We start from the raw sequence: 288,358 nt of genomic DNA, 5'->3' as shown, positions 1-288,358 counted from the left end.
GTCAAATATACTTCAAAACCCCATTCTAGAGGTCTTGTGTTTTACCCACTTATAACTCCAATACCACTTAATAGAGAAGTCAATAAATGATGTTATTTCACACTTAAGAGAACGAAAATCTTCCACAAAAATCTGTAAAATATATGGAAAAAGAAAACAGAGGGAAAAAAATCTACATTACACTGTGATTAAAAGTCCTTCAACAAAAGTACTGCCTGCCTTGTGTATTTCAGGAGATGACACATTCACACAAATGCCAGAGGAATATGAAGCAGCGTGTTTCCATGTTACAGCACATTGCATTCAGCGAGTAGAATGTCTGCTCAGACGTCACAGTTGTCACGGCCAGGTTTGTACAATTGTGAAACATTCATGATGGGATTGAAAAAAGCAGATAGAATGAGTGTAGTGACGTCTGTTCAACACCACTCAGACAACTGAAGACATGTTGCAAGGTTAAAAATGCTATTTGCTTTTGGTTAAAATAATAACCATAAATCTTTATCTAGCGACATCATATTGTGCAGCGCTTTACAAATCATGGGGGACGTACAATTAAAAAAAAAGACATTACAGAGTGATAACATCTCCATATAAAACAATAGGAATGAAAGCCCTGCTCATAAGAGCTTACAGTCTATGAGACGTATCCGATTTTACTTCATATGTAATTGACATTAAAAACTATTAAAATGGGGCTGAGAGGGACAAAGAAATCACCCCCTTGAGAGTATGGGCAACAATTTTTTGGGGACATTATAACATTTTTTAAGTACGGTAAATGCAATGCAAATAAAATGCAGTAAAAAAAATATCTTTTTTGTATAGGCGTTGTGGATTAAATTTACTAATCTTGCTTTTTTTTTAGGCAGACTGCTTTGTGTGTGCCATTTTTTTCAATACAGGCAGTATAACCCTGGGTTAAGTTCAAGATAGGTTCTAAGATTCCTCTGCTATTCTTATATAAAAATGAAATACTATATACTACAAAATATCAGGAAAAAGTATTTCAATATTTTAGACATGGTCATAAATATGATTTGGCATGATTTGTGGGCAATTAGAAAAAGTGAGTGTATGGAACATGCTGATGACTAAGAGCTTGATAAAGATAAAGCTCTATAACCTACAGCCAGGGGACTTTATACCCAAGTATATCGCTTATACCCGAGTATATAAAAAAAAGTAGTACTTACCCTCTGGCGCTCCCTGCAGGTCCTCTTCTTTTTACTTCTCCTGGCTTCTACTTCTCGCTGCTCCCGGCATCTTCCTAGCAGTGCGGGCAGAGGTACGTCTGTGACCTCCTGTTGAGATGTGGGGTCTTCTGGCCGTTAAAAAAAAATAAATCTTTACTCAGGCTTCAGGTCCAAAGAAAAGGCTTGCATTTATTTGCACAAAAATAAAATGTACAGAACAAAAATGCTGATAATTCAGGGGATAGATTGCAGCTACCTTGGAACAAGCAGCTCCCCTGTGGTCAGATCAGACACTCTGACCTAGAGACAATCCATGTACACACAGGTGTCATTAAATACCCAACTATTTCCCTTGAGTTTTAAAGGGATACACCCCTGGGTTGCACCTTTAACAACAAACATCACACAAAGATATATTTCTTACTTAATATACATAATGCCACAATACAATATAATACACAATATAAAAATAAAAGGGGAGTTTACAATATACACAAAGTAACCAAAGTTAGAAATGCAAACATAAACCACATGGCTTCAGCTCAGCATCACCTGGCAGTAATCAGATGCAGCTATATAACCCCAGCTCACCCTCTGCTCAGGTTTTGCACACACACAGGTAAGATCAGGTAATGCTGAGTGGTGGCTGCTGAACTGGTTTGTCTGGTGAAACAATAGTGGACAGAGACAAAGGTTTGCTGGCCAGCAGGAGGAGAAAAAGAAGAAAAGTTACAAACACACAGAGAAGACAAACAGTTCACCATTCACCCCTCAACATTCCTCCCTGCTTAAGTGGAAGCTTGCCCTTCCACAAAGTAGTTCTCTTGGACTTGGGTACCAAATCGGGATAAGTGATCGGCATTCTTATGCCGACTCCCTGGTTTGTACTGTACCAAGAACCGGTAAGGCTGTAAGCCCAAGTACCAACGTGTTAGACGAGCATTGTTACCCTTCATTGTATTCAACCAAAATAAAGGATGATGGTCAGAAATTAACACAAATTCTTTACCCAATAGATAATAACGTAGACTTTCTATGGCCCATTTTATGGCTAAACATTCCTTTTCTATTGTAGAATAGTTTAGTTCTCTGGGGAACAGTTTTCTGCTAATATACAGAATTGGATGTTCTTCTCCATCCTGCATTTGGCAGAGAACAGCCCCGATACCCCTTTCTGAGGCATCAACCTGGACTTGAAATGGCAGAGTAAAATTCGGGTTATTTAATACAGGTGCACTACACAATTTCTCTTTTAAAGTATTAAATGCTTTTTCACACTCAGGTGTCCATTCCACAAGGTTCTTTTTTGTTTTCTTTGTAAGATCACTTAAAGGGGCGGCTAAATCAGAAAAATTTGGAATAAATCGGCGGTAATAGCCAGCCAGCCCTAAAAATGACCTCACTTCCTTCTTTGTTTTTGGAGTTGGGGCATCCTTTACAGCTGTGATTTTTGAAATTTCTGGTTTAATTTTCCCACCACCTACAATGTATCCAAGATAAGAGGTTTCTTTCTGAGCTATGGTACATTTTGTTGGATTGATTGTAAGTCCAGCTTTAGCCAAGGCTGAGATGACATTTTCCAGATGCAAAAGATGAGACTTCCAATCAGAACTAAAGACAATGACATCATCAAGGTAAGCGGCACAGTATGAGGAGTGTGGTCTGATTACTGTATCCATTAGCCTTTGGAATGTAGCAGGGGCATTATGGAGGCCAAATGGCATACAGGTAAACTGAAACAAGCCCTGTGGGGTGGCAAAAGCTGTTTTTTCACGGGAATTACCTTCAAGTGGTATCTGCCAATAGCCCTTAGTCAGATCAAATGTAGATATATACTGGGCTTTTCCCAAGCTACTTATTAGGTCATCAATATGGGGCATAGGGTAGCTGTCAAATTTTGAGATCTGATTGAGTTTTCTAAAATCAATACAGAATCTAATGTCCCCATTTTTCTTGGGTACAACAACAATGGGGGAGCACCAAGGACTGCAGGATGGTTCAATGACCCCTAATTTTAGCATGTTTTGAACTTCCATGTCCATCACAGGCTTCAGTTTTTCAGGCACCCTGTAGGGTTTCTGACGTATTGGTTTGGCATCACCAGTGTCAATCACATGTTGGACTAACTTGGTGTGACCTGGTGTAGAGACAAAGGTGTGTTCATGCTTCTGCAACAAATGGTCTAAGTCTTTATTCTGGTCATCAGAAAGTTCACTTCCCCTCTGAATATCAGAGACATGAGAACTAACGGGGGACAGAATAGAATAAGCCTGATCAAGAAGATTTGGATGACATTCTGAAAGAATTGTACAGGCCACATTTGGTCTATCAACCCATTTTTTAAGTAGATTGGCATGGAAGATTTTCTTTTCCTGAACCCTGCCAGGCATAAAAATCTCATAATCTACTGGACCAGTTTGACGCAAGACATCAAAGGGTCCCTGCCACTTTGCTAGCAATTTGTTATCAGATGTTGGCAGTAACAGTAGAACCTTATCCCCGGGTATAAAACATTTATCTTTAGCATTTTTATCATACCATTGTTTCATGTGGGATTGTGCATCTGTAACATTGACCTTCACAAACTCTGCTAACTCGGCAAGTTTGTCCCTCATTGAGATGACATACTCCACTAAGGTTTTTTGGTCTGGGCTAGGGTTTTCCCAGTGTTCTTTGATCACATCCAGTGGTCCCCTTGGTCTTCTACCATAGAGTAACTCAAAGGGAGAAAAACCAGTGGATGCCTGTGGAACCTCTCTATAGGCAAACAAAACATATGGGAGCAACTGATCCCATTGTTTTGGATATTGTTCCACAAACTTGCAAAGCATTCTTTTAAGCGTCTGGTTGAAGCGCTCCACCAAGCCATCTGTTTGTGGATGATAGGGAGCAGTTCTTACTGCCTGGATTCCTAAAAGCTGATGGATTTGCTTCATTAAGTTGGACTGAAAATTTGAACCTTGGTCTGTTAGAATTGTGTGAGGAATACCCATCTGACTGAAAAACTTCATCAGTTCCTCTGCAATTCTTTTTGTGGTGATAGTTCTTAAGGGAATAGCCTCTGGATAGCGGGTCATGTAATCACTTATAACTAAAATATATTGGTTACCTTTTTTACTTTTTTCAAGAGGACCAACTATATCCAGAGCTATTCTTTCAAAGGGAGTATCAACCACAGGTACAGGGATCAGCTTACATTTTTTGTTACCTGGGGAAACAAACTGACATTCAGGACAAGAGTCACAAAAACTGGCAACATCTGCATGTACTTTAGGCCAAAAGAATCGAGTTAGTATCCTTGACAGTGTTTTATTCCTACCCAGGTGTCCAGATAGCGGTATACTATGAGATACTTTCAGAATTGACTCCCTGTATTCAGAGGGAACCACAAGTTGCCATACTTTTTCTTTTGTCTTTGGATGCTCACAAACCCTATACAAGAGGTCATTTTTTAAAGTGTACATAGGAAACTGTTTGGGTTCCCCTTCATTTTTAACCTGAGAAAATGCTGAAGCAAGGGTGCCATCTTGTTTTTGTTTAACGGACATATTTTCCCACTTTAGGGATCCTTTTTCTAAGAGAGAATGCGCAGACCGCCATTTCGCACGAGAAAGGCGCATTTCTCTCCTAGAAAGGTGACCTTTGCCACTACCATGGAAAACATCATCGTGCAATGGAAATATGTCACCCAGAGATTCTGCATCAGACACCTTTTTAACTTGAGACCTTGTGGTCACAGCAGAAGTTACACTGTCACTTTTAATCATGCTACAAAAACCAGGTAGGTCTTGGCCCAAAACCACAGGATATGGCAATTTTGGGACAATTCCCATTTCTAAAGACACTTCTACATCAGCTATTTGTATAGGTATCACAGTTTTAGGGTACATCTTTTTATCACCATGCACACAGGTTAGGAACAAATGACCTGTAGTATTAGCAGAGTCCACCAAGTCTGATCTTATCAGAGACTGCTGGCTCCCAGTATCAATCAGTGCAGTCACAGTCTGGGAGTTAACAGTAACAGGTTGTAAATAGTCTCTCACATGTCCAACACAATTTGCTGCAGACCCTTTAACTTTTTTGCTAGCTATATTGGTACAGTCTTTAGCATAATGTCCAGCTTTACCACAGGCAAAGCAAGTAAGGTCTTTATGCTGACCTTTAGATTTTACAGTCTCATGTTTTGGCTTATCAGTGATAGTATTGAAAGAAGGTCTTACCACACTTGGCTTCTGGACCAGTCCTTTCCTTGCAAGCAGATAATTTTCAGCGAGTGTCACAGCTTGCTCACCACTATCAGGCTGATGTTCCTTTACCCATATTCGCATTGGTGTAGGAAGAACCTCCAGAAACTGTTCAAGGATGATGGTCTCCAACACCTGCTGGACAGTCTTGCCCTCTGGGGGAATCCACTTGGAACATAGTTCACTCAGCTGGGTGTAGGCCTCTCTAGGTCCATCTTTATCTTGGTAACTGTAGGTCCGGAATTTTTGGCGAAAGGTTTCTGTATGTATGTTGTATCGTCTTAAAATTGCAGTTTTGACTTTTTTATAATTTTCAGCGTCATCAGTCCTCATCTGGCTATATGCCTGCTGTGCTTTGCTGGTGAGGAATGGCACTAAATGAAGGACCCATTGATCTTCAGGCCACTTGTTTGCTTGAGCCACTCTTTCAAATACTTTTAGATATGACTCTATATCATCAGTCTCTGTTAGCTTGGTCAGCTTTAATTTTGTGGCAGGAGAAAGATTTTGCTGCATGGCTTGTAGTGCCTGGATAAACTGTTCATCTCTCCTTGCTCTTTCCACCTCTTGTTGCTTGATGTCAATTCTGCGTTGCTCCTCCTCCTTGTCTCGCCTCCATTGCTCTTTTTCACGGTAGAATTTTTCCTCCTCTTTTCTACGTTGATCACTTAACTCTTGGCGCTGGACCAACCATACAAGGAGTTCCTCCATGCTTTTTGGAGCAGTTGCACTCACTGGTGGATCAGTACCAGCTGCAGCGCCCTCCTCTGGAATCACAGGTTTGCATACCTCTGGCTGGGTGCTCTCCATCTCCAATACAGGAACTGCTTTTGCCTTTTGGCGAGATCCTTCTACCAGTTTGGGACGTGCAGATGCTTTAGCGCGCTGCGGTGGTCTAGCAGACTGCGTCGTTATAAACCTCCTGGTACGTCCTGCCATCAGCTGAGTAGTAAACTGTACTTAGTCCAGTACAAACAGCCATCCCACTGCTGCCACCATATGTTGAGATGTGGGGTCTTCTGGCCGTTAAAAAAAAATAAATCTTTACTCAGGCTTCAGGTCCAAAGAAAAGGCTTGCATTTATTTGCACAAAAATAAAATGTACAGAACAAAAATGCTGATAATTCAGGGGATAGATTGCAGCTACCTTGGAACAAGCAGCTCCCCTGTGGTCAGATCAGACACTCTGACCTAGAGACAATCCATGTACACACAGGTGTCATTAAATACCCAACTATTTCCCTTGAGTTTTAAAGGGATACACCCCTGGGTTGCACCTTTAACAACAAACATCACACAAAGATATATTTCTTACTTAATATACATAATGCCACAATACAATATAATACACAATATAAAAATAAAAGGGGAGTTTACAATATACACAAAGTAACCAAAGTTAGAAATGCAAACATAAACCACATGGCTTCAGCTCAGCATCACCTGGCAGTAATCAGATGCAGCTATATAACCCCAGCTCACCCTCTGCTCAGGTTTTGCACACACACAGGTAAGATCAGGTAATGCTGAGTGGTGGCTGCTGAACTGGTTTGTCTGGTGAAACAATAGTGGACAGAGACAAAGGTTTGCTGGCCAGCAGGAGGAGAAAAAGAAGAAAAGTTACAAACACACAGAGAAGACAAACAGTTCACCATTCACCCCTCAACACCTCCGCTCGCACACATACTGGGACTCTGCAGTGTTGCTGCTGTTTGAAATCATACTATGTGCGCAGGCAGAGTTCATAGACATGCCTCTGCCTGCACTGCTAGGAAGATGCTGGGAGCAGCGAGAAGCAGAAGTGGCAAGGAGTGGCAAGGAGAAGGTTCATGAGGGGGCAGTCCGAGGAGGCGATGACTGCCAAGCTTCGGCATATGGTGTGGGAGGGGCGGTCTGGGGTAGAAGCTATGGAGAGGGAAGCACCCCCTCATTAATATGCCGGACCGCTGTATGTTTGTTCCGGTGTTCAGTGTGCTATGGAGTGCAGTGTTTGCTAGCTATATTGCTATCTTCCGATAAAGCTAGAGATTTAACACTACTATTACTGGGGTAGGGCTAGGGAGCTGCTTACTTTAGTAAGCAGCTCCTAGAGGGATTATTATGGGTGACAGGTTCTCTTTAATATAAATGATATATAGTATCCCATGAACAAATATATATTTTACCCACTAAATGATTAATATATATTTATATTACCCCCCCCCCTTATTATACAGCTCCTGCCAATTGATTGCCTAAAGTACCCAGCTTAAGTGCTCAATATAGTGTTCATCCATCAGCCCCTTTAGTGTTCCGATGGCTTTGATGATCACACCACCTAGAGAAATCTTTACCTTCCCTTTATCATTTGTTTTCTTTAAAAAATTGATTCTTTATCTCACTCATGGACCAACAATCTGCTGTCTGGATCACCATTTTGCTTCTCCCAAATTCCTCAAACTGTTTTATTTTTATTAACATTTAAAGGAAACCTACCACCACGGATCTACCTATTAAGGTAGATCGGGTGGTAGGTGCCTCTATTGTACATGAGGATAGCGCTTTTAAGGGCTAATCCTCACGCCCCCGTTATCTTTTTAAAACTTTTATTGGGTTAATATGCAAATTTTCAAAAGAAACTACTGGGACGTGGAGTAGCCAAGGCTGAGGCTACATGGCGCGGCTACTCCACGCCCCAGTAGCCTCTTGCGTTCCACCTACCCTGACCTCTTCAGCTACCAGGAGCTGCGCGCACTCGCCTGCGCTTTTGTTTCTGCGCATGCGCAGTAGCTCCAGCTTCGGAGGCGAGATTGCACAGCTGGAGGCCTGCGTTCTGCGTATGATCAGAACCAGGTTCACAGATGAGTGTGCGCAGCTACCAGGAGCTGCACGCTGAAGAGGTCAGGGTAGGCAGAATGCAAGAGGCTACTTGGGCGTGGAGTAGCCGCGCCGTGTAGCCTCAGCTTTGGCTACTCCACACCCCAGTAACCTCTTTTGAAAATTTGCATATTAGCCCAATAAAAGTTTTAAAAAGATAGAGGTCTATCTTAAAAGGTCTATCCTCACATACAATAGAGGTACCTACCACCCAATCTACCTTAATAAGTAGCTCCGGGGTGGTAGGTTTCCTTTAGCCGCATTACCGTTGGGTTCCCCTAATTTTGGAGGCCCAAAATAATGGCTTGGGTTGCGTTAAATTGTCCCCGACTATAACCCAATGACTCTACAGGTAAAGAAGAATAAAAAATAATCATTTACTTGGTCAATGATAAGACCATACACCTAGCATAAGGAGTATTTGTGAGTGCAGTTTCTTGCACTTCTTCACCTTTTTCTATGTAGCAGGTGTAAGCTGCCATCTGTTTTCTTCTCACCCGTGGGCAGCATCGCTGGAATGTTTGAGTTGCTGGGAAAGTTACAGATGTCTTTTGGGGGGAGGGGGGAATAAATGGCTGTTCTCATCAGTGTCTTCTATACACCTTCTGACATACTTGACATATCTCCCATTCTTAATGCAGCTTCTTCCTAATCTTTGAGGCATGAACTATCTGCTGTTGTTTTGTCTTTTTCCTCCATAAGACAGCATGCTATTTTCTGGCTTATTGTCTGGAACATTATTTCTCCCCAAACAATCTACAGGTATTATGACCAGTGACATTGAAACAAACCTTTCACCTGATCATTTTCCTGTCAGCTCTTTATGTGAATGCCATCTGAAGCGAAGATTTTCCATCATAAGCAAATACCGGCTGAAGGGCATTAATTGAAGCAGACACCTAGAAAGTGATTGTAAATGTCTATGTATAAGAACAGGAACAGATATTTGACTTATATGTAGGAGCTTATTCTTGGCTGAAAAATAATCTTTACTCCTAGCTCTTATTTCAGTGCTTGGGTGGACGACAGTATGATGTAGATGGAAAATGTAATAATATGATTTTTTTCCACTTATCTCTCCCAGTCTCTAAAAGTGACTTATCTCAAACAAAAGTCACCACAAACAAAAAGTCACTGTAATGCTCGTTTGCATATGACTTCAGTAGTGATTTTTGAGGCAAATTTTTTAACACAAAAGAGAGAATGCTAGAAAATATATTTCCTACCCTACCTGAGGGAATTGGCTAGTTTAGTGGGGTAAAAACTGGTTACAGTAAAAGAAATTTATTAAGACTGGTGTTTTGAACTTTACCTCACTATAATAATAATTTCTTAATTTATATAGGGAGCACAGATTACGCAGCGCTACACAGAGCTTGCCAAATCAGTCCCTGTCCCCAATGGGGCTCATAATCTAATCAACCTACCAATATGTTTTGAAGTGTGGGAGGAAACTGGAGGACCCAGAGGAAACCCACGCAAACACAGAGAAAACATACAAACTCTTTGCAGATGTTCACCCTGACACTAAAATTCACACCCATTCCCCAGCGCTGTGAACAGATACCTGACCGATCCACAGGCAGGAAGTGAGTCCAAAGACCCAGAAGGACGAGGTAGACAGAGGAACCTTGGAAGGTCATCAATGCCTATCTTTTTTTTTAGATATCCTAGTGGCAGCCTCCACAAAGCGAACTTTACACAAACAATTAGTAAGACAATTAGAATTAAATTAGACAATTAGGATTAAAAAAATTACTTTATTAATCATAATTGACCTTTTCTTTATATCCCACTTGATCGCTTATATAATAACTATGATAACTATTTATGCAGTATATTGTGTGTGCCAGTTCAACACTAATAACCAGTCTATTACACCCAGCCTTTGTCATCAAGTGTTTAAAGTATGATTCATCTTTATTTTCACAAAAAGAGTCATTAAAATCAGGCATAAGCCTGTATCTCTAGAACAGAAGGATTAGGTACTTGAATTCCTCTTCTGCTATGACTTTGGCGATTGGAATAGTTTAGAGGATGCCAAATGATGATATTGGACTTTTATTCAGGCAGCTGACACATAGAGGGAGGTCCTGGCTGTTGGCAAGTATTTATGTCCATACTCCCTAACAGGAAAAATGTAAATGGAATGTCTTCATGAATCTACTTTTTTAAGGAATGCCTGAAAAAATTGATAATCTCATGTTGACTTCTGGCAGAAGATATATAGATTTCACATCATTATGTGCCTGTAGATACTAAATACAAACTCTGACCAAGGTGATTGTTTATACTTTTATGACTGTTTGACAAGTGGTTTTACAGTCTTGCTAGGTTTAAAGATAAAATGATCTAAAAACATCAGATCAATTATGGAAATAGGGAGTCATAGCTTAGCAATTTGTCATAGATCACCTTTGGGGCATTAGTGAAAGCAAGCAACAATACAGTAATCAATAAAAATATAATGAAACCAAAAATGAAATAAATGATAAGAAAATACTTGTATGCCACACAGAGCAAGTTTTACTGGGAAAAGGGACACCACATTACAGAAATACATAATTGACACTGACTTCAGTACAAAGTATAGAATACAAGAAGAAATTTGCAGGCAAGTCAGTTACAGCAGTAATTTAATTACCCAACATTTTAACATTTTCCTCCATATTAATAATGAATAAACAAATGTAAGTGAGAATATGCGTTGTGATTATCTAGTTATGACTGAGGGTGAGAACCATATTTTCAGTTTTGAGGTTCTCTGTTTGTTACCATGCTGTGTGGAAACATTTGGCCATCAAGGTGCATATTTCAGCATCAGAGAGATGAGGGATGATAAACATTCAGCATTTGTGGAAGAAGGCTTCTTTGACATCAGTCACCTCCTCTTTCTAAGGGAAGAAATTTGCTCCTCCAGTACACAAAACATTGGGTAAATAGTCTTGGTGCCTTTATTTAATCTATACTGGTTCAAAGATAAAATACAATAATAGCGTAAAAAATTGGAAAACCGACATTATTCAGGCTTTGAGCATGGACCATGGGTAAGGGCCACATGTAAAGGCCTGAAATGCGTAGGTTTGCCTACTTTTTATGCTATTATTGGATTTAATCTTTGTACCGGTGTGGATTAAATAAAGGAACCAAGATTTTTTAGCATATGTTTTGTGTGCTGAAGGAGAAAATTTCTTCCCTTGGATCATATTCACAACCCCGGCCATGCCGTTTCCTCCCTCTCCCTTCCTCCCTACACCGGTTTGAAGGACTTCTCAGGTGGTTTTCAGTGCATCATAAGGTGAGCTGACCATATTTCTATTGTTCTCCATGTTAACACAATCAATTTTTTGTTTACCTCTTCTTTCTGCCTTTTATTTGTTGACCTGTGCAATTACTTCTGGAAGAGTAGGTAGAGTAAGATCCATCCAAAGGTTTAACAAAATAAAGTACCATAGGGAGTAGACTAGGATGGGGGATGGAGTTGGCAGAGTGAAATAGAAAGGCTAAAGAACAAAAGGAAGGGGTTACCACAAAGGAGCAATCAAGCTTTCCTTGGATGTCTTTCTAGAAAACTTGTACATATCAAATGTTACAAGTTGAACAGTACACATTATACTTGATACATTATATTATTTCTATTTTCATGATATTCACATGAAGGTTCTGCTTTGTGGTTACCAAATGTATCCTATTTCAAGATGTAAGCATACATAACTATATGAGAAGTAGAGAAGGGATTGTGTGTAGAGAAATTGGGAAAATTGCCTGACGAAAGTGTTACTGAAGTGTCATGTATAGTTACACTCCATTCCAATCTCTTAAGCAACTAGAGAAGGCACAAAAATGACTTGTAAAATCCTGTGGTTAAAGCACTGGCTGGAGGATATGAGTGCTGGATGTTGTGGATTTTTTCAATATATTTCCATGAAATATTAATAACTTCTCTCCATGTAACATGAAGCAGTTGTGTTTGGAGGTGTAACACATCTACCAGATAACATCCTATTAATATTGCATTCTGCATATTGTATACATTGTATAGCATTGTCTTTCTAAATAAACCTATTTCTCTAGGTAAATGTATGGCTATGTCTGCAATGATGTGACGTCTTCTCTGTAGTATTACAGTGTCTGGCGGAGGTAAACATTGGGAATGTTTGGGAAACAATGGGAAGCATTGGGAATGCTTCAGATACAGGATAAAGAAGGCAGTGCATACTGTTAATTCCCAATTCAGGGCTTTATTCCAGGAGGAAATGTTATAATGTGAGAAAGGCATACACATTGTCACATACTATATAGACCTGATTGGGTAGTTTGTTTTCCACAGTTTTTTCACATTTTTTCATAAAGTGTAAGGATACAAGTATATTTACAACATAAAAGTAGTAAACAAATTACCCACCCCACCTTGAGATATACAGTAGTAGTAACATAGTATATATATAGTACAATAACCACTTGAGACATGCAAACCAGATATGAGATATAAAACTCGGAGATCTCTCAATTGGGGGAAAAGAGAGAGACAAAGATAAAATTAGAGAACAGAGAAAGAACAGTAAGGAACAGTAAGGTATAGTGATGGATGCAGGGGCGTAACTACAGTGGTAGCAGCCATTGCAGCCGCTATGGGGCCCGCAGTGTCAGGGGGCCCCGCCATCCTACCTGACATATTAAAGAGTGGAGGATGTGCACCATTATATACATATTATGCTACACATTGAACAACATGACATGTATATAACATATATGTGATATATATATGCTCTAGATGTGTGTATAAATGTGTGACTTGTAACTTGCATGTCTGAGTATACAAATATGTATATTTATTAAGTGAGAAGGGGGGCCCCCATGCAGAAGCCTGCTATGGGGCCCTGCTTCACCTAGTTACGCCCCTGGATGGATGGCCTCCACTGTGGTTAACTGGTTCTTGCCAAAGACAATTATGTTGCACTAGTCTGTATCTAATCCTAGGTGTAGAGCAGTAAGACCTCCAGGGTCCCCAACTTACCACAAACATCTCCTCCAAATCTGAAAGTGTCTGATTGAAAATTGTGAGGGTTCATTTACACGTTCTGTTTTTCAGAAATGTTTTTAGAAGCCAAAAGCGGATATGGATTATAGTGGGTGAGAACATATCATTGAGAGAAGATGCTCCTCCTCGTTTTTCACATCACTTCTCGCTTGGACATTGAAAACTGCATCTGAAACACTGAATGTGTGAACACACCCTCAGTTTGTTGCCTTCCTCGTTCTTCTTTAGAGACTAAAATACCATAACTTTGGTATCTATTTGTCTGATTAAGGGCATGGCAAAGTAAAATGTTTAGCATAAATATTTTTCTCAGTGTGACAAATGCACCACAGGTTTTGCCACTACTTCTTCATTCCAAAGGTCGAGCCCAAGAGGGCATCAATCAATTTTGTCTAGACCAATGTCTAAGGATCACTTGTCTCTGCTGCAAGCATACTGTCCACTGTGCTCAGAACACAGGCCACCACTCAATTAAATGTTCTAACAAAATCTAACTCTATTAACAAGGTTTTTATTCCTGTACCACAGATACATACGTGCTATATTCTTGAGACTATGAATTTCAGTTTGGTCAGTGAAAAGCTAATATTTTTCATCAGAGTTCAAACAGTTTTCAGCCACAGTTTGAGAAAGTGGTATTCCAGAAATAAGCATAATTCATTTTAAAATGGGTCATTAATATATAAGCTAATATGTAATTTGTTGTTTTTTAAAATTGTGCTCCCCTTAGCAGAAAAATGCTGTGGACATACACTGTTATGAAGAATTAAAATGCTACGGGCCTTTTAATCAGTCCTGTGACATGTGATGCTGGTCACATGTCCACATCACATGTCCTGCACCTGCTGGGCAGGTCATGTGATCATCACTATGTTTGGCTGTAGTGGATTGCTTCTAGCGAGTGAATCCAGCCAGGATTGTGGTGAGAGATCATCTCAGTGAGGCAATTTACAGTGATGGCAGTTACACACATCATTACTATGGTAACAGAGCAGGACAGTTTGTGACATCATCACTTGGTAAGAGGATGAACACTCACGGTGTAAACCACCACATGAAATCTAGTAAGGGGAGGGATTGGGAAAGAGGGAAACTTTTTGAGTGAAAAAGGTTAAAATTTAACTTTTATTGTTTATATAAAAAACATAAGAATAGTGTGTTTTTACTAAAACATTTTTAAGGTAACACCATTATGATTTCCTCTGGGTTCCTTTACATCACACCTAGTAGCATATCATAAAATTGTAGGGATAGCAATGGGGAGAGGTGTCAAGGGAGTATGCAACACCTCTGCCAATACATAGGCAGACTGGTAGTTGCGAATAGCGCCCTCTCCAGGTCAGGAGCTGTTAGGGGGAGTCGCGAACCCTCTATGAAGGTTCTAGAACCTGGCCGTTGTGTAATAGCAGCTGTAGATTCTGCCTGGAAAGGAAATAGTTAAAAGGGTTTAAGATGTTATCCAATCAGTTGGCTGTATTGTAAAGTGGAGTGTGATTGGGGAGGTGCTACCACCTGACCAGGGGGGAGTATGAAATCTCTGTGCAGTGGGAGCACATGGTCTCAGGTCTTTCAGAGTCTGTCTTTGAGCACATGGACAGAGTGCACAGAGAGACAGTGTGTACAGCACACCTTTAGTGCTTTCACAGTAACCAGTCCCAGGAACTGAGTCAGGAGACTCTAACCAGAGCTGCAGATTCCACAGTTTGGACACCGCTCCATCTCCATTATCCCAGCCTGCATATACCATCAGGCTGGTGCATTATTTCTGTGGACCACGCTCCAAGACCAATCCAGTACCAGAATCCAAATCTGCTGTTTGACTGTTTTGGCCCATTGCCCATTGTTCAATAAAGAAACGTGGGTTGATTTGCACAATGTTACCTCTGTCTGATCCCTGGATACAGCTCTCTACCACACACACAGCATGTACCAGCTCCCATCCCTCACACACACAGCATGTACCAGCCCCCATCCCCCACACACAATGTACCAACCCCCCTCCCTCACACACACAGCATGTACCAGCCCCCATTCCCCACACACAGCATGTACCAGCCTCCACACACACAGCATGTACCAGCCCCCATCCCCCACCCACACAGCATGCACCAGCCCCCATTCCCCACACACAGAATGTACCAGCCCCCATCCCCCACACACACAGAATGTACCAGCCCCCATCCCCCACACACAGCATGCCCCAGCCCCCCTCCCCCACACACAACATGCAACAGCCCCAATTCCCTACACACAACAAGCACCAACCCCCATTCCAGCTGTGCAGTGGGGGCGTGGCCTCCTGTGTGTAGCGGGAGCAGCTCTGTGTAACGTGCAGGGCAGGGCCAGTGAGCAGCTCAGCGTTAGGGGGAGACCAGGCTGCCTGCAATGCCACCCCCTGCTGTGCATCCATATAATAAGTTTAGTTTATCATATGGATGCATGAGGGAGGGAGGGCAGTGCAGGAGCCTGTGCATAGGAAGTGTTCTGCCCGAGACATCGTGTATAGGGGGAGAAGGAGGGGCCCTGGCCCTACATGTACTGAGGAGGAAGGGACCGGCCCCATCAGCTGTTACAGACCAGTGGCCCACCGGGAAGTCTCCCGATGAAGTCTATGGCCAGTCCACCCCTGAGTGTCCTGACATGTGTTTCGCCGGGTCTCCCCAGGTTCTTCAGTGTCTCAGAGTGCCAAGTGTTTTTGATGCGTTTCCATTGTCTTGTATGGGGTGTTTTTTACATGAGTGACTTGCAAAAGGTAGAGCATGCTGAGAGTTTCACATGCGTTAAAAAAACTCATGACCTTACAAGTGCTAAGTGCCAGATGATTTGCCACGAGCCAATGAATTCACAATATATGTCAATATGTTAATCTCCCAGCTATGAAACAGATGGGTTGATGCCTATGACATGTCAAAAGTAAGAAAAATGTGCACAAAGCAACTCATTTTCTTTAAATGTCAGGCATGAAATTCCAGTAACAAGAAAGTAATTTACATTATTAGCCAGCCATAAATTCTGTAGACACAATTAACCTCATATGTGTATAAGGACAACACTATCAAGATAAATTGTCTCTACAACCTGCAAATTTGTCTGCATGCATTTATAAATATAGACTGTAAGCTATATATAAGCATCAACCAGATCCCCGGGCAAAGCTCTCAGCTGTTTAAATACTTTGCAGCTATTTCAACTATTTCAAAGAGACAGTATAATTCACGTAGGTAAGCAGAAAGCCATATAAATGTAACTTCATATTAACTAAGGCATGAAAACATGGAATATTATTAAAAATATAGTCATGTGAGAGACAAAACCAAAGAGGACAGACACAGACAGGACGGGTAACAAAAGGAGGTGGGATGTATGACAACATTAACGTGACCAAGCTTATGTCTTTAAAGGAGCACTTGTATAATGGCACACCTTTGAGTTGACCAGAAACAATCAGGTATCCTGACCGATTACTGCTGAATGCTAATCTACAGAGTGTATTGTAGTTCTAACCAATTTGTTTCCTGTGCCCTCAAACAGTGCCTGGTCAAGACTGTGAATTCTGTTGTTAAAAAAGTTTTTTTTTTCAAAAATCAAGCACAATAAACCAGGGCACCATAGTAATCTTCTTATATTTATTATCCATGGTCTCCGTGGATATCCATTGATCTGGGGTTGTTACCAGAGCTCTTTTGTACTGCAGATTCACAGGCTGTTAAACTGTCTCCCCTCCTCATCTGCTCTCCCCTTCCTCCACCTAATGTAATCTCACAGCAGCAGGGAGTTTAAGTACATAGTGTAATAGCCTTTAGGAAATCTACCATCAATATTAAGCATGTTAAACTGCACTTACTCATAGATCCAGGCACTGTGACTGTGGTAATCTTCTTATATTTGTCATTCATGGCCTTCTTCCTTCTAAAATCAACTTTTAAAATGATGCTAATGAGCCAGGGAGTGTTACTAGAACCCCTCTTTGCTTTGACTTCAAATACTTCCCTATCCCCCGCTCCTCTGCTACCTCAGCACTTCACCTGTCCCTCTGCCTGATGTAATCCCATTGCAGCAGAGGAAGTTTCAGCACACAGTGGGAGAGAGGGGGAAGTGCTCCTTGCATACTGTAATGGCCTGTAAATCTGCAGCACAGAGGAGCTTTGGTAACACCCCCAGATCCCTTCAGGCTCATTAGCATAGTTTTAAAAGTTGATTTTAGAAGGAAGGAGGACAAGGATAACAAATATAAGAAGATCACCACGGTCACAGTGCCTGGATTTATGAGTAAGTGTCCCTGGTTTATCATTATGGATTTTGATGGTAGATTTCCTTTGGAACTTAGCTGAAGTTCCCATTACCAGCCACAACAGAGAGAATGAAACTGGCTAAGTGTTTAAATGTCTAAGTTAAGCAATTGCTAAAATATGAAGTTGGGAGAAGTCCTTTTTTACAAAGTAACTTGTTTATATGAAAAATAACAATTTCCAAACCTTTTTATGGTGTTTCTATCCAAAGAAAAATGTTACTTTACTTTACTTTATGGAGTCTTTATCCGTTTCATATGCTCAGGAGATCGTCTAGGGCTCAGTAGATTAAATTATTTGTTGTAGTGTTATGAGCCACACACAACATTTAATATTAAATGTGCCAAGAAGTCATATTTATGTCCGCTAAAAACAGTTTCTAAGGGGCCGATGACTCACAGCCAATAACCGTGAGGAATTATGTTTAGTCATTTTAACTGTTCGGCTATAAACAGTTCATAGCACATGAACATTACTGTCATCTTAATAGCATGCACTGCCATCTACTTGATAACTGTAGTATAATTTGTGGTTGTAACTTACGGATCTGGCGCAACAATGCATAAACCTATTATTGGTAGATTTTATTTTGAAAACAAAGTACAACAACAAAAGGATTTTGTGTAGCTTGTTACATGGTTTTTAACATTTCAAAAAGCTTTTATAATCTTGGACATGGCCACCAGGGGGAGCTTCTACCTCAGGAAAATAAATGTAAGGGATTTTTTTTTAATAGCAACAAATATAGAAGAAACCATGCAAAATATATACCATGCAAGAAGCCCTGCAGAATAAGCAACCAAACTGCAGCAATGTAGAAATAGATAGTTTTCCCAATATTTTATAACTATATCCTTTTGGGTTTTAGGAAACTTATGGTTATACAATACATACTAGTAAACATAAACCTTGTACTGCAGTAATAAGTGATAACAGAAACTTATCTAAATGTCACCAACTTTTCAATAAACAGTTTTCAATAAACAAAACCACAATAAATATTTCTTATCAGAGCAAAGTGATTCTTTCTACACCTCACTTATATCAATATCCCTCCATCTTTCTTTATCTGCTTACAATTCTAAAATCCCTGCTAAAATCTTGCTATCGAGAGGGACAAAAGCTCACTGAAGTGTTACATGACATATATTCTGCAAGACGGGAACAGGCAGCAGAGTAAGTTACAACAGCTAGATCTCCACCAACTGGACTACAAAGTAAAGATTCAGACTAAGCAAATACATTCAGATGCAACTTACTCTAAGAGTAGTACAGTCATGTGAATTTTACTAATTGTGGGGGTGTCCACTGTCTGGCATTATCCAATGAGTGCTAATGCTCTATGACTTGTAGGAATATAGCTACAAATGGTAACACCCACTTGACTAAATAATACATTACGATAAGTTATAACATCAGGGCAACATAAAGGTATTAGAAAAATGCTCCAAAATTGCTATTTGGATGGAAATATAAGTTTTCAAGAAAATAGGAATGTCTGGAGAACTAGCATGTTTTTAACAAGTAACAAAATGTTTGACAAAACTTAATAAATCAATATTGCAGAAGATAATAGTAAACTTTATATTTTACTTAATTAAAACAATATGTTTCTGTGCCCATCTTTTACCTCTACCTTTCTTCCTTATTCATTTATTTAAGCTTTTTGCATAAACCAGCTTTCTTTCCTGTATCCATTAACAGTTGAGAGATAAAAGAACTTGATAAAGTGTCAGAGGACTTCACTCTTTACTTTACTTATTATGTAAGAGTGTTATGTAAAAAGTTATCTTTACTTATCACTGGATAATCTTGATTAGATTGTGAGCCCCTTTGGGGGCAGGGACTGATTGGCAAGCTCAACGTTATCTGTGTGCACTATATAACTAAAGAATTGTTATTGTTGTTGTTAAGTCCTTGTTTCTGTCCATCCCACGCCGGTGTCAGCACGCAGCCTCCCTTCCCCGCTACACCGTTTGCAGCGGATTGGACCTCCAGGCAGCACAGTATCTGCCCACAACACCGCAGGTCACACTGCAGTGTTTTGACCTGATGAAGACGCCATTACGGCGTTGAAACGCGTTGTCACTTTTCCAATAAAAATAACCAAAATCAATAATACACTTTGGATGTAGCGCGTCTCTCTCCTCTAACCCCGTTTTTTCTCCATTTTCCTGTATCCATTAACAGTTGAGAGATAAAAGAACTTGATAAAGTGTCAGAGGACTTCACTCTTTACTTTACTTATTATGTAAGAGTGTTATGTAAAAAGTTATCTTTACTTATCACTGGATAATCTTGATTAGATTGTGAGCCCCTTTGGGGGCAGGGACTGATTGGCAAGCTCAACGTTATCTGTGTGCACTATATAACTAAAGAATTGTTATTGTTGTTGTTAAGTCCTTTCAGAGATGAACCATAAAGAGAAATATTCTCTAGGTTTGAAAATAGTTAATCATTAGCCTCCTTATCTGTCTGAGGTGGCTTTCATGTGCACTGCTCACTACACGAAAATGAAGCATAAATAAGAACAGAGTAGAGTAGAAGCTTACAAAAGTGTTAAGATGTTTGTAATGACCGTGCCTAAATGTCGCTCTATCCACAGTTGGCAGAATAGATGGCGTTTGTGTGTGAACTGTGGCTTAGTGTTTGTGTTTGGATTAACTGAGCCACACCCTGCTACTTGCATTTCAGTCCTGCCCAGCAAGGGTTACTAGCCTGATGGACAGTTTCCCCAGTGTGCTGCTGGCCTTATATACCTGCCCATTCCCATCATACCTGGCTGGTTATCCTTCAAGTCTTACCTGTGTATCTAGTGCTCTTGCTATCTTGTTTGGTATTCTGTGTTTTGTATCCGATTCTGCTCCTTTGTAGCCATCTTGGTTTTGACCCAGTTTGTTGGTCTCCGCATGTCTGACCTGACCTGTATATAACCCGCTTGATCTTGACCTGACCTGGGTATAACCCATTTGATCTTGACCTGACCTGTATATATCCCGCTTGAAGACCTGTATATATCTGTTTTTTTTTTGCAACTTTTTCCATGAGCCAAAAAAGTTCAATGCAACCGTGTTTTCCGGTGCCCCTGATTTGTCTTTAGAATCCTGATGTTGATATTTTAAAAAGTCAGTTGCAACAGTTGCAAAAATGTGCAAATTGTTCTGCAAAAAAAGGACTGCCCCTTCTGGCATAGGGGAAAAAGAAGTATAGAATGGCTCAAAAATGTGCAACCTTTGTGCAACATTTTAAAAAATAAGTTGCAAAAAGACACTTTTTAAACTTTATAACTGGCGCAGGGAGGTACGCGCTCAGCGCTTACCATGCGCACGGCTCTCCTTCACTTGCTATGTAGCCGCGCGCACGGTAAGCGCCGAGCGCGTACCTCCCTGCGCCGGCTATAAAGTTTAAAAAGTGTTTCAAACCGCGATACAGCGGTTTAAAACACTAACAAAAATAAGCTCCGGCACCAGCTCACCCTGAGCTGGTGCTCGGTGTTTTCTTCTTAAACTTGCCATTTCAATTGGTAGGTTTCCTTTAAAACCCTATAACAGTGATGGCGAACCTATGGCACGGGTGCCAGAGGTGGCACTCAGAGCCCTTTCTTTGGGCACCCAGGCTGCCTCCCCAGAACAGAGTTTATCAGATAGGACTCAAATCTTTCTGCAGTCCCAGACAACTTGAGATGCTGCTCTCAACGCTCATTTAAGATCCCACATCTTTGATGGATTAGAACTGCAGGAGGAGTGAGAAGGTGTGAACAGGGCTGGATTATCTTTGGAGGTCCCCTTGCCCTCCTGCTTTCAACTGTATTGGTATCCTCATGGGGTCGATTCAATTGAAGCTTGTGGAAGAACAGGGAGCAAAATGTTACTGTTTAAATTGTCATGTTGGCACTTGATGGAAAATAAGTGGATTTTGGTTGTAGTTTGGGCACTTGGTCTCTAAAAGGTTTGCCATCACTGCCCTATAAGATAAAGTAAACAAGAACAACCCCTCAAATAAAAAGAGAGCCACTAATTTGCATAATAAATATAAATCATCCCCATGTCTCCATTGTAATGAAAATATAACCATCAAGCATGAGTAAAGTGTAATGAGTATGCCTGTCATCTTCTACAAGGTCTCCTGGACTCTTTATTTCTCCTACATCAACAAAGGGCACATCTGTTGAGATCAACCAGTTCCATGTGCCCTGCTTTGCAATTGCACCATCCTGCCACTATCACAAAACAGCATTGGGGTTCATTTACTAAGGGCCCCATTCGTGGTTTCCCGACGTGTTACCCGAATATTTCCGATTAGCGCTGATTTTTCCTGAATTGCCCCGGGATTTTGGCGTACGCGATCCGATTGTGGTGCATTGGTGCCGGCATGCACACGACGGAAATCGGGGGGCGTGGCCGTAAAAAAAGCCTGACGGATTCGGAAAAACTGCCGCATTTAAAAACAAAAAAGTGTCGCTCGACACGCGCTTACCTTCACCCAGGATAAGACGGTGAACACCGATGCAATCCGATGGTCTTCAGCACAGTAGCGACACCTGGTGGACTTGAACTGCCTTAGTGAATCCCGGCCAGACCCGAATACACCGCAGAGAACGCGCCGCTGGATCGCGAATGGACCGGGTAAGTAAATCTGCCCCATTGTCTCTCAATTCTCACAGATGCAGTGAAGAACACCCCATATAGTCTTGCTTTTCTTGCCAGTCTTTCTAGGTGTAACTTGAGGGGAGGCAGAGGGTATGGTCGCAAGAGGCTTAGGGGACCCATAAGGTGTCACTCTTTCATATGAGAAGGCTAGTACTATAAACCTTGCATTATAGTCGGGGGCCTGGAAAAGACTTTGTACTAGGACCTATGGGCTTCATGTGACGCCACTGAGGCAATGTTTAGAATTTATGAAAAAAATTATTAAGTCTTTAAAATTTTATCGTATACATGTCAATATTAACTGGGTATACCGTATTTTTCGGACTATAAGGTGCACAAAATATCCTTTCATTTTCTCAGAGATCAAAGGTGCGCCTTATATCTGAACCGTACTTACAGACAATAGCTGCCTTGTACTGTGCACAGGTCTGCCACCTGCTGGTCATTCAGCCTTATAATCAGGTGCGCCTTATAATCCGGTGCGCCTTATATATGAACCTAGACGTTTTAGCAGGCATTTATTGATGGTGTGCCTTATATTCCGGTGTGCCTTATAGTCCGAAAAATACTGTAATGTATTATAAAATATATGTGAACACATTGGGGAGTGGTGCGGCCGAATTAGGGCCTTGCAAACTGCATTGTTTGCCTCTGTAGTGTGCAATGGTCGCCAGACTCAGAATTTCTGACACACGTTCTTTATGAATCTGTCCCCCCCCTGCACAGCTCTGACAGAGTGCGCCATTATTTTTTTAGTAACTTTAAAATAAAGCGTGCGGCACAATTCTGTCGGACTTCGCATTTTAAATCTGGTGCACGGTCCGACTGAGCACCTGAATGCCACTTTCAGTAAAGAAATTTGTGTCACATGATGCCTAGTGCAGCCGCACCACAAAACAAATGTGATGTGGACACTTCTTAACTCCTTAACGACTTGGCCCTTTTTGTTTTCCATTTTTCACTCTCCACCTTCAAAAATCTTTAACTTTTTTATTTTTACACGTAAAGAGCTGTGTCATGGCTTGTTTTCTGTATAACAAATTGCACTTCATAGTGATGGTATTGAATATTCCATGCCGTGTACTGGAAAGCTGGAAAAACATTCCAAATACACTGTTTTCTTGTGGGCTTGGATTTTACTGCTTTCGCTGTCCGCCTCAAATCATATGTCTACTTTATTCTTTGGGTCGGTACGATTACGGGGATACCAAATTTGTTTAGGTTTTATAATGTTTTCATACATTTACAAAAATTAAAATGTCCTGTACACATTATTTTTTCTTTTGATTTTGCCTTATTCTGGCGCTATTAAGTTTTTCATACTTTGGTGTACGGAGCTATGGGTCAAGTAATTTTTTGCAAATTTTGATGATGTTTTCATCGCTGCCATTTTTAGGATAGTACGACTTTTTATCACTTTTTATTGAATTTTTTACATTTTTTACTTTAGGAGCTATTTTCCGTAACAGGGTTAAACGTAGTGAAAAACCATTATTATATTTGGATATAAATGGCATTTATAGACGTGGTGATATCTAATGTGTTTATGATTTCTACTGTTTATGTATATTTATATCAGTTCTAGGGAAAGGGGGGTGATTTGAATTTTTAGATTTTTTTATTATAATTTTTTTTTTACTTTTTTGTTTTTATTTTCACTATTTTTCAGACCCCCTCATAGGTTGTCTGATCGATCCTACCATATACTGCCAGACTACAGTATGGCAGTATATGAGGATTTTCCACCTCATTCATTACAATGTACAAATTGCACATTGTAATGAATGGGTTAAAACAAGACAGCCTCGGGTCTTCGGAAGACCTGAGGCTGTCGTGGTGGCCGATCACAACTCCCCGATGACATCACTGGGATCAACGATGGTCACCAAGATGGCGGCGCCCATGCAATATGCAGCAAAGACTTACCAGTTATGGAGAGGGCTCAGCCCATGAGCCCTCTCCATGTACCTGCACCCGACACGTGCCGTACTATTATATGGGCCCCAATGTCTTTTAACAAGCTGCTTTGTAGATGATTTGTTTCATACTTGGATTCTTTTTACTGTAACATTGGCTTTTTATGGGACACTGTGTCAATAGGAAGGTATGATGAGACAGCTTCTTTGTCAAAAGTTAAATATTTGCTTTAGACATTTACAGACAATTAATGCGCAATGTTGTCTAAGGGAATAAGAGACTTGTTAATACTGAATGACTGAATTTGTTAGAAATCACATTAGGAAGATGGGGTATACTGTACTTAATAAAATAATTTTTTGTAAATATTATAAAAGTGTTCAAATTTGGTATATAGATTGATTAATAGTTGATTTACCTGAATTACATAGATATCCATTTCAAATTTCTCACATTCAGAATTTTTTTGTAGCTGCTTTGTACGTTGAACTGAATATTTAATAGTGTTACTAGATATGCAGAACAAAAACCTTGTAAATCAGAAATTTAGAAAAGCTGTAATAATTATAATGATAATTCCTTTATTTATATAGCACACACAGATTACTCAGCGCTACATGGAGCTACTTCACACACTAACCTGTTATTAGCTGTGGTTAATATGGTCTAAAGGACCTTCAATTATGTCATGACCATGCTGCTGCCCTGAGGCAAAGTATGGGAAATAACACAGAGGCATTCTGTGCTTATGGCCAGATCTAACCAGGTGCAGGTGGAGGTCTGATTTGCACTGGAGCTCTGCAGAAGGCTCCAAAGCCGAGAGAAGCAAGGTATGTATGCTTTTTTTTCTATTGGCTACTGGGGCAGCTCGGTGGCAAGCAAGTTGATTACTTTCGGGCATGCATGTTGACTACTTGGGGCAAGCATGTTGATTACTTTGGGCAAGCACTGTGAGTACTTGGGGGCAATCAGATTAGTCTGACAGGACCGATCCCTCATAAAACAATGCTGAAGCTTGGTTATAATGTTATGTACAGTGAGATACTCCAGGCATCTCTAACAAATCCCTCCAATATTTTCCCTACAACAGAAGTTAGACTCACAGGTCTGAAGTTTCCAAGTTTGCCAGCCCTAGAGGAACCTTCAAATATTAAAAATAAAGGTCTGTTTATCTCTGTACATAGGTCATGCAGTACCTGGGGGTGTATACCATCTGAGCCTGGTAAGTATAGGCCAGGGGAGCGGGGACAGCAGCAGTGTGGGCACAGATGAGGGCTCGGGTGCACCCATGATCCATACCGAGGATCGTGGGTATAACCGAGACAGAAAGCAAGTGTACCTGCAGGCATTACCTTGCCCTTGGTGCACTGCGAGGCTTAGTATATATCACTCATTATGATCAATAAAACTAGTGTAGCTATGTTTATTAAAACCATCACTAAACGCCAATAAACAAATGAAAAACAATGCAACTCCCAATCAGGAGTAAAGCGGGAAGAGGGGTGTCCCACAGGTCCAATTCGAACAGATCCTGAGAATGAAGATGTTGCTGTGCTGATTTTAAACTGATTATACTGCATTTGCTTCATTTATAAAAAATACATGGTACTATGTGTGTAGTAGGTGGTAGGGGGTTCAGGTCATGGGTTTTAGGTTTGTTGTTATTGATAGTTTTTCTGGAGACTATTGGCCAGGCTTAAGAAATGGCCCTCTGTATAACACAAAGTAATCTTACTCTTGTGTCCTATGTGAGTATGTAGCTTTGTACTGGCTTAGTTCTCTAGAGTGACGTTGTTATACAAAATACAATCTAGTGAGAAGTAAGTTTGCATTTACATCACCCATAATATTAATGTATTATTGTAGCCCCTTAAAAAGAACAAGCTAGTGATATGGACCTCAGGCTACAATTGCCAAACTGCTCCCTGCACCATTGAGACAAAATAAAATCTGATAAGCAATTGTATATTATTGTTCTTAATAGCTATGAAATGTGTCTATTAGTAATTCACAGTAATTCTGTTTTTAAAGTTATTATACTTGTGAGAAAACTAAACTTTTTATTAGAAAAAGGCTAATATACACAATGGAACTAAATTATAACTTAATTAAAACTTTACAAAGTTTTCCATGCTCTGGAAAATATTATACTTTCTGTCACGGATCGTGGGCGCACCCGTGCCTCTCCGTGGTCCGGTAGCCGGCTTCACTTACCTCCCCCGGCTCCAGTGGCATCCTCCACAGCTCCCGGCTCGGCGCGCATGTCCCCATCTCCTAGGGCGCGCGCATGCCGTCTCGCTAAGATTTAAAGGGCCCCCGCGCCAATAATTGCCGCTGGCCTGATTTAAACTCTTCCTATTACTCTTGCCGGATCTTCAAACTTCCCTGAAGAGAAAGCTCCTGTGATTCCTGCGTTCCTGTGATTCCTGTGTTCCTTTGATTCCTGTGTGCCAGCCCGTTCCTGTGGTCCTGCGTTCCTGTGTGCCAGTCCGTTCCTGTGTGCCAGTCCATTCCTGTGGTCCTGCGTTACTGTGTGCCAGCTCCTGCGATTCCTGACTTGAGTCCTGGTGTGCCTTCCTGTGCTATTCTCCTGCCGTCACTCCGGGTACAGACTGTCTCCTATATTACTACCTTGGCAGCCGCCGCGGGCTAATCACACCTGTTGAATGACCTGGTGGTATCCCGCCACAGCAAGCCCATCCCGCTTTGCGATGGGCTCTGGTGAACATCGGGTGCCACTTAGACTCCGATCCCAGGTCGGCTAGTACCACCTCCCGCGGTATACTTTCCTTATGTTAGGTATGGTGGATGGTGGTTTTTAGCTGTCCAAACCTTCTTGAAGGGGTTGTCCACTTTCAGCAAATTATTGATAATATGTGTAATTAAAAGTTATACAATTTTCCAATATATTTTCTATATCAATTCCTTACAATTTTCTAGATCTCTGCTTGCTGTCCTTTAACTGGAAGCTTCATTGTTACTTCTTGTGAATAAAACATGGCCAATGGTCATGTGATGTCATGTGCTCACACTATATCAATTATTTGCAACTTGGACAACCAGTATTACAAACACATACATTTGATGGTTATCAGGGCCAATGGTGCAAAGATTAAAATGTCTCATTATGGATCAAAACACTGTTTGTTTTTTTCTAACCTCCCAAAGAAAGGGTTGATAAAAGCTATATGATAAATGTAGCGCCATTCGAAACTACAAAAATTAAAAAAATTCCTCATACAACATGGTTAATGGTAAAATTAACAAGCTGTCTGGAATTGGTTACATTTGTTGTTTGCAGAGGACAGTATGTTCCACAACATACTGTAAGTCCGCATTTTAATTTCATTGGGGGCTCAGGTGGTGAAACCATGGGACACACTGGGCTCTAGAGGTTTGTTCTAAATGCCTCTTAGTGGGTCAATAAAAGTGCACTTCACATGAGTTTTTGGATACAGGCTGACAAAGAAAGAATAGGAGACACAATAGAATTGAACAGTTCATGGTGAGGTTTACTTAAAGCTTGGCAGTTAGAACCTTTCACATGAAGAGGCACAATACACTTTACAGTACAAAGTCTCAAGTTAATCATGTGTTGGATTGCTAGGTGGCCATTTCTAACTTTCAGCTGAACATATCAAACAGGCTCTCCTGAACTAGCTGGTTTAAAGATATTGGGTGAAAAGGGTTACGGGTCTGGATCTTTATTAAAATATTGCGATGGAGACTGGAAGCCTAAAGTTCTTTGCCCTGCTACTCATCACCCCAAAGGCCAGTTCTATGCAAACACTGAAGTTAAAATTAGTTGAAGTGAAAAAGAAACTATCAGTTGGAGAAGCATGTGTCTGTCTCCCTCCTCTTTTAAAGGGGTATTCCGGAAATATGAACTTCTGATGCAAAAAAACGTAATGCTATAAGTAAATGAATACATCAAAACTCAATGTGATTAATCACAAAATAGAGCTTAAATGATTCACAAAATTTTATGAGCTTTCTAAAGTAGATGGAGTTATCTCCAAGATGGCTGCCATCTACTACTACAATTCCCATGATTCTTCAGTTCTCAGTAACTCCTCCTCCCTCTCAGGCTCTGCTCCCAGTGATGAACTCTCCTGCTCTGTTACCATAGTAATGATGTGTAACTGCCATCACTGCACATTACCTCACTGAGATGAGTCCTCACCACAATATCGGCCACACTGGATGCACTGCAACCAACCAACTACAACCCAACATGATGATCACATGACTCAGGTGCAGGACATGTGATGTTATCATATGACCAACCTCCATCTTCTGTCCTGTGTCTCCTCCACCGGGACAAAGTCACAGGACTTATTAAAGGGCCAGTAGCCTTTTAATTCTACATTACAACATGACCACAACATTTTTATGCTAAGGGGAGCAAAATTTTGAATAACAACTAATTACATATTAGCTTATATTTTAATGACCCATTTGAATATGAATTATGCTTATTCCTAGAATATCCCTTTAAGTTAAAGATGACAATAGGGATGTGGAAATGACTATGATTTATACTTTATAGATCAGCTATCAGAGCTGTCATGTGAGATGTGCAGTTTCATGCACTGCTACCTGTTCTTCTGGGAATAAATGTATCAATAGATTCAGTACAGAAAGCAGCGTCAGTCTGATAACAGCTGTGAAGACAGAATACTTACACACTTTATTACTCATGTAAATCTAGCTCAGCTTAGAGAACATATTTGCATGGGTCTTCTTTACCTCTTTAAACTATTGCAGCAAGTGGCACAATGCAAATTTTTAAACAAAGAACATGGAGAGAAAACAATCTCTTTCATTGAAACTTCGAGAGAGTCAGAGTGTGGTAGATGTGGGTTCCTCCTGCCCAACTAGATGCTAGGCCTTGGCCTCTTACTTTTTCCTGCTATATAAGGGGCCGACCGTACTGCATTGTCTGCAGTGGGAGATCAAAGACAGTAAGCTTATTCGGCAAATGTTCCTCTTTGTCACATCAAAGAGAAAATGTTGCAGACTGATAATGTTGTACTTGGGCTGTTCTTCTCTCACATTTACATACCCTTTTACATTTGGTTGTTGGATCTACAAGGCACTTGCACTTAAAGAGAACAATTTCTTAAATCATATTCTATGTTAAACATGTTCTTTTTTTACGTTTTCAATATTGTTGTTTTTGTTTTGAAAATGTAAATCTCTTAGGCGCCTACCCAAACAATTTCCTTATATTCTTTTTCTGTAGCTGATTTCATTACAGCAGTGTACTCACTTATCAGTTCCCTGACAACAATGTTGGCTATCATGTATATGCAGATAACACGTAGACTCCATCATTAACAGCAGGGGATAGTCACACCATGGGGCAGATTTATCAAGCTGTCTGAAAGTCAGAATATTTCCAATTGCCCATGTCAACCAATCACAGCTCCCCTTTAAAATATTCATGAGCGCTGGTGAAATGAAAGCTGAGCTGTGATTGGTTGCCATGGGCAACTGGAAATATTCTGACTTTCAGACAGCTTGATAAATCTGCCCCATATCTACTCCTCTCTCTGCACAATAACCTCCGCTTAAGTCACATGCCTAGAAAACTATTGATAATTGTGCCTAACCCACATTGGTATTTTAATAGAAAGTAGGAAAATATAAGTGGTGAATAAAATATAACTTTTAATGTATATGGTTAAAATGCATCTGTAAAACTCACATGTGAATGCAAAAATGTCAAGAAAACACTCCTAGACATGTATCTGCCTAAAAAATGAAACCTAAACCTATGGGTCCTATGCGACTATAGGGAATTCATAGATACCAGATAACCATGATGACACAAAATAAACACGTGACATGAAAAAGAGTCAGGACTCACCACTAGGAAGGTTGCAGTAGAGCTGAAAAAGGAAGCACCATCTCCCAGTCTGTACGCCTCAATATGGATGTTCAAATGACTGTAGTAGTTGGCAACTCTATGAGCAGTCCATGGATGATGTAGAGGAGGAACCGTACAGGTGGGTGGAGGAACACAGGGTACAGTGTAACTGTCAGAGAAAAAGGAGGGTAGATGTGGATACAGTACTATCCCTATTACTCCCGAATCAGACAGTGGACTAGTATACCCTGTGTAGCCTAACCTCGGAGCCGCAGCCCTAAAAAGCTGTCACCGCGACCGGAACCTTTCCGTAGAAAACGCTGGCCCTGTTAAAAACCTACTGGTCCAGGGAAAAGTAACTTTTCTCATAAAAGTGTCAGGTGGAGCATGTTCCTACATGCCATGTTTCGCCTTACATCAGGCTCATTAGGGGGCATTAAATAAATCTCGTAGCCACCTGACAATAGCACAATAGAAAGTATTAGAAGTATTCAATAAAAGCGCATAAGAAAAGGAAACAAACACATAGGGGCACATTTACTAAGGGTCCGCACACCGCATTTCCTTTCGGGGTTCCCGACTTTGCGCCGCATTTAACAGGGGTTTTTGGCCCACGCGATCGGATTTTGCGCCGACTTTTATGCAACACAAATGGGGGGGGCGTGGCCGTCGAACAACCCGACTGATTCGGACAGAGCGCGGGATTTAAAATTCAAATTGTGTCACAAGACATGCACTCACATACACCGGGAAGAAGAAGGTGAACTCTGGCTGACCTCAGCGGGGAAGCGACACATGCAGGATATCGGGCGCTGCATTTAATCCAGCGGCTCCCATCATTCCCCGACGGATCTTCAAGCCATTCCTGTGAAGAGAAAGCCCTCCTGTGTCTCCAGCGTTTTTGTGTTTCCAGCTTTCCTGTGTCTCCAGCGTTTCTGTGTCTCCAGCATCCCTGTGTGTTCCTATGTATCCTGTGCTCCAATTCCTCCTCCTGTGTTCCCATGATCCTGCTCCTGTGTTCCTGTCCCGTGTGCCAGTTCGTTCCTGTTCCGTGTGCCAGCTCATGTGCTCCTGCCGTGAGTCATTGTGTTCCTTCCTGCGCTGTTCTCCCACTGTCACCCTGGGCTCGGACTGTCTCCTGCATTGCTACCTTGGCTGTCACCACGGGCTAGTCGCACCTGTGAAACAACCTAGTGGTACCCCGCCGCAGCAAGACCATCCCGCTTTTATGGTGGGCTCTGGCGAAGATCAGGTGCCACTTAGACTCCAGTCCCAGGTGTCGGCTAGTACCATCTCCCGCTGTGGTCCAGAGGGTCAACAGACTCTAAATCCTGACATCTCCTAATTTGAACAAGTAACCACTTGTTGACTTTCGATTACTTTCGATGCCCAGTCTGCGTCCATGTAAGCTGTGAGCTCTAGATCACCATTTGCAGATATCCTTAGATTGTTAGATCCTTAGTCTGCTTCAGATATTGAAGGACTCTTTTAACAGCATTCCAGTCTCTCGGCACAAAATGCCTATTGTTGCTGTGATATCAGGGCGGGTAGTAGTGGCTATGTACAGTAGCGCCCCCACTGCTTTTCTGTAGCTCTCATTATAAGGTAGTAAATAGAGATGAGCGAACATACTCGTCCGAGCTTGATGCTCGTTCGAGCATTAGCGTACTCGAAACTGCTCGTTGCTCGGACGAATACTTCGCCCGCTCGAGAAAATGGCATCTCCCGCCGTTGTGATTTTTGGCGGCCAGAAACAGAGCCAATCACAAGCCAGGAGACTCTGCACTCCACCCAGCATGACGTGGTACCCTTACACGTCGATAGCAGTGGTTGGTTGGCCTGATCAGGTGACCCTGGAATAGACTAGCCCCTGCCCGCGCTGCTCGGATCATTCTCTGTCTGGATGCTGCTAGGGAGAGAGCTGCTGCTGGTCAGGGAAAGCGTTAGGGTGTTCTACTAGAATAGTGTTAGGCAGGAGTGATTCTACAAGAACCCAACAGCCCTTCTTAGGGCTACAATAACGTTTTATTTTACTTTTTTTTGGTTTGCCTGTGGCTGAGCTTGCTGCCATTAGTAGTGCAGCTAGTACCATATTGTGAGTAATTTGCAGGGAGACTTGCTACCGTTGTGTTTAGCTCTTAGTGACACACATATCCACCTTAAACATCGAAGTGGGACAATTTATTAGGGGTTTGATTTGAATTAGGCACAGTCTTCTGATTTATTTTTTTTTACGTTTATTTCTTTTTATAGCTCAAAGTAATCTGGCAAAGCAGTATGCTTTCAGTGTAGGCTAGAAAATAGCCATAGGAGAACCCCAACGGCTTATTTAGACCTACAATAGCGTTATATTTTACTTTTTTTGGTTTGCTTGTGGCTGGGCTTGCTGCCACTAGTAGTGCAGCTAGTACCATATTGTGAGGAATTTGCTGGGAGACTTGCGACCGTTGTGTTTAGCTCTTAGTGACACACATATCCACCTCAAACACCGAAGTGGGACAAATTATTAGGGGTTTGATTTGAATTAGGCACAGTCTGCTGATTTTTTTTTTTTACCTTTATTTCTTTTTATAACTCAAAGTCATCAGGCACAGCACAAAATCCAGTTGTGTGCTGTCAGTGTAGGTTAGAAACTAGCCATAGCAATAGGATAGCATTGTTTTGTTTAAAAAAAAAAAATTTTAAGTTTACAATTTAATTTGGAAAATGTTTAACCCGAGGGCTAGGGGTAGAGGATGAGGGCGTGGACGTGGGCGTCCAACTACTGCAGGGGTCAAAGGCCGTGGTCCTGGGCGGGGTGAGACACCACCTGCTGATGAGGGAGCATGGGAACGCCGCAGAGCTACACTCCCTAGGTTCATCATGTCTCAAGTTACTGGGTCTCGTGGTAGAGCACTGTTGAGGCCAGAACAGTGCGAAGAGGTGATGTCGTGGATTGCGGACAATGCTTCTAGCCATTTGTCCACCAGTCAGTCTTCAACGCAGTCCACCCATGTCACCGAAATCAGCACTCCTCCAGCTCCTCCTCCTCAGTCTCCTTCCCCCCAGTCTGCCCCCTCTCAGCAAAATTTGGCATTTGAACCGGCATACTCTGAGGAACTGTTTTCTGGACCCTTCCCACAGTCACAAACCACTTGTCCGGTTGCTGCTGAGCTATTTTCCGATGCCCAGGTTTTCCACCGGTCGCAGTCTGTGGGTGATGATGACATTTTTGACGTAGTGGAAGAAGTGTGTAAAGAGGTGTCGGACGATGAGGAGACACGGTTGTCACACTGTTCAGCGTGTATGGGCAGAAGAAGAGGAGTTGGAGGAGGAGGAAATGGACAGTCAGGCCAGTGAGGGGAGTGAATTCTTGCGCATATGGCAGATTTCATGCTAGGCTGCCTATCCCGTGACTCTCGCGTTCAAAGAATTTATTCCAGCATCGATTACTGGGTATTCACTCTCCTTAATCCACGGTACAAGCAAAATCTTTCCACTCTCATCCCTGGAGAGGAAAGGAGTGTGAGAGTGCATGAATACCAGCAGGCCCTGGTGCACAAGCTGAAACAGTATTTCCCTTCTGACAGCGCTAGCGGCAGAGGGCGTACTTCTGCGGGACAAGTAGCGAGGGAGAGTAGGCGAGCAGGCAGCTTGTCCAGCACTGGCAGGGGTACGCTTTACAAGGCCTTTGCCAGTTTTATGTCACCCCAGCAAGACACTGTCACCTGTCCCCAGTCTCGGCAGAGTAGGGCTGATCTTTACAGAAAGATGGTGAGGGAGTACGTAGCTGACCATACCATCGTCCTAAATGATCACACAGCGCCCTACAACTACTGGGTTTCAAAGCTGGACATGTGGAACGAACTGGCGCTGTACGCCTTGGAGGTTCTTGCCTGCCCTGCCACTAGCGTGTTGTCCGAGCGAGTTTTCAGTGCAGCTGGTGGTATCATCACGATAAGCGTACACGCCTGTCGACTGACAGCGCTGACAGGCTGACGCTTATCAAGATGAATAAAGCCTGGATTTCTCCGGATTTTCACTCTCCACCAGGTGAAAGAAGCTCAACCTGAATAATGTATGCACTCCTCCTCCTCATTGTCCTCCTTCTCCTCCTCTTTGTACACTAAAGCAGAGGAAACTGGCTATTTTTTGCCAGGGCCAACTGGCTCTAGCTATAGTACTCTATGTATTTAATTTTTCTGGAGGGTCACTTACCTGGTCCTCTGTTTTAAACAATTTTTGGGAGTGCCACATACAAGCACTCAATCTTTTTAATTTTTCTGGAGAACCAGCTACCTGCTCCTCTGGTTTGAAAACTTTTTTGGACTGCCACATACAGGCACTCAATTTATTTAATTTTTCTGGAGGACCACCTACCTGTTCCTCTGGTTTGAAAACTTTTTTGGACTGCCACCTACAGGCACTATCCAAATTAAATTGTCTCCATAGCAGCCTCCACACGTCGTCTTTTTAGCTGCCTCCACACGTTGTCTCCATTGCTACCTCCACACGTCATCGCCATAGCTGCCTCCAAAAGTCGTCCATATAGCCTAGAGACAGGGGCTTGGATTGGCGAAAGGTCGCCTGGCAGCGGAGCGCCAGCTCCATCCCAAGATCCAACTAACATAGTTTTAACTGCAGCACCTTTAATCTACTACTAGTTCACTGCCTCCATACATGTCAGGCAGAATTTTGGGTTGTTTTCATGGCTTCCACATCAAACTTGTTAACTTTGTCGCCACCCTGCTGTGTAATCCACAAAATATATACTGGCAAACTTTTATCATTTACCGATATTATTTCAGCGCTTATTGCGCCGCATCTGTTTACATTCCCCTCACCCGCCATATCCCAAACTTATAAGAACACTACTACACTTGATGTTATACAAAAGGTTCTTAGAAGTGCTGTTTGGGGAGTAGCCGAGAGACAGGGGCTTGGATAGGCGAAAGGTCGCCTGGCAGCGGAGCGCCAGCTCCATCCCAAGATCCAACTTACATAGTTTTAACTGCAGCACCTTTAATCTACTACTATTTCACTGCCTCCATACATCGTCCCCTTATCAAACGAGCTGTGTCAGGCAGAATTTTCAGGTGTTTCACCAGATACATAGTGAACTCGGCCTATCTGTCGCCGCCATGCTGGAGACCTGAAGTTGCAATCATAGCAGCGCAATATGAATGCCCCATACTGTCGCTCTTAATCATGGAAGTCGTCTCCATGGCTGCCTCCACATGTCGTCCCCTTATCAAAAGAGCTGTGTCAGGTTCATTTTTCCGGTGTTTCACCAGATACGTTATGGAACTTGGTCACTATGTCACCACCATGCTGTGTTATCGACTAAATATACCGTCAACCTTTTGTTCACATAGGAAATCATTTCAGCGCTTCTTCCTCACCTCCTTTGGTTCCTCTCTGCCACCCATTGGTTTGAAGCCTGAGTCCATTTAGGGTATGTCGCCATGACACTCTCTAGCCTGCCGCTGCTGCCGCTGCCTCTGCATGCCGTCCCCTATAGTGTCAGGGTCAATTATTGCATGTTTTAGATGCTATCTAGCCTCATTCGGTCACTCTGTCATGGCCATGCTGTTGCCCATAATTTTGGCATAATGGTACGATTAAGCAGCCTCAGAGGCATCCATGCATGCTGCTCCTGCTGTTTCCTGTCCATTTCCGTGGTGTTTCCATCTTTTTCTGAGGTTCCCAGGTGTTTGGCCAAGCTTCCCCTTGAAAAATGCTCGAGTCTCCCATTGACTTCAATGGGGCTCGTTATTCGAGACAGGAAAAGTTCGTCTCGAATAACGAGTACCCGAGCATTTTAGTGCTCGCTCATCTCTAGTAGTAAATCATCTTCTCCTTCCAACTTTAGGTAAGATGGATCAATTGGTGTTGAAGCGCCTTTGGCTTTTGACATCCCAAACTGGTTGAGAACTGAGATAATTTTAGCTTTCTGGTTTAGGAGGCAACTACCATCATCTTCTCTGTGGATCTGGATTCCCAGATAATGTACCACATTTCCAAGGTCCTTTGTTTCAAAATGGTTACAAATTGTTACTACCTTTGTAATTTCAGCTTCTTCTTGATGAGCTATGATAACATTATCAACATACAAAAGAACATACATCCACTCATCTGCTATACATTTTGTGTTTAACCCCTTAACGCTCTGCGCTCTGTGTTTAACCCCTTAACCCTCTAAACGCCGCCCGCAAAGTCGCGGGCAGCGTTTAAAAGACGGCGGCGCGCGGGCGCCGCCATCTTTTTTTGGATCGCCACGCCCCCAAACGTCATCGGGGGGCGGCGATCGGTTACCATGGTAGCCTCGGGTCTTCTTTTGACACGAGGCTACATGGTTTATGCAGGTTCATTACAATGAGCCAGTGGCTCATTGTAATGTAAGACCTGCAAAAACGCCATATATTGCAATACTGTAGTATTGCAGTATATGGTAGGAGCGATTTGACCATCTAGGGTTAATGTACCCTAGATGGTCTAAAAAATAGTGAAAAAAAAAAGAAAAAAAAAAGTTTAAAAAATAAAAAAAATTAATAAAATATTAAAAGTTCAAATCACCCCCCTTTCCCTAGAACGGATATAAAACATAACAAACAGTAAAAATCACAGACATATTAGGTATCGCCGCGTCCCAAAATGCCCGATCTATCAAAATATAAAAACGGTTACGGCCGGCGGTGACCTCCGAGGCGGGAAATGGCGCCCAAATGTCCGAAATGCGACTTTTACACCTTTTTACATAACATAAAAAATGAAATAAAAAATGATCAAAATGTCGCACAGACCTCAAAATGGTAGCAATGAAAACGTCGCCTCATTTCGCAAAAAATGACCCCTCACACATCTCCGTGCGCCAAAGTATGAAAAAGTTATTAGCGTCAGAAGATGGCAAAAAATTTTTTTTCTTTTTTGTACACATTCGTTTAATTTTTGAAAATGTATTAAAACACAATAAACCCTATATAAATTTGGTATCACCGCAATCGCACCGAACCAAAGAATAAAGTAGGCATGTTATTTGGAGCGAAGAGTGAAAGTCGTAAAAACTGAGCCCACAAGAACGTGACGCACATGCAGTTTTTTTTCAATTTTTCCACATTTGGAATTTTTTTTCAGCTTCGCAGTACACGGCATGTTAAAATAAATAACATCACGGGAAAGTAAAATTTGTTACGCACAAAATAAGCCCTCACACAGGTCTGTACACGTAAAAATGAAAAAGTTATGGATTTTTGAAGTTGGAGAGCGAGAAATCAGCCGAAAAACCCTGCGTCCTTAAGGGGTTAAAAACGGTTCAGCTTGACTACTTGTACACCCCTCTTTCAGTAGACTCTCATTCAGTTTAGTGTTCTACGCTCTTGCCGATTGTTTTAGGCCATAAAGAGATTTTTACACACAAGGTGTTCTTCTCCTTTCTTAATATAACTTGCTGGTTGAGACATATAAACCTTTTCTTCTATGTCTCCATTTAGAAAAGCTGACTTAATGTCCAAATGTCTTCCTTTCATGTTTTGCACAGCTGCTACATTCATCATCACTTCAACTGGAGAAAATGAAGCATCATAATCTTCTCCATATTTTTGTAAGTACCCTTTTGCAACTAATCTTACCTTAAATCTATGCACTTTACCATCAGAGTCATACTTGGTTTTGAAAACCCACTTTCATCCGATTGCTTTCTTAACCTGTGGTACCTTGGTAATCTTCCATGTCTGAAGCTGTTGAAGGGATTCCATTTCTTCATCTGCAGCTTTAATCCATTTCTGCTTTTCATGGAGTTGCATTTGTTGCATCTCTTCCCATGACTGAGGCTCTGAATCACAAAGTGTCTTCACTATGTAGGACAGGCGTTTAGCTGGAATAGCTTGTTGAATCTGTTGGATCTCTTGACTGAAGGTTCAGCTGGTATTACAATCTCCTCTCCAGTAGTCTGGACCCACAGGCTATGGCAGTGTATAGTGATTTTCCACATCATCTACTACAATGTGAAAATTGCACATTGTAATAGATAGCTTAAAATGTGTGACACAAGTCTGTCATGGTAACAGATTGCAGCTCCATGATGATGTCACGGGGAACGACGATCTAAGCCAATATGGTAACACTCACATGCCGCAAGCTTTTTTTTTTTTTATCAATTCTGTTTTTATTAAATTTCAATCAAACAAAATACAATATATTGGCACATTGGATCGTACATCTCAAAGGAGCTGTGCATAACACAGTAAAAGGTCAACTATGTCGGCTATTCATTACATATTCAATGCATGCAGTATTTACATAGATATAAGATAAGAAAAGATGACATCGTCCTCTTGTGATGCAAAGGGTATGACCCTTGATATTAGAGCATATATGTTGTGCTCAAGACATTGTATTATACAGTAACCTAACACAATCTTAACACACTGATAGAAACAAACAATAAAGTCTGGTAGGGTGGTAGCAACAGATAGGGGTAAGGTAAGTCAGGGAAAGGAAAGTCATAGGGTAAAGGATTGCGATAGTGTGTGTGTGAGGGAGGGTTGAGGGGTAGTACATGCCGCAAGCTTTTTAATGCAGACAGCAGCTTTGCTGGACACCATCGAAGGGTTGACGCCCGTGATTTCTCCTAGTACCGAATGCGGGTGTTACCGGTGGATATTTGCTGCAATATGCAGCAAACACTCACCGCTTATGGAGAGGGTCAGCTCGTGAGCCCTTTCCAAACACCCGTAGCCGACATATGACATACTAATACGTCACAAGCCGTTAAGGGGTTAAAAATTCAGAATACAGCTCCTAATGGTCAGGTACTTATACTGTGATTAAAGAACGTATTTCATTTGCGGAAAACAAAATGGCTGAAAAGTTAAACAGGATATTTACAGACAAGCCTCCACCTTACACTTTAAAAGCACCTTACATTGGAAAGTAAGAAAATTGTTGGAGTCTTCCTTAACTGTAGTCATATTTGAACTCACAGATTTTAGCAGAGTTATCTTATAAATGGATTCATTTCTTTCTTCTTAAATAATACATCAACTGTATTCACTTATCTGATTTAAACGTCTAGAGTCCTATGTTTCTTGGACATCATGAAAAGTGTTTTCTGTTGAAGTTGTCACATTATCTGTAATTTCCTGTCTTCTATTATCATATGAATATCTTCTGCAGGCAATTGAGGGAAAGCATTGTTTGCAGGTTTATCGACTATGATGGTAAAAAGAGCAAAATGTACTTTAAATGTATTATCAATGGTCCTTTATATATATGTGCAGCTATGTCCCTCTTATCTGAACATCCTCATTTGCATAATGTATTAAGTTCCTTTATAGCTTCTCTTGCAAGTTATTCATCCAAAATGTCAGAGGTAAGTGTCTGAATATCAAGACTGATACAATGAGATTACCTAATAAAGTGCTCAATTCAACCAAAGTGTGCAGGCAATTCCACTGAAATCCAGTGTGTTAGAATATATTCCAAGATGTATGTAATGATGCCATCTGCCTGGTAGTGAGGTCACTTCTGGAAATCAGATAAAAAAAACTTATTAAAATAAAGGTATACATCTAAGAAATTGTAATACATCATCACACAATATTACCGATAGTAATTTTCTTTTATCTACACAGGATTTATTAGATAAACTTCCCCATTAACCCTCGCTAGGATCTATGCCAAATTTTACCTCAGACCAATACAAGGTTCACAAGTACCCACCAGACGCCATGTTAACCAAACTAGTACACACTGTCCTGGGGTGTTGGACTGGTTTGGCCAACATGGCAACTGGTGGGTACTTGTGAACCTTATATTGGTCTGAGGTACATATTTGTGATATTGGGGCTCACCATTGGAATATAGTGATATGTAGTACCAGTGGCGTAACTAGGAGAGGCAGGGCCACATAGCAGACCTCTGAATGGGGCCCCCCCACAATGGGGCCCCCCTCACAAATGTGAGTTACAGTTGCACGGTATACACAGTATACATATAGAGCATAATGCAGTATATATACACATCACAGATACAGCATATATACATCACATATATGTTACACACATATTGGGGCTCATTTACTAAGGGTCTGCGTAGCGCATTTCCGTTTTGCGGCGAATTGCCCCAGGAATCGGCGCCGGCTTGCACGCAACAGAAATGGGGGGAGGGGGGGGACAGGCTGTCGGACAACCTGACGGATTTGGACAACGCACATTTACAATTGTGTCGCAAGCACCGGGAAGAAGCAGGTGAACTCCGACAGACCTCGGCGCAGAAGCGACGAATGCAGGAACTAGGGCACGTGATCTTAGTGAATCGCGGCAGACCTGAATCTTTGTCGGACAACGCATCGCGGGATGTGCAGCATAATATGTATATAATGGTGTACATCCACCATTCTTTAGTTTGTCAGGTTGGATGATGGGGCCCCCTGACACTGTGGGCCCCATGGCAGCTGCTATGGCTGCTACCACTGTAGTTACGCTCCTTCTTTTCATTTGAGTTTACAGCTTCTGTACCCTGAGGAGAAACACTAGCACCTTAATTGTTATGTATCTTGGTTGCGTTTCCAGGTTTTGCACACTGTCCGTGTGTTTTGTTTCGTGTTTTTAGTGTCTTTTTAATGGGGTATTTTTTTTTAAACATATGTACTTAGGTGATGTATTGCTAATTATTTTTGTAATAAAGTTTTGATTTATTAATTGACTGAAGTTTATGTGTGTGCTCTTCTATGGAGGTTTCATAAAGATTATCTTGATATGTTGTGGACTTTGAGCAGTGATATTGGATTATATATATTGCTCAACCCTGTAGTTTTTTTGGTTTTCTATAAATAAAGTCGAATTGGCAATCACTGGAGAAAGCCTTTTGTGGAGCAACATAAAATTTCCATGACTTCTGCAGTATTTAAGACTGAATTGTAACATGTAACTGAGGCTCCTTATTGACAAGCCATAGTTTCATGTATACAGGTGTAATGCAGCAGTGAGCAGAGAACAAGTAGCGGCAGCCTCTCCGCTACGACGTGTGGTATGCCACCCACCAATGCCAGGAGGATAAATCACAGACTTCAAATCTTGTTTCACCCGGATTTCTGTTATCTATGCAGCCTACTGATAAATGCAATTTCATTAATTTTGCATGTGATTTAGTAGTTTTAAATTATCAAGCTAAGCATATCATGATTCAGGCATAATTATCCCATCCATCCTAAAATATGTGCATCTCCGATCTGTTCTGAAGCAAACAAATGATTTCTCTCTTAAAATATTTAACATTTAATTATTTGTTCTTAGACTTTACATAAAATATTCAGTCATGGCTTAGAATTACCATTATTTTCAGTGGCAGGAAACAGTTGGCAATTACATAACATTACACCGATGTGGTGTGGGCTTTGTAGGCATTTAACATTATCTACAGAATTGACTTGGAGATTAACTATGTAAGGTGCTGCTTTACCAGCTTCTAAGTCTTTTTGCAAATGGTACAAATGATTCCCCTTTGAGATGTTTATCTATGAAAAAGGTCATTTGCTATAATATTTACATGTTTTTGATTTACATCAAAAACAAATAAACAGAAATGATAAGACAAATGTGTATACATAAGCATTATATGTAAATGTGTATCATTAGGAGCACGTCCTTAAAGGAAACCTACCACTTCAGATAGGGCTTAGCAACGGACCTCGGTGCGGGGAAGCTAGTTTGGATATAAACATTAATAAAGTGTTAAAATGCTTTAACCCCTTAACGCTCTGCGCCGTAGCTCTACGGCGCAGAGGTATAAGGGATGTATGAAGAGGGCTCACGGGCTGAGTCCTCTTCATACAGAGGTGGGGGTTTTTGCATTTTGCAAAAATGGCGGGCGCCGCCATCTTTTTTTTCGATCGCCACGCCCCCGAACGTCATCGGGGGGCGGCGATCGGTTACCATGGTAGCCTCGGGTCTTCTTTTGACACGAGGCTACATGGTTTATGCAGGTTCGTTACAATGAGCCAGTGGCTCATTGTAATGTATGACCTGCAAGAATGCCATATATTGCAATACTGTAGTATTGCAGTATATGGTAGGAGCGATCTGACCATCTAGGGTTAATGTACCCTAGATGGTCTAAAAAATAGTGAAAAAAAAAATAAAAAAAAAAGTTTAAAAAATAAAAAAAATGAATAAAATATTAAAAGTTCAAATCACCCCCCTTTCCCTAGAACGGATATAAAACATAGCAAACAGTAAAAATCACAGACATATTAGGTATCGCCGCGTCCCAAAATGCCCGATCTATCAAAATATAAAAACGGTTACGGCCGGCGGTGACCTCCGTGGTGGGAAATGGCGCCCAAATGTCCGAAATGCGACTTTTACACCTTTTTACATAACATAAAAAATGAAATAAAAAATGATCAAAATGTCGCACAGACCTCAAAATGGTAGCAATAAAAACGTCGCCTTATTTCGCAAAAAATGACCCGTCACACATCTCCGTGCGCCAAAGTATGAAAAAGTTATTAGCGTCAGAAGATGGCAAAAAAATTTTTTTCTTTTTTGTACACATTCGTTTAATTTTTGAAAATGTATTAAAACACAATAAAACCTATATAAATTTGGTATCACCGCGATCGCACCGAACCAGAGAATAAAGTAGGCATGTTATTTGGAGCGAAGAGTGAAAGTTGTAAAAACTGAGCCCACAAGAACGTGACGCATGTGCGTTTTTTTCAATTTTTCCACATTTGGAATTTGTTTTCAGCTTCGCAGTACACGACATGTTAAAATAAATAACATCATGGGAAAGTAAAATTTGTTACGCACAAAATAAGCTCTCACACAGGTCTGTACACGTAAAAATGAAAAAGTTATGGATTTTTGAAGTTGGAGAGCGAGAAATCAGCCGAAAAACCCTGCGTCCTTAAGGGGTTAAAACAGTTTAAAAACATAACGAAGATAAGCGCCGGCACCAGCTCACCCTGAGCTGGTACAAGGCATGTGCTGCTTATAAGCCCTATCCGAAGTGGTAGGTTTCCTTTAATGTCTGGTGTTCCCAATATACAGTAATCATATGGTCATAGCAGTAATGATCACTGATGTAACCTGCCAAAAAATGGGATTGGATAAAACTTTAATCCCAGCTGCTTAATTCTCGTGACCTCGGATATAGAATTCAGCCCTAGATATCACCTGATTTCAGAGGGGCTGATAGATTCAGGGCTGCCCGGTGTTAATCTCTGCTGGCTGTTCATTTCACATGAATGTTACACTGACAAACTGCAAAGATGTATGTGGTGCGGTACCACTGGAACACTTAAAAGGTAAGTTATGACTATTTTAATATTTTATACTGTTTCTGCTCATAAGCAATCTATAAAAATCCATGGAAACTCATTTAAAGTAAAAGGTAATAAGGAACATATTATTAAATAAAGTCACATGAAAACATGTTACTCACCTATGCCAGCTCCAGTTCCTACAGCATTATCCTCCTCTACTCTTCCTTCACTGACTACCAAATATTGGGTGTACAAGCCAGCCCTCCTCCACTGGATATATACTGAATATAATTATTGTTTAGAATCCTCTACTTCCAGCTTTTCTTTAATGATTGATTCTCTATATTGCTGACTTTGGGGGGAATTTATCATGGTATGCATGCCAGTTTTCTGGCGCACACCCAGGAATTGTGACATTTTCCCCCCTTACACCACCTTCACACCAGGTTCACTTTCCTGGTGAACTTGCAAGGATTCAGGCAAGTCTATGGCAGAATTATATGCCAGACGTGTTCTGGCATAGGTGCTCGATGTACCATCAGGCTGGAGCATTGTGTGATAGTGCAATTTACATCTCTTATGCAATATTTGGATGACAGCTAAGCTATGTTTGGCAAACCTCCTGTTGTAAACCCAACAATCTTGGCATGCTTCATTGATTTCTAGGGGAGTTCAAGTAAGTAAAAGTACATGATGTGAGTTGTAGTTTTACAACAGCTGAGGATGCTGACTGCAGTTCTTGCTAGAAAGTTGCTTTCTCTGTAGCTCTCCTGTAACAATAGTTGTATTCAGTCTCTACCATCTTACCAGGGTAAGATCTGCAGAGTCTCAGGTAACTCCTTTTTCCAGATACCCCAGCATATGATCCTCTCAAAGACCCACCATTTTCATAAAAAGTTTCCCTACATTTTATTTATACTAGTTTGACCTCATGCTATAGTTCCCTCATGAGGGTAGGTGACTCCACCATGACAGGCCTTGATGTTGATGTGAGGGTAAGTTTTTAAGGGTATGGTTAGGTATAGTCAGGAGCAAATAAGAATGAGGAAAGTATCCCCAGCCAGGGTAATTTTTTTTTCATTGGCACAATCCAAGCTCGTACCCATACACTTAAAATTGACAGTCCCCCCCATACTTCTTATGTGAATAACTACATTTATTCTGTCAGCACACCCCGCACATCTGACCCTAAAGGCATGGGCACACATACAATGGCCACTTTTATAGGAAGGATTTATAAACGACATCTAACATTGGTCCTGTCCCCATAACCAATAACATTCTTTTTTCATCATTTTCAAGTGCCTGATTGCATAGATATAAAGCTTTATAACCTATGCAAATGAGTGCACTCCCCCCGGCTCATTGGCACGCCCACAAAATACTGAGAGAGGGGATATCACCAGCTCTCCCTTTTCTAATGTCGCGCATTCTGCTGTGATTGCGAGAATAGCAGAGGGAGAACAGGTGATGTCTCCGGCTCTCTCAGCATTGTGTGGGTATGCCAATCAGCCCGGGGGGAGAGGGGTGCATAAATTATTTATCGGCGGAGCCATGAGGCACTCAATAGAGCACCTTAGGGTCATTGGCATAGGTTATAATTAGAGATGAGCGAGCACTAAAATGCTCGGGTACTCGTTACTCGAGTCAAACTTTTTCCGATGCTCGAGTGCTCGTATCGAATAATGAACTCCATTGAAGTCAATGGAAGACTCAAGCATTTTTCAAGGGGACCAAGGGGACCAATAAAATGTGTAATTTTATTGAGAAATAAGGAAGTCAGTTCTGTTTCTTCATTTTTTTTATTCAATGGAATATTCGTGGAACTTCAAAAAGTAGAATGACCCGTGTTAAACATCTGCAATGTGTTCTTCACACATATTGTTCTTCACATACTATTGTGAAGAACACCTTTCTGCACTAATCTCTTCTGATAAGTTAGCAGATGTACGGAAACATCTGCAATGTGTTCTTCACTGTGTTCTTCACTTAAATGATCCTGTGTTCACTGTGTTCTTCACTGTTCTTCACTGTGTTTCCTTAAGTGAAAGCTCGTTCTTGGGCAGGTGAAATACTCGTCCATTTCGAGTACGCCAATACTCAAATGAGCATCAAGCTCGGATGAGCATGCTCGCTCATCTCTAGTTATAAAGCTTTATATCTATAGAATTGGGAAATTCTAAATGATTGAAAAAGAACGGTTTTGCCAATAACGACGGGACAGGGAGGTGAGTATACACATCTACTATCAGGTTATCTGATGGTAGATGTCTTTTAAGCTTTCAGTATGTAAAGGGAGTTTGAGAAAAATCACAGTGGAAAGGCATCTAGCCTTTCTGTAGACGGATAAGATTTACAGATATTTTATTACAAAGTATTTGGTGCCTTCAAGTCTACAGATTACTAATCAAGTTTAATAGATTAATCTACAAGATTAGGTATAAATGTGTTCACTATCTGACTTGTTTCTCATGTTGAAAAAGTTAAATGCTTATTTTATCTTCTTAAAGACATTGCCAATATTTATCACATCCAAGACATAGAGCAATAGCCATTCTAAATAAAGTTGTAAACCAGTGACCGTATTAATTAAGATCGGTATCATTGACATGTTAGAAAGTTGGATGTATTTTCCTTGATTTTCACATTTGTCTCATTAACATATTAGATAAAGTTAAGAAACAAACTAAGTCTCTAAACTTTTATTAGCTTTAGGGACCACAATTCATCCTGTGACATTGCGACTCCTTAAGAAGCTTCAATCAGTTTCGTAGGGCATGTCATATTGTTTGCTCACCTAAAGATCAGCGATCTTCACTATAGAGGCATAAACAAGCAGGACACTGAGGCTGGTTTGTAGGCATGGTAGTAAAGAAACAAAAAAACAACAACAGAGGACAGCGCCTTGGGTAATAACGTTGAGAGGAGGTGCTCCAAAATAGTATTCTATGAAGGTGCTCTCCTGCTTGAATTCATGCCTTATAAACCCACTCTGGGGTCTAGGGATTCCTTTTGATTCCATATGGGATAATGGACCATGCGACTGGAATGCAAAATAGGCTAGGAATGTAGAACAGCAGCTCCCCCAGCTCAAACAATTGGCAAACCAAGATGGTGGAGTGCTAAATTTTAATTCCAAAAGTATACCACAGGCTATAGTCAGTCAGGCAATATAATATATATATAAATAATGACAAAAAAATAAATGATTTTATTTGGTTTACAAAAAACCATATTAAAATATAAAATGTCCAATTGAGGCATTTTTCCAAAATATGGACAGACTAGAATGCAGGATGTCATGTGTAACACTCTTATATAACAATAAATCAACTATAAAAAAGGCAGAACCAACTTACTATACACATAACTACAAATGTCAAGGTGTTATTCATAAAAGGATATTAGCATATACATATTCCATAGTAATCATATTAATACTCACAGTACAGGAGCTTGTTGTGTACTCAGCACATACAGCTCCTGTACTATGATAATATGATACGCTGTAAAACGATATGAAGCTGCGTTTTCATGGTTCCTCCTTGCTCTTGGTTCCTGAGCCACAATCGGGTCATCAGAAATTTTATGCTCCATCCGTCTAACGTCTGCAAATACCAAAGTAAGGAGTACAATATAACCAATCCAAAAAGCAGTGCTTAAGACTATTACATATATATAAAGTAGATAGAACCAGAACTCTAGATACTGAGATCAGGTTATCTAGTGATTCCAGATTTTTCAAATAAATATTAGCCCTGTTACTAAACATAGTAATAATTTTATTTATGATTAATCTTGTTCTTTGTATTTACTGTACCAAACAATAAGTTCCATTTTAGATTAACTTTAAACATGTTGTATAAATGGCAGTGCCATAATAGGTAAGCCAAAATTTTGTGCATTGTTACCCCAGACAAATTTGTGTATTGTTCTCAGCTGTCTTCAAAATTTCCACATATTAGGGTCCATATTTTGATGAATTTGATGACATTGATGAATCTAGCAAGGGCCGGCGAAGCGTTTATTTCTATGCCAGGCCTTATTTTCATACATGAAAATTCGCCAACTGCAGCAAGGAGAACAGGCCGTGCCCAGCCCTGGCTGGCTGCACCCCTTACACGCCCCCCTGGTGTGGAGGTAGCAGAAAATAATCACAAGGTTAAGCAATAAGCTAGCATTTTCGATCATTTCAGGGCTTCTATGCCACTGGTGTGGCGCGGAAGCCTGACAAACACCGCCCATTTACTCTATGTAGTGCATATTAAGATTTAAAGATTACCGTATATACTCGAGTATAATCCGAGTTTTTCAGCACAAAAAATGTGCTGAAAAACACAAACTCGGCTTATACTCGAGTCAAACAAAAATCGACACAAAAAAAAAAAGAAAAAAAATCAAAACTCACCTTTCCGGCGGCCCCCTTCAGGTCTTCTGTGTGATCCGTCGGTCAGCGGCAGGTCCTTGCGATGTCACAAGCACTGACAGCCGCCGCCACTGCAATAGTATTGTGTGTGCCGGCAGCACACTGTGATGTCAGCGGCTGCGGCTGACGTCAGCGCTGTGCGCGGCACGGACCTGGCAGGCTGTATACTGAGGCACAGGGGCTGGCAGGCTGTTTACTGGGGCAAAGGGGCTGGCAGGCTGTATACTGGGGCACAGGGGCTGGCAGGGTATATACTGGGGCACAGGGGCTGGCAGGATATATACTGGGGGGCAGGATCTGGCTGGCTATATACTGGGGGGCAGGGGCTGGGTGGCTAAATACTGGGGGGCTGGCTGGCTATATACTGGGGGGCTGCTGGCTATATACTTCTGGGGGCTTGCTGGCTATATACTTGGGGGAAGAGGCTGTGACCAATGCATTTCCCACCCTCGGCTTATACTCGAGTCAATAAGTTTTACCAAGTTTTTGTGGTAAAATTAGGGGTCTCGGCTTATACTCGGGTCAGCTTATACTCGAGTATATACGGTATAAAAAAAATAGCAAATAAACATAGTAAATCCTGTTTAGCATGTTTTACTGTTTAAACATTCCATATGTCATCCCTTTCCAAAGGATGAGCATTGCAGTAGAGCAATACATTGGGGCACATTTACTAAGATCAGTGTGTACTAGGTGTAGTTTGCCTGTGTAGTGTGCAGAGGGCGCCACATTCATGATTTCTGGTGCTCTTTCTTCATGAATCTGGAGCCCTCTACACTGCCCCTAAAGAGTACACCACTTTTTATTTGGTGTACCTTTAGCATGGGGCGTGTGACACATTTCTGTCGGACTTTGTATGATAAATGTGACGCACGGTCCAACTGATCACCCCCTTCAGTGCAGAAATTTGTGTCAAGTGAAGCAAACTGCCATGTGCGAATGTGGTGCAGACACTTCTTAAATACCTGTGCAAGCAGTTTGGACCTAAAAGAACTTGCAATTCGGCCAGAAAACTGACGAATGGTCCTTTGAAAATGTGGACCAGAATGTTAATTCCGAGACAAAGATCAGCAACTACCCATTGTGTATGGAAAGCTTACACATATGATCCTTTCATGTCATGGGTCTCTTGTATCCCTTTTGTTTATATTTAGTTGCTCATTAACTATCAGTAACTATCTACAGTATTGTCTGCAAATAGGTGACAAGACAATATATGGTAATAAGCAGCTGTGATGAGTGGCCTCATGTTGCAAAGGAGGAGTAACACAATTTGCACACCTTAGCCAGGAGATCTGCAGGTCTAACCACTCCTTCCTTCCCTATCCAGTTCTCCCCTCCCCCTCCCCTCTGGCCTTCCCTGTTCTAAGTCAGAAACAAATTCTCAGCCAGTGTACTAATCCTGTGTCTCTCCTCCCCACCCATACATGCAATCTGCTCTTGTGTATTTCATGTTTGTAAGGGGTGAGGATAAACCTGCGAGAAGCTTACCAGTCTAGTCTCTTACTGACAATCCCTCTGCATCTCCTTGGATTACATCGTAAGACTGCGTTCCTTGTCTCTGGGGAGTTTACCTGGCTGGCTTACCTGTCTGTGCTGTGTGTGTACAGTAACCCTGCCTGTGGTGCCTCTGCTCAGGAAAACTTTACTTAGTGCGTGTTTTAGGATCATCCTGTTAAGCATCTGCATATCTCAGGCCGCTGTGTACAGGTATGATGACCTATTTTTGTGTTTTTATATACCTTGTGAAGAAATAGTAGTTACTATAACCGTAAAAATGTCCTGTGTGTCAGAGTTGCTCCTTGTTGCAATGCTGACTGTTAGTCGGATAACAATTATAAGCAAACACCAAGAAAATAAATAAAACTTTGGCACGCCATCGACATGTGATCTTCTCTGACACCGCAGATATCGTACTGTGATCTTAGCTTCTTGGGTTTGAAGAACTGCTGGGTGTAAAGGTGAGCACAAGTTGTGCGTTTGCGCCTATGATACTATTCTGTATCAATCTGCTGTGATTGTTATTACATGTAAACCTGATAACAATTATTATTATTGTGTTACTTCATTATGGGAATTGTTTGATAGGCTAAGGTTTGCTCGTATAGTTTTTTAGGAGAGACTCCCATCTTTGCACTCCTAGTCATTTTCTTCTGGTGACGCTGCACTACTATCTACTACATGGTAAAATGGGTGAAGTTAGTACCACATTTCTAGCATTGGCTGCAGAAGGGAACATACACAGATACCCTTAGTGCTTCCTGGTAATATCTTAGCAGCCAATCACTGGATGGTGGAGAAGTCAGCATCAGAAGATAGTTGGCGTCATTGTTTACAATGATTGTCTACAGACTGAGAGGGGTAGATAAGGAATCAGGTCTCTTGTCACATCAGCAATTTACATGTATATACATTTGTAAACAATGTACCACTATCAAGGAATTCAATGGTAAGATTAGAAGGTTTAAGGCCTACACACTCATGTTTCAACTCTACTGATTAACCTCAATCTATAGAAACTGTTTCCAAAATGTATTCCAGGAACATGTAACTAATGTAAAAAAAGATTTTAGATATCTCCTACCATTGTCAAAACAAAAAGGAAGGGAGGCAGCAATCCAAAAACTGTAGTGGTTCAGATATAAGGTGCACGCAGCCCAGGGTCCTGGTGCTCAGCAAAACCCCATGTAGACATAGTGATTGGAGAAGACCACAGCACCAGAGAGGTAAAGTTCCAACGATTCTTTATTTACAATTCATCCAGGTAAAAAACAGCTGTTTTTTACCTGGATGAACTGTAGATAAAGAATCGTTGGAACTTTACCTCTCCGGTGCTGTGGTCTTCTCCTACCATTGTCAGCCATATTAGTTCTCTTTAGTTCCCCAAGACAATCCTTTCTTTCTCTCTCTTGGTAAAGAGGCAGAGACATGTTAGATTGTATAAATTCCTTTAGTATGTAAAACTTTCAGTCATGTATGTGCCAGACCAGCACTTTAATCCTAAATTTAAACGCAACCTCATGAAATGCTGAGTAGTGTGTATAAAGACAATGGGGGATATTTATGATAGGCCCGCCGCTGCATAGTTGTAGAGGCTTCCCACTCTTGATGTATTGGGCAGGCTGGCGCGCAGCATTTATGTAAAATGTGAAAAGTCGCCGGCGGCAGCGAGTGCACTGGCACGGGGACAGTAATGCTCAAGCACCAGCGCATAATAAATATCCCCCAAAGTCTCTAGCTTCTTCTCCTACCTGACATTAGTAGAAAGCTATGCAGTCTTTGTTTAAGTTCTTAAAAATAGGCTTTAAAATGTGTTGTCCATGACTGAGTTTGTTCCGGTTAACTCTCTTGTTCCGGTCTGAATGTAGAACTGCTGAACTGAACTGGTATTTCTACATTTAGGTTGATAAGTCTCACAGAAACTCCCAGGGCAAAACTATTTTGACTGATGTCAAATTCAATTTTTGTACACCTTACTAAGCCTTTTAAAATGGTTGTGCAGTTTTACTACAAAGCTACGGTAAGGGTGGGACTAAATGGAGGGGCCAAGATGAGTCTGTGATGCAGCCAACAGCATCAATTAAGTAATTGTGACGGTAATTCATAACAAAATTAATATTTTGTAAGAGTTTTATGTACTGTTAACATGGAACTGTTACTAAATAATAATTTTATTATGAATTATGGTCAATTAATTACTCCGTTCCAGCTGCATGTTCATGGTTCCTCCTTGCTCTTGATCCCTGCCCTGTTTTAAAATAATTATATAATCTACCAGTCTCTATTTTAGCATAAAAGGCACTGTTTGCTTGTTTTCATTTAATTTGTTGGGTATCCAATCCCTTTCCTCTGTACCAACATCATGTTTCTTGTCAAGTCTGCAGACTAAGGGCTTTTTCATATTGGCGTTGTCGCTCAGCTTCAGTTGCTCATATGTTGTGTTTTCTCTCCATTGCATCCATGTTTTTCTTCTATTTTGTCTCTGTGTGCGAGACAAAACTGAAGGTTTAACAGATGTTTCAGATGTGACCCATAGGGGCACATATACTAAGGGCTTTGTGCTGCACTTCTGTCAGACTTTGCACATTCATTTAGGTGAAAACTGCTTGCACAGGTATCTAAGAAATATCAGCGCCACCTTTTGTGGAGCAGCTGCACTAGCTTCCATGCGACACAAATTAGGGGGGGTTTTGGTGCTCAGTTGAACCAAGCGTATTTAACATGCAAATTGTGTCTTCTGGGGGCGCTGATCGTTCCCCCTGCAGCCCTGAGCTTTTACCAGGACCCAAGGGCTGCCTGCAGGCCGTGCCAGTAAAATGGCATCTATAAATATCATCTTAAAGGCACGTGCATAGGTTGACACAGCTAATACCCTGCAATACATCAGTATTGCAGAGTATTATTATGAGCAAGCAATCAGATGATTGCTTGTTCATGTCCCATGGTGGAAGTAATAAAAAAGTGCAAAAAAATGTTCAATAAAAAAAATCAATAAATCAATAAAAATGCCCCAAAACATATAATGCACAGAAAGTCTAAGTCATAACACAAACCCTACATGTATAGTATCACCTCCTCCGTAACAACCCGTAGAATAAAAGTAAATAATTATTGAACCCGCACGATGAACACCGTAAAAAAAATTGTTAAAAACCTGCCAAAAGTTATGATTTTTACCTATTTAATCCCACAAAAAATGCAATAAAAAGTGAAATACATATGCACTCCACTTTTACTGTTGCAAAGTACAACTTGTACCACAAAAAGCCATCAACCAGCTCCGTAGCCAAAAAAGTAAAAATGTTATGCCACTTGGAAGATGGCAATGCAAAAATGATAGATTTTTCCCCACATTAGGGTTTTATTTAGCAAATTTAGTAGAACGTAAGAAAATGTATTCAAGTATGGTATCCCCGTAATCGTATTGACCCATAGAATAAAGATAACATGATTTTTAGGCGTTACGGTGAACACCAAAAATAGTAAAAAATGTTGTGGGAAATGTTATTCAGCAACTTATTTAGGTGGTAAATCTGTCTGCCTGAAAACGCAATGATTTTGAATTTTGAAAATGGCAAATTTTTCTAAAAATTCATAATTTTTTCTTTTTTTTTTTGTAAATAAGCGCAAAACCAGACAAAATTTACCACTAAAATGAAGTACAACATGTGAGGAGAAAACAATCTCGTTTTGATAAGTAACCAAAAGTTAAAACCATATTGTCACGGGTGGTCCCACGACCCACATCGCGGGTCGCGGGCTCACCTGTGCTGCCCTGCCCCCTCCAGCACATCTCACCCATCCTGGCTCGCTCCCCTCCGCTGTGAGCGCGCGCCCCCGACTGCTAGGGCGCGCGCGCGGCACCTTCTCCACGTTTAAAGGGCCAGCGCGCCATTAATTGGCGCTGGCCATATTGCCCAATTCTACATAAGCCTGCCTCTTCCTGTAACCCTTGCCGGATCTCTGTGCCTCATAGCCTAAGAGAAAGCTTCCAAGCGATTATTCCTGCGTTCCTGTGTGTTCCTGCGTTCCTGTGTGTTCCTGCGTTCCAGTGTATTTCTGCGTGTTCCCGCTCCTGAGTCCTATGTTGCCGTGTTACCCGAGTTCCTCCGTGTTGCTGTGTTCCGTGTGCCTGTGTTCCCGCTCCCACCTGCCTGGACCTCCCGTTGCTGATCTCGGACTTGGACTTGACGTTGCATCTCTGCCCTGACCCTGTGCCTGGACCTGACTACGAGATTTTCATCGGCTAAGGTACCTCGACCTCGGCTGCCACCGCGGGCTGGTTGCACCTGTAGAACGACCTGGTGGTATCCTGCCTCAGCAAGTCCAACCCGCTTTGCGGCGGGCTCTGGTGAAAACCAGGTGCCGCTTGGGCTCCGGTCCCAGGTGTCGGCTAGTTCCATCTCCCGCGGTGGTCCAGAGGATCCACTGATCCTAACACATATAAATCGACGCAAGTCAGAATACAAAAAATAGGTCTAAGCCTTAAGCTACAAAATGGCTTCGTCCTTAAGGGGTTAATATATGGCCAGCTTTATTACTGATGTATTAGACTTAGCCTATATGCATATGGTGAGTGCAGTTATATGGAACGCAAACAATGGTCCCATGTGTTATCGACAAGTGAGTCGGGCAGCTAGCTCATGCAAGGGGGTATGGAATCCACGACCTTGTGTATGAGCCCATTCAATTAAATGGGAAGGTTGATTTCTGTAGTAAAAATGTCTACCACATATCCTAAAAACATTGTCATGTGCATTATCCCTTAGAATAGTTGACAACTAGCAATGGGAAAGACAACTCAGACAGTTTTCCCAGGCTTCTGGCTTTGGCTTGTACTTACCTGCAATAACATGATGCATTGTGCACTCTAGCTTGAGAACATCAGAAAAGTTGTCATGCATCATTCAAAGTACCTTTTCATGTGTCTTGTCATTTTACAGAGAATTATCTGAGATCTTAACAGTCCTAATTACATTTGCTTGAACATAATGAGATACATTTACTACTTTCTTGATGAAGCTATTATTTCAACAAAGGAGTTCTATAGTGCACATAGCTTTTTCATCTAAACATCTATTTGAAGCCGCAGGTACAAGTGCCAATTATTTTGTACTTTTAGTTTCAATAAATTATCGTAGATGATGTGGTGGCCATTGTTTTTGTGTATTTGTCTGTGTACAGCTATTACTGGCTCCTCTCCGATGTCATCACCCAAATTTAGAGAGATTGTTTTAGATAAGGGTGTATGATTATAAAAGTGTAATCAATTATTACTTACATCATCTACCCTGTTGCTCTGTTCTCATAAAGTACTTGTCTTCATTACACTTTGTCTTCATTACAAGGTTTTTTAATTAGAAGTGAAAAACCGGAATCCTGCTGCTTGAACCTACTATGATAAGCCGAAGCAAAACACAAAGCTGTCTAATATGACTAACGCACATTTATACCTCCTGGAGAGTCTTTGTAGTTTCACTCTATTTTAGGTTATTTTTGTTTTAGTTTAAATGATGGAATATCTTCTGTTAAAGGAAAACCAAGCAATCAAAAAAATTTATATTTGTACCTAGTTACATACATTAATATTGCTAACAAGGTTTGTCAGTCTTCAGGAGTTTTTGCTTGTTCCTGACAGTGCGACCACATGTTCAGTTTTTCAAATGCGGTTTTTATGCCCAAACTTGTAATGGAGTAAAAGTAGTAGGAGAAGCACCTTTCAATTATTTGTTGGAACCGATTATGATCCGCACCTGATTTTGGCTTCAAAAACTGCACCTGAAAAACTGAACATGTGGACGCACACTGAAACAGAGGAGAATTTTCTGCTGCTGTTCTGCTGTTGTATTTGGCTGGGGTTTCGTTAGGGGGCTGGGCTTCTCAATCTTTGTTTTTTTTGCTGCAGATAGGATAGTGGGGAGGCTCCTGCTGCAGCTAGAGAATTGGGAAGAAGCGAAAGGGGAAATGACTGATTTAGTTGGGGACATAGAAAAGATTCATTTAAGTATTGCCTAGTTTTAATCGCTATTGGATACAAAGTAGGATCAAAGATAGAATAGAGGAACTGCCCCTTTAAACTAATGGTCAGATCTTCACAGCTTGGATTAGGCGCAAACGCAATGGCAAAATTTATGAAAAACAATGCAGACTGCAGGGTGCAACAGATTTAGGAATTGTGGCGCAACACTCTTCAGGAATCACTGCCCCGACTGAGTGCACCAACTTTTTTTAGGTGCACTTTTAACATAGGGCGTACAACACAATTTTGTCAGACATTGCATGATAAATGTGTTGCACAGGATGACTGTGCAATGCAATGCCCCTTTCAGTGCAAAAATTTATGTCAAGTCGGGAAAATGCAAACACTTCTTAAATACAAGTGCAAGCTGTTTTCACTAAAAAGAATGTGCAGGGTCAGACAGAAAACTGGCGCAGGCACTTTAATAAATGTGGGCCATCAACTTCATATTGTGGTGCTCAGCAGTATCACAATAGAAATAGAAGTCATCTCATAACGTGTAAGTTTATAAAGCATGAAGAAAACTGCAGCACTCAACAATTAAAATTCCATAATCTTTATTGAAAAGTGCTAAATAAAAACATAAATACAGGTGGAGTAGGAGCAGGGAGCATGCACCACGACAGCGGCCTGTTTGACACTACACAAGTGCTTCATACACTTATGCACAAACTAGGATTACCGTATTTTTCGGCCTATAAGTCGCACCGGACTATAAGGCGCACCTCTAATAAATGCCTGCTAAGACATCTAGGTTCATATATAAGGCGCACATAAGGCTACACTTTCCCGTGAAACTTGTCTTCAGCGTGTCAGAGAGCTCCGATCTCAGAGGTATGGCTGCTGGGGGTTAATGCAGGGTGATGCAGCAGGGGTTAAGCGGTCTCCCTCTGCCCCTTCTCCTTCCCTCCTCAGCCAGGGTGTTATTCCTGTGGGGTTCCCTGTGGCTCCTTCTCTTTCCCCTGTTACAGGGCTGTCAGGTATGGGGGATTGTTTACTGATGATGATGATGATTGCCTCGTGGTCGGCACTATGGCAGCTCCGGTCTCTCCGTGCTAGGGGAGGGCAGGATGGGCACAATGTTAGTTGTGGTGCCAGGGCACTTCAGGAGCCAGGGACCCTGTATACTGTGTGGGAAGGTGCAGGAAATTTCTGGGGATGGAGCTATTAAACACTGGTAAATGTACAGTACATCTTGTCTGTAGTACATTTCTGTATAAGTTCATATATAAGGCGCACCGGCCTATAAGGCGCACCTTTGATTTCTGAGAAAATTAAAGGATTTTTGGTAAATGAAAGGAAATTAAGTGCTTTTAGACTTTTCCCTCTAGTTTGGCCTTTGGAAATGGGTAGTATAATCAAAACACTCAATTAATCATTTTTAAAATGTTCAACCAAAATAAATTATTCCATATTACTCCATAATAGTAATAGTATACATGAGACCTCTTAGCAAAAATGTCACAGTACAAGGATAATACACAATGATGTCACAGTACAGAAATAATACACACAGTGATGTCACAGTACATGGATTGTACACACAGTAATATTACAGTACATGGACTGTACACACAGTAATATCACAGTACATGGATAATAAACATAGGAATGTCACATTACAGGGATCATACACACAGTGATGTCATAGTTCAGGAATAATACATACAATGATGTCACTGTAAAGGGATAAAGCACACAGCAAGGTCTCCCTCTTGGTACCCTGGTATTTTAACCAATGCAAATAATATCAACTAAAATATCCAGAGTCAAAACAAAGAGTATTTCCTTTAAACAGAAGTACAAATCATTCAGTACATGTTTCTCTTTAGGAAAACCCCCTGGTTATGGCTTTATAATATCTTGATAAAAAATAGTAACCAAAATACTGCCATATACTGAAATCGCCTTAAAGGGGGTTATTTTATCAGTTAAGACTTTGCATCTCTCTTTGTACTAGTTTAGATATCTTGCTTTGCTAGGTCAGAGCCCACACAGCATGTTGGTAAACACGCCCTGACAGAGCCCAGCATGCCATTTTTTCAGTAACCTTTCAGTTCTAAAGAGTGTGCTTGACAAAATTGGAATGTTTCTGCTTAATTTGGTACAGTTCTCAACAAATGAAGGTGAAATATAATAATATATCTATTAGTGAATCAAGAGAAAAGGAAAGTCCAAGCAGCACAGACCATAGGATGGGGTGGGTGCAGGCGTCCTGGGACAGGGCGTAGGTCCCTCAGCAATATATTGAAGAAAGTGGGCAGCACTCCAAATTGTGATGAAAAAAGTGTAGGTTCTTTATTCCATAGTCAGCAACAAAACAGCGACGTTTCGGTTCCGAGGAACCTTTTTCAAGCCGTCTATACAGTGTAAATGGCAGTGTTATATACAAATCCCCGTGGTCACATGACCCAGTGGACCACGCCCCCCATATTACCATATTTGTGATACAAAAAACTTTAGTTTACATAAAATTCATAAATATACAATGATAAAGTGCATACAATAAAATGTATAAATACGATCAGCATAAGGAAGGTCAATATTTATTAGAAAAACCTAGAGCAGTGTTCTCCCCCATGTGACAAACACTGACCTCGCAAGTGAAAGTAAAGTGCTAACGTGCTTCTGTGCATAGAGTTTAGATGCTGTGTAGGTTCTCCAGGTGTCTCCCCGTGTTGATCGTGTCCTCCGATTTCCACAAGCTTGATTCACGGAGCAAGGGTTCATGTGAAACGCATGCTTGAACGCGCGCTCTTGGATCTTCACTGCGCATGCGCAGCACAGTGTAGTATGTATATGCGGTAACTTAGCAACCACTAGAGTAATACATTGTAACTGGCTGATTTAACCAGCTCGGACAAAGGTAAACAATTGTTGCATATAAGACAATAAGAAACGAGGCATCAGCCATTATACAGGACAGAATGCTGTGCTAACAGCTATGGTCATAAGACGGGACAGCAGTCTGTTAACCCCTCCCGGGGAAACAATCCGATGAGGGGAACAATAATATCCGATAGATCCCTTTAAATATTTGGGATAAACGGTAATTGAATCCCACTCCCTATATGTCCAATAATGGGTAAAGACCCTTTTAAGTCCTCGGCTAGAGCCTCTAATCATAATAGAACATACCTAGATATAAAGAATATAATGAATGATAGAAAACTGTGGTGCCTGCAGATGCATTGTTCCAAGAATTGTGGTGTTGACATAGCTTGTGTGGAGAGACACTTCACAGGGAGACATCTGGAATTGGCTTCGAATTATCTATGTAAAAAAGAAAATAATGATATTAGGATATTGATATCAAAAATTGGATCACAAATAGTTGCTGTTCACTTAATTACCAATGACAGTATAAGGAGGATTAGACTAGTCTGATTGATAGAGTTCAACAATTATAGTGTCCACAGTTTATAATCTACATTGAGGCCATTAGGTCTTAGTGTGTTCAGTGCATGAATCCACTGCAATTCGCGTTTTTTAAGCATGCCCTCCCTATCACCCCCTCTCCTGGGTAGAGGTATATGGTCGATCAGGCGGCAACGTAAATCCTTTTCTAGGTGACCTGCTTCATGGAAGTGTTTGGGCACTGGGAGATCCTTACGATTCGAGCGTATGGTGTATCTGTGTTGATTCAGTCGAGTTTTAAACTCTAATGTGGTTTCTCCCACATAGAGTAGACCACAGGGGCAACTTAATACGTAAATAACAAATGAGCTGTCACATGTTAAGTAGTGTGTTATGTTATGCCATTTTTTGTTGTGTTCAAAACCAGATCCTTTGATCATATATTTGCAGTTTATGCACTTACAACAAGGGAAGCATCCCTTTTTCAGTCCCAGTATCCCTGTTTGTCGGCTATTTTTACGTGACCCGATGTCTGCTCTCACCAGACGATCACCAATTTTTTGTGCATTCCTATAAGACATGAGCGGTGGATTATGAAATTCAGGTACAGTAATGTTACTACCAGATAATTTGGTCCAATGTCTATGTATGATTTTAGCGATGTTATGGCTTTGTGTGTTGAAAGTAGTGACAAATGGTATTCTATCCTGTTTATTTGTCTTTTGATGTGGGGATAGTAATTCTGTGTGGTCTCTATTATTCACTTTTTGTAAATTCATCTCCAAAATTTTATGAGGATAAGGTTTTTCTAATAAATATTGACCTTCTTTATGCTGATCGTATTTATACATTTTATTGTATGCACTTTATCATTGTATATTAATGAATTTTATGTAAACTAAAGTTTTTTGTATCACAAATATGGTAATATGGTGGGCGTGGTCCACTGGGTCATGTGACCACGGGGATTTGTATATAACACTGCCATTTACACTGTATAGACGGCTTGAAAAAGGTTCCTCGGAACCGAAACGTCGCTGTTTTGTTGCTGACTATGGAATAAAGAACCTACACTTTTTTAATCACAATTTGGAGTGCTGCCCACTTTCTTCAATATATTAGTGAATCAAGTTTTTTTGTTTTAGGAAAACACTAACCAACATAAAGACCTGTCAAAATGTAATTTTTCTTAATACACAATCAAATAAACAATATGGAGCTTTCAAAGTCTAGAGCTTTCAAAGATTAAAAAAATAGTACATGAGGGTGCATATACAGAGGAACACATAACCATGTTAGGGAAGGTGACAAAATAATGGGTCCCAAAGCAAACCTCTATATCAAAAAATTTAAACCACAGACGAAACCGCTAAAAAATTGCGACCTAAATTGATTTAAACCCGAGACCAAAAAAGTGACCCTCAACCCAGAAACCATAAGTTGGTTACACATTAGATGTCAACATACATAGTGCCCCCTGTTTTCAGCCTGATTCCTCCTTTGCGTTATTCAGCTCATTTATTGGGACTCTCCTTAAATTGGCTGCTTACATTCAGAAAAGGCCTGTACTAAAAGATATGTCCCCCTATTGTTCCCTGAAACGGAACAATGGCGGTGGATACGTATGTGATTTACAAGCAGCTTATCTTCAGAATTCAGCAGCAGGTGAATAAAGCAATGGAGACAACCAAAGAATAAAAATAGTGTGTGCTACTGTTGTATACTGTTACCTGGCCCTAGCATTTATAAGATCAGAAAAGGCTCATGGAGTCAGATATAGGGATTTGCAGTAGCCATGCTCAAAGTTCCCAGGCCCTCAAGGCATCTTTCTGCTCAATGTCTTCTCCGTTGGCCAATATGAGTATGACATCGGCTGTAGGAGGATAAATCTCTAGATGGAGAAAAATATTTATTCATATGTAGCAGAGCACTGTATGACCGTCTGAAAGTTTGATTCCCTGAGGGCAGATGTTGGGGCATTCAAGTAGGAAGACATTTTAACCAAGAAGAGGCTCTTTAACCAAGTGGGGAAAAGTACACAACCCCTTTTGTAAGGGCTGGTTACTAGGCTAATGTTCCTTATGAAATAGTGTGGGGCAGATATACCAAAATTATCTAAAAGTTAAACGGCACAAAATTAGGCTAGACTATTGTACTGCATGTATATATTTTTATATTGTGGCTGATGACATATCTGTTGGAGAGTCTAGTTTAACTTTGTACTTGCTTTCTTGGTTTACACCCCAAAATTGCATTATAAATTAAATACATATTTGTCACACTCCATTTTAACCATGCCCTGGTCCTCACCCCATGCTGTCTTTTCTTGAAGTCACAACTATTTACTGGTAAGCCATTCCCTTTTTTTAGACACGTCTGACAACTATCTAAATAGTGTGGTGCAAAACATGTTACACAATTTTTAAGGTGCAGATTAGACCAGAAATCTGGTGCCTGGTGCTAAGTATGTCTCCCCCAGTGTCTCCATAAACCATATGTCTCATTTTATTGTATAAGTTTGAGGTCAATCTGGCATTATTCTAAGAAGATTTTCTTATTTTAATATTTCACGTAGATGGATGTCCGAGGCTTGTAAAAAAGAAGCAATTCTAGCTCAGCAAACCATGTTTTCTCATGAAAGATATTTTTATGCCCCCTGTCTAGTCAGTGTTGAGATCATCAATTTATGGATTCATACGTCGGATTCAATGACAAGACTGCACTTATTTTCTTTCTTTTAGCTATGCATGTCATGGATTATTGATCCTAAGCTCTTAGGCAAAGACCACTGTACTCGCTGTACCCACTGTTCAATTGCCTTTATCCCTGCCTGGTTGGAACATTGTATCCACACAATTATCCCGCAAATTGCACAATGTCTCTTTCTAATATAAATGCACACATTTATTTGTGGCCTAAACTTGTCATAACCCAATGTTCTTATTTATGCATTCAGTAGCTTTTGGTTTTATACCTGTTTATTCTCAGGAACATGTAATAAAGAAGCATTTTTCTTTCATTGTGATTTGCAGTATTTTTCTGCTACAATATTGATAGAATAATTTTAGGTCTAGGGTGAGCTGAATAACTATGATTGTTTTCTATGGACATGCAATATTGATATCTTTGACATGGAATAATGACATAAATCAAAGGAATTAATTATTAGGAAAGATGAAGCTAAACCAGTTAGTTTATGCCGTGACTACAATAACCACCATATTATGCAAAATGTAATTATAATTGTAACTCATGATTAATGTGTCTCTACATTTTCAGAAATTAGAAATTTGAATGTGTAAAGTTATACACCATCATCGTGCTGCTTGCTTCTCTGAAATGTATAGTCCCTGACAAACAGTTGATTTTTCATGTGTGTGCATGTATTTCTGCATACATAAAATGCATTTCATGTCAGTAGGTCAGATGACACACAGTAAAGTTGTGTGACGTGGTAGCAATAACATGCAGATGGATGTTAAATTAACAAGTTCTACTCCACCTTAATACATTAACATAGCACTGTCCTAGATTTTTATGTATTAATTAGATAGAATGTATCCCATATATTAATATAACTCATTCATATTCTGACATCATCAAAGCATACCATAGGATTGACACAGTACATAAATATGCAAGTCATAAACACGTTAAAATAACTACAACCTGTAACAAACATCATGTTGTGGACTTGCTGTGCTATCCAACTGGTTTGGTATGGTCATCTGGACCACTCTGGTTTTCACCCTGTCACCCTTATACAAGGATCAAACAGCATAGATCCATAACAAAGCATCAAAGCACACCCTCACTTGCAACACACAGGAACCTTAGCTCTCAAATAGAGCAAAAGGACACTGGTGTCTGTGTCCAATGAAACGTGACACAGTGGTGTGACAGACCATCTCCATGAAATGCACACTATGATAAAGGCCACCTTTTCACCACAGTGTTAAGCTATGTTAACTCTGTGGAAAGGTGGAATATAATAAGGATAAAGGTTCTAAGGGCTATAAGCCCTAGGTTGTAAGAAAATGTATAAACTTCTTTTTAGCCATGTATGTATGCAAGGATTAAGTATCATTCAAGGGGTTTGCCAGTAATATTAAACTTTACCAGGGTAAGTACAATCCACTAAGGGTCACCCAAATTGTACTTACCCTGACCGCCAGGACAAGATGCCAGCATTGTAAATGCGTCTGTTTCCTTACCATGTAGTATGAACGGACCTCTACAAATATCAATAGGATGAATAAGAAAAGTCACAAAAAGTTCTGCAACAAATCTGTCATGCGAACTTGGAGACTTTGAGTCTCTTGGATATAATAGCCACATAAACTTTCTTTCAGTTTCTTTCCTTGGGAAAACTAGAGAAATGTAAATTCTATCTATGTAGCATTTTCTTATGGATTCCCTTGAGTTGAGTTACACAATTCATTAGGATAAGACAGAAGAATTAAATAATAGCAATGTACTCGGTGCATGTTCTGACACATGGGTATTAATCAACTTTAAAATTTCATCTTCCATCCCAGTTCCCCATTGTTAAGTGTATTTTTCTTCTAAATTCTATCAAGCTGTCTTTTTCTATGGTCACAGAGGACAGGTCTCGATTGTATAATTAATATCCATGGTTGTCTATCTGAGGTGCTGGGTATTTCAATTTCCACTGAGGCTGGAGATCTTTGACATGCCTAGAATATTTATTTGTGTAGTTAAAGTTAGAACGTCTTCCCAAGACCTGTCATATAGGATTAAGTTTTATTTGAGTGCTCTTATAAATTCTCCGCAGGTAGCACTTTATCCATGTGTGTCTTCATGTAATGGGATTGTGATTACTAACTAGGTAGAGACAGGAAGATGTATTGAGCGAGTGCAATAGGTGGTTCTTGCCTTTAGCAAATCAAATCTAAAATTAAATTACTTGACCCGTTCTTTATAGAAATTACACCATTTTCTTTATTTTCTGCTGCCGTCGCGTTACCCATTTGTGGATAAAGAACAGAGATAGTATAATGTCATAAATCACAGAAAAATACTAGCCCCCCATTTAAGCTCCCTTATCGAAATCCTTTTCTACTTAGAGAGAACAAAAGAAAGGGTAAATATAAAACGAATACATTTCCTGACTAGGGTAACCATCATTCTGCCTCAAATTAAACCTACATATGTTTTTAGTTCCATGTGGCCTTTGGCTTGTAAAGGTTGTTTTTCTCTCCCATTATCCCTTACCCCAGTTTATATTTAGACTTTTTTCAATATTTTTAAAATATTTTTTTTGATGCCTTCTGAATATTTGACTACTTTAGCCACATAAGCAGTGAAGTCTATCTGTCGTGGTTCTATTTCACAGTAGGTATATAGGTTAGCAAATTACAATTCCCATATAATTCACCTTTGCATTTTACAGGCAGTCCCCGGGTTACGTACAAGATAGGGTCTGAAGGTTTGTTCTTAAGTTGAATTTGTATGTAAGTCGAAACTGTATATTTTATAATTGTAGATCCAGACAAAAAAAAATTTGGCCCCAGTGACAATTGCAATTTAAACATTTTTTGCTGTAATGGGACCAAGTATTATCAATAAAGCTTCATTACAGACACCTTACAGCTGATTATTGCAGTCTGGGACTATAGTAAAGCATCCAGAGAGCTTCACCAGAGGTCAGAGGGGTCTGTCTGTAACTATGAGTTGTCTGTAACTTGGGTGTCCTTAAGTAGGGGACCGCCTGTATTTTAGTATGCTTAACTATTCCTTTATAATTGTATATGGCATATTAAATGGTGTTGTATTAGGGAAAATCACATATTTTATATTTTTAAACAATATTACAATATCAAATTTCGATACACTAGAATTTCCTGTAATATAAGTTTGTTTTAGTCTGAACTTTGCTGGGGGAAATTTTTAGGTCCTGTTCAATGCTGTAAAAGATCTATGAAAATGAAGACATAAAAAAAAACCAACTAGACAATTATCGTCTTAGCTATGTTCAAATATGAAACATGTTGAGAGTTTGCTTCAGTAGTGTGCAGAGAGGACCTGATAAATGAAGACCAGCGCACAGTCTTCATTAATCTGGCGCACCCTGCATGCACCCAAAGTGCATAAACCAGTTTGGCATGCTTTGTGCAGCGCTGCATAATCTGTAGACGCTATATAAAATAAAGAATTATTATTATTACTACCAGTTTTTTACTGGTGAACCCAGTTTATCGGGCACGCCGCGCAGCAATTATGTTGGACTCAGTGACATAAATGTGGTGCACAGTACGAATAAGCACCGGAACTCCCATTTAGGTGCACTGGATTGTGTTGCAGTGGACACAGTGCACCCACTACACAATACTGGCGCACAGGTTTCATAAATAAATGTGCATGTAGTTTGCACATATATTTATGAGCAAAGCCTGTCAGAATACTGACACTGAACCCTTAATAACTGTGGGTCAGCGAGTACTAAGAGGATAGCTTTTGCCTACAATTTGGGAACCACACAAAATGCTTACACCAGGAGTTGCAACGTTATCAAGATTTTTGTGCCAGTAGAGATGAGCAGACCCGAACTTTCCATTCAGGTGCGTCCCATATTGCCGAATTGGAGGACAATTTTTGAATTTATGATTAATAACTTATTGAAATTATTTACTTTTCATATTGTGGCAGTATCACTTTTGCTATGAATGTAGACGTTTAAAGAGTAGAGTGCACTGTCATTATAGTACTAAGCTAATTCATGTGACAAGTAAAAAAAAGCTGGCATCCGTGCTCAACATTTCATTGGCAAACCATTCCTGATACAGCTGAGCTGTGATTAGATGAGGTGATAACTTGTCCATTCAGCAATCAACAGTATCTTATTATACAATGTGGCTTGCCCTGGTTGCCGCATACGGGAGATTTGGCAATCAGCTCCTCATACTCTTATCATATACAGATTTTTAACAGCTATCATCATTCAGTCTCCTGTTCCCTATATATGATTGCCTGGAACACAAAAAATGTGCTGCTTCTAGTAGAAGTGTTTGTGACACTTTAATGCAATGCGACATGTTACTTTATGAGGTGCTGGGAACTGGCTCAGGTTCAAAACTTTGGGTTTTGGCTAGAGGCTTGGGTCATCAGTAGACTTTGACAGACAATCTCAGTTCCCTTCAGATCAAATGTCATCAATCATCCAAAATCTTCCAAGAAATGCAATGTATAGCAATACTCAGCATTACTCAATAGATTGCAGGCAGCACAAGAACTTTTTATAAAGAAGCCGAGACGGATACGGAGACAGATTTGTTTCATTTTACCATCTGATGTCTGAGATCAGGTACTGGAGTGCAAAAGAACAATTAATATTCCCTTATCTACATCAAATGCCATCTATTCTGAACAGACAGGGAAAAATAGAACTCTTTTTAAAAAAATGTATCTATACTGTAAAAGTTAATAATAATGTATTTTGCCCAACAATGGAATATGGACATTGTGGATAGGGGTCTCCCACTTGGAACCCACTTTTATGACTTATAAGTAAAGTTAGCTCCCATTCTGGGGTACAGTATTTTTCGGACTATAAGGCGCACCAAAAATCTTTTGATTTTGTCACAAATCAAAGGTGCGCCTTATAGTCCATTGCGCCTAGTATATGAACCGTACTTACAGACAAAAGCTACCTTGAACTGTGCACAGGTATGCCGCCTGCTGGTCATTCATCCTTATAATCAAGTGTGCGTTATAATCCGGTGCGCCTTATATATGAACCTAGACGTTTTAGCAGGCATTTATTGATGGTGCGTCTTATAGTCCGAAAAATACTGAGCCATTCTAGTACTCTATGGTAGTCTGCATGTGGTAACCCTGGAACTCAACTGCCACAAAATAACTGTAATTCATAGTGAACCACAAATATTTTTGTGGTTTTTCAGTAAGCAGTGACGAGGTACATAAATACTTTATACTCTCAGCCAGACTTGAGGCAACTATCTTCATGGTCAGCTTTAGACTAAGGGCTCTTTCACATTGGCATTGGTGCTCAGCTTCAGCTTTTTTCTGTTTTGTCTCTGTGATGCATCCATTATTGTCTCTGTGTCCGCAAAAAACCCCCGAAGGTTTAACATTGCTTTGAATACTTCACACCTGGTGTTTCAGCCTCAGCAATGAAAAAAATGGATGTTTTATTGTTGTAATGTTTTACCTATTTTACCAATATCCGTCGCTAAAAAGAAAATGATTGGTATTTCTGTATAACAGACAGCTGCTCAATTTCAGAACTGTCTCATAGGGAAATGACTATAGCGTGTTTCGTTGTCCCTTCCAGTTAAGACATGTCACCTTTGATTGAATGGATGGACAATTTCTCCTTATTTTTTTTTTCAGGACCGCTGGTGGTCTGCAGAGACTAACCGCTGATTCCTGCCTATGCTGTCACATCTCCTGCAGCTCATCCGTCACATTTTGCATAAGGCTGAAGGCATAAGTGATGTAGTAGGCGACTTCTTATCTGCCAGTGTTGTATGGTGCAGCTGTAGAACTATGTAACTATCATTTTACTACTAATCTGTTGAAATGTCTGGCCTCAGCACCAGGAATAAATATCTAGCATGCAGGTTTCTGGAATTAATTTTGTTTCAGATACTGGAATATTCATTAGCTTTGATATGTGCATTTATCTTGCTTGTCTGTGTAGTTGTTAGCTGGGAGCTTGTATGCGTCTCTGTTTTCTAATCCATTATTAATATAATAAATAATAAAGTGTGTACAAGCTATCAGATAGACACCTAGTGGTATACAGGAATGGGAAGTTAGGCTTGTCTGTTATTTAGATATGCAAAGAGGCAGCAGAGTTAAAATGAAAATTCACTCTAATATCATGAAGTATTTACTTGCACAAAAAGAGTATGCAAATGTCACCAGGAGCCAGGGGTAATACTTAAACTCAACAGATGTATGTTCTCGAAAGATCTGTTATCTGGGAGTCCCCAGTGCTATGTAAATTCAAGCTGAACCCAGGCACTTAAAATTGATGTGAAATCCATGGGAGAGATGTATAATATATATAAAAAATTCCTTTATTCAGAAGTTCTTAAGATACACAAAAAAATGGGCGAGCAGTAAATACAACACTGTTTACTCTTTACAGTGTGGAGCAATGCATATGGACGTTATATGGTAAAAAACAGAGTACAGGCAGTCCTTGGGTTACATATAAGATACCGTATATTCTCGTGTATAAGCCGAGTTTTTCAGCACAAAAAATGTGCTGAAAAACGTCCCCTCGGCTTATACACGAGTTAATAAAGTAAAAAAATACTTAAAAAAATAATAAACTTATATACTCACCCTCCGGTGGCCCCGGTGTGCAGCGCTGCTCCCCCGATGTCCGCGTGGCTCGTCTTCAGGCTACCGCGCCCGTCTTCTTTCTTCTGCTGGGCGCCATACTAGGCGCTGGCCGGGAGAGAGCAATGGCGCGCCAAGCAGAAGAAAGAAGACGGGCGCGGAAGCCTGAAGACGAGCCACGCGGACATCGGGGGAGCAGTGCTGCACACCGGAGGGTGAGTATATAAGTTTATTTTTTTTTTAATGCTGGGGCAAGCTGTATACTACTGGGGGCAGGCTGTATACTACTGGGGGCAAGCTGTATACTATTGGGGGCAGGCTGTATACAACTGGGGGCAAGCTGTATACTACTGGGGGCAAGCTGTATACTACTGGGGGCTAGCTGAATACTACTGGGGGCATGCTGTATACTACTGGGGGCAAGCTGTATACCACTGAGGGCAGGCTGTATACTACTGGGGGCAGGCTGTATACTACTGGGGGCAGGCTGTATAATACTAGGGGCAGGCTGTATACTACTGGGGGCAGACTGTATACTAGTGGGGGCAGGCTCTATACTACTGGGTGCAGGCTCTATACTACTGGGGGCATGCTGTATACTACTGGGGGCAAGCTGTATACCACTGAGGGCAGGCTGTATAATACTGGGGGCAGGCTGTATACTACTGGGGGCAGGCTGTATACTACTGGGGGCAGGCTCTATACTACTGGGTGCAGGCTCTATACTACTGGGGGCAAGCTGTATACTACTGGGGGCAGGCTGTATACTACTGGGGGCAGGCTGTATACTACTGGGGGCAGGCTGTATACTACTGGGGGCAGGCTGTATACTACTGGGGGCAGGCTGGGCTGGCTGTATACTATAGGGGGCTGATTGGCTATATACTGGGGGGTCTGTGACCAATGCATTTCCCACCCTAGGCTTATACTCGAGTCAATAGGTTTTCCCAGTTTTTGTTGGTAAAATTAGGGGTCTTGGCTTATACTCGGGTCAGCTTATGCAGGTTTGTTCTTAAGGTGAATTTGTATATAAGTTGGAACTGTATACTTTATAATTGTAAACCTAGGCAAAAATTTATTTTGGTTTCTACGACAATTGGATTTTAAAAATGTTGGGTTGTCATCAGAACCAGGATTACCAATAAAGCTTAGTTGTAGACACCATTAATAACTGTTATAGCTGGTTATTGTAGCCTGGGACTAAAGTACAGTAGATTACCAAAATCCAGAGGTCCGTTTGTAACTAGGGGTCGTCTGTAAGTCAGATGTTCTTAAGTAGGGGACCGCCTGTATGTCCTAGTCTGAATATTTTTTCACGAATCCCTCATAGACAAAAATATCTGAAAATCCGTAAAAAGGGTGCCAAATTGATATATACTGTATGCATAAAAACTGAATTGTTTGTTTGTGTGCATCAAGCAATTACTGTCCAATATCGCTGATATTCTAAAATTAAAAAAAAAAAGCATCTTCTGTGCATCAAGAAATTATTGAACCTAGATCTTAAAAATGCACATGTAACAGCCAATGTGAAATTCGAACCCAAAGAGCTAGATGGGAGAAAGTTATGTTAGTCCCGCACATAAACGTATAAAAGTCAACCATGAAGAATTTCCAATGAAGAGGGGAAATTCTTCTATGTGTCAAAGGTTTTATTTTTGTACTGCATCTTAATGGATGGGATAGTCGGTCAACATTAAATCTGAAAGCAAACAAAATAAATTAAATATAATAGTCTGGTAATTGTGCAACTTTGCTATTTTTGGTAAAAAAAAAAATAATGGGGCTGGACAACCTTTTAATATATTTACATAATTATTGCTCATGTTGGGAGATTTACCTCACTTCACTGTTATTTGTCCATAGTAATTCTCATTTGATAAGGTGCACATGACCTTCTACGTTTTATTGCACAGCAAAGCATGTGACGGCTGCACAATCGGCAGGCTAATGAGGTCACAGACGGGTGAATGAAAGTGAGTCTGAATGAATGTTAAAGTCCCTAAGCAACTATTTATGTGGTCATTAGTTGTGCTTTCTTCCCATAGTTAATCAGTAGTACCAATGGCAATCTACAAAGGACATGACTCCAACCTAAAGCTAGAAACAAAATAAATGCAAATGGAGATCTTACATATCCATCTCACATTTCACTTCCACTATGGCGTTACTATAAATAAATACATTTCCACTTACAGTACTGTGCTACACCACTTTAAGGTTACCTGCACACGTTGGCCACAATCAATGCAATGCAGTATCCGCATCCGAAAAAAGCCAATTGTGGAACGGCTGCTGGATTTCTTGCTGCTGTAAATCCCAAAACCATTCTGCAATCGGCTTGATTGTGATACTGCATTGCAAAGGTTGATTACTGCACCGCAATCTGCTGGAATTAGTGGCTTGTCACTTATTTGCTGCAGATGAAGATCTACACAAGCAATTATTGGTGTTTAGGTACAGTTCTCCTATACTATCCTATGAGAACTGAGCTAGAATTGTGGCTCTGTTTTCTATTGTTATCTTGGCAACGAAAGGCTCCACTCATCATTGACCAATAGCGAAAACATTAAAATTAAGATTAAAATTAAACATTAAAATTTCTCTTGATGTTTCTACATCACCATTGACATCCAACAAGGGCATTTTCAGCTATTTGGACAGAAACACCACTCAGCGCCCTCCATATTTTTTGAACATGATAAGTTTGTAATAAGCAGCACTTTTCCTAGAGCTGGCTACCCACCAAACTCAGTGATCAGCAGAAGAAAGATCTTAGTAAGAGTACTGACCTGGTACCCAATGGTCATTATGGGTGAACTCAAAAAAGACATGAAAGCCATGTACTGGAATTCACAAGAAAGCACCTAATGAAAACACAGGCTATGATATATTCCTATTGAAACCCTGTTCCCTTGTGCTCTGGACCAGAGGTTCACTTTCCCAAAAGACATCGGACCTAAGCACACCACTGAGGCAACACAGAAGTGGCTTAGGGGCATATCTGTTAATGCCCTTGAGTGGCCCCGTTTCAGTCGTATCTTGAACCCAATTGAACATCTCCAGAGAGATCTAAAAATAACCGCCCATGACTTTCCCATCCAACCCAACAGCTTGAAAGGACCTGCAGAGAAGGACAGCAGAAAAATCCCAAATACCAATTTTGTGCATTCATACCCAACAAGACTGGGTGTTTCATATAAGTACTTACTCATTAGGACACCTGGATGTCTATGCAATATGTTTCCACTTTTTGATTATGGGAAATGTTGTTTAATGTTCAAGTGGTAAACCTTTTTTTGTTATTATTTAATCGCATAATAAAAACGGGAAAAAATATCTATTGATTTTTCAGAATGCACCAATGCTCTGGTTTATGTAGGAATATGTAACAGAATTTTTCTGCTACATATTCTGCTGTGTTTTTCACGTGTATGTCAAAGAATGACAACTAAAGCATAAGGTCAAAAACACCAACAAAATGCCACAAAAATGCTTTGTGTGAATAGGAAATAATATTTTCCTGCTTATTCATAGATCCCAGTCATGGTTAGACAATACTTGGTGAGTAAATTCAGTCAATGACAGTAAATGAAGTATCTCCAAGGATACCACAGTACCAGAGGGATGAGTTGACTTGTTTACCACTTCACAAATACTTGTCACAAGTGGATGCAGGTGACATGCAGCTTTGTCTGTTTGCCTATAGGCAGAGCAGATTGTTTAGATCCCAGAGGTGGTAACACCTGACTGACTTGTTTTCTGCAGACGACGCCTATGTTTGGGGATGTTATGCGTCTTGTATATGAAGCACACTTTATGTGCCTGATACATCACTTAAATCTGACAAAATTCTGTAAAGGAACTGAGTTTGCTATTTTAATGTACCACAACATGCTATAATAACATCTCATCTGTGGGTATACACAGGACTGCAGTTAAAGCTGCTGAGAATTCTGACCTGCCACATATATACCATATTATAGTAGAAAAGATAAGCTCACTGGTATCCCATTCATCGAACTGCAGGTGTGCAGGTAACCCCACTCGGACCAAGATGATGTTCCACGTGAGACATAGGAAAAATGGCTTCCTCACCATATGCAGATATAAAATTGTTTATTCCAAAACCAGTATTTTGTCTGACGTTGCATGTTCTTTTCAGTTCAAAGTGTCCTCTACACATTTGTGAAAGGGGTGTTTATCAGTGTATCAGGAGTGCGTCACATGCCCTATGTTAAAGTTGCACAAAACATAGTGCACTCTGTCGGAGATTCATGAAGAACTGGCGCCACAATTCCTGAATCTGGCGCAACCGGCACACTACACAGGCAAACAGCTCTTAGTGAAATCCTATTGGGGCACATTTACTAAGGGACGTGCACCAGTTTTCTGGTGGACTTTGCGCATTCTTTTATGGGCAAACTGCTTGCACAGGTTTCAGTGCCACATTTGTGTTGCGTGTGACCATTTTGTGGCGCAGTCACACTAGGCACCTTGCGACACAAATTCCTGCACTGATCTCACGGCTTCTTTGCTTATCCACAAGTAAGGCCTTTTGCTTTCAAATATGTGCTGACCTTTATTGTATCCTTGGTTCTAATGCTAAGGTGCTTGGAATTTGCGCTTCCTCCCTCTCCATTCTGGTTCAGTTGTCCTGGCCCTCTCCTTTAGCATACTTGTTTCAATTTGGAAGCACAGCTGGCTCATTGGTGCAGTTCCGGATGTGGAACTTGTTCTTCACCAAAGATTATGGCTTATTAGTGTGTGTGCAAAAAAACAGGCGTGCACAAAAACTTAGAAGCACCAATATTGCTAAATGCCCCCCTCTGACTCTAAAACATGACAGAAATACCACAAATCTGAATGCTTTACTGTAGAAACTGTCCCCTCTGTGTGTTTCGTAATTGTGCATACCGTATGCATTTCTAGAAATTCCTGGTCAGCAGTGATAATGTATATACATATAGGAGTGTACTTACATTTTTTCAGATAAGAGCCTATTTACTCTGCAGTGCAAAGTTCTTAGTCAAGCAGATACAGCATTCTACAGCTGTTTGCTATATACCACCATCATAATGCAAGGTCTAAAGCCAGCTAAATTGCTGGGCTGTCTGTCACAAAAAATAATGCACCACCTCCAATCTGATATTGATGACCTATCATATGGGTCATCCATATCACCTTTGAAGAGTACTGATACCCCAGATGCTGACACTGCTCTCAAACATCTTAAAGGGGTGTTCCCAAGAAGACGAGATTCTTAGATATACTCAGGATAACAAAATAACATGTTCTCTAATTCACTTTTATTAAGAAAAATACAGTATAGATAGATATAATTTCAACCTGTCTCTATAAGTCCTGGTGTATACCATTTGGATTTCGCCGGGATTCGACCACAAGTCTTCTGACTATGGTCGGGTAGGACAGATTCTTCTCATTATTAGCTTCTCCTGTCTGCATGATACAGTGTGATCTCTGCCTCCAACCCCTCCCTCCTGCATTGCAGGACCAGCACAGGTACAGGCATGCACAGACACTTGCTGCTGGCAAGCAGCGTGTAAAGACTTACTTTACAAATTGTTGCTAAGATCTTTATACCAGGGAAAGAGGTATAGTAGAGCTGACTGTGTGTGTTACAGCTGAGATGTAGCAGAGCTGAGAGTGTCATTGTATTTTATATCCATATCATGGATCTCATCATCTCTGATCTGTCTCATCACTCTTTTTCTATGTGTCAGATACTACCCTGTTTCCCCGAAAATAAGACAGTGTGTTATATTAATTTTTGCTCCTAAAGTGGCGCTAGGTCTTATTTTCAGGGGATGTCTTATTTTTCCATGAACAAGAATTTACATTTATCGTTGAACAAAAAAAATAAACTTCTCTAACCTCCTTATGACTCTCCAAACTCCGAATTTCCTGCTGTATTTCTTGTGACTCCATTTCTATTAGAATCATTGGCCCCAGTCTCTTGTGTTTAGTAAAAGCACTTTCCATAAATGACCCTTCTTATCCCGGTAGCTGCTGGTATCACATTTGTAGCACAACAGTCAGTGATTTATACCATGAATTCTTTCCCATGTCACAACCTTCTGCAGTATCTAAAACATTTCCTAATACTAATGTATGGCGCAGGGGGAGCCGTTGCAATGGCGGCCGCTAGGTCTTATTTTCAGGGGAGGCCTTATATTTCTAAGCCTGAACAAAATTGGACTAGGTCTTACTTTCGGGAGATGTCTTATTTTATGGGAAACAGGGTAGTAGAATGTTAAATAAATAACAGTTAAGCTATTCCCTGTGCCCTGATGATCTAAGTACATTGTCATCACACAGCATCTCCTAGCACTAGATGGATCATGAAGTGTCTGGTTAGAGACACACCACACTCTGCACAATCTCTGAGTTAAAGGAGCTAAAACAGCAATAAGGGTACATTCATAAGGCGGTACGCCTCCCCCGTCTACAGAAAACAGCGGCGCACAGCCGCAGACACGTGGAAAGATAGAGATGCTCTATCTTTTTCCCATGAACGAGCCGCCATTGCCATCTACGGGGACGTATATGGGGCTGAAAGTTTGCGGCCGTATATACATCCCACAGACGGCCGTCTGAATTAGGTCTAAACCTGAGTAAAATTGTAAGGGGGTTAAAATGATCTGTGTTCTTTTGGTTCTGACCATAGTTTAGTTTTGGTTTCTAATGAAGATTTTGGTATTCACAAACTTGAAAGCGTTTTAGACTATTAAAATATTTCTAAGCGCTACAGATAAATATTTGCCTAAAATGTTATATTTACAATATGGTGCATTAAAACATGTCTATATTGTATTTTATAAGGAAGTACATATTTAAGCAATATCTGACTACATGACAAAACTTTGAAAAAAATTGCTAAAGATGGCAGAAAACCACTAAACAGTCTGTTGTGAATCCATCATAATGCCAGTGACATATGTGAGGTCTCTGCTGGAGCTTTCACTTACAATTTCAGAATGGATGTCCTGGACTTCAACCTTTGAATCTACGTTAAAGGGGATTTCACAACTTTTCACAAAGTTGGAGTGTGGGGATGACGGCTGGGACCCCCCACGATCTGGAAAATGGGAGTTCTTTACTCACTAAGTGGCAGGTTAAGCATGCATCCTGCCACTCCTTCCAATAGTATGGGATTGTTGGAAAATGCTGAGCACAGCGACACACCCTAACACAGTCAATGTGACTTCTACAGATTGCTGAGCAATGTGCTCTGCAATTTCCAGGTACTCGCATATTACTGATTAGAGTGGCAGGTTACATGCTCGTTCAGCCACTCCACCCATTATTGAGAGTGGGACCCCCATCCTCCAGTTTGCTCAGGTTCTACAACACCCCAGTTGTGTCTACAAAAGCATTTTATGATGCAGATTTTTAGATAAGAGAAAAAAAAGGTTCCATAAAGTGGGTGGGAAAGCACCTACAGCGCCATTTCTAAGCATAGATCTGGTAAAATAGCAGACCGCTTTTATTTTTGTTTTCTACCTCCAATTCCTCTTTAGAGTAATGAAATAGAAGTGGTTTCTGGAGCTTCCATCTACTCACAAAGTAAATCCGTTAGTAAGGGGCTGAAGCCAAGCTGAGCACTGCTAGTAAACAGATGGCAAAATCAAAGCACATGAGAGAGAGCACATGACCGAGTGCCGCCTTGTTCGGAGGCACTGCCACTTTAATCAGTCAACAAATACCTCGCTGGATAAGCTGGAGATTTAATAGGTCATCATGGGAGAGCTAGATTTTCCCTGAAAAATCCTAATACAGGAAAGCAGGCACTGGTAGAGTGTATGAGTTATGCTAACCGGGGTGATTTATTAAATTTAAAAAAAAAACAATTATCCAATGTATAACATGACTGACACTTAATAGACAATGGCTTACTGTAAACTGTTGGTGATACTATAGCGTATAGGGCAATATGTCAATGATTGGTAAAAAGTAATTTGCACCACTGATACATAAATGTCATATAAACTTCATTTATGTGCACCATCAATATATATACAAGTAGAAAGTATATAGATTTCATATACGGGCACTAATAATAATAACAACAAAGGTCTAATATAAAAAGACAAGAGTTAAAAGTTACAGCAAAAATACAATATTATAACAATTATAAAAAATTTCATTTAAATGAATTGTGGATCCACAAAGAGCCCCATATTAAGATCTAATACATGAGCTGTACAAACAGAGATCAAAACAATACCACAACAGAATCCATTTCCACACCAAGCTAGTCAGCCGGAAGGCCCTGTAGGTGCACTGCAGCTTTCAGAATACTAGACACAGAGGGGGTCATTTATTATGGCCTTTCAAACAGAAAACTTTCTGCGCCTCTTATGGCTTAATTAATGAAGTGTCGGTGCCACAATATTGGCGTTTTTCAACAGTCTCGACTTGTTCTATTTTTGGGCGCAAAATTTTGGCGTGCTTGTGAATCCAACAGTTTTCTTCCATTAATATTTTTAAAAAATGTTCTCATTTTTTGTCGCAATTTGTGAGGACGAGACCATCTAAAAGCTGGCCTAGGAAGTTCTACACCCTTTAGTCCGTGCGCCAATTCATTTCTTGCACCATAAACTTATATCTCACAAAAAAATATAGCACCGTTTCAGCGCCAAAATTAATTGCCCCTCAGAGATACCACCAGCCTTCTCAAATTGCCTCCAGAGCCACGAGTAATCTGGGCTGTTCAGACACTTATCCCCCTGGATCCACAATCCATTTATACCAATTTTTATTGTATTTTTGTAACTTTTTAACTGTTGTCTTTTTATCTTTGATCTTTGTTACTATAAGTGGTCCGCATATATGAAGTTTAAGTGATATTTATATGAAATCTATATGATATTGGTGGTGCACATATATGAAGTTTATATAAATGTATATGATATCAGTGGATCATAAATGAAAATTATATATTACTTTTTACCAGTCATTTATATATCACCTTTTCCACTGGAGTATCACTAACAGTTTCTAATAAACCATTATCAGTCTTGATGTACTTTGGACAATTTTTATTTTCTACAGTATTTAAAGAGGCCTGTCACCCCCGAAAAATACCCCCACTAAATTAGTTCCCCCTAATCCTAAACCCAGCCCTTTTATATTTATTGAATTTTTATTAAAATGTGTGTGTGCATACTTAGTTTTAAACGATCCGACCTCTTAGCAAATAATGTCAGTCGGGGACATGTAAGAATCACCGGCACAGGGCATGTATAGAACAATCGGTGCCGGGTCTATGCGATGTGGTGTGCTGACAGCGGCCGCAGAGGGGCTTATTCACAGCGCCGGCCAAATATTCAACCGCCGCTGTGCATAAACCCCTCTGCTGCTGCCGGCGATTCTTACATGTCCCTGACTAACAGGGGTGTGGAGGGGGTTTGTCGTCTGGCCCCCTCATGAATACGGTCGACTGCCCGGGGACCTGTACAACAATCCGACCTCTTATTTGATAAGAGGTCGGATCGTTTAAAACTAAGTATGCACACACACACATTTTAATAAAAATTCAATAAATATAAAGGGGCTGGGGACAGGATTAGGGGGAACTAATTTGGTGGGGGTATTTTTTCGGGGGTGACAGGTCCTCTTTAATAGATCATTCTGGTTAACATAACTCATACACTGTACTAGAGACTGCTTTCCTATATTATATTTTGCCACCTCCACGCCAAGGTGGTATAGGTGGGCAATGGAAAGGGGAAGTTCCTGATGCCGATTGTAGTGCAATTAGTAGAATTGATCTAGGTGCACGGACAGAGCCTCTTAGTATATCCTGCATGGTGTGCGGGGCAAGGGGGACATGGAGAGCTGGAGTATGTCTGATGTGTCAGTTTGACTTTGTATATGGAAAATCTGCACTGTAATACAGTGGCGTTGTAGTGTGTAGGATTTATCCAAATCCTATACACACACTGTAGAAAAAATTCACAGCGCGAACGGCTTTCAACTCAGTGGGGCAGATTTATCAAGCTGTCTGAAAGTCAGAATATTTCTAGTTGCCCATGGCAACCAATCACAGCTCAGCTTTCATTTTACCAATGCTCATGAATATTTCAAAGGGGAGCTGTAATTGGTTGCCATGGGCAACTAGAAATATTCTGACTTTCAGACAGCTTGATAAATCTGCCCCAGTATTTATGATCCTCAGCATATCATTTATCGGCTGTGGATTGCAGTGTGGAATTCAACATTGAGCTTTGCTTGCGATCTCGGTAAAATCACGGTGTAAAGATGTATCAGAAATCATTGGTTTCCTGCTTGTTTCTGATGCTTGTGGAAAGGTTGGGGGCTTACCACCGGTGTAAATTCAGAAGCCATTCAACAACCAGTGCAGATAACATTACTCCTCTTAAAAAGTGCTTTATTCTCCAGGGTTTTACTGTTTTCAGCATGTTGTGTGTCTTCTCTTTCCCTCTATTCTTTTATTCTTTGTCTGTTCTGGCTTCCAGGTGTTCTGCAGGAATATACTGTACTTCTAGTCTTCACTAAAGGCTCTCTCCTACCACTTAGATGCATCTTCTGCTTCTCATGATCCAAGTATTCCCCAACACATTCAATTGATGACTTTTCTTTGGAGATTCCAGTCTGTTTTTTCTGAAAACACCATGTCTTGATCTTCACAGCAGTTGCCTTGGGCTGTTATTCTGCAGATTTTTTTTTACTTATGTTAGAAGGGGTTGAATGTTATTTTATATAAATAGTTTGCACTTCAATCTATCTAAAAGAATTCACCAACTCCAAATGTTGTTATCCCCAGTCCAGCGTACTTCACTGACAATTGTAGACATAGTTGATGAGTCTTTCACTTTTTAGCATACATAGTGCCTTCTCATACTTCTAAAAGATTTACATTACTTATTTTTCGTAGTGATGGCTCTTCATAGCAGGACATGTCTTCAGACCCACTGGATCAGCTTCTACCACTGGAAGCATGGATGCCTGTGTACAAATGACTGGATAAGTAGGATACCTTTTCGATTGTCATTGGTGATTAATCCAAAATCCAAGACAAGGAAGCAGCACGTAAAAACTAGTGTTTTATTTCACCACTGGAAATTCATTGGTGATTAAACACAGGTTGCAAACAGCAGACTGCACATGAGATTGAGCATGTTCATGTACAGGTAGCCTTATTTGCACAATTGGCCTCCATGATATAAACCACATTTACTATGTATTTTGGCCAATTTTTTTGTCAATTTCCATAGATTAATGGGCAGATGGCTTGGCTTGCCAACATAGTGACATTACTTAAGATGTACCCAAGAATTATATTTTGAATTAAGAACATGAATGCAGGGACGAAGCTAGGAGAAGCAGGACCCTACAGCATAGCATTTCTTATCAGCGCTGCTCATTCATGCTGTGCAGTGTGGAAGATGTGCACTGTTATATACATATTGTGGCTCATTTACTAAGAGTCCAGGGATCCGACGATTTGCGCGGCATTTAGAAGGGGATTGTGCCGCACGAGATTGGATTTTGGGGCATCGGCGCCGGCTTTCATGTGACAGAAATAGGGGGGGGCGTGCCGTCGGACGATCAGACGGATTTGGACTAAGCGCGAGATTTAACATAAGAAGGTGAACTCCGGTGGACCTGAGTGGGGAGCGATACATGCAGGATCTCGGGCACAGGATCTACATGGATCGTGGCAGACTTCATCCTCGTCAGACAACGCACCTTGGGGATCTCGCACGGACCAGGGAAGTAAAAGTGCCCCATGTGCAGCATAATGGTGGGTCATTTATTATTAACAGAAAAATGGCTGATTTTTTTTCCCTCTTTGCGCCTCTCGTGCCTTAATGAAGTTTTGGCGCCACAATATTGGTGTTTTCCAACACTCTCGACTTGTTCTAATTTTGGGCATGAAACAGTTTTCTGGCACTTCTATTTTTCCCGACTCATTTTGTGGCACAAAAAGAGAGTAGCTAAAAGCTGGTCTAGGGAGTTCTAAACCTTCTAGTCCATGTAGCAATTCATTAATCCCTTGTGCCACAAACTTGCATCCCACTGAAAAATATAGGACGGTTCCAGCGCCATCCTGCGCCCCAATTAATAAATGCTCCTCAATACGTATATAATAGTACACATGCTCCATTCTTTAGTTTGTCAGGTCAGATGCCAGGGCCCCCTGACACCGCGGGCCCTATATCAGCTGCTATGGCTGCTACCATTGTAGTTAAGCCCCTCCATGAAAGTTGCACCCTGAAATAAACAAAGAAAATAAAAGCAATTGAGGAGATTATCCGGTAGAAGTGTTTAAATGGTGCAGTGTTTCCTTAAAGAGGACCTGTCCCCAGATTTTGACCACCCTGACTAACAATGCCTGCTGCTAAAGGTTTACAAGTCCTCCCCATATCACCTAAAATCAGCTGCCAGTGGGACACTGTACCTTAATGAAAGATGATTTTCTGATATGCATATTAGCTTTCCTGACTCATGTCTGGTATCTGTGACTCTTCTCTCTGGCAGTGAACCATGCCCCATTATTTTGATTGACAGCTCTGTGTCTCTTCAAATCACTGCTCTGCCCCCATGTACCCAGGGACTGTCTGCTAATATTCAACTACAGACATATAAAGCTCTATGTACAGATGGGAAATATTTAGTCATTTTTTTACATGGTACCTTGTGTTACATTCATGACATGTGACCAGAGTGACATCATAGCAGGTCATTTAGCCTTCTAAGAATAGCAAACTGTACACCATGTATATGATTACAAGAAATCACAGCAGCCTCCATGGAGGAGTAGAAGTCCATGGAGGCTGCTGTGACTTCATGTGGTCAGATACATGCATGGGGTACAGTTTTCTATGTTAAGAGGGTAAAGGACCTGAGATGATGTCAGTCTGGTCACATTACATGAACTGACACCAGTAAGGAGGCTTATGGTATGGGGAGTATTAGATGGAAGGGATCAGATGAGCAGGATACACCCTCTTTGATGCCAGATAATATAAGATAAAAGGTGATTTATATGGATGTAAGCGAAACAATTTTTAGCTTAAAGAAGATGTCAGTTAGTTACGAGGGCTCTATGGGTACCTGTCACTGGTTGTATATGCTCAAATATTTTGACAGCTTCCCTACAATGTAATCTTTAAGTTGGATTCACATTTTTCCGCGATCAGTGCCGTACCACGGATTGATCCCTCTGCTGGGGACTCAACTCTGTGCATGATATTGATTTGTCACGTACAGATTTGTTTTTTCCCCAATATGCAGCAGAGACAACACTGCGTATGGGGGATGTATATACGTAGCATTTCGTATTACAATCTTATTACAACAAGGACATCAAGGGTTTCAGTATACATACAGTAATTTAGCTGTTAGTGCAAGACCTAGATTCTTTGGCTCGATGATAAAGATAATATGAACTAAAACTCAGCAAAAAAAAGGAGGTCAATCAAGTGACTTATATAATAGGTGTCTCACCCAGTACACCTCCCATGCTTGAGGCTCCCACATCTCAAATTACATGTAAAGTAATATCACATCTTGATGACAAACAGCTCTATAACAAAGTTGTATAGACTCTAAGGGGCATTTTTATCAGGATCTCTGTGCTACGTTAGTGGCGTAGAGGCCCCGAAATAATTGCAAATCTTAGCTTATTGCTAGCACTTGCGATTATTTGCCCTAATCGGCCACCTTTACACCAGTGGGGTGTGAAGGGGCACGCAGCCGGCTGAGGGGTGGGTGGCGGGCCTATCACATGCTGCTGCACAAGCTTATATATTGCCTAACATATAAATAGCATTAAACATTACTTATTTTCATAAAAGTGGCAAAGAATAAAGTAACCATGGAATGGGACCTGGATTTTATACTACTGTGGCGTGGCTGCAATTGAACAGTTCCTCGGTCTGGTGTTTGCTGTCAGACCCCCACCAAGGGATAGTTCATCAATAGCTAAGTCCTTAAATGGATTGGTTGTGGGTTTAAGCATTATTTTTTTATTATCATGAATAAAATATAAAACAGAGTTCCCACAAGTTTCACAATGCTAATAAAGATTATCCAGCAAATCTGGATCTTGACATGCAGAGTAAAAGTACAAAATATTCCAATAAATAGGATGACCTTAAAATAATAATCTTTGTGATGGTAATGAAATAGGTAATATATTAATGTATAAATACTATCTATTTGTGCATATTTCGAGTAAATATCATCCCTTGGTTGTAGTTTTCTTTGTCCACAAAGAAATATTGTTTTCTTACTACAGATTACTGTCTGATTTCGCATTTGATATCTGCAGATTCTGATATATAGTTCCTTGTAATGATTCTATAACATTATACGGGCTGCTATGTTGTATTCACTGGATAATATAATTAACCCCTTAACAACTTGGCCCTTTTTTGTTTTTCATTTCCATTTTTCACATTTTGTCTCGGGTGTCCCCGGATCGCGGGCACACCCCTGCCCCTCTCTGTGGTGTGGCGCCCCATGACCTTCACTTACCTCTCCACAAAGAGGCTAAGCCCCATGCACCGGCACTCAAAGATTTAAAGGGCCAGCGCACTGCTGATTGGCACTGGCCACTTCCGGGTTTCCATAAAGACTGGCAGCTCCCATCATTCTCTGCTGGATTTCTGAGCTCATAGCCTAAGAGAAAGGTTTCCTGCATTGTTCCTGTGACCTTCCTGTTCCCTTCTGCGTTTATCTCTTGTTGTGACCTCGGACCTGACCTTTGACCTCTGCATCTTTGCTGCCTGCTCTAACAACCAGCCTGCTTCTGACCACGAGCCAGGACTACTATTCTGTACTGCAACCTTGGCTGCCACTACGGGCTAGTCACACCTGTGGAACGACCTGTTGGCACCCTGCCGCAGCAAGACCGACCCGCTTTGCTACGGGCTCTGGTGAAGACCTAGTACAATCTCCCGTGGTGGTCCAGGGGTCCGCTGACCCCGAACCCTGACACTTCTTCATGCAGCTGGAGCTGACGTGTGAAGTAAAGATACGTCACATGTCGGTAAGGGGTTAAAGGCTGTGCTCTCGCCACGATGCCTCTTCAAAAAGTTGTAAGGCAGGGGCTGATCTGAGGTTGGTGATGTTTACCTCTACTTGCACAAACTCGCTCTGTTTGAACAACCCTTTAAATGTTTCAAAATTTTAATTTAACCCGATTGTTCCCCACTTCGATTTAAATGATCTAGTATGGGCACTCAGTATTGGATATGATATATTTTATATGCAAAATTTACTGACCCCCAGTTCTGCAGTGTTAAAATGTATGAATATTTCATATTTTGTCAATGTATGTGTGGCATGTTACATGTTTAAAGTTCCAGCTCATGGGAATTGTAGAATGCAGAGCTGATGTAATTTACATAATGCAGAATATTTATGCAGTTGTGCCGGTTTTCTTAAAAAATAGCTTTAAGAACTATAATTTTCACTATATTTATCAATCATCACAACCTTTTCTATGACAACTACAGTATGACTTTTCTGTGGGTGTCAGAAAAAGAACGTGTGTCACTTTTAGCTTTAGATTGTTAGAGTGAGCAGATCTGTTTTATAGGACAGAAGTGCAATGTCTTGGGAGATATAGCAGATGCTACATTGTAATTACTTAATCAATCAATGTTATCATAGCTATAATGCAGTACTGTATCCATAGCATTGACATTATCCACTTATAATGGGGTCCCTTCATATTTCCATTACATTGTCCATTGTTTTGAAGTCTAATGTAGTGGAACAGAAGACAGAGGCTCTGTGCTGGTGACGTAACAAGTAATCATCAGAATCATCAGAAATGAAATGGGCACCTCCCCTTCATGAGCACTTCTAATCTTGCATACATTTCATCATTATGATTGAATGGAAATAGACATTTGCTTATAGTTACTCATGGATGCTGTCAACTGAGCATCCAATGGTAGTGTGAAATTATAAAATATGTAGAAAAAACATAGTACACCTGAACGAGCTTACACAGTAACTAACCTTTGAAGCAATTTTTTTACATTTCAGAAATGAATAGTGCAGGTGACAATAGTAAACTTTGCACTATACATTATTAAGTAAAGCAGCTGCTCTGTGCCTTTTTTTGCTTTTTCCTTCTACAGCGAGCCTTTTGAGGTCTGCCCCCTTCAGACAGAAAAGGAGGTTAAATATTAACTCTTTCTAGACCTAGAGCATATTTCCCTTGATGATTCAGATCTCTGAGGTGATTAGACTATCCCATCATTAGACATTTTATCAGGTTCCTTTCTCTCTCAGCTGTCAGTGGATAGAGGACAGAAAGCTGATGTACACAAACTGCTTAAATAAGGAAGAAAGGCAGAGGAAATGGAAGGACTTGGGAAGATATTTCTTTAAAGGAAACCTATCACCACTGATCTACACGGATCTACCTCACATCTTTCCTCACTTTTATTTCCCTAATATGCTAATTTTATAAAGAGGCTACTGGGGTGTGAAGTAACTGGAGCTGAGGCTGCACAGCGTGGCTACTCCATGCCCCAGTAGCCTCTTTGATCCTCCTATCCTGAGATCTTCATCATCGTCCCCAAAGCCGGAGTTCTGCGCATGAGCAGTAGCTCCGGCTTCGGAGCAGTGACCGTGCAGCCGCTGCCCAGCGTTCTGCAGATGTGCAGAACGCCAGCTTTGCGGACGAGGGCGCTCAGCTCCTTGTAGCTGTGCAGCGAAGATGTCAGGGTAGGAGGATCAAAGAGTCTACTGGGGTGTGGAGTAGATGCGCCGTGTAGCCACATCTCCGGCTACTCCACACTCCAGTAGCCTCTTTAGAAAATGAGCATATTAGGGAAATAAAAGTTATAAAAAGATTGCGGGAACGTGAGGATTAGCCCTTAAAAGGGTTATCTTCATGTCCAATAGAGGCACCTACCCCCGATCTACCTTGATAGGTAGATCCATGGTGGTAGGTTTCCTTTAATAAAGTATATTAAAAAGTTACTATTATGATCTGCACCATTTATTTTAGCATTTGTTTTGTCAAAAGTTGAGTTATGCTTAATATATCCCATTTTATAACCAACACCTTCAGCCATTTTAATACACATATAGTACCTAAAATACTCTATTTCTCAGCAGCTATGAGCATTGTTGCTATAAAAAATGTAAAGAATTGATAATTTATTTGATAATTATGGACATACCGACCACCTCAAACTTTTTATGCTGAGTATAAAAGCGACAACTGGACTACGCACTCTACAGGGATCCTCCTTTGCTTCTCTTCAGAGTATCTAGGGGTTTTTTTTTTCTGCCAGCATAAATGATTTCTATTTTAATAATAAAATAAGGAGAATCAGTGTATTTTATAAATTATTCACATTGCTATTTCTCTTGAATGGATCTTTGAAGGATTATACATGAAGCATTTTTTCTGTGGGAATTAGCAGTGTCTGTATTAGAAGATAAGAAATAAGCATCTAAAGACCGCGCCATACACCTATACAGTTAGACTTGGGAATGCGCTGTTTTTTTTCATTAATATTAATGACTTCAGTTGCAAGTAAGTAAAATTAATTATTTGCAGTTGGAAATGTATTATCTCCATTTAACACAATATGAGACATGAACAATTTTACAATGGGAATGTCTGTAGATGATATCTCATGAAACACACAGCTGATGGTAACATCATTATTGTTACCATTGTTAGACTATTATTCTTCTCTTTAACAAGTGCTATTATAGGCCTTACATCCAGTTACATAGTAACAATTGTTGAACAATGTAGTCTACATGTGAAGTTAAGCTGCGCTAGACTGAAGTACAGTACAAGAGGCCACCCACCATATATAGCCATTTTAATCAAATCATAGACATAGGTGTTATCATTATAGGTGATTTGTACACCCTCCATATTTCCAATGTGTTAGTAATTCAATGTTCAAACCAGGTTTTTTTTTGTTGGACCTTAGAATTCCAATATTCTTACAGAGCCTGGAGCTGCTGACTATCCTCTGTTACTCTGATGAATAATTTAGATTCTCACAACTAGTTCTCCGTATTAGTATACTAGGCAGGTTACAACATAGAACAGATTGAACCAGGAACTACTGGAATACATTCTCTCCCTTTCTGTCTTGATCTTATTTAACCTGTTCATAGAGAAGTAGAAGTAGTTTTGGAACACAATAATTGCAATAAAACTTAGCTGTTTAAAGGAACCGTGATAACATCATTTTTATGGCATTTTATGAGCCGAAAAGACAAATATTTTCTCTTGCAATCTGTCATTTTATGGCAAATTCCCATTAAATTCTTACACACCCTTTGTCTTCATTCACCTAGGGACATAAAATACCAACCCTGTACTCAATGATTGACAGCTCAATAAGAGGAGGGCCTAGATAGAAGACAATTGATTGGCCATTTCTAATTTCTAATTGTGTCATTCCTCTGTTATTACGCCTTGAAAGTTAAGTAAATAGAAAATGCTTAAAAACACTGGCGCCAAAATATGATGTAAGTCCCATCCCTCCACCGTGCAATATACATTAGGAGGCTCCGGCCTCTGGATCTTCTCAGTGGGCAACTGCCCTGGTCCTTACTGCCAGAGAATTGCACTATTACCTGCAACTGTTCAGGCCTGAGTGAGCGCGCAGGTGTGGGGTAGTAACGCCTCATGCCAACCCACTCCACCGCCGGGCAGGCCTCCATTCAGACCCCTTCACTTCTGCTTGGCATAGAGGTGACATAAAACAGGAAATAATCATGATTTTTGGCACCAGGGCTTGTGCACCAAAAAAATGTTCCTAGTTGAGTTGGGGATTTATAATTCCTGCACTCCAGCAGTTTGGCTCCAGAAAGTCTCAAAACATGACATTTCCAATGTTTTGGTCTCACTTGCTTGCTAGAGTTATCAACTGAGAAATTTTAAAAAGTTGCATATTTGTGTCAATATAAAGGGTTGGCTTAGAAAGTGGCATAAAACTTCAGGAAAACCTAAAGCTATGATTGTAATGTCATAAATGAATTGAGGGGGTGATAATAGTAAACGTGGCATATACACTCACTGGCCACTTTATTAGGTTCACCATGCTAGTAACGGGTTGGACCCCCTTTTGCCTTCAGAACTGCCTCAATTCTTCGTGGCATAGATTCAACAAGGTGCTGGAAGCATTCCTCAGAGATTTTGGTCCATATTGACATGATGGCATCACACAGTTGCCGCAGATTTGTCGGCTGCACATCCATGATGCGAATCTCCCGTTCCACCACATCCCAAAGATGCTCTATTGGATTGAGATCTGGTGACTGTGGAGGCCATTTGAGTACAGTGACCTCATTGTCATGTTCAAGAAACCAGTCTGAGATGATTCCAGCTTTATGACATGGCGCATTATCCTGCTGAAAGTAGCCATCAGATGTTGGGTACATTGTGGTCATAAAGGGATGGACATGGTCAGCAACAATACTCAGGTAGGCTGTGGCGTTGCAACGATGCTCAATTGGTTCCAAGGGGCCCAAAGAGTGCCAAGAAAATATTCCCCACACCATGACACCACCACCACCAGCCTGAACCGTTGATACAAGGCAGGATGGATCCATGCTTTCATGTTGTTGACGCCAAATTCTGACCCTACCATCCGAATGTCGCAGCAGAAATCGAGACTCATTAGACCAGGCAACGTTTTTCCAATCTTCTACTGTCCAATTTCGATGAGCTTGTGCAAATTGTAGCCTCAGTTTCCTGTTCTTAGCTGAAAGGAGTGGCACCCGGTGTGGTCTTCTGCTGCTGTAGCCCATCTGCCTCAAAGTTCGACGTACTGTGCATTCAGAGATGCTCTTCTGCCTACCTTGGTTGTAATGGGTGGCGATTTGAGTCACTGTTGCCTTTCTATCAGCTCGAACCAGTCTGCCCATTCTCCTCTGACCTCTTGCATCAACAAGGCATTTCCGCCCACAGAACTGCCGCTCACTGGATGTTTTTTCTTTTTCGGACCATTCTCTGTAAACCCTAGAAATGGTTGTGCGTGAAAATCCCAGTAGATCAGCAGTTTCTGAAATACTCAGACCAGCCCTTCTGGCACCAACAACCATGCCACATTCAAAGACACTCAAATCACCTTTCTTCCCCATACTGATGATCGGTTTGAACTGCAGGAGATTGTCTTGGCCATGTCTACATGCCTAAATGCACTGAGTTGCCGCCATGTGATTGGCTGATTAGAAATTAAGTGTTAACTAGTAGTTGGACAGGTGTACCTAATAAAGTGGTCGGTGAGTGTACTTTATTAAAGAAAACAGATTCTCTTTTCCTTTTTTCTGTTCTTCTTCCTGTAGTGAGCAGTGTATTTGAAAGCCTTCAGATGTCCTGTCCAACTCAGGCAGATAAGAAGACTAATGATTAATCCTTTTAATACCTAGGTAAAAGCATATTTTCCATGGTGGTTCAGCTCTCTGGGATTTTTAGGCTATCCAGAGTATGTCTGTAATGTCAATAGTTGCTTTATCGGGTCATCTCTGAGCTGTCAATGGAGAACAGGACAGAAAGCAGATTTACATACATTTTTTGAATAAGGTAGGCAAAAATAGGGACATATGAACATATTTCCCCATTTCTCCAATAAAGTATATTCAAGTATATACAAAGTGTACTATTTATTACTATTTGTATGCATGTAAAATACCTGTAGGAAAAATGAAATAAATCCAGCTCACCAACCAAACGATCTGTAACCAGCGCACGGATGCAGGAGAATCCCCATAAACTCAAGGCAGCGATACAAGATATGGAAGAACCAGCGCTTCAGGAAACAGTGTTGGCATATAAAAGCAGGGTTACTTTATTCGTTCCTCTTTAAAATCATGTCGCGGCAGAGTGCACATACAAGGATACCAGGAAAAATCCAACGCGTTTCGCTCAGATGAGCTTAGTCATGGATACATAACAAGGGGATCTTACCTCTATTTGAACCTCGCGGTGCTCCCGGGCGTGTGACGTCACGAGCACGTGACCGAACCACATCATGTGGTTCGGTCACGTGCTCGTGACGTCACACGCCCGGGAGCACCGCGAGGTTCAAATAGAGGTAAGATCCCCTTGTTATGTATCCATGACTAAGCTCATCTGAGCGAAACGCGTCAGATTTTTCCTGGTATCCTTGTATGTGCACTCTGCCGCTCTTCCATGATCAGTGCTAGCATGGATTGCGGAAGTTAACCTGCTAGGTGCACAGTGTGAACCCGAGTGTGGCACCTTAACAGCTCTGATCAGCCTCTTATTTTGTATACAGAACTGTCCTGTGGGAGGTATTTAATATTTCAGATGATTGTGTCTAATGTTAATAAGCACAGTCTCTATACAATCTAGTGTCGTGACATCTACAAGTATGGTAATCTGAGCTCCAATGTAATGAATAGAGGTTTTTAACTAAATAATTAAAAGCCACTGTCAGGTGATACCTCACTGCTTTGTAGTATTTCATTCCTGTTGCCAGGGAGTTTCTGTATTTTATGGTTGCTGCATGTAATATGCTGTCATAAGAATGTAAAAAGAAGTCATTATTGCTATTTTATGATAGCATAGCATGAGCTCTTTTCATCTGTCTGTGCAGATTTTTGCATTTCTTGATGCATTACCTATGTTATCAGCATGTTTGGTATCTATATTAAAATGCCTCTTTGGAACTCTAATGTATGGTCATTGTCTTTTCATAGTATATTTATATTGCATTCAATATAGATGCTGCCAGAAACTGGGTATTTGTAGGGGTATTTTATATAGAATGGTCATAGACTAGTGGGTACCTCTTATTCACATGGAGTTGTGTGCATTAGAAAACACTCAAGGACTTATTTCTGTTAGGATATCCTTATATAAAAGAATATATATATATATATATATATATATATATATATATATATATATATATAAGATCCATCTGTCTCGTTCAGCAAAACAGCTGCTCCCATAGAAATGAATGTAGCAGCAGGTTATATCTCCCCTGTCAATCCATTCATTAGAAAGAAAGACAACCCCAGTCTCATGATTTATTGGTAGTCATCCCAGTGGTTAGACCCATGTAAATCCATTTGTTATCTCTATCCTGTGCAAGGGAGATAAAATGCAAAACTGGGACAGTTCACACTAAACCACACCCACTTGTTAAATGAATAAACTAATAAAAATTTATGTAAAAAAACTCTCAAACTTTTAAGTTAATTGACATTCATCTCGAATTCCCTTAACTTAAATTATATGTTAGACCATAGAAATGTTGTTCTGCTTGTAAGATGACTTGTATGGGAAGGATGTTTCTATACTGTATTTTAGAGGATAAACATGTTGTTTTGAACACTTGACTCTTTTGGTAACTGCTTGCACTCCATTAACACATGCTGGCAGCCTCAAACTAGAAGAAACAAATTAGAGATATCACACAGAGAGAGCATTTTGTAAGAGGTGGTACCTCTGTATTACAAGGTTTGCCAAGTGGGAAAGTGTGAATTTTCCGTCAAAGCTGTGTCCTAATTAGTTCACTAAATGAAGTAGGTCTGGTATCCGATACATATAATGTGGGAACAAATGAGGCTCTTGTGGATTGGAATGATGCACATTGTATCTATTTAGTATAGTGGCCTGAATTGAACTTTCTATGGTTGGAGGTGTTGGAGCAATTATACTCAACTATGTTTTGTAAACCGAGAATAGAATTAATCAAAATGGCAATTGTAACAGTATAGGTGAGAATTATAACCCTGTGAACTGATTACATAATCTAGCTACATGCATCCGAATGTGGAGAATTCTCATCACCATGTGCTGGTTACATGGACTCCATTACTTCAATGGGGGATTCAGTAGATGAAAACCATCCCATGTTCAGGATCTTTATCTTTATGGGCATAAAAGATAAAGGGGTATTCCCGGAATGAACATAATTAATATGCACATGGATCATTAAAATGTAATGTTGTGTATATGTTTCCCTTAGCAGAAAAATGCTGTGGACATACACTATAATGAAGAATCATAATGCTACTGGCCTTGATACTATAACGTACTGGTGGGCGCAGGGGGTGTATAACATAGCTGATCCCCACCTGTTAAGTGCCGCAGTCAAACCCAACCGCGGCACCTAACTTACGATCTTGATCAAATAAATAAAAGTTTTTTCTGCTTCTACATGCTCCAATGTTCCAATTTATGGCAGAATAATAAGGATAAGACGGTACCTTTGTAGCTCCAGTCTAGAGCACAAGAGTAGAGGCAATCTCCTATTACGATCAGGTGCGAGATCAGCCACCCTAGCATTGTGGACGCCGCCCAAGAGAAGTGAGATCGTAATAGGAGATTGCCTCTACTCTTGTGCTCTAGACTGGAGCTACAAAGGTACTGTGTTATCCTTATTATTCTGCCGTAATTGGAACATTAGAGCACGTAGAAGCAGAAAAAACTTTTATTTATTTAATCATTTGGACTTGGTGGTATTTTTTGGACTTTTCTCCATTTTTTCCCCTGCGCCGTTGCCTCCTAGCTTGCCTTGGGGTTTAGTAGGTATATTAGTGTATAAATGAAAAGTAAAAATCATAAACATGGTAGGTATCACCAATCCAAAAATGCTCATTCTATCAAAATATAAAAAAGATCATTCCCAGCTGTAAACACCGTAACCGAAAATAGCGCCAAATGTCCGAATCACCACTTTTTCCACAGTTTTCCATCCATGAATATTTGCATAAAAAATTATCAAACAGTCATATAGATCCCAAATTGATATAAATTAATACACCAGCACATACTGCAAAAAATAACAGCTTACATAGGTCCGCATACCAAAGAGTGAAAAAGTTATTAACCTCAGAATTTGGTAAAACGGAAAATATTTTTTATGTACAAAAGATTACAAATTTTTAAATGTATAAAAACCTAATAAAACCTATATCAATTTGGTAGCGACCCAAGGAATAAAGAGAAAGTGTTATTTGGAGTGCAGACTAAAACCCGTACAAACAGAATCCACAAGAAAACACCACAAATGTGGGTTTTTTACAATTTCACTGCACTTGGAATTTTTGTTCCAGATTTTTACTACATTGCATGAAATATTAAAAGGCGCCACTAAAAAGTACAATTTGTCCCGCAGATAACAAGCCCTAACATATATCTGTAAAAATAAAAAAGTTATTGCTTTTGGAATGAGGAGAGTAAAAAATAGAAATGCAAAAACGAAAAAGGGCTGAGTCCTGTAAGGGTTAATCAGCCGTTTCTTTTGTTCTAGTGGAGCAGCCACAGGACTGAGGATGTCTGCTGGTCACATGTCCACATCACATGTCTGTAATCAGCACTATTTTTGGCATTATTCTGTAACTTGCAGTGGGTTTCATGTCACTAAGGGAGCAGAGACCTCATCAAGAGCAGAGAAGCCTCAGATATATGTGCTAAGGGGTCAGTTCATGGAGGAGAAAAGTGAAGGTGTGTTAGGCAGAAAATGACTGGATATGCAGGGGGAATGGACAATAGTGCTGTCATTTATTGGGGGTTAAGGTACAAAATGGGTTTATTTACATGGGGCTTCATGTTAAGAGGCATGGTGGACAAGAGGGATGCATTTACATGGGGCTGCATGTTAGGAGGCCGGAGGGCCTGGTGGGATGTAGTTACATGGACTCAATTTTAGGAGACCAGAGGAACAGGAAGTATGTATTTACATGGATCAGCGTGTTAGGAGGCTGGGAGGACCGGAGGGGTTCATTTACATGGGACTGTATGTTATGAGACTAGGGGGATAGAAGGGATGTATTTGATTTTGTACTAGCAGTCTTGTAGATTGTGTGATTTATATACTAATTTGTCTATTATCCCGCATCATGTCATTAGGCTCTCTGAGTAGGTCATTCTTGATGTAATGGGGGTGGCCATGCGAGGTAGTCAAGAGGCAATGTTTTCCTTATACCATCATGGAAAATGTATCTACTTATTTAATTTCCCAGAATTCCTATTGGAGCATCAGTGCCTGCAGAGGTGCCCTTTAATAGCAAAGTCTTGTTATCTTATTGCAGCTGTTTGCCTTGTATTGCTCTGCTTCCTGCATGTCCCAGCCCCTCTCCCTTCAGCTCTGCATTCTGGTTGCCGTGAACCAGAAGAAACTGTACCATGCAAGAGGTGACAGTCGTAGATGTTCGATATGGACTCCAGGGTCAGCTGTGCATGGTGGGGAGGGAATATGCAATATGCTAGTTCCCTTGATGGCTCAGAAGTTACAGTAACCAGTAACTTCAACAGGCCGGAGCTAAGAAGCATGTCTGGTCTCTGCTGTCTACTAGTGATGGGAAGTCCGGCTCCTCTTAGTGAGCTGGATAATTAGGTTCTGCTCACTAAGAAGATCCGGCTCTTCTGGTTCCTGAACGGCTTCCTAATAAATATGTAATAGGGAGCCTCAGTCCAGCCAGTCCCCCAGTCCACACCATTTGTAACCCAGCAGTGTGATACACAGGATCAAAACTTTTTACTATAGTGTTTGTTGTGTCTCCTCTCCATCCCTCATTGTCCTGGCACGGCATTGAATTTATCTGTCAGGTTAGGGACACAATTAGGAGACTTCATTTAGTGAATACCTGTATGTTCAGTACAGGATATATGGATCCAGTAATGTGCTGTGTGGTTGGCTCTGTGCCTTTACTCTGCCTTGCTCTGCGCTAGATGTCTCTACAATCAGCCAAGCTGAGGAGAGGCTGTGATTCTGTCTCCTGATTGACTGGGTTGTTAGTGGAAGTGCATGTGAGGAGGGCTGAGCATTATGGGAAGTGAAGGAAGCTTCTCTGACCTTAGTTTCCTCAGCTGATGTCACAACTAATGAAATCAGCTAAGTATCCACTTACTTTAGGAGAAGCTGAAAATAATTTTACAGATAGTTATGCTTTAAAGGAAACCTACCATTTAGAATGGCAGGGGTAAGCTGTAAGTACCGAGCACCAGCTCAGGGTGAGCTGGCGCCGAAGCCTGTTCTGGTCTAGAGTTTAAAAAGTGTTGAAACCGCGATACCGCGGTTTATAACACTAAAGAAAGTAAGTACCGGCACCAGCTCACCCTGAGCTGGTGCTCGGTACTTACAGCTTACCCCGGCCATTCTAAATGGTAGGTTTCCTTTAAGGAGTCTTATTATTTTTCTGACATAAAAAATTCGACTTATTCTCAGTTGTGCTGCCATTCCAGATGTGCTCATAATCATTATACTGTGCAGTCAGATGATTAGGATCCAGTGTACTTGGGTCAACAAGGAATGTGCTGCCAAAAACAATGAAAAAGAATCCCTAACAATCGTTGTGACTGATTTGTGTGACCATTCTTTACATATTATTGCTCATTTTGGTTGATTACCAGCCCATGTAAAGGTACCTTGGGTCTTTATATTGTGATATGACAGTTTTTGATACCTGAATTACATTACTGAATCCATTATTCTTATTCTGTGGAAAGCTGATAAGTCATTTGTTACCAGTTATTCTATGTAATTATTTGTAACTTTAGTTTTTTTTTTTTATTTCCCAGAGTCAACTGAGTCCCGGCTTTCAAATGGATCACCTTTTTAATATGCTTGGTGAGTGCAGTTCTATTATTTACTGTGTGGGACTCATCCCATATAGATGCATGAGTATTGAATCATGGTATAGTGTCATTTTAAGAGTAAGGCCATTATGGCTACAATTTTTAAATTATGTCTAGCACAGAAAGAGCTAAACACTCTTACATCTAAAGCATTCATTCAATAGTGTGCCTAGTATAATTGTTTTAGGCTGTCACCCTTACTGGCAATAAGGCTGCAGTCATCCATTTCCCGGTATTGTAAAGTGGGATTATCACATTATAATGAGCTTTGGAAATATCCCAGAATTCACACAGAATTATCAGGTCTACAGGAATGCTGTTTTATTTGTTTTTCATGTGAACAGATGATCTGTGGTAAATGTAGGTGCAGGCAATTCAGAAAAATAAATGGATTTCATAAATTGGAAGTCTCAGATTAATGTAGAATTTCTAAAAATACATTTTTGAAGTGATGTTTACGCTCAGCAGAGGCCATAATAGCCTATGGGGGACCCCCCGACATCTGCTATGTTTACTTAGGGATGTCCCCAGTGATGTAAATAGCCATGTAAGGACAGTTACGTCACTGGGGAAAAAAACCCTGAACATTGTCAGCAGCCAACCACTGGCTGCTCCCTACGTTCCCCCTTGTAGAAAAAGAATTACTCCAGCACTGTGTGGATTGGCAGCAAGAATAAGAATTTCTTCTTTATTGATTCTTAGATAAAATGTAACAAACAATGTAGCATACAGCCATAGATGCAACAGACCAACTCGTTTCCGCACAATGGGCCAGATGTATCACCTTTTTTGCGACTTTTTGGTGTGTTTTTTTCGGCTTTTTTGGCTCAAGTCTGTATTAGCATCTTTTTAGAGACTTTCCAAAAGTAAGCGGCGCATGGATTTTAGCCACGTTCGCATTATTTAATTTAATGATCCAGATTTTATTCCTAATTTATGACATGCGAATTGTCTATTTATCTATATATCTCCTATTTATTATCTATCATATCTATCTCCTATCTAGTTATAAATCAGTAGATCTTCTATCACTCTTTTACTCTATCTCTCATATCTATCAGTCTTCTATCATCTATCTAGCTAGCTATATATAATTTACTTTATATTTATGCATCTATAAATTTATCATCTATCTATAAATCTAAATCATCTTTCATATTTATCTTCCATCATCAATCAACCTATCATCCATCTCCTATAACATTCTCCTACAGTCCCATATTACAGATAGTTACCTACTATTGCTTGTAAACTACAAAGTGTTATTATTGTGTAGGGCTAAAGGGATCATATGACTATTCATAAAATAGTTTTACTTTAGGGTCCCACCTTTAGTTTGGAATACCAATGCAGTTTTGCTCAGGGCCCCACTTTGTCTAAAACCTGTGGGGTGGCACGGTGGCTGAGTGAGTAGCACATCTGCCTTGCAGCACTGGGGTCCTGGGTTCGAATCCCACCCAGGTCAACATCTGCAAACAGTTTGTATGTTCTCTCCGTGTTTGCGTGGGTTTCCTCCGGGTACTCCGGTTTCCTCCCACACTTCAAAACATACTGTTAGGTTGTTTAGATTGTGAGCCCCATGGGGACAGGGACCAATTTGACATGCCTGTGCAGCGCTGCGTAATCTGTGTGCGCTATATAAATAAAGAATTATTATTATAAAACCGGCCCAGATTAATGACGGTGATGGTAGAATTGCTTTGAATAAGCCACCAATGCCTACTTAGACGTTAATTAATTTGCTTTTTGTCTGAATGTTTTTGTGAATCATGTCACAGGTGTCAGCCGGGCTCCCAATCTGCACATTCTTTTAGTAAGTTACAGATTTATTTCTTTTATTCAGAATGCTTTCTACTATAATTATTGAATTAGAAAAGACATTAGTTGTTAATTTCCATGGGATAACTCACTGCTTTTATTACTATGAAGCAGATTCCTCTTGGACTTGGATCTCTCTCAATAAGGCCCCAAGAAAGCTTCCGAAAAGGTTTTGTTAGATTGTGATGTTTTATCCCTGGCATTTAAATAATCTTCAAGCTATTTTTTTATTCATCTTTGTTAGAGTCAATTAAATGTTCTACATTTTTTAAAGACAGGATTAGATAATTGAAGTCTGTATTCTCTGCTGAAGCGTTAATGGTTCCTTTTAGGCTTTAATTCCAACGCTAATGTGGAGATTTCAGTATTCCATGAATGGTTTTAGGAGAGGGATACTTTAACCACCATCTTGATTTAGATGAATTATTTTTATGTTTCTGGTTTTATCTAGTTTTATTGTAGAAACAGATTAGACATTGTGGCATTTTTCAATAAATTGTAAAACACGCTGCACCAAAGACGGCCTTGGCCACTTCATGTATTTGCCGGGGTCCTGCGCAGCGTTTATCTCTACACCAGGCTAAGTGCAGCCGGCAACTGTTTACAGATGAAAAGTCGCCAGCTGCAGCGAGAGCACAGGCACGGGGACAGTAACACCCCACGGCGAACCACTCCCCGCCAGCCACACTCACCCCCTGGGCCGGCTGCGCCCCTTCCTCCACGCCCCCCCCCCTGGCGGAGAGGTGGCATATTGGGGAAAATAATTGCAAGTGCTAGCAATAAGTTAGAATTTGTGATTATTTCAGCACGTCTACACCAGTGTCTTGGTGCATAAGCCCTGATAAATATCCCTCATGTATATACACACATGCACAAATTTTTAAGCAACACTAGATAAATGGGCCAAGGTTTTGACTGATCATACATGATTCTAAAGCTTACAAAAAAACTGTGATTTTGTAGGTTACAGTAAATTTAAGGGGTCAGAGCGTCTCCACCCTGACCTGCCTTATACTTTGCTATGACCACATTTTAAAAAAGTGGTGTGCAGAGTGTAAAACTGGCAAAAGGTTTTCTGCCGTGCACCAGGAATTGTTTCTTTTCAATCCCACGTACACAAGAAAACTGGCATACAAGGTATAATGAAAATTTTGGCGGGGATTTTCCATGAACAAAAGTTAGGCGCTATCCACGGGACAGGGTCTAACTTGCTGATCAGTGGCGGTCTCACTAGTGAGACCCCCACATATCACGAAAACGAGGGGTCCGATAGGGTCTCACCTACCTCCATGAGACCCCTCCTCGCTCCGTCAGAGTAATGAAGCAGACAACCGCACGTAAATCTCTATGGAGCAAAGATGTGCTAAATCCAAAAAACTTTATTTGCGCCAGGTTCTTTACGGGCACTGTTTTCACAACTTTCATTGTTCACGATGATGATATTTCCACTTTATTCTCTGGGTCGATACAGCCACTTACATACCAAATATATATAGGTTTTATTAGGTTTAAATATGTTTAAAAATATGTCTTTGATTCATTATATCCTGTTTCTCATCACTTTTTCACACTTTGGCATATGGAGCAGTGTAAGGTGTCATTTTTTTGCAGGACGTGATAACAATTACATTTTTGACCATTTCTACACTGTACAACCTTTTAATCGCTTTTTATTTAAATTTTTATGAATTATAGTGAAAATAGTGAAAAAGCGTCAATTTGGGTGCTATTTTAGCGGGGTTTTTTGTCTAACGTTTTTTACTGTTTGAACGTGTAGAGTTTTTAAAAAAAAATTCTGTTACTATAATTACAGAACCCCTAGGGTGCTTTATACAAATAACAATGGAGAAAACCACTAGAGAAAAGACCATATCTAAACTTTTACTGCCAGACTGTATGCAAATGAGTATGAGGGGTTCCAGGCTCCATTAATACCTCAGGCTTATTTGCATACAATCCTTCATCCTGGTGGTAGATGCCCTTTAAAAAACATCTAGCATCAAAATCAAGCCTGAAGGGCTCTTGGGAGTATGGGTGGGTGAGAAATGTTCTGCTCATTGTAATAACATTGAAAACACAACACTGAGGGGCTATGGTAACACCCTCCAGAGCACCACAGGCTTACAAGCATAATTTTCATAATAAGCATAATAATGGATAATATACAATATATGAAGATTATCACAATTCCTTGGTCTTTGAGTAAGTTTCCCTAGTTTGTTTTATGCGTCATGCTTAATTTCGATGGTAGATCTTCTTTAAAGGAAATCGAAAAGTGAAATAACAAAAAAGGCTACAAATGCTCCTCTTCACTTTGATCCCAGTGCTGTCCGATGCTAGATCCCCGGATCACCTAGAAAAGAAAGTTATGATTAGCAGCATGCAAGGACAAGATGTCCAAAGCTCCAGACTGCTAATTATACAAGCACCTCCCTCTCTCTCATGCTGGGAGCAAGGGAGAGCAAGGTGACATCATGGGAGAGGCGTGAATTCACTGGACATCTTGTCCCCGCGCTCTGTGCTGCTAATTATAAGACTAGCGACAGACAGTGACAGGATCAATGAGAAGAGGAGTGAAGGTGAGTATTTGTGGCCTTGTTTTTGTTATTTTCATTGGTTGATTTCCTTTAAGACTACATTGTGTAACCCTCACAATGACTGGTCTGGATAGAATATGTTAAATTATATGGTAGCTTAAGGACAATGAGGCAGAATGTAATAATTAGATGTGTTGCTTTTTTGTTAGTGTTGTTCCTTCCTTGGGGTAAGGGACTAAATAAGGTTTATTTACATACAGTATTTATTCTTGTGATAGATTCTTCACAAGATATTTCTGTTAGATCTGATAAAACCAATAAGGATAAACTCATACTCTTATGATATCCTGCTGCTTACAAGCTAAAATGCTACACAAAGCAATTCAGAAATGAGCAGATCTTATCACATAATTACTGTTTACTATTTAGAATGAACTTTTTGTGTAAATTTGCAAATTTAACACTCTAGCCCAGTGATGGCGAACCTATGGCACTGGTGCCAGAGGCGGCACTCAGAGCCCTTTTTGTGGGCACCTGGTCCATCGCCCCAGCACACCAGACAGGACTCAAAGAATCTTCCTGCAGTTACATGAAACTTAAAAAATGCTGCTTTCAGTTATATTTGATACCTCCTTCGCTACTTGGGACTGTAGGAAGAGGGAGAATGAGTAGACAGGGCTGAATTATCTTTGGAGGACCTCCTGCTGGCCCCACGATTCTCTGTGTACAAAGGGACACTGGAAAGAAGTGATGTAAATTTTCCTTCTTTCTACTGTGTTGGTGTCCTCAGGAGGCCATTATAATTGAAAGTTGTTGAACAGGGAGCAATAAGTTACTGCTTTAATTTTTAGATGGCACCTCGTGATAAATAAGGGCGGTTTTGGGTTCAGTTTGGGCACTCGGCCGCTAAAAGGTTCGCCATCACAGCTCTAGCCCACATTTACTAATGTGAAGTTTGCCTTTGTAGTGTGCAGAGGGCACCAGATTCATGATTGGTGGTGCCCGTTCTTCATGAATCTAGCGTCCACTGCACTGCCCCGACAGAGTGCACCATTTTTATTTTGTGCACCTTTAACATGGTGCATGCAACATACTTCTGTCAGATTGTGCAAGTTAAATGTGGTCCAACTGAGCACTGGAACGCCCCCTCATGTGTCTTGGACACTTTTTAAATACTTGTGGAAACAGTTTGCACTGGAATGAACGTGCAAACTTCTGGTTCCTGCTCCAGCACGTAGAAACACAGGAGGATGGAGCTCCGCATTTTGGCACCCACAAGCAAGCCACAGCCGGCGGCACTTACCCGGCAAATGCACCCTCCAGCTACACAGTGGAGAGGAGGCAGCTTGACGCATAGTGGATGCAGACTGGCCAGCGCCTGAAAATAAACTATAAGTGGCTAGCCAAAGAGGTAGCCATGAAAATGGCACCTACCATTCAAGAAGCAGTGTCCACGCCCATTGCAAACTGGTGCAAGGACCTAAGAAAATGTGGGCCTCTAAGTCCAGTACTCTGCACTGGCCATTCTGTATTTCAGGCCTTACCCTAGACTTGCACAGAACTTTTTTGTACATCTTTTGCCTTGCTTTTGCATCTTTTAGGTAAAGCAGCAGAGTAAGCTACCATTTTTTTCTTGATTTTTATACATTTTTTTGCCTGAAGTTGGGATTATTGTATTTTTGTGACTTTTTCATCTGCTAGTTTTATCTTTCTTCTGCACAGGGAGATGATTAAAGGGTTATGACATTCTGCTGGCAGAACAGACTGTTTGCTTAATGTGACAGGTTCCCTTCAGGTTGTGCTGCTTGCAAGTATCATTTTGAGATATTTGCTGTGAGGATGAGTTCACATCACTGTTTTACAATTCTGTTATGCCTCTATTATCATACCAGAAAAATAAAGCACACTGCTACAGTATTAATAAGTCTAATGTGATAGGAGGAGCCCTTCTGTACATGCATGTGCTCTATGAGAATGCCTCAATAAAAATATATAATTTTTGTAGTTTCACCATGGAGTTTTTCTTTATAGACTTCACAATTTTTTATGTTAAACATGACATGTAAAACCCCCAATAAAAACTACAAAAACTGAAAAAACAAATACAGGTCGTCCTCAGCTTAAGCACACCCGACTTACAGACAACCCCTAGTTATAGACCTCTCTGCTCATCTACTCACTGTGACTTTTGGTGAAGCTCTCTGAATGCTTTACTTTAGTCCCAGACTGCAATGATCAGCTGTAAGGTGTCTGTAATGAAGCTTTATCCCTGGTCCCTGGTCCCATGATTTTGAAAATCCAGTTGTCACAGGGACATTTTTATAACAAATTAAACTTAAAGGGGTATTGTCATCTCGGCATTCACATTTAATTTCATTAATCTTCGATATATAAACATTTCTTCAATTAGATGTTATTTAAAAAAATTTACCTATGTGAAGATAATTTCTTATAAATGTAGAAATATGGTCCCTTAGAAACAAGACTGTGTCCTTGGATACTATATGAATTTAATTAAATGTAAATGCTCAGATGGAAATACCCTTTTTAAGAACAAATCTAAAGAACCTATCTTGTACATAATCCGGGGACTGCCTGTATCCTTAGCGCGTAAAAGGATTTCAGGACATTTCTACAGGTGTTTTTTTATGCAGCTTTTAATGCACAAACATTTTGCTGTAAATGTATAAATTATATATAATACATGAATAATACGAGTTACTTGTGACTATTGTAAACATATGTGTTAATTTTGCTGTAATTTTAGCATATGAAGGAGGAACTCATGACTGTCCTCAGCTGCTGAATAGAAATCTGTCGGATCTGTGCGTTTATTTTACATGGCAACACCTGGTTGCTAGGTGACATTCAGCCCTCATGGTTAGACTTCAAGGTCTACATGAGTAAGCACAAATCGATACTGTGTGCTTGTATGGAGCTGAAAGCAGAGACATGAAATCCTGTATTTGATATGCCTTTGTTTCTGTCTTTGCACAGGAGGGATCCAGGTGTAACCCTACACAATAGTATCACTCAGAAGACAATGACCTAAGGAGGACAGACAAAAACTCAGCATGGCTTAGTGATCCAAGTCGTCTGTGTTCAAGACCACACCATGGCACAGATCTTCAGTGTCAGCAAGCCTCGCCAAAGTATCAACCTGCAGGGGGTCGACCCAGAGACGTGTGCTATAGTGTTTAAGAACCACTGGGCTCAGGTAATGTGATTTGTACAAGAAGATCTCTTTACACTTCCATAAGTGGATCAAAGCTGTAGAGATTCAAGTATGTAACACATAAAAGGACCTGGTATTATAATAAGGTGTAAATTATAGTGTACATAATTGTTGTAAATCATAGAGCTCCCTTCTCTGGTTAACCACGTATGAATCTAACGAAAACTGAAAACGCAAAGGCAGTCAATGCCATCCTGTAGTGCGGGAAGAGGCGAATGAGATCACACATAAAGTAAAATACACAAGAGAGCTATGACGCCTCAGGCAAACCTGGTATCTGCTCAGTCTCATTGTGCCCATGTTTTCCCATGGCACACCTGAGGCACCGGGATTAATAGGATTATGATGTATATATTACTGCAATGTGTTTCTTCTGCAGGCAGAAATTACATTGGGTTTAAGCTAACTCATGTCACGGGAAGATTAAAGAGAATGTAAAGAGAATAACCACTGCCTTTAATATGCTCCTTTAAATATATAGAAGTGCCAATAACTATATAAATGTTTTTACCTTCTCTATTCATAATATTCCTTTCCCGGAATCTAAAAGGATTGATTTTTAATAAAAGATCTGCATAATATAGTATAGAGAGTTTTTTAAGATTTTGAATATATATTTAGTATTTTTTTGTTAATTAAATAACCTAAAACTATGCAGACTGTGCTAGACAACGTTTGATGTAGCCCCTGTGCTTCTTTGATATGACACCTGTATTCAGGGATTTTGATATAATCTCAGCATGACTGGTTTATAAAGATTTCCTGACTATTTCTTAGGGGTCATGCACGTGAACATGTTCAGTCCTGTAAGGACAACAGTCTAGAGGTTGGCCATGACTTCTCTCCAACCCCACCTCACATAATTTTCTATACTTTTGTGATTCAGCCCCATGAAGGCCTTATATTGTACTAGAATAATGGAGCAGATTTATCAAGCAACAATGTTCTTAGTTGCCCATGGCAACCAATTACAGCTCAGCTTTCATTTTACCAGTGCTCAAGAATATTTTAAAGGGCAGGTGTAATTAGTTGCCATGGACAACTAAGCACATTCTTACTCTTAGACAGCTTGATAAATTTGCCCTAATGTTCATGGAATGAGACATTCGTGAGTAGAGATGTGTGAATCTATTTGTTAATATGTAGATTTTGTAATTTTCAGGCAATGAATCAAATCTTAATATTTTCTGATTCACTTTAGACATAACTTGTACACAAAATAATAATAGAAGTCTAACTGACCCATTAAAATGTCCATTGATTTCAACAGACTTTTGATGGTTTTTATTTGGACCATGTCTGTTTCCATAGTCAATGTTTTAGTTAAAACTGAGAATTTGTCAAAAGAATTAATTAAACAAGATAAAACCTTTTCATAAATGAAACAGTGCTTTGGAGAACTAGAGAGAGTTATTTAAAGGACAATTTAAAGGGAACCTGTCAGCAGAATCTAATCCAATAAACCATGTGGATGGATTTACGCTATTCCATAATCCATTGCATAATCCTTGTGAAGTAGATTTACACCATTCTGATCATGTTTCCTCCATGATCCACTGTGGTGCCATCATCCAGAAAATCAACTTTGAAGTGCAATATAAATTGATTGTATGAAGGCTGAGAGTTATGTACTGAGGTCAAGCTCTCCCCACTTCAGAATGTCCCCTCTCTTGTTATTGTTGTCATTCACCAGACTTCAGGAGAGCAGGTTAGTTATGACGCAGGACACTGGACCATCAGTTACACATCGGCATTCTTAGGCAAGAAGAACAAAACTTCACTTTACATTTTTAAAATATCTTTGAAAACGTTTTTGATTTATTTTAACAAAAGCTCATTAGATCATTGGAACCATATAATGCAAAGACGACTTCACTGCATTCTATGGCAAAAATACACTATAAATGTTGCACCCATTCAATAGTGTATAATATTCTCACCATGTCTAGAAGCCTTCCTGCCGCCATGGAATAGGAAGGATTTCAAAAGGCGTTTCTATGTCTTCAGATAATTCTATTACCGAATTGGATCTTACAGGTTAAAGGTCTATGATGCCAGGTCACGATCACAGACCTTACCAGCAGTTCTCTAATGATGGCAGCAACAATTCTATACCAGTTTTTGATGTAGAATCCGGTGGAGTACTTTCTAAACATTTGCTCGCAGGTTTTTATGTAAAACTATGCCAGGTCAGACCTGGTGTCATTTTTCCCAAATGGCATGGTCGCCTTTAAGAGGCCTTTACCATGCCGGGGTGGTGGTGGTGGTGGGGGTTTAGTCTTTATTAAAACCCATCCTATAATATATCAGTTTCTACTCCAAGCCATGCAATGAAACTACATTTCCTGCTCTATAAAGATCATTTGTTCAGTTGTCAACTAATTATACATCAGATGGCAGAATTATGATAGGTAACACATCTCTTATGAAGTTGGAGGCAGATAACACACTGGTAATAGGCAATGGTCCCCTAGTTATATATGTGTTAAGGTGTATATAGGCATTGTAGGCTTGTAAGTAGCCTTCGTACGTTTGTTTTACCCACTATAATGTCTCTGAAATGTAAGTCAGGATTGCATTACTTAGCCTGAGGTGTATGTGCTGCTTGGGCACTGGGCCAATATTCTTTCACACCTGTGTAGGTAGCTGAGACTACTGTGGCATATGGTTACATGTTTTATTCCAGTCTCAGCAGTAAGTCCTTAGATATCAGTATTGGTGCGTCATCTTTTTTTAACTATTGAAGGTTTTTTTTAAAATTTGAAGTGAAAAATAAATTTCAACGTAGAGGACTCTTATGGTCCCTGCCATATAGCAATTGTGAGTGACATGTCTAGTAGATGTCTTGATAACTTTGTAAACATTTAATAAGTCACCATAAAGTTAATTTTTGTAACTTACATAACTTAATATGTAACAGCTGTGAGAATACACCTGCAGGGAATACATGTTCTGGCTGGATTATTTGTAGAAGGCAGTACAGCAGGTGCAAAGCTCCTATTGTATGTCAGTATCATCTCTAGACCCCTGTGGGTCCATTAGGGAAGCACATCTGTGGTGGCTAATGATTTTCTAATATTTTCTCCTATAACTTTCATGTTTTATAGATACAGTACTGCTCAGGAAGGCCAGTAAGTTTACTTCAAGGAAACCTGTCACAAGAGAATGCAATGTAATCTGCAAGAGTAGCTGAGAATTGTACATATGCAATATACAGCCCCCCCAGTAATTAATATATATACTGCCCCCAGTAATATAGACAGCCCTCCAGTAATTTATAAATATACAGCCCCCCGGTAATATGTACAGCCCCAGTAATAGATACAGCCCCCCAGTGATGCATAATGCCCCCCAGTGATGCATACTGCCCCCAGTTATGCATATAGCCCCCCAGTGATGCATACTGCCCCCAATGAAATAATAAATCTATACTCATCTTCTCCCATTCTGCTGATGTGCAGCAACCTCCTCCTCTTCCTTTGGGATGCTGGTATCCTGCTGCAGGGGGCCTATCGGGCAGTGAGCTGCACTTGTACTGGAGCACACTTGTACCAAAGTGGGCGATTTGGGAGGCCATGCGGCCATGAATCACACACTTGTTGGGGGCCTATTGAAGGGCAAAGTAGTGGGGGCCCCAGGGCGTGCACCCCACGTGCCCAACCTATAATCCTGCCCTACCTTTCCAAAGTGGAAGATACATAAACATTTGAATTTCTATAGTCCTAATCCTTGCTTTGTTTTACAAATTTGATTCTGCTCTGGGATTCTGTATTCTGTTTCTAGTGATGACTTCAGCCTGACCTGACCTGATCCATATATCTGCCTTCCCTGACCTCCTCCCTGTAACTTCGATTCTTTCTGTCCTCTGCTGGCCCTGAGCACTGGTTTGTAACATAGTCTCTGCATTATCTGCCCTGGACCTGGACTGTCATTGGTTATGCACTGCCCAACCCCATTTGCTATGTATAGGTGTCCTCTGACCCACCCTGGCCAGTTGTCAACTACAATGAGAATAATTGAAAGGTAGCAAGTTCCTTTCTTTGTCACAGCAAACTTCAGCTCCATGTACATGGGTTAAAGGGTGAATATTGATGGGAACAAATGGATTAGCTAAATTGGTTAGGTAACAAAGTGGTTCTACATCCTATTGATTATAGGTTATGCAAAATATGTAACAAGGCCCCTACCAACCATGTGCAAATTTATAGCTCTTGTATCCTTTGGATCCATTTCAAGCACCATAGATAGAATTGGATGAATGCATTCTCCCCATAGGTAACCTCTACCCTTCTATCTAGGGGATTTTAACCAAGCAACTGTGTAGATACCTTACATACACTAGTAGAAAACCAAAACAATAGCTGCTCCTGTTGGGGTATATTATCAGCATGACAACTATAATTTTCTCCTTCTTCTATGTATAATTTCTTTTTTTAAGAAACAGGAAATTATTCCATTGTGAATCGCAATGTGAAAAACCCGCCATTACAACTTTTTTTTAACATCTTTTACTTCAATACCTACTTGCATTTATCAATTTTGCTTTAATTATTTATTTAGAATACATAAAAAGTAAGCCAAAAGGCAATTAAAGTAGTTGCTCTTGAGTGTAATTTCAACTACATCCTTCTAATATAAGAAAAGCAATTATGCATAACAAAACTGTGGCTGCAGGTAATCAGTTGCCGTAGTTTGAGTTGTTTTTTTTTTTTTTTATCAAACCCATTTTAAAGATGTGAAGACATCTGTCCGTTCACATATAGGTCATGGGTAGATCTAACATTTAATACAAATGTTATGCTGCTCTGGGACTATTTGGCTCCTGTTCACCAATTGACAAAATACTGCAAATGAGAGTTAGCAGCGCCTTGATTGCACAGTGGTGATTTTATGTGATCGCTGAGAGTGGTTGGAATTAAGCTTCATTAAGATTATTGCTCATTCTGAGGCATGCTTTCTGCTTCTGTGCTTCGTAAGCTGATGTTTAAATTGCATTATCTTCTATGAACTGCTTTGAGTCAACTCCTCATTACTAATAACATTATAAACACTATAAAGTTTCCAATAATTCCGCTAATTGTAAAACAACTCTCTATTCTGATATGATGATTATATTCTCCTAGGTTCAACGCATTCTGGAAAAACATGACCCCTTCAAGAACTCCCATGCAAGATATGGATCTATATCTTCAGATGAAGTCAGTGCTGTACAGAATTATGTGGAGCATATGATTTTACTTTTAATTGAAGAACGGGTGAAAGATGCTGCTATGGGACCAATTCTGGAGTTTGTGGTATCGGAGAATATTATGGAGAAACTGTTTTTATGGAGTCTCAGGAGGGAATTTACAGATGAGACTAAATTTGAACAGCTGAGGATGTATGAGTTATTGGTTACTCAGTCTCACCAGCCTTTGCTTCATCACAAGCCTATTCTGAAGCCATTGATGATGCTACTAAGCACATGTTCTTCAACATCTACTCCACATGTAGAAAACAAACTAGTTGTCTTACTAAACCAACTCTGTTCCATTCTTGCCAAAGACCCATCTATCCTTGAACTATTTTTCCACACAAGTGAAGACCAGGGAGCTGCCAACTTCCTTATATTCTCCCTGCTGATACCTTTCATTCACCGAGAAGGCACAGTGGGACAACAGGCCCGTGATGCATTGCTGTTCATTATGTCGTTGTCTGCAGAGAACAATGTGGTTGCAAAGCACATAGTGGAGAGCACTTACTTCTGTCCGGTAAGTTAAGTTGAAAAGCTTTGTATGTGCGCTTTATGTTTATTTATTTTAAGTTACATATAAGAGAAATTAAGACTTGATATTGGCAAAACACTTGTTGTACTAAATGCGTCTTTTTTCCATGCCGTCCATCGTTTTCTTCTTCTCTTGCTTGACCACATTTGGGGTCTGACCTCACACATTTTTCCCGGCATGATCTAGAGAATAGAGAACCATAGACTTTACCTCCCAATTGACAGGCAGCTATCTCCAAGGTGTTGAGTTTGGGAATGGTATGACCAAGGAGGACAACCTGTTCTTCAGAGAGGATTCCCTCAAAGGAGGAGATTTGAGCCTTCATCTGGGAAACAGTCTCTTACCCAGATACCTCAAAGCTGTTGCACTAGATCGTTTCTGTGGCCGTTCCCCATCTCTCAAAATGGAGGATAGAAAGAGCCATTGGGGCACATTTACTTACCTGTCTCAGGATTGTTCCGATGATAATGCACTGTGTCGCGATTCACTAAGATCGTGCACCCGATATCCTGCATGTGCCGCTTCCCCGATCAAGTCCGCCGGAGCTCACCTTCTTCTTCCTGATGCATGTAAGTGCTTGATTTTGCGACACAATTCGAATGTTGAATCCTGCGTTTAGTCCGAATCAGCCAGCGCAGCCATGCCTAAATCCGATCACGTGCGACACAATCCCCAGTTATATACCTGTCCCAGCGGTGCAAATCCCAAAAACATCGGAAAACATGACGAAAGTGTGGCCGTGGACCGTTAGTAAATAAGCCCCATTATATACTTTTGTTTTCTTTAAGATGAGAGGATGGCTGTATATGTGAGTGTAATGGGAGTGTTATTCCTCTGCATTAGATTTTGCTGTCAGAGAGTTTCCTTAATGTTTCCTCTACAGATCAGAGGGTAAATTGCAGCCTGGTAGAGTTATTCTACTTTTTAGCTAGTGCTAATTGACTCGAGCACATTCTGTATCATGCTGATGCCTTAGCAGTTCAAACTCTGCTTTGTTATATTTTTACCTGTATCAGATCTATTTACTGGACCAAAGTTGTCGAAAGGGTTTTTGGATGGATTGTAATTGTTTACTTTCTGCAGGAAAGCAGTAGACTGCCCTGTGCTTGAAATACAGTACGCACTATTAGGAATATTTTTGGTGGAGTTCATCCTCTATCATCTGTTGTGTATGTATGAAAGTATTATGTGGCAGGAAACCATACCATAACCAGTGAAAGTCATGCACCCGCCCTAAATGTCACAAAATAAGATAAAACTCGCCCCACATTATGTTTATTGACATCATTGTACTTTTTATATAGGAATTGTATCTTTATACTGGTTTGTATCTTGTATGGCTTGTATAAATTAACCTGCATATTCCAGTCACCCATTTACTATCATTCTATGCTATTAAAATGGTGTTTTATAGAGTTGTTATTGAGGTCAAACCCAACACAGACAGAAATGGAGGAAATTAATTCAAACTAACTTGTATCACACTGTTGTGTATCTCCTACTCTGATGTTCTCTCTGTGCTTGACTGAGAGAAATTCAGTGCTGACTTGGGGGGGGGGCGGTTGTACAGGAGGGGGCTTGCTAAAAAAATAAACATTAAATACCTCTCAACGCCCTCCTGGTGCCCCACCACTCTCCGGCCAGCCAAGTTGGAAGCCAGAACGCAGCAAAGATACTGTGCCCCTGTTTGTTTACATAGGGCATGGAACATAGAGACGGCAGTGTGGGACACTGAGAGGGCTCACTGAGGTAAGTAAATATTTTTTTTTTTAACGAGCCCCCCCACCCGAAGCCACCAATGGGTTTATTTACACTCTCGGATAACCACTTTAACTGTCTTTTTCAACATCACACCTGCTGTCTGGCACCACTCAAAAAACTTCCCTCAGCACCTGGCATGATCACATTCTCTGTGTTGGTCGAGACTTACCATTATGGGAAAAAGGACTTCTTCCAATGGGCCCCTCCAGATGGAACAAGGGACCACAAGCCTCCATGCTCATAAGATCCCACCACAATGGATGCCACACTTTTCTCCTGCCAGTTTCCCAGGTGTCCAAACCCCCATGGAATGTTCCAAAACTAGATAATAACAATAAAAAATACTTAAACATTTATAATGTTAAAGCAAGTGATAAGGTAAAAAAAGCTGTAGTATTTTCTACTTTAGGTTTGCACACTATTTTTTATCTTGACAGACCATGTCTGCCGTTAGCTGATATGCCAGAACAAAGAATAGCAGTGAAACTGCAATAATTCCAAAAATGATGTTAAATTTTGGAATGAATTATGGCTCAAGCCAATTTGTTAAGGTTATCCTTCCCCTCACTTTTTATCAAAATACTGCGAAAACATTTGCTCGTGTGTTTGCTTCTATAACACGAGGTTCTTGTCAGGTCATGAGCAGATCCGATCTGCGATGAACATTGCTCATTCTTTTCAAAGTTGGAAAGGGCATTCAAATGCAGATGTGTATGCCGCCATTTTCCTGGAGGTTGTCGCTCCACGATGATGTTACAGGGGCCAACAATCCCCAGGAAAATGATGGCTCACAGGCCCCACTTAGCATTTAAATGCTGCTGGCAGCTCTTAAAGAGTTAGCACTGGCAGATGTTAAATATCTGGACCTGACCTCGAACATAATTTTGAGGTTTGGGCTCGGTGGACCCTGAACATCACAAGGTCCGTGCATCACTGGTCAGGACTCTTCATGGACCACATAGGAGCATGGACCTCATTCTTCCCTAATTCAATACAACCAGAATATTCCTTCTGAAATTGGCCAGTTCACCTGACTTTTTTTCTAATTAGTTTGGGGTTATAAAGGCTCTACATGTTAAGAAAGGACTTTCTTATTATTTGGGTGATAGATATAATATATATATATATAAGAGCGTCACATCCAGCATACTTATGAGTATTTATTATATTGAACGTGCAATGTATTCCTGTGTGGGGTAACAAACAATATTTCTGGCGTCCAAAGAGAAAGACATAATACATGATTTCTTTTTGTTTACTGGGAATCTGCTGCACAAATGAGATAGGTAGAATTTGACAGAAACCCTCTCACCTACAAAATGTGACCATTTGCATATGTTTACACTGAGCCATGTGTTGCTATGGAATCTGTGTAAGAAGCCATGTCCATGTGCACCTGTCTCGCAAATAAAGAAGCTTATAGGATTTGTCACTTCCACCAACCACTAGTACCGAATATTCTAAACCACAGGAAAACATTGCTTTTATGAATTGGGTACCTAAAGTTTACTGAAATTGTGAATACAATGGTGGTAAATGAGGAAAACAAACAGTATAGTGCACTGGGCAATGTAGCCAATCTCAATAACTACCTCTTACCTTCATTATGCTTCAAAATTACTGTTTAAAGAAATCCAAAGATTTTAGCTTTGTTACTATAATGCTGTATGTATGTTTGATGTTCCTACACATGAAAAGGAGCTAGTCAGCAACTGGATATTTATAAGGATATTGCTTTGAGGTCCTCTCTCTTCCATGTTTTCCACTAGACACATACACAATGCAATTATACTACTTTTCACTTTAAAGGGTTATTCCCACAAAGACAAGTTTCTTTTATGTACTCAGGATAGCAAAATAACACATTCTCTAATTCACTGTTATTAACAAAAATACAGCATTTCACAGATATAAGTCTAACCTGTCTCTGTGTCCTTTTGCTCTGAGCCTGCTCTGAGCCTGTAGCCCTGCCCCCTGCACAGAGCTCAGATTCACTTCCTGCCAGCACATCCTGAGCAGAGAGAAGCTGCAAACTACAAGGATCCGGGGGAAGGGGGAGGCAGGCACATATCTGTGAGAACAGAGATGTAGCAGGGCTAAAAGTGCAGAAGTCTGTCAGCCTCTGTCTGTCATGCCTTTGTATAATAGAAATTTCTTGCATCTCTCCTTCTTTGTGTCAGGGAGTTAGTCCAATGGGAAGATGAAGGCAGATGAAAGTGTATGAACACCTGTACCCTGATAATCAAACCACACTGTCACCCCACAGAACTAGATGGATTATAATGTGTCTGCTTAGAGAGTCCCTGGTCACACCCTGGGATTTTGCACTGAGCAGCCTAGAGAGAGATAAAACAGCAATAACACTGAGTAAAAATTTTAATGTAAGGAGTTAAAATGATTTTTATTGTGTTTGCATCACTAGGGGAATGAGATGTGAGAATACCACCTGATATGATTTGGATATGCCACCACTTTTCGATAGCTAAGGGCCTGACCTCTGGTTTGCTTGTTGGCTAGGAGCTCCACTTTGCCTGCAAAATGTAGAAGGAAACCCTGAAGGCCATTTATTTCTTGAATCAATATAACAATGGCATATTAGTTCTCTTTATAAAATAGAAATACCCCTTAAAAATCGAACAATTTATTAGCATTTAATGAATAAATCCTAATGTCTTGTTACAACAGTAAATATAACATTTTTAATACACTTTAATTCATAAGACTACACAAGTTTAAAAACACCCCTTAAAAATCATACCGACAACCAAAATGAACAGGTAAACATATCAATAATGCCACCCTCTCACACTTTCTAGCACCCCAATGGCAAGTTTGCACCCAGTTTCTTCAGACTATTCTTGAATCTATTGCACTCTGCATTCTCCACAGGTAAACTGCACATACTGAACTGTACTGATCTTATATTAATCAATAATGAAATCCCGTTGCACTCCTTTTCATAGGCTCAGTTGCTATTGGCAAACTGAAGTTTTGGTCTTGCATCAGAGCTTCTTCAGACACTATTTACACAATAGAAAGGAAGTAGACACACTAGTAGCATTGGGTTAGCATTAGGGTATGGGGCAACGGCCACAGGAATAAATCACTTGTAGTTTTTATATGTATTTATAGAAAGTCTGTTTATTTACTCCCCTGTTTTGGTTCCATGGAGGATCTTCAAAGATCTTGAAATGACTCTTGTGGAAGAAAGTGGAGGGGTCAACTTTCGTAGTTAATACATCTATGCCACTCACGGTGCAGAATATCAGATATATATGTTTAGACCAGTCTTTCTTTGTGTTGGAGAGAAATTCTTGACAGCTCCGTGACTCTTAAATCTTGACAGTGAGCACACTGTGCATTTGTATATATGTGAGATGGTAGCATTAGGTATTCATTATCTCAAGGCTGTGTGATGGCAATGTATGCTTCTGGCTCACTGACAAGAAAAGACTCCAAGTGCGAAGACGTCTGTTGTACTTGAGTAAAAAGCAGATAAATTGCACATATTTATGGCTTTTATCAATGTCCAGAAGCTGAACTTAAAAAGCAATTTAGCCTTCTTGTTGATTGCCATAATGAACAGAAAGGATATATATAGTGGGCCATCACAATATTATAAGCATGAAGCAACAACAAGAAAGGGAGAACTGCCATAAGCAAGAGCCTCAGTGGGAGACTTATAGTTCTTACTAAGATTTTACATGCAGTCAATTATGTCCACAATGTATAGTTAACACTGACAGTGTCATTCAATTTACATGAAAAAAGCATTTTTTTGTAGATAGGGATGTGGTAATTAACATAACAATGTATTGTCATATTCACTCTGCTAGGAATTATTACTTTTGTTGCTCTGGTTTTGATTTTGGGGGGTTTTATACAAACCATTTACATAATTATGTTTCACAGTAGTGAAATGATATCTAGTTTTATGTATATAATTCACAGAAATGACTAAATAACTTTTTTCATATAGTCTTGAATGAACATTTCCCCTGCTCGAGATCGAGCATTTAATTAAAAAAACACAGTGAAGAACAATGAAGAATAGAATAAAAACAGTGAACACAGGATCATTTAAGTGAAAAACACAGTAAAGAACACAGTGAAGAATAGATTACAGATGTTCGGCACATCTGCTTACTTGTCGGAAGATACACGCGGAACCGTGCGAACAAAATAGTATGTGAAGAACAATATATATGTGTGAAGAACACATTGCACAACAGCACAGAGACACCGGGGAGCAGCACAGAGACACCGGGGAGCAGCACGAAGACATGGGGCAGCGGCAGCACGGAGACATCAGGCAGCGGCACGGAGCAGCACGGAGACATCGGGGCACGGAGACATCGGGGCACGGAGACAGCGGGGCACAGAGACAGCGGGGCACAGAGACAGCGGGGCACGGAGACAGCGGGGCACAGAGACAGCGGGGCACGGAGACATCGGGGCACGGAGACAGCGGGGCACGGAGAGAGCGGGGCACGGAGAGAGCGGGGCACGGAGAGAGCGGGGCACGGAGAGAGCTGGGCACGGAAACAGCTGGGCACGGAGACAGCGGGGCACGGAAACAGCTGGGCACGGAGACAGCGGGGCACAGAGACAGCGGGGCACGGAGAGAGCGGGGCACGGAGAGAGCTGGGCACGGAAACAGCTGGGCACGGAGACAGCGGGGCACGGAAACAGCTGGGCACGGAGACAGCGGGGCACAGAGACAGCGGGGCACGGAGAGAGCGGGGCACGGAGAGAGCGGGGCACGGAGAGAGCGGGGCACGGAGAGAGCGGGGCACGGAGAGAGCTGGGCACGGAAACAGCTGGGCACAGAGACAGCGGGGCACAGAGACAGCGGGGCACGGAGAGAGCGGGGCACGGAGAGAGCGGGGCACGGAGAGAGCGGGGCACGGAGAGAGCTGGGCACGGAAACAGCTGGGCACGGAGACAGCGGGGCACGGAAACAGCTGGGCACGGAGACAGCGGGGCACAGAGACAGCGGGGCACGGAGAGAGCGGGGCACGGAGAGAGCGGGGCACGGAGAGAGCGGGGCACGGAAACAGCTGGGCACGGAAACAGCTGGGCACGGAGACAGCGGGGCACAGAGACAGCGGGGCACGGAGACAGTGGGGCACGGAGACAGCGGGGCACGGAGACAGCGGGGCATGGAGACAGCGGGGCACGGAGACAGCGTATCTCCCGACAAGTAAGCAGATGTGCCGAACATCTGCAATCTATTCTTCACTGTGTTCTTCACTTAAATGATCCTGTGTTCACTGTTTTTATTCTATTCTTCACTGTTCTTCACATCTGCTAACTTGTCGGGAGATAATATACGCGCGGAACAGTGAAGAATAGATCGCAGATGTTTGCATACATCTGCTAACTTATCAGAAGACATTCTTTTTAAATTAATTAACACATTTTATTCCCGAACCATGGTCCCTTTGAAAAATGCTCGAGTCTCCCATTGACTTCAATGGGGCTCGTTACTCGAAACGAGCACTCGAACATCTGGAAATGTTCGGCTCGAGTAACGAGCACCCGAGCATTTTAGTGCTCGCTCATCTCTAGATACAGCCCTTTTCAGTTTTTGTGTCTCCATTTTTAACTCCCCACCTTCCAAAAGTGGTAACTTTTTTATGTTTTAGTTTAGATCTGTATGGGGGCTTGTTATCTGTGGAATAAATTGTACTTCTTTGTGACACTTTTAATATTCCATGCAATAAAGGAGATGTGTCCATGCATTGCAATATTGCACCATCAGGCTTTAATCTCTTTAATCAGTGTTCAGTCCAAATGACACCGTGAAGGAGGGTGGGGAGTGGACACGGCCTGGCGTAGAAATAAACACTGTGCAGACCCCTTTGGGTCAGTACTATCATAAAAATTCCATAAAAATATTGGAAGAATCAAAAAATGTCCCTATATCACTATATTCTGACATCCATTTCTGTTTTACACTACTGTATGCAGAGCTGTGTAACATTTTTATTCATACTTTTTTTTAACCTTTCAACTACTTTTTGTGGGAAGCAAAATGGTGGAAAAGCATCAATACAGATATTTGATTATTTTATTACAGTGTTCACCATATGGGATAATTATTTTCAAATATGGATAGATCAGGGATGTGGGGATACCTAACATGTTTATTATTTTGGTTTTATTTGTTTCTTTTTTTATTTCTAATTTTTACCCTTTTTTCAGTCCCATCTGGCACTTGAACTCTCAAAGTTTTGATGACTCATACAATATATTGCATTACAATTGTTTTGCATTATGGTGTGCAACTTCAAAAGGATCAACTATTCGTGTTTGTGTATTAAGCTCAATTTGGACAGTAGCTACAGATTGTATAGGACTACAAATTGGTATCCCCATCTCTGAAAGCAAAGTCCCTCTGCCCCTTAAGAATAACCAATAGTATAAATGGTATATGTAGAATGGAACCTTATTACCGATTTTGGGTTATAGTCTAACAGTTTTATACTTTCTATTAAGTATGAATGTACATTTATTTGTCTCTATGGTTATTGACTAACTCCTTTCTGTATGTAGCGATGTAATAATATGTTCTCCCTTTTATCTACATACATACAGTAGAAGAGAAGGCTGATCAGATAACAACTAGAAGTTTCTTTTTTGTCCTTATTCATAGAGTTATATAGGACCATGTAGTAGCTGTTTCAATGGCTAGAACATATCCCCATGCATTTCTATGGGTTCACATACATAGCTCTTATTTCCAGAGCAGGTCCTATTCCTGGTTGTGTTTAGTCATTTCTACCATCATGGCACAGAGACCTCACACATCTACGACACACCACGGTTGTGTTTAGGTAGCCTTAGTTTTACACTTTAAAGGTGCTGCCCTTTTTTTATTAAATTTCATAGATACCCCATACTGCTTTGTCATAATGGCATAAGGAATTACATAAACACTGTAGAATAGGAAAGAAATTTAGTAATAAATCTATGCTGATACATAACATCTAGCGATGCCAGTAACATCCCGCATGCAGTACTAAAAGAAGCCCATATTAGTGTGCCTTATGTCGAACAAGGGGATAAGGATTCAAGACAAGACAACATTAATGTAACTCCTAGTGAATCTTGAACCAGATTTTTTCCAGTGAAAAATCCCTCTTTGCACACAAATGTTCAGGACACAGTGTCCATGGAAACAGGACACTGGGGCACATTTACTTACTCCCTGGCGCGATCCCAGATCCGGAATGTCCGACAATAATGAAATCTGCCGCGGTTCACTTAGATCGTGTCGCTTCCCTGCTAAGGCCGGCTGGAATTCACCTTCTTCTTCCTTGTGTATGTAAGTGTATGTCTTGCAACACAATTTTAAAGTTAAATCCCGCGATCAGTCCGAATCCGTCGGATCGTCTGACGGCACGAGCCCAGATTTCTGTTGCACGAAAAAAGGTCGGAATATCCAACGACAGTGCGGTCCGCGGACCCTTGGTAAATAAGTCCCACTGTACTGATCGGATCCAACGGAATGAGCACAGTGCACTGGACATGAGTCCTTGCATCATAGTGAATTGAATATGACTATTGCCCTAAGAGCAATGCAGACACTCTAACAACTGTCACAGACCAAGTGTATCCAGCCTTACTATAATATTTTATTTACAGTACATCATATAGGTGGGCTATTAAGGTTCCTCAGCCTAGACGTGACTGAACCCAAATAAAGTGTATCATTTTTATGTTATACAGGCAGCAGCTCAGTCAAGGGCAAATAACTGTTGCTGTAGATGGTGATATCTGCTTTTACCTTAATCTGGTCATTGGCAGACGCTGAATTCATGACCTTGTTTGAAAGGCAATTGCACATAAAGCGTACTATATCTCTTGTAGCTTATCTCTACAATAGCCGGGTAGCTATTGTAAATGCTTATCAAGTGTCCACTAATGTAGAGGAAGCAATATCCCATGTTCCCATGTTCTATCCTGCTATAGCAATATTTACAGTCAGTCCTGACCACAAGGGCTTTTTAAGTGCATCCTATTTTTTATGTCACCTTGACAAAAGATCACATTAGAACGGTAGATTGCAGTAAAGTGAGCAATATATTTTTTATAAGATATTACTTTACACCAGTCATTTTTTTTGTCAAGAACCTGAACAAGAAATTTTTGTCATTTTCTGAAGTTCTAATCATTGTTGCTAGAATGTAGTTACATGGATATGATAAATATCTATAATTGAGAGAGGTATTACTAAAAAAGAGAAGTTTGCCTGTGTAGTGACTTCTCTGTATAAATGGTTCTTTTTTTGTTAAATCTCCATGAGTTATTTTTGTTGTCGTTTTTATGTAGATACTGTAGATTTACATGATGCACTGTACCATATGTTGGAGGTACAGATTGGTGGGAATACCATTACCAGCAGGGAAGTAGTGAGAGCAAAAAATCTTACACTTTACTAAAGATTCAATATTCTGTAATTATTTTGCAGTTGATCCGTTATTTGCTACTTAAATGTTTGTACAGTACACATAAAGCCCAGTGCACATCTCCATTTGGTCTTCAGTTTTCTTCAGGCAAAACCAGGAGTTGTAGAACACACAGAACAGGTTCAAGTCTTTTCATGATACTTACTTCTGCACAGTTGCCGGAAAGACTTAGGGGGTCATTTACTAAAGGCCCGATTCGCGTTTTCCCGACGTGTTACCTGAATATTTCCGATTTGCGCCGATTGTACCTGAATTGCCCCGGGATTTTGGTGCACGCGATCGGATTGTGACGCATCGGCGCCGGCTTGCGCGCGACGGAAATCGGGGGGCGTGGCCGAACGAAAACCCAATGTATTCAGAAAAACCGCCGCATTTAAAAACCAAAAAAGTGTCGCTTGGGAAGCGCTTACCTTCACCTGGTCCGAGGTGGTGCATTCCGGCGCGGTGAGATGATTTTCAGAGCAGCAGCGCCACCTGGTGGAGGGCGGAGGAACTGCCTTCATAAATCCCGTCTGGACCCGAATCCTGTGCAGAGAACGCGCCGCTGGATCGCGAATGGGCCGGGTAAGTAAATCTGCCCCTTAGTGTTCTACCACTCCTAGTTTTGGCTCAAAATAACTGAAGAAAATACTGGAAGACCTAATGGAGATGTGAACTGGCCCTTGGCTGTGATACAATTATGGTGACCCTATTCTAAATTATAGTCACAGGAAGGGGTATTTTGGGTTCTAACCGCCCCACCCACAGACTCCTAATAGATTGTAAGGCTTATGTACAGAGGATTCTTTTATAGCTGTAGCCAGATAACCCCATTACACTTACAATGCTGTAAAATTACCTAATTGAACTCTAGTGGTATATGCTCAATGATTACAGAAGAGAAATGACTGTACTATGATGGCGATTGAACAACGCTGTGACGAGGCCTGCAAGAGATGTGAATAATGCAGGATACTAGCACTTAGGAGCTGTATTGTACTGTACTATACGGGATTGCTGTATATTTAACTTGGTTATGGTCACAAATTTGATCCATGCCACTTCCTGCACCTTTTTACTTGTCATATCTTTTAACTTTATGTAACCACATGCAATGACTACCATATATAGTGCTGCAAAGCTTATAAATGGACATACACATATCCACTGAAAAGATCCATGTGAAAGGTCTGTTTACTTGCCGATGCGTAGAATAAAGACTGTCAAGAGGGACTAGGACCTGCTTTAATTTTTGACCACTAGACAGGCTCCAGTTGGCCCAGACAGATAACTAGTAGAGAGGATTGTCTCTGCCCAGGACATTCCCAGGTGCTTTCCAGGAGGAAATTCAGTGTCACTGACTCCATTATGTGTCCTACATGATGTATTAGAACCATACCATCCAGTTCTGTTGGTGATCTGATAAAAGGGAACTAGAGCTCTTTTATGTACATTTCCCCAGTCAATGTAGCTCTATCATTGTAATCAATCTAATATATCAATTGTCAATGAGTGTATAGATAAATAGATTGATAGCTGTATAGCAAACATTGTCTCAGTCCCCATTTAGTACCTTTTTTTGGCCCATAGCAACCATGTTTTCCATCATGTGCTGCTGACCAATGAGACCATGGCTTGTGCATCTTAGAAACACCCACACAGGCAAGTGTGGAGCTTGTAGCTGAGGTACATCCACATATGGCGTCAACACATGCTTTTGGAAGCACATTACAACAGCCAGGGTTGGCTACAGGTTTCAGTAGGGCCCTGGGTGACAGAGCTTCTGTGGGCCCCCTTTTAGTGAACTCACGCGGTGGCATTAAAAATTTGGAAACTGAAACAGTCTCCCAAAAATATTCCCTAGTTTATCAGCCCCCTCATTGTTATTTTATATAAGTCCCCCTCCCCCCTATGGATTCATTAGATACAGTCCCCCTCACCCCGATGTATTCTTTATATGGGGCCCCCAGCAGTCTGGACACTAGCACTAACCCGGGTATGCCCAGTGCTGGCGCCACCCCTGACAACAGCTGAGAAGAGAACATTTGCCTGATTACATTACTGTCAACATGCGTGTGTAAATGCATACATTTGGAAACGCAATGTTGACAGCAATGTAATCAGGCAAATCTTCTCTCCTCAGCACTTCAAAATGCATTGCGTTAAAGCCACATGTGAACACACTCTCAGAGGCTGAATCATGTACACAAGTGAAAATGTGAAGGTTTATTCAATGACAAGAAAAGTTTCAGTATTATAACTTTTACAACTAGAGAAGAGTGTAATAATGAAATGTCCCGCCCCTTGCTTCCATCTATCACAGCTTCTATTTTCTCTATCATCTATACATCTCATATCTATCCATCTAAAACTGCAACACAGCACATGGGGAAGATTGGAGACTTGGAGAGGCATAGAGCACATTATCCCTGCTCTCTCTCTCCTGTCTGCCATTTCTGTGAGGTGAAGGGGGGGGTGTATGAGCTGCAGCTTCTGGTGGATTATTTGTTTATATACAAGTGTAGGGAAAAACCTGAGGGAAAAAGATATACACAGGACTGTCTACAGTTGTGAGTCTGTGACTTATGGAATAGATACACTAATTTGCCTGTTATCCCACATAATGTTAATGTTCTTCTTGTAGTTTATGATGTATAGGGAGCTGTGTTTCATTTTAGCTATGAGGGAAAGATTTCCTTATCCCACCCTGGAAAAATGTATTAGCATATTTCCATCACATTCTGGTGGCATTCTTATCATGGGAGTTACTCTTCAGTTAAAGGGCTATAGGTGAATATTGTTATATATGGTTTAGTTAGGTCACTGGGGAAATGGAGACGATGGCTCTTCTCCCCTAATTTGTCATTGTATATACTTTTTAATGGTGGTTTAGACACTTTATAACATTAATAGTCCAAGTAAAAATCAAGTACAGACTTGTGTAATATCATACTTCATGTTATATTTTATATAATAAAAATGTCTCTTCAAGGACAGGTCAATTACTGGAGCGTCCCTAATTTGTATGTTAATGACAAACAAACAGGCTTCACACTATGAATCATTATGCCTCATGTGTCACCAGAAATCAAAGTCAGATTCTTCTTTCTTAACTTATATAATTAACTTTCTTAACTTCATATATTTCCTTTTTATATGTTGGATTCTAACTACAACTATCTATACACAATAAAAGTACTACACTTACAACTGGGAAGAATCAATTAAGAAAATATGAAGACTGACCTTTATTATGATGAAATACACCTATAACATTAGGTACATCAAACTGCAAATCAGCAAAGAGGCTTTATAGTCTTAGATTAATATTAAATAAGCTATACTTCAAACTCATATCTACATTTTCATTGCCGCTCTATGTAATTACTTACATAGAAGTTAACCATCCCAGCATTTTATTATATTGCTTGCAATTTTCTTGCATTAGTTACTGGGAATTTTTGTCCTTGGCAGTGGATCATTGGCTGCTTATGAGGGAAATGCCTTGTCCGCAACCCTGAAAAATGAATATGTTGTGCCAGACAATAATGGAAAGTTCCATACCATATTTTACTTAGGCAGCAATCAGTCTCACAAGATGAAGCCTGATCTTCCTGGAATATAGAGGGCACTAACTAAAAGGTTGATTTTGCATAGTGATATTGTTGACATTTGAGGCAATATATATCCATGGATTATTCATTGATGAAGTAGGACGGGTGTAGCGATCATTACCTGCTTTTCTGGTACTTGCCAAAGTGATGTATAAATTAAAATATCCTAATCCTGTCCTCCTCATAGCTGTCTATAATATTCAATGTTCTTATTTATTATAGGCAATAATAATCTGTATTAGATACTCCTCATTGAATTATGGTTTATACACAGAATCAATAATAAAATTATGGCACAATTGTAGCCCAGTTTGCACAAGAGAAACATGTACATGGTTTAAACCACATATTTCTAAATTTCTCTGAGTGTATAGAAGCCACTAAATTACCGGTATAACCTTCATAAATACTCTTAAAAAATGAAACTAAATTCGTCCAATACAAACTAATTATTGTTGATTAGATCATATACAGGCCAGTTTATAGAAAGAGACTTTTCTAGTCCTTGACCCTGATCTTAACCCAACGTGTTTACATTGTCTACCTATAAGTAAGAATTGATAATCCTGCCCCACCACCTGTTAAATTGTATTAAGTGCTATGGAATTTAATGGTACTATATAAATAAAGATTATTATTATTATTCAGGGGGGATATCTCTCATTCTTGAGTTCCAGATATTAATACCTTAGGCTCAAAAGACATTTTCAAAAGTTTTACCTGAATCTATGATGACTAAAATTCCAGACCATGCCACATATCTTTTACAATAAGTTAATGGACAAATTAAAAAGACTAGTTTTGGGTAATTTAAAATGCTTACAACAGTGTTTGGTCTAGTTTAGCTGAATCCGGATTTAAAAACCCTGTTCGGGTCTTGGTTCGGATAACGAACCTATACCCCAACTAGTATAACCCGTGATCAGTGATGGTACTGATCGCAGGTGGTAACCCTTTAATGTCAGCTGGTATAGTCTCCATCCCCAAAATGTTGGTGACCTGTGATAGGGCATGAATACGTTTAATCGAGCATTAATGGTTAAGAGTTGAGCCAAACCCAAACCCAAATTTGCAATTCAGGGACAGTCAACACTATTAAAGACCAATCTGTCAGGTTGCATAAAAGTAATGTTCAACATGTATCGTGTATAAATGTGTCATCACTAGAGATGGGAATGGAATGTTGGGTCCTGCAAGTTAAGCATTGCGGTTTGGAAACCTCCATAACTGTGGCTAAAATCCATTGTGCACTTGCATCTGCTTTGCCAAACATACAAAATAGGTTGGCCTGAACTTGGGCCTACATTAGTTCTATCACCCTGCTTATTAAGGAGTCCAATAAAAGAAGCTTGTTTGACTCTTGGCCTGTTTTTGGTGATCCCCATCCCAATTTCTGAAATATGCGAATGTTATAGCGTGTGCAACTATTTCTGTAAAAAACATTTCTTTATAGTGACGTTTTTCCTTTTTACAGGTACTAGCAACAGGGCTGAGTGGTCTCTATTCTTCATTACCAACCAAACTGGAAGATAAAGGAGAAGAATGGCATTGCCTTGTTAAAGAAGATTGGCTCCAGGTCCCTTCACTTATACAGTTCATGAATTCTCTTGAATTCTGCAATGCAGTAATCCAGGTTAGCTATTTATTTTGGGCTTTATAAATCATTTTGCTAGCTTTGTGTATAAAAATGCAGGATTTTATAACTGTTAGGCATAAAACTATTCTAAGACTTATCAGCCACAATGTCCTTGAGTTTTCCTGTGCTTCCATTTTTTTTGTATTTGAAAGAATTGAACTATAAGTGCCTTAAAATTCTCTTCATTTATAAGATAATTAACATAAGTGTTTTTCTACATGAGACATGTTTGGTTTAAAATGCTTTGACTATTATTTTTACTGCCAGAAAAGTCTCTTTTAGATTGGAAAGAACATTTCAAGGTTGCTGAGATATTAATGCTTCCGGCCCGAAATTACATTTTCTAAAGCTTCACCTGAAGTTTATGACTAAATTACCAGCGTATACCACTTGTCCCCTTTATTATTTTAAAGTCATTTAATTGGCAATTTTGCTGATGAACAATAAACATTAGAAAGAAAAGCTATATAATGTTATATTTCCACATGACTGTATAACCTCAGAAGATGACACCATCTTGAATACAGCTTCAAAACTGAAGAGAGCACTTGAAATCTTCAGCTAAGTTACTTATAATTCCTACTGAAGGGGCTGTCCGCAATTAGAGAGAATCGCTGTTTTCTTACAAAATCAACACAACATCTGTCAATAGGCAATGGGTTGCAATTGGTCTATAATAACACAAAAACATAATGATAGATGGGTCACTGGTTTTGGGAGAAAGCATCCATGCCCCTTTTATTTAAAAAGCATTTCCTTACACACAAACCAAGTGCAGATATAGAAATCATATATTTTAAATGTATTTCTCCACAATTGAGACTTTTACGTACTACGTTGTGATGCAGAAGAGACGGTATGGATAGAGATCTCTTCATACATGTTTCCATAGATGTATTATGTAGCTTTTAACTGCTGTTATTGGTGCTGGCACTGGTTGCAGCGATTAACCTCTTAAGTGTTATAGTCGAACCCGATTGCAACACTGCCTAGCACTTGCCAAAGCGATGTATAAAGGGACTGCCATATATCCCCTGTTCACCCTTGTTCAGAGGGCCCCAATCAATTATTATGACCGGCCTGAACCATACCAGGTCTGCCGGAGGCACACCGCTATAGACCATCAGTATATACACAATAATGTGCAATACAATAGAACTACAGTATATTGTATGAGCAATTGGATCTGATCAAAAGGTACCAAAATGGAATCAATAAAACATCTGCTCATCATGCAAAAAAATTACACCTTACAGTTCCGTACAACAAAGTATGAAAATGTTATGGCTATTAGAACATGGCAAAACAGAGATTTTTGTTGCTAAGTTTTAAAAAATTATTTTAAAAGTATTAAAGCATAACAAAACTATATAATTTTGGTATAGGAACTGAACAGCGAAAGTTTTAAAACTAAGCCTGTAAGAAAATGCTGCAATTGAGAATTTTTTATGTCCAACTTTCCATTACATTTCATGGAATATAAGATTTTTAATTAGTCCCCAGAAAACAGGTCCTCATACATTTTTGCAAATGGAAAAAATAAAAAAATCTATGGCTTTTGGTAGGAGGGAAGTAAGACAAAACACATCACTGAAAAAGGGCTAAGCACCATAAGGTTTCTGATGGGGATACTGTGCAGAATTACAGGGGTGCAGCAGGAGACCAGCACTGGGGGATCCCCTCCAGGAGAAGCCCCTGCTGAGGAGGTCACTGGGTGCAGGGTGTCACACACCTGGGTGCTGCTGTGCGTGTTATCTTCATTCTGGGCTGTGGGAGAAGCAGAGAGGAGCTTGTAGCAGGATCACATGTAACTGCCTGAATCTAACATTGCGGCTAAACTGCGCCAAAATTGCGAGTAAACTGTTTTAAAGTAAAGTGATTAATAAGAGGCAGGAAATTAACTTATCACAGATGGTTGTAGCTTGTGATAATTCTGGCAAAACAGTGCGCCAGAATTTAGGCACAACTACTACACTTAGGCGCACAAAAGTGATAAATGTGGCCCAAGGTTTTCAATTTGTAGCGTGTTAGTTTATGTTGCAGCTTTACTCAGAACTAACAGCCTCTGCATTGCAAATGCTGAAGTCAGATCAGCAACACCACAAATTTCATTAAATCTTGCCACTGTATTCCCATAACTCAACAGACATGTTCCCTTTAACAGTGTTAGTTATGCAGTTCACATCCGGATGAAGAGTGTCCTCAAAGAACACTGGGAGTTATCCTGAAATAACACATTGTACACTGTGGTTATTTACTGCAATACAGACATTCTGCATTTGTCATTAAATCATTATTTTTGTAAATATAACTTTTAAAAGCAAAAGTAAAATATTTTAGTATTTCCAATCAATAGGATTTAGAGAGTAGATGACCTATGATAAATCTGTTTTGGATGTTTCAAACCACACCAAAATATTTGCTGCTGCAAAATTAACTTTTATTAATTGATTCCTTTGTATCATGTGTAATAGAATTATGGGTGATTATAAATCACCACCTTTTACATCCTTAGAAAATCGTACAATTCTGATCAATGTAGAAGACTGGCAGGAGAGGCTCGTGCTCACAATAAGACAGTAGATCTAGTATGTTGTAGGTTTTCTGTAACACAGTGATCATGTTCAGGTGGCACAAGTGTTCAGGATCATGTGAGGCGAAACTTTAACATACAGTACAGATCCATTGAGAGCCCTAGTGATGATCATATCACTAATGAGGATCCTGATGATGTTTGTTGGTCCCATAAACACGGAAGGTTTTCTTTAAATTCTTTTTAATTCAATCACTTAACATTCAACAATTAAATGTCTTTGCAAATATTCATATGTGTTTCTAGGCACATTAAGTAATATTAGAATTTTTCATTTTTAGGTTGCCCATCCATTAATACGCGCCCAACTTGTAGACTATATCTACAACGGGTTCCTGTTACCAGTTTTAGCTCCTGCTTTGCATAAGGTAAGTTTACAAACCATATTGGTACACCGAATTGTTCCCTTTCTTATACTACTATAGATCAGGTGGTCTTGTTTTCCTCTTCAGATGAGCCTTTCAGAAGCACAAGGGCCCAAAGGGGAAAGTGGGTCCTATCCTGCTGTGAGGAGTAGGTTATGTTTCTCGCTCCCAACTCTCACACTGGATTATCCTGCCTGATTGGTTTATTAAAGGGGTTGGACACTTATAACAAAAAACAAACAGGTCACCAATATTTTACTTACCCTGTTAAAGCCTTCCATTTCCCAGGAATCTGGGGTCATGTGACACTCCAACCACTGATATTTTACTGGTTATGATGGAGGGGGCAAGGATACAGTAATAACTGTACAGCCCCCTCTATCCACCAGAATCCTGCAGGACATGAGAATTTACAGGAAGTCCTGAGTCTTGCTGCCATGGGGTCCTATGACCCGCTGCTACCAGTGTCAATCAACAAACTTTAACAAACTTTAACAAACAAACTTTATCAGGGTAAGTATAATATTAGGCTCTATTAGGCTCTTATACTTACCCTGCTAAAGTTTGATATGTGACCAAACCCTTTAGTAATTCCTCCCAAAAAGCCACTTGGGATGTTAGTGTTAACCCATTTACTGCTCTTTACTGCCAGTAAATCCAAAGGTATATTATCCCCTTTATTACCCTAGATGAATATATCATCTTTAGCAGATGATATATAATAAATATTTGTTAGTTAATCTCCCAAACTTCCGGCTTATAATGCAGCATTATCTTTACTTACAGACTACTTTTAGCCAAATCTACCTTAATAATACAGGGGGTAAAAACCCACTGACAGACACTCTATGTTAGAATATAAAATATGATAGAAAGTACTAGAACTTTAAAATACATCATATAAATGCATGCAGGGAAATCTGCCAGACCTATCCATTGAGAATTTATGATGTCAGGTAGAGTAGGGATACACCCCCAGACTGGTAATGCCCAGTTGTGAATGTATACATTTGTTTCCAGAACAAATAACTAAATGGATGACTCAATGCCAAATGTTGAGATAAGATCCTCCATAATAGTTATTTTATGGGACCACCGTTATTTAGTAAATCAGTCATAGTAAATCATATCAGGAAATTTAACAGGTCCCCTTTTAGCTTGATTTGCATATTGACAGAACAAGTCTTTTAAAAATTTTGTGGCTACGTTTCCAAAATTGAGCGTGTCATGATTGAAATGACCTTATGCCAACTTGTAAAATAACAGCTTATAGATAACGTATCAACCAATTACCTCTTCATAAGAATTATTGATGCTGCAGAATGATACTTGTCACAGCTTATTGGACTGCTAGAAATTTAATGTGTGTGGTTTTTTATTTAGCTTGTTGTCTTATTATTTAGATTGCATTTTCAATTTTAACTTTCTCTTATAAAACTTTTCTTTTAAATACTATAATAATGTTCTGTGTATTGTAATTTTTTTAGTACTATCTGTGTACTATCTCATCTTGTAAATTTCTATCTTTTGATCACTACTTGTATTTAGCCCCAAATACTCATCTATAGTTAGAGATGCTAACATTCACAATTTATTTTTTGATGGACATATTCATCATTACAGGGATACTAAAAGTGTTTTTTTCCGGGTTATAACAAAAAAATTTTAAATTGCCCAACTGCCTTTTGCACCTATCTGGAAAACCCTCATATAACTTGCACGTTATGTTTCTGTGCTTTCCACCATTTACATCCCTGGCTTCCTGTTCTGTTTATTTCTGCGGCTTGAAGCCACCAAAACCAGCATGCACTGGTTCCATCCTTACACACTGTCACACATCCCCTAATATTTTTTCTCACCTCACTGAAAGTTTCACTCCTTGTCCTCAAGTACCATATTTTTCAGACTATAAAACACTTCTATAGAACGCACCCCAGATTTAGGCTTCTGAAAAAGGAAAAATATATTTTACACCAATTAAAAGATCCCTGTTAGTCGCACTAAAGCACAGCACACACAGATCTGCTACATCCATACAGTTACACACACAGCTCTGCATCATCCATACAGTTACACACAGCTCTGCATCAACCATACAGTTACACACACAGATCTGCTACATCCATGCATTTACACACACAGCTCTGCTTCATCCATACATTTACACACACAGCTCTACTGTACACATCAAGACACACACAGCTCTACTATACACATGAAGACACACACAGCTCTACTATACAAACACAGAACCCCTTCCACTCTTCTTCTTACCCTGTCCCAGCACAGCGTGTCCCCATTCTCGGCAGCATGTGTGTGATGTAAGAAGCATGTGATCAGTCACATGATTCTGACATCACCGCAGGTCCTGTAGGACACCCGGGAGAGGGGAGAGCAGTGCGGAGGCTCCTCTCTGGGAGATTGGATGAAGCTCTATATCAGGGCATAATCCGATTTCCATTACAGTGGACAGGAGGCTCTTGCAGTGCTGGATCCTCCTGACCTTTGGTCTATAAGACGCAGGCACTTTTTAGCAAGATTTTTTCTTGCTAAAAAGTGCGTCTTATAGTCCAAAAAATATGGTACCTTTTTTAAAATTGAATTCCAAGTAATGGAACCTCAAACATTATAGCCTGACTCAATAAAATTCAAAACTGAAGGATATACACCGACACCTCCACTCACTGAATGGCTGCACACGGTGATCTGAAGTTGTTTTTGATTCTTCATGGTTTCCTTTGAGTGCCATGTCTTTCGCGATTCAGAATAAATGTTTCACCATCCACCTCTGTAACCATGACCAAGTCACCTCTCACATTATTCCCTAAAGTTTCCAAGTTTTAATCCCTGTGCCATGATCTATTACACGCTACCTTGGCTAAATAAAAGTTTGACTCCCCCATGGCAAAGTCCCACCTCTGCTTACAGTGAGAACATCCTCTTTCCCTCTCAGTCTTACCAAGAGAGGGAGACTGAAACTGCCAATGAATAGTAGATGTGTAGGCTCCACACATGCAACAGAATTGAAGAGAATGTGATCTATCTCTTGGAATACCTGTGTGGCCTACAATACATAGGCAGGACCATACAAACTCTAAGACAGAAAATCAACACCAGTCAAAGGCAACAAACTGTAAAATGACAGCATGTCACATCACTTCCCTCTGTTCCACGACAAGACTTTTGACCGAAAATTCACTGCAGTAGAAGAAATTCTTGAATCGATATACAATAGATTTGAAAAACTTAAAATTAGAGAATCCTACTGGATCTATAAACTCAAAGTTTGGCCACCAGGGGCCTCAACAAAAGCATTGAAGGATGTTCATTAATTTCATTACAATTTCTATTCTACAATGAAATTATTTTATATACAGGCGGTCCCCTACTTAAGAACACTCGACTTACATACGACCCCTAGTTACAAACGGACCTCTGGATATTGGTAATTTACTGTACTTTAGTCCCAGGCTACAATGATCAGCTGTAACAGTTATCACAGGTGTCTGTAATGAAGCTTTAGTGTTAATATTGATTCTTATGACAACCCAACATTTTTAAAATCCAATTGTCCCAGAGACCAAAAAAGTTCTGCCTGGGATTACAATGATAAAATATACAGTTCCGATTTACATACAAATTCAACTTAAGAACAAACCTACAGACCCTATCTTGTATGTAACCCGGGGACTGCCTGTATATGTTTTTTTAATATTTATAGTAATATATAGTTATATAATATATTATATATATTTATATAGTAGATATTTTTATAATTCCATAAAACTAGTCCTTTTTTAGGAATAGTTCCATTTATATGGTCCTTTTATGTGGTCATCTGTGTAATCTCTGAAATTCCTAACAATTTACCGGTATATCTCATTGTTATGCCATACATTTTATCTTATGTACATTTCATGATCCTCAATCTTTTTTATGAATATTACATTTTTTAATCTGCGGAAGGAGGTTGTCCACGTTTGAACGTGTAATATTATCAATAAATTCTCTTCAAACCTAACGCATGTGTGGAACTTCTACTATCCTTTGGTGCTGTCCCAGTCCCCCTCTCCTGTAGTCTGCACACAGAACCCCTTTAAAGAAGATGTCCAATTCAGTCCTCAGAAATGATATGCAATTACATACATACACTGGGTGATCACTTCCTACGCATTTTCTTCTCTTTGCAGCATTTCATTTTCATGTTATAGCAGTTGTCCACTTTCAGCAAATAATTGATGCTACTTTCTAATATATCAATGGTATCAAACGTTCTGTATCAATTCCTTGCTGTTTTCTAGATCTACAGGACTTGCTGCTTTCTAGATCTAGTCCTCTTCCAGTGGCTAGAAATCTGACCATGGTCATGTGATGGACACGCAGGTGCACAAGCCATTATTTTCTCCTAGAGTAATCAGAGCCGTGTGATACTTAACGGCCTGTGCACCTGCATGTACATCACAAGACCATGGGCAGATTTCTCTCCACTGTAAGTAACAGAAGGATGTTTTACAGAAAGACAGCAAGAACGATACAGAACGTATATTGGAAAATTGTATAACTTTTCACTACACAAACAATAGCAATTATTTGCTGACAGTGGACAACCCATTTAAATGTGACTCCAACAAAGCTACAGTGCCTACTGCGAGTTTGAGGTAGTCTGAGACACCTCAAGCGTGATCTTGCATGGTCACAGAATATTAATCCTCCTCTTGTGATAATGACTCCAGATTGTTTTCATACCCCTTTAAAGAGAACCTGTCAGGCAAATTATCTCGCAAAACTAAATATATTTCCATAAATTGCCATTAGAAAGAATTGTCCCTTCTATATGCCTGTAAACTTAAGTAATGATTTCCTAAAGCTGTATGCCAATGACCTGAGATGGTTCCAATGAATCATTATCATATTCAGCTGTCCAGCTTATTCATGAGTGGGAAGCACAGCCAATCCCCCCAGTGCTTGACTGACAGCCTGTATAATGATGTGATACTCCCGGTGCAGGCTCCTCTATGTACTTTCTGGTGCTGCCGCCCCCTGCAGCCTATGTGTATATTCAACTGCTCCAGGATGCAGCCATGTGTATAGCAGAACATGTCAGGTACTCGTGTAGCTGATTAGCTGATGTCTTTGTCTCTCACATGTGTGTAGCAGAACATAGCATGTCAGCAGGTAAAGCACAGACACCAGCAATTCTTTACTATACATTACACACAGACATGAGCAGGGGGAGGAGAAGGGGGGTATCAGGGGTAACACCACTTTCTCTCTCCATGTGACTAGTCTCATTTACATAATAAAAAAGATGATTTTAGAATTAATTTTAAAAGAATGAATTGACTAGATAAAGGCTGGGATGGAATCTTTGTGAGCTGCTCCATCAGGTATAGGTGACAGGACCAGATGACAGGTGTCCTTTAAAGCACTTTAAAAAACCAAGTACACTTACAAACTCTGGCAGAATCTGCTCTTCTTTTAGCTTCTTATGCCATGGTTTTTGCAAAAAAAGGCTTTTACAATTATACAAATGAGGTCTGAGGGGCTCCGGGCTCCAGAGGTGTTAATGGTGCCTGGAGCCACTCAGGTTCATTTGCATAATTCTTAAAGCCTTTTCTTAAAAAACAAAGGCATACAAAGCTAATAGAAAAGTGACACCTGCCATAGTATGTAAGTGTGTTTTTTGGTTTACAATCCTTCATCCTAGTGGTAGATGTATTTTAAGTAAATATCCTGAGAAAGGCCTGGATCATCCCCTTCCCCTTACATATCCTGGCTTACCCCCTTACATTTAGACCCCAAGGCACATTTCTCACCAGCAGCTACACCCATGCACGCAGTTATACTTATCAGTAATATAGTGAATGGGGATCTGATATCTAATAAAATAATTGAAGAATGATTATAACCTATAGGCTACTAAATCTCCAGGGAGAAAAGGATGATTAGCCAATAATAGCCAAAATTAAAGAGAGGCAAAAGAAGGAACCTAGAGGTTCACTTTCAAATACAATTAATATACATAGGAAAAATTCTGAGGGTGAAGGGAAAGTGTAATTGTGAACATTATCTACTGTAGTGGCCTCATTAAGAACAATTAGATTGTCATACCTGGGTAATAGTGATGAGGACAATCTCTGTGACTCTCTTGGCAGGCTTTCTTCATTTTCGGTAACACTGACACAGATGTAAATGTTTTTGAACACAAGATAATGGGGAGATTAGGAAGTTTAAACACTGCAATGCGCTGTAATCCACAAGGAGTCCTTCTTAAATGACAGAAAGTGAAGTACCTTTGTTCTCCTCAAGACTCCAGAAGTGTGATCAAGCAATTCATTTAGTGGCTATTAAGTGCTCTAGGATGATGCCGAAAGAATTGACCTCGTCAGCAGTGATTTTGCTAATATCGTGGCTCAGAGGACTGTGTTGCCTGATGCAGTTAATCTATTGCCTCTCTGTGAAGAAATAGATTTTCTCTATTTTTGGTGTGAAATCTATAAAATATAATATTTACATTTTTTAAGAATGATTCTTGGTTATTGTTTTGTAATGACAGTATGTGCTTTAACATGAAGATTAGATGTATTAGCTATTATAATATGATCACTCAGAGTCAAATGTGTGGAACAAAAGGTAGCAGTACAATGCCACTTTAGCTTTGAATTTGGAGACTTTTATATTATAAAAATTCCCTGTATTGAATTACAGTAAAAAGGCTGGTAATATGCAGGCATACTCACAGTGGGAGATCAATAAATAATCAAGCTCATAGTCCTTCCTATCTGTCAATTTTTCTAACTTGAAATCCCCAATTAATATCAGATAGCATTTAATTGTGATGTTTTCTTCTTTCTATTTAAAATACATAACTATATTTGTAGGGGATTCAAGTGAGTGTCTGAGTTTGAAAAACATGGCTGCTTTCTTTCGACAACACCTTCACATCTGGTCATGGGTAGAACATGGTATTTCAACTATGCTTCATTCATTTCTATGCAGCTAGGCTGCAAAAACTAAGTGTGACATTGTTAAACCCCCGCAGGACCCTTTAAAGGGGTTGTCTAAGAGCATAAAAATCCTATTGGTGGTAAGGAGGGGGCTGGTTAAAAAAAAGAAACATTTTCTTATCTCTGCGGTCCCTTCTGGTGTTCCGTGTTGCCATTACTCCAATTGCTGCCCCATGTAAACAAACATGGGCACAGAAGCCACAATACGCTCAGCTTACGGCTGGCCTCGACCACTATTCCCAGCGCTGTAGCATGCGGGAAGTTGAACGCAGCATGGCTTCCATGCCCCTGTTTGTTTTCATGGAGCATTGACTGGAATGATGGCAGCACAGGACGCTGGGAGAGACTGCGTAGGTAAGTAAACGTTTATTTCTTTTAACCAGCCCCCTCCCGTTCACCAATAGGTTTTTTTTAATGCTGTCGGAAAAGCCCTTTAAGGGCTTTGTGCACAATGCACATCTATGGTGGCCATGAGCTAGCTGCCATTTTTGCAAGTAGCTCATGGTCACCATTTGAGGATGTGTGAATGGAGCCTAACTGCAGCCTACTGTCCATTTATTTCCATAATATTCCCATGTGCTGCCTTCATCGTATCCAAATAATATTTTCCTATTTGCACCTGTCAAGTATATGACAACATTTTCTGTCTCTGAGTCTTGTCTCTCAACAGAGTTATAGATAATAACAGACAATAGACAATAAATTCTCAGTTCATATGGTGAAAAAGAACTTTGTTACCTTAGGAGACAAAACATGGTTGTACTATTGCTTTGCACAGTGCTTAGGTTGTGTCTCAGTCCCAGGATTCCATGTTTTTTTTTATTGCTAAATGGCGAGTTTTGAATGATTTCAGGGGGTAAACGAAGGGCAAATGCATATAAACTTGAAAAATGGCTGTGTGCCATAAATTTGTTGGTGGACAGCGCAAGGCTAAATGTAATACTTTTCAATGGATATTTTTTTTCGATAACTAGAGCATGTCCTACTGGATGACTCATTATCCAATGGAAGCCAATGGGCCCATGAAAAAAAAATACATGTGCCCTTTTTTTAACATATGTTGAAAAAAGGATGACAGATGGATCCAACATGTTCATTGAAACGGACAAATGGGTGGGAAATGGAAGCCAAATGGAAGGTTATATATAAGGTTATACATCTTATATAACATCTTATTTTTTCACAACGTATTATTTGCTTTTTCTTGTGCAAGTAACATAAAACTGTCTATTGTGGCACCATTAGACCATCTATTCTTACTTTGCACCTTTTATTAGTTGGCTTTCCCGAGTTCTGAAATTGGTGTTTTTAAAATTTTGTGCATTTGGTTGCTGTATTATAATTCTATATAGAGTTTCTTACTCCAGTTTGCAAATGTAATTAAGAAAAGATAAATTAAATGAATCCACATTGTTTTAGCAAATTGCTTATGGTAATGATAGAGTTAGGATATGACAACCGCTGTGTCTTTCATGTCTTATGTAATTATTTTAATTGAGTACTGTATATACTCGAGTATAAGCTGAGACCCCTAATTTTAACACAAAAAACTGGAAAAACCTATTGACTCGATTATAAGCCGAGAGTGTGAAATGCATTGGTCACAGCCTCCCAGTATATAGCCTGCCAGCCCCTGTAGTATATAGCCTGCCAGCCCCCTGTACTATATAGCCTGCTAGCCCCCGGTAGTATATAACCTGCCAGCCCCCGGTAGTATATAACCTGCCAGCCTCCTGTAATATATAGCCTGCCAGCCATCTTTAGTATATATCCACCAGTTTCTGTAGTATATGGCCTGCCAGCCCCTGTAGTACATAGACTGCCCCCCTTGTACTATATAGCCTGCCAGCCCTCTAGTATATACCATACCCTCATTATAATGCCCCTGAGAATAAACAGGCATAAAATTCACCTTCTGAAGCCCCCACGGCAGGTCTTCTTCTATACAGCGATGCTCTGGCATCAGCTCCGTGTCCCCGCGCCGTCTGTCGCAGGCACCATCACGTCAGCCGCTCACTGACATTATAGCATGTTCTGATGCCGGTGCACATAACACAATGTCCGCGAGCGGCTGACGTCACGATCCCTGCAATGGACTGCGCGGGGACACAGAGCCGATGCCAAAGCATCGCTGTATAGAAGAGGACCTGCCGTGGGGGGGGAGGGGTTGGAAGGTGAGTACACTGTTTGTTTTCTTTCTTGACTCGAATATAAGTAGTATATACGGTCCTTTTTTTTTTACGGAATTAAGTGGATAGTAAAAACACTTAAAACTAAACCATAGCATGTACAGTATATTTAATTCTAACATTTGGATGCTGAAACTAAAATAACTGAAGAACACATGTAATTACCAAATAACCCTTTAGAACCAGTTAATATTTAATTTCTCATTATAACACTGCAGATTTCATTGGTACAGTGTACACACTATTATGTCGCTCTGCTCACCATTAGATTTCCTCGGTCAGTGGCCATAAATTGCCATGCTGGTCACTTTACTAGTCCCAGAGGTGAGAAGCCTGGTGGATTATTGAGCCGCTGCTCTGATAGAATGTGAAGCTAGGACTCCAGAAATACACCTCTGTGGTGTCATTAGTATTTTACTAGCCTCATTCCTGGGACACAATGTGTAGCTTGAACACAATAAATATTGTGCTTGTTAGGCAGGAACTACATGGATATAATAAAGGGGGCATTATTAAAACTCTTTATGAAACTGGCGTGGTTTGGAAATAAACACTTGCATTCCTTATTTTGCTTGTTCAGGACTTTCTTAATGAGTATAGTTATATTTTTGCAACTTTTTAAAAATACATTAGAGAGTATAAGTTTTTCATATGCCAATGCAATTTCTAATGTGTTTTTATTATATGTATCAAACTGAACAGTCCATTGACATCTGATCATTTAAATTAAAGGGGTTGTCCAGGATTTAAAGAAATGCTTGCTTTTTCTTTTCTTTGGCAAAAAAAGAGCCAGATCTTTGTAGGAGATGTCATTATTTCTTGATGAAAACAGCAAACAAAAGTTAAAGTTATCTGAAAATCATAAGAATTATATCCAACCTTCTTGCATCTTGTTACAGAGCAGGAGGAGATGGGCAGACTGATATATAGTTTTGTGTGGACAAGATATTGCATCTTATTGTAAAAAGGTGGAGTAAATGTACATGGAATAGAGACATATCAGTAGAGATGAAATAAACTCTTAATAATCAGTATTACAGTATGGATTATTTATGAAGTACCATACCTTGCGATATCCAATGGCAGATTTACCAATAACACATCCAATTTAATTATTTTGGGACCCCAGAAATTGTAGTGGGGATACAGAGGGGGAGTTGCACCCAATTATCCAAGACCAGTAGTTAAAAAAATAGCCAATAAAAAACCAAGGAGAAGCAGGATACTGATCCTCATCCTGCGCACATGCTTCAAAACCAGACACAATTTTAATTTTTTTGCACAAGTTGTTTAAATGAGCCTAACTTTAAAAAAAAAATTGCACTAACTACAAGACTAAAAGAAATATTTATTTTTACACAAAACATTTATGGTGTGGTCTTTAGGGACCCAGATCAACTTCTGTAAAAATGTGAGCTTTTGTAGTAGAATCACAATCATATGTTTTCTCATCTTTACAATGACATCAGAACTATGGTTCTAGCTGCCAGAGAGTTCACAGTATAGCTGTTTGAAGTGATGCTCCCCTCCAGGTCCAAAAAAGTGACTCTTTACTGCATATAAGTTTGGAGGTAATCTTAATAGGTAAAAAGAGAAAAGTTTTAACATAAAAGAGAAAAAGCTAGTAAGGATATTTCATAGCCAGCTTGAGGGTTCCGGTAGTTTAGTGGTGTAAAAGCTGGTGACAGATTCCCGGTATTCCCGGTAATGTGTGTCCACACACATTAGAGGGGTATTCCCACTTCTGTAAATTCATCTTATTGTTTGTATAAGGAAAAGTTATACAATTTTCCAATATACTTTCTGTATTTATTCTTAATAGTTTTCTAGATCTCTGCTTGCTGTTCTTCTATAGAAAGCTGTATTGTTCACTTCCAGTGGACAGAAATCTGACCTTGGTCACACAGGTGCAAGGCTCATTAGTATCACAAAGAGTAATCAGAGCTATGTGATATAAGAGCCGTGCACCTGTGTAACCATGGTCAGATTTTGGTAGTAAGCAATGAAGCTTTCCATAGCAGGACAGCAAGCAGAGATCTAGAAAATTGTGCAGAATTGATGCAGAAAGTATTTTGAAAAATTGCTTAACTTTTCATTATACAAACAATGGCATTTAGTTGCTGAAATGGAAATATCCCTTTAAGGCTATAGTAGTGGGGCAAACAGCAAACAGACTCATTGCTCCAAATTGAAACTGGGGTTATTAGCTTAAGACTGTGCTGTTGCATGGAGGTAATATTACTGACTTTTTTCTTTTTATTAAAAGCTAAAATAACTTTTCTTTTCTTTGTGCGACACTGCTTGTAGAAAGTCAGCTGCTGAGAAAACACAGCACGTTTTGTTGTCTTGTACCACGCTGAGGTTCTATAAATCACTGAGCAGTGGAGCGAGGGACAGGTATATGTGCCATGCCCTTCCAAGCCCTGCTGATCACATATCTGGTTCCCTAGTCTACAGCCTTCTGCAGTGTGATATATCCCACATTTAAAGATAAATACCATATCTTTAGCACAGACCTATAAACTTTATATTATATTATTTTCTTTTTACTTTTCTTATTTATAAAGGTGCTGACAGTGATTTAAGTGGACAAGGAGGCTTATTCATCTGCCGTATTGACTTTTGCAAGTTTGATTAATACTTTCTACTTACTTACTTAATACTTACTACTGAAAGATCCATTCAATCTATACTGATATGGAAAACAGTAAGAATATAAGAGTATTCCTCAAGCAGTATATGATCTATGCCAGTTTATTGAGTTTTTGTTAAGAAAATGGATAAGAAGACGACTTTTCTGTGGTACACAAGAGATCCCTGTTAATCTTAACTAAGAAAAGTTTTGCTGTAAAAGATAAGATAGATAAAATCAAATAAAAGTGTTAAAAAATTAAGGTATAGTTTGTTGTACAGGGAGTCCCAGGGTTCTATAGGATTGTTCCTAAGCTGAATTTGTATGTAAGTCGGAACTGTATAGTTTATAATTGTAGCTCCAGACAAATTCTTTTTTTTGGATTTTTTTTATTTTAAAAATGTTAGGTTGTCATCAGAACCAGGATTAAATAATAAAGCTTCATTGCAGGAACCTTTAATAACTCATTGGGATTTGAACCCAGAACCTGAAGTGTCCATGTACAATAATAACACAGCGCCTCAACCAACTGAGCTATAATCTCAGGCACCTTTAACCCCTTAAGGACGCAGCCATTTTGCAGGTTAAGGCTCAGCCCGATTTTTTGGATTCTGACCTGCGTCGCTTTATATGGTTATAACTTTTGAACACTGTTACTTATCAAAACGATTCTGAGATTGTTTTTTCCCCACATGTTGTACTTCATTTTAGTGGTAAATTTTGGCAGATAAGTTTTGCGTTTATTTGCCATTTTCGAAATTCAAAATCATTGCGTTTCCAGGCAGATAGATTTACCACCTAAATAAGTTGCTGAATAACATTTCCCATATGTGTACTTTACATTTTCATAATTTCTGAAATGTCTGGATAATTTATTTTGATGTCACGCGGCTTACAAAAAGAATATCGCTTTTCCGGATTTTCAGAATTGACTATTTTGGGGATAAATACAGTTTGGAATGAAATTTTACATATTTAGCATCAAAACCCCCGTATATAACCAACCCATTTTCAAATCTGCACCCCTCAAGCTATTAGAAACCGCTTTTACGAAGATTGTTAACCCCTTGAGATCTTCATAGTAATTGAATCAAAATGGAGATGAAATTTAGAATGGTCAAATTGTTCCCTTATACGTTCATTTAGCACTAAAATTTACACATTTCCAAAATATAAAAAGAGAAAACCCACCATACAATTTGTTCTGCAATTTCTCCCGAGTGCAGAGACCCCCCACATGTGGCCGTTACTTGTTTTATGGGCGCACAGCGAGACGCAGAAGGGAAGGAGCGCCCTGCAGCTGCCAGGATTTTAGTTTCCTCATTGGCCCCTTTTGAAGGCTATAAAATTTTCGCTTTTGCGTTATTGGGGCCATGTGATGCCATTTTTTTTGCGGGATGAGATGCTTTTTCCATTGTTACCATTTTGGGGTTGGTATCACCTATTGTTGAAAATTTAGGAACTTTTTTTGAGGGCAGGAGTAGAAAAGCATCAATTCTGTACTGGATTTTTTACTCTTTTTTTTTTTGGTGTTCACCGTATAGACTAATAATCCTGTTATCTTTATTCTATGGGTCGATACGATTACGGGGATACCAGACATGAATATATTTTCTTACGTTTTACTAAATTTGTCAAACAAAACCCTAATGTGGGGAAAAATCTATCATTTATGTATTGCCGTCTTCCAAGTGGCATAACATTGTTACTTTTTTGGCTACGGAGCTGGTTGATGGCTTGTTTTTTGCGGGACATGTTGTACTTTGCACCAGTATCATGTCGGAGTACACATGGTTTTTTTATCGCATTTTATAGCATTTTTTGTGGGATTGAATAGCTAAAAATCATAATTTTTGGAAGGTTTATAGCAGTTTTTTTTTACGGCGTTTATCGTGGGGGTTCAATAATGATTTACTTTTATTCTACGGGTTGTTACGGACGCGGTGATACTATATATGTGGGGTTTGTGTTATGATTTAGACTTTTTTTTTAGTTATATGTCTCTTTATATGTTTTGGGGGTTTTGGGCATTTTTAGTGATTTATTACTTTATTTTTTTATTGAATAACATTTTTTTTTTTACTTTTTCACTTTTATACCATGGGACATGAAGAAGCAATCTTCTGATTGCTTCTTCATGATAATATTCTGCAATACTCATGTATTGCAGAGTATTATCAGTGTCAGCCTATACACTTGCATAGGCTGGCACTGTGCCAGTAAGATGACGTCACAGACGCCATCTTACTGGCAATTCTTGCAGGTAACTCTGGGGTCCAGATCGGACCCCAGAGTTACTATAGCAACGATCGGCGCACCCCGAAAACGGTTCGGGGGGGCCGATCGTGGGGGAAAGACCCCCCAGATACATGTTAGATGCCGCGGTCGCGCTGACCGCGGCATTTAACGGGTTAAGCACCCGCGATCGGAGACAACTCCGATCGCGGGTGTTACACTGGGGTGCCGGCTATCAGTCACAGCCAGCACCCCGTCTTTCCCGATGCCGGTTCGGCTCAGATCTTGAGCCAAACCGGCATCAGCTCAGCGTCCGATATATCGGACGCTGAGCGCTAAGTCACTGAGCTCAGCGTCCGATATATCGGACGCTGAGCGGGAAGAGGTTAATAACTGCTATAGCTGTTTATTGTATCCTAGGGCTAAAGTACAGTAAATTATCAACATCCAGAGGTCTGTTTTCAACTACGGGTCATCTTTAAGCGGGGTGTTCTTAAGTAGGGGACCGCCTATACTGACATCGAACACTGCCAATCCTAGAGGTGATGAATTGTACCTCAGATTTGGCTGTATTCTGGTTATCGCCGTGTTCTTGCTTATCAGGAAAGTTTATACATTGTGCAAACGATTGTCGTTTTGCTTCTGATACAAGCCATTAATGAAGCTAATTAACTCTGTATTTACTCGTCTGCCTTTAAGCAGAAGTTCTCTGCTATCTTTCTTAATTAGTTTAAGATACTGCAAAGGCAGCACAATTTATTTATCACCCCACTTACTAATGGATGATTATAGTATGTCTATTTACAGATCCCACTGGCACCTGAGGATGTCTATGCTGTGACCGCAGTGGCTGTGTTCTGTGCACCGACAGGCACAACAATGCAGTCGCATCTGCTCTCTTTCTCAAGTGTGCTTCTTGTTTATGATGGTAAAGGGAAAATACAAAAACAACATTTTGTTCTGCAGTTGTAAGCAGTTACATGCTCATACAGTCTGCATACAGAATAAAGAATGGTCTGTGCTCCAAGAAATTGAGCTTAAGGACCTGCAAAACATTCCAAACCTCTGGCATTTATATTGAGAATGCAGAATGCAATCTAGTGTGTGTTGAAAAATAGTGAAATATTAAAAATTAGGAGAGGTAGGCGTTCCTATGAAATTCCTCCACAACAGGCCAAGCCAAACCAGGATGCTGGGGCAATAAAACCAGTGTCTCCAAGAACCAGCTTCCTACCATAAAATACATGGTGCATGAGATTTTCTCTGTATCCTAAAGAGGATCAGCAGTAGGTGATGGCCTACAGATACCTGAGGTCACCTTTATAATCCCATAATAGGCTATAAACATCAAAGAAATATGTGGCATAATTCATATTTTGGGGACTTTATAAAGGAAATGATGGAAGTAAGGCCAAGTTTTTAGAATACCAGCATGGCAAGATATCAGCACATACAAATTTTGAGGCACGGGGTATTGTACACTTACTAAGTCATAAAATGAAATAAACATATTCCAAGACTTCTGGAATTCCAAGGCTGGTAGGCTGGGGGGATTTTGAAAAACTTCCAGAAATGTTTCCAGGTAAAAATTTTCATTTTTTGGGGATCCCTAGCAGATAAATTGATTAGTTTATTTCTGCTTCCCTAGGCACCAGACTTATAATGTCGTTAGAGATGAGCGAGCATACTCGTCTGAGCTTGATGCTTGTTTGAGTATTATGGTACTCGAAGCGGCTCGTTGCTCGGACGAGTATCTCGCTGGCTCGAGATCGAGCATTTACTTAAGGAAACACAGTGAAGAACAGTGAAGAATACAACGAAAACAGTGAACACAGTGAACACAGGATCATTTAAGTGAAGAACACATTGAAAGAACACAGTGAAGAACACATTGCAGACGTTCCGTACATCTGCTAACTTATCCGAAGACACGAGCGCCAAACGGTGTTCTTCACAATAGTATGTGAAGAGCAATATGTGTGAAGAACACATTGCAGATGTATGGAAACATCTGCAATGTGTTCTTCACACAGATTTGAGTGCAGCTGAAGACCGTGTCTGTGTCTTGGGTTTGTTCTCTCCTCCTGGTACCGGGAGCTATGAAAGAGTTAATTGTAAAGTCACCATGCAATGGGGGGTTTGATCCCAGATAAAAATCTCTAACAATACCATGGTCTAGTGTCCTAATGCTGTCCCTTCTTTGTTGTGGGTCTGTAAATAACTGAGGTATTCCTGGAACATAGAAGGGTTGAATCCGTATTGAACTATAACTGTGCACAGAATTGGTGCGCCATTATGATACGTGACTAGCTACCAAGTTGCCGTGGGGATATAGCCTCCTCATTCATTGCCGCAGAGCAAAGGGGGCATGTGCTTACACTGATGCGCATGTACAATTTTTCAGATTAAGTCACTGCCAAAATAACCTGAAAATCCTGTCATGCTGCCTGTTATATCCCTCATGAGCCAGGGCCAAAAATAAATGGTGAAACACGTACGATAATTAAGGATCAGCTGTAGATCTAGGCAGGATGAGACGAGGCATATTGCAATAAGGGCTGGATGAAAAGGGATTGCAAGGATCAGAACAAGTTCTATTATAAATGCCAGGAGAGGAGGCCAATACAAATTTCTCAGAATAGCATTTTGACTACAGTAGTAGCTAAGGGAGAAACACTCATAGCTATTATATGACAGAGAATAGGGGACAAAACTGAGTAAATTAGCTATGGATTAAATAGGAAGGACATTCCCACAATAGGAAGGACATGTTGAAGTGTCATCAGTAATGCCATTTGCATTACACACAGAATATTTTAAACTCACCTTTTGATTAAGTTTGTGGGTTTATTTTTAATAAATCAAATACATATTTTCATTTTATCTGCAATAATCATTTGTCATTTGTAACACTGTACTAGGACTAGTGATCCTTAAAGGGGTTGTCCACTCTTAGGAAATAATTGTTACTGTTTGTGTAATATAAAGTTGTATAATTTTTCAATATACTTTCTGTATCAATTCCTCAAGGTTCTAGATCTCTGCTTGCTCACGTTCTATAGGAAGCTTCTATGTTTACTTCCAGTAGATAGAAATCTGTCCCTGGTAATGTGATGTCACACAGGTAGAGGAGCCGTTATAACATACCGTGCAGCTCTGATTACTCTCTCTTTACGGCTCATGCACCTGCAAATCCATAACAAGACCAGGGGCAGATTTCTATCCTCTGGAAATAAACATTACAATTGTTGTATATCAAAACAGCAAGCAGAGATCTTGAAAAACGTGAAGTATTGATACAGAAAGTATATTTGAAAATTGTATAACTTTTCATTACGCAAACAATATCAAATATTTGCCTGAATTGGACAACCCTTTTAAAGGGAACCTGTCACCAGGAGACCCATTTTTAGCACTCCCCCAGTCCCCACAGAGCATAGTACATACACTGCCAAAGTGTTTTTGTATTAAAAATAGGTTTTACAGAAAAAAAGATATGTTATATTGTACCTTTCATTAGCATCTGCTGTGTGACTAGGCAGTTGCCTTTTGGGAGGAGCTGGAAAGGAGCAGTCCCCCCCCCCTTGGGAAACATGTGACCTTTTCAAATATATGAATAACTCCCAACATTCAGGATTGGCTGTAGAGGAGCAGGGGGCGTCGCTAAGCTCAGTGATGGGTGTTTTCATATATTTGAAAAGGTCACATGGAGAAGCTGTTCCCCAAGGGTGGGGGGAACTGCTCCTTTCCAGCCCCTCCCATTTGGCAACTGCCTAGTCACACAGCAGATGCTAATGAAAGGTACAATATAACATATCTTTTTTTCTGTAAAACCAATTTTTAATACAAAAACACTTTGGCAGTGTATGTACTATGCTCTGTGCGGACTGGGGGAGTGCTAAAAATGGGTCTCCTGGTGACAGGTTCCCTTTGATGATGTTTCAATTTTTGGATTGACCTACAGTTGTGGCTTCTTTATCATTAAATGGAAGGGAATTTACAATATGGAACATTTGGACGGGAAAAACAAAAGCATGTTACATCATTTAGCAGTGAATACACTGCAAGCATTTATTATTGACTTTCAGTCGGAAAACTGGCAATTTTTTTCCCCTTGCTGCCCCTGTTGCGCCTCATTTATGAAGTGTCGTCGACAAAATTTTGGTGCTTTTCCGCCACTCACAACTTTTTTGGGGGAGGGGGGGAGGTGCATGATTTTGGCAACACTTGGGAATCCAACACTTTTCTGGCACTTTTAGTTTACCGACACATTTGTTGGCACAATTTTGGGTGAAAACTTAGAGCAGCAATAAGCTAGTCTAGGGAGTTCTATTTCACCTTTATAATTGGGGAGTTAGGTTAAACCATTTTCGACCTGCGTAGATAAGGCAAGGCTTAACAAATGGGGTGGGGCTTAATAATGTAGTCGGGGCAGAGGAAGAGGGCTACTGCTGCAGCTAGTTATCTTACAGTCTGTCACAAGGATTAGAACATGGACAAACTCCCAATACTCCGAGAGAGAAAATATTGTTTTTATGGGTTTTTTTTAGTTTTTATTCTAACATAAAAAAACTGCACAAAGGTAAAGGGGTACTTGAAATGTGTTAGTGATTTTTTTATGTTAAGTATTACTTGAAAAGTTTTAAAACCACAAGCTGTATGAACAGATTATTAAAGGTGTGACACCAACTTACAGATGAAGCCTTTCCTTTAACAAATATTTAACACACCAGTGATATATTTACATCGCTTGCAATTTACACATTCCTCTCTGCCATTTCCAGACAGATGGTATTACACTATTTCATTGCAAGTCTGTTTAATCCAGTCCACTGTGCTGCTGCATAGAAACATATAGGTGCACTGTATATTTGTAGTGTTGCCCCAGACTGACCCCTTGTCTTCTCCTATATGGTATGCTGTGAATGCTAAATGTGTACATCTCAACTATTTCACAAGTAACTTGAGAGTTTTGCGGATGGATTCCCAAATCCCTCTGCAGGCTCTGCACATTTCACTTCTTGATCTCAGTGACACATGAAGAAACATCTAATATCCTACTGGCATTATCTTTGTGTAGAACTTTCAACATTACCCTATTTCTTGTAGTATAGGGCCCACAGGAAAGCCACATTAATGCAATGCTGTCTTGCTTTATGGCAAGGGGGAAATCCAGGGGGGTTAAGACTGCCATAGGTCCTGGGCTTTATCTATATTATAGCTCCTACAAGTCTATATTTCACTTCCAACATACCGTACTAGTATAAAGCTTCCTGGGGAAAGGAGTATGCATCCCTTCTGCCTGCTTTAAATCTGCAGATTCAGGACTTTCAAAGGCCTAAAATGGCTCTTGTGTACATGTGTTTTGAGAACAGGAACAGATATATGAGGATTTCATGGGTGAATATCCTTCCGTGTATAAAATTTGGTAGGCGGTTTGGGTGTCCATGTCCCCCCTAGAAGGTTTGGACCCCAGGCTACTACTCAAACCACTTGTATAATAATCCACTACCTTGGAAATGTATGTTTAAGGAAGGCATTTGCATGGTTAAAGGGGTATTCTCATCTGGGCATTCACATTCAGTTTCATTAATCTGCCATATATAAACATTTCTTCAATTGGATGTTATTAAAAAAAATGTTCCTGTGTGAAGAAAATTTCTCATTAACGTAGCTATGTTGTCCCTTAGAAACCAAATAGCTTCCTCGGTTACGACCACGTCACACTCCAGGAGCAGTGGCCAGACATGCGCTATTCAGTACTGCCTGACCACCTGGCTTCAGCAATCATTACTACAGGACGGCTGCGGAACATGCAGTAACTCCAGGACATTTCATGTACAAAATCTTTTTGTTTATTTGTTCAATCCCTCCAGCAGACGTGGTCGTATCTAGGGACACAGTCTTGTTTCTAAGGGGCCATATTACTACACTTATGAGAAATTATCTTCACACAGGAACATTTTTTTTAATAACATCTAATTGAAGAAATGTTTATATATGGTAGATTAAATAATCTGGAAGTGAATGCCCAGACGAGAATACCCCTTTAAGTTCTAGATTATTATTTTCAAGACTTGGGGCACATTTACTTGGAAAGTTGGAAATTGCACTAAAAGTGCTATTTCTGTGTATACTCCTTGGTGCAGCGATTCACTAAGATTGCGCGCCAGAAATCATGAATCTGTCACTTCCCCGCACTGACCCGACAGAGTTCACCATCTTTTTTTTGGTGCACCTTTAACATAGGGTGTGCAACACAATTTGCACGTTAAATATGGCACTCGGTCCTAATCAGTCAGACTGACCGACGGCATGCCCCATAATTTGTGTCGCATGGAGGCCAGCACATCTACTCCACAAAAGGGTTGCGTGTGACACAATCTCAGCGCAGACACTTTTTTAGGACATGTGCAGGCCGTTTTAGCCTAGAAAAAGGTGCCGGTCCGACAAAAGTTCAGTGCAAAGCCCTCAGTAACCTTTCTCCTCAAAGGTTAGACTACTGTTCATCTGTCATCTATTTGGTACGGTGTATGGACAATGCTGGTCACCAAAGTTGTGTGTTGCTCTTTTGCAAAGTAGACAAGCAAAGTCAATGATAAAGCCAGGAGAGTTCACAGTTACAAAGTTCACCGCCACAACCAAGCTATTTCTCCCCGGCGTTTCTCAGGGACAGCGCTAAAATTAGGCCATATAGTTCCCCCAGAGTTTAAACGCATAACATATTCTCGCCTGCAGTAAGAAGTCTGTTATGGTGTTTTTTACATGAATTTATTGTGCCATTTTGTAAATATCGCCTTTTTAGTTATTGCCTTTTACAGGCATTTTAAAAATCCATGGAAACTGCAGGAAAATGGTTATGTTTATCTGTATGTAGCCTGTTAAAATGTAGTCACATTCTACCCAGTTCAGATAAATGGAATAGATTTTCAAGTTACAGAATTTACTGCAATAATTATGCTATGTGTGAATATACACTTAAGATACTTATCTGACTTGTTCCCAGTTGAAACAGAATTATAAATACAGCTCTGGAGTATAAAATTCTCTAGAATCTGCACAAGATAAGCCATGTAATGTACAATGTTCTTGAAACTTGTGTATAGATTATATTTGTATGTAAAATGGTATAAAATAAAAACACTTTTAGACTGACTTCTTCTACTAGTGCATGGCGCTCCCTGTCTGTTTTAGTTTTCTACACACACTGAATATTTTGGAAAAAATAAAACTACGCTACCTTTTCCACCTTCCGAGTTCTATTTCACAGGCCATTGGAATCAATAGGATATGCATTGCAGACACTTTCTAAATATGGCTCTTTATGGCCAATTCACTTCAATGAACTATAAGCATCCTGCAGAGCAGTGCTTATTAATAAATATGGCCTTTTATCTTCAGATGAAGCGCTTTAATATCTCTCCAGGAACTTTCAGTGCTTTACAGTTCTTACTGTGTTCACCACTGTTATTTTATTGCTATGGATCCGTTGTAAGTTACTGCGTTAGCAAAAATATTAGGCTTACAATCCATAGAATATTAATGGTGTCTCGTTGATAGATTTCTTGTGGGCAATAACGCTAGAGTTATGAAGGCAACATTGAAAAATGTTCACTACTTACTTTTTGGATTGAAATAAAACAGCAAAGTGTATCTTCTTATAGATAGTTCATATACAAGGTGAAACATAGAGGCTTGGATATAATGCCACTGAAATGTCTTCTAATGCCTGCAAAAAGAGAGTACAACGTTTAGTTAATCCTTTACTTACTTAATTTTATACCGTATACTATATGGAGAAATTTTGTAAAATTCAACATGACGATTTGAACCATGAGTTCTACCATAGACCGATCTGGCAAACTCTGTGCAGCGCTGTGTAATCTGTGTGCGCTATATAAATGAATTATTATTATAGGCAGAGCGTCGTATTACACAATGTTTATAAATATGAATAAGATGTATGGAGGACTCAAATTTGCTTTTTTCTACTCCAACACCTATTATCTTTATCTGAGTCTTTAGCAGTAAAATGATTCACCTGCTTTTTAATAATACAGGGATGAGTTACATACACCGCTCTGTAAAGAAAAGCTGACAAATAAACTGGAGAGAATAGGCAGTGACTGTATGTGTTTTAATGATCAAAGTAAATATAGGGATATTTACATGTGTTCAAAGGGGCATAAAAAAGGGAATTACATTATTTAAAATAATAATTATATATATATATATATATATATATATATATATATATATATATATATATATAAAATAAAAACCTGATATATCTTTCATTCTAACAGACGCAGAAATTAATTACGGTATGTTGTTTCTTATATTAGGTCACACGTTTAATTCTGTTTAGTACCTGTTTTTGGCATCTTGCGAGTGAAAAGCTAGAGTATGCATTAAGATTTTGCAGTGCATTTACATTGCAGTGTTGTACAGATGTCACTGCTGCTCTTACTTCCCTTTTATCTTGTTCCACTTGTGCCAAATATCGTCCACTGATTTAGAAAATGTGTGACTTTCGTGGTATGTAGACTGGATAACTCAGACTTATCTTAGACTATCAGACTTATCTTAAGACTATCTAATTAAATGTTCAATTCTAGAGGAAGTGCCTAATAGATTGTAAGCTCTTGTGGGCAGAGCCCTCACTCTATTTGTTTCATATGACTAAGTTCTTACTCTTTTTAATGTGTTATTTTGTTTGTATCTGTACCCCATGATCTTTAGAGTGTTTTGGAATATAATGGTGCTACATAAATTAAAATGTATTATTATTGGGAATGTACATTTATGATATGCACCATATTTATACGTTTTGACATACTGCGCACATCTTTACACTGCCTAGTGTAAGTTTATATTATCTGAATAATAGACCGGATTTATACTCTTTGCAGTTATCCAGATGTTGTAGGGAGTCCTACAGCTAATGATCCATTGAAAATGACACAACTTAGAAGTAAGCATACGGCCTCTCCAGTGCCATCTATGGAAAGCTATCCTGCAAGTCACTGGTTAATTTATCATAGACTCTTGATATATATGACCCAAATAAGAGGCATGTACTGTATATATAGACAGGACAGGGCTTTGATATGCATTGATATATGGTATTTTCAGCAGTGTTTTGACATATGGAGACCTCTATAAACCTAGTTAATCTCGGCTGTTCAGTTGTTCCATCCGATCTGTTAAAAAGTAGAGAATGTCCTAGACAGAAGCCTTTCTCATGGATCTCTCATAGGCGATAATTCATGAGGATCGCAAAAAACGAACGCCAGACTGATGTAAAATCAGACATGAAAAAGGAAGAAAAAGATTCACCAAATGTATCTTGCATCTAACACTAAATAGTATTAGAAATGGTCCTTTTCTTGTGATTGTTTTGAAGAATCAAACTATCTCAGTTTATTTAAGTTCAAATTTAAAATTTTAAGTTTTTAAGCGTTTTATTTAATAAAACCAAATGTAAAATGGTCTTATGAGATTTTATAGCTGATTTCCAATTGATAGTTTCATTATTAGTCGTGGTTAGCAGTGTAGATTTGTAGATTTGGGTAGCACGGTGGCTCAGTGGGTAGCATTACAGTCTTGCAGTGCTGGGGTCTGGGGTTCAATCCCATCCAGGTCAACATCTTCAAAGAGTTTGTATGTTCATCTCCGTGTCCGGGTCCTCCGGTTTCCTCCCACACTCCAAAACATACCTGTAGGTTGATTAGATTTTGAGCCCCCTTGGGAACAGGGACTGATTTGGCAAGCTCTGTGTAGCGCTGTGTAATCTGTGTGCTATATAAATAAGGAATTATTATTATTTATAATAATAATATAATAATAATCTTTATTTATATAGCGCCATCAAATTCCGTAGCGCTTTACAAATCATAGGGGACATATACAACTATATTACATTACAAAGAACAAACAGTCATATAGAACAATAGGAGTGATGGCCCTGCTCACAAGAGCTTACAGTCTACGAGGATGAGGGGGTGACACAAGAGGTTGTATAATGGTCCAGCCATTCTTTATAAGGGAACAATATAAAATAATTTAATAAATAATTTACTAAACAACGATGTTGCTGCTTGAACCAGCCATCAGCCGCCATCTTATTTACAGGGTCCTAGGTGAAAAAGACTGCAGAGAAGCCTGGAGCTTGGTATATATCAGCTGTTTGCCAGATAACAGATAGGACATAGGATGGATTAGTAAAGGGAGAGTTGACATTTCATGCAGTTAGCGAGTGTGAGTGTGTGAGTGCGAGTGCGAGTGTGTCATTATTTGTTCCACGTTAGCCATAGAGAGCAGAAGAAGAGCGAAGAAATCAGGCAATATCATGTCTGACAAATAGAACTAGTATTCTCAAAAACTCACCATCAGATATACTCAGTTAGCCTCAAAAAACCTGATTTCTTCACTATGCTTTTGCAGGAAATGTGCATTTTGTTACCAATAGACTGGGAAGCCAAGAGCCCTCTAGTGGTAATTTTAGTAATGAAACTGAAATTACTATAGTGTGGTCTGCATTACAAATTGGGCTTCAATTATATTGCTCAAATTTAATTATATATTGACTTTGTATTATTTTTTTTAACAACATATTATTTTGTACAGTAAATGTATTTACATCTGTCACTGTACCCAGGAGGACCTTTTAATATCTAGTGAACTGTGCACATAACGAGCATGTGCAGAATCTGGTAAAAGCAATCCATGTCTAGAACCGCATCAGTAAATTAAATCACATGCATTAAAATTTACAATAATAAGGTAAAACACAAATTGTTAAGGTCTTGCAGGCATCAGACAATGTGAACATGATATGCAAAATTGATTGTTTTATATCTATTTTTTATGACAAATTGGTGCTATTTCTAGAAAAAAAAATACAATCCATTGCAAAGGAAAGGGAACTGTGGAGCAGTAGGACACTTAATCAATGGGGTCCCAGCAATATTTCCTGTGGATAGGTAATATATCATGTCCCTAACCTTTTAACATAGAATGTAGCTCCAGAGATGTGTTCTACTGCACGTAGAGAATACAGAAGTCACTTTTTAACTATGTGGTAAATAGTTTTTACCTTCCTCTGAATCAGCTGCAGTTGAAGATTTATCAAGACCATCATTTTGTAAACAGATTTTGATACCTTCCGTCCAAGGCACAACAAGCTTAATTATAAATAATTGTGTCCATGAAGCTGGGGTAGAGCTTTTACTGTTTCTGGTGTAACAGATGATAAATCTAGTGGAGGCCAGACCTATTCCCCACCCCAGCTACCCTTCGCTTTCTGAAAGTGTTCATGGTAATGAAAACCTCTACAGAAGTAGGAAATATGTAAATAGAGAGAGAGAGAATACAAAAGTTTGAAAATAAATTTAGGACACCCAACTTGCATGCCGATGTGTGCCCTTTCTGGCAGGCTCTGCTCATCTTTTAGCTTCTTAAGCCATTGATTTTACGAAAAAAAAGTTTTTCCCTAGGCTCCATAGAAGTCAATGGAGCCTGGAACCCCTCAGGCTTATTTGCATATTTTTAAAAGAGATAAAAGAAGACCAATTTAAGCTCACCTTTATAATAGTCATGAGCACTGGTAAGTTGAAAGCTGAGCTGTAATTGGTTGCCATGGGCAACTAAGAACATTCTTACTTTTAGTTTTTCTTTACTCTTTACATTCTTTACTCTTAGTTTTAAAATCTCCCCCAATTTGTATGGAGGCTAAAGAGCCTGGTCACGCTGGAGCTACCTCTTTTGCCTCCATATATATAGAATACTATTGATGGTCTTTTTCAAACTCATTATGTGACTATGTAATTTATGAAGGTTTAGAATTTTGCAATTTTTCATTATTTAGGGTTTGGTAAGACTTTGGTTCTGAAACAAATTCTGATACCAGAGGCAGCACGGCGGCTTAGTGGTTAGTATTACAGCCTTGCAGCGCCGGGGACCAGCAAGTCCCAGGATCAACATCTGCAAAGAGTTTGTATGTTCTCTCTGTGTTTGCGTGGGTTTCCTCCGAATCCTCCGGCTTCTTCCCACACTCCAAAACATACTGGTAGGTTGATTATATTGTGAGCCCCATTGGGGACAGGGACTGATTTGTGTGGCGCTGCGGAATCTGTGTGCGCTATATAAATAAAGGAATTATAATTATACCATTTCCCTGTGTTTCCTAGAAAATATATTTTATTTTTTGCTTTTTTTATTCATAGTTCAGTGTTAGGTATAAGTAGATATACATAGCGTGTCAGGCACTACGTTGCTTGTGTATTCTTCATACTGTGTGTAACTGAAGAATTCTTCCATAGGACTTGGTATATTCAGTAGAACTCTCATGAATAGAGATGTGGAGTGATGTAAAGTTCTCATTGCTGCCTAACTTCTCTCTCCATGTTTTACTGAACATTTTATAGAAAAATAACATGAAGGTAAAGCCGGCCTGTAAATGGAATATATCTTCCGTTTAACAAGTGGAAGCAAGCGCTGTGCGGAGGCTTGTTTTAGTGTCTGTAATATAGGGATGTTTTACGGTCTGTTATGGACTTGGTTTGCTGGCTATGTGAATCAAAGGAATCACACTCTTTGCTGAGCTGAAGAATTTTAGAAGTGTTTGAAATGCGACATCCCTCCAGCTCTGAGCAGCCCTAAGCCGAGGATCAAGCCGTCTGCGTGGAACATTCCTGACAATTTATTCCCTCTGAGCATTTCCTGAATACAACTCTGCTGCCTGTACAATGGTAGAGCCTGGATCCTTCTGCATGATATAATAATAATACATTATAACAATTTAATAATTGTTCTCCGCATTAGGGTCATAGATAAATCACTGGGTTAAGCAGCTTTTATTTTACTAAGTTAGTTCTAACATATACCATGATGATACTTTCCATCTATAGAGAAATTCTTCCATACCTTATGTCATGTAGACATCAGCTGGTGGTCAGGAATGTGAGATTAATATAATCACTCCATATGAAGTCAGTAAATTAAATACTGTAGTTATGCTTGGAAATATGAAGGGTTGAAGTAAATTCTGTCATGTGCTTACAATACATGCCATATGGCTTCATGGGAAACTTCAGAAGTTGTAATTCACAGAGATGTAATTTTATGCTTCAGTGCAAAAAGTATAACATAGGCCTTCACTTTATATGAACCTCATAGGTTCTTTTAACTTTGTTCTTAAGTTGAATTTGTATGAAAGTTGGAACAGGTATAGTTACAAACGGACCTCTGGATGTTGTCAATTTACTGTACTTTAGCCTTAGACTACAATAAACAGCTATAACAGTTATCACTGGTCTCTGCAATTAAGCTTCATTGTTAATCCTGGTTCTTATAACAATCCAACATTTTTAAAATCCAATTGTCACAGAGACCAAAAACATTTTGACTGGTGTTACAATGATAAAATATACAGTTACGACTTGCATACAAATTCAAGTTAAGAACATACCTGTAGAATCTTGTATATAACCTGGGAACTGCCTGTATTTTATTATAATAGCACCAGACGAAAAAAAAATAATTGTCCCAGGACAATTCTCATAGGAACAAGGAATATCAATAAAGCTTCATTACATACACCTTACAGCTAAACATTGCAGCCTTGGACTAAATAGGTCACAGTGGGCAGAGGTGCCAATCTGTAACTAAGGGTCGTCTGTACGTCGGGTCTCCTTAAAGAGAACCCGTCAGGCAAAATAACCCCCTAAACTAAATATATTTTCATAAACTGCCATTAAAAAGCATTGCCCTATCCCTTCAATGTCCCTCTACATGTCTGTAAACTTAAACAATGAGGTCCTAAAGCTGTATGCAAATGACCTGTGAAATGTCCAATGAGTCATTAGCATATTCAAGCTGTCCAGCATATTCATGAATGGGAGGCACCGCCACACCCACAGTGCATGACTGACAGCCTGTATAATGGTGTGATGACTCCTCCATGTGCTTCCTGGTGCTGTCAGCCATGCTCCCTGCAGCCTGTGTGTGTGTATAGGAGAGATACAACTGCTCCAGGCAGCCATGTTATAGCTAAACATGTCAGGTAGTTGAGTAGCTGATGTGTGTGTCTCACATGTTATAGCAGAACATGTCAGGTACCTGTGTAGCTGATGTCTGTGTCTCTCACATGTGTATTAGGAGGGAGAGCATGTCAGCAGATAAAGCACAGACACTAGCAATGCATTACTATACATTATACACAGACATGAGCAGGGGAAGGAGAGGGGAGGGGTAACAGGGGTGACATCACTGCCTCTGACCATGTGACCAGCCTAATTTACATAATAAAGAAAATATGATTTTGCAATGATTAATGTATGAAATGACTAGATAAAGGCTGTGATGGATCCTTGTGAGCTACTCCAACAGGTAGAGGTGACAGGACAAGTGACAAAGACCTGATGACAGGTGTCCTTTAAGTCTGTGATCGCCTCTATCTATAATACTGGTGTATACTTGTGTGGCAACAAGCCCTTTGGTCCCCCAGAGGCACCTGGACCTATGTATCTGTCATATATTCAGCCTTCTAACTATACACCTGATATCTCAATATGGTCTTAAAATTATTTTTTTTTATAATAATATAATAATCTTTATTTTGATAGCGGCATCATGTTCCATAGCACTTTACAAATTCTAAGAAACAAACAATGCCCCAAATGTTTATAATGTTACTAAAATACAAGAAAGATGTGATTGATGTATAATGTGGGCATCATGACTTCATGACTGGATGATATTGCCTTGTTCAAGTTATGTTTTAAAGGAATTGTCCAGTTTCAGCAAATAAATATTATTGTTTATATCATGAAAAGTGATACAATTTCCCAATATACTTTCAGTATCAATTCCTCACGGTTTACTACATCTCTGCTTGCTGTCATTCTACAAGTAACTTCATAGTCTCCTTTTTATCGATAGAAATCTGTCCATGGTTGTGTGATGTGACATAGGCTTATTACAGAGTAATATAAGGATCAGATGATAGCTCTGTCCACAGTGTAAGGGTCATCCTAGGCTCAATGCAGACACGGCTCTCATTCACGTACAATATATGTACGTGGTTATATGTATGAGGCCTTATACTGGATGAACATTCATGAGTTTTTATTATTTGCACAGCAGTATTTCAATATGGGAAATACAAAACGCAGACACATCTCTTATGCTGATCACATAGTATCCTGCCAGGTGCTGACTAAACTATAGCGTGCCACTCCAAATCTATAATATTACATCTCAGACATTTTGCTACGGCATCCAGGGATCATTATTTCAATGAAATAATAACCTACTATTTCTGTAATGCATTATATTCCACAGCCGTCATAATGTAATATCCCACAGACATTTTCATGGCCACTTAGCAGTGAATACTAGGTAGTTCAAAGGGATAATATGTACATGCACTGAACCAATTGGTAGGCCTTAGGTTAATAAAAGAATTAACATTACATGTGTGTCTTTGCTGCTGGTTTTCCGGCTGTGAATGATGTATTTATGGCAGGGAGACTGGAACTGATAGAAAATAACATACTACATACCATGGCCAGTACAGTGTGATAAATGCATAACCATGTGTCATTATCTCATGAGGATGGTGAGACGCTGATATATAATACATGAAATATGTTTGTAAAATAAATGAACATTTTGTGGGTCCAGAAACACACAAGTGTAGTTTCTTATTTCCTATGTCTGGTACTAGGTGTCACAATCAGGAAAACCACAAAAAGTTTAGAACCTCATACTAAACTTTTTAAAGCGAACTTACCACCCCGATTCTACCTATAAAGGTAGAAGGGGTGGTAGGTGGATGGATGGGACGTGAAGATAGCTCTTTTTTGGGCTAATCCTCACGTCCCGGGTGTCTTTTACAAAACTTTATTACATATATATGCTAATTTTTTTCTGCGGCTACTGGGGCGTGGAGCAGAACGCAGGGGACCCGGACGAGGGCGCGCAGCTACCAGGAGCTTTGTGCCAAAGATTACCTGGTAGGCGGAGTAACGCGGCTACTGGGGCGTGGAGTAGCCGCGACTAGTAGCCTCATGTCCGGCTACTCCACGTCCCAATAGCTGCATAAAAAAATTAGCATATACATGTAATAAAGTTTTGTAAAAGACAACCGGGACGTGAGGATTAGCCCAAAAAAGGGCTATCCTCACATCCCATCCACCTACCACCCCTTCTACCTTTATAGGTAGAATCGGGGTGGTAGGTGCCCTTTAATGATTTCTACATGCAATGACATCTTAAGCAGATTCACAGAAGGGCCTTATATGAATGTAATGGTGAGCCAGCACTTCATTAACTTCTATGCGGTTGTAGGACACCGTTTCACCAAAAGTCCTACAGAAGAAAATGAAGTGCTGGCTTATCTTGCCGATCTCTTGTGTATCTCGTAGACCCTGTTCTATTGATTGGTGGAGTCTCAGTGGGGGACTTCCAGTATTATGGAGCTTTTATCTTGTACCTGTTGATGAAGATAAGTGTATAAAGTGGGGAAAAAAACTTTAAAGAGATTAGAGATGTTTAGGGCACTAGTTAATTTGTTTACTTGGATGCAACTGAAGGTGTCCATACGTACAACTAACCATTTCACGTAGGAGGAGTAGAAGCATCCTTGGCAAAACACCTTCACATCTTCAGTTAGCAGCAACTCCATCCTATCTGCCTCCTGTAGCACTTAACAACTACCCTAAGAGAAAAAGAAAAGGGTGGACCACTGTGTTAGATTATCTATTGAAGTACTATATAGCATACAGCTATAATTTGTTCATTAAAGAAAATCAGCTCACCATAGTCTCCACTCATGTGCCGCCTGTGCATCATTCCCTGGTGCTCAGTCACATATCAGAAGCTTAAATGTACACCATACACAAAGACTTGTATTTCCAGCACAACACGGAAGATACACAACAAGGACCATGAGATCTGACCATGACTAAGATGTGTTAAAGTCAGAACACATGTTTTAGTATCTACCCAACAGTGTTTGCTGTTTTTGTATTTTCAATAAAGAAGTTATGTATGATGCCTTTGTTGTGGACCTTCCATGTTGTGCTGGGAACCGTCTTTGTATACAGCTATAACATGTATAGAGTGTAAAAGCTTTTTGAATTATTTTTTGGATAAAGGAAAATTTACCAATATTCTTGGAATATTATATCCTGCTTGCTTTTTATTCCAGGTAACTGTAGAGGAAGTAATGACCACAACTGCATATTTGGACCTGTTCCTGCGAAGTATCTCAGAAACAACATTGCTCAAGATTTTTCTCCGCTTTATTCTCATCTACCAGCATGAAAATGTTCAGATTCTTGACACACTGGTCAGCCGAATCAACACACCATTTAGGGTACAGTAAAATTGATAATATTTGAGCCATTTGAAGTTTGATTTGAGAAATTGGAATAGTATTAGGTGTCACTGTGTTTGTCATAAATTCCCTTTTTAGGTGCACTTGTAAGCAGTAAGCCCCTGGCAAAGGGAAACTTAAAGGGTGATTTCTAACACAAACCAAACAATAGGTCTTTATGGACCAGTGGTATAGTGTCCTAAAGCACCCTATATTTACTTACTTGAAACCTGTAGTGAACTGTAGTATAGGTGGTTTGGGCAGTAGCCTGGAGGCCCATGGTCACCCAAACCACCTACCAAATTTTACACTCAGAAGGAACTTCACCCAGGGAATCCTTGTATAGCTGTTCCTGCTCTCAACACACATGATCTCAATACACATCAAGGTCCTCAAAAGGTCCTGAAACCACAGTTTGAAAGCAAGAAAAAGAGATGCATCCTCTATTTCAGAAGAAGCTTAATTCTAGTACCATAGTGGCTATAATATTCATATAGCCCAGGGACCATGGTAGTCTTAATTGTCTCTGCTCAGGACTGCTTTTACTCGTGCCTAAATTGTATCATTTTAAAGTAAAGAAATATGTAATAAAAGCTGAACCAAGAAGTGCTGTCTCATTCCAAACTCCAACATAAAGTGGAGTAATAATCAGGGTCGGCTACAGATTTCAGTGGGCCCCTTTGCATTGAACTCGCATGGCAGCATTTGAAATTCAGAAACTAAAATAGTCTCCTTTCCTAAAATATTCCCTGGTTTATCATACCATTGTGGTTATTTTATATAAGCCCTGCTCATACCCTATGGATTCAATAGATACCGGCCACCTCACCCCTATGGATTCCTTATGGACAGCCTTATGTGGGCTCACCCCAGCAGCTCTGGGCCTCGGCACTTGCCCAGGTATGCCTAGGGCTAGTACCGGTCCTGGTAATAATAGACAAGGCAATGATAATACATGAGGACACCACTCCCACGTTCAAGCGTCTACAAATATAAGGCTATATATATAGATCTTGTCTTCATGATACATACAGCGTATGTGCGAGGAAAGCTCAGCGTCTTTCCATTCTCCTTCCTCTTGCTGAGCAACATATATGTTCAGCAGAGGCTATAATAGCCTGTGGGGGTCGCTTGCGAATGCATCTCCAACCTTTGATGAGTTCCCCATTGATTTAAGTGTCCGTATAAGGACAATAACATCACTGGAAAAACACCCTGAACATCGGCAGCAGCAAATCACTGGTCCCTGCCGAAGTCCACGCCTCCTCCCGCTTTCAGGGGGGAGGGGAGAAACATGAGTATGCACTGTACTGTATAAGATAAAGGGATACGTTCTAGCCCTCTGTTGTAAGGATTCATCTGAAATCCGCCCCAATGTTTTCGTACAGTGGAGGGCTACAATGTGTTTTGGTTTTGCATTAGTAGCCACATACCAAACCACATTATATGAGAAGATTTGGGTACAATACATATGACCTACGTACATATATTCATATTCAGTCTTGTAGTGGATGACACTTGAGCTTTCACAGACTAATATGACCCAGGCAAAAGATTTAAAGCATGCAGACTTGACACAGAGCATAATAGCCCAGTATTCAATATGCTTTACCTAATGTATGTTCTTTCTGTTGTTGGTTACAGAGAAAATGTAGATATAAATAGAGGTTTGAGTGAAATTATTTGTTCCCCTCATGTATCATCTCCAGTAATACATGTATTTACTTCAGTGTCTAAGAAGGATTGAGTTATACAGAAGAATGTTGTGATCGTGTATGATGTTGGATAAATTCCATTATGGTGTATAATAGAATCATTTGTAGATAGTGTTTTATATTTAATACGCAGAGCACGAATGCTGGGATGTGTATCTATTGTAATCATATGATCTCGGTGATTTCTTACTTTAGCTTAGAAGGTGAAGAGTGGAAGTGTGGATAAAGAGAAGTCAAATGGATTTTGGAGCCAGAATGCTATTGTTAATTAAGAGCGTGCTGCGTGTTGTGCGTGCCTATAATCCATAGCCTGGCACAGCCTGAGCAGCCAGTGCCTATTGTAATACAGATGGCCTTGTTACTGAACAATTCTACAGTCTAATAGAGTATTGGCTTAGATTGGGAAGCTCTGTACATAAAAATGAAGTAATCATGTATCCTATAAACCATGCCCTCACATAAACTAAACCAATAAACCGTATAATCCAAACATACAGAATATTAAAGAAGAGGCAATCTGGTGCGGCCCATTGTATTGCATATTATCACATCAGATTGCTGGGTTGGAGGTATTTTCCTCCTAGAGTCAATGTTTTTATACCGGATATGTTTCGAGATGCTATTGTTTTGTTGCTTTGCAAAGCATTTGGACTTCAAGATAGAATAATCTTTAAAATAGAAGAGGGTGCAGAATTTAATTAAATGTCTCCAACCAATGGCAATGACTATACTACTTAAGCATCCAATAATCTAGAGTTGTATACAGTAGTGCAGTTTGTTTGTAGTACAGAGTTGACATCGTGATGCCAGCGTATGATGCAATTTCCGCCCCTTTTCCATTATCAGGAGGCTCGTGGGGGTGGAATAAAGTTTGAAATAATTACAATTTCTGGGGTTGCACCAGTTTTCTGTTGTACAAGCCCTCATAAAGAAACCCCATTATGTGGAATCTTACAGGATCCGAAGCAGAGTAATGAGGAAACCTAAAAAGTTATGTCTAGTGGAAGATTTTATGATAATATTTCTTTTGAATACTGTTACATGACATGATCATCAAAAGCAGGTTCCATAAAAACAAAAATAGTTTTCTCCTTTCTGTTCTAGTTGTGCGTAGTATCCTTGGCAATGTTTCGAACCCTTATTGGCTTTCACTGTGAAGATGTGATGTTACAGCTCATTTTGAGGTAATGCTTCATAGTATATTGCTGAGTAAATGTAAATGTTCACCAATTAATTTGGTTCTTATCATCCTTCCTTCCCGATCATGTTAACTGTAATCTGAACATAATATGTGCAGTTGTATGGGACGCGTAAAACACAACATGACAAGTGCGTCATCGGTGGGTGACAGCGTCTCATGTGCTAAGGACAATTGAAAAACATTGACCAGGATGCACACACGGACAGAAATAGGACCCACGTTACCTCATCTCGGTAGTCTGCTCTTGCACAGGGTCTTACACAGCCTTTTCCATGAGCCCATCAAAGTGAATGGAGAAGGGTGCTAGCTGCTGAAACAATAGCTAGCACACATCCTAATATCCACATTGTTTGCAGATAGCCTCACTCTGAAATCTTATTTCTGTCTTGGGAGCATGTGAAAGAAAGGGGTAAGAATGAGTCACAGCAGCTACAGGCAAATTATATATAGAACGTGCTGAGAGGAAGATTACAGTTACATACTACCCCATTTCTTACGTACACAACACTGCACTACTGATTTATTCAAAGATGAACGAATATAAGAATGTCCATTACACAGTCTTTATATAGAATGAACACATCTTCTGAAATGTTAATTGGAGGAATCTATCTGACAAACATATTCATCTAGAATTGGGATGCAGAGTACAGCCCTGGGGGACAATTTACTGGGTCTCATCATCATTCATACTTCCCTGCACTTGTCTTATATCAGCTGCTCTTTGATAGCACATGCATGAACATGGAACAATAGACACCTGTAGGTTGTATAATGACTGGTAAATATTATTACGCCTCACAAGTATACAACTGCATGGATTATACCCACTCATTAAAGTGTGTAGTGTTCACACGCTTTTATTCTTCAAAAGTAAAAAGATATTTAAGTTAATCAAAGAACGGCTTTATTTAATGCTCGAGCCACAGCCTCCCCCCGAGAGGGAACCTTAGCTTTCTGCCCCTTTATGTCTGCTGCCTCGTTGACTTCTTACTGTGAGCAAAGTCTGCTTTTATTAATTAAAGCCTTCTTTTTATGTATAACAACAATTGGATGTAAAATATGTACCACTTTACCCTGCACACTTAGCCCTGTGCTTATTATAGAAGCTATTGAAATAATACTGCTGGCGTGCGAGAATAACAACCATCCTCCATCTTAAAGAAAGAAAGTTCCAATATTATTTGTAAATTAATTTTTTATTAATTTGATTTTAATTTTATTAATTAAAATGAATGAGCATCATCAAACGTCATCAAACTCCTCAATCCTCCCCTCCGCATAGATAGCCTAGTGCAGTGGTGGCGAACCTATGGCGCGGGTGCCAAAGGTGGCACTCAGAGCCATTTCTGTGGGCACTCAGACCATCGCTCCAGGACAGAGTTCACCAAATAGGACCAAATCCACCTGCACTCCCAGGCAACTTAAGAGATGCTGCTGAGTCTGAATTTGCCCTACTTCTTTAAACTGTATGGGTGGCCTCAGGGGGGTCGATACGATTGAAAGATGAGTAGCAATAAGTTACTGCTTAAAATGCCATGTTGGCATTTCATGGTAAATACGTGGATTTTGGTTGTAGTTTGGGCACTCGGTCTCTAGAAGGTTCGCCATCACTGGCCTAGTGGACGTGGCCGCATTCCAGAAAAAGAGATGATTATGTGCTCCTTGTGCCATAGGCCTCTATTGTAGCCGTGATCTGGTATGGCCAGATCACAACCACATATAAATGTTTGTGTGCATGTAGCCTAACATCGACATAGGGGAGTACAGCATATGTTTATTTCTTGTAGACACATACTATAAAATAAAATAAAAGAATTTGTTTTAAAAAGGTCATTATGGGCATGACCTAAAAAAAAAGTTCATTGCTCTAGATGAAACAGTTATTTACTGCACATACATTGATTTAGTTAGAAATGATCAAATGTTCTTGATTTTTCAGGTATCTCCTGCCTTGTAATCACATGATGCTCAGCCAGCGCAGTGCAGTAAAGGAACGGGACTGCTATTCCTCTGCTAAGTTTTTGGCCTTAACTCCTGACTGCTGCTTTAACACTACAGCAAATGGCGAGGATGTGGAGAAAAACTATATAATGTTGTTAAAAATAAAACAAAAAGGTAAACACTCATTGGAACCAGTATGTGATCAATAAATTGGGACACCATATCATTTGGAAATGCTATTGATTTATAAGACAAAACTTTGGTTTGTCAGAACGATCGGTTGCAAGTATGTGATTGGTGAGGATCTAACTCAAACATATCACTAGGGCAATGTTAAGCTAGAAAAATTCGGCACCTCTCATTCTAACTATTGACACTCTGCCTGGTTGGCTTCCATCATCCGTGGCACCAGAAGCATACCTAATTTGCATACCCTAAAAATAGACCATCATTGTTTTATACCTAGAGAACCCCTTAAACTGCTTTATATAATTTTACGTATGGTATCTACATTTCGGTATCATTTTTCAGCATGCTTTTATGTCTTAGAGTAAAGGGAATGACAGTTCCCTAAAGCTTTTCCTAAAGATTTAATGGCCTGTCATTTCTGTGCATAAAGCATAGGTAACACCCCCACCAATTGTAACAGGAAGGATTATTTTGCTAATGTGTCACCCAATGTATCTTGTAGATATGAATTTTGAAAAGTGCGGAAAGTCTTTTCTTCTTATATATCTTTGAAAAAAACACATAAATTCTAACTATCTTGGCCTTAAATGGTTCCGTTCAATAGCGCAGATTAAACTGCTGCCCTGTTTGTTATCTCTGGAGTGCCTGTGTATTCCAGTGTAACTTTCCTAAGGTTAAGAGGATCAGGATTCAGAACAATGGCAATAATAACTTTTTAGTTTACAATCAGCTGGATGTCAGGAGTGCATTTACCTTAGAGGAAGATGTTCACGGTGACAGGAAGCGCAATTCTTTCACGGGCTATGAGCTGGAAAAATTGCATGACGCTTATAGGAGATTTAAAAATTTTTGTGCACTTGAATCAGATGAAAAACCCCGGCATACTTATAACTACATGAATACTTCCTTCAACCTTCTCCCTGAGGAATTTTTGAAAATGTATGACCTGGTGATCTGATTAGAGAATAGCAATAGACCATGCTCATCATTTTGTCTTGCTTATCTTGTGTACATTTATCTTTACATATATTTTTCCTTTTCTTTATATTTTGTGATCATGTCCATTCAAACCCAATGATGCATTATTAATTTTTCCTTTATCTTGTCAGCAGAGTAAATTACTTTTGCACAGAGTTATTGTGAAAGATACACCAGAATGCCTCTCTACATTTGTTTTTCATTCCTTATGATAGCAAGCAGAAAAAAACACACAAAATTAAAACTGAATTCTGGCTCTACCAGACATGGGGGAATAGCTAACTAAAATGGATATGATTTGGCGAGAATGTGGAGTAAATCAAGGTGTGCCACAAGAGACACTGGTCTGTTACATCCACTGAAACTCATTCCCCCCATGGCCATGCTGCACTGGGCCCGAAAAGCAATTCCTGTTGAGTTTTAAAAGGCTGAAGTTCCCATGTTAAAAATGTGCTCAAGCAATCATGAACATTCCTTGTTAAAGGCTCCTAACTTGCTAGGGGTATGTGGTTCTGTAGGTATCGGATTCTTATGATTTTGACCCTGTCTTTACTTTACGGCTATATCTCATTCCTGTATTTTTGCTTTTTTAAATATCTGTGTAAGGGCACATTCACATGGCAGTCTGCGGGGACGTACATGCGGCCGCAAATTTTCCCATAGACGGCAATAGCGGCGTGCCGCAGATGCGGTGCCACACATGTGTGGCACCCATCCGGCCCGCACACCGCAAAAAGATAGAGCATGCTCTATCTTTTGGTGTGTGTGCGGCCGTGCGCCGCTATTCTCTATGGAGGGAGGAGGGGCCGCCTCCTCCTCCTCTCCAGCACACGGCGGTATGCCCACACGGCGGGCATACCGCTGTATGAATGTACCCTAAATCTGTGTTTTTGTGACTACAAGGATAAGAGGCCACTAATATTGAAGGGTTTGTAAGTGGTTAAATAAGTGAACTTGCCCATTTTCTTTATTGGGCATCAGTCATCTGGTTCAAGGAAACTTTTACTCAAGTTTGAAGTGGAAGCAAGTAGTGAGATTTGGACGCGTACTTGAGGGAAAACATTTACGTTTTGGTAAATAAAATTAAAAGAGCTCTCCAGGCAAATATTTTATACTATGTTATGTTTACATTAGGTTTTTACTGTAGGCGTGCATATCTCACATAGAATCAGAGAACACCCCCTAGTCATGCTTCCTTTATCTCTATTTAAAACCCAAATGACCAATCAAAATAAGACAAATAAACAATCTTGAAAATGAACTGGGCATGATAATAAAGTGAGGCTGGTCCTGTAGTTTATTAAATCACTAAGTCAGAATAGTTAATTCCATTTGCCTTGGGATGGAAAACCCTCTGGTGACATAAAAACCAAATATATAGCTACAGAAACCGTTGTGTCTTCATACACAAATGTGAGCAAAATAACACAGTACTTCAGACTTGCCCAGATATCATACAGACTACGGTAATACATAAATACATTATTATTAGTAGTATTCTATAAAGGGACAGTGTGGAGGTGATATAAATAGCAATTTACGTGTAATTCAAAGTGCGTCACATCATGTCATTAGGCTTTCTGAAAGTCATGCTTGGTATTTAGGCGGTTGTCTTTCAAGGTAGCAAAAAGTGGCAATGTTTTCCTTGTCCCATCCTGGAAAACATATTTGCATATGTCCCAATTAAGTTTAGTAAATGCTGCATAATTGATACCATTATTTGTACCTCCCACATGTATAGTAAACTCTGCTACAGGTATATTATCCAATATAATCAAAGTTATAATACAGTACTTATAGATAACATTTTAAACAAAAAATATCTAATATATTTTTGGGGGGATGGGTGTGGTTGAAGGCAGTGAAATGATTTGACAACATGTTGTGAATTGTGTTTTCCAGACACCAGTGAATCGAATTCATCATCAGGTTCATATGAAGCAGAGTCCATTTTCCCAGAGGAATACATGGATACTGTAGATGCAAGCTACCTTAAGTACCTTTGTGAAGCTGAAGAAAATATCCTTCGGTGTGCAGAAGACTGTAAAGTTTGGTCAGCCCCATATGATGGGGAAAAGCCAGACCCAGAAACTTCCTTTCAAGCTCTACTAGAAAACAGTTTTCGAAGAGGAGACTTTCCTACCTTTAGAGGTGGAAGAAGACAGCAGATAGGTTCCTTCTCTTCTGAAATTCCTTCTATTGGAGGAAAACAGCAAGATGACCTTGAATGGGATGACAGTTATGACACAGGGATATCTCCAGACTCAGGAACCAGTTCACCCCAACCACCTCAAGACTCTGTGTTACCCCCGGAACCCCCAAAACATATCCAAGAAATGAAAAAGAATGCAATAATGTTCATAAAAGGGACATACAATGAAGAAGATGACTTTGATAATGATGCAATGGTTTACATGTTATGTGCTGAAAAAGATTCTGTTGAAACACAAGTGGGAAAAAATGAAGACGTTTCCGATAAAAATCCAGCAACTGATGTGAATCATAAAGAGCAGAATTCCAAGGCTCAGGAAACTAGGAATATAGTGCGAAATAATAAAAAAAACTCAAGTCTTAATGAAAATGCATTAAAACAACAACTTCCTCAAAGCCATAAGGATTCTCTAAAGCTAAAACTTGACTTCTCTTGTGAGGAAGATTCTGACTTTAGTAGGAAACCAATGAGTCCAGACAGTGAAGAATTTATGGCTCAATGTGATGAAATCATAAATGGACTCAACACTTCATCAGATGATGCTCCAATTTCTCCTGCTCCTGAAAGTGTTTCTGTTCCTGATGAGGATGAGTTTGAAAAGTATTCTCTAAACACACCATCCACTGAAATAATACCATCGCCATTTGGGCCAAAGGATGTGACAGTCTCTTCAAATTACTCTTCTAGGACCCAAGCAGCTCCATTTACAGGTAGAGAAGTTGTCATCAGAATTGCAAGAATATTTCTATTCTGTGTTACTCTACAGGAACAATACACAATCCATAGACAGAGCACAGAGTCAGAAGCAGATGGCTCTGTGCTCTTTGCAGTGGCCATGTGCTGTTACTGTAGGCTCAGCTCCCATTGAAATGAATTGTGTTATGATGGTTCCAAACAGCTGATCATTGCAAGGCTGGTTGTTGGCCTCCAGCTTTGAGATGACTTAAAGATAGGCCATCCTGAAAATCATGGAACATTCCTTTAAAATTTTCACCCTTTCCCTTTTTCAATTCTTTTTCCCATTCATTCTTTCTCATTTACTTTGGTTTTCGATTATATTGGGCTATAAAAAGTATAGTCATATTACAATTACAGTTGAAGATACAGATTAGGCCTAGTTCACACATTGCATTGTATTTTATAATATTGTATCTTGTATTATTATATTGTTCTTTTTTTTGTTTTATCAGGAGATAACATTTTTTATCTTTATCATTTCTCTATCAGGACCTTTCATCAGTGTTGTTTTGTCAAAATTAGAGAACATGCTTGAGAACTCCTTACATGTTAACTTATTGTTACTGGGGATCATTACACAACTTTCCAGTTACCCTCAGCCTCTCATCCGTTCCTTCCTTCTCAACACAAACATGGTCTTCCAGCCCAGCGTACGCTCTCTCTACCAGGTACTGTGAAATCATATAGCTGGTATAAACCTCAAGAACATATAGATACTTTAAATGCTCAGCCACTTTCAGATTCTAATGTGCAGCGATGGCTACCACCTTATTTGTAAGAGCTGTGTGAATCATGGCGAAATTGAAATTCAGTTCAACTCACTGTTCCATTCTGATAACCTGCAGGGTATAAATGGATCACAGTAGTTGGCCAGTGGATTTGTACTCTAAACTTGTAATGAAGTAGGTCTGATATGTTTATATAAAGTATATTTTTTAAATATATTTGAAAACATATACTGGACATCTGTATGAAACAAAATTGCATACAGTCTCTGAAAAATCTAATATCTTTAGAGAACTGATTCATCATGGGAAATATTTTCTAGGTATGGAAACAGTTAATCATTTGCCTGTTTTATCTTTCTCTCAATTTGATGGACAACTGATGGCTTTCAGATATTCTGCTCACTACAGGAGAAAGTGCAGATACAAGGCATGGGGAAGCTGCTTTATTTATTGAATTATATTACTAAGTTTCTATTATCACCTGCTTCATTCATTTCTGCAATAAAATAAACTGTTCCAAAGGTTTAGTTACACTTCAAGGATTATCGAAATATATCCTGAATGCAAATATTGTAATTTATTTATGAATCCACATTGCTTCACATTAAGTTTAGTTTTTTATTATATTGCTATGTTCTGCCCTGACCATACACAATCACCCACCACCCAAGCCATTAAGGGCTTTTGGCCATATGTTTTTCACATAGTTTTCAATCAGATCTGGTCTATGGTTTTAATGTGACTCGCATTCTTGATGATACAAAATAACAGATGAATGACAAATAACTAAAAAAAACATCAATTGTTAAAAGTTGTAAATAACATATACTGTAAAGCATGGGTGTTTTTTTAACTAGAAAAATTGATTTATGGTGGCAGATGCACTTTAATGGCTATTGCAATTTTTTATGGTGGAGGAAGAGAACAAATGTTCTCCAAATAATCGGAGTACAGTGAAGGTTTGTCACATCTCCGTGAAGTACACATTACCTTTCTATTACTCCAGTCCCTCCTTTCTGTTCTGTAGATGGACACCTACTACACAACCACAACAAAATGCGTCTATCTATTTCATAATGGACACAGAGGAGAACAAAATAAGTAAACCTCAGTGCACAAAATGTTCTGCCAACTCATAATCTGTTGACATGACAGACTCTCTTAAAACCCTTCAATACATTGCAGGCCTAAAAGCATTGAGCGGTCAGAAATACCGTCATTTTTATACATTTTTCATGGTGAAATATTTTTAAGTGGTTACCGTATATTTTAGTTTTCATGTCACATATATCAAATGACATGAAATATATATTTATATCTACAACCATTCAATATACAATATATATATGTCCAATAAAGAAGGCAGCACACCCAGTAAAGTGGAAAAAGTGAGCTTTTTTCATGGCTGATTGAAGCTGAAACGTTGCACATGAGGTGAAATAAACTCCCTTTTTTAACTTTATTAAAGGTGCTGTCTTCTTTTAACGACTTTTCAATTCTGTACTTTCTTAGGGTAAGGCTTAAGGATAACACTCTATCTCTTTATTTTTTCAACTGACTGTGCTGCTGTTTTTATAATTTTATATCATAAAACCCTACAATTTTTATGATGAATGCTACATATAAAAATCAGAGAGGAGCGTCCACCAGAGCATCAAAAGATCCTCTGATGACCCTAAGTACAGTAGAACCTTATAATGTTATTCACAAATATTATGTTATCTTATCAATATATCCTATGGTGATGTACAGGCTCATTGAAGATCGAGGTTGGGCCTATGATACCCCTGTCAAAAACTGATAATAATAGTTTGAGACCTCCAGATTATTGCTCTGTAATCTATTTTGTAAAATGTTCACCAGAGACAATGATACAATAACACCTTTGTTATAATAATAATAAATCTTTGTTTATAAATCGCTGCCATATTCCATCACTATCATCTAAATCATCTAGTTCATATACAAACCCAATAAGACATTGCACAGTGATAAAATTGTCATCAGTTGAAACAGCAGCAACGACATATATCATGTAACACAATAGATATTATATAGAATATTGCAATGTCATTGACATACGGACATGTCATTGTTTTCATCATGTTTATTGTGACTGACAAATGAAAAGTATACTGCTCCGGTATTGCCATTAGGCTACAGGTTTTCTAGTGACTTGTGGCTGTTGTTAGAAAAAAAAATCCCATCATGTACTATGGTATATGATAAAATCCCACAACACCTGGCACTGTGCCCTCAGCTCAGGTTTGGAGAGGTTATAGCTGAGGAGGTAGAGCTGAATTCCAATGATCATTTAGTCTCAGGTCTCGGGATGTCAAGTAGGACGCCAGTTATATTAGCGACTTCATCATGACACAGACACTTGCTTCCTCAGCTCCTTCAGGCTCAGTCTCTTCTGGGACTTTGGAGGCTATTTGTTGCAAAATGGCTCATTCATCACCTGAAGAAATCAACTCAACCCCACTTCTAAACATCGGAGCAGAAAAGTAATTTCAGCTAAGAAAACCATAAATGACATATATTTTCCCTCTTCGTTTGCAGGTTCTGGCCTCTGTCAAACACAAAATTGAACAATTTGCTTCCGAAGAGAAAAATTTTCCAGCGCTACTGGCTGAAGCTCAACAATACCTGCTGGCCCGTGTGAACATGAGCCAAGGATCGACGGATGTGCTAACCAAAGGTATTACACCATAAGGCCATTAACTTGGTGCACGTGAAATAGCCAAAAAGAACCTATATAATATACACAAAACTTAGGTTAACTATATTGCACTACATCACAGATGACAAGGTGCAAATGTTGTTTGATACTGTAATGTACCATCTAGTGATAGAAGCTTTCTTTACCTATTGTCACTGATTTCACTTACATCACATATTCTCTGTATGTAATATACAGTATACCCCCAGCCATACAATATAGGATTGATATAGGGAAATGCATTATAGTATATCTTATCTGACTCTCGTAGCTTGACAGCAGAAGCCTTCTTTGTAATGGAGAGTGCATTTGCATGCAGACAGGCATTTCTAGTATTGAAGCTCTTTATTATTCCAGACATCACTTTGTCGTAGTTATTGCGGCTGTTATTATTATTATTATGTCTTTTTGCTGTGCAGTGATTACCTTCGGCAGTATCTTTCTTTCTCAGACTAGCTCCATATCTTTGACAAATGCCTGGTTTGCAGGTTATAGCTGTCTTGTAACTCTCTGCTAGTTCTTCACACTTCTTGAACTGCAAGGCTTCGTGTGCTAGCAATGAATAGGCAATCAGAATATAAATCTCATAGTCCTACAGTAGCAGGAGCTGTCAGGATTCCCAGAACTTTCTAACTTTTCTGCACTTCAGTAATACTCTGCATTACTTATGTATCCTGTGCCAATTCACTTACCTCTACTTTATCTGAAAAAGGTAAAGGAAACCTACCACTTAAACTAACCTTAACAAAGCACCACCAATGCTTTACAGAGGTTCAAATATTTGTAGCAGGTATCCCTTTATTACAGATATTACCCTGCTCATTGTGTATAAAAATGACTTTAATATTTATGCAAATGAGGCTCTTCCGGGCTCTGGCACATGCACGCTATGTCCGTTCAATGCACTGCCCCCTGCTGCTCTCTGTGACTGCTGCTCTGCACAGGCACAGTGTAAATGTAGCAGATAACAGTGGGGTGGGGGTAGATGAAGCAGCAAAACCACAAACAGTACCTTTTAGATGTCTTCATACATGTTCCACTATGGGATTAGAGCCAGCATTGTTCTACTAAAGACTTTTTTTATATCCTCTGTTCCAGTCATGAGGGTGGGGAGCTGCAGTATAAAGTCTGTTTACCCCACCTCCTCACTGATGCTGGCACTGCTCACCCAGGCCCCCATCATGAATGAGAGAGACATGTGACTCTCCGAAGACAATTCCTGGTGGCAGCCAGGTCTCTCTCATCCCCCACCTTTCTGAGGGAGTGGTTAATGATGTAGCAGTGCTGAGTCAAAGCCATTGTTTGTCTCTCTCAATGTTCCAGCAACAGATTGTGTACAACTTCCTACTTCCCCTGAAGTTGAACATTAAGGAAGATGTATATATCTGTAGTTGAATATTGGCACACAGTCCCTAAGTACGTAACTGAACAACCTGAAACTGTCATTTCTAACAGTATCAACCTATGTAGGGAAACACATTCCACTGGAGTTGCCAATTTGCTCATAAATTACGTGGAGAAATAACAGAAGAAGATCTAAACAAATTACTATAACAATAAAAAATTTTTAATTAACAATTATTTACTAACACAGACACGTCCTCTTTTAATTGTTTATTCTGCAAGTTAGCAGGCAACTAGTCATGTATATTATTACTTTATGGCTCTATGTTTACTCTCGGTAGAAGCCTATCCGCCTTTATTTAGTTCAATCTTGCGGTGGAAGCAATAATAATTTGATAATCCAGTTATCCTACTACTAGAAGACAGGATAGTAAACATGCTTTACGATAGGTTGTTAACATGGAATAAAGTTGTGATAACAGGTGTAAATATTAAAATACTGTTTCATTATGGTTGTTTATTGCCAGACACAACTCTTGTTCAGGAACCTTAGTCATAACTTCTATTTTATTAGTAATTTTACTTTCCAGTGACTTTTTACATGCCGATATTAAATGAGTTACATGCAATTTGATGCAATTAGGATTCTAAAATGTCTAATTAAGTTTATTGCTCTAACAACAGTTATTTTTTGACAGATAATTTTCCGGGGACTGGAAACCAGGAAGTAGGTTTTGGAGAACATTCACACGCTCTAGTACAGAGGAATAAGCTATCGGCCCCACTTTCCGCGGCCTCCACTCGCACTAGAAATGCTGTGCTTGCAGCTGCCATATTTCCGGAATTCCTAAAAGAACTTGCAGCGCTAGCGCAACAACACTCCGTGTTATATTATGTGATTGGGGACTGTTTGTAGCACTTTGCTATTTTGTGTAGATCTCAACTATCATTTTAAAGTTTTTATGCTATTTTTTTGTTTTAAATGAAGATGATCTATTTTCTTAGAGTTATAACGGTAATGTGATATATTCCTTTATCATAAGATGCTTTTTACTACTTCCTGTAATACTTGATAGGAAACGGGCTTTTTGGTCCTGGTTACTGTGGTGGTTGTACTTCCTATGTGGGTTAAATATTTATGGGTCATATATTGCTTTTCTGTGATGCTCTGTGTCTCTGCTTTATTACCAAATAAGGCTATGTTCACATTTGCATTGTGGGTTCTGTTTGTAATTGAAACCCTTCATTTTGACAGGAAACAGATGTAACCCATATTTGCAGATGTAAGCATAGCCTAAAACAGGTTATCTCTTTAGAAAGAAAAATCTTTCTCAAAATAGAAGCCACCAGATTTTTGTTGAGCCTTGACGTCACCGTAGGAAACATGGAGTATTATCAGGTGGAATTCAGTTGTATGAGCATCTATTATTATGGATAGAGCCCACCACATAAAGTTATCTTCACATAAAGGTGCTATCTGTTTATAGAAGATTTCGCTAAATTACTAGGCTGTCATGATAATCATTTTGCTGATTATGGGTCTCTTCACTTGTCCATGGATGAGTACCATAATGAAGTCAGAGCTCCCGACTTAAGGAGACTCGACTTACAGATGACCCCTAGTTACAGACGGACCCCTCTGATCCCTGTGACCTCTGGTAAAGCACTCTGAATGCTTTTTCTTTAGTCCCAGGCTGCAATGATCAGTTGTAAGGTGTCTGTAATGAAGTTTTATTGATAATAATGGGACAAAACTGTCACTGGGATAAAAACATTATCTGGAGCTACGTTTATAAAAATACACCAGTTCTACTTACATCCAAATTTACCTTAAGAGCAAGCTTAAAGAACCTATCTTGTACATAACCCAGGGACTGCCTGTATACTCTTTTACAAATATAATATTATAAATTACAGACCCCTATTATAAAACTAAGCAAGTGCTCTATTATAAACCAATGTGGGAAGAAGAAAACGGCCAATGTATCTGATGGATCTTGCACTTACAATAAATGATGTGCCTTTAATAAAGGGTGCACAGCACTCTCCATACCATGTTCATACCCTGTGAGACTGAAAAATTTTTTTACAAATAATTATAGTTTTCCTGATTTGAGGAGAACAAATCTTGGACAGACAGCTTTTATAAACAAGGTTCTGATATGACAAAAATGTATGAATTTATGCAGGTTGTAACCTGGAACAAGTAGTGTAACAGGGTGGCACATGCTTGACTGTGTTATCCTGGGTCTACACTCAGGAGGGTGGTAATATCTGCGGAGGACTACAGTAGCAGGCATGTGAATATGAATTTATCAAATATCATGCATATGCTGCTGAATTCATACACCACTACTGCTGAAGATTTTTGTTTTTTTACAAAGGAATTCAACCCTTTTTAATTCATGGTGAACCCGAAGAAAAAGCTTCATTTTACATATGTAATACAAGGCTGTAGGTTACCTAGACTGTCTGTTTCACATCCATGTACAACTGCATCTCTATAGAAGTTGTAGAAATGTTTCTATATTTTAGGGCTTATTTCCACAAACAATCTTCTTGTCCAAGTGCTATCCATTTTTGCAGTGAACCCATACAAATAGATTGTATGTCCATTGTAAGAACATTACTCAATGGGGCACATCTAAGGGCTTTGCGCCAACGTTCTTTCTAGAGCAGTGGTGGCGAACCTATGGCACGGGTGCCAGAGGTGGCACTCGGAGCCATTTCTGTGGGAACTCAGACCATCACCCCACGACAGAGTTCACCAAATAGGACCAAATCTTCCAGCAGTCCCAGGCAATTTAAGAGAAGCTGCTCTCAGCGCTATTTTAAAGCGACACGTCATTGGCCTTTTTGAACTGTAGGAAAAGTGAGAAGGTGTGGACAGCGCTGCATTATCTGTGGAGGTCATCTTGCTGGACCCACCATTCTTTCTATACAGAGATCTTGGAGAGAAGCTACAATGAGAGTCTGAATTTGCCCTCCTTCTTTCAACTGTATTGGTGGCCTCAGGCGGCTGATACGATTGAAAGATGTGGAAGATCAGGTAGCAAGTAACTGCTTAAAATACCATGTTGGCACTTCACGCTAAATAAGTAAATTTTGGTTGTAGTTTGGGCACTCGGTCTCCAAAAGGTTCACCATCACTGTTCTAGAGGAAAATACTTGCACAGGTATTTAAGAAGTGTCTGCACCAGCTGCACTAGTCATCATGTGACATAAATTTCTGCCCTGAAGGGGGTGTTCTGGTGCTCAGTCAGACTGTGCGCCCGATTTAACATTCAAAGTCCAACAGAATTGTGTTAAAGGTGCACCAAAAGAAAGTGGTGCACTCTGTCGGGGCAGTGCAGGAAAGTGACAGATTTATGCACAATGTGCGGCAGAAATCCTGAATCCTCTGCCCCCTGCACACTACACAGGCAAACTGCCTGTGTAGACTGTATTGTTCTTAGTAAATGCACCCCAATGTCTTATTCTGGTGTGTTGTTTTGGAACAGATTCACCCGCTTTAGTTTATTGGTGAGGGAAAAAAAAATAACACATTGATCAAATTTATATGCTATAAAAAAATTTTTTACACCTTGCCAAACTACTTCTTGAAAATGGGAAAAAAAAAAGTGCACTTGTTTAAATGAACACACAGAAACCACATGGGGGAATATATTCTGGTCGCATCCTGCACAAGTTGTGATTCTCTCCCACCAGTGCACCGTGAACCCAATATACTAAGAGTCTCTGATCACTTGGTATATCAGGTGCGTGACTGAATTCTACGCCAGATACAGCCTGCTGTATAATTCTGCGATAGTCTGCACCAGAATGCTGCCACAAGCTATAGCAAGAGTCCAGCGTCATTACCATTTTAGGGTGTAAATAGCATCCAGGACATGTGTCCCTTATTTAAAACATACTCCATTCTTTTATAAGTGAGTCCCAGGTAATTATCTACAGTACATTCCATTACAGTGTATCTGGAGTTCCTACCTCATTACCGCCAATCACAACCTTTACTAGCCAGAGAGGCTCATTTACCATCATAGCTGGACCCTCTTGGGCTCGGCCCCATAGATTCTTTTTAATAGTTCCATCCATACCCCATTTTACAATGTTATTCAATAGTAGATGACTAGTATTATATATAATGTTAGTACACTCCACTGCCATCATGCATTTGTTATACATATATTATACATGCATTTGTTAATAACATATACTGACCTAGTAATATAACATAGCTTGTAACTACAATGCATGTAGTTATGAACCCTTCTAGTTCACTAGGGGCTTTACTGGTTTCCCCTTGTAGTCCTACTGAACACGGCTCATTTTTCTGTGCACTAAAATTGCAGCTTGGGGTAGATATTAACTAGCAAATGAAAATAACTTCCTAATCCACAATATAGGGCGGGAGGAAATGGGTAAATTGAGATATAGAAGTTAAACTCAATAAATGTAGGTGGTCCCACATGTCTGTCAATAAGGAAGGTCTACTTAACATATAAACCCAGAAAAAGTGTAAATGGATAGATTTGCTCAGCCCACTCCTTCTCTATGACATTCTGGCACTAGGACCTGCTCTATAACATTCTGCATATAGATAGGAGACTGTGTACAATGTGTTCTGCTCTATAACATGCTGCCTGCAGATAGAATACTATGTATAAACTGCTCAGCTCCTCCTGCTGTAAAACAAATGATGCATACAGATATAAAACAATCTAAAATCTTCTCAGCTCCTCCTGCTCTATAACATTCTGCCTGCAGATAGGACACTATGTACAATCTGTTCTGCCCCTCCTGCTCTGTAGGATGGTGCCCACAGATAGGTCACTATATAAAATCTGTGCAGATCCTCCTGCTTTATAAAATGTTACTTGCATAAGGGACCACAATCTGCTCAGCTCTGCCTGCTCTATAACATGCTGCTACATTTCAATTTTATGGTAACAAGTTAATTTAAAATGCCTATCTTCCAGGTTATACCTTATGAATCTCTAAAGTACAACAAGTATCTTGGTGATCATGTTTCAATGCCCAATAGACATAAATGTTTCTATCACTTGATTTCTGCTTTCTATTGCTGTATCGGGCCATTTAATTAGATACATATGTGCCAAAAGTCCAACAGTCCGACATGTTCAACTTAAACAAATCCATTTGCAGAGAAGAGTAATAAAGTATATACCGAAATAACCCAAGGCATGATATGGCAGCCCAGAGCCCTCCCTTGCTAGGACAGGTCAGTCATCGTTGCACTGTAAACCTGTGTATAGTCCCATCAATCCTGTATATCTTTATACTGTATAGTAACTCTCCTGCTTCTAGGGACAATCGCAAGGAAATCATACTGCTTTCTGCTATACATATATTAACCCATTCAGGATCTGTCCTTTGGACAATTCTTAAAGTTCTAAATGCACTGAAGCAACTTAGTCTTTGTGGTAGAAGTAGATCGGACCAGTACTATACTGGCCTATAGTGGCTATACTTAGCCATTACATTGTGTTGTTTCTTACTTACATTAACCACTAGGATACTGTAATATGTCTTTTACTTATTAGGAGTGATTGTCTAATTCGGACATTATACCAGAGATGTGATGCAACATAGTAAATACAACCAGCTACTTTTTGTGGGATGTTGTAAAAATGTAAAAAAAAATATTTTCCTGTAAGGTTTTCACTTTGACAATTGTTTATGATTTTATCTTGTCTTTTATTTTGTCTTCAAGCCTAATTAGTAGTACAATAGCACAACAAAGTGTGGCCTTACTCTGCTCATGTGCCTTAATACACAAATGGATCAACTTGTTGCCCACGTGAGGGGGTGGTGCAGACTGATTGTTTCAGGTTTCAATTATATGTATGTGGATAGAAGTTTCACAAATGCATATGTGCATCTAAATTTATGTGAAATGTGCATCCCCCTAATGGAGTTTTACAATATTGTTCCCACACATGGATTTTTGGCTCTGTGACAACAAAAAAAGGAAATGCAAAGATGAGCCCATTTAAATTCTGCAGGTATAATCCTTGGGGGAATCTGTTCTAGGCCTGGAATATATAAAAACTTACTTACCTACTTAACTTGCTACTAAAACTTAACTTTTAATCAGTATATTTAAAGTCACTACTAGTGAGAAGAATTAAACTACAGAGCAATAAATATCCTGTAATAATGACCTTGTATAGATATGGACTGTGACAAAACTCAATGATGAACTATTGCTGTCTATGGGCTTTTTCACATTGGTGTTGTTTTTCACGTCTTTGGTTCACTGATTTCCATAGATGCCTCTGAAAGCCATTTTTTTCAGAGGCATCGAATTTCCACTGATCCGTTGTCCGTGGAAAAAATCATGAAACCTGTCCTATTTTTTCACAGATGGCAAAAAAAAGTTGATGTTTCTAATGTTATGCCTTCAGTTTTTTTGCGGAAAGGGAGACAAAATGGAAGAAAAATGGAGTCAAGCGCAATGGATGTGCAATGGAAACTGAGCACCAACAACAATGTGTAACTACCCTATCAAATAATCATTAGCTGTCCATAAAGAGCTGTGCTAGCTAGCTCACTGTACTATGCTCGTATTAATATTGGCAATAATAGAGCTGAAGTTAAAAAGAGACAATCATTCTATCCACACCCCCGGGCATGTTTCACCAACACTAGGGTGTCCTCAAGAGGTGCCAAGGTCGTGAGCTATCAAATGCAACGCATCTGCTGACAGATGCTCCAGCGCGGCTTCCATCGTCTTTTACAATGCTCTGATCTGAGCCTTCAATGCCTGTGTGAACAGGACCAAATATCAATAAGGTTATGTTCAACCTTATGTCCTACATAAAATAAATGAATAAAGCCCATTATTTAGATAGGTTCCTTTATTGCATCCACTTTTAGTCTTACCTTATATAAGCCTGGATAACAGCCAGAAAGAAGAAGGAGCAAAATGAATGCATAAAAATACAAGTGTGCACGTAGTATAAGATATAGTCTATTTGTTTACTCCTGCTTAATGTGTATAAAAGTGTTATAAAGCTGAAATGGTTAATTCAAGGAAACTTCAATTTTCTCTGTTTTAATGAAGATTGTGGGATGCGCCTACCAGCAACTTTGTTTAAATTGATCAAAAGGCACGTATGGGCTAACCTTGAGCCATAATCAATATCTTTTGCACAAAATACACTGTTCTTCTCTCCTATCTGTTGTAGAAGTTTAACAGTTAACAGTTCTCCCATAATCTGTATGTCACATAGATGATTCAGAAGGTCACCTTAGCTGGAAACTTCACTGATATCCTGAAGAAATGGATGATGATTTCATTGGACAGATGACATCACATGAAATCAATAGGTCTTTAGAAACCTGAATGTGAGCACATTGGAAGTTTCTGGGCATTGAAATTATTTGTTCAAAGCACTTTGTTTTCCCAGACATCATCTGTTGAGGAGAAATTGTGTGACGTTTCGGTCAGCGCTGTGATCTTCTTCAGACACAGAATCCAGCGCTTAAAGGTTGTATGTAAGCAGAGTATGGCAGTACCAATACTCCGAGAGAGAATCAGCTGCTGGTCCAGTTGATTCTCTCTTGGAGTCTCTGTACTGCCGTACTCTTCTCTTATTCAATCTCTTGGCTCTGCTTTCTGTGTCTGAAGAAGGTCACTTTGCTGACTGAAACGTGACATAATTTACTGTGGATTTCACAATTTTCGAATAAAACAATCATCACATTGCATTGGTTCTAGGTTGACCAAAACGTCACATAATTTAGTGTGGATTGCACAATTTGTGAAAATAATCATCACATTGCTTTGAACCCGAGTTCTGAGTTGCTTATTAAATTATTTATCTGAAGTGACATAAATTCGTACACATCACATTCAGCTGACATCTGCTATATCTGATGTGGTCTTAGAAGTACAATAACTTCAACAAAGAAGTAAAGCTATCACCTATTACTTTTTTTGTGGCCTATTTGTTAATGTAATCAGTGGAATATTGATGTAATTTTCTAATATCTCCTGTCATAGGAAGATACATCTTATCTATTTTGTATTAGTATTTTATCTAGGGTGGGTTGCATATTTATTGCATTTGCACATTATATCGTTCTTTGGTTTTGCACATATTATGTTCTGCAATAGTAAAATATATAAAAAAATATGTCAAATAACTGGTGTCCATTTATTTTTTAACAAGCCCGGTGTTCATAATGACAGATTTCTTATCAATATAGAATTATTTTACCCCTGTACAAGCTATCCCCTACTTAAGAACACCCGACTTACATACAACAACCTAGTTACAAACAGACCTCTGGGATGTTGGTAATTTACTCTACTTAAAGGGGTATTCCAGGAATCTGCATAATTCATATGCAAATGCATACTCAAAATATAAGCTAATGTGTAGTTAGTTGTTATTTAAAATTTTGCTCCCCTTAGCAGAAAAATGCTGGTGACATAGACTGTAATAAAGAATTAAAATGCTACTGGCCCTTTAATCAGTCCGTTAATTTCCTCCGCACGGTCCGTCGCAGAACAGAAGATGGCCACTGGTCACATGTCCACATCACATGTCCTGCACCTGCCTGGGCAGGTCATGTGATCACCACTATGTTTGGCTGTAGTCAGTTGGTTGCAGCGCATCCAGTATGGTCAGTGTTTTGGTAATGGCAGTTACACATCATTACTATGGTAACAGAGCAAGAAAACCTGTTACATCATCACTAGGAGCAGAGCATAAGAGGTAGGAGGAGTTACTGAGAACTAAAGGATCATGGGACTTGTATTTTCCAGTGGCGGCCATCTTGGTGATAACTCCACCTACTTTAGAGAGGACATAAAATGTTGTGAATCATAAAATCAAACTTTTTAAGCTCCGTTTTATGACTAATGACATTGAGTATTGTTGTATTCATTTATTTATATCAGCATGGGTTTTTGTGTCAGACATTCATATTCTTGGAATACCCCTTTAAGCCACAGGCTACAATAAACAGCTATAACAGTTATTAAAGGTGTCTACAATTAAGCTTTAGTGTTAATCCTGGTTCTTATGACAATCCAACATTTTTAAAATCCAATTGTCACAGAGACTAAAACATTTTTGGCTGGGGTTACCATTATAAAGTATACGCTTCTGACTTACATACAAATTCAACTTAAGAACAAACCTACAGAACCTATCTTGTATGTAACCCGGGAACTGCCTGTATATGAATCTGTAGATATTTTTTTCCAGCTATTATTACTGTTTACTTTACTTTTTATTTGGTAGTTTAATTGAGTATTTTGAAAACCTTGGTGCTAAACTTGTTAATTAACTGGAGCTGAATTCTTCTAAAAGTTCCTAATGTCCGTATAAATTAAACATTAGAAGAAATAAAATATTTGCAAAATACCATTAATTGGTCTTTGATATATGAGCTGTAGAACTGAACAATGCTGCCCAGCAGACCGATATAAGGCAGGAGTTTATTTAATGGCTTTTGAAATGTAACAAGGAAGTGTACGGACATAAAAACTCAATAATTTTCTCTAATGATGTATATTGTTTGCATTTATATTCAAAGGGAAAATGACCTGACCATAACAACTTTCAGACATGAACAAGAGAGCCATCCTGGTGGCTGATAAACTGCAACAAAGATCTGATGCATAATTCAGATTTCCTTCCACCAACATGGTGCGGATCAGATATAAATAGCAAGCCCTACATAGATTACTCATCTCTGATCACTTGGAATATATGCATCAAGTTGGTAATTAGAGGCGACTGATGGTATTATAACGGTTGACAGTCATGCTTGACAGAGTAGGATGAACTATTGGCACATCAAACAAAAGTACCCAGTTTGGCTCATTATACAACATTATGAAGGTTTGCTACAGATTTGTTTAGGAACAATGGGGCAGATTTTCCAATAAACAGGCTGCTTGGGATCCCCCGCTGACTTTAGACGTCAGCAGACGCAGGTCCGGAATCTGCAGCATTAGACAGGAGCAGGACCAGGTCTCTGGGTGTCAGGCCGTGGTCACACGTATTGCTAGGCGTCCGTTCATAACGCGACGCTAGCGCAAAGGGGGAGGTCCTCAGCCCGAACGCACATGCGTTTCCAGAGAAACGCATGCGATCGGCTTAACAATCGCATGCGTTTCCCTGGAAACGCATGTGCGTCGGGACAAGGACCTCCCCCTGTGCGCTAGCGTTGCGTAATGACGAACGCCTAGCAGTATGTGTGACCGCGGCCTCAGAGACACCCAGAGATCTTAGGGAGAAGGGAGATGCTGTTTATTACCGCTTCTCCGCTCTGGCTCTATAGGCTCGGGGGTCATGTGACCGCAGGCTCTAAAGGGTTAATCAAAGCTGCTGGGTCTAATCAGACCAAGTACAGCTCTGATTAACATCAGCCTTCACAGATGGTCATTTTCCCCTGTAATTGAGGCTCTTATAGATGCCTCAGTTACAAAGGGGAAAATTGTAAAAGACCTCATGGGGGACACATATAGTAAAATTACACATACATGAAAAATAGGAATCAATATTCACAAAAAATACATTTGCATCTCCCCATATTAAAAAAAAAAAGAACCTGCATGCAAAAATTGCTATAAATGCCCGGTCACTAGAGCCTTTTCAGGCCGTGTCACTAAGAGGTTAAACAAATAAGGAACAGAAACACAATACAAATACAACAAAAATAGAGAAAAGCAAAGTTAGGGGTCATAGGGAACAGGTTTTCCTTGAGAGCTGCAGATGTTTATACTCAATCAAGGGCTCCGGAATTACAGCAGGTAAAATTCCCCTAAGTCTCCAAAAAACTTTGTTGATAGTTTTCATTATAACCAAGACACAACGGCTGGTTCATTTACAATAGATTTCTCCATAATATTGGAGCAGTTTCACACCTGTCAGTTCCCTATCTTCCTGTAATTTATCCATAATCTGCAATTGAAAATTTCTCAGCTACATGCATGCCTGCCAATGATCATTCCCATAAGTAATGGTTCAATTTATGAACTGCGTTTGGAAAGTAGACACATGAAAAAGCATCGTTGTTATTGACAGAGAGGCAAAGTAATGGCCTGGCAGCTGTCTCTCACAGTATCCAAGGCAAGTCTTAAAATCATTACCCACATGAGCCTACAGAAAGAACACAGAACAAATCTTACAGATTTTATCTACATTGTTAAAGTAAACATCATCATTAGTAAATAACCTCTACGATATCTACGTTCAAGTGTGTAAATCAGGGCTCCCCAAACTACGGCCCGCGGGCCACATGCGGCCCGCTGACCGTTTCTATGCGGCCCCCGTCGCATTGGACCGCAGATTTCGGCAGTCGGGCAGGGGCCTCCGTCCTTCCGGACAGGAAGCTCCTGCCAGCCACAATATAGTGCTCGATGCGGTCGGAATCGGCCGCTCGAGCACTATTACTGCAGGTGGAGCGATGTGGCCGGAAGACAACCCCGGCGCACATCGCTCCTTGAACCTGCATGCGCGGCCGCGTAATGACGTCATCACGCGGCCGCGCACCTTTTCCTGTCCGACAGCCGCACGAAGAAAGAGGACGCGGGAGCCAGAGGTGAGTATAGCATTTTTTAATAGAAGTTAAAACATTGTGCCGGCTGGGGGCCCTTATAATGAAACAATTCATGGTGGGTGGGGGGGGGAACATAAAATAATTAATGGTGGGCGGGGCGCTTATAAAATAACTAATGGTGTGTGGGGGGCGCATATAAAATAACTAATGGTGGGGGGGGGGCATATAAAATAACTAATGGTGGGTGGGGGGGACATAAAATAACTAATGGTGGGTGGGGGGTAGGGCATATAAAATAACTAATGGTGGTGGGGGGGGGACATAAAATAACTAATGGTGGGTGGGGGGTAGGGCATATAAAATAACTAATGGTGGGTGGGGGGGACATAAAATAACTAATGGTGTGTGGGGGGCGCATATAAAATAACTAATGGTGGGGGGGGGACATAAAATAACTAATGGTGGGTGGGGGTAGGGCATATAAAATAACTAATGGTGGGTGGGGGGGCACATAAAATAACTAATGGTGGAGGGGCAGCATAGGGAATAATTAATTTTAAGGGACAGTCCAGTAATTAATAAGGGGGGGCAGCATATTTAATAATTTATTGACCCAATTAATTAATTCATTGGGCCAATATATAAAATAGTTCACAAGGGGGTGCAGCATATTAAATAATTAATTGGGGGGGGGGCAGTGTATTACAGATGCGGTCACATGTACCGCTTTTTATCCGGCCCTCCAACGGTCTGAGAGAGACAATGAACGGCCCCCTATGTAAAAAGTTTGGGGACCCCTGGTGTAAATGGACTAAAAGCATGACATATAGGAAAACTCAGAAATAAAGAATATGTTTTTTGGTTAGTTTGTCTTTTGAAGTAAAAGTTACAAAAACTGGAGAATAAAAGGTAAAGTTTTGTAATTAACAGTACATATTTTTATAATTTTTTAAATTAACTCAAAATATAAATGATTTACCGGGTATGTGACGGTCGTTTTGATATATAATCTGTAAAGTCTATTATGGTGACGACTATGGTGAACTTTTTTTTATTTTGTTGGGAAATACTGTTTAAATTTAAATATTTATTAATATTTTTGTGTGTGTGGTTTTTACATGCATATGTTGATGTCCCTCATGAAGTCATAATTGACCTCTGGGGGATATTTCCAGTTTTTTTTCCCCTAGTTACATGGGAAACGAACCCCGTGGAGTTTGTGTGATCAGAGTTGTACGGGGTCTGCAGAAACAGCGATTACATCAGTATGGCCACTGCTATAACCTGCATAGTGCTACTTTATTGCTTTGTCTTACAGTCGAAAGATTTTGCTTCAGACTCGATGCTGTTGGGCTTGAGTTAATAACGTAATGTAGACATTAAGGCAGAACTATGACATCATGTACATTACATCATCATCAGCTTCACATTAAACGCACTGATAACACTTATATTAGACACAGCTTTCTTAAACAAAATCTACAATGAAAATCAAGCTTGATAACCCATGGAAACTTACTTATAGATAAAGATCCGTGACTGAGCTAATCTTCTTATATTTGTTATCCATGGCCTCCTTCCTTTTAAAATGAACAGAAAGACTCTGGGGTTGTTACCAAAGCACTTCAATGCTGCAGATCCACAAGCTGTTACACTATGAAGGAGCACTTCCCTCTAATACAGCGAGATTACATCAGGCAGAGGGAGGTGCTGAGGGAGCAGGGGGGAGACAGTCTAACAGCCTCTGAAGCTGCAGCATTGAGGGTCTCTGGTAACCACACCCCCATTGGCATAATAATAAAAGTTGCATTTAGAAGGAAGGAACCATGGATAACAAATATAAGAAGATTACCACATGGATTTATGAATCCCTGGTTTATCATACCTAATTTTGATAATGGAATTCCTTTAAGAAAGAAATCAATGTGTAACGTTCTTAGGGAAGCTCAACAAGAGATATCTATATTAATCATGTTTTTTTCAGCTCTTTTTTATTATATTTTATACATACATATGATAAAAACAAAAACCCATGGCTTGATTCAGCCATCACCATTCTTCAAATGGGAATAGTGTGGTAGATTTATCAGGAGTGCCCGAGAACATCGACTGTTCTAGTTTCCCATGGAAACCAATCAGAGCTCAGCTTTAATTTTCCCACAGCTATTTATAAAACAGCTAAGCTCTGATTGGTTTCCAGGGGAAACGGTTATGACACTTCTTATAAATCTCTGCCAGTATTAGTCTGATGGGAAGAGTTTGCACCACACATAGTAAGCATTTCCCATGATTGCTTTTAAAGGAAACCTACCACCACGGATCTACCAATAAAGGTAGATCGGGTGGTAGGTGCATCTATAAAACGTGAGGATAGCCCTTTTAAGGGCTAATCCTCACATCCCTGCAATCTTTTAATAACTTTAATTTCCCTAATATGCAGATTTTCTAAAGAGGCTAATGGGGCGTTTAGTAGCCGGGGCCACCCCAGTAGCCTCTTGAGAAAATCTGCATATTAGGGAAATTAAAGTTATTAAAAGATTGTGGGGACGTGAGGTTTAGCCCTTTAAAGGGCTAAAACTGGACATAGCCTCATGTACACGACTATGATCTGGCTGCCCAAATTGCCCAGATAGCTGGCTATTACAGCCGCTAATAGTGTGGTGAGCACAACGTGTCATCCTGCATAGGATGTCCTATCCCTGTGCATGACAGCTAGAGAACAGTTTGTTTTATCAAACCCCATTCTCAAGTGTTTGGATTCTCTGCTTATCGCTGATTTAGACCTCTGCAACTCCTAATTCTGCTGCTTTTGAAATTTTTAAATATATCTTTCATGGTTTTTACACTGTTTTTACACTACCACCATTGTCTTTCAAGTTATCGGTTAACTGTTTACCGTAATGGTGACCGACTCGATTACTTTCTTAGTTGATTCAGACTTCAGGTAGCTATTCAATTCCAGCTGTTTTCTTCCCATTTTGTTATAATGGATTTAATGTTGCTATGTGGCATGTTTTGTTTTTTTATAACCCAGCGCTGAGCTATACTTCTCCACCACTTTGCTATGACCTATTTGGAGAGCTCTTTTGATTTTGGTGGCTTCCTCCGTGGTATAGTAGACTTAGGTGCTAGCTGCAGACATGTGACAAATTATGTGACACTTCAATTGCAACCAGGAAACCTTATTCAACTAATTAAGTGCCTTTTACATTATTTTATTATCAAATTATTTGCATTTCTTGTAACACTTTGGATAATTTTATCAGATCATTTACATAAAATCTAGATTCAAATCCATTGTGAGTAGAGGTTTTACACGTCTTTGAAGAATTTATTCTCAATCAGTTAGCACATATATATTTATGTAAAGAAATGCACTCGCTATTGGTCCCAGAGACCACAGAGGTCCAGAACAATTTCCCTATCTTTGTAACACACAAGAGTCAATTTCATAGTCATAGAATTGATTTACCTATATTCTGCCAAGTATCGAATGCAAAAAATACATTCATTTTAGTGTAGCCTTATCCATCCTCCATTATCTAAAGTTAATTTCTGTAGTGTAAAGGAGAAAAATGAAAGCTGGATAGAACTTACAAAAAGTGCTTAAAAATCATAAAATTCTGTGCAGGTGTTCTATGAACCTTCCTTGGTGTAGATGACCCAGATCTCAATATTACAGAATGATTCCATAAATAATGCACCAGGCCAGAGGTCATGTTTGTGCTGTTCCTGACATATACATTGGATGCAGTTCTTATACCATGAACCTAAACCTTAAGTATTCAGAGCATTAACATCAAAAAGATACTTACTGTACTTGGCTTAATAATCTATAAAACAGCCGTGGACCGCAGATAAAAACTAAATCTGATCCCAGCCATCAGAAGACGGTTATTGTACAGAAAGCGTCTTTCTACACTACAGAAAGGAGCACAGTCCTTTTTAATGGTTTTTTTCTTTTAAACTGTCATCAGTTTCAGAAATCCGATTTTAGAGGCCGAGTTGCTGTTGATCGTTCTGAAAATGCCCTGTTCTTTGTATATACTAAAAGCTAAGAAAATACTTTGATGGAAATGCTCTCAGCAGTTTTGCTTTTTTTCTCCTCACATGAGAACATATAAATAGCTTGAAGGTTAAAAAAAAATTGCCTCTGACAAGTGCATATTGATCTAGCAGTGATTTAAAATAAGAAGACAGTAGATCCAAAAGCGGATAGAGAAAGGGGTTAATGTGGTAAAAGTAGGGTTGGGGGTTGGGATGCATAGTAACATACACACATTTACCGGTATCTAGAAAGGAAAACCCCACCGATGGGCACCCATGCATTTATTAGGACACACATGACCTCTTCATCATCAAGTTGTTGGATCTGGTCCAAACATAACAATTAAACAAACCAATGACATTATTGTTTACGAGGTTACATTGTGCTTCCACAAACAATAACATCACACATAAGTCTTGTGTTGGCCCAATTGTGCTCTGTTATGCTCATGCCAACAGTTCTGACCGTGCCAGCGCACACTGAATACAAAATTGGAGCAGCCTCATTGCAAGTTTTATTCATTCTGATTACATTCCAAAGAAATCCAATTTATTCACAGAAAACATTTTGTTGTGTTTCCCAGCTACAGTATATTTCATGACCATATAACTGGTCTTTTGGACACAAAAAACTACAAATTATTATGTCCCAATGTTAAAACCATAGCATTAAAAATACTGGGCTCAGAAATAAAAACAGAAAGTAGTTGATAAAGCCAGACCCATTGTTTGATGAATGGCTTATCTAGGGATCTGTTCTGAACATACATATAGGGATGGAACAAAAAGAGATCAGACGTTGGGTTTTATACACATTTTCAATAAAAAGAAAAAAAATCTAGGCAGCTCTTTAATTTCTTAGGATTCGGGACACAAATGTTCACATCTGCCATAATCTGTCAACTATTGTGATCTTATTAAATGTATGTAATATTTTATGCAACACCATTTATTGCATTATTTATCATCCAAAGACATTCTCTCTTTATGAAAAAGAATGTGACATTGTGTCAAAAACTGAGATTCAGGAGATTGTTATAAATCAAATGATCCCTTTAATAACATTTTTTCATAGTAATTGACAACCATGTGACAGATGGGTTCATTTTAACAGGACTGTGATTTTCTTGGTGACACATCTTTGACATCAAGCACCTAGTAATCTAAAAGGAATATCAAAGAGTATTAACCCCTTAAGGAGGCTGCGTTTTTTTTCGTTAATATTTTGTTCCCCACCTTCGAAAAAGTAGAACTTTTAAATTTTTTCCATGTACAGAGCTGTGTGAGGCTTATTTTCTAAATAAAATATTTCACTTCTCTGTGACATTATTTATTATTCCATGTCGTGTACTGGGAAGCTGGGAAACAATTCCAAATCTGGTGAAATTGGCGAAAAAAACGATTTGCGTCACTTTCTTGTGGGTTTACTTTTAACTTGCCTTCACTGTGCCCTCCAAATTATGCATTTTTTTTTCAAAAATGAAAACAATGTGTTGGTTTTGCCATCTTTTGACGCTAATTACTTTTTCAGTGTACGGTGCTGTGCAAGGCAACATTTTTTGAGAGATGAGCCGTCGTTTTCAACGCTAACATTTTGAGGACTGTGCGACCTTTTGATCACGTACATTTTTTAAATGATGTAAAATGGTGTAAAAGTGGTGTTTCGGGCATTTGAGAGCTATTTTCTGTTATGGGGTTCCCCATTGGGAATAACCGCTTTTATAAATAGATCAGGCATTTGGGAATGCGCCAAAACAAGTTTGTGATTTTTACCGTTTATTAAGTTTTCTGTTAGTTCTATTGAAAGGGGGCGATTTGAAATTTTAGTTATTTTTACTATTTTTTTAGACGATCTAGGGGTTTTTTAACCCTAGATGGTCTGATCATTCCTATCATATACTGCAATACTACTATATCATATAGGATTCATTACAATGCCCTACCGGCACATTGTAACAAATCTTTGTCAGACCCGAGGCTGTCATGGCAAATGATCACCGCTCCCTAATGATGTAAAAAAGGGAGCAGTGATCTCTTTTAAAAGCCACTGGTGGCGATTAAGGGGTTTATACTAGTGATGCTAGCACCAATCACAGGTATTGTGTTTGCTGTAAAAGGCAGAAAACCCCACCTTTGTATGACAAAGCATTAGTAGCTTTTGTGCCATACATGTACGACACAGAGCGTGAAGAGGTTAAAGGAAGCCTACCACCAGGATCAAGGATTGTAAACCAATCACACTGACTGGACCGAGCAATGCAGGGTGCGCCAACATTAAATAATGTGGCGAACCCTGCACATTAGTAAGGAAAGCGTCAAAAAGGGTAAAACTTAAATACGGCTGCTCCCTTTGACTTTCAAGAAGCCTAGTGCCATGATGCATGATATTCATAAAGCAGAGATCAATAAAAGTTATCTTTTACTGTGACTATTAAAAAAATGTGCCTATCTATCATACATAGGTTAATAGAATCAACATCTACATCAAACACCATAAAAGGTGTATGTCAACACATACATAATCTTACCAAGGTTTAGAAAATGGATAGATCATTTTCCCTTTCCCTATGAGCACTCATAGGGAAAGGGAAAATGGGTCAAAAGTCTTGTTGAGACAGACTCACCCTCATCCTAACCTATTCCCTAATCCCCCGGTTTATTGCTCCTGCCCTGACCAGGACAGTCACACACTTGATCCCTATCTTAGGTGTACTATCCCTGAATTGTCATGTATGTGTCAAGTGCTCTACGCGTTTCATGTGTAAAAAAAACCACAATAATCAGGGGCAATATCCTATGGTGCAATGCTAGCTGTGGGTATATCAGATGGTAAGAAAACCCCAGAGCCATTTGTACTTCGGCTGGAGCAGTGGATCACAATTGGCTCACATTATTGTGTTAACATCACTAGGGGTTTGAGAAAACCCGTTTAAGTATGAAAAACTTATTGGTGTTAGAATATGACGTAATGTAAACTTTTGTTTGTACTTTTGTTGTAAAGATGTCATTGTTTAAAAAATTTATTAGAACATAATAAACTTCCAAATACAACTGAGATCATATGCGGAAGCAAGATCCTTTTTATATACAAACTTTTACAAAACCGACATAAGGCATGAGTACATCACCACTTTCCAGCTAGCATGCCGCAGTCCATATATCAAAGTCCACACTCAAATCTTCATGGCTCTCACTGAAACGCCGAACGCCTGGTGTGTCCTGTGTAGTTTCGGAGGAGGTTCCTCCTTCCTCAGACATGCGTGGTCTCGACCAGGGACAGGTTTAAATGCCTTAAGGTACCACTCCATATATTACAGATTAATATAATATAATTATCTATCTTTTTAGCCAACCTACTGGTCTAACACATACAACAAGCTTAGAGATTAACAATAATAACAATTACTTTACAAAAATATACTAAAATTGTACTGTTCATTAAGACCCCTAGGATATAGTGTAACTCGGAGGATCAATTATCTTTTATTTCTTAATATGACAAACATGCCTATCTTATAAAAAAATCGATCATGAAAAATTGGTCTATACTGTCCCACGATCCTTATGGGTTATTGTTCAAGAGCCCCCCTAAATTTATTTACAGAAAAGGTAGTTAAATAGCCAACTATCTGATTACATCTGATGTAACGGAAAAGAAAATGTCCGACAAACCTTTTTGGCGGCAAAAAAAAAGAACGGTACTTTTCCATGCTTGTCCTGCCAAAATTGCTCTGGGATAGTTAAAGGTGATGTAGTCCATCACCCTAGTAAAGATACTGAGATTCATACTAAAGGTTTCTTTATGTGTAATTCTTCAACTGTAGTTTATATGATAAAGTGCTCTTGTGGGTTGGCGTACATAGGACAGACATCTAGAGCTATAAAAACTAGACTTAACGAACATAGGTCAGTTATTAGACAATATCTGAGCAGAACAGAAGAAGAATTAAAAGTAAATGGTGAAAAAAATTAAAATACGAAACAGGTCTGGCTAGACACTTCCGCGAATGTAAACACAATTTGAGTGACATACAGTGGTTAATCTTGGAAGAAGTGATACAAGACAATGATCCAAAAAAGAAGATACTCCAACAAGAAGTTTACTGGATCACTAAGCTAGATACACTATATCCTAGGGGTCTTAATGAACAGTGCAATTTTAGTATATTTTTGTAAAGTAATTGTTATTATTGTTAATCTCTAAGCTTGTTGTATGTGTTAGACCAGTAGGTTGGGTAAAAATATAGATTAAAATGTGTATTATATGGAGTGGTACCTTAAGGCATTTAAACCCGTCCCTGGTCGAGACCACGCATGTCTGAGGAAGAAGGAACCTCCTCCGAAACTACACAGGACACACCAGGCATTCGGCGTTTCAGTGAGAGCCATGAAGATCTAAGTGTGGACTTTGATATATGGACTGCGGCATGCTAGCTGAAGAGTGGTGATGTACTCATGCCTTTTGTCAGTTTTTATATATAAAAAGGATCTTGCTTCCGCATGTGGTCTCCGTTGTATTCGGAAGGTTATATGGTTATAAGCTGGAGAGGCTTTGTATACTAGACCAGTGTTCACACTCAGCAAGTGATAACGGAGCGTCTCTTTAAGTATTGTTAAAACATAATAAAACCTTTTGAAATCTGCTATACCATTTTTTTTAAAATCATCTTTATTTGATTTTTTACCATTTTTAGAAAACCTTAAACGCCCCCTTTAGGGGTATCATTTTCGTTCTTAACATATAAGCATATTTTACAAACCTACTTTTATTAACATTGTTCGTTTATCATTGCATCATTACAGCATTCTTCACCTTCCCCCCTCCCTGAGATGCAACTGGCTTCCATATAGTTCATTTACTAATTAATTTTCACCATATAATGCGCTTATTTCCTCTCTTGAGAAGATCCTGTTAACTATGGGGCCCCAGACTAGCAACCACTTCACCCTGTTGTTCTTTTTATATTCACTATTCTTTTCAACCCATTGGAAGTACATAAATTCTTTCCATTTCCTTTTCACTTGTAGCATTGTAGGTAGGTGTGTGGATATCCATTCTGCCAGTAATATTTTTTTACCGCCAATATCAGCAAGTCTACCAGTTCTTCTTTCTGCCTATTTGGTCTTCCCTCGTGGTATTGAAAAATACATCTCCACACATTCATCTCCACTTCTTCCCCCAAAACATACTCAATAAGCTGGTGTGTTGACCTCCATAAATTCTTTACTGCCTGGCAATACCATAGGCAGTGTATAAGGTTCGCTTTTGGTTTCCCACACTTCGGGCATTCTTCTCTATAATCTAGGAATGTATTTTGAAATGGCTTATCAAATGCCCAGTAGGCTCTTAACAGTATCTTCCACTGCATCTCTCTCAAGTTTTCAGATGTGGTAACTTTCTGTGTTTTTCTCCACCCCTTCAGGAGTCTCATGCCTACTTCTTGCTCTGTTAACTCAGTTCTTATCTCTTCCTTCCACTTTCTTGCTGATCTTGTTTCAAAAACATCTACTCCTCTCTGTGTGATAGCTTTTCTAATACTGGCTATTGATGGATTCCCCTCCCTTTCCTTTATAAAGGCCACAAACTGTATCTGATTCATTCTCCCTAGCCACCACATATCTTCTTTCTTTCCAATTACATGTACTAACTGATGATAGCTCAGAAACTGAGATTCTCCTTAGCCAAACTCTCCTCTTAGCTGATCGAATGTTTTTAATCTTCTCTCCTTCCTATCTACTATATCTGCTACTTTCAATATTCCCTTCTTCTCCCATTCCCTGATCCATGCTTTGGGTCCTTCCCATTTTTCCATTTCTAATACTTCCCGGATACTTAAAAACTCAGATTTCTCTACTGGCAAACCAAATCTTCTCCTTCCACACCACCCTTGTATCTCTCAGTAGTATTGAGGTCTTCCCCTCCCCACTTAATTTTACTGTTTTCTCGTGTAAATATTGGTTCAAGGACATAGGCTCTACTAGGCTTTGTTCTACTTTCCGGTCCACCAATGTTTCTTGTCCGTTTACCCATTGGGCTACGAACCTGGCTATACATGCGATATTGTATTCTCTCAAATTAGGGAAAAATCTGCTATACCATTGATCGTAAAAATAAAGAGGAAGTGTCATTTGAAGCGCAGACTAAAAGTCGTAAACAGAGCCCACAAGAAAAGGGGGTTTCCCCCATTTGGAATTTTTGTTTCAGCTTCGGGTACAAGGCATGTAATATTAAAATAATGCCACTGGGAAGTACAATTTGTTAAATAGAAAACCAGCACTCATACAGCTCTGTACACGGAAAAATAAAAAAAGTTATGGATTTTTGAAGGTGGGGAGCAAAAAATGGAAAAGCAAAAACAAAAAAGGGCCAAGTCATTAAGGGGTTAAACTGAAATGAATCACACGAAACAACTAAGAATTTCCAGATGGACTAGAAAATAAGTTTATTTCATGTACAAGTAAGAAACATTACATCTTATACTTTACGTTGATAGTCGGAAGCATCAAATGATTTTGATAATTACCAGTCTGATTTAAGGGAACTTCCAAATACAGTGGACAAATACACAGGTTATTACAGAATATATTAGGGTAACAACTTTTCTTCTAGTATAGTCTTCACAAGCACTGGGTCTGCTCGCCCTTTTGTTGTCTTTTGAACTAAGCCAATAAGTTTGTGCATAACTTTAAGGTTTCCTCGTTGTATGGCCAAAACCTATAAAAGATAAAGAAAGTATTAGCATAAAAAACTTTTATTTTTACATTGCGAATTGTCATGTTTTTTGCAGGACAAGCTGTACTTTTTATTGGTATCATGTTAAGGTATTTTATTGTATGGGTTGTTACGAACACGGCAATACTAATTTTGTAGTGTTTTTGTAGTGACTTTCACTTTTTTATGTTTTATGTGCTTCAACATTTTATTTGGGACATTTATCAATGATTGTTTTTCTTTGTACTTCTATTTTTTCTTTATTTGTACGACTGGCTGGGTAAGCACCCTGTCCTATACACACCGTGGTCACCATAACCGTGGCGTCTAAAGGGTTAAACCGGGATAGTGACTCACACAGAGCCAAGCTCCTGCAGCGATTGCACGGGCTCTGCTTCTACGCATGTCAGGATGCAGTAAGGGACCAAATTTCCTGACGTACATGTTTTTTACGGCGTTCACCGTATGGATTCAGTAACAATTTTATTTATTGTATGGGTTGTTACAAATACGGCAATACCAATTATCTAGCGTTTTTGTGGTGATTTTCACTTTTTTTTTTAATGTGATATGTGTTTTAACATTGGATTGGGGAATTTTGGGACTTAATGATTTTTTTTTTGTACTTCTATTTGAACGAATCGACCAGGTAAGTACCAGGTACTACGTGATAGACACCCGGGATTGCGAGTATTGCGCTCCCAGTTGATAGGGCGGGAGCCCGACTTTCACACAGCTGAGTTCCTGCAGCGATTACACGGTCTCCGCTTCTGAGCCTGTGCAAACACCAAGATGTACATGCAGGTCAGGATGCAACAATAGACACTTCCTGAGATACGGCTAAAAAGGCAAAAAAGTTAATCCAACTTTTTTTTTTTTTTAAATTAATGGTTTACCAATAAAGGTTCAATCTGGATCCACTCAAATCTATCAAAATGTAAAAACTATTATTCCAGACACTGAACTCCAAAATGTCTGCATTGTCACTTTCTCATCAATTTGCAGCACATAGTTAGCTTGTCCTGCAAAAAATTACACCTTACTCAGCTCCGTACACCAGAGTATAAAAAAGATACTTGCATCAGAATCAGGATATGGTGAAAAAACATTTTTTTAGTACAAAAGATTTTAATTTAAATGTATTGAAACATATACGTTTGTACTGAGCCAAAGAATAAAGGAGAGGAACACTAGAAAATGGTGGAAACATGGAATTTCTTTGCAGCTTCTTAGTACATTGCTTAGATATTTAAATGATGACACTAAGAGGTACAATTTGTTAAGCAGAAAAGAAGCCTCACGCAGATTTGTAAACAGAAAAATAAAGTTATGGCTTTTGAAAGGAAGGGGAGCAAAAACTAAAAACGCAAAATAAAAAAGGCATTTTGGGAAAGGGTTAATGGCCTAAGGATTTAAACAGTTGAGTCACCACTATAAATTTGATAGAAAGGATACATCATTATCGAATAAAACTCTATATTTTACGCAGAATCTGGTATGAGCAAGCAAAATATACCTAAAACTATGGAAAGTTACTATATGCAATACCTCTTCCTTCTGTCCATCTATGACCTTCTGGCAGATGTCTTCAAGCTGTCCTCTATCAATGATGAGTCCTAGATTCTTCTCTTTAATTATTTGTGCTGGGGTTTTTCCTTCTCCCTTGCAGAGATCCTGGAACACCTAGAATTTACCACACAAAAAATAGGCTTTACATAAATCACCTTTCCAATCGCCTCAAATTTTGTAGGTTATCTCTTCTTTTAATTAAAATTACAAGTGTATCATGGTACTTTACAGCATTCATAACCTAGCAATTATCTTTTACCAGTGGGAATGCTAAAAATTCTTTTTCAACTTCTTAGCAGATGGGATACTACACAAGTATCTGACATGCTCTTTCTCCTATACACATGGGTAGCTGTTGTATCTCTCATACACACAGGCTTCAGGGGCGTGAAAGTCAGAACCAGGCACATAGAGGCAGCAGCACCAGGGTGTCACATCATTATACAGAGTGTCAGTTATATGTATAGGAGTATCTCATATATACCCAGGCTTTAGGGGGAGTGGCCCCCAGCACAAGCATCATTATACAGGCTGTCAGTCATATGTATAGCAGTATTTCATATACATATAGGGTGCAGAGGACTTGACCGTCAGCACCAGGAAGCACATATAGGCAGAAGCACCAGGAGTGTCACACCATTATACAGGCTGTCAGTCATATGTATAGCAGTATCTCATATATACATACAGTGCTGAGGACGTGACATTCAGAACCAGAAAGCACATATAGGCACCAGCACCAGGAGTGTCACACCATTATACAGGCTGTCAGTCATATGTATAGGAGTATCTCATATATACATACAGTGCTGAGGACGTGACATTCAGAACCAGAAAGCACATATAGGCACCAGCACCAGGAGTGTCACACCATTATACAGGCTGTCAGTCATATGTATAGGAGTATCTCATATATACATAGGGTGCAGAGGATGTGACAGTCAGAACCAGGAAGCACATAGAGGCAGAAGCACCAGGAGTGTCACACCATTATACAGGCTGTCAGTCATATGTATAGCAGTATCTCATATATACATACAGTGCTGAGGACGTGACATTCAGAACCAGAAAGCACATATAGGCACCAGCACCAGGAGTGTCACACCATTATACAGGCTGTCAGTCATATGTATAGGAGTATCTTATATATACATAGGGTGCAGAGGATGTGACAGCCAGCACCAGAAAGCACATAGAGGCAGCCGCACCAGGAGTGTCATGCCATTATACAGGCTGTCAGTCAAGCACTGGGGGTGTGGCTGTGCCTGACACTCATAAATAAACTGGAGAGCTGAGTATTGTAATGATTCATTGGACCTCTCTCAGGTCATTTGTATACAGCTTTAGAACCTAATTGTTTAAGTTTACATGTAGAGGCACAATGTAGGGAAGGGGGCAATGCCTGACATATTCTCTCTTTAAATAATGTTGTGGTTGGGAAGACTGCAGAATGGACCCACAATGTAAGCGACCTTTAGTGTTCTTCCCCCTGTCTAAAGCAAATTTAAATGGTTGTATTTATAAATTTTCACTTTAAAAAAAATTCTGAAATCTAATAAGTTTCTAAAGGATTTATTAAAGTACAGTAGTCGTGATATATAACCTTAGTGTGTACAATGATCCATGGAAACACAAACACACAACATTAGTAGAATGAATATGCTTAACGGTTCTCAACATAAATAGATTCACTTTGTAAGGATCAAAAGGAGTTTCAGATACATTTAGACCTATCACTAAAATAAAGTGCTTCTTCGATTTTCTTCTAAATTAGTACATTGAAAAACAAGGGGGATTTTCATCAGTTTCCTTCAAGTTAAACGTGGGTGCGGAATGAACTGCAGTTGAAACATGTCCTCCAGAATTTTTATTACTATTATTTATAGCCATGTATTATGTTCTGAACATCATAATTCCACGCTCTCCCTAGCATTTAACACACAGTGAAATAAGAATAGACGTGTTACAACCTAGCATTTACATGTTCTTCAAAGGAGAAGATCTTCTTTAATCACTTCTTCATTACAAGGTCACCCTTATGTATTTTTACCAAGTGCAGCAGTTGTATACATGGCTTCTAAATAATTCACACTTGTAAAAAAAAAAATAAAAAAAAATAAATAAAAAGCGATTAAAAAAAAAAAAATGAAACCCATATATATATATATATATATATATATATATATAGATACAAAGAGGTGAGGCAGCACTCGGGAAAAGTTATGAACTCGGGGGCAATTCCCAGGACCTGAACCAAGGTCCATCAAAACATAGAACAGCAAAAAAATGGCAGCACTCCGAGATTTGGTGTAATCAGAAAAACGTACTCATTTATTCAAACATGTGTCAAGGCTATGTTTCGGCTCCTTGCATCTGGAGCCTTTCTCAAGCAAAGGTGCATGTAACACAGTGAAAAATTTATACAAAATACACAGGAAGTGACATCATCTTACAGGTCATGTGATCACAGCAATACCAAGTTTAAATCACATATTTGAATACAAAAAGGACTTTACAATTACATATAAACATTAAGTTAGAGACCTAGTGCAGTCATGTGCATAATAAAAGGAAGATCTAGCGCCTACCTAAGGATCAGTAGCTGGCAGGATGTGGAATAGTGGCGTGCCCCCATGGAGCACCGCTTCTGACACAATCATGTGACTCATATATACAGAGCTGGCAGTCACGTGAGCGCGTCATATATGACTGCACTAGGTCTCTAACTTAATGTTTATAGGTAATTGTAAAGTCCTTTTTGTATTCAAATATGTGATTTAAACTTGGTATTGCTGTGATCACATGACCTGTAAGATGATGTCACTTCCTGTGTATTTTGTATAAATTTTTCACTGTGTTACATGCACCTTTGCTTGAGAAAGGCTCCAGATGCAAGGAGCCGAAACGTAGCCTTGACACATGTGTGAATAAAAGAGTACGTTTTTCTGATTACACCAAATCTCGGAGTGCTGCCATTTTTTTGCTGTATATATATATATATATATATATATATATATATATATATATGTCTTGCGAAAGTATTCGCCCCCTTAGCATGTTTGCTTTTTTCATGTAAAGAACATGTCTACAACTTTAACATTTAGTTTTCAAACATGACAAAACAGCAGAAACTGCATTGTAAATAACCAGTCACCCCCATAAAGTCAGTGCTTTGTAAAGCCAGCTGCAATTTGCTTTGGATGAGTACCAATGAGCTTGCATTATCTTGCCACTGGGATTTTTGAGCAGCAATCTTCAAGTCTCAATTATGGAAGACTAAGGCCTAGGCTTTGCCTAGCCCATTGCAATTAATTTACACATCTTCCCTTAAAGTGTAACTGTCGCAGGCTGAGACCTCTTCATACAAAGGTGGGGTTTGCTGCAAATTTCAGCAAACACCCACCGCTAATACCCGTGGTTGGTGCTAGCACCGATCACAAGCATTAACCCTACCAATGCGAAGGCGGCGCTATCTTGGTTCCGAGTGTTGCTCTCCAAAACGTCATTGGGGAGAAGCAATCAGTTGCTATGACAGCCTTGGGCTGTCTTGTTTCTGCAGTTTTGTTACGATGAGCCAGTGTCTCATTGTAATGAATACTGAGTAAAAATGCCATATACTGCAATACAGTAGTATCGCAGTATATGGTAGGAACGATCAAACCATCTAGGGTTAATGTAACCTAGGGGGTCAAAATAAAAAGCTAAAAAAAAAAAAAAAGTTTAAAAAAAATTATAAAAAAGGTAAAAACAACTAAAAATTCAAATCACCAATTTACCGTGAACTTATATGAAACGTAATAAACAGTAAAAATCAAAAACATGTTAGGTATCGCCTCATCTTAAAATGCTCGATCAAAATATAAAAACGGTTATTGATGGCGGTGAACCCCATAATGGAAAATAGCACCTAAGTGTCTGAAACACCACTTTTACACCACATAAAAAATTTAAAAAGCAGAGTCCTCAAAATGGTAACAATGAAAAAGTCAGCTCATTTTGCTCTGTACAAGGAAAAATGAAAAAGTTGTGGGTTTTTTAAGGTGGAGAGTGAGAAATGAGCGAGAAAAACCCTGCGTCCTTAAGGGGTTAAAAAAAACTTCCTTTAAGGAGGGGATAGATTGCGGAAAGCTTTGAGGATCATGGTTAGTATTTTAAAGATAAACTATTGTGTTTTGGGTAACCAGTAGAGAGACTGGCAGAGAGAAAAGGCAGATGAGAAAATGTGGAGATAGGCGAAATATCCTGGTAGCATAGTTGGGATGGAGTGAAGGAGGGCAATCTATCAAGAGCGGGCGCATCATGGGGTTATGAGGTCATGAGTAAAAGTATTTCTTATTCTTATGTTTGAAACATGTTGACTTTGTTCACACTGCTAGGATTTATTGCATGAAAGACATGGAATTCTGTTTCTCTAACTGATTTTGACTGAAGATAAATATAAGAGGAATGTTTAATGACTTGACGTTGGGTGCTGGAAGAGAATGTTTTATTTGCAGTATGCACCAGACTTCACATTCCCCTGCTGGCTGTGCACCAGGAGTTACAACTTTTCATGCCAGATAAGTGGCTTACAAGGCATGATAAATGCCCCCCAAGGAGTGTTAGAGAGTTGGGTGAGAGATCAAAGCAACGAATTTTCCAGTACTGGAGATGATGGGGGCCTAGACTAGCACTTTAGTCTATGTGGAAAGGGATTGGATGCAGCAGGAAGTTGTGAGAGCTCTACTAGATATACTAACATTATGGCCAAGTTAAAAGAAACCTACCATTTCAAATGGTAGGTGTAAGCTGTAAACACCGAGCACCAGCTCAGGGTGAGCTGGTGCCGGTGCTTAGTTTCGTTAGTGTTAAAACTGCAGTATCACGGTTTTAACACTTTTTAAACTTTATAGCAGAAGCGGCATTTCCTATGTAGGCGCGCGCACGATCGTGCCCACGCAGCGCCGAAGCAGTTTCTGCTATAAAGTTTAAAAAGTGTTAAAACCGCGATACCGCGGTTTTAACACTAACTAAACTAAGCACCGGCACCAGCTCACCCTGAGCTGGTGCTCGGTGTTTACAGCTTACACCGACCATTTGAAATGGAGGTTTCCTTTAATTTTTAGAAAGCAATAAAAGAAGTAGCAGGGTTTTACTAACAGGGAGGTAATGTCTGGACCAAGGATATAAGCAGTATTGAATCTTTGGGACCAGGTGATCTATTCTAGGCCAAAAGGTATAGATAGAGAAGAATAATGGTCCTAGGAGCGAGCCCTTATACTGAATATAAAAGAGTATAAAAAAAATCTTCATGTTAAGTTGAAAACTTTGCGCTACCTGCAGTCACGTAAAATGAATGAAAACGGCTAAAACAAAAAGCAAATTGTGTTTTTCATGCGGCAAAGCAAAACTGAGTAGATCCAATTTATTCTGTCACATCCGACTGGCGGATAATAAGCACAGGTATGTCAAAAGCAGATTATAATCTAGAATTACAATTATATTTGCAGGTTATTTTCTGCTATGAATGATCTTACATGCACCCTGAATTTGAAGTTTCTAATGTGGTAAATTAACTTGTACTTTAAAAGAAAAAAAGAATACCTGAGCACTCACATTACCTCCAGTGTACAACTTTATTTTCCTGTTTGCAAAAGTTTGCCAAATAAATTTGGTCTAGGACAGTGGTGGCGAACCTATGGCACAGGTGCCAGAGGTGGAACTCAGAGCCCTTTCTGTGGGCACCCAGGCCTTCTCCCCAACACAGAGTTTACCAGCTGGGACTCAGGGCTTTCTCCTGTGATCTAATACAGCCTAGGACAGTGATGGCAAACCTTTTAGATGCAGAGTGCCCAAACTACATCCAAAACCCACATATTTTTCGCAAAGTGCCGATGCGACAAAACAGTAACTTATTACTCCCTGCTCTGTCACATGTTTAAATTGTACAGGCACCTGAGGACACCAATACAGTAGAAAGAAGGAGAAAAAGCTTTGGTTATCATTGTAGCTTCCTTCCAGGGTCCTGGGTTGCCTGGGACTGCAAGAGGCCTTGAGTCCTGTCTGGGTAACTCTATGGTGGGGTGAAGGCGTGGGTGCCCATAGAGAGGGGTCTGAGTGCCACCTCTGGCACCCGTGCCATATGTTTGCCATCACTGACCTAGGAGGTGCCATGCTCAGCGCTATTTTAAAGCAACATCCTTGGCTGTCAGGAATGCAGGAGGAGAAGGTGTGGATAGAGATGGATTGTCATTGGAGCTCCTCCTCTGGGTCCCCTGATTCTTTCTCTACAGTGGACCCTGGAGGGAAGATACAATCCAAATTTCTCTATCATCTTTCTATTGCATTGGTGAATTCAGGAGGCCAATACGATTAAAACCTGTGATACAGCAAGAAGCAATAACTGCTTAAATTGTCATGTTGGCACTTTGCGACATATATGTGGGTTTTGGTTGTAGCTTGGGCACGCTGTCTCCAAAAGGTTCATCATCACTAGTCTATGACATGCACCAAGTACATATGTTATAGAGGATTAACCCCCATGTGGTACTTGGTAATCGATGACTTGTCAGTTTATGTCATGTAAAGAAATGCCTCCATTAAATCTAAGGGAACGTAAAAGAGAAATTGGGCGGATTTTCAAATGAAGAGAATTCCAGTATGTTAACTGTCAGTTTGGCGAGGCCGGCGCTTTCAATAAGCATGACGTGGCCGCTGTCAGTGTGGGAGGGCCACATCGCGGGGAGCCGGCAGCGATTGCACAATATATGCGCTGCTGTCGGCTACTCTTACAGGTCCCTGGTGGGGGAGTGTAGGCCGGCTACCTCATGAATAAAGCCGACTTCCAGCGCAGGGATTACGAGGATCCGACCTCTTTTTTGGTAAGAAGTCAGATCTGTTACAACCAACTTTGCCAACATTGTTACAACCAACTTTCCCAACATAAATTTAAAAAAAAATGGCATAAATAGAAAGGGTCTGGGGAGAGGATTATGGGAGGCATATTTGGTGGGGGTCTTTTTAGGGGTGACAAGTCCTCTTTAAGGGTATGAAATAAACCAGCGGCATAACTTCAGGGGTAGCATCCATAACAGCTGCTATAGGGCCCACATTGTCAGGGGGCCCCAGCACTTGGGGTATTGGGTGTGTGCTGCATTTGTGTGTGTATGGCGTGTATATACTGTGTGTGAATATGCTGCATAGGTGTATAATGTAGTGTATATGTGTGTAACGTAACATAGCTGTATATACAAAAATCCTCTTATGGAGCAGCACCGAGCAAAAGACAGGAATGGGTGTAAAAATCTTCCAAACGAGTTCAGACCCCACCGTAGTAGTAAAGATAGCGATGAAGCAGCACTCCGATTAGTGAAAAGAAATTGGCTTTATTCCACCATTTTTCATGGTGGAATAAAGCCAATTTCTTTTCACTAATCGGAGTGCTGCTTCATCGCTATCTTTAATAGCTGTATATACTATTTACAGGTAATTATTTATGCAGGGGACATTATGTCCTACATTTATGTCAAACATACGGTGGAAAAACCCTTTTTTACTGCTGAATTTCCATAAATTTACTACAGACTGACCACCTTTCATTACTAGGTAGTGAGGGTAATAAAAGCATCATTGCACCATCTGAGAGAAGATGGCACTCAATTTCATGTATTTTTATAGATGCTTTTATTCTCATAACAACCCACTCAAATTCATATGAGTTTTCGGTCAAAACACAACCTTCCGCAGATACGGATTGAAGAGAAACGAGTGTAGATAATTGTGTAGGAAACCCAGCTGAATGTACCAGGACCATAAGTAAAACGTAACTTTTAATAATTACAGGCAGTCCCCGGGTTACGTACAAGATAGGGTCTGCGGGTTTGTTCTTAAGTTGAATTTGTATGTAAGTCGGAACTGTATAGTTTATAATTATAACTCCAGGCAAAATTTTTTTTGGTCGCTCATTTCTCGCTCTCCAGCTTCAAAAATCCATAACTTTTTCATTTTTCCATGTACAGAGCTGTGTGAGGGCTTATTTAGTGCGTAACAAATTTTACTTTCCCCTAATGTTATTTATTTTAACATGCCGTGTACTGGGAAGCAGGAAAAAAAATTCCAAATGTGGAAAAAAAAAAAAAAAACGTTCTTGTGGGCTCAGTTTTTACGACTTTGACTGTGTGCTCCAAATAACACCTCAGCTTTATTCTTTGGTTCGGTGCGATCGCGGTGATACCAAATTTATATAGGTTTTATTGTTTTCAAATAATAAACAATAATTCAAAAATTAAACGAATGTGTACAAAAAAGAAAAACATTTTTTTTTCATCTTCTGACGCTAATAACTTTTTCATACACGGAGCTGTGTGAGGTGTCATTTTTTGCGAAATGAGGCAACGTTTTCATTGCTACTATTTTGAGGTCTGTGCTACATTTTGATCATTTTTTATTCCATTTTTTATGTGATGTAAAAAGGTGTAAAAGTTGCATTTCGGACATTTGGGCGCCATTTCCCGCCTCGGAGGTCACCGCCGGCCGTAACCGATTTTATATTTTGATAGATCGGGCATTTTGGGAAGCGGCGATACCTAATGTGTCTGTGATTTTTTACTGTTTATTATGTTTTATATCAGTTCTAGGGAAAGCGGGGTGATTTGAATTTTTAATATTTTATTCATTTTTTTATTTTTTAAACTTTTTTTTTTCACTATTTCTTAGACCATCTAGGGTACATTAACCCTAGATGGTCAGATCGCTCCTACCATATACTGCAATACTACTGTATTGCAATATATGGCATTTTTGCAGCTCATTCATTACAATGAGCCGCTGGCTCATTGTAACGAATCTGCTGATGCCAGATAGCCTCGGGTCAAACAAAGACCCGAGGCTACCATGGCAACCGATCGCCGCCCCCCGATGACGTTCGGGGGAGCGACGATCGTAATAAAGATGGCGGCACCCACGGCAATGAAAGGGTTAATAGCTGTGATCGGTGCAAGCACCGACCGCGGTTATTAGCGGTGGGGGTTTGCTGCAATATGCAACAACCCTCACCCTTGTATGAAGAGGACTCAGCCCGTGACCCCTCCTCACACATCCCCTGTACCTCTGCGCCGTAGAGCTACGGCGCAGAGTGTTAAGGGGTTAAAAATGTTGGGTTGTCATAAGAAGCAGGATTAACAATAAAGCTTAATTACAGACACATTTGATAACTGTTATAGCTGTTTATTTTAACCTGGGACTAAAGTACAGTAAATTACCAAAATCCAGAGGTCTGTTTGTAACTAGGGGTCGTCTGTAAGTCAGGTGTTCTTAAGTAGGGGACCGCCTGTACTGATAAAATAAGTTCACAGTGAACCACAATAGTATGCACATCAGAAAGGGAGCTCGTTCAGACCTCCAATAAGTCTCGTCTGATACAGTCCTGAGTAATACCTCAATGTATAGCAATAACACGGTGCATCATCTTAAAACCACGGACCAACATTTAATCCGGACAGTAAGGAATAATAGGGTGGATTTCACCAGTATTCGATGCGCCGTCTCCTGGTCGAGCGGTACTGGTCCGGAGGTACATTACCTATTAAGCGCTATGATCGCTTTGTATCCTGACCCCGCAATATTGCTCCCGCTCTGACAAGGACGGTCCCAGTACTGTCCCTTTCAGAACCTGTTAGTACCTAATATGTAATCCCTACGCGTTTCGTACGTCGTGTGATGCACTCATCAGGGGAATAAAGTAATGTAGTGGACTATGCAGTCTTGATGCTAAGTATGGCTGCAAAAGCTCCACATCAAAGGGTTACAATGAATCAAAAACGAGCAGTGGCCCGTATAATACAAGTTATACTAGTATGGTGGCTAGATGTAGTGGCATGGGCCACTTATGGTACTGGTACATTCTGCTGGATTTCTTACCGATTTTTGGATGTATTTTTCTTGACTTGAAAAGCGAGTTAGCCAACTAGGCAACCTTTTTCTGTCTTGTTCGGATTTAGATAATTGTGTAGAGAGCGGTATCTGCCGCTTGTGACCCAAGCCGACAGGCAGCTACTATGTGGTCTATGTAGACCACATAGTAGCTGCCTGTCGGCCTGGGTCACAAGCGGCAGATACCGCTCTCTACCCAATTATCTACACTCGTTTCTCTTCAATCCATATCTGAGGAAGATCATGTTTTGACCTAAAAGTCATTTGAATTTGCGTGGATTGTTATGAGAATAAAAGCATCTATAAAAATAAAACCGGAGTGCCATCTTCTCTAATCTTGCGCATGTCTGAGGTTGGGACCCTGGTTTGGCACCATGAAACAATAGACGTAAAATTCCTACATAATTACTGCACCATCTGGGAGACACCATTGCCATATTTTTCGGCTTAAATAAGGCTTATCTAAATTTAGATAAGATTTATTATCCACTGTGATAATTCTTGGGTTTCTTAGCAAAACATGCTTGCATAAGGTGTAGGCATAGAAACTGAAACAACAGGTAAGTGATTATTTAAATTAGGAAAGCAAAATGAGAAACGTGACTGGAGAAATTTTTGAAATCTTTTATGGCAGGAGGCAGCAATCCTTCATTTTTCATATTTGGCGCACTTACCTGTTTGGCAGCGGATGAAGAGATCGCTCTTTTCTCTAAAAGTGTTAGAAGTTCAGCTAATTCGCTAGGACTGACCACACTACAAAATAAAAAAATGGAGATAAAAGAGTTTATACACTGTAGAAATAGTCAGTTTGGGTTTCCTAATTTGGATAACACCTTGGCAGAGAAGAGGTATCCTGATGATGAGTAAATTGTTGTGGTCTGATAGTGTAGCTGGTAAAATCAATTGCAATGTTTTACCCTCATGACAAACATAATCACCAACAGAAAAAGCAAAGTGAGCTTAACCTCAAGGTGAATAGATCAACTATTGTAAGTGAAATTAGAATTGTGCCTGATAATGCAAATAAACATTATACTTCTAGCTGTGCTACTGCCAATAGAATCCATTGAAGCAAAGTTTCATCCCTTTAAGTAATCAATTTGTCACTAAAGAACACCACAATTAAGAAATTCTTGAGAAAACTAGGTATCTTGACATTTCTCAAGTGTGTTAGTGGTATACCAAAGGGAAAGGATTTTATTTATCAGAATGGCATGTTTATTAGAAAAGCAGAGTAAACAAGACTAACCTTTGTTTGATAGTGAGATTCTGCAGTCTTAGGTAGCCAAGCAAATCCTTAATTACCCAGCCAATTATCTTCTTGGGGTCAACAGTAGACAGTTTTGTGACTGCTTCAAAGTATTCTTGAAGTCCATCCTCATTCTAGGAAATATAAAAATAATTGCTTGCTTAGCTTGAATATGTAACAACAAATATTCTGTTTTGTAACAACAGTGGCAATGTGTAGCTGTAGGGCCCCATCTCGGGTAGGGCCCATATCTACCAGGCATAAATGGGATATGTTATTGATAATATGCAAATAGGTCACTATGTACAATCTGCTCAACTCCTCCTGCTCCATAACATGCTGCCTGCAGGTAGGAAACTATAATCTGCTCAGCTCCTCCTGCTCCATAACATTCTGCCTGCAGATAGGACACTGTATAATCTGCTCAGCGCCTCCTGCTCCATAACATGCTGCCTGCAGGTAGGAAACTGTATAATCTGCTCAACTCCTCATAACCTGATCAATTTCACAATATTTGCAGATTATACTCCATTTTCAACATGACAAATTCATTTTAGAAAAACACCAGTGGATTTCAGATAATACATTGCTCACTAAAGTGAACAAATATAGCATTAGAAAATAAAAACTAAAAAAGTACACAATTGATTAGTTTACAAAATGTGTTAACCAGACAAAGTGGGGAGTCCCACCATGCACAAAGATAAAACTAACTAATCTAAATCAAAGGATATTTTAGGTGATTTTACGTTAGCAGCATGGATTTGCAGGGTACTCCACACTTCCATTCACTTTACAGGGATGGTGCAATTTCAAGTTATCAAGTTTCCTACACACAGTAAACTAAATACCAAGAGTCACCTATAATTTTTTAGCACCTGTGTGGAGGGCAAGGAGTATAACTTGTCTTGCCCCAGTCGAATCCAATCCTCTCCCTGATGACAGGGAATGCTATAACCAGTCAGGCAGAAGTCGGAGGGTGGTTATCAGGTTCTGATGTATGGGCAATAGAGCAGGGTGTGTAGGCTGGACCTCTCTTAACAGGTATATTGCACCTGCACCAAGCCTTGGAGAACATGACATGAGGATTCTTCAGTCAGGAATGTCAATCATTTCACAGAATAAGGCTAGGAAAAACATAACTCTCCTTTTTGACAGCAAAGCAGTTATTTGGAAGTGGTGCCTGTATGTATTAAAGCTGCAGCATAAAGAGTCTCTGGAAACGCCCCTAGAGCCCTTCAGGTTCATTAGCATTAGTTGATTTTAAAAGGAAGGAGGCCAAGGAAATCAACGATTAGAAGTTTTCAATAGTCAGAGTGCCGAGATTTATGAGTAAGTGTCCCTGGTTTATCAAGATGGATTTTGATGGCAGATTTCCTTTAATCCCTTCCCACACTATGACGTTGGGGAATATCGTGGTGAGCTTGTACTTTGTGCACCACGACGGGCCTCTGCATAAACGATGAGACAGCGGGGCCTTAATGAACACTAGAAGAGAAAGAAGTGTGCTACAATGGACCAAAAAAAGGTACAATACAATCTTATAATACAATCAAGGTACATGAATCTTAATTCATGAAATACACAACGATTAAAATCAATTAACCCGTTCACGTCCCGTGACGTAATAGCACGTCACGGGTCGGCCGCGGGTGCATGGAGAGGGCTCACGCGCTGAGCCCTCTCCATAGCCGGTAAGTCTTTGCTGCATATTGCAGCAAAGGCTTACCGGTAACACCCGCGATAGGTGCTGGCCCCGATCGCGGGTGTTTTCACCTCGATCGCCGCCGGCAATGCTGCCGGTGGCTTCAAAAGGATGGCGGCGCGTGGGCGCCGCCATCTTTTCGGGGATCGCCGCTCCCCGTGACGTCATCGGGGAGCGTCGATCCGTCGCCATGGTAACCTCGGGTCTCACGAAGACCCGAGGCTACTTCGGGTTAAGCCATGCATTACAATGTGCTATCAGCACATTGTAATGTATGAGTAGTAAAATCCCCATATACTGCCATACTGTAGTATGGCAGTATATGATAGGATCGTGCAGACACCCTAGGGTTAAAGTACCCTAGGGAGTCTGAAAAGTACTAAAAATAAAAAAAAAGTTAAAAAAAAAAAATTATAATAAAAAACCCTAAAAACTCAAATCACCCCCCTTTCCCTAGAACTGACATAAATATAAATAAACAGTAAAAATCAAAATCACATTAGGTATCGCCGCGTCCGAAAATGCCCGATCTATCAAAATATGATAACGTTTTTTCACTGCGTTTAATCCCGTAACGGAAAATCGCGCCCAAAGTCGAAAATGGCACTTTTTTTGTCATTTAAAAAAATTCTATAAAAAGTGATCACAAGGTCGAACAGTCCTAAAATTGATAACATTGTAAATGTCATCAAAATCCGCAAAAAAACGACACCACCCACAGCTCAGTACACCAAGTATAAAAAAGTTATTAGCGCCAGAAGATGGCAAAATCCCTAAAAAAAATTTTGTACAGGAGGTTTTAATTTTTTTAAATGTATGAAAACATTATAAAACCTATACAAATTTGGTATCCCCGTAATCGCACAGACCCAAAGAATAAAGTAGACATGTCATTTGGGGCGCACAATGAAATCCGTAAGATCCAAGCCCACAAGAAGACGGCACAAATGCGTTTTTTTTACCAATTTCACTGCATTTGGATTTTTTTTCCCGTTTTTTAGTACACGGCATGGAATATTCAATACCATCTCTATGAAGTGCAATTTGTTACGCAGAAAATAAGCCGTCACACAGCTCTGTACATGGAAAAATAAAAAAGTTATGGATTTTTGATCATGGGGAGTAAAAAATTAAAATGAAAAAACAAAAAAGGGCCAGGTCCTGAAAGGGTTAAAAGTAAAAAAGACACAGGATGGAGTAGGTACAATGGTTTTACCCTATCCTCCACCCCTGACCGAGAGTGTTGTAAAAAGTAAATCAAGCCTATATTACAAGGATGAATGCCTGATGAAAAGTGGTGTCAGTGGGCAAAAGCACAATATTGTACAATGTTTATACGAATGCAATCAATAAACAAATGAATAAACCACCTCTTGCCACAAAAACAAGTGCTTCCAATAGGATAGGTATAGTGTGTACACATATAAACAAAGTGCAAATGCAATAAGTCCCTTCGTGTGATCATGAAACGGGAGCAAAATGGGCTAACCTAAGCAAGGCCCAGCGCCTAGGTAGCACAGCAAGAAATCAAAGGCCCCAATACACACCAAACACTGAGCATCGGTCGGGGTGGGAGACAGCGGGGCCTCTGCATAAACAGCTGAAATTGCAATAGTACAGGGCTGGCCAGTCTTATTGCCTGCCGAGGGCAGGACCGAGAAGTGCAGGTGTCAGCCTCTGCTTGTACACAGGATGACTGGTATAACACACTGCCATACATCAGTGTATTTATTTGTACAAGTGATATAGTGATATATAGTGATGTACAAGTGATAAGATGAAGTCCCCAAAGGGGGCCAAAAAAAAAAAAAAGCATAAAAAAAAGTTTCATTAAAATAATTTTCTTAAAAAATAACCATCACGTAAATGCCCCATATAGTCTAAAATTCAAAACACAATAAATACTGAAAGAAACGACACATATATGGTATTGCTACCTCCGTAACTTCATGTACAATAAAATAAAAATCATTACTGAATACGTACGGTGAATGTCTTAAGAAAAAATAAAATAAAAAACACAGCAAGAATTTGGATTTTTGTGCATTCAAAACAAAAACCACCATAAAAAGTGATTTAAAAAGTCACATTTACCCCTGCATGATAGCACTGTATAATCAAAGGATTTTTCTCTCCAAATGAGTTGAACACTCTGTAGAACAAGTCAAACATAACAAAGCTATATAAGTGGGATATCGTCATAACTGTTCTGACTAGTGAACATAAGTAACATGTTAGCACTGCTATTTGGTGTGCACCCCCCAAGAAAGATTAAACAACAGGGTGTTGAGCCCCCAAACATAGTATTATTGCATTATGTTAAGGGTCTCATTTTTCCACTCTTTGGAAGTTTTTGGTAATTTTACATGCAAAAATATGGCTCCTGTTAACATAAAGTTGCCTTATTTGAATAGCTGGTCAATATAAAACACAAATCTAGCCTACTGTATGTACCCCTGACATATTGCAAGGAGAGCTCTGGGGGTTAATCCCTGAAAATCCAATAGACCCAATACAGGTGTGATAGAGTGTCCCTTGTATGTCAATAGTTACTGGACCTCCCATGTCTGTATGAAAAGACATAGTTAGGCTTCAGCCTTCAATCGGGTCTGGAAGACGCAATGCGGCAAAGTCAGTAGCCCAAGCCAGTTATTCTCCAACTCCCAGCATCCCTAGAGTACATGCATCATATAGGCATCAGCTAATCCAGAGTGTAATTGTGAACACAGCCTTAAAATGGTTTTGGGTTGTGAAAACTACATGCTACACAAGCTAATACACTGATACAAAACACTAGAGCCATAATGTTAGTGAGGCTACAAACATGTCAGTAGAGGGTTAAATGATTCCTCAGAGCCAAGAAAGAATTGTACTGAACAACTGGAACATGATTAAGACTAAGCAAAGGGGCAATGTATAACAAAGACTTTGTGCAACAGAAGATCAGCAGTCAATTTAGCAGCCGGCAAACAAAGGGGTTTTGATTTCCAGAGCCTTAGAGATAGTGCATACTCATATACTCCATAACAAAGAAGAAAACCTAACAAACAGAAAACATGATGAGTAAACATCCGCTGGGAGGTGACATTTGTACTGTGCTGTCTGCCAGTTAGTCTTTAGGAAGTTGACATATTTTAGTGCGTCTGCCAGGACTCCAGCAGACTGATAACTACAAAGTGAAAACCAATTTAGGAGATCACAGACACACCATTGCAGATGAGAGTCTATTACCGTGCCGTTACTGGTGCACACTGAACTATGGGGAGTCCACAGTCCAATGTAAACATCTGCAGAGCATATACCGTATCTTCTTGATTGCTGTGCTCTGGCACATATTAGGGGGCTGACTGGCTACATACTAGGGGGCTGGCAGGCTACATACTAGGGGGCAGGGGCTGGCTGGCTACATACTGGGGGGCTGACCAGCTACATAACAGGGGGAATGGGGCTGACCGGCTACATACTAGGGGGCAGGGGCTGACCGGCTACATACTAGGGGGCAGGGGCTGACCGGCTACATACTAGGGGGCAGGGGCTGACCGGCTACATACTAGGGGGCAGGGGCTGACCGGCTACATACTAGGGGGCAGGGGCTGACCGGCTACATACTAGGGGGCAGGGGCTGACCGGCTACATACTAGGGGGCAGGGGCTGGCCGGCTACATACTAGGGGGCAGGGGCTGGCCGGCTACATACTAGGGGGCAGGGGCTGGCCGGCTACATACTAGGGAGCAGGGGCTGGCCGGCTACATACTAGGGAGCAGGGGCTGGCCGGCTACATACTAGGGAGCAGGGGCTGGCAGGCTACATACTAGGGGGCAGGGGCTGGCCGGCTACATACTAGGGGGCAGGGGCTGGCCGGCTACATACTAGGGGGCAGGGGCTGGCCGGCTACATACTAGGGAGCAGGGGCTGGCCGGCTACATACTAGGGAGCAGGGGCTGGCAGGCTACATACTAGGGGGCAGGGGCTGGCAGGCTACATACTAGGGGGCAGGGGCTGGCAGGCTACATACTAGAGGGCAGGGGCTGGCAGGCTACATACTAGGGCGCCGGGGCTGGCAGGCTACATACTAGGGGGCAGGTGCTGGCAGGCTATTAGGGGGGCACGGGGCTGACTCGATACATATTAGGGGACTTACTGGCTCCATACGAGGGGAAGAGGGCTGGCAGGCTACATACTAGGGGGCTGACTGGCTACATACTACCGGGCACGGGGGTTGCTGACTATATACTTGGGGGCAGGGGGTCGACTGGCTATATACTAGGCTATATACTAAGTAAAGAAGCTGCAGCTCAATCACCAGCAAAAACTTCTGCAAGTAATCAGAGACAAATATGAGGAGAATAGAAATGACCATCCTATCGACAAACTGTGCACAAATCATACCAATTGCTGAAGACTGGACTTGTTGTGGCAGTAATCCTTGAATGCAAAGCCTTCTAAATATCCATCAAGCCTAAACTCTTTCTTGATAAACTCTTTAAAAAAAGACAAAGCCAAAATACTAGTACGACTACAATTCTATGTAGATGTGATGGAGCGTGCCAAATTACATTTAGCAACATCTAAATCTGGTGCTTTGCCCCCTAGAGAATTTCCCTGCTGCCCCTACAGCTGTAAAGTACATAATATCTTTATTGACCGAAATAAATCACATTTTAATCTTTGCTGTACAAAAAATATATTGTATAGAAGAGCACGGTTAGGCTGCCTGACAGCCCCAGGGTCTCTGTATATGCCAAGCAAATTACCATTCTCTCATTGCTTTATAAATGTAATGGATCACCCAGAAATGTTGTTCTGGATAGTAAAAAGAAAAAAAAAGAAGAATATTTTTCAGAATTAAGACTTCGTATAAAATGTTGCCTACAGACAAAGAAAAACAGGTTTGTGATAAATTGTACTACATAAAGTTGTTAACGTCTGTTCTCTTACAGATTTGATAATCATCCAGATATTGAAATACTCGCCAACTTTTAGACATTTAAGTTAATTTGACTTTAAAAATGTGCAGAGCCACAAAACCACAGTTAATAGAAAAGTTTCTGAAAAGTTATCAAAACAGAAAATCCTCACCAATATTTAAAACTGTATCTGCAAAAATAATTTATTCCTTCAGACATGCAAGGTGTGTGGATACCTGACCCTCACCGGTAGACCAGCCGTTGACCTGCCCTGTGGTGCTTTGCGGCTTCTTCCAGGACACACACTGTTGGGGCTTTCCAATCCATCATAGAGAACTGCCCAGGTCTCCCACTGGGGGTCCTCTCTGGCACACAACTGCATTAGAACAAAGTCTCCTCAAGGAGTGTGTGCTGCCCTATGTGCTTTTCATGCATTTGGGCATTATTTTTATAATCCTGGCATGGAGGAGGAAGAAGAGGAACAAACCCTTTTCCTTCTCACCTCGCCAGTGGTTGTCTGTCTTTTTAACAAAGTTTTGGACCAAAGCTGTGGATCCCCCTCCCAATCTTCTAATCTTGGGGGTCAAAGTAGTCAGACCCTCACCGATCAGCTTGTTATAACTTAAATAGTTAGTAACCCCTTCATGCACTGAGTAAGAAAGCTGCAAGGTAAATGTGTGGATTTTGAATCTTCAGCAAATTTTTTTTTTTTCTTGCGCTGAGGACCCTGATGCAGAATTTAACATTTGCAAATGTTATCTGCTACTGAATTATGGGTGTGGGAAGTACATAGTTTTAGACATTTGATCAGAGTAAAATTTAGAATGGAAAAACAAGCTGGCTTTTCAATTATGTAATATAATAATAGGTAATATAAGGCACTACGTGACAGGTTTTCAAGGAATCAACACTCTCTTTTCTAACATTTTAGTGGATTCTCTGTAGAATTACAACAATGACAAATCCACGTAATTAGTGCTGTCAATAACTTGTCCAATGTTACATAATCCTCCCTCTTTCCAGCCAGTTGAGTATCCAGCACGTGATGCAGCGATGAACGCACCTCTTCTGAACCTTCCTACCACGCTTCAATAGTTTCTGAATCTTCTTTCCAAACAATAATTGACAACAAGTTGTCATAGAAACAAAGTGCGATGATGTGTGGGCTACTTCACCAGTTACAATACTGCATTGTGATAACATATCCACTAAGTACTTTCCATTGTAAGAGATTTCCTCTGTTGTACTCTCTGTGCGATCTGCTGGATGGTGGCATGTCATCATATAAAAGAGGCAACTGCCTCAATATGTACGTACAGCCCGAGATAATAAAATACCAGAAAATATACACGTATTCATGTTCCATCAATTGATTAACAGACATTACTCAGTTCCTTCATGGTCATTTATGGCTGCCCTATTTTTTGCCATTGTCCCCCCCGCTACTCCAAATACAGAGGAATGGCTGAAAAGCTGTACCTAATAGGGAAATTGATCTCTTGTTTGATCAAAAGTTGTGAGCATGTATTGACATAAAGCTAGGATATTCAGGTTATTAATAGGGGAAGGGGGGTACGACGATTTTCTTTTAAAGGGGTTGTCTGAGACTGTAAAATTAAAAAAAAAAACTACTTACCTCCACGGTCCCTCCCGGCGACCCACACTGCTATATATCCGGTTCGTGCCCCTGTAAATAAACAGGGGCACAGAAGCTTGTGATGCGTTCACTTTCTGGCTGGCTGAGGTGACCAGCCACTCCCACCTGTCCCTATGTTTATTTTTTTAAGCAGCCCCCTGCCGGCCACCAGTGTTTTTCTATGGTCTCAGCTGCTTTCACATCTTGTCTTTTGCAGTTGGTTGTAACAATATGTCTGGAGTATTCCCGATGTATCCTTACAAAGGAGGGTTACTACATATCCCATATGCTCCTGATCAGCTCTTCCCTATGAATTTGAGAGGAGGAGTGAACATCAGCAGCAGCTGGTGATTCGCTGCTGCCAATATTGTTGGTGTCAAGAGTGACACCCAAAGAAACACCCACAGGGTAGGCTCAGCAGAGGCTGGATACCATACAGTTGCATCAGTCAACCATAGACCAATATAGCCTTTGCCAATTATAAATGTCGTTCACAGCAGAAAGAAAAAGCATAACCTGAAAAGCTTTTTAATCCAGTATTTCCTGCTAGAGGAGACATAATGAGCATAAAAATGCATGTCTTCAGGTACAAGTCTATGGACCAGGAAAGCTACTGGCTGTGTCCAAAAATGTGACGAAAATGTAGCCTTACACACACTTTACCTTAATTTTCTATACAGCATAATTGCATACAGTATTTTGGCACCACTCAAGTGCATATGAAGTTTTCTGGGACAGTGGTACTTCCATTGTAGGGCTGCGTGAATTGGGGCAAAATACAACAGACTCCTGACCGACAAACCTCAAAATTAAGTTATACAAAATGTAATCTGTCTTTTTTAAAACTATAACTCAAAGGGTTTGTACCACAAAAGATATTTATCAAGATTTCTAGGTTTCTGATTCGCACCAATTATAAAAATGTGGAGCTGCAAGTCCCCTAAAATATACTGTAGGAAAAAGAAAACATAAAGCCATTAAATACATAAGTGTCTTTATTGGCACGCCATTTTAGATTTTTCTACACTAGGTGTTAGACCATCATTGATCCAGATGCTATTCCCTATGCAATAGAACATTTTATTACTGAAAGTCTACTTACCACCAAGGTAAAACTGTGTTCTGGCAAGATTCCATATTGTTCAATGAGCCTCTCCCTGGTCACACTGGGGAGTTCTGGAAGTTTCTCCTTAATCAGGTCAATATTAATGACCTGATCAGCATTCACGTTAGCGGGCAATGACTTGGCATCATAAAGGATCAGAGGTGGAAGGTTAGGTTCTGGCATAAACCTTTACAAACAAAATTTATAAGAAAAATTATATTTAGGATTAGCTTTTTGCTCAACATAATGCTTCTATTGTAATGTGTTGACCTACATTAATATAATAATAGTATTTTTATTCATTGTATGTAATCCTCTTATATTCATTTCCAAATTAAACCCAAGTATGAGAAACGTGTTAAATTTTCCTTCAAATTTCTACTTTTCAGACATGGCAGGAGGAAGCTAGTGAGCACAATATTTTCACAGTGTTTTTCAAGAAAATTGTGCACATAAATAGTAATGAAACTATACAAATTAAAAAATACAAACCTGTAGTCTTGCTTTCCTTCCTTGTCCCTCATAGGTACGGTAACACTAGTATTAAAAATAGAAAAAAAGAATGTGAAAATGTAGACAACATTAGGATATTGATATAGTAACCTTATTTTATGTGAACCCCTTATTGTATGGAGTCTGGTGGTTTAGGTATGAAACCTCCCAGTCTTATCCCAACACCTCATAATATGTATTTTATCTGTTTTTATCTTTGTCTTTTTGAGAAAATATTTTTTTCCTTTTCATATTTTTTGTAACTGCTTTTGTTGAGCAAAGTTATTTGTTTCACACTTTCCCTACTTTTCAAACTGCATCTGTCTGAAATATAGGACACGTTCCTATGGCAGCCGATTTCAACAGAAAGTGGGGAGCAAAAGCGTTGTGCGAACTGACAGTTGAGCTGAATTTGTATATGTCCACCTGAGGTTAGAAAAGCTTATAACTGGACTTCTCAGTAAGAACCTTAAGTGAGGAGCACAATACTGCACATGCCAGTCCCAGTATAGGGTCAAAAAAGCTGAATCAGACAGGCGGTTTCAATGTCCATATGCTAGCAGTTATTTTTGCAGATAGCATACAGGCCAATCATTTTCCATGTGTCTCTCCACATGTTCATTTTTTCACGAATGTTTGGACCTTAGCATGCATGGACCTTAGCATGCACAAACCACAAGACATGTGGCTGTGAAAAATAGAAGCAGATATAATACAGACATCACACATCTATATTTTTTTACGGATGCAACTATCTGAATGAGTCCTAAATTAATCTTATTTCTTAGCTTACCCTGCACCACAAAACGAGCAATGTTCTATCTACTGGGATCAACTGAGAGCTAAAGTAATGACTCCTAGGGAGCTCTCATCGGTTTGTAGGACCCTCATCAAATGTCTGCTGAATTCCTTCTTGCTGTACAGACCTAACCAAGATATCAAATTAGAGGAGGGACTGAAAAGTTATATATGATTTTAATAGCTGTTGGGGTGAGAAGCTCAAAAACATGAATAACTAATGCGGGACACTTAGGAGAGGAGATACTCACCCTAGTTTGTAGTCAAACGCTCTAGTCTCATTTAGAATGGTGCCACCATGATCCAGGATCTCTGTTTGCCTTTTAATTTCATAATCTAGAAAGGAGGAGAGAGATTAATGTTTAAAGTGCACAGTGTAATTTTTATGAAAACAAGATAATTGTGGATGAGAAGTTTTATTTCCACCTAAATGCTAAAGAAATGAATATAAGTGGAAAGTAATTTCACTTGCAGTTTTCAGAAATGACCCCAAGAGTACCATACAATGAAACAGCTGCAAAATCCAGAAATGACTGTGTGACTAATAATGGAGCAGTAATTATACAGTGTAACAGCCATATGTTTAAGTTTTAGTACTGAAAATAAAGTGACTGTAGAATGCATCATGAAATAATATAGTGTACGCTAATAATATAGTAACTTCACATCTACAAAACCACATGCATTTTCACTAAAAATAGAAATAAGGTACAGTACCGATGGCTTTGGCTAGAAATCGAGCACTGTTTATGTTCTTCACTTCCGTCCGTACACCATAAGGCTCACCAGGATGATGAACAGATATGTTTGCGTCAACTCTCAACTGGCCCTCTGGAAGGAAAAGGTAGAAAACATACACAAGTAAAAATGGATAAAATAGTAATGGTATTTGGTGTGTTTGGCTTAGTGACACAAATGGAAAGCTAATGCAATAAAGAAGAGAAAGCATGTGTTAAATAGCCAAAGAACACAATTTTATTTAGATAACCAACAAAGACATAGAACAACAAACATCCAAAGAGCAAAAAATAAAAACATTTAAAAAGGATGCAAAACTATGCACCCATGTGTGAAAAAATCACCTGGAGCCTGACACCTGATATTGTCAGGTCCTCCAGACCTGAGCCCCCCACCCAAAAAAATCCCACAAACAAACTGGTGAAAATATATAATTGCAGGGTGGCCGGGTATGTAGGTATGTGAACTGCAGTGGGGTGCCCACTAGCAGTGGGCTCAGCATAGGAAGATGGAAATCTGTGCACAATTAGTGCAGAAGTTGTCCTGCTGAGTCGTGGAGTGCACAGAGTGACCCAAATCACATACCACCCAAAGTAATACGCCAATACCTAGAAATTACCTAGTACTAGTACGGCGCGCGTCGGGAAGGGGTTAACCCTAGGCTGTCTGATTGATCCTACCATACTAAAGTATAGCAGTATATAGGGATTTCACACATAATGTATTACAATGTGCAAATCTCAGGTCTTTGTGTGACTGGAGGCTGCCATAGCAGCAGATCGCCATTCAAGGATGACGTCACGGGACGTGACAATCTTAGCCGACATGATGGTGCCCACACACCGCCAGCAACTTTGCTGGTGGTGATCGACGGGTTAACACCCGTAATCGGTGCTAGCACTGATTGCAGGTGGTACCGGTGGGCGTTTGCTGTTGTCAGGACATAGAGCAGGGAAAAACTTAAAAAAGGTCTAATTCCAAAAGACATAATATTTTTATCTGACAGGCTTGTTTTTTTTTTACTCTAAAATGTCATGGCAACCCCCCCGGTCTTCTGTTCCCTCTGTCTCCACCGGGCAGACACATCTGGGACCAGGCTGTGTGGCCAGCAGTGCCAGCGCCATCCCGAGGATGATATAAATTGTCCTAGAGCGGCAATAGCCCAATAATTAGGATGATCTTAATTATCTACGCCCTCAACCAGTTAATATTCCTGTAGATCAAAAACCACTCCCCAGTGGAAGTAAAAATGAAGTTTTTTATAGAATGACAGCATATAGAGATTTAGATCACACAAACAATATCTGTTATTTGCAGAAAGTAAAAACCCTTCAGAAGTTGCTCACAGTATTTTCTTACATTACATTATATTATTTATCAATTTTGGCTCCCATCGAGGGGTCTGAAGAGGGGCACGGCTGGCTCCGGAGTAAGAAAGAGGCGCAAAATTAAATAGATGATAACTTTCTGATTGTGGAGTCCAACCAGAATGACCCTGACACTCTTCTTAAGTTAGGTATTACATTTTACAATAACTGTTGAATGAAAAACTATTACTCTCATGGATAGTCGGCCTTCATTTTTATCCTGTTCTGTCCTCACATTCGAAGTGAGATCAATAAGAAGCTGCTCAATCTTCACAATGAAAAGAGGTCAATTCTGCAAATTAAGGTCGGAGTGGCTCCGTCTCACCTGTTTAACAAATGTTATTATTGGCCAGCCATCATTGACAATGTTGCTTCAGATGCGTTTAGGGTTGGTGAAGCATTTTCTTTTTGTCACATAGTCTGCAGCAACATTTCTCTCTCCCAATTAATCTAAGGTCCAATGCTAGAGATAATAAGAAATGGTTCACAGATTTCTGTCAGTTCACAGGCGCATCGCACACTTCTGTGTTTAAACAAGACTCACTACTCATTTAGCTATAGGGAAAATAATCAAATGTCCCATAGAAAACTTTTACAGCTTGAATATCTGCACTATGGTAAGGTGTAGGTTGGATGAGATATAAAAGTCTGGATAGGTATAATAAGTAGTACATTTGTACTAGTTGAGGAAGTGGCCATTGTGGATTGTACATGTCACCGACTTTGTGAAATGAACCGTAACACCTACTGGTAGGTTTTATGCATAAGAACTCAATTCAATGGGCCCATGAATGCAACTTCCTAGATCTGTGTGGACTCTGTATAAAGTACTTATTTGCAGCTCTGATCTTCCCACAGCAGTCTATAATGTGAAATGCGCATATGTGGAACAGTTATCAGGTAACACCTGGGACAAGATAGTAGAATCCTTTGTCAGACTTGATTATTTTTTTGTAGAATTGATGGCATATGGCATGGACACAAATGACACACTAGCGACTCATGGACGACAAAATCATAGCAGATTAATTATTTGCAGACGTATATTTTTGATTTAAAAAATGAATAGACCTGGTGGTAAAAGTAAAATTTGCATTATACTCAATTAGGGAAAAATGTTTCTCTGTCCATATTTTTTTTCTAAAAAGTGCCTGCATCTTATACATAGAAGGTCAGAAGAATCCAGTACTGCCAGACCCTCATGACAGCTGTTTTCGAGATTGGGTACAGAACTGACAAAATCTCAGAGAGCAGAGGCTTTGCAGTTGTCTCTCTAGATCGATGTCAGAAGAACGCAACTGATCACATGTTTCCTGCATCATTGCAAGGTCCTTAAACCCTTCCATGCTGCCAAACACATGGTGTGAGTTAATGGATGTAGCAGAGCTTTGCGTGAGTGAGTGTATGTAGCAGAGCTGTGCAGGAGTGAATGCATGTAGCAAAGTTGTGTGTGAATTCATGTAGCATAGCTGTGTGAGTAAATGGATGTAGCAGTGCTGTGTGTGCTGTGCTTGTGTGTTACCTTTTATTGGATCACTAAATCTGGGGTGTGCCTTATAGTCCAAAAAGACCCAGAAATCTGTAAGTTAACATAACATTTCAAAAATGCTTTTGTCTGCTGCAAACATTAAAGGGGTGTTCCCATTTCAGCAAATTAATGTTATAGTTTGTATAGTGAAAAGTTACACAAATTTCCCAATATACTTTTTATATCAATTCCTCACGGTTTTCTAGATCTCTGCTTGCTTACATTCCATAGAAAGCTTCTATGTTTACTTTCAATGGAAAAAAATCTGACCATGGTCACACGGGTGCATGGCCGTTATATCATAGAGTAATCATAGCTGTGTGTTATAAAGAGTCACACACCTCTGTGACCATGGTCAGATTTCTGTCCACTGGAAGTAAACAAAGCAATTAAAGCAATCAGAGATCTAGAAAACAGTAAGGAATTGATACAGAAAGTGTATTGGAAAATTGTATAAATTTTAATTATACAAACAATAACATTAATTTGCTGTAATGAGAATACCCCTTTAACATACCGCAGCATGTGGAAGGGATTGATTGATATGCCCTCAACATGTTACATCAAAAATCACAGAAGGTTAGAGGCTTGTGGTTATGTAATAGCAAACACACACTGCTTCTTCCCTGTGTGTGCCCAGTCCAAGGAATCAAACAATTTTATTCTTTCTTTAAAAAGGGATTGCCAGGGTTTAGCTACACAAGAGGGTTGTTCTCATTGTGCTTGGAAGTGTTTTTTATGTTGACAAAATGCTATGTTAATTTTAACAGATCACTTTGCATCATAGGTTTTTAACTGATGAATCTTTTGTAATTGTTTACTTTTCCTGAAATTGAAACTTTTAAACTTAGTTTGAGCTTTGTGTACTTTGCTATAGATTTTCGATGCAGTACTGTGTGGACTAGCGATATATAAAGTAGCGTTTCCTAGATTTGAAGGTTAAAACCTCAAATTGAAATCAATTGCCACCTGTCCTCATATTCTCTTTAAAGCCGTTGGCATTTGCCATCTTTCCATGAAAATGTTCCCATGCGGCTGACTCCATCACATCTCCCTTAACATTTATAAGTTTAGAAATATTACACAGTAAATTAAAGGAAATAGAGAAAAGAGGTCTAGAAAACTAACAAGAGGGGTTAGCTTTTCCTGGAAATATGATAGTACACATTCATAACAGCAAATACAGAAAACTGTAGAATAAGTGCTGTCGAAAAAAGGACACAAGGGTCCATATAATACAGATGAATACCAAGCAAAAGGTTTTTTACATGTTCTCATCCTGTACTTGCATGAACACTTTGATTTGAAAAAAGCTTTCCTGCTCTCTTATCCATTTTTGATACTGACAACCCCAGTAGGTTATCATTCGTATAACACTGATGGGGTCCCATACCTGGACCTTGCATAAATCAGCTGAAACACTCTGGCACCAAACCTATACACTTGATGGAGCTGGAAAAAGGCAGCCATGCTGGGAATCTACATCTCAGCTCATTAATAACAGCTGTAGTACCCTGGCATGTCCACCACATAATTCATGGAGCCATCTGCTTCTGGCTCCATCACCCAGATATGTTTCAGTGCAAAAAGAGCTGATCAGCACAAGATTCAAGTCCCCTAAGCCCACTGCAAATAGGGAATGTAATATACAGCATACTCCTGCTGTTAACATTTGTGATTTGTGCTGGTGGATGTACGATGCTATAGTGGTTATACCATACATCATCAGGGGGGTCCCAGGCCTGTAATCAGCCTTCTATTACAGCCTGCAGGAAGCAGACTGTAATAAATGAGTAGTATTATATATACTCAAGTATAAGCAGACCCAAATATAAGCCAATGCCTCCTAAATTTACCACAAAAAAACTGGGAAAACCTATTGACTCGAGTATAAGGTGGTAAATGCATTGATCATAGCCTCCCCCCAGTATATAGCTAGCCAGCTCCCTGCCACAGTATATAGCCAGCCCCCTGGATATAGCCAGCCAGACCCCTCCCCAGCACATAATAATAATAATAATAAACTCTGTACTCACCTTTCCGATGCCCCAAGGGGCCAATGATCAAGAAAAGGACCTGTTTCTGAAAGGTGAGTACAGAGTTTATTATTTTTATATATCCGAGTAAAAGCAGAATGGTGCTTTTTCAGCACAAAAACTGTGTTGAAAAACTCGGCTTATACGCTTATACATGAGTATATACACAATATACTGCAGTACTGCATACTGAACCAAAGAAGACTGAACCAAAGAATAAAAAGGACATGTTATTTGAAGCACACAGTAAAAGTAATAAAAAAACAGAGCCCAAAAGAAAATGGTGCAACAGATTTTTTATATGTCAATTTTATTGCATCTAATATTTTTTCTAGCTCTCCAGTAGATGAGAAGGAGGGTTAAATTACACCAATTGTAAAAAGTACAATTTGTCCTACTAATAACAAGCCCTCATATGTCTCTATGAAATAAAAAATAAAACAGTTGTTGCTTTTGGAAGTTGGAGGGAAAAAAAACAGAAATGAAAAAATTGAACAAGGGCTGTGCTGTGAGGGTTAAAGGGGTTTGCCCATGAAAGAAAGTTCTCAAATGTTAATCCCCAAGTAAGGTTTACACAATAAAAGATAATTTTTAACCCCTACTTTTACAATTTTGAACAATTTTATTGGTGTTTTAGGTCTTATAATTCAGTGATGGTGACAGGTTGGAACTATATTTGTGAAATACTGTATTTTTGTTAATAACTGTGAATTTGAGAATGTGCCATTTTGTTCTCTTGAGTATATTTAAGAATCTTGTCTTCATAAGAATACCCCTTTAAGACGTAATAAAACGATATAAATTTGGTTTCTCACTGATGGTACGGACTAAAGAAATAAAAGGGATGTGTCATATGGACAGCCAATGGGAAGCCATAAAAACAAAGCACATTAGAAAACAACATAATTGTAATTGTCAATAATTTCATCGTATTTGGATTTTTTTGCATTTTCACAGTACATTACGTTAAAAATGTATCCCTAAACAGCAAAAAACCAAAAAAAACTATTTTACTATTAATTTACAGACAACATTGTAACTGAAGCTTCTATAGAGAACCAGAATACAATGTTCATCTATCATGATGGATGGAATATTGCAATTTTTAATAATTCATAAATGAATACATGAATGAAAAAACACCACAAAACAATTGGAAAACAATTAAAAAGGGGAAGCATATACACAAAAGGCAATCAATAAGAGACTAAAGCACCCATAAATGCTTAATCAGTCACGCAATACAGCCCCACAGACTATACACTGTCACAACCCGATAAAGTAAGCATATAATGAAATATAAGTTACTGATATGTAGTTGCTAAGGAAAATATAATCCCATATTCAAATTTAAATCTATGCTTAAATTACACAATAATAAAAAAAAGCAAAAAATATAAATTTGCAATAATTCACAGATATCAAGGAAATAACACATTCCTAAAAAGCAAAGCACAAATACAACTATCTGATACTTAGCAGGTCCGACTAACACCAACAAACATACATATATCTATGAGAGCTAATAATACCTAGCTGGAAGCTGGACAAGCGAACAGTATAAGAAGATGGGGCTGCCCCATGCGTACCACCACATATAGTGGCTTCCTCAGGGATGACTGGTGTTGGGATATGCTCTGTGAGCTCTGCAGATTTTTGTGGCCGATAACTTTAAAAAAAAGCATTAGCAAAGCGAGTGTATGAGCTTGGCAGCGAGTGTGCATTGATCTGAAGTGTGTGCAGTGTCATAAGTGTGACTTAGGTTTAAGGGACTTAAGTTTGAGGGGCTTTAGTAGGTAACTCCTGTGTTTTGTGTTACTTTGACTGTAAATTCTTTCTGTGCATATTTATATTGTAATCCCCATTAGAATAATGGACTCCATAAGTGGCATTGCTACACGGTGTACATCCTGTGCCATGTATGCTTTCCTTGAACAGCCGTTCGAGGGGGAATACTGCTGTGTGGGGTGTGTGAAAATTGCTCATCTGGAAGCCCAGATTCTGGATCTAAATGAGCAAGTTTCAAGGCTGCGGGCAATTGATAATATGGAACGAAGTTTGCTGCTCCTGGAGCACAAACTCTCTGGGGAAGATGGTTGTGGGGAGGGAAGTATGGAGGTGCAGAGTGAGGGGGCAGCTAGTTGGGTAACATGTAGAAGGCGGGGTAGAGGGAAGAGTTGTAGAGAGTCTAGTCCTGATCTGGTGCACCCCAATAAGTTTGCCAGGCTGGCGGATGAGGGGGATATCAGCTCTGGGGTAGCAATGCTGCAGAAAGACATGGCCGCTAGCAACCAGGGGAATGTCTGCTCCAGTAAGAAGGGTAATGGGAGCACAGGCAAGGTCAGACAGGTGCTGGTAGTGGGAGATTCCATTATTAGGGGAACACACAGGGCAATCTGTCACAAAGACCGTGCATACCGAACAGTGTGTTGTTTGCCGGGTGCTCGGGTTCGGCATGTTGCGGATCGGGTTGACGGATTACTGGGAGGGGCTGGTGAGGAACCAGCGGTTATGGTCCACATTGGCACTAATGACAAAGTAACAGGTAGGTGGAAGGTCCTTAAAAATGATTTCAGAGATTTAGGCCATAAGCTCAGGGCAAGGACCTCAAAGGTAATTTTCTCCGAAATACTGCCTGTACCACGTGCCACACCAGAAAGGCAGCGGGAGATCAAGGAGGTAAATAAGTGGCTCAAAAGTTGGTGTAGGAAGGAGGGGTTTGGGTTCATGGAGAACTGGGATGACTTTTCTGTGGGCTACAGGCTCTACAGTAGGGATGGGCTGCACCTCAATGGGGAGGGGGCCGCTGTTTTAGGGGAAAAAATGGCTAGAAGGTTGGAGGAGTGTTTAAACTAGAGACCTGGGGGGAGGGCAATTACACTTGTGCAGGGCAAATAGACGGTGTACATAGAGAGCTGGGAAGGGTCATAGTCCATGGGGGAGGAAGGGGGGCTGGAATGAGATTGGGGAATAAGGACAAAAGGAATACGGACAGGGAAAACCATATAAAGTGTATGTACACAAATGCCAGAAGCCTCACAAACAAAATGGAGGAACTGGAACTCTTGATGTTGGAACGGAAATATGATATAGTGGGTATCAGCGAGACATGGCTGGACAGTAGCTATGACTGGGCTGTTACTATAGATGGTTATAGTCTTTTTAGAAAGGATCGTATAAATAAAAAAGGGGGAGGGGTTTGTTTATATGTGAATTCTTGCCTCAAGCCCGTCCTGCGAGATGACATCAGTAACGCAAATGTGGAGTCCCTATGGGTGGAGATAAGAGGAGGGAAAAATAAAAATAAAATATTACTAGGGGTTTGTTATAAGGCTCCAAATATAATGGAGGCAGCAGAGGAAATGCTGATAAGTGAAATGGATGCGGCTTCAAAGCATGGTGAAGTACTTATCATGGGGGACTTCAATTACCCAGATATTGACTGGGGGGCAGAAACCTGCAGGTCCTTCAAAGGTAGCAGGTTCTTGTCAACAACAAAAGACAATTACCTGTCGCAACTAGTCCTGGAGCCAACAAGAGGGGGGGCACTGCTGGACCTTATCCTTACCAACAGACCTGATAGGATATCAAAACTACAGGTTGGGGGGAACCTGGGGAATAGTGATCATAATATCATTGATTTTGTATTACGCTTTACTAAGAGCGTTAGTGAAGGGGCAACCAACACTCTAAACTTCAGGAGGGCAAATTTTCAGCAACTAAGGGAAGACCTTAAAGGCATAGACTGGGATAATGCTCTCAAGGACAAAAGCCCCCCCCAAAAATGGGACTTTTTCTCATATATTCTGAAAAAGTCCTGTGAGAAACACATACCTTATGGGAAAAAGCATAAAAGGAACAAGAAAAACCCTATGTGGCTAACTAGTCTTGTAAGGAAAGCAATAAGCGAGAAAGATAAAGCGTTTAAGGTGCTAAAACGTGAAGGTAGCGATGAGGCATTACAGCATTATAGAGAGAAAAATAAATCCTGTAAAAAGCAGATAAAGGCCGCAAAAATAGAGACTGAGAGAAATATTGCCAGGGAGAGCAAAAATAATCCCAAATTATTTTTCAAGTATATAAATGATAAGAAACTAAAAACAGAGAGTGTGGGTCCCCTTAGAAATAACATGGGGGTCATGGTGGAAGGAGACGAGGAAAGGGCCAATCTACTGAATGTCGCCTTCTCAACTGTCTTTACCCAGGAAAATCCCCTGGTGGAAGACACAATGAGGAATAATGTTAATTCTTTTTATAATGTCAACAGTTTAACCCAGGAAGAGGTACGGCGCCGCCTCGCAACCACTAAGATACATAAATCACCGGGGCCAGATGGCATACACCCCCGGGTTCTGCATGAATTATGTACGGTGATAGACCGTTATTTTTAATATTTGAAGATTCACTGAGGACTGGTTATGTTCCACAGGAATGGCGCATAGCAAATGTGGTACCAATATACAAAAAAGGATCAAATAGCGATCCTGGAAACTACAGACCTGTAAGTCTAACTGCTGTGGTGGGGAAAATATTTGAGGGGTTTATTAGAGATGCTATCCTGGAGTATCTCACTGTGCACAACCTTATAACCCAGCGTCAGCATGGGTTTATGAGAGATCGGTCCTGTCAGACTAATCTGATTGGTTTCTACGAGGAGGTAAGTTCAAGACTGGATCTGGGGGACGCTGTGGATGTTGTATATCTGGACTTCTCAAAGGCATTTGACACCGTGCCACATAAAAGGTTGGTATATAAAATGAGACTGCTGGGAATAGGAGAAAATCTGTGTATCTGGGTAAGTAATTGGCTTAGTGATAGAAAACAGAGGGTGGTCATTAATGGCACATTCTCAGATTGGGTTGATGTTACCAGTGGAGTGCCACAGGGGTCAGTATTGGGGCCACTTCTTTTTAATATTTTTATTAATGACCTTGTAGTGGGTTTACACAGTCAAGTTTCAATATTTGCAGATGATACTAAGCTGTGTAAAGTAATAAATACTGAGGTCGATAGTTTAGCATTACAGAGGGATTTGTGGAAACTTGAGGAGTGGGCAGAGAAATGGTTGATGAGGTTTAATGTAGATAAATGTAAAGTTATGCACTTGGGCCATGGAAACAAAAAGTATAATTATGTTCTAAACGGTCAATTACTAAGTAAAACTGAAGCTGAAAAGGACTTGGGCGTATTGGTGGATGGTAAACTTAATTTTAGTGACCAGAGCCAGGCGGCTGCTGCTAAAGCAAATAAAATAATGGGATGTATCAAGAGAGGAATAGATTCTCATGATAAAGACATAGTTCTGCCCTTATACAAATCCCTGGTCAGACCACACATGGAATATTGTGTACAGTTTTGGGCACCAGTGTATAAAAAGGATATAATAGAGCTGGAACGGGTGCAGAGGAGAGCAACCAGGATTATTAGGGGAATGGGGGGATTAGAATACACTGACAGATTACAAAATTTGGGATTATTCAGTTTAGAAAAAAGACGACTGAGGGGAGACCTCATTACAATGTACAAATACCTGAACGGACAGTACAAGGATCTCTCCAAAGATCTTTTTATACCTAGGCCTGTGACCAGGACAAGGGGGCATCCTCTACGCCTAGAGGAGAGGCGATTTTACCATCACCATAGACAAAGGTTCTTTACTGTAAGAGCAGTGAGACTGTGGAACTCTCTGCCGCAGGAGGTTGTTATGGCCGACTCTATGTACATGTTCAAGAGAGGCCTGGATGACTTTCTGGAGAGAAAAAATATCACGGGTTATGGGGATAAAACATTTATTTAATTCTTGAAGGTTGGACTTGATGGACTTGCGTCTCCTTCCAGCCTTATATACTATGATACTATGATACTATCCAAATACCTGCATGGCCAATTTTAAGGGAAGTCAACTGTGACCGACACGCAGATGAACGCCATGTGTAATGGCGGCACCACGGCTTCCATCTTTATTACGCCTGCGTGAACGGTCATATCCTTGTTTAAAGTACAGATATCAAGTGAATGAGTGAAGATAATAATGAGACTGCAAGTATGTTGTGTATGAGATGCACTTGCTAAAAAGTAAATCTAATATATAAAGCTAAGTATGTACGTTTGTATGTACAGACGTACATATGTCCGCTAAAGGAATCTGCACTGAGACGGCCAGAGACAGTGACTGAAAGAGACGGCCAGAGACAGTGACTGAAAGAGACGGCCAGAGACAGTGACTGAAAGAGACGGCCAGAGACAGTGACTGAAAGAGACGGCCAGAGACAGTGACTGAAAGAGACGGCCAGAGACAGTGACTGAAAGAGACGGCCAGAGACACTGACTGAAAGAGACGGCCAGAGACACTGACTGAAAGAGACGGCCAGAGACACTGACTGAAAGAGACGGCCAGAGACACTGACTGAAAGAGACGGCCAGAGACACTGACTGAAAGAGACGGCCAGAGATCGTCACTCAAAAAGAGATGGTCAAGGACTGAGAAGGTCACATACAGAGACTGTCAATTACAGTCACTGATAGAGATGGTCAGAGACAGTCACTGAAAGAGAGGATCAGAGAGACAGTCAAAGAGAGAGAGATATATACAAAATATTTATGTTAACACATTTTATTTTGTTATATGTAAGAGCAGTTATTTCCTATCCCGGGCGAAGCAGGGATCTACAGCTAGTAGCAATATGATATGTGAGCTTCTAAACATGGATCAATATATACAAGTAAGTTATCTCATACATAAAAAAAACTATACAATTATCAAGTGACTAAAAATATGAACTATAGCTTTTATGGTGCATAATATTAGTGTTTGTCCTTCTACATATATTTCATCTACCACAATGGAGTGACAGCACATATACATGACCTGCCATTACACTGGTGCAAGGTATACCTGTTCTTTATATCTAAGGGGGTTTAAGGGGGCCGGTACAGAAACAAAGGATCATCCCCTACATTTCACCCACAGATTGAAAATAACTTTGAAATCCTTTGTATAAGTCTAATGTATCCCTTCTTGCATTCTCTATCTAGACACAACTGTGGGTATTTATCAGGGCTTCTGCGCCAGAACATTGGCGCAGAAGCCCTGAAATAATCGCAAATGCAAGCCTATTGCTAGTACTTGCAATTATTTTCGGCTTTCAGCCATCTCTATGCCAGGGGGTCGTGGAGGGTCGTGAAGGGGTGCCCCGCTGGGCGGGGATTGGGCGCGACCAGTGGTGGAGCTGATGTAGAAATAAATGATGCACAGCCACACACACCGGATACTGGATAGGCTCTGGCCTCTTGATGGCCCAAAGGGTCGGTGAGGCTATTATTTGGCGCACGATCCCCAATATATCAGAAACCAAAAGGTAGATCATAGGATGCAGCAGTCTACCGAAAGTTAAAGTAATGTAAAAGCTACTTATGATTTTGAGATTGTATTTAATATTCACTGTTTATGGGTAATTTACATAAAATATAAAAAAAAGCATCACTGTACATTACAGTGGGTAGAAAGTGCCGGGCTTCTAAGACAGTTTAATGGCCTCGCTGTCAATGTAACTCTAGATTTGTAAATTAAATATGACAAACACGACATGTGAAAATGGGGAAAGATGCAATGATGGAGCTTCACTACATAGTAACCAATTATGTACTGGGCTAGTCACTCACAAAAATGAAAGCTGTAAAAGAATCTGCAGGAGTCCCATAGGAGAAGAGAAAATACAGATAATGTGCACCGAGTCTGATTTCATCATGTACTAGATAAATTGAATGTAGCTACAAGTCAGTACATCTGGATCATATGCAACGCCATTTCCATGCAGCTCTATATTTTGTCGTTAGCAAAGAACAAGATATTTACAGACAGAAGGACAAAGAAATTACCGTATATACTTGAGTATAAGCCTAGTTTTTCAGCACAAAAAAATTTGCTGAAAATCCAAACTCGGTTTATACTCGAGTAAAAAATAAAATATAGGTTTTACCAGGTTTTTGTGGTAAAATTAGGGGCCTCGGCTTATACTCGGGTATATACGGTACTTATAATAAGTAAATCGAATAAAGATGAACACTGGAACATATTTCTAGCTATTAGAGATAGGAGAAAGGAGGGTCTCCTGGTCCGGATTCTCTCTAACTTAGCAATTTGTCATCTATCTACAGGATAAGGGATAACAAGCTGTTGGTGAGGGTCCCCATGCCGGGAATCCCACTGGTCACAAGAATGGCGCCTCGTTCTCACTGATGAGTGTACGGGCATTGTACACATCCTACCGCTTTATTAAATAGCATATTGCTAATCACAAAGCTCAGCTGTCTCACACGTTAATAAAGACCAGGGGTGCATAACCAGCAGCCCGTAGTTTGCAAATGGGGTGAAATGCTGTGACCGTACAGCAGATAATAGGTATGAATAAGAGGCAGCCAAGGCCCAGTAGGGGGGTCTATCAGGGCTTCTGGGTGCAGCCAGCCAGTTATTCACATTTATTACCTGCTGCACGTCCTCTTCACCAAAGCTGCTTACATTGAGGCTTTGATGCACTGACAGCCCCATCAACATTGCCTGTACAGTGTTTGTGTGCTGGGTCTGACTGCAGTGTAAGAACTTCCCCCTCCCTCTTGTGAAATGCTGTCTGTAGTCAGAGGAAGTGGAAAGAGCAGCAAGGCATGGATTGGAATACATAGTAAGGACCTCTTCCCTCTGTTCCCCAGGTTTATCTCCTTTAAGTGTCCCTGGCTTCTTAAATGTGAGGTATTATAGGTCTCCTTTAAGGGTCCCCAGTATCAGTAGTCTGCTCTTGAAAAAAGGGGGTCTCTAGCATTAATCGACTGCTCTGGGAGTCTCCAGGACTACTAGTCTGCCCCCGAGAGTCTCCAGCATTACTAGTCTGCTCCGAGAGTCTCCAGCATTACTAGTCTGCTCCGAGAGTCTCCAGCATTACTAGTCTGCTCCGAGAGTCTCCAGCATTACTAGTCTGCTCCGAGAGTCTCCAGCATTACTAGTCTGCTCCGAGAGTCTCCAGCATTACTTGTCTGCTCCGAGAGTCTCCAGCATTACTAGTCTGCCCCGAGAGTCTCCAGCATTACTAGTCTGCTCCGAGAGTCTCCAGCATTACTAGTCTGCTCCGAGAGTCTCCAGCATTACTAGTCTGCTCCGAGAGTCTCCAGCATTACTAGTCTGCTCCGAGAGTCTCCAGCATTACTAGTCTGCTCCGAGAGTCTCCAGCATTACTAGTCTGCTCCGAGAGTCTCCAGCATTACTAGTCTGCTCCGAGAGTCTCCAGCATTACTAGTCTGCTCCGAGAGTCTCCAGCATTACTAGTCTGCTCCGGGAGTCTCCAGCATTACTAGTCTGCTCCGGGAGTCTCCAGCATTACTAGTCTGCTCCGGGAGTCTCCAGCATTACTAGTCTGCTCCGAGAGTCTCCAGCATTACTAGTCTGCTCTGGGAGACTCGAGCATTATATGCCTGCTCTGGGGTCTCCATTATTAGGAGGTCTGCATTAGTTATTGTACAAATGCATTAATTGGGTTTGAGGTGGTGCATGTGTGCTGTAGTGTGGTTGTTGGTACATCTATTGTGCCAGCAACTAGTGCGGCCCCCTGAGATTAAGCAGACAGACAATGCAGCCCTCAGACCGATAATGGATGTGCCCTGAATTAGACAGTGAATGGAAATGACAGAGATGCTGGGAAATATCAGACACTCCACTACTTCACTACACTTCTGGTCCTGTGGCTCTATGCACTTGTGAGAACACAGTCCCACCGATCTGCTTGTCATGCCTTATCCTGTGCATAATTTGCAAAGTTCAAACAACTTTCCAATCTGAAGGTTTACAGGTGTCCATCACAAAAAGGATGCATGCTGACTTATTTTTTACATAAAAGTAAATAAAGCTTCTTATTCTCTGTACTTATTTATTGGAAAAATATATTAAAAAGTTACTGATTCATGATATCCTCTACTTGCATCTATGTGTAAATCTTTGAACTACTAGAGCAAGCTTCTTATGTGAACAGAAAAACAAACACTGCCATTTTATTATTATTTGCACTTGGATTTCCCTAGGTTAAAGCCAGAGCCTGGCACTGTCCCTCAGACAGTAGAGAGACATAAATAATGGAAATGCATGCACGTAACAGCACCCCCCCCCCACACACACACACACAATGTCACACTGGAGGGACCACAGGACTGTTGTTTGCACCGGTATAAAACTATTTGCAGTGTACATGTAGCCTTAGACAATTTATTTTGCCATATATTACACTGGTATGGTGGAGCATTGTGTCATCTCCAGAGTACTGTACCTGACATGTTTGCATGGCTTGTTCCAAGGGCCTGCAAAATTAGTTGAAGTTCCCGTACAGCTGCCGCAGCTTCTTCTCCACAGGTCATATCAGGTTCCATTACAATTTCCATAAGTCCAATGCCTGACACAAAAGACACAAACACTCTAATGAATATAAATCACATACTTCCAAAATGATGCATCCTAGTACAAGCTACAAAGTGTTAGACTGAATTTATATGAACTACGCTATGGCTGGGCACACATCCAGCACGCTGGAGATACATAGAGATACATGGCTGTGCATTTGGAGAAAGATAGGGCATGTCCTATATTTTCCTTGTGAATGGAGCGGTAAGTGTGGCACTGTACTACATTGTGAGCCCATTGCTGTCTATGGGGGACATCTATGGGGACGCAAGCTTGCGGCCGAACATATGTTCCCCCCATTAATTTGTGTGAATGCAGCCTTAGGCTAAACTTTTGGAGCCATCACCTTAATGTGGAAACTCAAAGCAAGCAAAGGGACCACAAATTTCATCTGTAGGCTGCAGAGATGAAGTCACCCATATTCCAAGATGAATAAGTATGTTTCATTTGCATTCTAGCAAAAGGACTTGCAAAAAAAGAAAATGTGCCTTTCTTCGGATGTGTTCACACAGTTCTAATTGTTTTCCCCGATAGCAGATGTGTTTAGACCTAATCACTTAGGATTGTGAAAGAACACCACTTGTTTTGCTGGTAATCAGCAGAAAATGTGTGTGAACATAGTCATATACATTTTATGCATCACAAACAAAAGTACAGGGGGTCCCCTACTTAAGAACACTCGACTTACATACAACCCCTAGTTACAAACGGACCCCTGGATATTGGTAATTTATTGTACTTTAGTCCTAGGCTACAATAATCAGCTATAACAGTTGTCAAATGTGTCTGTAATGAAGCTTTAGTGTTAATATTCATTCTTATGACAACATTTTTAAAATCCAATTGTCACAGAGACCAAAAAAGTTCTGGCTGGGATTACAATGATAAAATATACAGTTCCGACTTACATACAAATTCAACTTAAGAACAAACCTACAGACCCTGTTTTGTATGTAACCCGGTGACTGCCTGTAATGGTAACAAATAGCAACTGGCTGAATGCAGCTCTGGAGCATAATACAGGGTTTATCTCAGGAGCAGTGCAGAAGGGTAATGTGAATGTTAAAAATGAACATAAAACGATGAGCAAGACTCAAATATCCACTATATTAAGAAGTCATGAGCTCCGATATAAAACAACACGTTTGCCATTAACACTGTCAGCAAAGCTGCAGAGAATCTTAGTACCCCAGTCTTCTCTGTAGGATAAGCTTATAAGCCAAGCAAACCTGTAATTTTCCTGGTTGCAGGGTGAGAGGAGGCGATGGGAGAATAATTCTGCTATTCGCTAACATGCAGAATTAATAAGAGGCCATGCTGTACTGCAGATCCTTCATACTCCAGTACATTATATTGACACCATAAAACACAGCAGTTCTGCAATACTGGAAATAGTAATCCTGGTATCTCAGTTTGGATTTAATGTGGCTAAGCTGCATTTTATTGAACGTAGCAGCTTTCTCCTGTTTCTCAATTACTAAAACATGTTGTACCAAGCAGAGATAAGGAGGACTTTTACTGCAAGTGTAAAACTAATTATCAAAAAAAAAATGTTGTTAATGGAAACCTATAATAATCTTGCCCCCCTCCCAATAGAAATTAAATCCAGCTGAGAACACAGGGTAGAGAGGGTTCCCACTTCGCTCTATTGACGCTCTATTGAGGTATAGAGACTGCACAGAGTTAAGGCATAATACAGAACTTGCACCAGTTCTGTCTGTTCAGCAACCCTAAGTTTTCGTTCATAGTGAGTGATGCAAAAAAAAAAAATTGAGAAAAAAGTAAGGTGTGAACTGGTTCTTAGCCACATTTCCTATTTGAATTGTATAAGCCTTCTCACTCTCTTCCAGTGAGAGATCTAAGAACTCAGCTGCCTGCTATAGGCCGAGTCTATAGTGCATGTGAATGCAGCAACATATAAAATAGATGTTGGGTGAACAACTGTCTGGTTGAAAGTAATCTAATGTGCATAAAGGGCAAATGTGTGTCTTCTGTGTCCATTCTGTGAAAATCCCTGCTGGGCTGGCAGACCACTCAAGGCCCCCCGATTTTGCCACTTCCTATTATGTTAGATTCCTTGGGAGAGATTTATCAGGACTTCTATGGAAGTTTTTTTTAGCGTAGAAGCAGTAATATAATTGCAATTTCTTGCACACAGTGGGGCAGATTTATAAAACGTGTCCTAAGGTTAGACAGTGCAGAGTTAGACTAGACCAGTGATGGCGAACCTTTTAGAGACAGAGTGCCCAAACTACAACCAAGACCTACTTATTTATCTCAAAGTGCCAACACAGAAATTTAATTTGTGATTTATACTCCCTTCTCTTCTAAGAAATTTGGATGATCATTGTAGCTTCTCTCCGGGGTTCCACAAACAGGAAGAATTGTCAGGACCGGAGCAGGAGCTACAATGATAATCCATGATAACCTTCCCGCTCCTCCAGTAGTCCCAGGTAGTCCTGTCACTTTAAAATAGCTCTGTGCACAGCCACTCTTGGGTGGTCTGGGACTGTAGGAAGATACCTGGAGTCCTCTCTGGTGATGGCTTGGGTGCCCAGAGAAAGGGCTCCGAGTGCCACCTCTGGACCCGTGCCATAGGTTCGCCACCACTGGACTCAACTATAAGTGTCCACTGCTGGATGATAAATCTGTCCTAGTATAAGACTGTTTAGTCGACAAAATTCTTACGGGTCAGCACTATTTTTGCCATACTGACCTTTTTTGTGTGAGGCCATGCCCCCTTTTCACAGATCACACCCCTTTTGTCGAGCTAGTCATAGGAGAGCCAGAAAACCACCTAAAACCCTTTATAAATGTGATGTCATAGACAGATTAGTAGATCTCCTCCAGTGTCTGAGGTAAAACTGTTCTAGTTGCCCATGTAATCAGAGATCAGCTTTAATTTTATAAACAGATGTGGGAAAATGAAAGCTGAGCTCTGCTTGATTGCTTCTGCTCTCATACACATCTGATAAATCTTTCCCCGGCTTCAAACACATGAAGTTGGAAGGGGTAGAAGAGGGTCAGAGGAATCAGCCAGCTCCTTCCGAATTATAAGCTACAGATTCATCATGCAGCAGGGCTAGGAGAAGGGGAGGCGCTAAAATGAGCTACTTCCCAGGTTGTCTATCATCAACGTGTACCGAGGGAAAATGAACTGCTGATAGAGTGGAGTGATAATAATGTGGCAACATACAGAGACAGAAACCACACAGGAGATGAGTGTGAAGGGGGACAAGAAGAGCTTTATTATGCTACAGTTTGTTGGCTGTGCAGTCATTTCTTTATTGACTGGGTTGCACTGTGAGACCTAAGTAGGAGGGGGAGCTGTCTACACAGAACCTTCTGTGCAAGGCTTCATGGGAATTTAGTCTCCACACTAAAACTTGAAAAGTGTGCATAATGTGCCAGTCTTAAACCTTAAAGGACTCAGTCCTTTACCCCTTAAAGGAAACCTACCATTTAGAATGGTAGGGGTAAGCTGGTGCCGGTACTTACTTTCGTTAGTGTTATAAACCGCGGTATTGCGGTTTTAACACTTTTTAAACTTTAGAGTAGAAGGGGCTTCGGCGCTGCGCGCGACCGTGCGCACGCAGCTCCGAAGCCTCTTCTGCTCTTACTTACAGCTTACCCCTGCCATTCTAAATGGTAGGTTTCCTTTAATCATTAATATTTATATATTTTTATAGAACTGGCATTTTGGGACTTGGTGATACATATTTATGGTTTTTCATTTTATTTATTTGTATATGTGTTCTAGAGAATTGGAGGTGATTGGAACTTTTATTTATTTTTTTAAAATTAATATTTTTTACATTTTTATTTTACTATTATTTCAGACCCTCTAGAGCTGCAAGGTCTGATTGCTCATACTATATCATCAGTAAAATTGCTATATACCAATTTTACTGATGATCTCTAATAGCCAGCAATCAGGAGGCCACTGGAGGAAACCGTTCGCCACCCTCCAATGATGTCACAAGGGGCGGCGATCAGCCATCCAAGATGGCGCTGTCCATCGACAGTTGACGGATTTGGCCATGGCACTTTACAGGTTGACTGCTGCGATCGGTCCATACAACTCCCAGCAGCACCAGGACGTAATAGTACGTCCTGGTGTGCAAAAAAGTTAATGTTCCCCCAGCCAGCACACACAACCTGTCAGACCTACTAAGAGGTAAAAAGGTAAATTCTTCATTACAATCTTAGTAAAAACATTATGTAATGTTTTTTTTTACAAAGAGTGTAATAAAGAATTTAAGAATTTTAAGGACTTCCTGCTACCATTTCTTCCTACAATATTGCTAACCACATGCATTTAGTGGTTTTAACTCAGGTTTATTTAAACACTGGCACGTACACCCTGAAAAAGGGCATATTCTTCGTTAGCTGTTAATTGCTTGTTTTTTGAGAGAAAGGAATTTTAAAAATATGCAAATGAGCCTCCAGGGTTCATGTGTACGTTACAGAAGCCCTTCTGGCTCTGTCGGCTGTCACCGATACTCTGGTAGGTGAAGGGAGGAAGGAGGCAGAGATAGGTGCCGAAAGAAACAGTGAATAATTAGCAGCTGACGAAGCCAGAAAACGTAAACTAGAAGTGCTATCCCACTGAAAAATGTACACAACTCATACTGTGTAAATTCATACAGGTTCATACTCAGCAGCATGTGCTTACCAGCTCTATTCAAGTCAATAAGTGTCTGGTGCATTGTATCATCGTGCAAGCTCTTGCCACTGTCCTGCTCCAGCTGGACCTGCTTGATCCGAACACATTTTGTTACCATCTGATTCCACGATGTTCCAACTTGATGGCGATATGTAAGAAATCCATTTACTGCAATTGGAAGTCTTTGTTGTGTGATCTGATACCCAGCCTGTAAAATAACACCTAGAATATTACTGAAAAGAAATGGAATACTGCAGTTATTACTTGTGTCAATGATACAGTCAACCAATAAATATGAAAAAAATGCCATTAGCTTGCCATAACAGATTTAGCGGCTTGGTGACTTTTGATGTTGTCTCAATGTGACTTTTAAGTGGTGAAGACACTCATTCTTGGGACTATTACATGGGTCTAGACTAGTAAAGTGAACAAGCAAGGACACATATGGAGGAATCCAGTATCTTTAAAACTTTCAAGCTTTAAGAATCCAAAAGGAGTTTCTGTCTATATAGAACTCTCAGATGGCTAACACGCCTTAAGACATAAAAGTTGCACTTGGCATAGACATGCAACATATTTTGACGAACGTGTTGCCTAACTATGCCAAGTGTGACTTCTATCCTGCCTAGTTTGTTGGATATATGAGCTTTTTATTAAAAAACTTCTTATGGATTAATAAAGCTTGAAGGCTTTAAATGTAATGTACCATAAAAATCAGGCATGATAAACCAGGGACACTTACTCATAACTGGGGGGCAATACCTCTGTGCTTGGTCTTCACAGAGTATTGCACTGTGTAAGAGCACATTTCCCCCTCCCCTCTGCAACCTTCCCTGTGCCTGCAATTATCTCATACTGTGAGGGGGGGGGGAGTGCTCCTGCACAGTGTATCAGCCTGTAAAGCTACAAGAGCACTTCAAGCTCATCAGTCTAATATTAAAAATTAATTTTAGAAGGAAGGAGGCCATGGATAACAAACATAAAAAGATTACCACAGTCACGGTGCCTGGATCTATCAGTAAGTGTCCCTGCTTTATCATGTTTGATTTTGATGGAAGTTTCTTTAAGGTGCTGAAATCCTCCATAATTTTCCTTTCCCAATGGCCAGCAGGTTTATACCAGGTGTAAAAAGTGTGTGTCAGATGTCACCCTTTTCTTTTTTCAGAAGTCCAAACTATTTCCTGTCAACAGTCATCTTCAATAAACACCGCATCATATTTTTTTTACTTAAACTGTAAAATATATGACATGTTGGTATTTTTGGCTCATTGTACATCAGTGGCCGTTTAAGTACTGTACTATAGTCAAATCAAACAGTCAATGTTACACACAAGAAAACCGTATCCCTGCAATGTCCTTGGACGAAACTCTTAACTTCATCTTGGATATGTATTAATATCTTAAGCTGGATAGAAATATGTCTGAATACAAATGCAAGTTTTAATATGCTGAATATCACAGCATGATTAAATAGTCAAAGATAGCAGACACAGTACATTAAGTTAATTCATCATAAGAGCAGCAGTGAGTGTTTATACACACGTTCAATGCAGATTGATGGATCCCAACTTTATATCACTCTGTCCAGAAGAAGACAAGGTCGCCAAAACACTGATGATTCAGGAAATTCATTTTCATTAAGTAATTTGACAGTAGAGTGAAAAATTTTAAATTGCAAATATAGAAAATGAAACTGTGATCAAGGAAACGATTGTACAACCGCTGTAGGTAAAGCTGGGATAGTAAGTGTTAATTAATGTATTATGTAATGGAGATCCAAACCTGTCGACTTGGGTGAAAATAAGGTCTGCATCTGGTTCTGTATTATTCTCCATTAAATGGCAAGCTAAAGGGCAGGTTCACGCTCTGCATTGTAATCGCTGCTTTGACTATCCTTTTGAAAATAAATGAATACAATAAAGAGGCTTCTTTCAGGAAATATATAGAAAAAACACGCTCATTACAGTCATAGAGAATACTGCTTGAAAAATAACATAAGCAATAGAAACTTGAGGTAGCAAGGCCACTTTTGTTTCAGTCCCACCATGTAAAATCCTGGTGGTAACAATAGTTTATAGTGCAGTTTTAAACAAAAAGATTCTCTAAAGACATTTATTAGATGTCACTTAACTGTATTGATAATATTAAAAATATAAGTATTACTAGGTATAAAATTATCATTATCTAAACTATTTCCGATTAGTAATCCATACCAAGGATCCGCATTTGAATAAGGCAATAAAAACAGATAAAAAAAAAAAACTACTGTATATACTCGAGTATAAGCCGACCCGAGTATAAGCCGAGACCCCTAATTTTACCACCAAAAACTGGAAAAAACTACTGACTCGAGTATAAGCCGAGGGTGGGAAATGCATTGGTCAAACCCCCCCAGTAGTATACAGCCTGCCAGCCCCCAGTAGTATACAGCCTGCCAGCCCCCATGTAGTATACAGCAGCCCCTAGTAGTATACAGCAGCCCACAGTAGTATACAGCAGCCCACAGTAGTATACAGCAGCCCACAGTAGTATACAGCAGCCCACAGTAGTATACAGCAGCCCACAGTAGTATACAGCAGCCCACAGTAGTATACAGCAGCCCACAGTAGTATACAGCAGCCCCTAGTAGTATAGAGCAGCCCACAGTAGTATACAGCAGCCCCTAGTAGTATACAGCAGCCCCTAGTAGTATACAGCAGCCCCTAGTAGTATACAGCAGCCCACAGTAGTATACAGCAGCCCACAGTAGTATACAGCAGCCCCTAGTAGTATACAGCAGCCCACAGTAGTATACCGCAGCCCACAGTAGTATACCGCAGCCCACAGTAGTATACAGCAGCCCCTAGTAGTATACAGCAGCCCACAGTAGTATACAGCAGCCCACAGTAGTATACAGCAGCCCACAGTAGTATACAGCAGCCCACAGTAGTATACAGCAGCCCCTAGTAGTATACAGCAGCCCACAGTAGTATACCGCAGCCCACAGTAGTATACCGCAGCCCACAGTAGTATACAGAAGCCCCTAGTAGTATACAGCCAGCCTGCCCCCACGGCCCTTAAAAAAAATAAACTTATATACTCACCCTCCGATGTCAGCGCGGCTCCCCGATGTCGGCGAGACTTACCGATGTCCCCGATGTCAGCGTGCCCAGTCTTCTTTCTTCTCCGCGGCACTTCTTCTTTCTTCTATCTTCCGGCATGGACGCGGCCATCTCTTCTTCTAGCAGGCGCATACTATGACGCGGCCACTGCTGACGTCATAGTATGCGCGACCACTAAGAAGACATGGCCGCGTCCATGACGGAAGATAGAAGAAAGAAGAAGAGCCGCGGAGAAGAAAGAAGACGGGACGCGCTGACATCGGGGACATCGGTAAGTCGCGCCGACATCGGGGAGCCGCGCTGACATCGGAGGGTGAGTATTTAAGTTTATTTTTTTGTAAGTGGGTAATTTTTTTTTTATATAGACTCGTGTATAGGCCGAGGGGACATTTTTCAGCACATTTTTTGTGCTGAAAAACTCGGCTTATACACGAGTATATACGGTATATAAGATTTCCTACGCCATATTCTAAATATATAACAATTTGTGTTAAAATGCTGCCATAAAAAATGTTGCAAAAAAAGAAGACAACTAATCCATAAAGTCATATTTATAAGGCTACATTCACATGGCATTTTTTTCATACACTCAGTGAATACACCAGTAAAGCATCCGGCACATATGCTGACTGCATCCATAGACATACACTGGCAGGTGGAAGCACCTTTTTCCCTCCCCCTGCACAGTGTACATTGCATTCAATGAGAAACAGAGGGTAGAAAGAAGCAGAAAGCTAAAGCTTTCAATCCTGCTGAACTACATATATGCACAGTGGGGGGGACACTGGTGCCTATGGGAGATGAGTGCAACATATTACATCCATCACTAGCCTCCGCTGAGCATACGCTCAGGGAGGTGGCCAGTGATGTCAATGTGCATGCAAGGACAGTTACATCACTGGGGGAAAACACCCTGAACATTGGTGCACATTTACTAAGAACAGCGCAGTCTGCACTATACACAGGCTAGCTGCACATGGTACAGAATGCACCAGAATTAGTGAATCTGGTGCCCTCTGCACTGCACCACAATTTTTTTTTGGTGCACCTTTAACATAGGACGGGCAAAACATTTCAGTTGGACTTTGCATAATAAATGTGGTGCTTGGTTCAAGCGAGCACTGGAATTCCCCCTTCAGTGCAGAGATTTTTGTTGCATGAAGAATTGTGGAGCTGCACAACAAAACGGCTGTGTGCAACACAAATGTGGCACGGCCCCTTCTTAAATACATGTGCAAAATGGTTGCACCAAAAAAAAAAAAGTACAGTACAAAGTCCGCCAGAAAACCAGCGCATGGCCTTTGGTAAACGCACCCCATTGTTCACTCTTCCTCCCACTTCCAGCGGGGAGTAGGACGAACAGAAGACAGCATCCCAATGTATGAGTATACAGTGGAATACATACTTGCCCTCTGTAGTAAGGTTATGTTGAGAATCTTCCTGACGTATCTTTAAAATGAAGAGCGAAAAACGGAATGCAAACCTAGCCTCACAGGTTTTACACCCTGCTCGGGCAGATGGCTGCCTTTTGACAATATAATACAGCAACTTTGGATTGTTGCATATCTAGTCCACTGATCTACATGGAGATACTCAGAAATGTATGCTATAACTTTTATTGTACTCTCATCTAAACAAAGTTATTTGTTTCTCCATTGAGGCTCAAACCAACATCCCAGAGTGTGTCCTGCTAAGAAGGCCAAGCTTTGTCAATAAAATATGTCAAACGTTGTACATTATCCATATACACTCACCGGCCACTTTATTAGGTACACCATGCTAGTAACGGGTTGGACCCCCTTTTGCCTTCAGAACTGCCTCAATTCTTCTTGGCATAGATTCAACAAGGTGCTGGAAGCATTCCTCAGAGAATTTGGTCCATATTGACATGATGGCATCACACAGTTGCCGCAGATTTGTCGGCTGCACATCCATGATGCCAATCTCCCGTTCCACCACATCCCAAAGATGCTCTATTGGATTGAGATCTGGTGACTGTGGAGGCCATTTGAGTACAGTGAACTCATTGTCATGTTCAAGAAACCAGTCTGAGGTGATTCCAGCTTTATGACATGGCGCATTATCCTGCTGAAAGTAGCCATCAGATGTTGGGTACATTGTGGTCATAAAGGGATGGACACGGTCAGCAACAATACTCAGGTAGGCTGTGGCGTTGCAACGATGCTCAATTGGTACCAAGGGGCCCAAAGAGTGCCAAGAAAATATTCCCCACACCATGACACCACCACCACCAGCCTGAACCGTTGATACAAGGCAGGATGGATCCATGCTTTCATGTTGTTGACACCAAATTCTGACACTAACATCTGAATGTCGCAGCAGAAATCGAGACTCGTCATACCAGGCAACGTTTTTCCAATCTTCTACTGTCCAATTTCGATGAGCTTGTGCAAATTGTAGCCTCACTTTCCTGTTCTTAGCTGAAAGGAGTGGCACCCGGTGTGGTCTTCTGCTGCTGTAGCCCATCTGCCTCAAAGTTCGACGTACTGTGCGTTCAGAGATGCTCTTCTGCCTACCTTGGTTGTAACGGGTGGTGATTTGAGTCACTGTTGCCTTTCTATCAGCTCGAACCAGTCTGCCCATTCTCCTCTGACCTCTGGCATCAACAAGGCATTTACGCCCACAGAACTGCCGCTCACTGGATGTTTTTTCTTTTTCGGACCATTCTCTGTAAACCCTAGAGATGGTTGTGCGTGAAAATCCCAGTAGATCAGCAATTTCTGAAATACTCAGACCAGCCCTTCTGGCACCAACAACCATGCCACGTTCAAAGGCACTCAAATCACCTTTCTTCCCCATACTGATGCTCGGTTTGAACTGAAGGAGATTGTCTTGACCATGTCTACATGCCTAAATGCACTGAGTTGCCGCCATGTGATTGGCTGATTAGAAATGAAGTGTTAACGAGCAGTTGGACAGGTGTACCTAATAAAGTGGCCGGTGAGTGTAGTGTTTAACCCTAGAACGCATATTGGGGGCCTTTTAGGCCCGCATGCTTATATTTTTGCTATTATCTGCAAAATTACTTTAGTTAGAATCTTGAAACTCCAGGTATTCCTCAAGTATGTCATTGCTGATAATATCCAGTTGTTCATATAATTTTTTTTCATAGGCATTATGGTGTAACAATGCTTGTTTGGCGAAAACTACATCTATACGAATTGGGGGTCTTTTGTGTCTTAAGTTACTTTATTTGTACTCAGTAATGCTGGTGGAGGGGCCAGGGTGTGAATAATAACATGTGAGGATGTCATGTGATTTTTGGAGGGAGTGATAAGGCCATGACATCACCTTAGGTCCTCTAAACACAGTAATGAGCTGTGTATACTGAGTACTGAGGGCAGTTTACACTGAATACACAGTATACACTGCATATATAGTATATACTGAAGTACACTGACACTATACACTGAATACACAGTATACACAGAAGGATCTGGGGTCTGACATAGTCAAATCTCTTGCTGTTCCAATATTCAATTCGGGTAGAAACATCACCAGGGACAATTATTTTACCAATGTTGAACTGGGCAATTTTCTGCTTGCAAAAGCTATTACACTTGTTGGTACTGTAATGCCTCACATGATAGAGCAAAGCGACTTAAAATGCTTGCCAAAGCAAACTAAAGAAGCAATGAAACGGTGTGGTGTACAGTTTAAGGTTATTCCAGAGCCAGGAGAAAGAAAACAAAAGCGTTGTTTCATGTGTCCAAGAAACATAGAGAGGAAAACTGAGCGATACTGTTCCACTTGTAAGGAGACTGTTTGCAAAGAACACTTCTGAAAAAATAACTTGTCAGAATTGTTTGGAAGACTAATATAATAGGAAAGAAAGTTAGAATAAAAATGTAGCTGCAGTGGGTTGCTATAGATTTTTATGAATTTTTGTGTGTTTTCATGTCTTAGATTTTTTTAAAAATTATAATTAAAAGGTTGTCCACTATTCATATTTTATTGAGCAATTTTGAAATAAACTTGTGAAAGTTATTTAAGTGTGTTTTTCTATATTATGTGCATGGGGGCCTTTTAGTTAATATGTATATTTTTTACGTCATGCGTTCTAGGGTTAAGGTCGGGCTGTATAAAGGCAGCTAAGCATTTATCACATAATAATTAATCTAAGCTCATTCTAGGTTGTCCTGATGGTAACTTTTAAATGAATTATAAATTTGACTTTGACTGGACATATACATTTTCTAAGACATTGTAATGCTGTGAAATGAATATGTATTAAAATTTAATGTAATGTTTAATCTTCAGGATATGTAAGACTCTAGAACAATGACACTGTTAAACTGCTCTGTTATTTTGACACCAAGATAATGTTTAACCACATTTTAAAGCTGTTGCATTATTCAATTACTTCTCTGTAGACCTTCTGTATATGGAGACCTGAGGTCTTCAGAACAAGATAAGGAGAGTTTCTGCGTTATGGTGGCCTTTTCAGTGTATACTTCTATGATCTACAGAAATAATGATGAAGTCTTGACCGCAGTACACCGTGTCAGCCTAGGTTTCTATAAGGTTACGTTTTACACATATTATTGTGAAGGCTGATGTGTAGTAATAATCTCTGTTGATGCTTCTAAATTAATAACTAGATAATTTTTTCCCCAGTTACAAATAGTTACTTTTTTTTTTTTAAACCAGACTTGCCATTGTCTTTATACATGGACTTATACAGTAGAATGGGATCCAAAATAGCCCAGTTCAGGTTTTAAAAGGGGTCCAGAGGTCGTACTGCAATTTTTCCAGAAAAGTACGCTAAATACAGGCGGTCTCCTACTTAAGGACACCCGACTTACAGTTAAAGACGACCCATAGTTAAAGACGGACCTCTCTGGCCACTGTGACCTCTGGTAAAGCTCTCTGGATGCTTTACTATAGACCCAAACTGCAATGATCAGCTGTAAGGTGTCTGTAATGAAGATTTATTGATAATCCTTGGTCCAATTACAGCAAAAACTTTTTTTGTCACTGGGGCAAAAAATGTTTTGTCTGGATCTACAATTATAAAATATATACAGTTCGACTTAAATACAAATTCAACTTAAGAACAAACCTATGGAACCTATCTTGTACGTAACCCGGGGACTGCCTGTATACTTCTTTTACTATTTTTGTAAACTATTTTTAGTTGAGAAGTGTGTTATTTCAGCAAAAGCATTAAATAACTGGTATAGTCAGATAAAATGTAAATAATTTTCTAGTTTAGTAAGGAAATCATTACTGCCACTGTTTTCTGCACTTCAATAGGCAATTTTAGTCACCTTGCGTCATGCATGAAAACAGGGGTGCACAATTGTTTTTCACCTTTTTCAAACTACGGCTGGTTGAAAACTCATGCAAATTTACACATGACAACTTGTTTGAGAATTCTGTACAAGCGTCTGATGCTTATAAAGGTGTTAATAAGACCTCTGGAAGGGTCAGGCAACTCTTTCTGGCATCTAACTGAAAAGGACATTTAGTAGTCCGCTAAGCAGCAGGGAGCATATTTACAGACGTCTGTATGTTGTGGGGTCCCAAATACCAGAAACATACAAGATCGGTTACATCAGGGGTCTCAAACTCGCGGCCCGCGGGCCAACTGCGGCCCGTGGGACAATATTTTGCGGCCCCCACCTGCATGGAGAGGGCAGGTCGCGCTGCATGGAGAGGGCTCACGGGCCGAGCCCTCTCCATAGCCGGTAAGTCTTTGCTGCATATTGCAGCAAAGGCTTACCGGTAACACCCGCGATCGGTGCTAGTACCGATCGCGGGTGTTTTCACAGCGATGGCTGCCGGCAAAGCTGCCGGCAGCCTCAAACAGATAGCGGCGCATGGGCGCCGCCATCTTACCTGGGATCGCCGCTCCCCGTGACGTCATCGGGGGGCGGCGATCCGTCTCCATGGTAGCCTCGGGTCTTCCGAAGACCCGAGGCTATTTCGTTTTAACCCCTTCATTACAATGTGCTGATAGCACATTGTAATGAATGAGGAGGAAAATCCCCATATATTGCCATACTGTAGTATGGCAGTATATGATAGGATCGATCAGACAACCTAGGGTTAAAGTACCCTAGGGAGTCTGAAAAATAGTATAAATAAAAATACAAAAAAGTTAAAAAAAAAAAAATGATAATAAAAAAACCTAAAATTTCAAATCACCCCCCTTTCCCTAGAACTGACATAAATATAAATAAACAGTAAAAATCATAAACACATCAGGTATCGACGCGTCCGAAAATGCCCGATCTATCAAAATATGATAACGGAAAATAGCGCCCAAAGTCGAAAATGGCACTTTTTTGCCATTTTGAAAAATATAAAAAATCTATAAAAAGTGATCAAAAGGTCGTACAGTCCTAAAAATGATATCATTGAAAATATTATCAAATTTCGCAAAAAATGACACCACCCACAGCTCCGTACACCAAAGTATGAAAAAGTTATTAGCGCCAGAAGTTGGCAAAATCAAAAAAATAATTTTTGTACAGGAGGTTTTAATTTTTGTAAAAAACATTATAAAACCTATACAAATTTGGTATCCCCTTAATCGTACCGACCCAAAGAATAAAGTAGACATGTCATTTGGGGCGCTCAGTGAAAGACGTAATATCCAAGCCCACAAGAAAATGGCGCAAATGCGTTTTTTTCATCATTTTCATTGCATTTGGAATTTTTTTCCCGCTTCCAAGTACATGGCATGGAATATTAAATACCATCACTGTGAAGTGCAATTTGTTACGCAGAAAACAAGCCGTCACACAGCTCTTTACGTGTAAAAATAAAAAAGTTATAGATTTTTGAAGGTGGGGAGTGAAAAATGGACATGAAAAAACAGGAAAGGGCCCGTAACCGGTTAATCCCCTTCCCTCCGGTACTTGAAGAAGATGAAGTCGCCGCTCTGAACGCACTTGGTGCAGGTCAGAGCGGCGACTTCATCTTCTTCGATGGGAGGCAAGTACCGGGCGGGAGGGGGGGATGGAGTGTCCTGGGCTCAGTGCGGTAGGAGCTTGGGACCCCTCGGTGCACAGGACGCGTTCATAGAGAAAACACGTCTCCCCGCTCGGGGCTTTCCTTGCGCTGGGAGACGCCATGACATTTGAATCTGAATAATGATATTTTGTAAGCGCATTTTGTGTGGAAAACTTGATGCGGCCCAGCCTTACCCAGAATCTACCTCCAGCGGCCCCCAGGTAAATTGAGTTTGAGACCCCTGGGTTACATACAGCAACATTAACAGCGTGTGAATGGTGCAAATATTATACCCATCTAGTAGTGTGCTTTGTTATCTCTTTAGCTTCTAGATATATTGATTTTTTATTTGGGTTACCGTTATGTAAGGAAGTGTACAGTATTGTTCGGGCTAAGGGCTCATTCACATGGCCGTCTGCGGGGACGTAAATGTGGCCGCATGTACGTCACCATAGACGGCAATAGCGGCACGGCACAGATACGGTGCCCAACGCGTGGCACCGATCCGGGGCGCACGCCGCAAAAAAAAGAGCATGCTCTATCTTTCGACATGTGTGCGGCCGTGCGCCGCTATTCTCTATGGAGGAAGGAGGGGTCACCTCCAGCACATGGCGGTATGCCTGCACGGCGGGCATACCGCGTTTGAATGTACCCTTAAAGGCGCACCATCAATAAATGCCTGCTAAAATGTCTAGGTTCATGTATAAGGCGCACTGGATTATAAGGCGCACCTGATTATAAGGATGTATGACCAGCAGGTGGCAGACCTGTGCACAGTTCAAGGCAGCTGTTGTCTGTCAGTTCGGTTCATATATAAGGCGCACTGGACTAGAAGGCGCACCTTTGATTTCTGAGAAAATCAAAGGATTTTTTGTGCGCCTTATAGTCCAAAAAATACGGTACCATAATATGATGTGTGAAATTCAGTGCAATTTTCTCAGTGCAAAAATTGTTTGGCACGCCTTGTGGATTTTACATTTCCATGCTGCATATTCTGGTGAATATACACATGTGGAGTATGTATTCCTCACACCTCAATCCTTACTGTTTCAATTAAGTATTTTTTCTTTATATAAGTAGACTGGAGTTGTACATATTTTAGAGGAAATTTTAAATTTTCATGTAATTTTTGCATTTTATCACAGTTTGCTGCAAAGTTGCATGAAGTTGGTAGTGTGTGTATTTATTAAAAAGTTATTTTGGATAGAAGTCGCTACGTTTGAGAAACTTTTGGCTCTGTACACACAATATATGGTGACACGTGACTCAGAGTGTTTCTCCATAATTGAGCCTTGACGTACATATAGGTGTTTACTTTGAGCCGTGTCCATATACGATATATGGTGACACGAGAGTATTTCTCCATTATTGAGCCTAGATGTACATATAAAGAGTGTAGGGACATTCTATGACTGTCTCCACTCATGCACTTTAGTGGGTCTCTCTTTGGCCCGAGAAATGGGAGATATATTATTCTTTAACCAGCATTACTTGAGCTTAATTGGGGTTTACTAATAAGGGAAAGATCAGGATTGCCCTGCATGGTCTTTACCTAAAATCACATTAATACCCCCTAGTGGCTGGTTGTTGTATTACATCCCATATCTGAGAGACCCAAGCCTGTTAATGCACATAACCAGTGCAAGTTTTTTTCATTTTGGCTATTTATTACTGGCCTTTTAATAATATAACTAATAAAGGTATTTGTTTTTAAGTGTTCCTATTTACAGGCAGTAATTTTTCTAATTTGACCAAAAATACAGAAGTTATGTCGTCGATTAAGTTATGTCGTTGTGATTTTCTCCAATATTGGATTTGCTCAGTAAAATTGAGCAAAGATATGGTGAAAAACTATATAAATGAGGTATCACCGTAACCGTAGTGAACCAAAGAATACAGATAAAATACTATGGCGAGCAGGGGGGGGGGGGGGGTGAGTGCTAAAAAAACAAAATAAAAATTGATTATTTGATTATTTTTTTGCATCCCCCTTAAAATAGTTAATAAAATCTCATGAATAAACTATAGACCCCCCCCCCCACATTATTTATACATTGTATCTCACTCCGCAAATAATAAGCCCTCATATGTTTGTATTTCCAAATAATTGCATCTCTGCCGCAGAGGAGCCGTAGGGACCGGAGCATCGGGGAGCTGCGCCGGGCATTGGGACCACCCGAAGGGGAGTAATTTTTTTTAATGTGCTTGCCAAACTGCGGGCTGGCTGGCCGTACACTACCTGGAGGCTGGCTGGCCGTACACTACCTGGGGGCTGCCTGGCCGTACACTACCTGGGGGCTGCCTGGCCGTACACTACCTGGGGGCTGCCTGGCCGTACATTACCTGGGGGCTGCCTGGCCGTACACTACCTGGGGGCTGCCTGGCCGTACACTACCTGGGGGCTGCCTGGCCGTACACTACCTGGGGGCTGCCTGGCCGTACACTACCTGGGGGCTGCCTGGCCGTACACTACCTGGGGGCTGCCTGGCCGTACACTACCTGGGGGCTGCCTGGCCGTACACTACCTGGGGGCTGCCTGGCCATATACTGCCTGGGGGCTGCCTGGCCGTATACTACCTGGGGGCTGCCTGGCCGTATACTACCTGGGGGCTGGCTGGCCGTATACTACCTGGGGGCTGGCTGGCCGTATACTACCTGGGGGCTGGCTGGCCGTATACTACCTGGGGGCTGGCTGGCCGTATACTACCTGGGGGCTGGCTGGCCGTATACTACCTGGGGGCTGGCTGGCCGTATACTACCTGGGGGCTGGCTGGCCATATACTGCCTGGGGGCTGGCTGGCCGTATACTACATGGGGGCTGGCTGGCCGTATACTACATGGGGGCTGGCTGGCCGTATACTACATGGGGGCTGGCTGGCCTTATACTACATGGGGGCTGGCTGGCCGTATACTACATGGGGGCTGGCTGGCTGTATACTACATGGGGGCTGGCTGGCTGTATACTACAGGGGGGCTGGCTGTATACTACAGGGGGCTGGCTGGCTATATACTACAGGGGGCTGGCTGGCTGTATACTACAGGGGACTAGGTTATCCCAGTTTTTGGTGGTAAAATTAGGGGTCTCGGCTTATACTCAGGTCCGCTTATACGGTATATGTCACACTGTATCTTGGTCGGGAAGGAGGGAGATTTGGGGAGTTGGGGTATTGTTGTAAAAAAAATGTAAAATAATAAGAAAAATCTGATTTTAGAAAAAAAGTTATTTTTGCCAGGTCATCCGCTTTCAAAAGATATATAGGTTTTAGGGGTGCCTTTACCTTTCAATCTGTTTAAATCGCTATTGTTTAAAAATTGTGATGGCCTTAAAATTTCTAGATTTTTGGCCAGTTTTCTTGATTTAATGATTTATTTGCGTGAACATATGACTAGAATTCTAGTCTAAAATTTCCTCTTTTATGTGAAACTTTCTCTGCTCAGAATGAGCTGTCAGATTGGTACAAAGCCAAATGTTTGTTGATTGGAAAGACCGAGCATTTGTGAAAGTAAGGAATGCACTGACAAATGTCACAATTATTAACAGCCCACATTTGAATTGTGATGCTACTGTATGGAAAGGTCTAAACAACAGTTTCTACACTGTCCAGCCTTAATTGTTGTTTCATCATATTTCTCAAGTTTTTAGGGATTGTCTGTTCCCTGCTTTGAAGGGAATAATTGGCTACGATTTACCAACCCAAACTACTTGCAAGGTTATGTTAGGCTATGCCCTCTCTTGCATTTGCTTTTTTTCCAGTTACTAATTCCATGCCAAAACTTCACTTTAGAAATATACACCTCAGGCTCCATATCTCCCTGAACCCAAAAGCAACATATCTGAAGTGGGAAGGATGAGAGAAGTCACTGGACGGTGGAAATGTAGCAGGGAGTGTTGTTATTCCTGTGGAGCCTAGGTTCTGAGGTGCTCTGTTAAAATCCCCCAAAGAACTTCAAGGGAACCTTTCAGCATAAATTGACACAATAAACCACTACCAGTATGTTGAAGAAAATGAACGTGTTTTTTCATGACCCAGTATGGTGGCATCAGCACGGTGGCTCAGTGGTTAGCACTCTGCCTTATAGCACTGGGGGCCTGTGTTCAAGTCCCAGGGTCAACATCTGCAAAGAATTTGAAGGTTCTCTCAGTGTTTGTGTGGGTTTCCTCCAGTTTCCAACAACACTCCAAAAACATACTGGTAAGATGATTAGATTGTGAGCCCCATGGGGACAGGGACTGGTCTGGCAAGGTTTGCGCAGTGCTGCGGAATCTGTGTGCACTATTTAAAGAATTATTAACATCCAGAAATTTAGCTCTGAAGTGAGATGATCTGGTTGTATAAAGTCATAGAGCTCTCCCCACTTCAGAACGCTGACTTTGTTGTGGCTGGTATCATGCACCAGACTTTAGGAGAACCCTTTGGTGATGTTCCTGGATGCAAAAGCATCAATTACAGTGAAGAGGGGGCGTTCTTAGGAGTAACCTTGACTTAAGTGGTAAACTTTACACCTCTTTGACTTCATAAAATTTACATCTCACTTCAAAAGGTGATTTTCTGGATAATATCACCATGCTGGGTAATGAAAGAAAAATTATCTGGAAGATTTAAATGTGTTTAAAAATGTACTGGTAGTGATTTATAAGGTCAATTTCTGCTGACAGGCTCCCTTTAAGCTTCATTTGCATATTTCTAGAGTTAACCCCTTAGCGCTCCGCGCCGTAGCTGTACTGCGCATCTTCCGACGATTACCGCTCAGCGCAGTACAGCTACTGCGCGGAGACGATGCCGGTTCAGCGCTGCACAGCAGCCGAACCGGCATCGTTAGCTGCGGGATTTCAGCGGTAATCTACCGCTGACATCCCCGGCTAACACCCGCGGTCGGAGTGGGCTCCGATCGCGGGTGTTTAACCCGTTACATGCCGCGGTCAACGCGACCGCGGCATTTAACATGCCTTCTGGGGGTCTGTACCCCATGATCGCCCCCCCCCCCGCTCCGTTTTCATATCCCATGGTGGATCATGTAAAAAAAAAATGTTTTTCAATAAAAAATTACTTTATAAATCACTAAAAATGCCCATAAGCCCCAAAACATATAAAGAGACATATAACGCTCAAAAAAGTCTAAATCATAACACAAACCCCACATATATAGTATCATCGCGTCCGTAACAATCCATAGAATAAAACAAAATAACTATTGAACCCATATGATGAACGCCGTAAAAAAAAAAAACGTTAAAAAACCGCCAAAAATTATGATTTTTACCTATTATATCCCACTAAAAATGCAATAAAAAGTGATCAACAAAACATATGTACTCCAGAATGATACTGTTGCAAAGAACAACATGTCCCGCAAAAAACAAGCCATCAACCAGCTCTGTAGCCAAAAAACGTAACAAATGTTATGCCACTTGGAAGACGGCGATGCAAAAATGATAGATTTTTCCCCACATTAGGGTTTTATTTGGCAAATTTAGTAAAACATAAGAAAAAATATTCATGTCTGGTATCCCCGTAATCGTATCAACCCATAGAATAAAGATAACATGATTATTAGGCTATACGGTGAACACGAAAAAAAAAAAAGTAAAAAATCCAGTACAGAATTGATGCTTTTCTACTCATGACCTCAAAAAAAGTTCCTAAATTTTCAACAATAGGTGATACCAACCCCAAAATGGTAACACTGGAAAAAGCATCTCATCCCGCAAAAAAAATGCCGTCACATGACCCAAATAACGGAAAAGCGAAAATTTTATAGCCTTCAAAAGGGGGCAACGAGAAAACTAAAATCCTGGCAGCTGCAGGGTGCTCCTTCCCTTCTGCGCCTCGCTGTGCCCCCATAACACAAGTAATGTCCACATGTGGGGGGGTCGCTGCACTCAGGAGAAATTGTAGAACAAATTTGGTGATTTTTCTCTTTTTATCTTTTGGAAATGTGTAAATTTTAGGGCTAAATTAACGTATAACCGACAAAATTTGACCATTCTAAATTTCAAAGCCATTTTGATTCAATTACTATGAAGATCTCAAGCGGTTAACAATCTTTGTAAATGCTGTTTCTGATAGTTTGAGGGGTGCAGATTTGAAAATGGGTTGGTTATATAGGGGGTTTTTGTTGCTAAATATCTAAAATTTGATTTCAAACAGTATTTATCCCCAAAATAGTCAATTCTGAAAATACGGAAAATCGCTATTCGATTTGTAGGCCGCGTGACATCAAAATAAATTATCCAAACATTTCAAAAATTATGAAAATGTAAAGTAGACAAATGGGAAATGTTATTCTGCAAGTTATTTAGGTGGTAAATCGATCTGCCTGAAAACGCGGTGATTTTGAATTTCGAAAATGGCAAATTTTTCTAAAAATTCATCATTTTTTTCTTTTTTTTGTAAATAAACGCAAAACTTATCAGCCAAAATTTACCACTAAAATGAAGTACAACATGTGGGGAAAAGCAATCTCAGAATCGCTTTGATAAGTAACAGTGTTCAAAAGTTATAACCATATAAAGAGACGCAGGTCAGAATCTAAAAAATGGGACTGAGCCTTAAGCTGTAAAATGGCTGCGTCCTTAAGGGGTTAAAGAGTAACTGTAAAATTATTTAAGCGCAGCAGCTATAGAGAGCCTTTGACAACAATTCCAACAATACCTATATCATGCTTCTGGCTTCTTCCCATCCTGAAATCCAGCCTCATATACATATCAGCCCCATCTATAAAATCCTCTCAGCTTCTCCTAAAGTGGACGGGCACTTCCTGGTTGTGACCTCAGCTAAGGGAACGAAGGCCAGAGCACTGAGGGCAATCACATAAACATACAAAGGCAGACCGGCCAATCAGGACACAGAATTAATGTTACAGCTTGTACAGAGATCTAGTGCAGAGCAAGGCAGGGGATAACACAGAGCTGACAGCACAGAACACTGGAGCTGACAGTGAAAACTCTCCAGAAGACCACCTTTCTGAGAGCACCCCTGCCCTAAAAGACTTTTTTATTCAATCATTGTTTTTTATTTTTTTGCCACTATACTCTATGGTAGCTGCTCCATATCTGAAAACCACTGATTTCATGTGCAAAGACTTCACTGTATATATACTGTGCTGTGTGTGCAGGATCTGATGCCATTCATTAGATTTGATAGGGAGGCTGAGTTCTGTCTGCACCACATTCAAACTTTCACACATACCCAATTTTGGATGACCTGAAGCAAGTGTTCAGTCACATGCTTGTGACATCACTCAAAGTCCTCCAGTTATTTCATGTTGCCAGCAATAGTCAGGTACGATATTCTCCTACACCTAGCAGGCTACTGATCGGGAGCACCCACCTCCCCTAGTGCCCCTTCCCAACAAGATCCACCCACCCCTCTCCAGCAACAGATTCCCATGGCAACCAATCTAAACAAAAGCAGGAAGGGCAGTCAGGGGGACAAGGTAAAACCCCTACTAGCAGGAAAACAGCTGCATAGCTAATAGGAGTATATTAAATTTGCTTATTGTAGCCATGTGCAGAGTTTTATACTTTACAGTTATTTAACTTTTAGAAAAAATGCAAAAGCCGATAAATAAAACAATGACATAGGTGGCAAGTGTGGGTATAGTTCTATGTAAGATAACAGTTAGCTTTGGTAAGTAAATACTAGTGACAGATTCCCCTTTAGTGCTAATCATGATCACCTTATAGTAATGCCAGCATGAATGCATCTGACTGCTATCATATGAATGATAAATATGACATTATTGCTATAGAAAGTAATTGGAACCTAGGGATACTACCAGAATGTTGGAACTAAAACGGACGTGGGTAGGTCAGGAGATACACATAGTTTTATTGTTTATTAACCTCACCCCCCCCCCCTCCCAACACACACTCTGTATAACCGCGTAAAACCTTTCAAGAAGAAAAAGTAACCAAAAATGAAAAAAAAAAATTGTAGGTTTAAATCACAGGTTTGGCAAAGGGCAGATTAAAAGAGCAATACTGAATATAGTATTAGTCTCATTTCTTTTCCTTCAGAGATATTTCTCTTCTAATGCTGCGGATATCATATAACAATCACTAGATAGAGGTGGAAAAGTCAAGCATTAAGTGCCGTTATGTTCCAGAGAGGAGACCAGCCGTTCTCTTCTGATCAGAGTTCATGCATTTTAATCCTACAGCAGAGGCTAGACTTACATGTGCCGTCGTTTTACTACATCTTTTAAGAAACTAAGATAATATCATTTGCGCAAGTTATGAGGTAGTCAGATTACAATATTCATCTTTTGTTCATCAGTCTTCTAATATACATAAATAAACAATTACCGTATATACGGTATGTGCTGAAAAACGGCCCCTAGGCTTATACACGAGTCTATTACAAAAAAAAAATTACCCACTTAAAAAAAATCTACTTTAATACTCACCCTCCGATGTCAGCGCGGCTCCCCGATGTCAGCGCGTCCTGTCTCCTATCTTCTCCGCGGCTCCTCTTCTCTCTTCTTTCTTCCGGCATGGACGCGGCCATGTTTTATTCGTGGCCGCGCATACTATGACGTCAGCAGGGGGCGCGTCATAATATGCGACTGCTAGAAGAACACATGGCCGCGTCTGTGCAGGAAGAAAGAAGAGAGAAGAGGAGCCGCGGAAAAGAAAGAAGACCGGGCACGCTGACATCGGTAAGCCGTGCCGACATTGGACGGTGAGTATTTCAGTTTATTTTTTTAAGGGCCATGGGGGCAGGCTGTCTGTATAATACTAGGGGCTGCTGTATACTACTAGGGGCTTGCTGTATACTACTAGGGGCTTGCTGTATACTACTAGGGGCTTGCTGTATACTACTAGGGGCTTGCTGTATACTACTAGGGGCTGCTGTATACGACTAGGGGCTTGCTGTATACGACTAGGGGCTTGCTGTATACGACTAGGGGCTTGCTGTATATTACTAGGGGCTGCTGTATACTACTAGGGGCTTGCTGTATACTACTAGGGGCTTGCTGTATACTACTAGGGGCTTGCTGTATACTACTAGGGGCTGCTGTATACTACTAGGGGCTGCTGTATACAACTAGGGGCTTGCTGTATACTACATGGGGGCTGCTGTATACTACATGGGGGCTGCTGTATACTACATGGGGGCTGCTGTATACTACATGGGGGCTGCTGTATACTACATGGGGGCTGCTGTATACTACATGGGGGCTGCTGTATACTACATGGGGGCTGCTGTATACTACTGGGGGCCGACAGGCTGTATACTACTGGGGCGGGGTTTGACCGATGCATTTCCCACCCTCAGTTTATACACGAGTCAGTAGTTTTTACCAGTTTTTGGTTGTAAAATTAGGGGTCTCGGCTTATACTCGGGTCGGCTTATACTCAAGTATATACGGTAATTACTGGGTAAGATAGGATAGAGCCTAACTTGCTGATCAGTGGGTGTCTCAGTGATGAGACCCCCACAGAACACGAGAACGGAGGTCTCGGCAATCTCCATCAGCTCCTTAGAGATGAACAAGGCAGCCCGCACATGCGCGGCCAGCAGACCCCCTTTCTAGTGATCCATGCGGGTCCCATCACTGAGGCCCCCACCAATCAGCAACTTAGGCCCCATCTTGTCTTTTCCAGTCATTAAAGAATCACATTATCAGAAAGTACTAATTTGTAGACATTAATCACTAAAATTAAATAAGAAGATAATGTTAATAATTGTTAGCCTTAAAGTCACCTTCTTGCAGACCACTTTGCATATGGTCTTATAGGGAACCCGTCATCAGCAATTTGCCTAATAAACCACTACAGCATAATACAGCATATTATGTACTACTTAATATGTAATACCTAAAACACCATAATACCTTCTAGTTTTTGTTTCTTTCTGGTCCAGTTTGATAAGATCATCTAGAAAATCAACTTTGAAGTGAGATGCAAATTGGTTGTATAAAGTCAAGGAGGTGGAGAGTTTAACACTGAAGTCAAAATGTGGAGCTCTGAATGGTTCCTCCTCATGACGCATTCACGTCGTGCATCAGACTTCAGGAGATCTGGTTTGGGATTCTCTGAATGCGGGACCATCAATTTACAGTGAAGGGGGCTTTCTAAGGAAGAGAGAACTTGACTTCAGTGTTAAAATCTCTGACACTCCCATACTATTAAAATAAGCAGCAGGACGCATGCTTTTACCGCTGCTTTGTCAACTCCTGCTCTAAAAATCGCTCGGGGTCTGTTCTTGTAATTGTTGGGGCTGCAAGTAGTTGGACCCTCACCAATAAGCTTGTTATCCATCCTTTGGGGATAGGGGAGAACATGTAAACTTGGCACAAGTACCAGTATACCTTGAGAATTCTGTAGCTACACTGACGCAGAAGCATATCTTGTTTAATCCATTTGTGGAGTGGTTTTGCTAAAAAAAAACAATGCTAAAATTATAATAACGAAGCTCTGTCGCTCTTGTGCCTGGCTCCGGCGCTTTCCTCTTACATTAGTTATGCACTGCTCGAGAAAATGATGCAATCACTGTGTTGTACCTGACAGGCAGAAGTATTCGATCTCTGTACCATGCCCCAGCTGCTGCGTATGAGTGATCCAGCTCAGGTTGATTAGTCCTGTCTGGACAGTTCAGGAAGCTCCGTGTAATGTGTTTATGTAGGCAGCCAGCAGCATCCAGCTTTCCCAAGGTCCTGATTGTTATAATTGTTTTTTCAGCAAAACAACTCTGCACAAGGATTAAACAAGATGTGTTTCTGCATCTTTGTAGCTACAGCATTCTCAAGGTATGTTTGGTTTATAATGGATGAAATTAAATGGTAGATTTTCTTTAATGGCATAATAGTTATCCACACCAGCATCACACAAACAACAATTTTCATAAATTCTTTTTTTGCCATATCCATCATTCAACAATGCTAAAAATGTATGTTTACAAAAATGAAAAGAGATACATACAGGCAGGTCAGCATAGAAATAGTGTTTTCGATCAAATAAGGACTTCTTGTTTATGGTGCAGTTTAGAGCAAGGCCAGTCATCACAGCTGCTTCTACACATCTCCTGTTGATGGTCTACAATAAAAAAAATAAAAAAACAGTGAATGGAGTAAATGTATTTGTTGGCTAATGTTTAATATAAAGGAACATGGCAGTAATGTTAAGCACCAAGCCGGAGTCACGGTCTGACAATAAAGTGAAGCTGAATTCCTGTGCGAGCAAATGCCGGGCATCAGCCAGGAGGACACAAGATCAACAAGTTACTACACTTATAATCGACTGGAGACTCTGTGCAAAGGGACTCATTAAATTGTAACGGAAAACAAGAAGGAAAACATTTAGAGAAAAACTCTGCAGCCAGGAGAGAGCACCATGGGGGCCGAAGAGATGCACTCAAATGTGTTGTTTGCCAGGCAGGGCTAACATGGCATGTAAAAAAAAAAAAACTAAAATCTATTTGCACCACAGAAATGAAATGCATGAAAGTTAGGAACTGAAGCTGTAATTTAGAGGTTCTGCACAAGACTATGCTGAGTAATGCTAGGAAGCATATCTTAACCCCTGACAAAACCTGAAAAGGCTTTAATGACTGGGGCATTTTTAGCTAATTTTCACACGACGAGGTCATAACTTATTTTGTATATGCTACCTTTTGCAGTGTTTTTTGGGGACACATAATAAAAGTTTACAGCTTTTTTCATTTTTAGCTTTATTTGGGGTTAAAAATGGAAAAAGGCATTTTTTTTCCAAATTAACTCAAAATGAACATTTATGAATTACCTATTGTGTTTTGGTCATTTTCATACATAATATGTTTTCTGTAGTGTAGCAAAAGGATTTTTTAGATTATATTAGAAAATGTGAATGTATTTTTATGAATATTTTTTTTTGTGTGAGTGGTTTCACTTTATATGCTCCCATGAGGTCATAAAAGACCCCTGGGGCACATTTTCACAGTTTTTTTTTTAATGTTTACATTTTTTTTCTTCTTTTACGAGTTCTCCCCCTAAACTGGAGAATCTATAAGAGCCCCAGTTACATGGGGAAATTACCTTCTGTGAGGGCTAATGTTGATCAAAGCTGTAGTGGGTCTGATTAGAACCAGAATCTCTGATTAACCCCGGCTCTGCTCCTACTTCAGTGTGATGCTGTGAGAAACGAAGAAAGCAGAAGCAGTAATAAACTGCTCCTGCCTTCGCCCTAGAGTATCGGAGACCGGGTGATGCTCCTATGCTAGCAATGGAAGTAGAAGAAAACTGCTAAAGAGGTTGCTGCAGAATATGGACCTGCTGACGTCTAAACCCTTCCCGGTCAAGGACGTATCTCATTCGTCATCACAGGGTGGAATCTGTATGGCCAAGCACATATGTGATATTTCCCATTCAGAGGGCTATAGCTCCACATCTGTGGCACCTAGAATTAATTTTTATATATAAAAATCACTCCCAATTGCACTTTAACAGTTAATATCTCCAGTGCCCTGGAACTTTGAAACACAATTAATATGAAAGAGGACATTCTCCTCTACCAGATGAAAAATGAAGTGAGATTCTAGGTGCCACACATGGTGCTGACACCTCACAGATAAAGTAAAAATTCCTACTGGTTATTTCAGTTTTATTGATATGATGATTTATTCATGTGAACATATGACTATAAGGGATCTATGAAATCTACACGTTTGTCTATGACATTTTTTGTCTTCAAAGTAAATTTTTATGCTTTTTTTTATACAATTTTACACTCAATCAAAATTTAATTACGGTAAGAAGGCTAAACAAAAAAAAAACATTTTAATGCAATTATGAAATGGGGCAAGTGTTTACTTTCAGAAAATATAGTTTATCAGGGTTTTGTATAATCCTTTATAATGTAATTTTGTACATGTCAAAATTTTAAAGGAAACCTACCATTTCAAATGGTAGGTTTAAGCTGTAAACACCGAGAAACAGCTCAGGGTGAACTGGTGCCGGTGCTTAGTTTCGTTAAACTTTTTAAACTTTATAGGCAGAAGCCGCTTCGGCGCTGCGCGCGACCGTGCGCGCGCAACGCCTGCGGCATTTCCTATGTAGGCGCAGCGCCGAAGCAGTTTCTGCTATAAAGTTTAAAAAGTGTTAAAACCGCGATACCGCGGTTTTAACACTAACGAAACTAAGCACCGGCACCAGCTCACCCTGAGCTGTTTCTCGGTGTTTACAGCTTAAACCTACCATTTGAAATGGTAGGTTTCCTTTAAAATTTGCTCTAGCCAATAATGCAAAGAAATTTCCAGAAATGCCTGCCAGGCAAAAGGTTAAAAATCATTACGCTGATCCCTAAATGATTCCTTTCCATAGCTGAAATGTTACAAAAATAAGTTTCTAAATTTATATGCAACTCACCCGATGCAAGTCCAGAACCGTGCATATTCATGGGTTACTTGCAATGCTCTGCCTCCTTGTTCCTGATTGACAGGTCTCTCTGCTACAGAACATGCTGCTATGTGGAACACTGAGAGCTCTGCTACATCATTAGCCATTTTATGTCATGTGACCAGGGTGAAGTCCTCTAAGGTCCTGTTACATTTGCAAAGTCTACCCCATGTATGGTCACATAACATGCTTAAAAGAGGGACCGGACATGGGGAGATGTAGATGGGAGGGGCCGGCCAAACAGGACACGTCCCCTCTGATGCCAGGTAATGTAAGACAAATTTGATTTATGGGGATGTAAGGGAAACTATTTTAGACAAAATAAGGGTCAGTTAATAGGGCTCTATGAGAACCTGTTACTAGCTGTATTTGTTAAAATGTGGTGACAGGTTCCCGTTAAAGGAAAACTACCATCAGAAACCTAACTATTAATGAAGATCTGATGATAAGTTCCTACTAACGTCCTACCCCTTCCATAACACTTCCTAACCTGATCTAAACTTTAACAAATTCATATAAAATTTTCCGCATCAAACTTGGGCTTGAAGTAGCCGCTGGGCTGTGGGAACAAAGGCCCGAGTTGCCTATGCTGTCCCACTTCCTTCCGCATCGTCCACTCCTGATATAAACCTTGTGTGCAAATTCAAGCTGCCAGCTTCTTGAAGCTCTGTTCATGCAAAGTAGCTCCTGTTTGTGACAGGTACCAAAGGAGCTACTGCGGGTGTGCAGTGTTTACAGCTTGTGTGCTGTATATCAAAAGAGACGTGGAAAGAGGTGGATCAGCATCCACAACCCAGAAATACTATTCCACACTCCAGTAGCCTCTGATGAAAATTTGCATGTTAGATAAAGTTTAGATCAGGTTAGGAAGAGTTGTTGGATTAGGGAAAGTACCTACTAAAAGATCTACCTGAATAGGTAGATTTCATTTAAAGGAAACCTGTCACCACATTTTCACTAATACAGCTAGTAACAGGTTGCCATTGAGTCTTGTTAAGCATTTCATGTCATGTGACCAGGGTGAAGACACATGGTCCTTTATCCAGAAACGTTTGCAAAGTCTAACCCATGTATGTATCTGATCACATGAAATCACAACATGTCTTCATGGAATTCTGCTTCTGTACAGGAATATTGTGATTTCATACAGGAGGTAGATTTAGCAAAACTTAGTGGGTAAAGGACCTTAGATTACATCACCACGGTCACATGACGTAACAGATTTCTCTCTACATTCGAGCAAGGCACTGTGTAAAACATTTGACACAGCATTTTCTAACCCTAGGAAGTAAACAGATCTGTTTATGTCTGTAGTTGAATATTGACAGACCATACCCACATACTAGTTCTATACAGCAGCAGACCAATCAGGATCAAGGAGGCAGGGCAACTTGATTTCCCCTTAGCCTTCATGGTGGCAGTACCAGGCAGGAGAAGAAAAACACATTTATCAACAAAACAAAATAACATAGCTCTCAGGCATGAGCACAAATTCATATAAAGATTGCAATAGAAGATCTGTTCCATATTGCAAAAGTCCCTTTAGTAGCTTCTTTACCCTAATTGGGACCCTGAAACCATGCCAAAAGATGACCAGGGGTCCTGAAATCTGCAGTTCTTTGCAAGTACAGCAAAACACATCTACAGACATCTAACGGATGAAACAATGAAACTCTTTCTCCTTCTCAGTAGTGGGATAAGGAGAAATGCACTGAAGACAGATCTCTTGCCAACAGTAGAATTTAGAAACTACCTTTGGCAGGAAGGAAGGCTGATGTTTCCACACAATGCGATCCTCAAAAAACAAAAGGTTAGGGGCTTTACAAGAGGAGGCCTGAATTTCTTCCACTCTCCTAGCTGTAGTATTGCTAATAATAAAGCGATTTTAAGACTCAAATACCACATTCTAATAGAAGCTCAAAGGGGAATTCCTAAGGCCCCTTTCATACTTGCCTTGTGCGGACATCCTTATAGATGGCTATAGGTGGCCAGCAGCGGTTTGGTGCCACGTGCCTTACACGGCTAAAAAACAGAACATGCTGTATATTATGCTATCCTTACCCAAATAAAAGATAGTTTAAAAAAAAAAAAAAAAAAGGGAAGGGGTGTGTCTTGAGAACTTTGAAACCTGGGGTGGCATTCCTAAAGTGGATGCCCCAATAGCAGAGTCTTCCTCAAAAAAAGAGATATTTTGGCATATGCAGGTCCGCATTACTATTATTGGATTCACATCCGGTGAGTTGCATATAAGTTTACAAACAGATATTTTTTAACCCCTTAAGGACGCAGGGTATTTTTGCTCATTTCTCACTCTCCATCTTAAAAAATCCATAACTTTTTCATTTTTCCGTGTACAGAGCTGTGTGAGAGCTTATTTTGTGTGTAACAAATTTTAATTTACCGTGATGTTATTTATTATTCCCTGCCATGAATTGGGAAGCCGGAAAAAAATTCCAAATGTGGAAAAATTGAAAAAAAATGCATGTGCGTCACGTTCTTGTGGGCTCAGTTTTACGACTTTTACTCTTCGCTCAAAATAACACCTCTACTTTATTCTTTGGTTCGGTACGATCGCGGTGATACCAAATTTATACAGGTTTTATTGAGTTTTAATACATTTTCAAAAATTAAACGAATGTGTACAAAAAAAAAATGTTGCCATCTTCTGACGCTAATAACTTTTTCATACTTTGGGGCACGAAGCTGTGTGAGGTGTCATTTTTTGCGAAATGAGCCGACATTTTCATTGCTACCATTTTGAACTGTGCGACCATTTGATGTCATGTAAAAAGGTGTAAAAGTTGGGCTTCGGACATTTGGGGCGCCGTTTGCCGTTCCGGAGGTCACCCCCGGCCATAACCGTTTTTATATTTTGATAGATCGGGCATTTTGGGAAGCGGCGATACCTAATGTGTCTGTGATTTTTACCGTTTATTATATTTTATTTCAGTTCTAGGGAAAGGGGGGTTATTTTAACTTTTAATATTTTATTAATTTTTTACATTTTTAAACTTTTTTTTTCTTTTTAAACATTAACCCTAGATGGTCAGATCGTTCCTACTATATACTGCAATACTTCTGCATTGGAATAAATGGCATTTTTACACGATTCATTATAATGAGCCACTGGCTCATTGTAACGAATCTGCAGAAACCATGTAGCCTCGGGTCTCATGAAGACCCGAGGCTACCATGGCAACCGATCGCTCCCCCCCCCCGAAGAGCACCGACCGCGGGTGTTAACGATGGGTCTTTGCTGCGATATGCAGCAAAGCCCATCTCTGTATGAAGAGTGCTCAGCCCGTGAGCCCTCTTCATACAGCCTTCATAGCTCAGTGGCGGATATATCCGCTATGGAGCATGAAGGGGTTAACATTGCATAACGGCTGCATAACGGGGTGAGAAGGGGGAGGGGGCACCTGCATAAAGGGGTAGGGGGTTGGCTATATACTGGGGCACAGGGGCTGCTGGCTATATACTAGGGCACGAGGCTGGCATGCTATATACTGGCGAACAGAGACTAGCAGGCTATAAACTACAGGGGGCTGGCTGGCTTAATACTACGGGGGAGGGGGGGTATATACGATAACACCCAAAACACAAAAAGCTTTACATTTCCTTGGTTACGGATGTTTTCTTCATAAAATTTATCGTAGAGCAAATTTACAAAGTTGCAAAGCTGAAGCACCTACAAAGAGGTCATTTCATTTACTCATGCTTTGTAAAATGAAGAAAAAAAAAGAAAATAAAAAACAATAGACTAATCAGTTTAGTCAATTCTAACAACATACAAATGGGCGGTTTCATTTAGGACAGTATTGTTCTTTCTGAGCTCTTAGGTAAAGCAGTTCACATTTTAATATACAATACCTTATTTCTTATTTCTAATGTTAATCTCTATTTCTAATGTGTTCTAAAAATGAGAAAAGCAGAATAATTATATCTCTGGACAAAGTGTAAACTAACTTGTTGATAGCTCACACATGCCGCTTATTAAACTGACCAAAATCAATACAAACTGCATGGAGCCAAAAACTTGACTTCAACTTCCATCCTATCATATAGTACCATACACTACAGTATGTCAGTATATGGGGATTTCCCTCCTCATTCATTACAATGAACCTTCCAGCATGGTGGCATTATTTGGAAAATCAACTTTGAAGTGAGATGTAAATTGGTTGCATAAAGTCAAGGAGGCGGAGAGCTCAGCACTGAAGTCTAGTTCTCCTTGTCTAAGGATGCCCCTTTTCACAGTAAGTGACAACTGCGTTTCCAGGGATATCAGTCTGTTCTACAGACTGCTGAATGACATCAATCACAGCAGAGGGGACGTTCTGAGGTTGGGGTAGGTGTCCTTATGTGCAGAGCTCTCCACCACTAACTATATAACTAATTTACATCTTCAAAGTCGATTTTCTGGATGATACCACCACACCAAAATCTATAACTTTTTTATTTTTACACGTAAAGAGCTGTGTGACGGCTTGTTTTCTATGTAACAAATTGCACTTCATAATGATGGTATTGCATATTCCATGCCGTGTACTGGGAGGAGGGAAATAAATTCCAACATGGTCAAAAAACACATTTGCAACATTTTCTTGTGGGCTTAGATTTTACGACTTTCACTGTGCGCCCCAAATGACATGTTTAGTATATTCTTTGGGTCGGTACGATCACGGGGATACCAAATTTGTATAGGTTTTAATGTTTTCATACATTTACAAAAATTAAAACCTCTTGTACAAATTTTTTGCTATATAATCTGGCGCTAATTACTTTTTCATACTTATGTGTGCGGAGATGTGGGTGGTGTCATTTTGTGCGACTTTTGATGACGTTTTCAATGCTACCATTTTTAGGACTGTACAATCCTTTGGTCACTTTTTATTGAATTTTTAATATTTTTTCAAAATGTCAGAAATGTGCCATTTTCAACTTTAGGCGCTATTTTCCGTTACGGGTAAAGCGCAGTGAAAAATGATCAAATATATTTTGATAGAACGGCATTTTCGGATGCAATGATACCGAATGTGTTCATGATTTTTACTGTTTATTTATATTTATCCACCTCATTCATTAACACTTTCAGGACCTGGCCCTTTTTTGTTTTTTCATTTTCATTTTTTACTACCCATGATCAAAAATCCATAACTTTTTTATTTCTCCATGTACAGAGCTGTGTGACGGCTTATTTTCTGCGTAACAAATTGCACTTCATAGAGATGGTATTGAATATCCCATGCCGTGTACTAGGAAGCGGGAAAAAAATTCCAAATGCAGTGAAATTGGTAAAATAATGTCTTCTTGTGGGCTTGGATCTTACGGATTTCCCTGTGCGCCCCAAATGACATGTCTACTTTATTCTTTGGGTCTGTGCGATTACGGGGATACCAAATTTATATAGGTTTTATAATGTTTTCATACATTTAAAAAAATTAAAACCTTCTGTACAAAAATGACGTCACGATGACGTCACTGGGAGTGGCGATCCTCGAAAAGATGGCAGTGCCCATGCGCTGCAATGCTTTTGAAGCCGCCGGCAGCTTTGCCAGCGGCGATCAGCGGGAAAACACCCGCAATATGCAGCAAAGACTTACCGGCTATGGAGAGGGCTCAGCGCGTGAGCCCTCTCCATGCACCCGCGGCCGACCCGTGACGTGCTATTACGTCACGGGTCGTGAACGGGTTAAAATGTGCAAATCGCACATTGTAATGAATGGGTCTTCCGAAAACCTGAGGCTGTCATGGCGGCCAATCCATGACGTCACGGGGAGTGACGATTGTCACAAAGATGGCGTTGCCCAAGTCCCCACCTTTTTGAAGACGCCAGCACCAACGGGATAACACCCGTCTTTGGTGCTAGCGGGTGCTATGCAGCAGAGACTTAACGGCTATGGAGAGAGCTCAGCCCTCTTCATGTACCCTCACCCGGCGCACGCCATACTATTACGTGGTTAATATCATGATTGTGATTCTAGGTGCCATGTGCGGCTTTGTATCTGTTTAGCTGAGCGTTACTGTGATTTGAGGGCCTTTCCACACTTTGATTCAATAGTATGTCTGTTTAGTTGCTTTTGAACCGTTTACACTCTGTTTAGTAATTTATCCTTTTTGGATGGTTCATTGTCCATTTCATTTCATTCAAATTTCAATATTTTTTTAATCCTTTTGCTGTGTCTCTATGGTAAAGTTTGATGCTGTTATTTTTTACATGGCTATGACAACACCAGACCTCTCTGGTTAAAAAAAATGCAAGCAGTAAAGGGAGAAAGCTTATACTGTATATGGTAGAACAGAATGCAGAGAAGAAGGATAGCTTAGTCTTTTGTGAAGGCTCATAATGTGGTTAAAGCATGATGGGAGGAATGAACAAATGCAACAGAAACTTGCTGCAACTTTTACCACTAACATAGGTAAAAAGAAGGGCATCCCAAAAAAGGTTTTCTGGGCAGCTGTTTTTCTTCTTCAAATATGTCTTCACTATCTAATCAGAGAGATAGCCAGAAGCCTTTCAGGGATGGATTTGGAAGCAGAAGGCTATACCTACTGTAAGGAACTGAGCCGCAGTACTTTGCATTGCCACTATGCAGCATGAGAAGGTTGCTGCTTACAACTCACATGCACAGCCCAATTTTTGAACCCCTCTTATCTGATCCTGATGCTCCAACCTGTTATTGATACTCTTTTGCTGGTTAAAAAATACAGTTTTTTTTATTATTAATATTACTGAAGCATTTGAATTAGTTCCGAGCTAGGTTTTTGTAAATTCTTGAAAACTCATGAAATCAACCCACAAATTGTACAATCCAGAAAAAAAACATGCCAAAATTATGGCCACCTACAGCTTTGTGATCTCTCTCAAGAGAAATAATAAGGGATTGGATTCATGTCAATACACATTATAATCTGCTGAACATATAAATGTGAATAAAGTGAACTCATTTTTCAAAAAATAAAATTGGCAGCCATTTATGTGTAACTCATTTTTAAGGGTTCTACAGATCTACAGTAATCCAAAGGCCAGTATTAAGTCAATATTAATGCTATTCATTTTTCTGTCAAAAGGTGACATCGTAGAGAAAATGTGATTGCTAATATGAAATGGAGACAGCTGAATTTCTTCTTTTAACTTAAAAAGAAAATTGGCTTTAGACTCATTATATCCGAATGAGCAAAATTTATTAAATGACAGAACAAGAAGCTGCCTGTGGTTATCTTTCTTTTCTGGCAACAGCTCGAACGGTGATACGAAAATTTAGGCAGCTATAAAATGTGCAGAACAAAAGGCAATGTTACAATAGACATTTAAAACTATATCATGTCTTCCGAGAAGCAGATTATCCATCACTGAGAGGTGAAATGTATGCACATTTAGACTATATTAACTAGCAAAAGCTTCAATTACGTTGAGTCGCTTCTAGGCATCGTATTTGTTACGGTAAGAAGATACAGTATACAGGACCCAAATTAAGAAATATACTTGTGAAATGGTTTACAAAAAATAGAAACATGTAAATAATACAGACGTCCTTTGGAGAAAAGATAACAGGAGGAGTTGTATCTGTTCTTTTTATTCTCTCTTCATTTTCTATGTCCCACAGTCTCTGCACACAGTGCGCAAGTTTCATTCAACTAGGCCATTCTTAAAACAAAATTTAGCGCTAGTTATTTTTATATGTAGGGTATTGACTGTAGTTCTTGAAGACAAAAAACATTTTATTTGGTATCTTAGGACACTTTTGTGTCATTTTAAACAGAAGAATCTCCTCTTTAATATGATACATGGATTGTGCGTGGATGCTTAAGAGAACCAGAGATATTCATTATAAGGAAACATTAACATGTGCTCTCCATACCATAGTACAGCGGGCACACGTCAGCCCCGGGGAGAGGAGGAGGGGGTGAGCGCCTCTCCATAGAGGAACATTGTGCATGGCGCCATATTACGGCGAAAGACAGGACATGTCCTATCTTTCTCCCGGCTACAGAGTGGTACATAGGGCGGCGTGTGCCAATTGCCGTATGTGGAGGACGTATATACGCCATATATACGTTTGTCGCAAGACAGCCAACAACCTTTAACAATTATTCCTGGTCTATGAATAACTGTTGGGTTTCAGTAGATGTAATCCGCATGATTTAGCTTTACAAGCAGTATCTTATCTTAAAAAATACAGTAACTACAATGCTATTCTATGTGAATTCATCAACCTTTACAAGGCGTGGTGGGAGAAACTTTTTCTCTTTAGTGACACTAATCCTTTTTCGTCACATATAAAATGGTATGGAAGTTGCTTTGACAACTGTCGGCTCATTTGGCAAGGTTCCGTCGCTAAGGTCCCTTGCAGACTTGGAGAGAGTCTCCTGCCATTTCCAGTGTGTGTGAGGTGGTGGGGGGAGGAGGGGCTGTAGTTTCTGTCAGTGTGGATTATGTGGTTATACAGTATACAGGTGTAGGGAAAGCTAGAAGAGAGAGAAGATGAAGGTGTTTGGTTATTACATTAGTCATGGCTTCTCCCTGCACATGGCTGAGTGCTGGAGCTGTGAGACATGAGTGCTGGGGCAGTGAGCCATGGGGTGATCAGCTGATTGCAGGGAGAGGGGGCGTGTCTCCTGCCCCTAGTCTTCTTTATGAAGAAGGAATGTCCATAGTAACAGCTATCTGAGCAGTCACTGCCATCTAGGGGAAGTCTGCAGAATACAAGAGGAAGGAGCAAGATTCGGCTAACTAATCCAATTGCAAAAGGGCTTAAAATTACCTGCACTACAACATATCAAAAGTTTTTTAAAATGACGGTTACACCAATTGTTGTAACCTTCATTTCACTTTTGAATACAATTGTGTCCAACTACCTTTTTTAGATGTTTTGTTATGTGGCAATCACCTTACACAGAAAATAGACAAATCTTTATACAGAAAACCATCTGCCGACAATTCTACCCTTCATGCTGACAGTTGTCATAAGAAACACGTTACAAAAAACCTACCAATTGGAGAGTATAATCACAGAGTTTAATCACATAGATTCTAGACTACAAGATAGAGGCTACCACAAACATACACTGAATGGAGCCAAATCTATTGCATCTAACAAATCCTACAAAGATTATCTCTTTGCTAACACTATTGATTCTAAAATGTCTCAGAATTCAGGTTTTTTTAGAACTGCCTACTGTATGGACTTTAACAAAATTGTTCTCTCTCCTCTGAGTGGCGCAGATTGGAGAAAGTTTCTCTTGTCACGAGAAGTTTTTTGGATAATGACTTTGAACATCTGTTCTCCTCAAGACTATTGACTTTTCCCAGTTATCTATTCTTATATTGTACCATTTTGCTTACTTCTCACATGTATTATAATTGCTTCCCATGTTGCAAGGCTGGTTTGTTCCTCTATCTCCCCTATTTTAAATCCACATGATATCCTATTGTATAAACATGTGTTGTATTCAGATTGCATTATGTTACAACTAAGGGCAGTGCTCTGTCTGAAAAGCGTCAACTTTTTTTTTACTGTACATATCATTTTGTTTTTCATTTTTACTTGTTATGGAATAAAGCTTCAACCTTTTTAATTGTTTCGCTGGAGAACTGTTCTTAACTACTTAACGCAGAGGCCCTTTTTCACGTTCATTTTTCAGTCCCCAACTTCAAAATCCATAACTTTTTTTATAACTGTTTTCCATGTTGGAAGCTGTATGAGGGCTTGTTTTCTGTGTAACAAATTGTACTGCATAGTGATGGTATTTAATATTTCATGCCGTGTACTGGGAAGCAGGAAAAAGAATTCCAAATGCAGTGAAATTGGTGAAAAAACACATGTACCTTGGGGTTGGATTTTTCGGATTTCACTTTGCGCCCCAAATGGCATGTCTACTGTATTCTTTGGGTCGATATGATCACGGGGATACCAAATTTGTATAGGTTTTATAATTTTTTCATACATTTACAAGAATTAAAACCTTGTGTACAAAAAAAAACTTTGGGCGCAATTTTCCATTAAGGGTTAAACGCAGTGAAAAACTGTTGATATTATATTTTATATTATTATGTAACATAATATAATAATATAGTAATAATATACGCGAAGATGTGGGTAGTGTAATTTTTTTTGCGACCAATTTTAGGACTGTACAACCTTTTGATAATTTTTAATGGAATTTTTTATAGTGCCATTTTCGACTTTGGGCGCAATTTTCCATTAAGGGTTAAACGCAGTGAAAAACTGCTGATATTATATTTTATATTATTATGTAATATAATATAATAATATAGTAATGATATACCGTATATAAGCCAAGTTTTTCAGCACAAAATATGGCTTATACACGAGTCAATTAAAAAATAAAAAACTTAATACTCATCCTCCGGTGTCCGGATCGTTGGTGCGGGTCCCGATCTTCGGCGGTTGCCGGCAGATCGCATGGACGCGACTCTGCCAGCTAGAGAAGAAAGAAGAGAAAAGAGGAGCCGCCGGGAACCGCGCCGAAGATCGGGAGCCTCGCGCAATAGATCGGAACCCGCGCCAATGATTCGGACACCGGAGGGTGAATATTAAGTTTTTTATTTTTTATGCGCTTGGCAGGGGGCTGGCTGGCTGTATACTACATGGGGGCTGGCTGGCTGTATACTACACCCTCGGCTTATACTCAGGTCAATAGGTTTTCCCGGTTTTTGGTGGTAAAATTCGGGGTCTCGGCTTATACTCAGGTCGGCTTATACTCGAGTATATACAGTAATTATTTTATAATATATTATATTTTGATAGATTTTAGGACACGGCGCAGCTGTGTTTATGATTTTTACTGTTTATTTACATGACTTCTAATAAACAGGTAAAGAAACAGTGTATAGGTATAAGTCTCTCCAGCTCACCTATTGAAATGAGTATTCTCTTCCAAATATGTGGTATCCAAGATCCAATGTGAACGGTGCCCGGATCACACCAAGGGAAAAGTCCTGTGCCGCTTCAGGTGCAAGATGAAAAAAATGTCGATAGATCCAGCACTCTTGTGGATGAATTAAAATTGCATATTCTTTATTAAATCTATATTGCAATAGGTATAAATATGTTAGTACAAAAATTAGCCAGAAGAGCTCCGGGGGAAGTTAACAGAGCCACTCTGGGCTTCAACTACACATCCCCGCAGCACTTCAAACCTGACCACTGCCTCCTTCCAGGACAGGTAAGAAAAGGAGGTTTATTCTTTTTAAAGCCCCTCCCCCAGCTTGATTTCAGAAGGCAGGAGGCCATGGATAACACAGTGCCTAGATCTATGAGTAAGTGTCCCTGATTTATCCATGCTTGATTTTGATGGTATATTCCTTTAAGGGTATCTGCGAATGTTAAATATTATGTATTGACTTGCAGCACAACATTTCTACGACGCAAATCTGTAGCAGTGAAGTGTGAGATTTATAACAATCCCAAACACAAATTACAGAAAATATCTGTGGGGGAAAAAAATAATCGATGCATATTTTCCTTCTGTAACAAATTAGTGACCTTATTCCTGCATCATTTCTCATCTTCTCCTACTTAAACTAAACAGAGCTATTAAAGCAAAATGGTTTTCCAAGAATTAGAATTGATGTACCATGGAAAATGTCAACAATAGTTGATACAGGTGTAAGAAACCACCAGCAAAAACAGAACACACAGGAGTCATAACTAGTAGGCTTTGTGTCCATGTAGTGGCTGGGGAGGTAAGTGAATAGGAGCCACAAATATAGTTACACCTCCTGGCAATACAGACAAAAGGAGCCAACTGTTAACTTCCGGCTTCACGTGCTTTGTGTATACAGCACTAAGTGCAAAGCCAAGTGTAAAAAGGTATCATCGCGTCCCAAAATGTCCGATCTATCAAAATATATTAGCAAATTTTTCCGGCGTTTAACCCCGTAACGGAAATTGGCGCCCTAAGTCGAAAATTCCACTTTTTTGCCATTTTGAAAAATATAAAAAAATTCTATAAAAAGTGATCAAAAGCCCATACAGTCCTCAAAATAGCATTGTATGAAAAAGTATGAAAAAGTTATTAGTGCCAGAACATGGCAAAATGAAGAAATTTTTTTTTTGTACAGAAGGTTTTAATTTTTTTATATGTATGAAAACATTATAAAACCTGTACAAATTTGGTATCCTCGTGATCGTACCGTACCAAAGAATAAAATAGACATGTGATTTGGGGCGCTCAGTGAAAGCTGTTAAATCCAAGCCCACAAGAAAACGGCGCAAATGCGTTTTTCATCATTTTCACTGCATTCTGAATTTTTTTCCCGCTTCCCAGTACACGGCATGGAATAATAAATACCATCACTATGAAGTGCAATTTGTTACGCAGAAAACAAGCCCAAACAGAGCTCTTTACATGGAGAAATAAAAACAGATTTTTGAAGGTGGGGAGTGAAAAATTAAAATGCAAAAATGAAAAAGGGCCACATCCCTAAGGAGTTAATGGACTAACCTGGGGATAACCCCTTTAATGCTAAAATGACTGTAGCAGTAGAAGCAGGGTGTGAATGCACGGTGAAAGGCATGGACCAATGTACTTCAAGACAATGTTTTTGAGTTGGTTTTAATGTAATGGAGTTTATACTAAGCCAATAAGTCAAAAATAAAGTGTAGTTTACCCACCATATACATAATTTTAAAAAAAGATATATGTCAAGTGTTGCCCTGAAAAATAATGTAATACACATTGTATAATGTAATATATATTTTAAATTCATAACAGCGCTAGACATATACAAATGTGCTCGCACAGTCAGCCTACAAATGCCAGAAGTCTGCACGATATTGTATGTTAATAAGTAAGTCTTCATAGTCTACTACTTTATTTATATTCAACAGCAAAGAGAATCAACAAAAACAGATAAAAAGTGATCTCTGTATTTTCATAAACTATTTCCCTGAAGGCTGCTTACAGAAGACAATAACAATACAATGCTCTATTCGTATGCTGGATGTACCAAAGTGAGTTACATTACTTATTATGAAGCCAAAATTACACCACCAATTCAGCATTTCTCTTACACAGGGACAAATAAAATACACTAGAACCATCCAGGACTCCAGAGTAATAGATAAGGCTCTGTTACATTTATAGCCTACATCAATACTGGGGCACATTTACTAAGGACCGTGCGCCAATGTCTGGTCGACATAAATATACAATGAGTGGCCGTGAAGGGGTTAAAGATGACATCCAGATGAAACATCTTTCAATCCCTGCACCCCCTACATGGCATTTCTTTTATACTTTCGGCAATGCATTTTTTTTTTTTCTTTTTATTTTAGCCCTTAGCCCAAACAGGTTTCTCCATTGGGCACTAAGGAGTCTTAAGCTAGGCTGACAGTAAAAAAAATAATCGTTGAAAGGTTGACACATGGAATACCATAATGAAACATGAGGGAAATTTTTGATTAAATGGACAAACCCTTAAAACTGAAGCTCCTTTCAGCTGCATGGCTATCACCTTCAGTGAGTATTTTCCATTTAAAGAAGAAAGATTCCAGCTCCCGTAAAAAAGAGCTTGATTACAAAATGACAGAATATAAGGAAATATTAAATATAAGCAATAAAGCAATAAGTAAGTACATACTGGCAGAGTTCCTGGCAACGAAGCATCAAAAAACGATACTGTGGAATTTGGAGGTGCCGCAAACTTAACTTCAGAGCTTGAAAACAGTTTGGAGACGGAATTAATCTGTGCATGGATTTCAAGTCCAACCACACTTTCCCAGGGTAGAGAGCTGTAAGAGAACAACACTTGATTTATATTATTGGTCGAATGCTTTAATTCACTCCAGTTGAAAAAAAAAAAAAAAAGCTGTGCAAGAGTTATTGCAAGTGCTTAATCCTTAGAACTGCGTGAGCCATGTGGGACTAAGCAGGAATAAAACTGGCATTTGTAAATATTAAAATGAATATAGCACAATCGGAACGTCTCCGATGCTGGCAGACATCAGTGAGTGATCATGCCTTAAAACGCAGAACTGGAAAGCTGTACTGGGAGACTGGGAGTTGTGTATCTCAAAAGATTTAGCTGAAAAATCATTAAAAAATTGGGAAACAACTGCGAGTACCTCTCTAAAACCTGAGATAAGCAATACAAAGGCGTGGGCAGCCCAATCAATGGTTTTATCTGTCAGGATTTTAGTCTGAACTCATGGCACGACCTGGGCTCCTATTCAGCGAGGCACTCTCAGGAGTCTTTTAGATCTGACAGTAATCCAACAGCACTATTGTTTATTGATCTTTTAGTCATAAAGCACTTCAACTGACAGCAGATAAGAGCTCAGAGAACATTTTCTTATGTTCTAAATTCCCTTATTTACTTGAACATCATAGTTCCCACTCTGCATTCAGTACCTTAGTCCTAGCAGTCTACCTTCTACTGAGCCAAGATTTTTTTTTTTTTTTACAGGATTTCATCAGTATCATTTTATCCTCCACATTTTGCAATATGTTATTGACATATATAAAGCAGCCATAGTTTGCTTAACTGTTTTTCTCTAAATCAACCTAGAATTAAATGTTAACAAGTAGAAGAAATAGGCTTAATTTTCTTAGCTGAGTTATATCACACACACTCTTATTCACACCGCCGTATGGTGGATGTATATATGTTGGATATACTTTCCCATCGGTTGGCAATGGGCGCTTGGCTCTGTACGGGAGCGGTTCTGCACACGTGCGGCACCGTACCGTTCCATAGCCGTGAAAAGATAGGACATGTCCCGTCTTTTCTTGGCATACGGCGCCTTCTCCTCTCCCGCTACGGTACGGCGGGCACCAGTGTGTCTGAATGTAGCTTAAAATAGATAAATATAGATTTACCATCAGGTATTCTTATGTTTCCTTGAATGGATCACCTGTTCACTGTATCACTGAATATTACAGTGGGATCAAATTCACGCCACATTTTTTAACAGGGGGACTCAGAGCACCCTCTGTGGGCATGGACGCTGATAGCTCAGGGTTATGTTACTTTTGGTACTATAGGGAGGTATCTGCTTATTCCACACAAGATGTCTAGAGGCAAAGGACTCTCAGTTGCTCTAGGGCTGTGGTGGCAGAGATGGCACTTAGAGCCCTCTCTGTGGGCACACAGGCCATTACCCCAGCACAAAGTTCACCAAACAGGACTAACGCCTGCTCCTGCTGTCCCAGTCATCCCAGGACGTACCACATTCATAGCTATTTTAAAGTGACTGGAAATGCAGGAGTAATGAAGATGAGTGGACAGAGCTGAACTAACATTGGTACTCCTGCTGTGAGCCCTGTGATTCTACCTGTTCAGTGGACTCTGGAGGGAAGCTACAATAATAATCTGAATATCTCCTCCTTGTTTCTACTGTATTGATGTCCTCAGGACGCCAATACAATTGAAACCTATGACAGAGCAGGGAGCAATAGGTTACTGCTGAAATTTCTAAATTGACACTTTGTAAAAAATATGTGGGTTTTGGTTATATTTTGGGCACTTGATCTCTAAATGCTTCGCCATAACTGTTCTAGGGAATCCCCAACATAGTTTGTTGTATATGTCAGGCTGCCGGGGTTCCTGCATTCTTCCAGTGAATCTTCTTAAGATGTCTCTATGGGGATTCACCAAGCAGAAACCAAATACAAGATCAGGTCATCAGGGAAATCTCTAGTGGGAATCACATCACCTATTTCCATATAGGGTGAATTTCCATCTCAAGGGAGGGTGCCCCTGACACAATCTATTATCAAATGATTTAACATTATTTTTGCTTTTGGTGGTGAGGAGAATCGAACCTCCTTGGGAGGCAAGAACATTAACAGTAAGCCATAGACTCAACCGATATCTATGGGACTATTTTCTCAAAGAGCATCAATACAGTTATGCTTCATTACAAGCCTAATGTACTGGTATAGAGAGATCTATCTACTTAGACAGCTCTCTAAATGCCAATACTTTGTCCTTTTTATCTTTCCAATATTATAGTACTCAATTCATTTGTTTATTATTTGTTAAATTTAAAACAAATAGTCACGTAAATTCAAGGCTAGCTTCGAAAAACAAAAAACACGAATTACAAAACATGCATGGTTTGTTAAAGCAAACCTGTCGCCAGGAACGTGATTTTTAGCTGGTGACAGGTTCCAAAAGCCTATGGTATGCCGATTTTAAAAATATGTTTATCATCAATCTGAATTATTTCACCAATTCATAATAGTTTCACATTCGCATTACCTGGCTCCTTGTCAGCAGCATGTGGCAGGTTGCAGTGATGGGCAGCTGCAGCCTTTGTCTGCTTGTGCCTGCATTCTTCCTCTCCTCCACAACATCCCCTCCCTCCCCTGACTGCTCAATGCACATGACAAGAAGTCAGAAGGGTTAGGCCCGTTCCACACTTGTTCATCGCATCACACTCGCAACGCAAGCTGCCGGGAACGCACGGCCCAAACGCTGCACCGCGGGAGTGAACTCAGCATGTCAGTTCACTCCAGGTTTGCAGCGTTCGGGCCGTGTGTTCCCGGCAGCTTGCGTTGCGAGTGTGATGCGAGTTCATCGCATCACACTCGCAAGTGTGGAACGGGCCTTAAGGCAGCTGCAGGAGTGTGGAGGAGAGACACACACAGTCTGGGACATGCTTCTGGCAGGAGGCAGGTAATGTGAATTAAACTTATATAAAGTAAGACTTAGAATGCAGACAAATGCATTTTTTTTCAAAGTCAGTGTACCACAGGCTTTTGAAACCTGTCACTAGCTAAAAACTACATTCCTGTTGACAGATTCCCTTTTAAATTAGTTTTTTTCTGTAGTTTTATCTTTATTTTGAGAATCAGGTTATCGAATCAAGTATTAGTACAAACATTTTGCTATCCAAAACAACTCCAGCACCCAACTGCCTCCTCCTGCAGTCCAAGGTACCCCAGAACATGCTGCAATCACCGGTATTTTTTAGGCAACAACACATAATGGGGTATCATTGAAACCTCTGTTACTGCGATTTTGTAAAAAAATGTTTCTAGAACATTGTGGTGCTGTGGGGTATGTATGGAAAGAAAGATATATAATCTGTATAGTCTTGGGCACACAAGGCGACTACGGCAATATTTTTCACAGTGAAGCGGGGGAATTGATTTTATCGGGAAACATTGTTTATTTTTTTATTAACCCCGTAAGGACACAGCCTTTTTTCACTCCACCTTCAAAAATCTCTAACTTTTTCATTTTTTCATGTACAGAGCTGTGTGAAGGCTCATTTTCTGTATAAAGAATTTTACTTCTCATTGACGTTATTTATTATTCCATGTCATGTACAGGGAAGCTGGAAAAAAATTCCAAATGTGGCGAAAAAAGGCATTTGTGTCACCTTCTTGTGGGCTGTTTTTACGACTTACACCGTGCTCTCCAAATGATGCATCTACTTTATTCTTTGGCTCAGTATGATCCAGGTGATTCCAGATTTATATGGGTTTTATTGTGTTTTTAATACGTTCACAAATTAGAACAATGTTTTGCCATCTTCTGACCCTGATAACTTTTTCATACAGAGCTGTGTAAGGTGTCATTTTTTGCAAGATGAGCTGACGTTTTCATTGCTATCATTTTGAGGACTATGCGACCTTTTGATCACTTTTTATAAAAAAAATGTATGTTATGTAAAATGGTGTAAAAGCGTTTCAAAGATTTGGGCACTATTTGCCACCGGCAATAATCGTTTTTATATTTTGATAGATTGGGCATTTTGGGACGTAGCATGTCCAACAGGTTTGTGATTTTTACTGTTTATTAAGTCTTATATAAGTGCTAGGGACAAAGGGGGGTGATTTGAATTTTTAATTTATTTTTTTTTACAATTTTTTTAGACCCTCTAGGGTACTTTAACCCTAGAAGGTCTGATTGTTACCACCACATCCTGCAATACTATTATATTGCAGTATACAGCGTTTTACATAGGATTCGTTACAATGAGCCACTACCTCATTGTAACAATTCTTCAGAAACCAGGTAGCCTTGAGTTTGATGAAGACCCGAGGCTGTCACATCAACTGATCGCCGATCCCTGATGAAATCAGGGGTAGCAGTGATCTTAACAAAGATGGCAACGCCCATGCATCTACTGAATGCCACCAGTGTCTGCCAGTCGGCAATCAAGGGATTAACACCTGCAATCGTTGCTTAAACTGACGGCGAGTATCAGCGGTGGGTGTTTGCTGCTATATGCCATGTCTGTATGAAGAGGGCTCACTGGGTGATCTGTGATAACTCATAGCAGAGACCCTAGGGAAAAGTCAGAAGTGGTTTATTACCGCTTCTGCCTTCTTTCTTCACTGCAGAACCCAGCCCAGTGGGCTGTCAGGATGTAGTTAAGGGGAACCTATCACCAAGCAACAAAGACAGGGGCTGAGAGCTGAGGAGTAGCAGCACAGGCAAGTCACATGCTGTTTTTTTTTTAAATGCATGGAAACCAAAGCCAACCCCTGGTACTAAACAGAGGATTTTGTGGCCCATTAAACTGCACATGTTGTGTGCTGTGATCAAACTGTGATGTTTTTTCCTTACATGATATGGGATAGAAAATATCATTCAAAAGTGCAGGGGACTAAGAAAGGTTTTGTTTAGATCTGGAAAACCCTTGAAGTTCACATAACTTACACTAAGCTGTAAATCTCGAGTCCTAGATGTACTCAGCTACAGGGAGGTCCATAGCACTGCAGAGCATTGCATCTATGTGGACCACAAGTCATCATGGCTCATAGCAGGTGCTGCGGTCAATAAGTTTATCCAGAATACTTAACCCCCTGTAACATGAAGCGCTTGTGTCTAGAACTAGTCCTCACCTACTGTGACCTGCACCGTTACTTGTCAGTGATCCCTACAGGCGGCACATATAACACAGGGCATGCACTGGTGTACTACACTGATATGTACCCTGCGTCCCTGGCATGCTCGCAGCTGGTGCTGGCAGTCCTCGCCGGTCTTCTGCTGTGGAGGAGACGCTTCACACACTGTGCCCGCCGCTCAAGCCGCACCAGAAGCAACAGACAACCACGTCCGCCGTCCTGCAGCAAGGGCGCAGCCATTACTACACGGTGACAGCCACCTATCCGACAGCAGCATGATGACGTCCCCGTCACATGACTACAGCTACCACGTGATCACTCAGTGTGTGACTGAGCGCCTGGTTCAAAAGCAGCAGCGTGTTCTGTGTGTGGCAGGGTGTATGTGAGGTGTAAGTGGCGGGAAGCTGTAGGATGTATGTGAGGTGTAAGTGGCAGCAAGCTGTATGATGTAGGTGAGGACAGTAATATTCACTGTTAAAACTTCCCATCAACATTACTAACATGGGATAATGTAAAGACTTTTGTGGTTCAACCCCTTCCACTGATGCCCTTTTTAATTATTGTGCTTGCATTTTTTTTTACTCCCATCCTTTAAAAACCCATAACATTTTATACTTCTTATTGAGTCTTTTACTTTATTCTTTGGGCTAGTACAGTCACAGGGCTACTAAAGCTGTACAATGTACGTGAGGTGTAAGTGGTGGGAAACTGTATGATGTAGGTCAGTGATGGCGAACCTTTTAGGGTCCGAGTGCCCAAACTGCAACCCCAAAGCCCCCTCATTTATCGCGAGGTGCCAACCAAAAATAAAGCAGCAACTTATTGCTCCCTGTTCAATCATACTGGTCTCCTGAGGACACCAACATAGTAGAAAAAAAGATGGAAAATTTGCGTCATTGTAGCTTTATTCCAATGTCCCTCTGTACCAGAGAATCATGGGGCCACCAGGAGGTCCTCCAAAGATAATTTGGCCCTGTCTACACATTCCCCTTTTCCTACAGTTCCATGTACGTATAACTTTAAAATATCACTGAAAGCAGCATCATTTAAGTTTTTTGGATCTGCAGGAAAAAACTCTTTGACTCCTGTCTGGTGTGCTTGGGCAATGGCCCTAGTGCCCACAGAAAGAGCTCGGAGTGCCGCCTCTGGCACCCGTGCCATAGGTTCGCCACCACTGATGTAGGTGATGTGTAAATGTCGGGAAGCTGTACCATGTACGCGAGGAGCAAGTGTAATGTTATCAAAACGTGTTACCAAAACACGTGATCACGAGTGGAGGCTTTGGATTATGGTTCAAAATGCATTGTGTGAACATGGTCTCAGGTACACAAACCCTTATCCCAGAGAATTTGTAAACTTTTTACAAATCACTTAACATATTTTTTTATGTGTTGCGGAAGACAAAAAAGTGGCGATTCAGACATTTGAGTGCATTTTTACCGTTATGGGGTTCACTACCAGAAATAACTGCTTTCCCCATGATACCTGGAGGTTGCTCCTATTCTCTGGGACACTAAGTAGTGAGAAATTAAATAGCCCTCCATAGAAACCCCCACCAGTCTCTTACTATCCCTCAGAGGAAAGAATCGGTGAGAGTTCTCTCCTCCTGGATTGGGGAACGCAGCAGTACGGGAGCGTGCGCTCTCACCTTCCCTCGTCAGCCCCTGGTCTTGGGAAGACTGGTTCGGCTTGTCCCCTTCCAGCGGCCCTGCTCGCTTTTCAGACTCTCGGAGTTCCTCTTGCTGTCTAGGAACCTCCGCAATTCAGCATGCTCCTGACGCCCGCACACCTCCTGGCCGGCGGGAGCTGTATAATGATGTGTAGCAAAACCGGAAGCAGTATGGCGCCAGATCAGAAGTGAGGTTCGGACGCCAAAATGCAAAATGGCAGCTGAAAACGCAGACAAGTAAGACTATTTAAGCGGGTGTCACTATGCTTTGAGGTCCCTGTTGTGGGAAGCAAGTTCTGCGGTACCCTGCATAATGGTGGACGAAGCAGAGGTAGTATTTGAAATCTCAGTCCGTGAGTAACACTTTGGGTCCTTATTGTTAAAATACTTTATGGGTAATTTGGCTGAATGTCCCCTCCTTCCTACCTTAGGACCCTTTACCGAAGGAGAAAGAAAAAAAACGGAAAAAGACAAGCCAGCAAATCTGTTAAAAAATCTAGATGCTGTGATGTTTGTTTTTCTAAACTATTGGAGACCGATATGTGAGGAATATATCGCTAACATAATGAGAACGGAAAAAGCTTTCCTAATTGATGACTTAAGATCCATAATCAGAGACAAGGTTCAACAATCTCTTTTTAATAGAGGTGAACCCCCTAGGACAGTAATGGCGCACCTTTTAGAGGCATAGTGCCCAAACTTCATCTAAAATCCACTTATTCAACGTAAAGCGCCAACATGGAATTTTAAGATGTAACTTATTGCTATCTGGTCTTCCACATTTTTCAATTGTATTGGCCACCTGAGGCCACCAATATAGTTGAAAAAAGGTGAGCAAATTCAGATTATCATTGTAGCTTCTCTCCAGGGTTTCCCTGTACAGGAAGAATGGTGGGTCCAGCAGGATGACCTCCAAAGATAATGCAGTTCTGTTAATCCCTTCTCACTTTTCCTGCAGTTCCAAACGGTCAATGAAATGTCGCTTTAAAATAGCGCTGAGAGCAGCATCTCTTAAGTTTCCTGGGACTGCAGGAAGATTCAATGGATTTAGTCTGTTCTGTGAACTCTGTCCTGGGACAATGGCCTGAGTGCCCAAAGAAAACGCTCTGAGTGCCACCTCTGGCACCCATGCCATAGGTTCGCCACTACTGTCCTAGGAAGAAAAAACACATTCGAGTATCTTCAGATTCAGGTCATGGGAACTCCATTTCTGTTAAGGATTCTTGGGAAGAAGAGGTGTTTAGTAATCCCCCTGAAGAAGGGACTATTAGTTATTTTTTCTCCTCTGAAAATTTACAAGAATTACTTAAAGCTGCAAGGGATACCTTAACCCCTTAAGGATGCAGGGTTTTTTCGCTCATTTCTCGCTTTCCACCTTCAAAAATCCATAGCTTTTTCATTTTTACGTGTACAGACCTGTGTGAGGGCTTATTTTGTGCGTAACAAATTTTACTTTCCCGTAATGTTATTTATTTTAACATGCCGTGTACTGCGAACCAGAAAAAAAATTCCAAATGTGGAAAAATTTTAAAAAACCACACGTGTCACGTTCTTGTGGGCTCAGTTTTTACGACTTTGACTGCGCTCAAAATAACACCTCAGCTTTATTCTTTTGTTCGGTGCGATCGCGGTGATACCAATTGTATACTGGTTTTATTATGTTTTAATACATTTTCAAAAATTAAACGAATGTGTACAAAAAAGAAAAAAAAATTTTTGCCATCTTCTGAAGCTAATAAGTTTTTCATACTTTGGCGCACGGAGCTGTGTGAAGTGTCATTTTTTGCGAAATGAGCCGACGTTTGCATTGCTACCATTTTGAGGTCTGTGCGACATTTTGATCATTTTATTCCATTTTTTATGTGATGTAAAAAGGTGTAAAAGTCGCATTTCGGACATTTGGGCGCCATTTCCCGTCTCCGAGGTCACTGCCGGCCGTAACCGTTTTTATATTTTGATAGATCGGGCATTTTGGGATGCGGCAATACCTAATGTGTCTGTGATTTTTACTGCTTATTATGTTTTATATCAGTTCTCGGGAAAGGGGGGTGATTTGAATTTTTAATTTTTTTTTTTTTTTTTAAGTTTTTTTTTTTAACTAATTCTTAGACCATCTAGGGTACATTAACCCTAGATGGTCAGATCGTTCCTACCATATATTGCAATACTTCTGTATTGCAATATATGGCATTTTTGCAACTCATTCATTACAATGAGCCACTGGCTCATTGTAACGAATCTGCAGAAGCCAGATAGCCTACCATGGCAACCATCGAGCCGCCGTCTCTTAAATGCCGCTGGCGACTTTGCCGGCGGCAATGAAAGGGTTAATAGCCACGATCGGTGCAAGCACCGACCGCGGTTATTAGCGGTGGGGGTTTGCTGCAATATGCAACAACCCCCACCCTTGTATGAAGAGGACTCCTGTGAGCCTGTGAGCTCTCTTCATACATTCCCTGTACCTCTGCGCCGTAGAGCTACGATGCAGAGCGCTAAGGGGTTAAACAGAGGATGTGATTAAATCTGTGCAAGAAGAATTATTTGGAGGTCTGAAGGCTAAGAAAAAGATGTTTCTCTTTGAATAAAGCCTTAAACGGTCTTATTCCCCAGGAATAGACGGAACCTGAAAGAGGTTATCGGTTCCTAAAGAATTCATAAACTGTTTATTATTTGAGGATAAGGCTATGGACAGAAAATGTGATTCACTACTAAAACAAACCCGGGAATCCGCCATGAGAAATCTGAAATCAAACATAGCCTCTACTTCTACTGCCCGTACCCTGTATTTTTTGGTGAGGGGAGCTGGGGTCCCACTTGAGAGAGAAAACTTCCAGAGAAGAAATCCTAAATACTCTCCCCATATTAAAACATGCCACAGGTTTTCTGGATGATTCTTCTGCAAAGAATATCAGATTCTCAACGAAAGAATGTGGTCTCTCCAATTCAGTCCTTAGATATTAAATCCAAAAACAAACTATGTAGTATCTCGTTTCCGGGCGACCTTCTGTTCGAGCCAGAATTAGACTCGAGAGGGCATTGGATAAAAAGCAAGGTTCCCCCAAAAATAATACTGCAAAGAAAAAACTACATTTTCGTCCTTTCAAGGACAACAGAGACTCCTTTAGAGGTATAGGGGGCCAAAGTAGATGGAGTTTTCAAAAAGGGGAAAGATGGAGAGGGTTCCTCTTTAACCTAAAAATAAAGAAAATAGAGACACAAAAATGTATTCTTAGTTAACCCCTTAAGGACGCAGCCATTTTACAGCTTAAGGCTCAGTCCCATTTTTTGGATTCTGACCTGCGTCGCTTTATATGGTTATAACTTTTGAACACTGTTACTTATCAAAATGATTCTGAGATTGTTTTTTACCCACATGTTGTACTTCATTTTAGTGGTAAATTTTGGCTGATAAGTTTTGCGTTTATTTACAAAAAAAAAAGAAAATATGATGAATTTTCTGAAAAATTTGCCATTTTTGAAATTTGAAATCATTGCGTTTTCAGGCAGATAGATTTACCACCTAAATAAATTGCTGAATAACATTTCCCATATGTCTACTTTACATTTTCACCATTTTTGAAATGTCTGGATAATTTATTTTGATGTCACGCGGCTTACAAATCGAATAGCGCTTTTCCGGATTTTCAGAATTGACTATTTTGGGGATAAATACAGTTTTGAATGAAAATTTACATATTTAGCATCAAAACCCCCTATATAACCAACCCAATTTCAAATCTGCACCCCTCAAGCTATCAGAAACAGATTTTACGAAAATTGTTAACCCCTTGAGATCTCCATAGTAATTACATCAAAATGGAGGCGAAATTTAGAATAGTCAAATTGTGCCGGTTATACGTTCATTTAGCCCTAAAATGTACACATTTCCAAAAGATAAAAATACAAAACCCACCATACAATTTGTTCTACAATTTCTCCCGAGTACAGAGACCCCTCACATGTGGCCGTGACTTGTTTTATGGGCGCACAGCGAGGCGCAGGAGGGAAGGAGCGCCCTGCAGCTGCCAGGATTTTACTTTCCTCATTGGCCTCTTTTGAAGGCTGTAAAATTTCGCTTTTGCGCTATTAGGGCCATGTGACGGCATTTTTTTGCGGGACGAGATGCTTTTTCCAATGTTACCATTTTGGGGTTGGTATCACCTATTGTTGAAAATTTAGGAACTTCTTTTTGAGAGCAGGAGTAGAAAAGCATCAATTCTCTACTGGTTTTTTTTACTTTTTTTTGTGGTGTTCACCGTATAGACTAATAATCATATTATCTTCATTCTATGGGTCGATACGATAACGGGGATACCAGACACGAATATATTTTCTTGCGTTTTACTAAATTTGTAAAATAAAACCCTATTGTGGGGAAAAATCTATCATTTTTGTATTGCCGTCTTCCAAGTGGCATAACTTTGTTACGTTTTTGGCTACGGAGCTGGTTGATGGCTTGTTTTTTGCGGGACATGTTGCACCAGTATCATTCTAGAGTACATATGTTTTTTTGATCACTTTTTATAGCATTTTTTGTGGGATTGAATAGGTAAAAATCATAATTTTTGGAGGGTTTATAACAGTTTTCTTTTATGGCGTTCATCGTGCGGGTTCAATAATTATTTATTTTTATTCTACGGGTTGTTACGGACGCAGTGATACTAAATATGTGGGGTTTGTGTTATGATTTAGACTTTTTTTTAGTTATATGTCTCTTTATATGTTTTGGGGCTTTTGGGCATTTTTGGTGATTTATTACTTTATTTTTTTATTGAATAATTTTTTTTTTTACTTTTTCACTTTTTGCACCATGGGAAATGAACAAGCAATCATCTGATTGCTTGTTCATAATAATACCCTGCAATACTTATGTATTGCAGGGCATTATCAGTGTCAGCCTATGCACTTGCATAGGGTGGCACTCTGCCAGTAAGATGACGTCACAGACGCCATCTTACCGGCAGTTCCTGCAGGTAACACTGGGGTCCAGATCGGACCCCAGTGATACCGTAGCAATGATCGGTGCCCCCCGAAAATTATTCGGGGGGGGCGATCGTGGGGGAAAGACACCCCAGATGCATGTTAGATGCCGCGGTCGCGATGACCGCGGCATTTAACGGGTTAAGCACCCGCGATCAGAGACAACTCCGATCGCGGGTGTTACACTGGGGTGCCGGCTATCAGTCACAGCCGGCACCCCGTGTTTCCCGATGCCGGTTCGGCTCAAATCTTGAGCTGAACCGGCATCGGCTCAGCGTCCGATATATCGGAGCGCTAAGTCACTGAGCTCAGCGTCCGATATATCGGACGCTGAGCGTTAAGAGGTTAAAGAGCCAAATATGATAATAAATTTGAAGACCCTAAACAAGTGGATAATTTTTCGTCACTTCAAAATGGAGTCAATAAACTCAGTAACTCTATTGATAGGGTAAGATTCTATGATGGGCACAGCGATGCGTATGACCATATCCTTGTACACAAACAGAGTCAAAAATTTCTAAGGTGCGCAGTAAAAAACTCCAAGGGGGTAGGTCAATTCAGAGCCCTCCACTTTGAAATCTCATTGGCCCCAAGAACATTTACAAAAGTACTGATAGAATTAATTCAAAGATTAAGAAGGGAGAATATTCTGATTGTGCACTATTTAGATGATCTCCTGTTAATAGCTCAGTAATTTATGGAACGTTCCAAGTAGTATCCTTCAGACAAGCAGGATGGATAGTAAATATGCAGAAATCATATATAAAACCAGAGAGGACCAAAAAATTTCTAGGAGTCATGTTAGAGCGACAAAGGTCATTTTTTTCCGCAGGACAAAGGAAAAAGAATCATAACGGAAGTGATGGATTCTATCCATCTGGGATGAGAACCATCTACATCTGGATCAAAAAGTTCTGATCCCTTCTGGGATAAAAGCAATTTTTCTTTGGTGGAAGAAAAATGTCAATCTGTGGAAAGGAGTACTTTGGAGTCCTTGTCCAGCCTTAACCGTACAGACAGATTCCAGTCTTAAAGGTTGGGGGGCAGTACTTCTGGGGGAACCTGGTCCATAACGAAGGAAAAGTCTTCAAACTACAGAGAACTGCGTGCAGTCTTGGAAACTCTCAGACTACGAAAACATTGGAGAATGGCCTCCGGAGACAGGGAGGAACAAAATCACAAGACCTCTGTTCTCTGTCCTAGAAAATTTTCTTGTGGGTTGAGTGGAATGTACTGTACCTATCAGCAGTGTACCTGAAGGGATCGGAAAATTTAGTAGCAGACTATTAAAGTAGTACTAATCTGGATCCCAACAAATGGGCTCTGAATCCAAAAGTCTTTCATCTACTGACAAAGAAATGGGGGATGCTGTATCTATTAACTTCAAGGAAAAACAACACAGTACCAGATTTCTTTTCTCTAGACC

The 288,358-nt window shown here is 40.1% G+C and overlaps 2 protein-coding genes and 1 long non-coding RNA gene across 8 annotated transcripts in view; 1 reads left to right on the top strand and 2 right to left on the bottom strand.

Annotated features, from left to right (window-relative positions):
* The window catches only part of LOC140106076 (uncharacterized), an 8,188-nt gene extending 6,883 nt beyond the window's left edge, over positions 1 to 1,305 (bottom strand). The window contains exon 1 of the long non-coding RNA XR_011850706.1: positions 1,197 to 1,305. This is a non-coding gene — a long non-coding RNA (uncharacterized lncRNA). The remainder of the gene's footprint in view (positions 1 to 1,196) is intronic.
* Positions 1,306 to 49,084: 47,779 nt separating this feature from the next.
* Positions 49,085 to 174,330, top strand: FHIP1A (FHF complex subunit HOOK interacting protein 1A). 5 transcript variants are annotated; one of them, XM_072121390.1, is made up of 14 exons: positions 49,085 to 49,449; positions 66,989 to 67,146; positions 94,497 to 94,545; positions 101,906 to 102,125; positions 107,267 to 107,893; positions 123,211 to 123,369; positions 126,247 to 126,333; positions 157,609 to 157,776; positions 160,596 to 160,675; positions 162,635 to 162,810; positions 165,706 to 166,725; positions 167,243 to 167,421; positions 170,044 to 170,182; positions 172,246 to 174,330. In XM_072121390.1, exons 4-14 carry the CDS (start codon positions 102,024 to 102,026, stop codon positions 172,461 to 172,463), a joined length of 2,955 nt encoding a protein of 984 aa, XP_071977491.1. In that variant the 5' UTR covers positions 49,085 to 49,449; positions 66,989 to 67,146; positions 94,497 to 94,545; positions 101,906 to 102,023; the 3' UTR covers positions 172,464 to 174,330. The 5 variants fall into 5 exon arrangements, with proteins under 5 accessions (XP_071977491.1, XP_071977481.1, XP_071977500.1 ...); XM_072121380.1 differs by lacking the exon at positions 66,989 to 67,146; XM_072121399.1 differs by lacking the exons at positions 66,989 to 67,146; positions 94,497 to 94,545.
* Positions 174,331 to 193,556: 19,226 nt separating this feature from the next.
* On the bottom strand, positions 193,557 to 280,667 carry GATB (glutamyl-tRNA amidotransferase subunit B). Of its 2 annotated transcripts, XM_072121358.1 has the most exons (13): positions 280,372 to 280,663; positions 275,062 to 275,212; positions 259,003 to 259,116; positions 238,003 to 238,201; positions 233,197 to 233,319; positions 217,938 to 218,051; positions 217,472 to 217,556; positions 216,423 to 216,467; positions 215,928 to 216,117; positions 206,578 to 206,711; positions 206,003 to 206,081; positions 195,399 to 195,533; positions 193,557 to 193,853 (listed from the first exon to the last, which is right to left on the bottom strand). In XM_072121358.1, the coding sequence occupies exons 1-13, from the start codon at positions 280,521 to 280,523 to the stop codon at positions 193,725 to 193,727; spliced, it is 1,650 nt and encodes a 549-aa protein (XP_071977459.1). In that variant the 5' UTR covers positions 280,524 to 280,663; the 3' UTR covers positions 193,557 to 193,724. The 2 variants fall into 2 exon arrangements, with proteins under 2 accessions (XP_071977459.1, XP_071977468.1); XM_072121367.1 differs by lacking the exon at positions 259,003 to 259,116 and having other exon boundaries at positions 280,372 to 280,667.
* Positions 280,668 to 288,358: the final 7,691 nt, after the last annotated feature.

The sequence above is a fragment of the Engystomops pustulosus genome, chromosome 1 (assembly GCF_040894005.1).
Source record: "Engystomops pustulosus chromosome 1, aEngPut4.maternal, whole genome shotgun sequence".
NCBI classification, from domain to species: Eukaryota; Metazoa; Chordata; class Amphibia; order Anura; family Leptodactylidae; genus Engystomops; species Engystomops pustulosus.
The sequence above is the reverse complement of the archived record's forward strand: the minus strand, read 5'-3'. Positions and strand labels throughout refer to the sequence as shown.

Excerpts from the sequence above, each read along its gene's own strand:
- FHIP1A (XM_072121399.1), top strand. The coding sequence starts at position 102,024 with ATGGCACAGATCTTCAGTGTCAGCAAGCCTCGCCAAAGTATCAACCTG. Across the intron at positions 162,811-165,705 it reads GTTAAAAATAAAACAAAAAG|ACACCAGTGAATCGAATTCA; the intron begins GTAAACACTCAT and ends TGTGTTTTCCAG. Across the intron at positions 166,726-167,242 it reads CCAAGCAGCTCCATTTACAG|GACCTTTCATCAGTGTTGTT; the intron begins GTAGAGAAGTTG and ends TTTCTCTATCAG.
- GATB (XM_072121358.1), bottom strand. The coding sequence starts at position 280,523 with ATGGCTGCGCCCTTGCTGCAGGACGGCGGACGTGGTTGTCTGTTGCTT. Across the intron at positions 217,557-217,937 it reads ATTTCTAGCCAAAGCCATCG|ATTATGAAATTAAAAGGCAA; the intron begins GTACTGTACCTT and ends CCTCCTTTCTAG. Across the intron at positions 216,468-217,471 it reads GCGTTTGACTACAAACTAGG|TGTTACCGTACCTATGAGGG; the intron begins GTGAGTATCTCC and ends TTTTAATACTAG.